Source organism: Rhamphochromis longiceps, linkage group LG17 (genome assembly GCF_057381845.1).
Source record: "Rhamphochromis longiceps isolate RC_006_pf linkage group LG17, R_longiceps_female_GT1.1, whole genome shotgun sequence".
Taxonomy (NCBI): Eukaryota; Metazoa; Chordata; class Actinopteri; order Cichliformes; family Cichlidae; genus Rhamphochromis; species Rhamphochromis longiceps.
The window spans coordinates 9,040,496-9,277,131 of NC_140573.1; the positions used below are offsets into that span (position 1 = coordinate 9,040,496).

General features: G+C 42.2%; 2 protein-coding genes and 2 long non-coding RNA genes across 4 annotated transcripts; 1 reads left to right on the forward strand and 3 right to left on the reverse strand.

The window, feature by feature from the left end:
- Positions 1–18,572: 18,572 nt before the first annotated feature.
- LOC146649273 (ephrin type-B receptor 1-like) lies at positions 18,573–168,492 on the reverse strand. Its single transcript, XM_085387084.1, has 20 exons — positions 168,299–168,492; positions 122,307–122,371; positions 121,404–121,694; positions 118,797–119,015; positions 118,509–118,689; positions 103,087–103,242; positions 93,389–93,651; positions 80,210–80,285; positions 78,640–78,764; positions 61,721–61,886; positions 61,236–61,341; positions 57,137–57,198; positions 56,832–57,029; positions 46,546–46,793; positions 41,717–41,784; positions 40,909–41,056; positions 37,648–37,797; positions 29,215–29,411; positions 28,947–29,105; positions 18,573–25,663 (listed from the first exon to the last, which is right to left on the reverse strand). The coding sequence occupies exons 1-20, from the start codon at positions 168,390–168,392 to the stop codon at positions 25,552–25,554; spliced, it is 3,084 nt and encodes a 1,027-aa protein (XP_085243210.1). The 5' UTR covers positions 168,393–168,492; the 3' UTR covers positions 18,573–25,551.
- On the reverse strand, positions 75,621–76,695 carry LOC146649274 (uncharacterized). The gene is made up of 2 exons (XR_014908220.1): positions 76,488–76,695; positions 75,621–76,015 (listed from the first exon to the last, which is right to left on the reverse strand). It is a non-coding gene; the product is annotated as an uncharacterized LOC146649274 (long non-coding RNA).
- Positions 168,493–175,553: 7,061 nt separating the features above from the next.
- Positions 175,554–225,959, reverse strand: LOC146649275 (glypican-1-like). Its single transcript, XM_085386211.1, has 10 exons — positions 225,193–225,959; positions 187,882–188,040; positions 186,090–186,307; positions 185,652–185,825; positions 183,807–183,972; positions 183,547–183,677; positions 182,859–182,996; positions 182,500–182,630; positions 177,155–177,330; positions 175,554–176,819 (listed from the first exon to the last, which is right to left on the reverse strand). The coding sequence occupies exons 1-10, from the start codon at positions 225,341–225,343 to the stop codon at positions 176,635–176,637; spliced, it is 1,629 nt and encodes a 542-aa protein (XP_085242337.1). The 5' UTR covers positions 225,344–225,959; the 3' UTR covers positions 175,554–176,634.
- Positions 220,640–222,965, forward strand: LOC146649276 (uncharacterized). Its single transcript, XR_014908105.1, has 2 exons — positions 220,640–221,394; positions 221,733–222,965. It is a non-coding gene; the product is annotated as an uncharacterized LOC146649276 (long non-coding RNA).
- Positions 225,960–236,636: the final 10,677 nt, after the last annotated feature.

The following is a 236,636-nucleotide window of genomic DNA, read 5'->3' on the forward strand; positions in this document are numbered from 1 at the left end:
GTGGAGCGGGAAGAGGGAGGCAGCTGGAGATGGGGAGGGAAGGAAGGGAGGGGCAAGTGACCCCTCCCTGGGGCCAGCTCCCCCGCTGACCCCAGTAGGCACCCCCATACTCCGCGACCCGCCAGGGAAAGGGGGCCCAGGCCCATCCAGACCGGGCCCAGTGCAGCAGCGCCGCCCGGCCCCACAGAGCCCGGGACAGTCCACCCAACCCCACCACAGAGAAAACTGCACCCACCCCACCATCCACTCATCTTCCAGACTACATAAGACAATAAACACCCAGGCTGAGATCTTCCTCCACCTCTCCTGTATCTCCCCCTCCTGCAGAGGGAGCTCCTGAGGAGAGGAAAGCTCCTGCAAGATGTGACAATCTCCCCCACCAGTTGAAGAGCCCCCCAGGTGGAAATAGGTTTCAGATGGCCAAAAACACAGTCTGGTTGATTTTCAATATGCTGCACCATCCTGCCTTCATCAGAAATGAAAGTGGTTAGCATAATGGAGTGCAATAATTAAAGGTCAAAATCTTCACGTCACACATGAACGTCTCATGGTCCATTTGCCATCTTGTTCATCAATCTTTAAAAAGAGTTCATCTGCACTTTAAAGTCACCAATCTATAGCATCAGCCTGATACACATGGTCCTGACTCTGTTCTGTGTGTGACTTTAAGGGATTTTATGTTTATTGTTGCATATAAAAGAAAATATTCTCATTTCCCTTCACTGGCATGCAAAACACAATTTCATGCATATATTTTTAAGAATTTGTCTCCAGGACTGAGCACCTCCACCAGAGTGCCAAAACCACTGCCGAGTATTTTCTTGAACATATCGTTACCAAGCCTGAGAAAGAAAAATATGATTCTGGAGTAAGTTGCATGAAGGGGGAGAGACCGTCCCCAATGGGTGGTGAGTGGAGCTTTAATAGACATGTAGGTAAAGGAACATGAGGAGGTGTTGGATAGGTGTGGTGTCAGGGAGAGAAATGCAGAAGATGAAAAGGCTGGAAATGGCTGTGATGAACACATATGTCAAGAAAAGGGAAGAACATAGGTGGCTGTTTAAGAGTGAAGGAAAGTACACACACGGGGACTACTTCTTATGCAGAAGTTGCAATCTGAAAGAGACTGGAGACTGCAAGGTGGTGTCAGGAGATAATGTAGCTAATCAGCATTGGATGGAAGTGTTTAGGATCACCTTGGAAAGCGAGAAGAGGAAGCGAGTGACGGCAGAGACAAGGAAGCTGAGCTGAGCTGCCTCACAAAGAGATTTGTGACACAAGGATCGGCGCAAGAGTGAAAGACAAGGTTTACAAGATGGCAGTGAGACCTTCTATGATGTTTGGTTTGGTAGCATTGACAAAAAGACCTGCAGGTGGCAGAGTTGAAATTTTCATTAGAAATGATCAGAGGGACAGCTCAGGTGGAGTGGTTTGGAGACAAAGTTAGAGAGGCAACGCTGGGATGGTTTGGTAATGTGCAGAGGAGGGACAGTGGATATACTGGACGACTGCCAGGCAGGATAAAAAGGAGACCACAGAGAAGATTCATGTAGTAGTGAAGGAGGACATGCAGAGGGTTGGTGTGACAGAAGAGGATGCTAGAGATATGGTGAAATGGAGCTAAAGCTGCTGTGGCGACTTCTAAAGGGAGCAGCCAAGAGAGGAAGAAGAAGATTATTACTGTGCTTGACTGGCCAGCCAACTTGTCTGACCTGAACTTCTGAGAGAATTAATAGGCTATTGTTAAGAGGAAGATAAGAAACAACCGACTCAAAACAGACGAGCTGAAGGCCGCTATCAAAGAAACTGGACTTCAATAACACTTCAGCAGTGCCACAATCTTGTGGCTTCAGCCTCCTGCTGATATGATGTAGTCATTTCTGGTAAAGGTCCAACAGCCAAGTATAAATGAACATACCTTTCAGAAGTTGGACATCTCTCTACGGTAAATCCTTGAGTCTTTTGAGATCCTGGATTTCTAATTTTCATAAGATATAAGCCATAATCATCAAAATCAAAACCAAAAAGACTTGAAATGCTGGATTTAACTTTATGTGTAATGAATGTGGCAGGGATAGCTCTACTACTCTAAGGGACTCTTGAGCCAGGTACTGTCTCTGTGCACTGCTTGCGCTGGATTGGTTGCTACCCACTGCTTCACCGAGTGAATGGGTTAAATGCAGAGGACAAAATATCCCACCCATGGGATTACAAGGGGTTTGGAAATAAATAAATATGACAGCATCCACCCATTCGCTTATCCTTTTTCATGGTCACAGGGGGCACTGGAGCCTATCCCAGCTGTCATAGGGCAAGAGGCGGGGTACACCCTGGACAGGTGGCCAGTCTATCGCAGGTCTAACACACAGAGACAGACAACCATTCGAACTCGCATTCACACCTATGGTGACCTATTGATCAATTAACCTATCCCCACTAACTGCATGTCTTTGGACTGTGGGAGGAAGCCGGAGAAACTGTGGAGAACCCACGCAAACATGGGGAGAACATGCAAAGTCCACACAGAAAGATCCTGGCCTGATGGTGGAATTGAACTCATACCTTTTTGCTGTGTGGCAACAGTGCTAACCCCCGTGTCACCGTGCTGTCTAAATAAATCCTGTTTGAAAAGAAATATGAAAGCAGACTTTTTTTTAAAGAAATTTCAAATTTTCCTGCTAAATGTAAGTTTCAGATGCACTTCTATATTTGAATTTGAAATCTACTATTTCCTGTTTGCTAGGCACTAGTTATTAATTTGTACTGTACTGTAGGCCAGCGGTCCCCAACCCCCAGGCCTCGGACTGGTACCAGTCCGTGAGTCGTTTGGTACCGGCCGCGAGAGTTGAGGCTCAGGTGTGAAATGTATAGTTTTCAGGGTTTTTATCGGTTTTCAGTGTTATTTTGTTATCATTTTTATCGTTTACTCGGTTTTCCTGGGTCTTTTCACGTGTGTTATGAATAAATTTTCTTTTTTTCGGTACCGGTACTAGTTTTATTTTGTTGTATTTATCCGCGACACCTTAAAGGCCGGTCCATGAAAATATTGTCGGGCATAAACCGGTCCGTGGCGCAAAAAAGGTTGGAGACCGCTGCTGTAGGCTACATGTGAAATACACAGATTTTCATCTTTGTTTACATGTTCAACCTTAAAGATAAGCAAGAGTGTGTTTCTTTATCATAGAAAACCTGTCATGGCTACTGAACGGACTCACGCGCAGACAGTTCTTTCAAGGAAACAAAAGGGGATTTATTTACAATAGGGATCACCTTAGTGCAAAATATATGTACAGTGAGTTGGGAGGGGGTCCAGGGCTCCAGGGAGAGAAGGGGGGGGGAATCCACACACACGCTTCCTCTTCCACTCAGTCACCGCCACCGCTCCTCCGCACACACGCACTCCTCTTCAGCCGCACTCGCTCCAACACTCCACACACTGCCCCACTTGGACAGGTCCGGTGATTCGGTCCAGAATCTACAGACAGAAGGTCAAGGTTAGTTCCACAACATAAAACACATGTAAGCGATTCTTCTTTGAATATGCCGCGAGCACGAACTCAGGTGGTTCAACGTTCCAGCGGTGAGCTGCTCTGTGCCACTGCCTTAAATAGCAGCTGGGGAAATCAGCCAGATCAGCCGCAGGTGGACACCATCACACGGGTGCGTGGGCCAAGAGTGAGAGCCCGTAATGAGCTCCACCCAGGCAGAGAGGAGGAGGAGAGACAAAAAACCAAAACTAACAACAACAAAACCTGTAGCCAGCGTGGGCCAACCAGAGAGACACGGGGACCGTGACAAAACCTGAGACAGGTGATGCTCAAAAAACTGAATATTATACAAAATTGTGTTCAGATGTTCAGTTAACAAAGCCTGATCCTTTCCCGCTCACTGTTTTCAGTATAAACTCATTTCCGTGGGCATCAGCGCATTACTATTACTATTACTATTACTATCCGAGGATTCCTTACACCATGAAAAGCTCGTCCTTGACACTTCTTCACCTCGCAGACAGTCACTTAAGGTTGCCCCTTCCTCTGTAAGCAGCACCCACCTGCTGTCGTCTGTCGAGTCTCAGTGTTTCCACAAAGAACAGAAACTGACTAATAAGAAAACCAGGTTATTAACCACCCAGTGGTGTTTTCATGAAAATCAAACACCACAGAAATCACATTTTACTTACTCCACTAACCCACAGAAACCGGTCAGAATAAAAAAAAAATCTTCATCATGTAGTGAGACTACATAAAAAAAAACAAATCAGGCCTGGAGAAAATGTGGCTAACGTTGAAAAACTACAAAACAGACAAGAAGAAAACAGGAGAGGAGCTGATAGCCGGCTGGAGACTGTGTGCATATATGCTGCAGTAGCTAAATGACTAATGAAGAGCAGGTGTTCGTGCGAAAGCAAGGCTACTCACTAGGGCAACTAGCGGGCTCCTGAGGAGAGGGTTTATTCTCTCAGTTTGTGATGTTACTACACAACAAAACATTTTACTACTTTCTTTTGAGCAGCAGGCTTTGCTCGGGTTTTTGACATTTCCTTGCTGGTAAATGCAGAACTCGGAAAGCTCCGAGCCCGAGAGGGGGCTTAGTTCAGATCTGTGCAAATCTCTCTGGTGCTGTGTCATATTTATTTTAGAAGCCTAGTAGATAGAGATAGCTGCTGCTGCTGCTGTCTGCTGTTCAATAATAGATAACTGCTCATTCCTTTAAAGAAAAAAAAAAATAGAAAAGCTCACTAGTCATTGTTTCCTGCTGAGAGTTCGGCAAGAGGAAGATATATGAGAATGAAAGCAAGGCCGAGATGGACAGAAGAAGAAAGGATCACGCCATCGCGCCTCTGAAGTCAAAGTCCGGAGAACAAAATGCCTCACACCAGTGGGCCAGTGTCAGAAAGGAGTCAATTAGTTATCCTTTGGTGGGGGGGAGGAGAGGAAAGACAAATTTATGTTGGTGAGGTTGTGTGAAGATGACTCACTGGGCCTGACACACACACACTCCCTCCTATAGAAGCGCTTTCATCGCTTCATCTCTCTCATGTCCTCCCTCTTCCATCCCCTCTCTCTATCTCTTAACCTCTTTCTGTCGCTCACTCTTTCTGCCGGTGATGAAGTCATGCCACCACGCCCGGCTCTCCCCCTGTGCTCCCCACGCTCGCACGCCTGTTACTACCAAAAGCCATTAACCCTTGGAACCAAGGAGCTGAGGCGGCACGCGGCATCATTCATAAGAAATGAGCTCAGTTTAACACTCGTGGCCAGAGGTGACTTGCTGCTTTCCCTTCGATGGCATGAAAAGCAGGGCAGCGGCGGTGGCCAAGCATTAACTTTCCTGCACGATTCACTTTTTTTCCCCTTGAGATTCTCGGTCAGTGGGATTCTGCAATTGAAGGGGTGTTAAATCCTTGATAGCAAAGTTTATCTTGTGCAGCTGTTGAACACACTATAGACACCTAGGCTTGGCTGATTCTCACTTGAGGTTGCGCTGATTTATCAGTCTTGCAGGCGCTGCCACAAGTCCCATGACAACCTGTGTTTGCTGTGTTCTTAAAAAGATGTAAATTGTTCATTTGGCCATGAATTAATGCATAATGAGTGTGAGTGTAGTTTTTTTTAAAGGTTCACTAATGTTTGTTTATTTTGATCATGGTTAGAGCCACACCCAGGGGCAGAGATGGGCTCAATGTCTTGTGCACCTAATTAAATATTCCATCCATCCGCTGTCTTGACAACTTGTCCAAATGAGGGTCTCGAAAGAATGAAGATGCACCCTTTGGTCAGTTCACCAGTCTATCACAGTTCCATCCAAAAGTTAAGAAAAATCATTTTAAGCCTAGTTATGTCCAGCAACTTGAAAAAGTGTCACAAAAAGAAGGAAACTGATGTTGTGTCACTCAGAGTGGTTTCAGCTCAGAGCAAGTAACAGTACAGTACATATATACTATATTACCAAAAGTGTTACTTTACACCAGGGGTCCCCAATCCCAGTCCACGAGGGCTGGGATTGGGACATATCTAAACCCAGCAGGTTTTAGATGTGTCCTTGATCCATCACAGCGGATGTAAATGGATAAATTACCTTCTCAACATGTCTTGAAGTTCTCAGAGGCCTGGTAACGAACTAATCATGTGATTCAGGTGTGTTGACCAAGGGTGAGGTCTAAAACCTGCAGGGACACCGGCCCTCGTGGACTGGGATTGGGGGGCCCTGCTTTACACAGTAATTATTTTTATGTCTCTGATTTGGTACAGATCTCCATCCCATCCCAGTGCCTCAGATCCTCCTCTTCTTTCTGTTCCTTCGTTTCGTCTTCTTACCATGGAGGGCAGGGATTTTAGTTACTTTGCACCTCGACTTTGGAATTCCCTACCCGCTGATCTCAGAAACATCACTTCATTCCCCCTTTTTAAGTTCACCCTGAAAACCCACCTCTTCAAGATAGCCTATTCTATATAACTTCTCCATGCTCTTAAACCTTCTTTTATTATTGTGTTTATTTCCAGTTTTTATGCTTGTCTTATTTGCTCTGTACAATGTCCTTGGGTGTTTTGAAAGGCACTTTTGTTAGGATGCCTGGGTCGTTGACCCAGGGGTTTTGAGTTTATTATATTATTTATACTTTCTAGTCTTTGGTTTCTTTGAGTTCTGTCTTATAGTTTATGTCTCTGTCTTCTCTAGCTGCTCTGTCTCCCCTGTCAGCTGTATCCCCTTGTCTAGTTCGCGTCTCTGTGTGTCCTTAGTGGCTATATCCCCGTGTCCAGTCAGTGTTTGTGTCACAGTCCTGGGTCGGGTCGACCCAGCATTTTGAGTTTCTTATGTTTTGGTTTATTTTTGCATTATGGATTGGTTATTCTCTGGTGATACTGTTTTGATTACAATTATATTCTGATTCTTTAGTTATCTGATGATGATGTTGATGACGATGATGATTATGTCTGGTTTAGGTTTTGTTATCTTGCCCTTATGTTTGGTTTAGGTTGCCTGTGCTTGGTCTTCTCTGCCCGTATGTCCCTCTGTTTGTCCATGACGTCATTATGCCTGTTTACGAGTCTGTCTCTGTCTGGCGTGTGCTTCCTGTCTTATTTTGTAGGTCTGTGTCCTTTGTCAGTGCGTTCAGCTTTGTGCTCTCCCTGTCTCGTCAGTGTAATCAACGTCAGCCGTGTCTCCCAGCTGTTTCCTCTTTGCTCCGTTCACCTCTTGTATTTAGTGTCTGTGTCTTCCCCTACTCGGTGTCGCATCGTTAACGTCTGTTCACCCTCACTTGCTGCGTGTTTAGGATTTCCAGTCCTCCTGCATCTCTGTTTAGAGTTTTGTTTGCTTTTGTGAGTTTTATTTTATCTTGATGTTCTGCTCCAGCAATAAAGCTGCATTTTCTGTCTAAACCTCGTGTCCTGAGAATCCTGCATTTTGGGTCCACCACTCCTGCCTGCCTGCCACACAGCCGACCATGACAGAACGATGCGACCATTTCCTGGACCCAGCGGATTCATCCCGGGAACATGACCTCTCCCGCATCCACCGCCTGATCGAGCGGGTCTCCCACACTAAGGACGCTAAGACTATGGCAGTTGGAATTAACGCTATAGAAGCGATCCTGGAGGGGAATCCTCATTTGCGCACACTAAAGGGATTTAGGGGCTTCATAGACCAGCTGCATGAAGCCCAGGAGGTGCTACAGGCTCGGGAGCTTGCAGCTTTTGTCCGCGCCCAGTATTCTTCGCCGAAGCCGTCGCATCGGCAGCAGCCGCAACACAAGGAGCTCTCCGCGGAGTCGGCCGCCGTACAGCAGCAATTGCAACAGGGGAAAGGCGTTTCCGCACCGCGGCCACAGAGCTCCACTTCTTGCCGCTCAGGGCTTAATTCACCTGCCTCCTGCTTGGCGGCGATGTGGTCGCAGGACGAGGACGAGGACGTCTTTTCTCCATCGTCACCAGTTTCTCCTGTCGCCTCAGCCCCTGCCGCCAGGAGGAAGCGGCGCCACCGCCGTCATTCCTCACTACAACCGGAGCCCAATCACTCGTCAGAACAGCAGGCAATGGTGAGTGATGTTGACTGTACCCCTATTGCTTCACCTGCAAATAGTAATGGGAACTGTTTTCTTCTCACGGCTAAGAGTAGTGAGGTGAAGGCGGTTTGTTCCATGGACGTTCACCCCGGCCCAGTAGAAAGAAAAGACTCCCTGACTCATTATGTTGATGCTTTTTCCGCTGAAGAACCAGAATGTATGGGCAAAACTCTGATTGTGCACCCTCTGTTGGAGCCTGCTAAGAACTTTTCTGTCGATACAGAGTTAACCCCGGACAGTTTGAATTCAGTGTTGACATGTACTGCTGAATCTATGAATGGCGCTGTGGGTTCGCAACCCAAGAATGGGGAGGGGGACTTAACGGGCTGTTTCTGCCCTGTTCTCTTAGAGCAGAGAAGCCTAAGCAGAACTGTTTCTTCTGAACTCCTTCAGCTAGTTAAACCGAGCCCTACAGGCTCAGGGGAGCCTATACCACCCCCTGCATCACGCTCACTACAAACACCTCCTCAACCATTAGCCCGTTCAGCAGCCCAGCTAGCTGTTCAGCTGCCCTCAGCTCAGTCAGCTGCCCAGTTAGCCACTCCGTTACCCGCAGCTCAATCATCTGCTCCTTCACTAGTTTCATTCTCCCCACAACGGTCACTTCAGTCTTTCTCAACCCAGTCTCCTGCTGAGCAGCCATCTTTTCTCACTCGTATTAAGCAGGAAAACATGCTCAACAGGACTGTTTTCGTTCCTCGAAAGCTGGCCCGATTAGAGACATTTACTACCTCCAGGGCCTCCCCAGAGTCCGAGTTTCAACCCGCAGTTGACTCTGGACCCCTGGGGGCTAAGGAGTCAGCCGATGACTGCACCCAACTGTTGCCTCCTGAGCCTAACCTATGTGTTGCTCAGCCCCAGTCAGCATCAACGCTGCCAGAGGCCCGTGTGCCTGCTGGTCCTGTTCTGTCCCTGCCAGAGGCCCGTGTGCCTGCTGGTCCTGTTCTGTCCCTGCCAGAGGCCCGTGTGCCTGCTGGTTCTGTTGCGTTCCTGCCAGAGGCCCGTGTGCCTGCTGGTTCTGTTGCGTTCCTGCCAGAGGTCTCCGCACCTGCTGGTTCTGTTCTGTGTGTGCCAGGGGCTCCAGTGCCCACTGGTTCTGAGACTGTTTTTGCTGGGGGGCCCAAGGAGCCCGTCCAGCCTTCTGCCTCGTCAGCTGGGGGGCCCGAGGAGCCCGTCCAGCCTCCTTCCTCGTCAGCTGGGGGGCCCGAGGAGCCCGTCCAGCCACCAGCTGCTCCACCAGCAGCCTCATCCACGCTTGCAGCAGCAGTTTCATCCATGCCGCCACCTGCTGCAGCGCCTCCGTCTGCATCCTCCACGCCGTTGCCTGGCCCGGCCTCTGCTGCATCCTCCACGCCGTCGCCTGGTCCGGATTCAGCATCCTCAGCGTCGCCTGGTCCAGCGCATGCTTCGGCTTCATCCGCTTCACCTGGTCCAGCCACTGCTTCATCCTCGCCTGGTCCGGCCTCCGTGTCTTCACCCTCGCCTGGTCCGGCCTCCGTGTCTTCAGCCTCGCCTGGTCCGGCCTCCGTGTCTTCAGCCTCGCCTGGTCCGGCCTCCGTGTCTTCAGCCTCGTCTGGTCCAGCCTCTGCATCCCCATCTGGTCCAGCCTCTGCATCCCCGTCTGGTCCAGCCTCTGCATCCCCGTCTGGTCCAGCCTCTGCATCCTCGTCATCCCCGTCTGGTCCAGCCTCCGCTTCGCCTGGGGCTGCAGGGGCCACGCAGCCTTCAGGTCCCCTACTACCGCCTCCACATCGTCGGTCATCTGCCAGGCCGCTTGTTGGGCATCTCCGCCACCGTGGACGCCCTCCTGAACACCCTACTGAACGCCGCCACTGCCTTCCGCGTGGCCGGCCCCCGGATCTGCTCTGTCGCCGCCACTGCCTTCCGCGTGGCCGGCCCCTGGAACTGTTTGCCCGTCGTCGCAGTTGCCGTCCACACGGTCGGCCCCCGGAACTGAACTGTTTTGGCCTCCTGCGCTGTCGGCCTCCGGGTCGGCCCCCTGAACTTGACCTTCTGGGTCTTTCTGGGCTCTGTCCCTCCTTCCTGGTCCCCCGCCGCCCGCCCTGGTTGGGTTGTTTTCTGTTTTTGGCTGTTTTTTGTGCTTCTGTTGGGCGGTCTGGAGCCCGCCCTTGTGGGGGGGGGTACTGTCACGGTCCTGGGTCGGGTCGACCCAGCATTTTGAGTTTCTTATGTTTTGGTTTATTTTTGCATTATGGATTGGTTATTCTCTGGTGATACTGTTTTGATTACAATTATATTCTGATTCTTTAGTTATCTGATGATGATGTTGATGACGATGATGATTATGTCTGGTTTAGGTTTTGTTATCTTGCCCTTATGTTTGGTTTAGGTTGCCTGTGCTTGGTCTTCTCTGCCCGTATGTCCCTCTGTTTGTCCATGACGTCATTATGCCTGTTTACGAGTCTGTCTCTGTCTGGCGTGTGCTTCCTGTCTTATTTTGTAGGTCTGTGTCCTTTGTCAGTGCGTTCAGCTTTGTGCTCTCCCTGTCTCGTCAGTGTAATCAACGTCAGCCGTGTCTCCCAGCTGTTTCCTCTTTGCTCCGTTCACCTCTTGTATTTAGTGTCTGTGTCTTCCCCTACTCGGTGTCGCATCGTTAACGTCTGTTCACCCTCACTTGCTGCGTGTTTAGGATTTCCAGTCCTCCTGCATCTCTGTTTAGAGTTTTGTTTGCTTTTGTGAGTTTTATTTTATCTTGATGTTCTGCTCCAGCAATAAAGCTGCATTTTCTGTCTAAACCTCGTGTCCTGAGAATCCTGCATTTTGGGTCCACCACTCCTGCCTGCCTGCCACACAGCCGACCATGACAGTTTGTGTCTGCCCTGGTCCCACGTCTCTGTTCCCTCTGTTGCAGTGCGTGCGAGTCTGTGTCTTTGTTCAGTCTGTGTTATGTGTTTCCTGTTTTACTTTGAAAGTCCATGTCTGATGTTAACCCTGGAGGGTCCTAGAAAAATGCATACACTATCGGACCTAGAGCCACAAATCGACCCAAGACCCTCCAGGGGTTAATGTGTCTGGTTTTGCTTCCCCTTGTCTCGTTAGGCCTGATTTGCCCCAGCTGTGTTTCCCTCCTGTTACCCATTCCCTGATTGCTCCCTCTGTGTATTTAAGCCCTGTGTTTCTCTGTGTCCGTGTCGCAGTGTTGGGGAGTAACGGAATACATAGGGGCGATCGTGGCTCAAGAGTTGGGAGTTCGCCTTGTAATCGGAAGGTTGCCGGTTCGAGCCCCGGCTTGGACAGTCTCGGTTGTTGTGTCCTTGGGCAAGACACTTCACCCGTTGCCTACTGGTGGTGGTCAGAGGGCCCGGTGGCGCCAGTGTCCGGCAGCCTCGCCTCTGTCAGTGCGCCCCAGGGTGGCTGTGGCTACATTGTAGCTTGCCATCACCAGTGTGTGAATGTGTGTGTGAATGGGTGGATGACAGGTTGTGTAAAGCGCTTTGGGGTCCTTAGGGACTAGAAAAGCGCTATACAAATACAGGCCATTTACCATTTACCATACATGTACCGCCGTTACGTATTTAGAATACAAAATATGAGTAACTGTATTCCGTTACAGTTACTGTTTAAAAAGGTGGTATTCAGAATACAGTTACTTTGTTGAAATAAATGGATTACACTGCGGTACTTTCCTGTTTCATTTTGTCGCGGGTCAGGACTGTTTGGGTTTTGTTTGACAGCTACGTTCTTTCGTTCCAGGCGGCAGCGTTACGGTTGCCATGGTTACAGGGCGACGCTCTCTCTCTCTTTCTGCGACTGTGTGTTTCCTGGGTGAGAGAGCGCCTTTTCGTTGTTGTTGTTGTTGTTGTGCTAAGCTAACAGGCAGAATGCTACAAGCATAGCTCTAAAGAATGTAGCATCATGGGCAGTATAGTCCGTGTTGCAGGGAGAATGCACTGCCATACACGTTATGTGTCTGTGAGCGCGAGGAGGGAGAAAAAGGCGAGTGGAAAGGTACGAGTTGTCGTCGAGGAAAAACGGGAGCTGGAAGCATGTAAATATAATAATAACCACTGCAGCCAAGAAGAGTGCCTGACGAGCCCAGTTGTAAGTAAGCTATTAAGACTCGACTGTACACCGTGTTCGTGTTTTCCTCCGAAAACAATAAGTTCCGTTGGAGCAGTCTTTCAACGCCTCTCTCTGTCTCTGCTAGCAAAGTTGACCCACACAACAGAGTAAAGCTATTTTTCGGCTACGAGCCGACAGGGACCCCGCCGTATTAGTCAGAGGTCCCTTTACTACAGTTCGGAGTCGCGGACCTTCAGTAATAGTAATAAATCACACAGCAATAGTACATTCACGTTGTTGTAAAAAGCACGATAATATATTAAGTAATCCAAAGTATTCAGAATACGTTACTCTCATTGAGTAACGTAACGGAATACGTTACAGAATACATTTTGGGGCATGTATTCTGTATTCTGTAACGGAATACATTTTAAAAGTAACCTTCCCAACACTGCCGTGTCGCGATCTACCGTTTACTTTGCTGTGTGTTTTGTCAATCCGCTGGTGTTAGTTTATTTTTGAGTTTTTCCAGTTATGTTATGTTTGCGTTCAGCATTAAAGCTGTTTTGGTTTAAGTTCTGTCTCCGGAGTCTGCACCTTGGGTCCTATCCCTGTCCGCACACAGCCGTCACCTAACAACTTTTAAATAAAATGTATTAATATTATTATTATTATCTGACTACTATAGAGGGTATTAATTAGAGCAATGTTTGTAGCCAATATTTTGACAGACAAAAAGCTGGACGACTTTGGTTCTGGGGCAGGGACCATTCATTTTCCCAAAGAGTCCCACGAGAAACTGAGGTTGTTGTGGAGGACAAGACAAGAAACCTCAGTCGAAGTAAATTCTGTTCAGTGTTGATTTTTATCTCTTTAGAAGCTTATTGGTGCTAACTCACCACAACAATCCCAGTTTTTCATGTGGCTCCTTGGGAAAATGAACTGCCCACCATGGTTCTGGAGACTAGGAGCAAATCTGCCTCAGAGTGCGTGTTTACTATGCTAACTACTATGTTAACTATAGTGTTGGGAAGGTTATTTTAATCTGTATTCCACTACAGATTACAGATTACATGCCCCAAAATGTATTTTGTAACGTATTCTGTTACTTTACTCAATGAGAGTAACGTATTCTGAATACTTTGGATTACTTAATATATTATCAAGCTTTTTGCAACTACATGAATGTACTATTGCTATTTATAGTCTTTAAATGTGCACTATAAATGTGTGTGTGTATATATATATTCCCCTCTCGCCCCTGTGGGTGGTCAATCCTTCAAGCTCGGGTCCTCTACCAGAGGCCTGGGAGCTTGAGGGTCCTGCGCAGTATCTTAGCTGTTCCCAGGACTGCGCTCTTCTGGACAGAGATCTCCGATGTTGTTCCCGGGATCTGCTGGAGCCACTCGCCTAGCTTGGGAGTCACTGCACCTAGTGCTCCGATTACCACGGGGACCACCGTTACCTTCACCCTCCACATCCTCTCGAGCTCTTCTCTGAGCCCTTGGTATTTCTCCAGCTTCTCGTGTTCCTTCTTCCTGATATTGCTGTCATTCGGAACCGCTACATCGATCACTACGGCCGTCTTCTTCTGTTTGTCTACCACCACTATGTCCGGTTGGTTAGCCACCACCATTTTGTCCGTCTGTATCTGGAAGTCCCACAGGATCTTAGCTCGGTCATTCTCCACCACCCTTGGGGGCATCTCCCATTTTGACCTCGGGACTTCCAGGTTATACTCGGCACAGATGTTCCTGTACACTATGCCGGCCACTTGGTTATGGCGTTCCATGTATGCCTTGCCTGCTAGCATCTTGCACCCTGCTGTTATGTGCTGGATTGTCTCTGGGGCATCTTTACACAGCCTGCACCTGGGGTCTTGCCTGGTGTGATAGACCCCAGCCTCTATGGATCTTGTACTCAGAGCTTGTTCTTGTGCTGCCATGATTAGTGCCTCTGTGCTGTCTTTCAGTCCAGCTTTGTCCAGCCACTGGTAGGATTTCTGGATATCAGCCACCTCCTCTATCTGCCGGTGGTACATACCGTGCAGGGGCCTGTCCTTCCATGATGGTTCCTCGTCTCCCTCCTCTTTCTTGGGTTTCTGCTGCCTGAGGTATTCACTGAGCACTCGGTCAGTTGGGGCCATCTTCCCAATGTATTCTTGGATGTTCGTTGTCTCATCCTGGACTGTGGTGCTGACACTCACCAGTCCCCGGCCCCCTTCCTTCCGCTTAGCGTACAGCCTCAGGGTGCTGGACTTGGGGTGAAACCCTCCATGCATAGTAAGGAGCTTTCTTGTCTTTATGTCAGTGGCTTCTATCTCCTCCTTTGGCCAGCCTATTACCCCAGCAGGGTACCTGATCACGGGCAGGGCGTAGGTATTGATGGCCCGGATCTTGTTCTTACCATTCAGCTGATTCCTCAGGACTTGCCTGACCCTCTGCAGGTACTTGGTGGTTGCAGCCTTTCTAGCGGCCTCTTCATGGTTCCCATTTGCCTGCGGGATCCCCAGGTACTTGTAACTGTCCTCTATGTCTGCAATGTTGCCTTCTGGTAGTTCAATCCCCTCAGTTCTGACTACCTTCCCTCTCTTTGTTACCATCCAACTACACTTCTCCAGTCCGAACGACATTCCAATGTCATTGCTGTATAGCCTGGTGATGTGGATCAGTGAATCGATGTCTCGTTCACTCTTGGCATACAGCTTGATGTCATCCATGTACAGGAGGTGGCTGACAACTGCTCCATTCCATAGTCGGTATCCGTAGCCAGTCTTGTTAATGATCTCGCTGAGGGGGTTCAGGCCTATGCAGAACAGCAGTGGGGACAGAGCATCTCCTTGGTAGATCCCACACTTGATGGTGACTTGTGCTATGGGCTTGGAGTTGGCCTCTAGTGTTGTACGCCACATCCCCATTGAGTTCCTGATGAAGGCTCTTAGGGTCCTGCTGATCTTGTACAATTCTAAGCATTCCAGTATCCAGCTGTGGGGCAGCTGGATATATATATATATATGTGGGAAAAACTCCTTCCCTTGTAAGAATCATGGTTTCCAGGTTGTCTAAGTGATTAAAATGATAAAGTGACCACACTCTACACTGCTACAAACACGAGCAATCGTGTTTACAGACAGAAAGAAAATGATACCAAGGGGTGGCTGAAGAGGTTTGCGGAGTCCTGTATTTGTTGGTACAGTCCAGCTGCTGTGATGGGATTTGCGTTATCCCTTAACTGTAGAGGCTGTTTTACAGAGCATACCGATACATAGAAGCTGATTAGCTGTAGGGAAATTTGACTTTAATATTTAGGCGGGTGTTATATATATGGAGTTTATTTTAATTATATTTTACTTGCAGGCCACCTTTTATTGTAATCAAATTTCATTCTCTGTCACTTAGCTACGGTTAAAAGGGTTTATGTCAATTACGCTCCTGGTGTGTATTCACGGCACTCATTAGCAATTTGCCATAGCACCTGTGCTGTTAATGTGTTTCGTATGAATTGACGGGGCTCTCACTGCTCTGAATAATAGACTGCAGCAGACTGTCAGGTAATAGGTTTCTTTTACATGTGACTCTAGCTTTAAATGTCTTTCAATTTACCCCACATTGTGGGTTTTGAGATTTTTGTGAATTTTTTTGTCAGCTCAGCCCCTTTAAATACCTCCAGTGCTCTGAGGGAAAGTGCTCTGCATCATTCAGATTCACAGGTTATAAACTTCCCCGTTAATCAACAAAGAGTCAAAGTCAAAAACATGAATCACTCACATTTTTAAAGTAAAATAAAATAAAATTCACTTAGTCTGCTGGTATAAAAAGAAAAACTCATTATAAACTTTTATTATCTTTTTTTTTATTATGTCTTGTCTTCTGTAATCTCCTGAGAAATGCATCTTACACTACAACAGGTACAATTTAGACCTAATGTTGCCTCCAGCAGTAAACATTTAACCAAGAATATCAAGCACTTTGATTACCATTACTGCAGCCTGAGTAGACTTAATTTAAACATTATGCAACTGTTCAACTGTTATCTTCTTTTATTGAGTTTGGGCTTCCACAAAGTCCTCCGAACTATGTATAAAACTATGAAAAACAGTGAACTCAACCATATCCTTAAAAAAATCTCCTCATTAAAACTAAATATACAGCAAACTGGTGAAGTGGCGATGAAGGTGACAACATATGGAAATTACTATGTTATATTGTTATCCCACTATTAAAGTGTGAGAAGGTTACACTGCTTAAAAAAGTCCTTCCAGCACAAACTGTATATACAGAGCAGAAGCTGTACAATACATGTATGGATCACCCCCCCCCCCCCCCCCCCACACACACACACACACTGGACGCCCCCAATACACTCAGTTCAGATAAATGGCATCAAGAGTTTTAATAAAAGTGGGAGAAATTAATCGATAATCAGGATGTTTAAACGTAAATGTTGTTAGCATAGCATAGCTCACCTGGCCAAACTTCATAAAAGCTTCTGCTAGCTCTTCTAAAACAATGCAACACTATACAGTGTCTGTGAGCTGTAAATGTAGCCATACACGTAATAAGAAATCTCATTTTCATCTCTGTTTGGATTCAGAAAACAAATTATTTCTATTATTATTATTATTATTATGAGGTGCTCGAGGTTGAGTTTTGTAAGCTAACAGAGCCTAAGTTGTGGGCTTTATGTCATGGTAGGCTAACCTACTGATAATCCATATACAGTATAAAATATAGTTGAAGTCACAGCGAAAGACACACTGTGGAAAACAGTCAGAGATGAATAATAACTAAAGATTTATACTTTCATTGTAATGTCAACAAGTACACATACATTCACTGGCTAACAGCTAGTCGATCACAAATGGTTAACTAATGACTATACCCGGGATAATACTCTTTTTAAATCTACACATCATTTACAAAATATTTGTTTATAAATATTTTGTATTCAACATGAACAGAAACTAGTGACTGAACCTATAAAATCATTAGAAACTATATACCGAGGTCCCACTTTTACACCTACACCCACCCTGGTCATTAAAAAGCATATAATCAGGGCATTTCCACATCCATCTTTTATGTGCCGATGCAATGGATACGTATGCTTCCTTACATGATGTGCTCATCCAAATCTCTGCATGGCAGATCGAAAATATCCTTTCACGTCCCACAAAGAACTGTATATTAACCCAGCCTGTGACGAACTATCCAGCTTGTGTTCCCCCTCTCACCCTGCATCACCTGTGACTCCAGCAACCCCGAGTCCCAACCTGATAAACTTTAAATTTCCTCTTCATCACAAAACAGAACTGATTTCCAGAAGTCATGGGTTTGAATTGTCTTCTTTATTGACAAACAGTGCATTGTAAATGTAAGAGTCAGAAAGTTTACAGCTACAAACTCACGCACAAAATACAAACATTTTACTGTACACTGAACAGCACTCACACGCACACACACATCCACACACACAATATATTACACCCACACGCGCACACAAACACACAAAGATGCACAGGCTTGCGCATATTCACATTAATTTACAGTAGTATAATACATGACAGTGGGATGCTCTGACTATATGAGCAGTAACACCTAGAACGTTATTGTTGGTAAACAGAGAAAGGCAGATGCAGCTGATTATTGAGCTGCTTTTTCTTTTTTCAAGAGAAATAGTACATTACATACATACTAAAAGGTATGGCAAGCAGTTCGAAGGAAAATAAATTACCATGAGAAAAACAACAAAGTGGAAATTTCTGCAGAGGGAGTGTGCACAGCCAGTCTGCGGTTTAAAGAAACACTTTGTGTAAAATGAGATTACAAAGCTCAAAAAGCTTAGGTTGGAACGCAAATATTTATACATTCGGGCAGAAGACATATATTGTCACAGTTTGGGGAAATATGCTCATCAGAATTCTTTGTATTTATGTATTTTTTTCCTTTTTTTCTTTGTTTTTTTTTGCAAAAGACTTTAAAGAGACATTCCCCGTACAAGTTTTTAATTATTTTCTCCTGGATTTGTGAAGTTACACAAATATTTTTGTAATTGAAATACTTCCCCATCATTCCATAACTGCGCCAAATGATGTGGCATCCTTTTGGTGCCTAAGCCAGACAACTTGAAAGTCACAAAAAGAACTCAGTAAAGAAAGGGTCACACATGGGAGTCGAACCCTCGACTCCTGGATGAAAGTCTTGTGGATTGCAGACTTCATCAATCATTTAAATAAGAACGTCTCTTCCCGGAGAGCTTGAAATGCAACTGAAAAGAACTTGCAGTTGTAAGGGAATATATTTTTCCGAGTGAAAGCAAACTCAAATGTGTTTTCAGCTAAGCGCTAACGTTAGCAATTTAATAACGACCCCAAATTATGAGGCTAACTTGCTCATCAGGTATGATAGATGTTCACGGTTTAGTTTAGGTAGCACGCAGCAACAAAGTACAGCTGAGGCTGATGTGAATTACTGCTGTTTCTCACTTATTTGGTTATGAAGAATCGGACAAAATAATCTAATGATGATGCTTTAAATGTAGCAAGATCACTACACAAAATACAACTCATCCCGAGGGGAACGTGAACCAAATTTCATTGTGATCCGCCCAATTCACATAAATAGCAGTTTCTGGTAACCCATAGTTTTGAATATGTCACAGGGGGGCAAGAGGAAAAATCAGAGGACCACCAAAGTCAGCAGACTTTATCTGTTTGGGCCTATTAATTTCTGCTGAGCATCCCAGAAAACCCTTTTCTGCCCTTGCAGTGTGCACAGCCACAGCGAGGTCAGCCTTATGAATCGCTGTGAACGACTGGGCGCGAGGAGCAAAGCAGGTGGAAAAGAGGAAAAGCCCATTACTTCCACAGCTCCGGCATAAATAGTTTGCTGAAAGCCCACAACAAAACAGTGCGGGGGTCTTTTATGTAAAGAATAGGCGCCAATATATCCTTAAGAGATGCAAGTTCAAAACTGCTGGAGAGAGGAGTGCTTCTAACGCAGAACGATTGCTTGCCTTCAAACTCTGAGTGAAAAAGAGACGGTGGAAATGCGGACTGGAAGCAGAGTGAGCAGTTCAGAGAGGCTGTGGGCATTAGGAGAAGAAGGAGGACAGCTGGGTAGAGCGGAGAGGGAGAGAGAGAGACAAAAAGAGAACGAGTAATCTCTCCACACCCAGCCTCATTTTTATTCAAACACAAGTCAAGCTTTGCCTTTGCTCCTCCACCCCTCTTCTCTCTTCTTCTGCTAATCCTTCCCCTTCCCTTCTTTCCCCTTCTATTACCTATTCCCTTTTACTTTTTCCTCCCCTCTCTTCATAACTCTCACGCTCTCATCTGGTGCCTCACCTACAGTATCTATTACACCAGAGAAAAAGCAGAGGAGAAAGAAAAGCAGCCCAGTCTGACCAGCTTTCAAAAGAAAAAAAGAAAATCTGCAATTAAAAGATAAATCCACCCTAAAGCACTTAGAGGAGACTCACCCTGCATTTCTGGGCCTACTTTGTTGTTTAGGTTTCTACTTTTCTCATTTTTGTGCGTAAGTGGCTAAATATAGTGTGACGGCTACAGTGGAGTCTGAAAGGCAATTTTATCTTAAAGATCTTGCGGTAAATGTCGGGTTTTGATGACAGTTCTGCAGAATAACAGAATGAGGGCTTTTGTCATGTGTGCCTTACAGCAGCACTTACAGCGAGCAGAGCACAATGCATTGCAGCTGCATCAGACGTGGAGTTTTCGCAAACGAGATGGGATGTGGTCACGGATACGTTCACGTGCTCCCAAAACGATCAGGTGCCGCTTTATGTGCAGGCGTGCAAATGTCAACACGACACAAAAGCCCTGTGCAAAATGTATAAATGACAAGTGGCATATCACGTTAAAACAAAAGCAGTTCCAGGTCTGTGTTTTCGTACTTGGTATGCAAAAAAACTGAAGACGAAGAAAAGAATCAAAAAGAGAGTGTGGGTCTGTATTTTCACCAGAGACTTCCTGTCTCTCTGCACACACAACACAAACACATACGGGCATGCACAGTGGTTCACCATCATCTCAGGTGCCAGTAGCATGAAAAGAAGCGCTACTGTGCAAGAGCGAAGGCAGGGAGTAGTGCTTAGGAGTGTTAACATTGCCTCTGTGTACTCGAGCCAACTGATATGATGAACACTTATTACACTACTGTGCTAATAAATTATTAGGCATTGAAAAGTAGTCTGAATATGAGGCTGCAGCATGACTGCAGCAGCCAGCATCAGCAAACTCTGCATGCAGAAGGAAAACTAGTCACAAGATAACAGGATAACAAGCACTGAGTTTGCTGACTGACTCTGATACAAGCCTTACAGCAGTCCTAAAGTTCCCAATTGGTGTCTTTGGCAATCTTCTGCACATAGGAAGCATCTCAGGAAGTGAGGATGTCTGCTGGCATCAGCAGCAGCCAACAGGTCTGTTATACACAGTTAAAGATGGACGACCACGTCGTCTTTAAACTTTAAATTGAAAACTGGACTGCGTTTGTAAAAAAAATGGGGAAAATAATGGGCAAATGTTGCATACACCACTTATACACTGCTCCAAAAATTAAAGGAACGCTTTAAAACACAGCAGATATCAACAGGAGAAATATCATGCTGCATATCTATACTGATATGGACTGGGTAATGTGTTAGAAATGAAAGGATGCCACATCATTTCATGGGAATGAAAATGATCAACCTGCAGAGGGCTGGATTGAAGAATACAACTGACATGAAATTGTGATGTGGAAAGCTGGTCTGCTTTGCAAAACTGTCATTTTGCTGACTCAAAATGGTACTCAGCAGTTTGTTTGGCCCCGTCTGCTTTGTATGCTTGCCTGAAATTGTTGGCGCATGCTGCTAATGAGAAGACGGATGGTGTACTGAAGGGACCTCCTCCCAGACCTGGACCAGGGCGTAGCTGAGCTCCTGGACAGTCTGAAGTGCAACCATGTAGCATCAGCTGAACTGAAAAATTATGTCCCAGAGTTTGTCTGTTGGATTTAGGTCAGGTTATCATGCCGGCAGCAGTGACACTGACCCCAGCCAAATGCAAAACTAGTAAAAAAAAAAAAATCCAGAAAGATAAGGAGGGAGAAAATATCCGTCCACCTGTAAAACTATTCCTGTTTTGGGGGTTGTCTCACTGTTGCCCCTCTAGTCCACCTGTTAGTCTCATCAACACCAAAGTAGCTGAAACTGATTAAGAACCCCCTCTACTACTTAACTGGCCAGATTAATAGCCCAGAAGTTTAATGGTCTTGATGCTACACTCTGATTAAAAAGTAGTCCTTCAATTTTTTTGAGCAGTGTACAGCAGTGACAATGTAGCCACGCAAAAAAGCATACCCAACTTGATGATCTATTTAGCTCTAAATGGGACTATAATTTAGTAAATGAACATTGCATTATATTAAATAAGACAGTTTAAGGTACTTTGGCACTGCCTCCACTTTTTATACCCAGTGCCTACCTCTATGTTGTATACACAGTCTGTGGTTTGTAGTAATGACCAGCAAAGTCACACATACAGCTATGGCAAGCATAGAGGGGAAAACAAGTCACCATCTGCTCTGCTTCAAACAAGCCATCACACAGGACTCAACAGAGTTCAAAACCCTGTTTAAGGTTATTCTTCCATTTTTTACACTGGCTAGATTCTCAGCACGTAAAATGCTGAGTGGGAGAAGTGTGTGACCCAATGTGCAAGCTTATGACTTGGCAGTGAAGCGTGGTTGGTCCTGGTACGAATCAAACTCGGAGCACAAGATGAGTTCATTTCGTTTCTGCCAGCAGTGTCCCCAGATAGGGCACCTTTAACTGGTTCACACTGACAAGAAATGATCCCATCCGCAGAGCGACGTACGCCAACCAGACTGGGTCTTCTAAATGTCAGCGCTAATTAAACTTCACACGAACACGTATAAAATATCTCCCTCGTCCTGTCTTACACTTATTTTCTGCCGTGCTTTCAGAGCTACTTTGCCACCATCCACGATTAGTTTTCATTTTTAGCAAGCTGTCACTACGCTTCTTCGCTTCTTTGTGCATGCATGCTGATTTATTTATTTTTTTTGACTATACTCTCTCTTGTTGCTTTTCCAGCAGGCGCACACTCTTCAGACTAGAATTAGTTTCTAATGTGGAACTGGGACACAGCGAGTGTCTTAGGCAAACTTTTCATCTTCAAACTTTTAAAAAGTTGACAGTGAGTGGGAGATATTTTTTTTTCATCATTTTATTTTACCATCACATTTCATTGTCTTTGTTTAGTTTAGCTCGGCTCACTTGTGTGTGTGTGTGTGTGTGTGTGTGTGTGTGTGTGTGTGTGTGTGTGTAGAAATAGCAAAAAATGTCAATGATTGACTGTTTCTTTCGAAATAAAAACTTTTCTATAGGAGAGAAAATGAGAAAAATCTAAAACTTAACACAATTTAGCCTCAAGCTAGAATTCAGCATACATTACAGACAGCATAGCTACATATCTGGCTCCTGACTTGTTTACATGCTCTCCTTTCTTTTTTATTATTATGATTTGTTTGTAGGCAACAGATTCAGGGTGGATTAGCTTTTAACTCAGAAACCTGCTTTCACAAACTCCATCTTTAACACTCAAATCATCCTCTTGAGGTTTCTCCAGGTATCCCCTCTGTGGCGAACACTTGTGCTTGAACCAAGACACGCAACGGTATAAACACAAGACGTGTCATAGATCACTTATGCCTTCATTGGGGTTTGGTTTGGTTTTTTTCACAAACACTGACACAGCAACATGTGAAATGGTTCCCAAAACTAACATTTACACTTGCTGAGAAGAAAGAAAAACATGAATCGGAAGAACAGACACACTCGACTACAGATGTTGCATAACGCAGCAAGATGCCTGTCTGTGTTGATAGTTTTCATTTCCTCTGCATGAATTTTGTTTCTTTTTCGTCTATTCTTTTCTTAGGTGGCATTCAATATGAGCTTTTAGGGCGCACTAGTTGTCTCGCTCTTTATTAAACCCCAGAGCCAGGGCTGAAACTGTTTTCTTTCTCTTTTTTTTCCACAGGCATCTATTCACAACGAATTATGCCTCTGAACTACTGACACGCTCCCAGTTGATCTCAATACTTCCTGATAAAATGCTCAATAAGCTGCTGTTGCCAGGCAACAAATGCAATTGCGGGCCGCGCCGTTGGAGTGGAGTTTCGGGGAAACGAGTGCAAACTGAAATGTTTGGAGGTTTTGTTTTTTCTTCTTCTTGGGTTTAAAAAAAAGAAAAGAAAAGCCACAGACCCCTTCAATGTCACAGTGTTCATAAATAAAAAGACTTTGGGGCATCCCAGCAGTGGCAAGCGGTGGTGCGAGACAAACACAAACACAGCATTTTTTTTTTGTTTGTTTGTTTTTGTTGTAGGAGCCATGCAGCAGTGAAAGCGTGTTAAAAGCAAACAACTGTCACTTCTGTCATCATGAGCCCGAGCTCGCAGCGGATGACAAATAAAATCATAACATCCAATCAGAGGTGCTGATGGGTAATCCGTGCACGCGTGTGACCAGAGGGGTTTTGTTGGGCGGGGTGGTGGTGGTTGGAGGCAGAGCGAGCCTGCTGTTGTTTCACAGCTGGTAATCCGCTCAGCGCTGAGATAAAAGAGATCTCCCAGTGCTTCTCCACCAGTGTGCCCTGTAGTGAGATCAGGCCTTCTTTATATCATATTTTGTTAGGACGAGCTTCAGTATTTAGAAAAAAAAAAGATAAATAAGTCACCAGTTTTGCCTCTTCACTGAAAGCATGTGGTATTTCACTGTATCTCTTCTTGTTTGATCTCTTTATCTCTTCTCTGACACTGAAAAGGTTGCCGTCTGCAGATGAGGAACACGGATAGGTCATTTCCTGTCATTTCATCTGCAAACTGACGCGGCGGTATTAATCGGAGATGTCAATCGGGAAATGAGACTGTCAAAACGGGCTCTGACGGTAACGTGTCCGGCAGCCGGCGAATAAGAAAAATGAATGAAAACAAAGAGTCCTGCATGGCTGCCTGCTGCTGAGCGATGAATGCCACCTGGATGGCGGCCATGACAAAGTTTAGACGGGAAGATCTGTTTCCACGCGTGGACAGAACATGAGCGTTGGATTTCTGGTTGGTTTTGTGCTTGGCTGGCAGGCGGCTTTAGGATTTGCAGCCAAATCACAAGAACACTGGATACCTTTGGTGTCTTTTAAAGATTCTCTGGACACCGCGGCGCTTTCACAACAGGTGCAATCTCGATAACTGGTAATGACACAGTACCCACAGTCTTAAGCTGCTTTATTCTTCTGCGCCACCAAGCATGCATGCGCTTTGATTCCTGGCTCAGAAAAGAGAGACATACCACTATGGTTTGAATATTTCTAATTGGCTTTACTCAGTGGGCATTTGTGCTGATTGTGAAACATCATCCATTATGAGTTCTCTGTGAATTAAGTACTTTAAGTAGGCCAGGCCCTGGTAGCACTTTCACTGAAAGAGTTTATCTTTTCATGGCTGCATGGAAAGTACAAAAAAAAAAGGAGAAGAAAAAAACCAGAACACTGAAACCTATTTTCTTTCTTTTTTTGTTTGCAGTCCACAGCACTTCAGAATTTGCTCCAGTGATGATTCAGGCGGGGAAGAGAATCGTTGAGAAGTCACAAATACTCCAGCGACACTGAACTGTCTGTTGCTGTTAGCGAACGCAAACGCTAATGAGCAAATAGGAAAGACATATCCCGTATCACAAATATGTACAAACTCTTCAATATGAAGATAGCTTTTTTTTTATTAAAAAAGGTCCCCTTTAAACGGTTGGCTCTTGTCAGGATTCAGATGGTAGCAATTTTTCAGGAACACGCTGAAGTAGTCTCTGGATTTAACAAGCCTGCTCGCGCGTCTCGTCTCTTAAAACCCTTTTTGTCAGTCTTTTGGTCCGGTTTGTGCCCCTTCATATAAACGTCTGCTCAGCCACTTCTTTCTTCAAAGCAGAGTGTTTTGTGTCCTCATGAAAAAAAACAAAAACAAAACAATCTTCCTTTAATTCAAGATGGTTTAAATGGTCTGTAGATTTCAGTGATAGCATTCACAGTTACGCTGGCATGTGGAAAAAGGGGGGTAATGATTTTAGAGCCTCATGCTCAGTAAGTTTTCCTTTTTTCCCCACTTATTTTTGTTTTTACTCTTTGTGAGAATAATGCATCTACACTGAATTTCTCCCAGGAGCCATTTTCGTTTTGGAAGCTAAATGGCATAAAAGAAGTCCATCCTGTCAGTGGGGGACGGATCTGTCCATGCAGACACACAAATGGCTAACGATGATTTTTTGAAAGCGCGTGAAGTGATTGAGATCTCCAAAAGCAGCAAACTTAATTGTATGAGCTTAAAAACTGAAGTATAGGACAGCCTGCTCGCTCACAGACTGCACCCAGGTCAAGTGTTTCCCCCGTGTGGCTACACGGATTCGGTGGGAGACTGATCATCGGCTTGGTGCCTCATTAGCTGCACGCTGGTCAGGATCTTCTTCTGGTGTCCAGCTAGAGACACTCCGATCCTCTGCAGATCTCTGGGAAGACAGAGATACGGATATGAGGTTTTGTCTTCATAACAACAATCAAATATAAATTGAACACTCCATGTAGTACACCATTTACAAAATCAGTGTTGTGTGTGAATGTGTGTGTGAATGGGTGGATGACTGGATGTGTAAAGCGCTTTGGGGTCCTTAAGGACTAGTAAAGCGCTATACAAATACAGGCCATTTACCATTTTACCATCCTAGGCCCTCTGCTACACCTGACCCACCTCCCGCTTCCTGTGTTTACTGTCACTACCCAAAAAAGGCACAAAAAAATCAATTTTTATATGGTTATCATTGGAACTGCTGTCTGTAGGATTGTAAACCAGGAAATCAACACTACAGTAAACATGAGCAGCGCTTTAACTGGCCAAGAAAAGGTGCCAGTGCTCACAACAGCTTGAACATGTAGTAGAGTCTGTTTGTAACTGCTACAGATTAGTAGCTTGTGTTTAACTAACAGGGAAGATACAGGAGAGGCCATCACTGAGTTATAAAGTGGGTGTGACTAAGGTGTAGGGGCACCCATCCTTGTAGGCACGATTGTCATAGCAACAACAACCACTCACTGACAAGCTTCAATAAACTGCTAGCATCAACTAAGCTAGCTCTAGCTCAGTTAATGCTAATGGCTCACCACAACTATCAACTTCGGCTACACTTTGATATTGAAATGGACCTCGCTCTCGGGATTTGTAAAGCGATTTGAATGGCTGGAGGATCTGAATAAATGTGACTGGACTGGAAAAACTTTTTTTTTTCAGGATTTCAGCATGAACACCACAAAAAGAGCAAAGCAATGAATTCACAATTCAGTTCTGTAACGCATGACGTCACCCCATTGAAAGTGAATGACAGGCCAGAGTGTCGAAGCCTAAACCGCAATACACAAATCCTGCCTCAGTGCAGTGCCGAGTTGTTTCGATGAGCAGCTCTTATATTTTTGCTAAAAGTGGTTGTCAGTCAGGAGTTGTTGCTGCCTGCTCCAGTCTGTGCGTTGGTGCAGGGGCACACATACACAAACACGGGCATGTTTGTGGGTTAACTTTGAAAGGACATTTATTGACATTAATGCATTCTCATGTCTCTTGCTTCTAGTTTAACTACCGCAACTGAGTGCCACACTATTATCCGAACTGTAACCTAAACCGGCTTTAACCTTAAAACTAAAACCTGTAACCTAAAAAAAAATTAACAAACTTTGAAGAGGTGCTGATCCGAGCCAAACTATATTTTTGACTAAGTTCTTATGTAAGGATGGCTTTGGTTTTCTGTAACAAATAACAGATTGTGGGTTGCATAAAGCTGCAACCCACAATCTGCCCGTTCTGTGCAGCCACAGTTTGAACTGGCACAATCACACACAACATTCAGTGAGTGTATCCTTAGAGCTGTCCTCCTTTCAGTACAGTAGCTTTGTGATTGCTTGCATGTTTGGCGATATCTGTAAGTGTTAGCTGTTAAGAAAAAACAGCCCTGGTTTAGACACACTCTGAATGTTTACTGCATTAGCATATACTGTGTAATAACTTCCTTTCTTAATTCGATAAATAGGTACACCATCCATTGCAGAAAGATGTATTTAGACTGAAAATTTGAGGCATCTTGAAGCCCTTCCAGTTACTGTTCGCCTAAGCCTCATCAGAAATGGTCTCAGTGGAAAGGTGGCTGTCAAGACGCTGTGCTTTAGGGACCGAAACAGGGAAAAAAGGCTAAATCATACAAAACTACACAAGAACTAGAACTAGACTGAAAATCAGTGACAACAGGTCTTATGGAGTGATGAATACAGACTTGAAATTTCTTGTTCAAATCATCACTAACATGTTCAGAGGAGGTCAGAAAGTAACTACAGCAGTGAGTGTCTAAAACCATCTGCAGAGCAAAGTGTCCTAATTTGGGGGTTTGTGGATCCTGTCTAAACTGATGGAAATCAGATTTTTGGTCCACCATGCAATACCATCTGGAAAGTGCCTGAATGGCAACAGCTTCATTTTTCAGCATGACAGTGATCCCAAACACACTGCCAATGCAGTAAAATCATACTTGGACAGACAAAAATACACAATGGAACACTATCAGTCATGAATTGACCTCCGCAGAGCCCAGATGAAGCAGCGTGGGATTATCGTGACAGAAAACAGAACAAAAGGCAGCCAACATGCAAAGAAGAGCTGTGAATGACCTTTGAGAGGCCTGGAGAACTATTGCTGAAGACTACTTAAAGAAAGCACAAGAAAGCTTACCTAAGAAAGTTGAGGCTGTTTTGAAGAATAAACGTGGTCATTCCAAATACTGATGTTTATGAAGAAAGTCAATATTTATAACTATGTATTGGGCTTATATGCTATAATTTCTACTCATGTTTCAAAAACTGCTGCAGCTACTCTCCATTTTACCAGCAAAATATAAAGAAATGATGGGCGGTCAAAGACATTTGCACTGTACTGTACATTATTACATATTAGCTATGTAATAGCAACATAGCATGGGCAGAAATTTGAAATCAGTACTATTTTAGAGACCGAATACCTAATTAAAAACTCCTAAAAAGTGACTTCAGGTAGGTATTCCCTCCATTTTTCTCATATTAGTGATTCATTTTGCATGAAAAGTATTTTAAAGTTCACTCAGTATTCTAACTCTGCCTTTATTACACCGTAACTGTGTTAAAATACACTTAATTAATCCCGTTGGTGAAATTTACCCTCTGCTTTTGACCTATTTTAGCTATTTTAGGAGTGGTAGACAGCCACAGTGTAACCAATGGGGACCAGCTCCAGGTCTGGCGCTTTGGTCAAAGGTGAGGGCGGCAACCACGGGTGGACTATTCACAGATAGAAAATTAAGGACAGGCCCAGCAGCTGTCTAAATGAATTAAAGAGACACCTCTCACACATATATGGAATCTTTGCAGGGTAATTCAGACAGGATAAAAGTGATCAACCCATCTCTTCTAATGACAAAACTGAATCATTGATTAAACCCTGCTAAACTGTGCAAATTTCTTTCATGGACACATTGCTTTTTATTTGTCTGTAATATAATGGCACTTGGAGCATTTTATACCATGAGGCATAGAAAAAATAAGGATGGCAGTAAGCAAGCCAGATACAGAGAGACAGACAAGTGTTCACACAGTCAGCCAACCAGCTGCCCCACCAGTCTTCCAACAAAAAAGATGCCGACTTGGCAGGATCAGCTAAGTGTGAGACTCAGGCAAAGAGAAGCAGACAGACAAAAATAGAGGCAATTTAATGGCTAAACCTACTCAGCTGTGATTTGCGTGACGAGCGGCAAAGAGGTGAAGCCCGAGCCCAGAAAGGAGTCTCTGTACTGGGTCATCTTCAATGCAGCCAGCCAGTCTTCTACTGAGCTCACCCTGCTTAGGTCTGGAGCTCCACGGTCTAACAAGGGATGATGGGGAGGACTGCAGAGAGTAGATACAAGAGAACGTGGAGTTTAAAACAGAGGGATACAGAGGGATAAGATAGGGAGAGTGTGTTTGTGTATGTAAATGAGTTTGTATCTCTGCTCACCCAGGGACCATGTTGTTGGTGCCGGCTTTGAGAGATGCAGGGTTGCGTATCATTTTGTCCAACATGCTGACAATATCGGGGAACTTTGGCCGGGCGTTTCTGTCTTTCTGCCAGCAGTCCAGCATCAGTTGGTGCAGCACTACTGGACAGTCCATGGGAGCTGGAAGTCTGAAGTCCTGCTCTATGGCATTTATCACCTAGGGCACAGCAGAAGAGTCACACAGGAAAAGGAGAAGACCCAAATGACCACAAAAGGTTATAGAAGAAAACTGCAGCATGATGTATATTTAAGGCTCACTGGGGAAAGCTTATATAATCAGTATCTTTATAATAAAGCTTTGGCAAGGCTTAATGAGAAAGATGTAGCTTATTAAATCCGTGCTATTCCTGGTATTCTATTTTCCCCCTTCTAATTTGTACTTCCTTTAGACCTACTATTGTACAGCTTTCCTTCTCCCCATCATTAACTTATGGTACTTTTGTGTTCAGGAAGTTTTCAAAACCAATCACATCACAAGGGTCACGCTCCAAAGAGTCCAGCTCTATCTCCCACCTGTTTGGGTTTTGACTAGTTCAACTGCCAAATTTTATTTTATAAACAATGTACATTCAATTCAATTTTATTCATATAGCGCCAAATCACAAGAGCAGTCACCTCAGTGTGATTTATATTGTAAGGTAAAGATCCTACACTAATACAGAGAAAACCACAACAATCAGATGACACCCCATGAGCAAGCAATTGATGAGAGTGGGAAGGGAAAAGGAAGAAATCTCCAGCAGAACCAGGCTCAGGGGGTGACAGGAGGAAGACGGGACAAAAGACATACAGTGCAAAAGAAACAGAGTGAAGAAGAAACACTCAGTCCCCCCAACACCAAACCAGGCTAACCGATCCAGCCCTGACTATAGGCTTTATCAAAAAGGAAAGTTTTAATCCTTATATTAAAAGTAGAGACGTGTCTGTCTCCTGAATCCAAACTGGGAGCTGCCTTCACAGAAGCCTGAAAGCTGAAGGCTCTGCCTCCCATTCTACTTTTAAAAAAGTAGAATGGGAGGCAGAAGCCAGCACCCTAAGAGCAAAGTTCTCTATTGGGGTGATATGGTAGCAGTCATCTCTAAATGATCTCTAGACTTTTAAACTTGAAGAAATTAATTAGATAATGATATAGCTCTATAGACCATTTGGGCATCTTAATTTGCTACTTTAGTTTTATAATTGCAATTTATAACAGTCACTGGCAATACAGACAGTAAAAAACATGCATGTAGTTTCTTGGTCAACAAAAAGAAATCAACATGGAAGTAGCATAAACCTGCATTCTATCTATAGGCCACCAGATGGCGATAGTTGTGGTTGCAAAAACTCTTCTGGTCCTCCAGAAATTTGGAAAAGGGGCTTTTTGCCTTGACCTCTGTAAAAACTTTTCCCGCAGAATTTATGGTCTCAGCCACTTTTGGGATTTGGATCATACTGAAAATATTGAATCTGTGTTTTTAATGTCGGTTATACTATATTTCAAATGGCTGATTATCTATGGCATGAAACCTGAATGTTCATTGGCTAATGACTTGTCAGTCACAAGCCAGTTTCACAGTCAGACCAGACACTCTTTGTCACCAACCAAGATGGTAATGTTGCATCTAATCATTGGTGCTTGATGAAACATAAAAGACGGAATTCAGACACCAATGAGTGATGTCATGTTAGCTACGTCCATGATGATCGCCATGGCTAATATCAGCCGATATGGTGATATTTGACTGACACATAAGCACATATCTAGTATCTAAAGCGCCCAGTTGTAGGCCAAGGGATTTAACAATATAAAAAAGAGTCAGCCAATTAGCCCAAATCAAAGCCTAAAGTCTTGATATATAGTATTGCACTGTATTTACCGTAATTGTCGGGCTATAAGCCGCTACTTTTTGCACAAGCTTTGAACCCTGCGGCTTTTAGTCAGGTGCGGCTTTTCTATGGATTGTCCGTGATTTTTGTCATATCGTAAGACGATTTGTTTTGTTTGTTCCGCTGTTGTACGGCACTACGTTGCCTGGCGGAAGGGCATGTGATCAGACACACAGTATCGGGGTTCAAGAGTGGTATGTTGGTCACATGTCCATCCGCCAGGCAACATAGTGCCGTACAAGTAGCGCGAAAAACAAACTTCAAAGTAGCGCTACACGTTCAGCCGGAGGCGTGGATGACGAGCGGCAATAAACTTGCGAAAAGCAAGTCATGCTCAACTCCACCGGTGGAATCTGACAGCGTGGAAAAGTGTGAAAACATCCATGATCACCAACGGATTTCGAAGGGCTGGACTGCTGCATGATGGAGAGGACACCGCCACGGCCCTTCTGAGGGTGTTCGACTCTGACACTGACAACGAGGATTTGTTTGGTTTTGAAAGTGACAACGAAGGAAAGAAGCTGAGAGTGGATGACGAAGCCACCCTGAGCCTGTTCGTATCCGACACTGGAGAAGAGGACTTTGGTGGTTTTAGTGCGCAGGAAGATGGTGGTGAATGACTGACTTTTCTTCTTGTTAAAGCCGTGTCACTGCACCTGAGCCTAAAAGGTAGTCCGAATCTATTTTTCTGGTGTGCTGTAGGTTATTGTTATGTACTACATTTGTTACTCATTTATGAAGCACAGCACATGTTTCGTACTTGTAATTACCGCTACTTTTACATATACCTAAAAAGTTGTGCAAATATGTACCCATAACTTGTTTTTCAAAATATTAATAAAAGGGGTGTGTCTCCAAACAGCCATCTCTTTCCTGACAATTCCCTTTGTGCATATTCTCTTACATATGATAAGTCAACATTGAAACACCTTTAGTCAGGTGCGGCTAATGTATGTACAAAACAGGATTTTCCCCTGATTTTAGCTTGTGCGGCTAATATTCAGGTGCGCTTTGTAGTCCGGGAAATACGGTAGTCGCTTTTGATATACATTTGACAAAAGTAGGTTTTCATAAATATGAAGGTTTGTGATGTGCGACATATTAAAGGGCTAAAAAGATCATCCCCCTGAGTCGATCTCTCTCGCTGCTGTTTGTCACTTGCTTCAGGCAGACCGCCATACGGCAAAGAGTGGAACGTCTTCTGTGTTATGGCTCCTTTGTGATTTCAGTCGATAAAAACAGGCACATTTTTATAGAACAATCTTACCTCGTTCAGCTTTATTTAAAACCACATAAAAATGAAAACTCGGATTAGTTAAGAGGATCCAATTTCCGTTTAAGAACTTCATCCTGACACAGCGTGCAGTCGCACAGTATATCCAGATATTCATCTCTAAGCAGCAGTAACTTCTGCTGCAGTCTCAGATGTCAAGGCAGGTAGTTTTACACAGAGGAGCTTTTGATTTCATCACGCCAGTGCAGGTACTGAGAATGATAAAGCTCTTTCAAAGTTTTGATTTTTTTTCTCCCTGTGAAAACTTTTAGGCAGGAATTTTGTAAAGCAAAGAGGTTGTGCTAGATGTGTCAGGATACCTTTGAGTACAGAATGTAATTATCCAGAACATCATGGAATTTAAAACTACCTGCCTCGCCACTCTAAAAATAATCAAAGAAAGGAAATATCACGTTTAGTAACCATTATCTGAAATTATTCGGCCCCCTGTGTCAGATTTGTGAAATTATTATTTTTTATTTCTCCCCAGCTGTAATTACAATCGTTGTAATGTTTAAAACTCCCATTGTGGTGTGCCCCGAAGGTTTAAAAAGTGCCTTCTATCATCTTTTATACATGTTCTGTCTAGCAGATTCAGACATCCAATTACTATCATCTTTCTTGTCATCTTTCACACTCTTTAGACACATACAATCAGTCTCTTTTTCTGCCTTATAAATTAAAGGTGGATTAATATATACTCAAGAGACATAAAAAGAGAATAAATGGCAGAACTGTACTGATGACACATCTGAGGTAAAACTTGATTTGGCCTAGTGAAGACTTGTCAGAGCTTTTCTGTTTATTTCTAACAAAGGAAAATGCAGAAATTGAATTAAAACTTAAGTATCAATACAACAATACTGAGGAAACTCGATGTTATTCTCGTGCTTTATGAAAACTACATTTCTTTACATTAGCTGCCGAATGTAAATGAAAATAGACAAATCCAAGTTAGACAACACTGGAGCATTTCTTCAAACGTATTGGGTCCTAGAAACTGCAGCTGCACACTGAAAAAGAGTTGCTAGGTTTGCAAGGTCATGTACTGGACCTGTTATATATCTTGTCCACAAAATTTTCTAATATCTACATGTCAACATGCACTGCTGGTGGATATTAGCTGAGTTTGCCGAAGTGATCAGACGCTTCATTATATACTCCCCCATGTCTGCTAAGCTGTCTTCTTGTCTTTGATGGGCAAGGCTGAAACAACAAAACACAGCCCGTGAAAGCATGAAAGAAGAGAATCCCTTTGCTGTTCCCTAGTCTCAGAGATAGGCAAAGGTCATGCACAAGGATCGACTTCAGATTCTGTCCGTAGCCAAAGGCAATCAACAACTGCTGCACACGAATTTCCTTAAGGGCTGGTCAAACGCTGACGGCTCTTAGAAGAATATCTGACCCTGACGTGCTGAAAGATTTTTGTGTCTGCCTTGTCCTGACTGCGAGGAGCTATCTCATGTAGGCTTGTGGTGAGGGTGCTTAGAGCATCTTTTTCTTTGGTCACAGTGACCAAAGAAACGTCCCAACATTTTGGAGTTGTCTGCGCAATTGTGTCAGAAAGGAGGAGTTCGGTTTTCCTTGAGCTTGGTCTAAAATTTGCCCTAGCCGGTCACCTTTCATGTGATTCCACATTCTTGGTCTGGCCTCAATCTTCAAACTCAATGCCAGGTAGGTATCAAAGACGCTGCATGTTCCCTTGGCTATAGAGGAATATTCTTCTATCGTGGGAAGATAGAAGAATATACACACTTAAGAGCTACCTGGTTGCAGACTTTATACCAGTGAGGAACCGTCAGTGATGGTTACTACCTATGGCTGGTTGTCAGAGAATGCAAACATCACCCGAGAAAGGCAGTGCTGGGATTTCTGACAGCTGTGCTCCTTCTGCCATCACTCAGTGCTACAGGGAGCGGGTGGTTCTTCTGACATAAGAACCACGCACTCCGATATGGGTTGAACAGCCTGGAGATGAGCTGTTTAGAAGTTGTTGTTCCATTTAGTTGAGGTAACTTCTGTCAGCGTCAGGGTCGGGATTTGTTTCAGCAGTCAATCCAAGACAGCCGATTTTTACAAACTACTTTTACTACTAAACTATCTCTATACCTCTATACCTCTGCCATCTCGACCACCACATCCCCACCCAGTGTACTGGCAACAGATTATTCAGAAAAAATGGTTGTCCAAATTCAAAAACTAAGACCCTTTGTCTACAAATCACTGCCTCAACAGTTATTTCAACTCACTGTTTATTGGTTCACAATCCCTGGTGTGTACCCACCCTACCCCATCAATTGACCTCCACATCCACCGGCACACCTGCTCCTGTTTTTCTGCCCTGTAACCACAGTACTGCCAGATTTTCTGCTTTGCATTCCTGCCAGAGTGGTCCAGCTTTTTGTCATGTTATCCTGCCTACCTACATTTATGTATGACCTCTGCCTGTATCTGGACTTACTCCTGCCAGCTTTCGCCCCCTCGGACTCCTCTGCCTCTCCTTGCTTTGATCATTGACCTACTAAACTTTGTTTTCGCTCCACCTTTTGTCTGGCTGTGATTTGCACGTCTGTGACCAAACTTCTAAACTTCTACCTCTACAGTAGTGCGAGAATGAAATAATACTTTAGTGTGTGTGTGTTTTTCTTCTTTTTGTCACAGTTCCCTGTAAATGTAAAGTAACAAGTCTGTCTCAGTGTAGTTGGAAGTCTAGCTCGCGGTAAGCTGAGGTAATGCGGTGCTTCTCCTACTGTAAATGCAGCACGGGGGATTTGTCTGTTCGCTGAGTGAACTCTACTTGACCCCGGCATACTTCTCGGGCTTTGTGCTGCATAAATTCACTTTAAGCACCACTGTCAATCAAAATAGCAGCGAATGTAGTGAAACATCACAGGTCTCTTTCATGATTAATTCATGTTGAACACAGCACCTGCAGTGGCTCCGCTGACAATTTCCCCGCTCCGTGTTCTTTGAAATTGCATGTGTGTGTAAGTGTGTGTGTGTGTGCATGCCTTTACACATGTATGATTGCATGTGTGTGTGTGGATTAGCAGGGTGTGTGTCATATGTGTGAGTTTAGGGTGTGAGATTCATGCATAGTTAATGCCCCGGCAGACCTTCGTTAGTGGTAACACACACTTTCACCATCATTATACGCAGTCTCTGCCATTATAAATCTGTCTCTATCATTATACTGACTGTGTCATTACTGCTGCATAGGCTGCTTCTGTTGCTTGCGAGCAAGCATGGGGGAGAAGACTGGGGAAGCTGCAAGGGGAGAAAAATGTGAATGTGTGAAAGAAGGGGAAAGAGGTGTTTAAGGTGATATAGAAGCTACATGGGGAAAATGGTGCTCCACAGAGAAAAATAAAGAAATGAATTAGTTTTATGATTTAAATAAAGACTTATGTCTCAGTCTTATAGTTAGGATGGGGATCTTGCCACTGATTAACTTCTCGGCAGTTCATCCTACAAAGAAAACTTTATATATAGAGTTAACAAGGTCTAAAGCCAGGTAAATGCTGCTGGAGCGGGGCTGTGATTTCCTGAAATAGAGTTAAGAAGGTGCTGATTGAAGATATTTACCTGGGGTAATAAACACACTAGAAGCTGCTTGGCAGATTTTCTGCGGCAATAAAATGTATTTTAAAGTTTTGACTCGAGCGAAACTGGAAGCTTGTAAAATCCCCAGCCTCCTTTGTGTCAAAGTCATTAGATATATCATTTGAGAAAGCTAGAATTTGGATTTAAAGCTTCAGTGATTTGAAGTGGGTTTTAGTGCTGTAACTATAATCTGCACATCATGTTTCTTCTCAGAACAGAAACTTAAAAATAAAAACGTCAGCAGTCCAGTGTTGTGGAACCTTCATTTTCATGGACTGCACTGCATCCCCTTTAGGGTTTTACAGTTAAATTGAATTCTCGTGCTGCACAATAATGTTTAATATTTAGTATTTACTGTTACATTCCCATAGATCATTGTGATGTTGTTTATTATGTTGCTCTTTTTTTTCTTCTGCTTGTTCTCTCTTTTTTCTTTCTCAACAGGTGATCCAGGTGATTGATATATGTATTTTTTGTCTGCTTTTTTTGTTGTTTTTTGTTGTTTTTGCCCTTTATCCCCGTCCCTCTTCTCCGCTGTTTTTCTTTCCCTTTCTTTTCCCCAGTCAAGTCTGTCCCGTATTTAACAAGTGAAAATAAAATAAACAATAAAAGGTGAATCAAATAGACCATTACGGCAAGGCTGGGATGGACCATTTGGTAAAGTAAATCCGTTGGGCATCTTTCTTCGCCTTTAGACAATAATTCTGATGGCAAAAGAGCCAAACGGGACAGGCAAGAAAATAAATAAATACAAATAAAATAAATAAATAAATTGAATTCTCACCCTAAAGAAAGTACACGTGTTTCTGGCACCACTTTATAATAACCATTAAATATATAATAGGACTCCTTTACGGTTTAAAAAAGCAACAATAAAATGAGGTGAAATGATATTTCCTAATTGGCTAACTGGTCTGTTATCTGAATGGTTACTGTAAAGGTATAAATGGTTAACAAATACTGAATCCAGAGTCATTATTTTGACAGCTGTGATGACGGTAAAACAGATTTTAAAACAGATTCAAATAAGACGACGGGTTGGGTGGTAGTGAAAGGTGTTTGTGTCCTGCATCACTTATGGTTGTCATTGCAGTTTGCTTTATGCACAACTACTCACAAGCTCCACTATTATGTTATGGTGTGAATATATATTATGATAAAGTGTTACCATTTTTAACACAAAACCAGTAAATGTGAACTGACTACGGCAGGATGAATGATCTCAGAACACTTAATAAACATCAGTGTGATATGACGAGACACAAGGAGAGCGCAAGGTAAAGAAATGCCGCGGCAAATTGCTCACACTGTGAAGGTAATTGGAATAAAGCTGTCACTACCATGAAATATTCCCAGAAGAAAATCCCAGGAAAGAAAAAAAAATCCTTTGCCTTTTGGTCTGATTTTCATGGAACAAACATTTCTGTGACACTTAAATTGATGTCCTCATTTTCCATGTGTGTTTCCTAGACATGCAGACGCCCTGCTGTGACGGAGGAAACAAACAAGCACTTCCCCCGAACGCCACACACACGTGCTGGAGCAGACGTACACGATATTTTACAGCCGCAGACATCAGTGAGAACTCAAACTACGAGTCTCTTTCTCTCTCTTTTGCCCTCTCTCAGGCAAGCAGGTGGTGACTTACATCTTGGTTGCTCATGTCCCAGTAAGGTCTCTCCCCATATGACATCACCTCCCAGGTGACGATCCCGTAACTCCAGACATCTGAAGCTGATGTGAATTTCCTGTAGGCGATCGCCTCTGGTGCCGTCCACCTCACGGGGATTTTACCTCCCTGAGAGAGAAAAAAAAGGGGGGGGGGGGGGGGGGGGGGAAGAAAAGAAGGAAATAAATAACTAAGGGCAGTAGGGAAGGAAAAAAGGATTTGTAGCTTTATACCTGATAGTTCTGCTTACGTATTCGTCACATAGTTCTTAGCTGAAGTCTCTTATCAGACACGGTGTTGAAAACTGTGCATTATGCACACGTGTGTTAAAAAAAAGAAAGAAAAATGACAAATTTGAGGGGAAATTTGAGGGCAGGCAACATGAATTTTCCTACTTTTTTTTTGTTCTCGAGTGTGGAAGTGTAGACAAAGCAGATGCTTGATAGCATCCACCTGCTTCACGTAGACAAATCCACATCTGCCTGCTGTTGTCTTTTCTAATGAAGACAAAGTAGTGCGTAAACAAAAACTTCTTCCTTCTGACTGCTGAGTGAAATCCAGGATAAAAGGATGCATTACCATATGCTGGTTTGGCTGCTGTATCAAATTTAATATATTAAAGGAAATGCTTAAGACAAACATTTCTTTTTAATAGACTCCTTTTTAAGTCAGGCAAGCGACACGAGTTTAAGGCAGTGTGTATTTAATCCATCAAGCAAAAACTTTTCTTTAACCCCACCCTGGTCCTAGATCTCTGTATTTACTTTAGTCTTTAATTCTGGTTAGTTTTGTGCTCTGGGTTTTGTTTGCATTTTGAATATTGGTTTGGATTTATTTCTTTGCGTGTTTCAGTTTAATCTAGTTTTCCTGTTGTTTCTTGTCAAATCTGTGTTATCCTAGTAAGGAGGTAACACTGTGTTTCACGACAGATAGATGCAAGCAAACACAAGTGAGCCCACTGAGTCACGTTGTTTTTGTTTAAGGAGATTCAAAAATACTCCCAGGCTGTACCCTTCCCTTGGAAAGGCTAAAACAGAATTTTTATTTGGAAAAATAATGTGAATAGTTTTTGATGTATCAAAATTAATCTGTTCCCTGATTAACAAGACCTTGGAAAGCAATGAAATAAAAACATATTTTTGATTCACAGGAGCTAAAGTTTAAGTCAGTGACATCACTGATGAAGATTTAAAACTAATTTAGACTTCTTCTTGGTCCAGTTAACGATGCAACCAATGTAGTCTCCTACAACCAAAGTGCTAGTGTTTATGTCCTTGTCCCATGGCCCACTCTTGACTTGTGAGTCAGGTTGTGAGGTTGAGGCTCTGATTATTAGTTTTCTCACTAATGAACTCAAAAAGTGCAGAGAAAACGTAGCTGGATGCACAGGATGAATCAACGGTACTGAACAGGCCAATCACAGTAGTCCTTACATTTACGTGTAAGTACATTACACATCTGTCGAGGGTTTTGCAGTTACAACATACCTGCATTGTAGATTTAACACAAAAGCATAAATCCGTTTTTAGACCTCAGAGGGTTAAATTATGAATTATATTTGTTTCCCAATAGGATAGCCTGAATCTTTATTCTTCCCATGGAGTACAGTACTCTGATTTTTCATTGCGAGTTCAAAATATTGCCGGATATGTCAGCAGGATATGTTGAGGCGGTGAATTTTCATTTGTCTGCACGCTATGTTTTAAATTTATGATCTCTTAAGCTTATAATTGAATTTTTATCTGCCTCAGGGTTAACATGTGTGAACAATATGAACGGCCAGGTCTATGCCTATAGGTCTATAGGATAATGGCCAATGCAGGACTGGCGGGATATAAAAAAAAAGACTCAGTGAACGTTTTTGTGTGCAAAGGCATCTAAACTGTAACATGAACATCATGAGTGGCTCAACATAGTTTTTATTAGTGAGCAAGCTACTTGGCAGCTTGTGAGTACAGTCACAACCACAGGGACGAGTGAGAAGCGGCAGAAACAAATAACACAAATTGTTACCTTCAAGCAGTGTGTGACAACATGTTTAATGTAATCAGTCAAGCACATTTTAATTTAAAGTATTAACATTCAGCTCAAAGCACAGATGAGCTGAGGTACGGCAGCGGGCCCGTGAAGTCCGGCTTAGATTGATAAAAAAATCGGTGTGACAAACCGGCGATCTGACAAGTTGAGTCTTTCTAAAATGTCCAACTCACCACCCGCAGGACAAACTTCAATCCGGCCTTTATCAGTTTAGTCTTAATTAAGATTCCAGACTGGCTGCACCACACAGATAAGTGTGTAGGAAACAACACATATCACAGTCAAATTGCTGAACATATAAAAGTATGTATATATATGGAAAATACATTTCAATCATTTTATATAAAGGCCTCTATAAGGTAGATGAGTAATGACAAAGAAAGTTCTGACTGCCAAATATAATTGGTCGACAGTACTTGGACTACAAATGGACTACAAATTGAAACCCCTATGGTTTGGATAGGAAAAATCGTATCCCTTTCCTACATATTCTATATACATTCACTTGCCACTTTGTTAGGTACACCTGTTCAACGGCTCATCAACACAACCTAATGCCTAATCAGCCAATTACACAGCAGCAGTGCAATGCATTTAGGCATTAGAAGACATGGTCAAGTAAACATGCATTTAGGTGACTCTGAACGTGGTAGGCTACAATTCACAAAGGCTTGCCAAAATTGGACAACGCACAAGATTAGAAAAATGGCACCGGGTCTGATGAATCCTAAATTCTGCTGCAACATTCGGATAGTACGGTCAGAATTTGACGCTAACAACATGATCTGTGCCACGAAGAATGAATGCAGTTGTGAAGGGAAAAGAGGTACTAGGTAGGTGTACCTAATAATGTGTATATATTGAGTGTATCAATATACTGAAATCTATTTAAAGGGAAGAAATGTTTGGTAGTTCTTAATGACAGAACTGAACTGAAAACTTTATTTTAAAATGATTGACCTACTTGTAAAATGGTTAAAATTTGCATTTTCACCAATCCAGAGACTTTTCATTTTCTGTGTGTTAAACTGTGGCAGACCAAAGTTCTTAAGTGGTGCATCTTTTTACCTTTTAATAAATGTGAGTAACAGGCCAGAATCCTGGTAAAGAAAAGCTACCACTGCAACAAACATTTTGCCCACCTTTGGTCTGCAGAATGAAGGAATGCAGAAGGAAGCGTTAGTGTGTTTTTAGCTTACGTACCAGCGAGCTGGTGTAGGTGGGGTCGGAGGTGTCCTCCTCCAGATAACGTGATAAGCCGAAGTCAGACACCTTACACACGAGGTTACTGTTAACCAAGATATTTCGAGCTGCCAGGTCCCGGTGAACATAACTCATCTCCGCCAGGTACCTGTAACATCAACAGGAGTTATTGTATGAATTTGTGTTATCTGTAGCCAGCTACCTAGGCTACTATAAAAAGGTAATGGGATTTAGAGTTATGTGTGTGTGTGTGTGTGTGTGTGTGTGTGTGTGTGTGTGTGTGTGTGTGTTTGCCTGTGAGTGCATGTTATCACTGCCAGCTACCTTCGATAAAACAGGAATAGGATTTAATGTATACAGTAACATGTTTTTGTGCTATCACAGCCTGCATTTAACACAGATAGGCTCTAGTGTGCGTGAGTTTGTGTGTGTGTGTGTGTGTGTGTGAGCATTTGTCAGTCTGCCAAGCTGAAAAGTTGCAGTTTTACCAGTGGATTCAAATGCAGCGTATAGCGGAGGTTGCATGTGTTTATGTGCTCATATCAATGTATGTGTCCGTGCAGAGTCGTCAGGATGTGGAGACAGCGCATCTCAAGCTGCTGATGCACATGACCAGACAGCACGAATATCACCACATGAAATCTCAACATCTGAAAGAACTGATATCGCCAAAAGAAATCTAAATCTTCGTACCCATGTCTGAAAGATTAGGAAAAGTTTCTTCTCCATCTTTATAGTAAAATGGATTTCTGTAGTGGGTATGTGCGCGCGCGTGTGTGTGTGTGCGTCTGGGTGTGAGTCTCAGTACCTCATTCCAGATGCGATGCCCCTCAGCATACCAACCAGCTGGATCACTGGGAACTGCCCATCATTTTGCTGTGAAACCATGAACCGACAGGATTATTCTTATTTTCCATTATCAGGTTTTTTCACTTTAGTGCTTTAGAAAGAATCTTGCAGGTAAGAAGATTTATTACCACTTCACAGAAAATGTCATAAGAGAAAAACATTTTTTACCCCCCCATCCCCTTCCCTATTTGCAGCACAGATGATGGTGTGTAAATGTGGTACGTTGTGTTACAGTTGCATAAAAAGAATTTGATCAAGATGATGCAAGTAAGAAAAAACTTGAACTTAATCTTTTGCAAGATTCCATTTTCTGCTTTCACTTCTTTGCTCATACTGTGTTCGTGTTGGCAGAGGCTGGCACAGGCTTAAAATACAGCATCTGAAACCCAACTATTGCTTCTTACTTCTATTTTAATAACTTTGCATACACCGACACACTAAAATCTTCAAGCACACTTCCTGCTGCGTGTTGGCCAGAAGGTTACAGAAACAGGTTTATGACCGGAAGGCTAAGATCGAGGTGGAAGAGTGAAAATGAATCCCTTTGACCTTCCCTCCTTACAACCACTGTGGTGCCCTTAGGAAAGGCCTTTAACCCCCTAGAGCCCAGCAAGTCAGACTGTGGTTAAAATTTGCAGCTTCCAGGTGTGTAAATGTGATATACTCAAAGGACGACTATCCTTCAATAAATAACGGTAATTAAAAAAAACTCTGAAAAAGGGACCAAGAAATTGCAAACTGTGTCAACACTAATATAACAAATGCTTTTACTACTAAGCTATTTTTCACACATGAACTCTGGGCAGTGATCTGCAGTTGACCTTCCTCACATGCGGCACACAACCGTAGAGAGTTCCCTTCAAACGCTTTTTTAAACTTCAGATGCCCCGTTTGGTTTAGATAGTTGTCCTGGAAAGGGTGTGCAAGAGGCAGGAAACAAGATAACCACTCCAGATTATTACCTGCACTCTTCTCTTGAACATCACATAGACTTTGTACAAAGGATCTGCAGGGTTCAAGACTGTTTACTGTGACCATGTGGGATATTAGCTTTTTTCCCCACACGGAGCTCACAGTCGGGTGACGAACAGAAAAGTTCAGGGCAGCAGTGCATGTGTGAAAACCACCCTGAAAAGAGTTAATTGAAACGCTGTGATAAAAGTGTTACAGCAGGCATTTTGGACCAATACAAAGTAGACAGCTGGAAATTCTACAAAGCCTTTTTGCCGTCAGATGTAGCTGGATGTCAGCTAGTTTAAAATAAATTTAAGCAAACAAGGTGCACGACCACCTTTATTGTTTATCACAGCCTGAAATGCAGTTTATGCTGAAGTTCAATAAGGAAAAGCTTTTCACATTCATCTGTCTGCATTCCTGAGTGTTCAGGCTGCTAGTCTATTCTTTACATCACTTCGGCTTTTCCACGCTTTCAAACTTAATTCTGTCATCATCACTCTGAGCATTTTCTTTTTGCACGTCTTCTGCTAGCCAATCAGCCTTTGACTCAATGCTTCTCTGCCATAGTGCCTTTCAGACTCTCATTCATGTGACAAGTCTCCTCAGAAACTCAAAATCTCCATCTGCTTCCTCTCTGCCACCACCTGTATGTAAATTCCAGGAGGTCCTGTCCTATTAGCAACATTGGGCCCTGCTCTACTTTGTAGCTTCAGCTGAGGTCTAATAGCCAAATACTCAAACTCTATAAAAACCTTCTCGTAATTTCTTCAAGTCATCTCCAGGAATACTTCTCCAGGCTTCTTTTAGGACATTCAAAGCTCCTCTTTGGATGTTGGCTGCATTTTGTTCTGATCTCTGTAAAGATGATCCCACACTACTTCAATAATGTTGAGGTCCGGGCTCTGGGGAGGCCAATCCATGACTGATAGTGTTTATTGTGTGTTTTTCTATCCAGTTATGCTTTTACTGCATTGACAATGTGTTTGAGGTCATTGTCATAGTCAAAAATGAAGCTGTTGCCAATCAGATAGTGTATAAATAGTATGGGATGGTGGCTGCATTTCACTGACTGAAGTGCAGCCCCAAATTGTGTCAAAGTCAGTATTTCACAGATGGCTGTAGACACTCACTGCTGTACCTCATTCCTGACCTCCTTGGTACATACTGATGAGGATCTCAATTCATTCTCAGTTCAGGTTTACTTACATAGCACCAAATGACAACAGTTGCCACAAAGCATTTCACACTGTGAGATAATGACCCCAAAGGATTTGAACTAAAACTTTCAAATTTGGATTCATCATCATCCGTAAGACCTGTTGTCACTGATTTTCAGTCCAATTCTGGTGTAATTTAGCAGAACCTTTTCTCCCTGCTTCCCATCCTTAACAATGGCTTCTTGACAGCCACCCTTCCACTGAGACTATTTCTGATGAGGCTTCATTAAACAGCAGATGGATCAGCAGATGCATCTCTCAGGTCCTGTGTCAGGTCTTTGCAGGATTTTTTTCTTATCATTTCTTGGCATTCTTCCAACACGTTCTCATCCCAAAATGTAACATATTGTGTGTGTGTGTGTGTGTGTGTGTGTGTGTGTGTGTGTGTGTGTGTGTGTGTGTGTGTGTGTTTGTGTGTGACAAATCCTCGGCATGTTACGCTCTCGGCCACCCAGCCCCTCTGTGTTTTACACGTTCGGAAATGTCAGGAAACATGACAACCGCTTGGGAATGAATCTACACATGTACCTTTATTTTACTTTCTCATCATTAATTGATTTAGAAAACACTATCTGATACAATTAAGACCGTAGTTAAGGTTAGAGATAAGGCTATGGTTAGAGTTAGGATTAAGGTTGGGTTTGGGCTGGAATACACGGCTGGAGCGTGGGTTACCGCCAGGAGTGTCATTCTATTGAATTCCATCCACAATCCGGTGCATATCAAAGGGACGCAGAAGAGTACCTTTTGCGTTTCTATGGGATGCCTCGGGACGTGACAAATCGTCAGGAATAAGAACGGTCTGCATTCTTCGCAGACTCAAATAAAGAAATTGGAACAAATGATGTGTTTTTGTGACAAGCTGCTAATAATAAATTGCCTATAGACATCATTTAAAGTTGGTTATTTGCCCAGCTGCATGTCATGTGTGGACAAAACAGTGCTTTATTCCTTGAGGTAGATTCCTTTTTATTCCTAATGATTGTTAATTCAGAGTTACAACAAACATTCATGTGAAAATGGGCAGGTGGAAGGACTGGATTGAAAATGAATGAAAAAGCAGCCAATGTCCAAAGAAAAAAAACTTTGGAAGACCTTCAGAAAGTCTGGAAAGCCATTGCTCAAGACTGCTTGGAAACATTTAAAGAAAGTCAGTCTCCTTGGAATAAAAAAATATGAAGAAATGAAGGGTCGCTCTAGACTTTTGCATAGTACTGAATAAGAAAAAGAAGTACAAAAAAAAGAAAGAGAGAAGAAAAGAACAAAAGCAAGTTGACCAAGACTATACAAAGGTGGCTTGGAAAGTTAAGAAAGTTCCTGTTTAGAGCTGCTGGAGGCTTTGTTGGATTTATGAAACATTTTTTGATAAAACTCAAAATATTTGCCTTTTTGCTACCTCACCTCTGGGCCAGGCTGTCTCTGTTTCTTATAAACATCACTGACATCCCCCACTGACATCTCTGCAGTCGAAGGTGTGTGTGTGTCTTTTAATTCACTTTGCGCATCAAACCTCACCTTTGATGCTCCTCTAGCCTAATCCTCTGCAGGCAAAGACCTTCTTCTAGGCACACTCACACACACACGGCATTGATCTTTTGGGTCTTGTGCCTCCAAGATGGTCACGCTAGGACAGCAACACCAGGAAGATCGATCATTGTGTTTGTGAATGTGTGTGTCTGTGTATGTGTGTGTGCATGAGTCATCGGGTGATTTCTGAGTCAAAAGGGGTCACGCTGTGAGTACCAAACATCAAAGAGTTTCTCTTTCTGTTTTTAGAGGCGCCTCAAAAGGAGGGCAGGATCAAAGAGACGGACAGACTGACAGACAGTCAGGCTGGCAGGATGAGGCGGAAAGAGCACAGGAAGGAAGAGAGGAGAAAGGGAAGCGCAAGAGGCTATTTCTGTCTTTGTGTCTATTTCTTCAAAAACTTACAGTCCTCCTCTCTCCAACTGTTGCTCTGTTTGGTTATTTAGTTTGAACCGAAGGTGAAGGTGCCTATACTCAGTTACCGGTTTATTAGGTATGCCTAATAAATGAACAGATCCAGATCTGGTAGAGGTATTAAATATCCCAAAAGCATGTGATATAATACTGTACCATGTCAATGTGTGATGCTCAATCGTAATTTTTATCATTTGTATTTCAGACTGTAAATCGTGTGTTTCTTCCTGTCAGGCTGAAGGTGATGTTATCTTCATTTTTCTTAAGCATCATGTTGAGTTCTAGATGATAAATGGTTGGGAACTGAACCTGACCAACCACACCATTAGCACCTTGAGCTGCTGAGCAGTGCTGTCCAGACAAGTGATGGTTGTTCTTAGAGTCGCTAGGCAAAAACTTGCTGTAAGTGTGGAAAGCCTTTTTTCCCTCTTTTCAGTTATATTTCTCCTGTTTACGTTGGAGAAAAGTGTCGTAAGCCTTAATTATTAAACTTTAGTAAGCTTGGCTATGTCGGGGTTGATGCAGTTTATATTAATGGTTAAATACATCGACCCTCTCTGGACAGTAGCTGTGCGGTCGCACTCCTTATTCCTTGGGAATTTCCCCTCATTGGAACCTTAATCAAACCTTTAAATGACCCGATCCTGAAAGTGGTCTAAAGTGTAGCAGTTACCCTGAGAAATGAGTCCAGTGCTCCATTCTCCATGAACTCTGTGATTATCATCGTAGGCCTGCTCTTGGTGACCACGCCCTCCAGTCTGATGATATTTGGTTGGTCAAACTGGCCCATGATTGAGGCCTCTGACAGGAAGTCCCTCCTCTGCCTCTCAGAGTAGCCCACCTTCAGGGTCTTGATGGCCACAGGGATTTCTTTTTTCCCCACAGGTTTCAGGCGACCTTTGTATACCTCACCGAACTCGCCTGAAAATATAAAAGGAGTCAAATTAAAGCAAATTCCGTTTTTTTCCCCAACAGGACAAAAAATGTGCACTAAAGTATTCCTTAATTTTGAGCTCTTAAATAAATGATTTACCAATAAAATGGGATACTAAATTACTGCATTTGAATCCCATTAATAATGTAAAACGGGGCTCAAATAAAAAATAAAAAAAACAGGCTCGAGTTCATACTGAGCACATTCTTCTTTTCAATTGGATGACTTAGAGAGCCGTGTGTGTGACGGAGTGCAAGTTAAACATACAAACACTGAAAGCTGAAAAGCTGCCATCTGCACCCTCGCTGTCATACTGATGGTCACTGAGCAGCTTCACCGGATTAGATTGAGGTCGAGGGGTTTTGCTCAAGGGCACTTTTTATTTTTTATTTTATTTTATTTTTTTATTTTTTTCAAAATGAAAGAACAACAAAAATTGGATCCCCTCAATAACCGCTCAAGGGTGAGGAAAGGTTGTGTAGCAGAGGTGGCAAACAAGATAAAAGGGACAGTGCCACCGTTGTTGCTTGGATACTCGGTTTTGCACATATTCCTCAAATATAATCTCTCAGGTAAATAAAGTCGGCCCGGGTTAAAGTGCTGGATGGAAATAGTGCGCTGCTAAGGCCGTATCAGGTTTGCCTTTTCATTAGAGTTTAAAAGAAATGTAAAAACATTTTGACCCCATCATCAGTCACGTGTCATAATTGAACTATAAACTATAACAACGTTAACAATGCGTCTTTTTTCTTTTTGTTTTTTTTTGTTTTACACTTCCTTATTGTGACTTTTGAAACAACCAGGTTTCACAAGTCACATGATTATTCTTTCTGCTAATCCCTTCAGCATTTAAAAATTAGTTTTTGCATTGCTTTATTGAAGATATACTGTGTAGCACCTCCATAACAGAGCGGAGCGATGGCCGAAACACTACAATTTTCCTTCCTCTGTATACTCACTACAGCAGAAATAAATACAATACACTTCTTATAGAGTCCCACCCTCAGTAAATGACCTGCCGAAAGGCTGTGCTTCCAAAGTGTTTGGAACAAAGGAAAATAATTCATGTTCTTTTTTTAACATAACATCAGTTCACAACAAGTCACCAAGGTGGAGTAAGAAAATACAAGCAAATGCAACTTCTCCAAATAATAACAAAATACGGAAAGGAGATTCATTTTACCTTTAATAAAACTTTTAATAACAGAGTGTTTACTTCATGCTTTTTGTGCATGAGTATGTGCTGCACATTAGCATTATAACAATATATCTGATTTTTTTTTTTTTACTGTGAAATGAGATTCTTTTAGTCTGTTATGTCATTTCCTGTTTTATTTTGATGACCTCTCGTCTCTTGTGCTTTGTATTCATCTCTACTTCCCCTGTCTTGTCATTTGTAATTAGTTTCAGTTGATCTCTGCTGGCTGTTCCCTCGTTATCGTCTGTGTGTACATATTGTCTCAGTCTTGCCCTTTGTTGTGTTCTCCCTCATGCTCTATTCCTCGTATAGTTTTGTTTTGTTTTTGTTTCTCGATTAAAATTAAACTACCATAAAAATTAGAGACTGTTTATTTCTTTGGAAGTGAGTAAACTTTCAAATTCAGTAGGAGATCAAGCGTAACCTATAGATTTGAGGTTCAATAGTTCACGTGTCTCTCATTACGGTTTTCTTTGTGTTTTGCTGTGAAGGAAGCCGAACTGGTTGTAACTTCAATGAACTCGTTCCTTGCGCAAAAAATTCCCTTTCTGTGACACAGATGTCTTTTGTCAAAATAAATGCAGCTTTATGCTGATTGGGGACATGAAAATTGAATGTCACTTCAAAATGAAAGTCCTCATCCCAGAGATAAAAATCGGTGTGTGAATAATGGATGAGTAATGGGAATTGGATGCCAGGCTGTGCCGTCCTGTCTCACTGTGATCTCTGCTCCACATCTTACTGCTCATTAAAAACTATCTACTGTCACCACTGTAAACCAGTCGACGCACAGACGGAGAGGGAGAGAAAAAATGAACGGGAAGGGGATGACAGAGAGAGGGCTGTTATGAAAAGCGCAAGGGGTGGTTATGAGCAGGCAATGATAATAAGGACGAGGCAGGGAGAAGGGATGGAAGGATGGGGTTTTTTCTCCAAGAGAGGCCATGTCAGATGACATGTCACCGCTCTTCGGAAAAAAAACGAGGTCAAAGAGATGACGGGAAAATCAAAGGAAAGATTTAGTCTGTATTATAAACATTCTTGCGTCTACATTATATCTAAGTATGCTGCTTAGTAAAGAAGTGTCAGATGAGATATGGTTGCTACTTCCTTTTATAAATTTAAGAGTTTCATGATTTGTCTTCAGTCAAATAAAGTGCTTTTTGTGAAGGACAATTCCTACAATGTCAGTGATAGTAATACAAAAGGAGGAAAGGAGAGGGTGTTATCGCAGAGGGAGAGGATGAGGGAGTAAGGTGAGATATTTTTATTATCTCCTCGGGGTGCTTTCTTCTTTTATCTTCCCTGCTCAATCTGTTGTTCTGCTTCCTCCCCGCCCCCCAGCCCACCCCCCTTTCGGTTCTTTGTTTAGCATTTCGCTATACACAAACAAAAGTGAAACTCCAGAGGGGGCTGAATCACAGAGGGAGCTCGACATAGGAGGAAGTATCAAAGAAATACACAGATTAAAAACAAAAGGCAAACAGCTATGGATAAACTTTCACTATCACTTAGAAAGGTAGAGATCCGCCCGTTTGAGGGTTCAAGGTGCCCATCTCATATTACTCGGGCTCATATTTTCTCCTCCCTCCTTGCAGTTTTCAGCCCTCCTCTGTCACCTCTGGCTTAGGTGAGAAACCCTTTCGCTGAGGGAAATAAACCGAGAAACGGGGGAGGGATTACCAAAAGCCTCTCAGAGTACCTCAACAGACCAAAGCCCACAGCACATACTCGCAGCAGTTCTAATACACAACCTTTAACACCGTGAGCTCAATCGCTTTGAGTGTGATTGGTTTTGGTCAAAAGAAGAATAAGTAACGAGAATCAAAGTGTAAGATCTGAAGAATAACGTTTTACTCCTGTTTCTTGTTGACCATAAATTATGACCAATAAGAAACAGACTTAGGTCTATAAGAAATTTTGCATTTTTGCCTCCATATACCACTACTGTTGAATCCAAAAAATATAGAAAGATTAAAGTGCAGACATTTAGCTTTAATTCCAGGACTTCAACAAATGTGTTGCATTGATTAACACGCCCTCAGTTTCAAAGGTTAAAAAGTAATTGGGCAATTGATAAGTGTGTCAGTTGTCATGGCCAACAAACTACAAGAAGCTGACGGTGGCTACAGTTAAGGTTTAGCAGAGCATCTCAAGGGAGATGAAAAAATGTCTCTCAATTAATTTTCAATAAAATGCTTAACATCACATATTGGCTGTAAAGATGTAAATTTGTGGATGAAATGCACACAGTCAATGTTTAGATTTATAGAACCTGATCAACTCTCTGTGGTCACTTTCTAGTAAAGGATATGGGAATGCTACAAATTAAATGTACCTTTTATGCTTTTTAACAAAATGTATTCACAGAATCAAATTGTATTATAGCAGGATAGCTATTCAACTTACCAAAGTGCCGAAAGAAAACTAGACTACTCAGTAAAATTCTTCTTCAGTAAAAGTCTTGGTTACTTGCTGGTTACACAGTTTTTGCCCATCACTTGTGATGGCAGCTGGCTGAAATGAACAGTTCCATTTAAAAAGGTTGGTTACATAGTAACAACATTAACAATGACAGGGGCATCACAGCTAAAATTCATGGTGGAGGTGATCCTTTCTTTTCCATCTCACACTTGACCAGAAAAGAGGCAGCGCCATTGTCCAGACAGGGAACCCAGGTCAGATAAAAAAATAACGCTTTATATGAGCTGACAGCAGCTACGCTTGCAGTTGCAGTGGGTAAAAAGCCAAAAAGAGCTGAAATGTGAGAGTAACAGCAACCATCTGCCTCTGGCAGTTATTTTTTATATATTATTAAACAGTAATAAGTTTCACGAAATTTGACCAGAAAGGTTTTATGCAATCTTAGAGATGGCACGATACCACTTTTTTATGTCCGATACCGATACCGATATCATAAATTTGGATATCTGCCGATACCGATATGAATCCGATATAGTGTTTTTTAATCAACAAAACTGTTTTTTTTAAATATCTTGCTGCATTTTGTATAAGTTCATACTCAAGTTTAAAACAACAAGTACACTAAAGCTATTCTGTTATACCTGTATGCAAAAAAAAAAAATTTCATAGTTCAGCAATACTGATCAATCTAATAAACTCAAACCTACACCTTCCTCCCTATTCTGGTATTTTAAAGAGTACTTAGCGTAAATATTAAGCAACCTAACTAATAGGGTTCCAACTCCCAGCAACAACAAAAATAAATAAATAAAAAATAGGGAACCACCCCTCACGCTCCACCTCATGATGCTTAATCGACGTAATCAACCTTAATTTGATGCAGTGTGAAAAAAAATGCACAGAAATCAATTATTTTTCAAGAAATATTAAATAGATTCAACATCTTTCTTCAACAAAATTGCAGACTGCACAGATGGTACCTTCCCAAAGGAAAAAGTACTATAGCTTACTAGGGTATATTAGACTTAACAGTTACTATATGCAGTAATGGACTTCTATACATTTTACATCAGATTAAAACTTTGGGTGTAAGATTCAGATAAATATTGAATAATTAAAAGCGAGACATTTTAAATGAGAATAAGAAAGAAAAGTATGTCTTTGTGCCCCCTTTTCCCTGTTAATGCCCTATCGGCCCCCCTGGCTAAACTTTGCTAGATCCGCCCCTGCACAGTTACCAGCGTCAGCTACGTAGAAAAAGATCCTCGAGTAGAAAGTAATATTAAATACATTCTAACAACAGCTGATCAAGCTTAAACGTGCTGCTGTTGTTCAGCTGCTGGTTTCCTCTTTCTGGTGCAAAGTGGGCCAAAAGCAAACAAGAGACACGGACTTGCGACAGAAAAGCCGATCAGCTGATCATTAAGCAGTTTCATGATTGAAGTAGCAGCCGGAGAGCGAGAGGCAGTCGCTCGTTAAGCTTAACGCAGGAATGCTTTACAAACATTCAGAGATGGACTTACACACTTGCTTTACTTCTCTCGGGGATAACTTTGTCGGAGATGAAATGCCGGGTTGCTAGCGAAGCTCCAAATGCTATCCAGACCACCGACAGGTCCCGCATGCCACAGCCGCTCTATCACGTGATGCATACTGCTCCGACGTGCTAACGTTCTGAGGTGAGTTACGGCGTGTTGCAAGTTTTGTGAGGTGCTTTCGTGATATTTAATGGATCGGATTACATTTTTTATTTTTCTCCGATATCCGATCCAGTAATTTAGGTCAGTATCGGACCGATACCGATATGTAATATCGGATCGGTCCATCTCTATGCAATCTTGCTCTAAAACAAAAGACAAACAGGAGCAGGCATATACCCATTCACACCTTGAATAATGTGAAAAATGATTCATATCAGCTTAATATATGTTCAAATCTGAATCCACTTTGCAAAAATAACCATCTTCAAGAAAGCACCATACTGAACTATCACCTTACTTGCAATATTGAAGAATCCATATTCCTTTCCCTCCCATTAACCAAATGATAGTTTAAAGTGAACCTCCAACCTTTGTGGGTCTAATGCTGTGATATAAGATCTAAACAAATAATGCCAATATGATCAACATATAAACCTTTGAAAACACTAAATCAATGAGCATTAATATTACCTTTAAAAATCTACTTGTAGCAAACAACAGTCCTGAACATCTGGTAGAGAATGTATACTATTATTCCTGTGAGGCAGAGGTAGCTGGCTTCAGTGCTTCTGCTTTATTCGTCGGTCTGTCTAGTTGTCGGTCAGTAATACTGTTCAAACACGAGTAACCAAATTTCAGAAAACCTGGCAGAGCATGAGTGAAGAAAGATCCTATTAAATTTAGCTGCAGCTCCAGATCGCTTTCTTTAAAACTGTCACACAGACACTGGTCGTGTCTCAGAGTGTGAGTCCCTTGTCTTTCTTTCTTTCTTTTTTTTAACTCAGATTTTATTATAATTTAAAACATTGCAATGTTCACAAGTAAGACAGTTACAGGAACCGCAGTGCAGAAATACAGATTACAATAAGAACTGCAATTAGGAAACAACACAAAACTGGGATGCAAACCCCCCCCCCCCCCCAAAAAAGAAACTTTACGTAATATTAAAAAACGTGAAAATCTTAATAGCCATGAAGGAACAAAATGAAACAGACCTATGCTAAATTATTGAAACAGTAAAGCATGTATGGGTCGCCAACGCTCAGTAAACAACTCTCTCTGAATCCGCAGAGTATATGTTATTTCCTCCATCTGGTAAATTTCTCTTACTTTATCAATCCACATATTATATGAAGGTGGGTCAAGATTCAGCCATTTAATAGTAATACACTTTAGTGCTGCTGTAAGCAAGATTCTTAAGAGGTACTTTTTACTGTTTCCTGCAAAACCATTTGGTAATACTCCTAAAATGGCGAACTGTTGGTCTTTTGTTAATGGTTGTTGGAAAACTGTATTGAGAACTTTAAATATGTTATTCCAAAATGAGCAGATTTTTGGGCATGACCAGAATATATGTGAGTGGGTTCCTAAATGAGTACCACAATTTCGCCAGCAGGTATCAGGATTTGTAGTCTTCATTTTGGCCATTATCTCTGGGGTTCTAAAATATCTCATGACCACCTTCCATTTGAATTCTCTCCACAGCCCAGAGTCACGAGATGGGCTTCACCGAACACCTCTTCCCAGGCGTCCTCTGAGATTTGAGTGCCAGTCTCAGCTTCCCACCTTGCCTTAATATCCAAAGTTGCACTTGTACTGAAACTCATAAATGCGTTATAGAAATTGCTGATTAATTTTGGGGAGGAATTACTTTGAAATATTTTTAGAAATATTTCCTCAATGGGTGAGGGCTCCAAAACTTATGAGTCCCTTTTCTGACGTCCTGATAACAAACAATAAATATATGCAATTTTTTTCTGGGGGGATAGAACAGTAGTAAACATAAATACATAGCTCTAATATCCTTATATAATCAGTTTTTTTTGGCTATGTATGTGCAAAAGTCTTGGGCTACAATTCATTTCTTTAAATTTTGATTCTAAGCTGTCATATTTGATTTTTTAAGGTAGTCTTGAGCACTAATTTTCTCAGCTTTCTGTGGATTTGTCTTTGGACACTGGATGGTTTTTGGCTCATTTTCAGTCTAGTCCTGAACATTTTTGGAGGAAATCTTTTTTTCTTTGACCTATCCAGCATAAGTAACTCAAGGATGAACCAGTAACAGACAACTTAGCAAAGAATTTTAAGTTGTATCTTTATGCACTTTGGGTTGAACAAAAAGATTGCATAAAAATGTAAGGAACTTAACACAATCGCTTCATTTCAAATGCAGGTCAAAAGCAACTGAACTAATTAAATACCTGAAAATAAATTGTTAGTTTCTAATACTTGTTTTAAAAGCCTTTGCTGGTAATAACAGCCTGAAGTCTTCTTGACCCCATGGACATCAGTAGATGCTGCGTTTTCTTCTTTTTAATACTCTGCCAGGCCTTTACTGCACCAGCTTTCAGTGTTTTAGCAGGCTAGTCCAATCTAGCCTTTCTATTCTTGAGGCTTATGAGTGGCTCGCACCTTGCAGTGAATCCTCTGTATTTGCTTTCATGCAGTCTTATTATTATGGTAGACTTGGATATCGATACGCCTATTTCCTGGAGAGTGTTGTTCACTTGGTTGGCTGTTGTGAAGGGGTTTCCTCTTCACCATGGAAATGATTAGAAAAATCCTTTAATTGTCCCACAAGGGGAAATTTAGTGGACGATCATCCACCACTGTTATCTTCCAGGTCACTCACTCCTAATATTGTAGCACTTTCTCAGATGGTTTTTTTCTGGATGGCTTGTTTCACCTGCATGGAGAGCTCCTTTGACCGCATGTTGTCTGTTTACAGCAAAATCTTCCAAATCAAACCTCAAATCAACTTCAGGCCTTTTATCTGCTTATCTACCTTTATCTGCTTAAGTGATAATGACATAACGAAGGAATTGCCCGCACCTACCTGAAATAGCTTTTGACTCAACTGTCCAACTACCTTTTGTGCCTTTAAAAAGAGAGTGGCACATATTTAGGACCTGAAACTCCCAAACCCTTCATCCAATCTGAATGTGGATACCCTGAAAGATGCATCAGGCCCCCAATTGATTCATCCACTGTTTCCCAAAGCCACGTCAAAAACGGTAAAGAAGCCATTCTTAAAAGCTGTATGTCATTATTATGAAGTGGATGAGAATAGAGGTACAACAATGAGTGTGTACAGCTACTACAGCCACCATATAAAACACAATGGAGGCTTAGTCATGGTTTTGGAGTTGCATTTCACTCAGCGGTGTAAGGAAGAAAAAAAGAAAGTTTAGTCTGTGCTGAAGAATGAAGTTGGTCATACAAAATATTGACTTTCAAGCTTGTTTGAATTGTACAAACTGTGTTTTTGACTTATATATTGTAGTTTCCTTTATGTCTGTGAAGGTTCTCAGTCATCCAGGTCATCACAGTCTAAGGAGCTTGGAAAGAAAAGCGTCTGGAATTCTTTAAGTTGCTTGAAGACGTTTCACCTCTCATCTGAGAAGCTTCTTGGTGGAGAGTCCCAGATTTAAGCCCTATGGGAGTGTCCCCCACAAAAGGCAAAAAGGACCCCCTGATCAGTGTTCTAAGGTTTTTATCTAAACTTTAGAACTGAAGAAGTTTCTCGGATGAGAGGTGAAACGTCTTCAAGCAACTTAAAGAAGTCCAGACGCTTTTCTTTCCAAGCTCCTTAGACCAGCGGTCCCCAACCCCCAGGCCTCGGACCGGTACCAATCCGTGAGTCGTTTGGTACCAGGCTGCGAGAGTTGAAGCTCAGGTGTGAAATGTATGGTTTTCAGGGTTTTTATCGGTTTTCAGTGTTATTTTGTTATCGTTTTTATCGTTAACTCGATTTCCTGGGTCTTTTCACGTGTGTTATGAATAAATCTTCTTTTTTTTTCGGTACCGGTACTAGTTTTATTTTGTTGTATTTATCTGCGCCACCTTAAAGGCCGGTCCGTGAAAATAATGTCGGGCATAAACCGGTCTGTGGCGCAAAAAAGGTTGGAGACCGCTGCCTTAGACTAGTTTCCTTTATGTTTGTACACACTTCAATAAAACTGCTGCATTTATTTTCCAGTGAAATGAGGGGTGGCTTAAGACTTTTGCGCGATACTGAAGCCCAACGACTGATAACTGAAGTGGATGATAACTCACACTCAGCTTTATACTTTAAAGGTGTTCCTTGTTTTTCTTTCCTTCCTCTTTTCCTTTCTCCTTTTCTCATCCAATAGCCAAAATACCCCCCCCCCCCAGCAGCCCTGGGACTCTCAGCGTTCTCTGTTTGCCAAACATCATACAGCATTTTTACAGTGAGAGTGCAGATAGCCAAAGAGAATGCATGAAGACAGTTTTAATTTATTCCTGTGAAAGTTTTCAACATGAATAAAACATCTCTCCTGACTTCAAAGGAAAAATAAAGCAAAATAATAAACTGGCATTGTGTGATTCCAGATCTTCCTCATTCACACTAAAGTCTGGCACAGTTGAGAAATTTGATTAATTTTCTGTAGAGGATCTGCTCCTTCACATGGCGGTTGGTTTCATTAAATAAACCAAGGTTTGCTTTTCTAGCTTGTGTTTTGAGGCACTTTGTAGAGGATAGCAGTGCTGTGATTGTGGTTATTTTTTCATCTCAACCTTCAACTGATTTTGCTTACACTGAATGAATGCAATGGTTATTCAACACATCTGAAAATAAATACAGATTTTCCCTTGCTGAGATTATCTTTCAGCAGCTTATAGAAACAACATGACGAAAGCGAAAGGGTCACCAAACACATGAAGGCACTTAAAATATCTACCTGATCCGATGACTTCCTCTATTTTGACACAGGAGGGATCGATTTCTTTGGCAAACTCCCGCACAGCCTCATTGGGGTCCTCGTAGGTGAAAGGGTCAATATAGATCTTGACCCCTGGTGAACTGTGACCCTCAGAAAGGCTGGGAAAGGTCACAGTGGGTGTGGGTCCACTGAACATGTCTGGCCTCAGAGTCACCTCTGAGGAGAAAGGCAGAAAGCTCGAATACACACACTGTTTTAACACATCATATTTTATGTATCGTGATAAAGAAATAAAGAGCGCAGTGTTAGGAGGGGGGTCGTACCTCCTCCTGTGTTGTACTGCTGCAGCTTGTCACCATATACGCTCTCCTTCAGCTGCCTTCTCCTGCAGACAGAAACACGGACACAGAGATTTACGAGGAAGAAAAAGTGGCAAGTAGGTAAAAAAATAAAACAACTCAAAGTTAGAAATGTTGCAGAAACATCATGCTAATTGGTTGTCCTCTCGCTGTTTCTCTTTTGAGGTGAAATAAATTGTTTTCCAGAAGTGTGCTTAAGAGAGAGTCTGTCAGGAAATCATTAGTATTGGGTGACTTGCTCGTGCTCTTTGTCATCAGCTCTTGTTTCCCGCTTCTCTCCGAGGCTGAAACTAAAGGAATGCACGCAGTAATATTTTAATATGTGGACTGATCTCCACAGCAGACACCTAATACTGAGCGCAGGAGAGACAGCTTGCCGTATTAAATATTATAATTTAATATTTTTTTTGCATCACTTGTGCGTGATTTTTTGGTCTACAACTTTATTTCTACTAGGAGTCATTTCAAATCCTTTTTTAAAAAAATATGTGAAGTACATTTAGAAATGCTCCCTTCGCGTACACAACCAATGTTTTTTCATAAGAATCTTTTGTTCTTGCACTCTAATTTTGATATTTCTCCTTCACATAGCCCACCTCTCCCTTAATGTCAGCTAGGACAGGCTCCAGTTCATCTGTGACCCCCTAACAGGATAAGAAAACAAATATTTTATAGTCCAATGCATGCAAAATTTAAAGTTAGACTAACTTGTAGGTCTCCTTGCTGTCAGTGGCTGTGGCCATGAATGACCATTATTCGGAAAATGCCACACTCGGTTTTTTGTAGTACCATATGCAGATACAAAAGTATTGGAAATAGCTAACAATAATAGCAATAGCAGCAGCAAGTGTAGTTTGAGCTTGAATCAGTTGATCAGCGAAAGGTTAAAGACTACAGTGTACAGAGAGGATTTTACTTAGATGCACACACGCGACTGCAAGCAGATATACTGGTAAACATACCGATTCTACATTTAAGGTGAGAGAGCTGCAGCTGTCAGTGGTGGAAGCTACACTATATTGCCAAAAGTCAAAATGCAGCCATCCAAATCATTGAATTCAGATGTTGCAATCACTTCCATGACCACAGGTGTATAAAATGAAGCAGCTAGGCATGCAGACTGCTTCCACAAACATTTGTAAAAGAAGAGCTCAGTAAATTCCAGAATGTTACCGTGATAGAGGAACAAGTCCAGCTGTGAAATTTTCTCACTACTAAATATTCCACAATCAACTGTTAGTGATATTATAACAAAGATGAAATGATTGGGAACAACAGCAACTTGGCCATGTAGTGGTAGGCTATGTAAAATCACAGAGCTGAGGTGCATCGTGCACAGAGGTCACCAACTTTCTACAAAGTCAATCTCTACAGACCTCCAAAATTCATGTGGCCTTCAGGAACAGTGAACAACGGTCGAACAACAGCCTTATGTCACCAAGTGCCATGCAAAGTGATGAATAAAGTGGTATAAAGCACGCCACAGACTAGAGCAGTGCAGATGTCTCGTCTGGAGCAACGAATCACACTTCTCCATCTGGATGACTGCGGGTTTGGTGGTTGCCAGGACAAGGGTACTTGTTGGGGCTGTCCCTCATAATATCCAGTGAGAGGAACTTGTAATTCTTTCATTTCATGCTCCCAACTGTATGGGAACAGTTTGGGGACCTTTCCTGATCTAACATGAATGTGCATCAGTGCACAAAGCAAGGTCCATAAACGCATGGATGAGTGCGTTTGGTGTGGGAGAACTTGACTGGCCTGCACAGAGTCCTGACCGTGCACTCCTGGGATCAATTAGAGCGCAAGTGCACTTCTGGAAGAATGGTCAAAAATTCCCATAAACACTCCTAAACCTTGTGGAAAGCCTTCCCAGCTGAGTTGAAGCTGTTATAGCTGCAAACCCCATGGATTAAGAATGGGATGTCACTCAAGTTCATATAAGTGTGAAGGCAGACAAGCAAATACTTTTGGCAATATAGTGTATATATAGTAAGGTACCATTTAATGCAACTTCAACTGTACTTCGTTTTAAAAGTATTATTTTACTTTCTAAGACATTTATTTAACAGCTCCAGAAAATAGTTTAAGATGAACATTTTACACAGTTGATAATGTTTTTAAATAGAGCACATTATTAAAGCCGACACCAGTGGTTTTAACCTTCAAGCTCGCTGAATTACAAAAAGCAGAATGGAATGAGATCAGTCAAACGTCTGTTTTTTAACAGCTGCAACAAATAGGGATTTTTTGGTTCCGAATTTCTCACATGGTTTAATATCAATCGAAATTCAAATGATAAGACACCAAAAAAACCAAAAAAAAACATCAAAGATGAAAAACAAACAACAGATTAGTTTATCACATCTTTTTCTTCTTCTTCTCTACCACCAATCATGTCCTCAACCCCTTTACCCTATTACCCCTATATGTAAAGTAAGTAAGACAAGCTGTTCATGCACTGATGCCTGTAATTTAACAATCTAACGATGCCATACAGAATAATATGACACCCAGAGGCGCCAAAGTGGTACTTTTGCAACATTGCTTCATTTTAGTGGTCAAGCAGGAGGTGGTGGACTGCCACAGAGTTCCTCTCATCTCCAACTGGAAAAATGATGAAATGCTGCCTCCTGGTTGGGGTTTAGAAGCTTGTATCAAATATGATGGCCTCTTATTCCCAAGTAACAGGAAGTGCAGTGTGACTTGAACCAACAGATTGGCACAAGATCAGCAGTGATGTGGGTGCTGTACCAGACTGTCATGGTAATGAGATTAGCACTCCACCAAGTCCAACTTTCATAAGACTGCAACAAATAGTGCAAATAGTGATCATGAGATCTAGTAATGACCAAACGACTAAGACCGATGAAATCAGTTTCCTCTGCAGAGGGAATGGGCTCAGCTTTGGAGATAAGGAGAACAGCTCAGACATCCAAAGGGATCTCCTGCGACTCCCGGTCTCAAGGGAGCCTTCCATTGGAGGTCGTTGGGTATATCCAAACATGAGGTGACCCTAGAATAGACTCAAGGCTCACTCGAGTGATTGGGAGCAACTGGGAACACCTCAGCTCCTCCAGGATCAACTGGAAAGTGTTGCTGGGGAAAAGACCCTACTTGGCTTAGTGCCATTGTGACCTGATTGTCTATAAGTGGAAGATGACGAATAGAGGGATGGATGGTGTTTTGTAAGGACTGACGGATGGACATTTTAGTACAATTATTCATGCAGAACTTTCACTTGTCATTTATTTTTTGTCACATCAACAACATATAAAATGTTACTTTAAAGGAGGTACATCAGCTGTGGCTACGCTCCACACCACACACTCCCAGAGGCTTCCATTATCTGGTTTACGCTTAAGTAGCGATAGCTAGGTGCTAGGTGCTGCTCATATGGTTGATAAACTTCCATTTTTTTCTTTTTTTCACCATTTTAGCTGAAATAGAAGAATGCATGTGCAGCAGCTCTCTTATTCATTTAAAGGAGCTTTGTTAAAATACATTTATTTGATTGATATTTGTGGGTGTCAGATTTATTTTACTGGGTAATTATATTTGAAACAGATGGCAAATGTCACGAAAGAGAGCAGGGGATTAGTAAAATGGGTGAGGGATTCTGTTGCTGGGGGCATTTTTATTCATGTGGTATGCTCCATGGCCAATCGGCCCTGAACATTTATCCTGGAAAAAAATATGTTGTTCAAAGTCCACTTACTGCTTTTAAAAAAGCATCTACCAGTCTGTCTCAGCTAATCGATTTCCTCAGCGGTCATTAAATAACGTGATCTAAAGACGTGATGTGTGGAAGCTGCAACTGTGCTACTGAAGTGCCGCTTTGTCCACGTAATTACAAACACCTTTGCATTTCGTTCAAAGCTCAAAAAAGAGGGGAACTGTTGTTTTAACTATCAGTTCATGTTCCTAGTCTGACAAGTGAAAAGTATGTTATTTAATAGGACACGTGTCTAGCATCTCTACCTCTTTGGATTTTGCAGTGACAGACATTTATGTGCAGCTGCACTTTCGTGTGAAGTGAGCAGGTGTGTCAGCTGTACATTACCTGGTACAGATGATGGCGATAGCTACTAGTGATACAATACACACTCCACCAACTAGAGAGCCAGCAATCAGAGAGAGCTGCTGTCCGAGCTCTGACTTATATTCATCTGCAGAACACACACACACACACAAATTAAGGAAAAAATATTATATTTCATACTCCTCATATGTTTCAGTCTTGCATACACACAGCTGAGCATTTCTGGAAGGGAAAATATATAACTGACACTTTTTTCTCTCTAATACACAGAAAATATAATTTACAAGGCTCATTTTACATGACTGCAAGCACTCTTCACAAACACACACACACGCACACACACAGAAAGTAAGGGAGAATTTAATCACTTCACAGCCAGAATTTCACTCTTGCGCAACCCTCTCACATTCCCTCTCTCAGCCCTACACTCGCTTTCCTCTCCACCACGAAAACCCACACCCACACAAACACCTCCACACACTCCAGATAACCACCCACACACTTACCGTCGGTGAGGGTTTGGAAGAGCATGTCTTTGCTGTAGGCTCCGTAGCCCGCTACAGTGCGGGCCCTCACCTGGACCACATAGCCGGTCCCGGGTCTCAGACCCTCCAGAACCACATTAGGTGTTTCGCTTAGGACCATCGAACTGTTCAGCACAGATGACTGCAACTGCGTGTGAGGTACAGAGACAATTAGGAGATATATTTAAGAAGCAGCCCAAACAGTCTGTCTGTAACCAAAATATTCTTTTAGTCTAACTTCAGCACTTAGTTTTGGCCAGTATAAACAAAAATACATCCAAAGTAAAGCGAAAACAAAAGAAATTGGTAAAAGCACCCTTTGCCAGGCTTCATCACATTGCCCTGTTCCAAATAACAAAAATATTACAGTTACATGTAGTGGTACAATATGTAGTCATGGAGATAGTTTGGGTTTATTAATCCATATTTGGATATCTGTGTTTTCATGTAATGTGAAGCTGAAACAGGAAAAAAGTAATCCACAGGCCTCACTGTGTATAGCTTTTAGTTTATTAAAACTTCACACAGAGAAGACACTGGATTGTTGTTTTAGGGAAGAGTGTGCTGTGATACACAGTGGCCAAAGCACGATTGTGTTTAGTCTCATTTCATTGTGGCTATTAAAAAGCAAGGCAACACTTCACATCGGTAGGTTTGGAATACTGGTGTCCCAAACTAAATAATATCATCATTTCAAAATGCATTTTGTATTTAATCAGTTTATCATTGTCAAAAATGAAAATTTGTTTGATGAATTTGTAACTTCTACAAAATTGCAAAAAACTAAGAAATTGAGAAGGTGGCAAACACTTTTTAGCAGCACTGTGTGTGGGTCACTTTCTAACCTAATCCACCTCGAGAATACAAGAAGTCTACGTGTGCCGCCTTTCTTTCTGTTGTAATGATCTCCAGAGCTGAGAGTTGTACACAGACACAAGAGACTCATCAGTATTACACCCCATGATTCAACAGCTAGAACAACCTTAAGAAGGAATAACTTAACATTTCCTTAATGACTTTCTAATCCACTGTACGAGGATTTATAGAGGCGCTCACACTTTCTGCTCTTCAGTTAATCAAGTGTGTTTGATTAGCAGCACCTGGCTGCCACTTACCCTCTCAGTTCCTATGGAGGCAGCGACTGATTCTGAGTTGTTGTCAAATAAATAATGACACAGTGCACATGTTTTGTAGTCCATCTGAGTTTGTATTTACCTCATTCAAAGACCAGATGCATGCACCAGATGTGTAAAACTTTCTTTTGACCCTGACTGTGCACAGCAGCAGTTGCTTGTAGATGGATCGATGGTTGCCAGTTTGAAAATTTGAACATATTATCCAACCCCTCTGGTCAGCTCTATTGCATCTGTAACCATAACCAGCGCTCACCTCATGGTTACACTGACATCCTGGATAAAACGATCTACACTATGGAAAAGTGAGTGATGAATAAAGAAACACTGCTTAACTTACACCTCTGTGTCGAAACTAAACACTAAGATTGGGAGACTGCCATTTTTTGCAGCACATAAAGATTCAATAAGTCAGGTTCCTCTTTAAAACAGAAAAGGTCAGAAACAAGCATTTTGCGAGGTGTGGAGCCCTATTCAAAACTAAAGAACTCCTAAAGCTGCTGCTTTTGCAGACTTGATATTGGTATTCTTAAACAGATTACACCATATGATTTGTGAGGCTTAATTTGATTCAAAATGGGCAGAAGGCATTCAAAATACAGCGGCAGACTGAGTGTTTGCTGAATGAATATAATGATTCTGTGCACAGGAAACAGATTCCACACTAGGGCTGGGCCATATTATACCGTTCACGGTAATACCGGTATAATGTTAGGCAACGATAGGAAAATGAAATATCGCGATAGAATGGGAGTAAAACGCGCATGCGCAGTGCCTTTGTTTTCATACGCACATGGCCGATTGTTGAGTGAAACAGATGAACCAGAATTGGTTTGTAAAAATGGTGCAACTTCCGTGATGTGGAACTGGTTTGGTGTTTGTCCGTCAGATACACAACAAAGCACATTTTTTTGCAGAACATGCAAGCGGCCGTTGTTATTGTCATATTTGTCGGACTAAGATGCTCTTAAATCTGGGAGTAATCTGGGTCCTAAACTCCGTATGCTTCAGGTCAAACAACACTGCAGCATCACTTAGAGTTAAAAACTGTCTAAATTCTTTCATCTTTAATAAAACGATCAGCATTGCTGCTTTACCAGGTGTAACTATAAAGTTTAACTTCCAGGCATCCATGAAAACAAAAGTTATTACATTTAATGGAGTTAGAAGTTAGCAGGAAGCTAGCGGAAGTTAGCTCGCTAGTTTCGCTAGTTACCTAAGCATGATATTGCATGTTCTGACTGAGAGATTTCTGAAAAAAATCAAACGTACAGCTCTGCTATCACTTCCAACATAAATGAAGACAGGAAACTAAACAGCAGTGACGTTTGTAGGGTTACTGAAGTTGGGCTAGCTGGTATATAATGATGTGCTACGTGATCGCTAGCGACACAGCTATGTTAGCATAACATAAACAGTGAAGCTGGAGGACGAACACTAACACTTTTCCACTTATAAAAGTTAACGTGAAGGTTCTTCATGGTTAGAGACAAATGCAATCGCATGGCAGGATGCTGTAAACGGACCAAACTTCAGTCAGGAGAACAACTGAGATAATCCATCCACAATACGAGGTTAGTCATTAATATACTGCAACAACATGGGAATAGAGCCGCTGCCAGAGAATTCAACATTAATGAATCAATGGTACAGAAGTGGAGGAAGCAAGAAGAATGAGTTTAATAAAGTTTGATTTATCTGACTGCTTTGTTTCGCTTAATGTGCCTTATAATCCCGTGCACCTTATGGTCCGAAAAATACGTACTGCACACTGCAGTTTAATGTTGCAAAGCACCTCTTTTTAACTTCAGTGGATATTATACATGGTTATGCTCAGGATATGTCAGCCCATTTCTACTGGAAATGCCTTTTGGTTAAACTTTCAGCAAGCAATTTGCATTTGCACTGTTAAATTTTTATAAAGCTTTAATGTACATAAAAACCAGCTTCTTGTTTAAGTGAAAATAAATGGAAGGTTGTCTTTTTGCGCTAGTAATGTTGTGGAGTTGTATTTTGTCTCGCATCAATTATATCGTCGGTTATATCGTTATCGCAAATTTTCAAATATATATCGTGATAAATATTTTTGGCCATATCGCCCTGCTCTATTCCACACAGCAGAAAACAGTATGTGAGCTTAACCTTCCCTTCCCCATCAGTCTCTTATACTAAACTGTAACCAGAGTAAAGGGCAAAGTTGTCCTGTTCTCTCTGGAAACCTAAATCCTCACAGGATCCTCTCAGACATCAAAGGTTCCTCTGGTACAGTTGCAGTCACTGTCAGAAGGCAAGAAGTCAGAAATCTTTAGCTGGCACTCGTGCGATTTCCAACATTTACCCCGTTAGCACCACTTTGGAGCCAACCCAACAAAAACAATGAATAGTCTTTAGCGATCCTTTGTCATTATTTCTGGAAAGATACATAAACATGATATGTTTTTCCAGTTTTCTTGGTGTGGTAACACAGAATCTTCCCACATGAGAACAAATGTTGTTCAGGCTTTTTCAAGCTCACTATCGTTAACATTTCTAAACCTCCAGTTTTTGTTTCATATGATGCTCCTTGCCCTCATATATCTTCCAGTTACGTTTTCACCCCTTTTAACCCCACCCCCCTTCATTCCCTGCATATATAGGTATTTCTGTCACAATGCAGTTAATTAGCTATTATCCTCAGAGACAGGTGAGAATTTGGTCTTCACCCCTTCCATTTCTTCTTCTGGACTGAATTAGGTATGAGACCTATCAGGCCACTCCAATAAACCAAAGACCACCACCTTGCACTGCTATCTTTCTCTGTCTGCCTTCTAGACTTCCTGTCTTCAGTCGGTTTCTTTCAGATAAAAAAAAAAAAAAAAGCTTCACTGCAGTTAATTTGAAATGGAGTCTGGAGAGAATGACAGATATAATGTGGTGATGGCATGAAAGTAGAGGGAGGGAAGCATGCAGTGAGGATGAAGGGTGGTAGGGTGGAGGGGGTCAAAAGCATAGCAAAGATGAGAGGAAGAGAGATGACGGTGGTGATGAACAGGACAGGTCAGGAGGGAAAAGAGTGGGAAGAAATTGAGGGAAAAGCAGACGAAAGGCTGGGAAGGCTACCAGAAGATGGAACGGATGAAAGAGGGTTAAAGATGATTGTTTTTATTATCGTAATCTTTCATAACCAACACTCATCCCCCGATCATCAGCCCCCTTTGTTGCTGCAGGGCCTGTTTACTTTTCCAATATGCGATATCATATAGTATTTATTACCTTCATTCATGTCATCTTAATATACTGATTTCTCTTATTAACATATATAAAAGACGGACGCTGCTAATTGCTTTCTCGTAATTAGGACATAACGCAAGGACAAGTGTTAAAGGCTTGAAAAGAATGCGTTATATTTGCAAGTGGACAGAGAAATGGGGTATTGTGTTGGGGGTGAAGTTTGAATTTGAAGGTGTGTGTGTGGGTGGGGGGGAGGGAGGATGAGGGTGGCTCTATGTTTGCCAGAATGAAGAGGTTAAGGGGCAGCCCATATGGGAAGGCCTGGTAGCCAGAGATAAGTAATGGGGAAAAATCCAGCCTTCTTGCACCATATCAAATCTACTACATTAAAACCTCATTATCTATAGAGTGGGAGTGGAAAAGGAAGGTGCGGGTGGGGAGGATGGGGGGGCGAGAGAAGGTGGAGAAATGACAAAAAACTGCCAGAGCAGGAGGTAGAGTACAGCTGTCTGGTAAGAAAAACCTGTCCTCTCTCTGCAGGCTTATCAAACCACTCCCCGGGGACATCTTCACTTTCAAATATGTGCTAAAATTAGTCTTTATGTGGCCGACTGCTCCGTGGTGTGAAACGCAGCGACTGAATTGGCTTCTGCGTTAAATGATATTGAAGTAAAAGCAACAGCAAATAAGGCTGACTTAGAGTAAAGTCACTGTCATGATTTTGACTAACTAAGGATTTTATCTGTGGCTGTCACACCACAGGTGCAGTACATCTCTCAGTGAGAGCACTACTTCTCACCGTGTACTCAGCTCACTTTAATTGCCCTGCGAGAGGCAGAATCTCGACCTCCTCTTCTCTCCCTACTCTCCATCTTTCCTGGAACTTTGCTGATACCAAAACTGTGAGAATAAGAGGAGCGGTGAGTGCTCCATATGGAGATAGGGCTACTGTGCTCTTCCTGTTATTTATTTCTTTTTTGATGATGCCTAAGTGACAACGCTGTGTATGTAGAGTAAAAGACTGTGAAAGAAACACAAAAAAATGACGAACATGAAATACTAAACCCGCATAAGAATATAGATCAAATTAAAAAAGTGTTTTAAGGTGGTAAACAAAGCCACAACTCCTTCCTTTGCATCTAAGAGTACAATCACTATTTATGCTGGTGTAGGCTTTTCAGGAAGTGCATTATGGGATTGGCATGGTTGTGCTCTGCAGCTAGACAGCCAATGCACAGCTTTGTAGACTTTTGTCTACATGTAGTAGCTGTCTGCTGACAACAGGAGGCAGTGTCAAAAATATGCTGAGCAACAGGTCTGTAGAGTGTATTGATCCCCGAGTTGAAAAACCCCTGCATTCAACCTATTCACCTAAGCAGTCGACATTAGAACGATGCCACCTTATCCCATAGTCCAGCCAATGATGCGATATACGCAGTTAATCAACATCATTGACAGGCTATGACAGCGTCCTTATGTGCTGACACCGGTGTTTTAGCTAGCAAAGCGGCGTGGCTGATGTGGAGTTAATGGCAACATGTACAACCACTGGAGATGTGAGCAGGACAGACGGAAGTTGACGGAAAAAGTGTGGACTTTATACCAGTTTTTAAATTGTGTTGATCGGCCACGTAAAACCAGAGTTATGATAAAAAATATATGCAATGTTTGTTTTTCCTGAATACTATTGTTGTTTATATTTACTGCGGGAAGAAACGGTAAAAACTGCGTTTTATAAGGAAAACGCTCGAAAGCACTCTCCACCTGTGAGCAAAACCAAAACCAAAAAACCCCCCACCCTTTCCTGTTCGTCGGAAAAAGTACCATGTCGACCAATCAAAAAAATGATATGGCAACATGGCATTTAGTTGTTTAGGAAGGGGGGAAGTTTTAGGAGTGACAGCGGTGTTTTGAGATGAGAGATTTGCGACGTTTAGCGCAAATCTTGTGTGAATGTTACAGCTGTTACAGCAGTGATACATCTCCTGCTGTCAAGCCTGCAGGTATCAGGCTGTTGCTCTCCTTTATCTCATAGTGGACAGAAATTATTTTTTGGAGTGGCACAAATAATTTGTGTGGCATCAAATTTGATGCAGAACAGCTGATTGTTCTGTAAATAGTTTGAAATGTTTATTTAAAAACAACTTTGTTGTTTGCATAACTCAGTAACTTTTTTGAAGAAGTAACTATATAATTAATTGCCCAACATTGATCATTATATGCTGTATTTTGCAGACAGAGTTACAGGACTCTCTCCCAGACCACAGACTCATAATACAAGTCAGAGCTTTATTGGAGTTCAAGTTATTTTTACTTCCAATAGTGTTAACATACTACACAGGTCATGAACAAGATTTTTTTTAATTTTCATTGTAAGTGGGCTAAAGCACTTAATTAAAAGAAGTCTAACATAAATGTAAATGCTGTAGTTTGGTCATTTTAATAAACCATGTAACTTGGATGGATTTGATGCTGGCGTGACCACACATCTGCTGTTGCACACAGTGGTCTAAGGGGGCCGCTCAGGGAGTTTGTGTGTTCGCTCAGACACATGAAAAATTAGAGAGAACATTGCTGTAGACTGTTCTTGAAGTTCTAACACATTTGTTTACTACAGTCTTTGTCTGTGCTTTATCGATCTTTTCATGACTTTGTGGGCCCCCTTTACTGTTCAGGCCAGCGTTTGAATCCAGCATTCAACCTATGCATAGCATCAGCAACATCTACATACTGTTGGTTATTTTCTTGCTGTATGTAAGCAAGCCCACGTAGACTGCATAGCATAATCCTGTACTCTGCGTAGCCAAACACCTACGCAAACAGACTACAGACGCAGTACCATGAATCCCACTTGAAACAACTATTATCCGGTTCTGTGCTTCCGGATAATGTTTGAAATACAGCCAGTCCTACCCTGGAGAAACATGAAACATTTTACATTTGAACGACAGATGAAATGAAAATGATATAAATGGTTTTCGTTTATCGGAGATGAGTCACCCTCACCGAGCTTACGGAATCTCTCCTTTATTCCTAAAGGAAAAATCAGCATGTGTCGTCTAATGCCCATTATAGATAAGAGACACTGAATCAGCAGGAGTCTAAATGAAAGTTTTGTATAAGAATTAGTGAGGTTTAAGAGACAGTAGTGAGACCTGCTATGGTGTATGGCTTAGAGATAGTGGCACTGATAAAAAGGCGAGTGGTGGAGCAGGAGGTGGCAGAGTTGAAGATGTTGAGATTTTAATTGGGAGTGAGCAGGAGGGACAACATTAGAAATGGAGGAGGGATAGTGGATGTACTGGGAAAAGGATGTTGAAGATGGAGCTGCAAGAGGATGAACACACAGAAGATTCACAGGTGTAGTGAAGGAGAACATGCAGAGGGTTGGTGTGACAGAAGACAATGTAGAAACAGGGTGAGAGCTAATGCTAACAGTTAACCAGCTAGAAAAGATAAAAATAAAGGTACATGCTGCTGAAAAATACCTGTCTTTAAAACTGTTAATAAGGCATCACAAATTATTACACAAATTAATTCAAAACTAACAATACAATTAAGTGCAATTTATAAAAAGCATTAACTCCACATATGTTGGAAAGCAAACCTTGAAGTAATAGGTACTGATTTTTAATTATGTAATGACAAATGGTTGCATTAGTGCCACATTAAGACTTAAAAAGCAGCAGCAGTATCCATAAAAATAAAAAGGAAAGATTCAAACACACGTTTTCAGTTGTTTTTGTGCAGCCCTGCGAAGTTGACAGCCCTGGAAAATTGGAATCTCTGAGCAAGTTCTCTGAAGCCACGGACTTTAGGGCCGCGAGTGTTTTCATCAAAGAGAATAGATAACAAAAACAGTTGACAAGAGTACTGGGCATTTAAAGTTTGTACTTGCGCTCACAGTTGAGAGTTTCAATGAGTTATGGAAGTACCAACTCGCTGACAGTGCGTATTAAAAAGAAAAAAATGAGCACAGGGAGAAGCAGTGGTATTCCAAAAAATGCCAAAAACAATTTTCTTCAGATCTTGTGCGAAGGACTGAAGGATGGTGGGGAATGAAATGTGATCCATGGCTGAGGAGGCACGCGCTCTGTTTGGTGTATGTTACACAATCCCTTGTAGGTGCTTCACTCTTTGTTTTTAATCTGTCTGCAGCAAAAGTCTGTCTGTTTTTGCAGCTGTTGGCTCTGCTTCAAAAAAAGATGAGGACATTCTTATATTTACCTTTGGGTGATAGATATGGGAGTAATTTAACTCGGAGTCTCGAAATGCATTGCTTCCTATTTGCGGAATTACAAAGACAAGATATGCTGTCGCAATTTTCCTTTCTCTTCACAATTTTCTTTCCTAGAGCAACTTCTTTGATAGGAAAGCAATCAGAACCTGCATGTTTTACCACTGAATCAGAGGCTCACATTGGTGCCTCTGGTCTGACATTCGCTATTCAAGCTAGACTATGAAGTCTTTTGTTCCATAGTCTCCTGGTTCATACAAATTAGGACCTTGTCCACTACAGGCAGCTGAAGGCTTGATTGCTTCAGTAAGACAGCCTCACAGAAGACTGGTAGGAGCTTTGAAAAACACCCACTGAGGAGATAAATTGGTGGTTTAGTGTTTCTGCTTTTGAGTGAATCGGTTAACAAGATTAAATGATCTTCCACTATTCTACATTACAAAAGCTGGAGTAACACTGTTATCAACGCTGCAGCAAGACATTCATATTGTGATCTCTTTTGCAAAACACTGACTCCAGAAGGGTAAATAATATTCTGTCTGCACAAGAAACTGCTTCATATCTGGAGTGCATCCACAGAATGGAAATCTGATCACAAAGCTAGAAGCATCTACGCTGCTCGAAAAAATGAAAGAAACAAATCAGAATATAGATCTGATCTCAATGGGGGGGAAAAATCATGCTGCCTGCATATCTATACTGATCGGGTAATGTGTTAGGAATGAAGGGATGTTACATTGTTTGATGGAAATGAAAATTACAAACATACAGAGGGCCTAATTCAAAGATACCTTGTAAATCCAAGTGAAGAAAAGTATGTGGCAGACCAGCCCATTTTACTGAAAATTCACCCCAGCCACTCAACATGGCACTCAATGGTTTGTATGTTCTCAATGTGCTTATGTGCATGCCTGACAACATCGGGGCATGCTCCTACTGAGACCACAGATGGTGTCCTGGGGCATCTCCTCCTAGATCTGGACCAGGACATCACTGAGCTCCTGGACAGTCTGTGGTGCAACCTTGCAGTGTCTGATGAACTGAAACATAACGTCCCAGACGCGTCCTATTGGATTTAGGTCAGGCGAGCATGGGAGCCGGTCAGTATGAACTCCTTTATCTTCCACAAACTGTCTGCAAACTTTTGCCACATGAGGTCAGGCATTATTGTGCAACAGGAGGAAACCAGGACCCACTGCACCAGTGTAGTGTCTGACAGTGGATTTCACAGTGTGCCAGTGTATTGTTGCCAATCCTGTAGAGGTCTCTGCGCCCCTCTGTGGATATGCCTCACCCCACCATCACTGACCCACCGCCAAACCTGTCGTGCTGAGCGAACATTCTTCATTTGTTCTCCAGACCCCTTCACGTCTGTCACATGTGCTCAGGGTAAACCGGCTCTTATCTGTCAAAGGCATATTCTGGTGTTCTGGCAAATGCCACAGTGTCGGCCAGTGAGCACAGAGCCCACTAGAGGACATCAGGCTAGCCTCATGTAGTTTGTTTCTGATATTTGGTCAGAGACATTCACACCAGTGTCCTGCTGGAGGTTTATTTTGTAGCTCTGGCAGTGCTCATCCTGTTTCTCCTTGCACAAAGGAGCAGATATCGGTCCTACTGATGGGTTAAGAATCTATTACAGTCCTGTCCATTTCTCCTGGAGTAGCTGTCGGTGTCCTGGAATCTCCTCCATGCTCTTGAGACTGTGTTGAGCGACAGAGCAAATCTCTTGGTGATGCCATGTATTCATGTCCCATCCTAGAGGAATTGAACTACCTTTGGAACCTCTGTGGGGTCCAGGTGTCACCTCATGCCACCGGTGACTGACCCTAACTGAACTAGTGCAAAAAATTGTCAGAAAAGACGGGGAGAGAAAAAATGTCAGTGGCCTCCACCTTTAAAACCATTCCTGTTTTGGGGGTTTTCAAAAGGTTTTCCTTTTTGTGAAGCAGTATATATAGAGAACATGGAAGTTCACATGATTAGCATGCCAAGGTCAAATCCTAAAAATGAATCCAACTCCAGGGCATGTCTCTACAGTGGTGAGATAGGCACTGGTGAGTCTCCTGCTCTTCTGGACTCTACAGCCAAGCCCTATGCTAAAGCACTACTTTGGTTGTGGAGGTTCCCCTCCAAGGTTTTGTTACAGGTGGCAGCAATGACCTTGTTTTGTTCACCTCCTTTGGATTAATAACCCCTCCACCACAACAACCTTCATATTCCTAAAAGGAGAAGCAGGTTTCTGGTTGCTTTTATCTGAAAAATTACTCACAATAATAAACTTTATTCCAGAAAAAAATACAGTTATAACCAACTAAAAATAATTTCTTCTATAGGGTGGCTGAGCTTAAACTTTAGAAATAGTTCAATCAATCCTGAGGGAGAACAGAATAGAGCTGGTGCTCCTTTATTTCTAAAAAGCTAAAGTGGTTCAGGCATTTCATAAGGCTGACTTCAGGGTGCCTCCCTTTGGAGATTTTCAGGGCATATGCATCATGTAGGAGACCCTAGGGTAGACTCGGACTTTGTGAAAGGATTTTATGTATATCTGATGTGGTACTGGAATGCCTCTGGATCCCTCAGGATGTGCTAGGAGACGCTGCTAAGGAGAAGAATGTCTGGACTAACTTGACCTGGCCTAAAGAAATGATAGATGGAGAATGTGGGCATCCCTCTTGTGCAGGAGATCAAGTACTGAGACTGAGAGTTTCCTTTTATTCTCAGTATAACTCAGAGGGTCAGGGTAGGGAAGAATAAAGAAAACTTCCAAAGAGTTCAGCTAATGGACACAAGTGGTTCTTCTCTCGGAGCACATTTCTGGCCTTTGCGAAACAGGAACAATAGGAGTAAAAGAAAGCTACAAAGGATCATTTTGAATATCGATCATTTTCCTTCAACCTTGCCTGCCTGGAACAGAAATCCTCAACACTCTGGCCTGGAAGAACGGATGCTTCTTGTTCTCTTTTCTGTGGCAGACTCCATCTCTCTGGGGTGAAAGGCTTTGCCCTTTTAAGATAAAGGTAACTATGTAATATCAGTGCTCTGTGCTGACTTCGGGCATGTACTGAGGTCCACGGAGAGACCTGAAGCCCACAGCAACAGAGAATGCTGAGGAGATGAATCTAGGACACCATCTTACTCAGCAAACAATAGAGAAATATTAGCGGCTGCAGTCTACAAACACTATGATATCCCGCCTCGCAGACTTTGGAACAGACAAAACAACATAAGCAGTAAATTGAATAAATGCATCGGAGCTGTATACATGACTGCCAATGAATATTTTCCTGTAAAACAGCAACAAAAGATATCGCCGTCTTGTGTGGCTACCTAAATATTTAATATTTCAGCTAGGATCGGATTAGCTGGAAAGGTTTTGGGGAAATTTGTCTAAATTACTGTCCATTTGTCTTCTAAAGTTTTCAGTAAAGACTAAAGAATTAGCTGCTTGAGACTCCCAAGATCAGCATGAGCTCTTACTGCTCCTGATTAGCCTAATGGTTGATTTAATTTTCATCTTCACAAATCCTAATTTGATCTTATATTGCATGTTACCGATAACAAAGCTGCAGCAGCCCAAACTACTCCCTTTGTTCGTGTTCGATTCAGTGAAACGCTGAGTTGGAGGGAGGCGGTCCTCATTGTCTGAAAACAGCTTTTTAAAGCCAGTTGTTAATGAATGGACACTCATCCTTCCTGCACAAATACGATCAACAAATTTATGTGTGGTTGAAAAAAGAAAGGCTCTACATCACTGTAAAACCCTGTCAGTATGGCTGCAGGCCCCATTAAATATGCATTGTAGCTCTAAGATCAATCCTGACTTATTAGGAAATAATATTGCATAAAAGATGATACATGAATAGGCATTCAGCACGAGTGGGAGACAAAAATACATCATTTATAAGAGCTATAAATTGTAGAAATATGCTGACAGGTTTCTGCCTTCAGCTGTCCTGAAATAATTGCCATGTTGATCAGCCACCAAACCCAGTGATGATGATTTTTATCAAGCTGCAGTTTTCATACTAAATGACAAGAAATATTTAATAACAACGGTATTACAAAAACGGCAGTACTGAGTACTGAGTTTCTTGAACGATATGATGGAGAACAGACACGTTCAGAAACATTTGTCATGGTGTCTGCTGCTGTTGGATGGATGTTCTCAAGGAGTCTATGAAACTACCAGACAGCCCGTAATCTTCTGTCAAGTATTAAAAACATAACATCATGCCTGTATAAATTATCGCCATACCCAATACACTTTTGAAGCTTCTCTTTGATAGATGAAAAAATTTCAATTATTAAATTTTAAAAACTGGTTCTCTTCCATCCGCTGCCTGGAGTTATCCTACCCCCTTATTTTCTTAAACTCCTGGATAGATGTAGTACCTAACTATTCTTTTTTTGGTGAATATTTTAACATTGCTATCAGCCTCTCCTCCTTATTAATATTAAACACATCTAATTTCTTTCAGTAACATGTTTTTTGTTTGTTTTTTGTTTGCTGTTTTTTGTGTTTTCCAAGGGACTAAATCTGGAAACATAAGGTAGCACATACAATATCTACCTAGCAACAACACTTCTGTGAGCTCCTGATGTGTGTTTATAATTAATGCTTTATTGTTGATGAAGATGGGAACTTGAACTCTACATCACCACGGTGAGCAAGATAAATCTAGGAAATGATCTCACACCCAGCAAACAATAGAACACTATTAGTGACAGCGGACACTGTAACATATGTGAAACCATTAAGAGCCCCTAGTAAAAAAGCAGAAAGTGCAGTGCTGTGCGTGAGTCTATATTTTGCTAGGAAAATGTGAAATCGGTGTAGGGATTTATTGAAACATGCAGAAACATCCATAGAAATACAGTATTTAAGACAAAATCAGAGTTTATATAAATGTAACCAGCTTGAAAGTCAAGTCATTTCATATGATCGCCATTAGTCTTCAACACAGACTGTTTTGGGCAAGCTTTCTTATCATTTCTTTAAGCAGCCTTCAGGAATAGTTCCCTAAGCTTCTTGAAGGACTGCCTTTTGTTCTACTCTCTTCTGGGATGATCCCACATTGCTTTAATGATGTTAGGGAGGCCAATCCATTATGTGCCTTTTTGTTTTCTATCTGGGTTTCTACTGCACTAGTAGTGTGTTTGCGATCATTTTCATGCTGAAAAATTCAGCTCTTGTGTAACCAGTATGTAACAAAATATATAAACAATGGGCAAATCAGAAGATTTCAGGAACGACAGGAGCCCAGAGGATGGGTAACCACAATGAAAACACAACTGCAAATGATGAAGCAATAGTTCAACTGTATTTGAAATTTGTGCACTGTATTGCCTTTACAATAACAACCAAAATTGTGTGTGCGCGCACAGATACCCAAAATAAAAAAGAAAAGAATGTTAGACCCGGGTCTTTTAAAGTGTCAATAGGATCCAGATCAGGCCTGTTTGGTGATCTGGTGAGTTATTGGTGTGAGTTCAGTCCACGATCGATGTATGGTTTGCACTGTTTTGTCCTACCACAGTTCAGGCAACCAGACTTCAAATTTCAATTCCAAATGGGCTGTGGCTCGCCATCCATTGCAATGGAAAATTATTCCTCTTCTGCGGATTTCCACAAAGTCTGTAATCCAATGTTCTCCGAGGAGTCTCGGCTCCTTTCTCCAACTCAAAAAACCTGACCTAAGAGTGAGGTCAGAATTACTTCAAATGAACACGGTTCACACTTAACTAACACTTCTGTTTAAAGTATAAATCATGAACAAAATGTGTTTCAATTTCTAATGTTGTACAACTAATCAAATTCTAAACGTTTTCATTACATGGCAATGTAGCTATCACCAATCATTAAAGCAATTCACACTGCTCATTAAAAGCAGCAAACTCAATATACTCTGCTCACGGTCAAGTAACAACAGTGATGAATAAAAGTAACACAATAAAACATTTCAATACAACAGATAGACATACTGTTTTTTCCTTAACCTAACAACAGCTAATAAGTTCTCAACTAACGCTTAACAACGGGAGTGAGCGTTTAGCACACTCGCTAGCTACTTGCATAGTACCGTCACCATTAGCGTTTGTTTTTTGAAGCGAACAACATTAACATTTCAGGATGCCGATCAGCGGCTATAACAGTTTCGTTACTCACCAGTGCAAAGCACTTCGTATTCATAAAACTAGCTTCGGCTATCCAAATCTGGCGGCTAATCAAGCAGACACCAACAGCTTCGCTGTTTCAACAGCTACCACGTTTTCCCCACAGGTACTGCTATGGCGCGTGTGGTCTAAGCAGCCTTAGCAGCGCAACCAAACATGAAAAACAAGGCGGGACAAACAATCCCATTGGTTGGACTGCATTTGTATCCAGGTCAAAAAATAACCTTTGAGAAACAAAATAAATAAATAAATAACACAAATAATGCAATTCCATACAAAATAATTTGGATTTTTTCTTTAGAGTCTCTCTCCAATCATGAGTGCTTTTAACTGAACAAAATAAAACACCTTTAATAATAATTACAATAAACAGTCTCTAATTCCATCTGTTTGCCACTGGGCTACACTTGCCAATCAGATGGTTTCCAGATGGTACTGCATGATGGATCAAAAATCTGACAGGACTTTTCAGTGTTCATAATTCCATCAATCTTGAAAATCCCCAACAACACTTTGTGAAATACAGCCCCAAACCATGAGAGGCTCCACCTTAGCTGTGTCCCAAAACGTAGGCTGCATCCTCCCGAGGCTGCATTTTTAGACCAATTACGCCACAGTGACACAATGAAGGCTGTCCCAATTCGTAGACTCCTCCGAATGCGGCCGACAAATGCGTCCTCCTTTTCCTAAGATTTGAAGGATGGGTCGGGTGTATCCTTCGTGGCCCACCATATCCCAGAATTCATAGCGCGGCCCAGCCAATTCCAGTTTCCAACAATGGCTGCAGCTACTTAGTTTTATTATTACTCTTATTACTCTTTCTGGGTCACAAAATAAACTTTTAACATATTTTAATGTAGCTGTGTAAACTTCAAATATCTGCTTGGTTTATCAAGACATCACATATCGCATATTTGTAAAAGTGCTCCGACCTTTTCGGAGACGTCTGTTACCCACCAGATCGATGGCTAGAGGGGGTTCAAGGGTCACTAGAGCAACTAGAACAGCGGACTCCTGGCTTCATCATTTTTTTGGCTAATTGAAAGCCACTCTTCCACCGAGACCATTTCTGATGAAGCTTCAGTGAACTGCTAATGGATCAGCTGAAGAGGAAGATGCATTTCTCTGATTAGATCTTTGTTGGACTTTTTCCTGTTTCTTAAGGACATAGCATTCAGACATTTTTCACTGCAGACAGTTTTTAAGATCTGACACTCCTTCTGTCCTCTGTTTGTCCAGTTTCCTCAAATGTTTCAACGACACACTACACACCGTGTTGTCACATGCCAAGTTTTTAGCTAATATCTCTTTGACAATCACCTTGTTAGTACAAAAATATTATTGTATGCCTATCAAAGTGTCTGTTTTGTGACAGGTTGCTGGTAACACAGTGCCTAAAGATAAAATTAAAAATGTTTTTTTGATAAGTTGTCTGTTATGTGTAGACACAACACTGGTTAATGCCTTTAATTAGGTGCTATTCATCCATCCATCCATCCATTCGCTTCCGCTTATCCTTTTCAGGGTCGCGGGGGGCGCTGGAGCCTATCCCAGCTGTCATAGGGCGAGAGGCAGGGTACACCCTGGGCAGGTCGCCAGTCTGTCGCAGGGCTAACACATAGGGACAGACAACCATTCACACTCACATTCACTCGCACATTCACACCTAGTGGCAATTTGGATTATCCAATTAACCTATCCCCACAAGTTAATTGGGTGCTTGTGCTATTCATTTCTCTAAAAATGGTCAGGTATAAGGACTGGACTAAAAATGAGTGAAAAAACAGTGTTCAGAGAAAAAAGAAAGCATCTGAGGACCATTTTTAAAAATTACAAGAACTTTTGGGTTTCTTGGAAGCAAAATATAAAGTACGCAGTGGTGGCTCATAACTTTTTGCACAGAACTATACGTGTAGTTTTACCAAAATGGTTGGTGTTACTTTTATTCAAGTTCTTAATGGCTGAGGTGTTTGTGCAGAAGTGAGAATCCTGCTGGTCTTTAGTAACAGTCCTGATAATGGATGACTCTGATGAAGTTGATATTGATTTGCCTGCTTTATTGACTAATGAGTTACTGCCAGCGACTATAGCACCAAAAAGCACAGACACAGAGACAAACACAGACATTTATCATCCCACCCTACCTTGTCATAGTATCGTATCTCGTAGTCGAGGATAATTCCATTGGGCTGTTCGGGCGGTGGCCATGACAACGAGAAACTGCGACTTGTTGAGCTCACTTGGTGCATTATGGGAACTGCTGAGGGAGCTGATAAAAAGCGCACACACATACATACGCACACAAGAATACACAATCAATTAGGCAGTTAAAAGACTTGCTAGCATGTTTAAACACCATAAATATGGAAATACAGAGTTTAATGACATATTGCCAAAGATTATTTGCACTCAAAGGAGAAAAATGTTTCCTCTTCCAAGCTCATGAAAACAAATTACTGCACTTGTCACTGATGGGGAAACAAGAGCTATGTCTGCGATGCATTTTTAACCCATAATTTTGGGAACGAGAAGCTGTTGGCTGTAATGTATTTCATGGTTCAGCTTCTGGATCGTTTTATGTGATGGCTTTCATCACTTTTGTGCTTTGATAGTCTCAAGTGGAAATATGAGGCGAGAAGAAGACTAATATCACACAGCATCTGGAGATGTACTACACTGTTTTAAATTTAATTAAATTAGTGTTTTAAAGGACAAAAAACCTCAAGAGAATTTGTCTTCTTGGTTTTATGGGGATTCTGCTGAAAGCCATTATATCCTAAATAGACTGTATGCATCTTACACAGCTGAGTCACCATAATTTCATACAGCAGCTATAACGCACAGTAAATGCTATGATGCCTCAAGAGGTGTATACTTCTGCTGCAGAAATAATTTGACAGCATGAGCGATCTGTCACCTGAAAACCCCACAGTCTTTTTTTTCCTCACATAGCCACAATTGAGCCCCCCCCCCCACACACACACACACACACACACACATACACAGTGTTGAGTTTTACATCCTAAAGTCCAATGAAATACACTCAAAAGCTATTGCATAATTTAAAAATCTCCCCCAGTGCAGTCAACCTGAAAAATAAATCAGTTTTTGTTGAGTCCTAAAAGATTTCAGGGATAAGAGAGCCTCGCATCCGACAGCGGTAACAAATGCGCTCAGAAAACGGCAGGGTGACAATGGATCATGTTTCGATTAGGAATGAGCCAGGGGTGCTGTAGATGAGGTAAATGATGTGTTTTTCCATAGCAAAGCGGCTTTTAAATCTAAATTTGGGTAGCAGTGGAAATATCACTTGTGTCTGTCTCCATAAAGTATTGATGGAGTAATAACTCACTCACTTTATGGCCTCTAAGAATTATACTGAGGGAGACCTAGGGTGAGGAAAGCAGGGAAAGGGGGGAGAAAGCTGAGAAAAGCAGAATTGAGGGAGGGGGAGGAAAAGCGATGAAAGCTGTGGATGAGCAGGAAAGAAAGAGAGAGAAAGGGGAAGGAGAGCGAGAACAGGCAGAGCGATGACAAGCACATAACATGTTTTATGAATTAAAAGGCTGTAGCTCAATTTCCTTTATCTCTCCGACCATCCCTCCCTCACATAATCCACAGTGCCCCGGGGTATGCTAGCACACACACAGATGCTTACACACACACACACACACACACACACACACGCAAAGAGTCATTGCTCTCCCAACTTACCAGCCTGATTGGTTGTAATGTTGATTGACAGTTGTTGGGCGGGGTAAGGGCTCTTGTTGGAGACTCCGTTGACTGCCTATAGAAAAGTAATGGTTATTCCACCCTCAGACATTAAAGTTAATAGTTATTTGAACTGAGTTCTCCACCCCCATCTCTTCATAGCTCTTGGTGCCTTTCCATTCAAGCAATGCATCTGTTTAACAATAATAATGGTGGCTGATAGCTTGAACAACTAGCACATGATTTACCTTTAGCTTCTCAATTTTAGCTAGCAACCGCTGTTGTTTTTTGCCTGAAATGACAAATGGTGCTAGTAAAATTTGGCAAGCTAAGAGTAGCTAAGTTTAATGCCCCAGAATCATATGAAAATAGCAAAGCTAACAAGTTCAACTGTCAAAAGCATTAACTATATTACATGTTGAGTATTATAAGGGAAACCTCAGATTCATGCATTTCTTTGAGACCTAGAAAGTATGGCTGCCTGATTCTGATAGATAGAATCACACATTTTTCTTTGCAGCGAAATTGTATGTTTCACTTATAATGTTAAAACAGTTAAGGCTTGTCAGGTGAGTATGAAAAACATGATAGTACTGCTGCAGTGTAGCAGTAACTTGGTTAGACTGAGTGCACAGTAGGAGAAATCGTAGTGTGCTTTGTAGTGAAATGCTATACAGTAGATGAGGTAATCTACAAGGGTATGATAACCTGCAACTCCACAAAATAATTGGAAATACACTACTGTGCAACAACCTTAAACCATCCCTCATTTCTCTCTCTCTCATATACATATATATATATATATATATATATATATATATATACATATATATATATATATATATATATATATATATATATATACATATATATATATATATATATATATATATATATATATATATATTGGTCGGTTATTGGTCGGTAGTTGGAGGGGACCGGTCCCTTCTTGGGGTCCTTGGGGATCAGGACCGTCCGGCCTTCAGTTAGCCATTCCGGGTGTCTCTCGTTAACTAGCAGCTGGTTCATTTGTGCTGCCAGACGCTCGTGGAGTGCAGTCAGCTTCTTCAGCCAGTAGGCGTGAACCATGTCGGGCCCTGGTGCTGTCCAACTCTTCATACTGGAGACCCTTTCTTGGATATCTGCCACTGTGATGGTTACTGGACCCTGTTCAGGGAGGTCGCTGTGGTCTGCCCTCAGATCCTCTAGCCACTGAGCATTGCCGTTATGGGTTGCATCCTTCTCCCATATGCTCTTCCAGTATTGCTCCGTCTCCAGCCTTGGTGGTGCTGTTCTCTTATTGTTCCCTTGCCACTGAGAGTACACCTTTGCTGGTTCTGTGGAGAACAGCTGGTTTATTCTCCTGCCTTCTATCTCTCTGGTGTACCTCCTCAAGCGGCTGGCCAAGGCTGTGAGTCTTTGCTTGGCAGTTTCCAAGGCCTCAGGTATGGACAGCTTGCTGTATTTCTTAGGCACCTTATTTGTCGCACCTTTCTGCAACTCCGTTAGTTGGCTAACCTCCCTCCGTGCTACTTTGATCTTGCCCTCTAGCCTCCTTCTCCATGGAGGGTACTGCCCCTTGTCGCTGTTCAACTTGTAGCCAAGCATCTCACTGATCACTGCTGCCGTATTGTAGATCAGCTTGTTAGTGTCGGTAATCGTGGTTGTAGGTATTGCCCGTAGTGCTGCATTAACATCATCTAGCAGACCTTCTGAGGGTACTTCACGTAATCTTGGTAACCGGCTACGGGTTTCGACCAATAACCTGCCTCAGTACTACATGGAAGCTCCTGTCAGGCATCATATCGGCCAAGATGAACAGGCACATGGGTCAATACATGAGCGGGACACAGAAAGGAATTGGCAAGAATACCAGAGGCGCAAAACACCAGCTACTGGTAGACAGAACAATCAGCCGAGACTGCAAGACCAGACTGACCAACCTGTGCACTGCCTGGATTGATTACAAGAAGGCCTATGACTCAATGCCCCACAGCTGGATACTGGAATGCCTAGAATTGTACAAGATCAATGGGACCCTAAGAGCCTTCATCAGGAACTCAATGGGGATGTGGCGTACAACACTAGAGGCCAACTCCAAGCCCATAGCACAAGTCACCATCAAGTGCGGGATCTACCAAGGAGATGCTCTGTCCCCACTGCTGTTCTGCATAGGCCTGAACCCCCTCAGTGAGATCATTAACAAGACTGGCTACGGATACCGACTATGGAATGGAGCAGTTGTCAGCCACCTCCTGTACATGGATGACATCAAGCTGTATGCCAAGAGTGAACGAGACATCGATTCACTGATCCACACTACCAGGCTATACAGCAATGACATTGGAATGTCGTTCGGACTGGAGAAGTGTAGTCGGATGGTAACAAAGAGAGGGAAGGTAGTCAGAACTGAGGGGATTGAACTACCAGAAGGCAACATTGCAGACATAGAGGACAGTTACAAGTACTTGGGGATCCCGCAGGCGAATGGGAACCATGAAGAGGCCGCTAGAAAAGCTGCAACCACCAAGTACCTGCAGAGGGTCAGGCAAGTCCTGAGGAGTCAGCTGAATGGTAAGAACAAGATCCGGGCCATCAACACGTACGCCCTGCCCGTGATCAGGTACCCTGCTGGGGTAATAGGCTGGCCAAAGGAGGAGATAGAAGCCACTGACATAAAGACAAGAAAGCTCCTTACCATGCATGGAGGGTTTCACCCCAAGTCCAGCACCCTGAGGCTGTACGCTAAGCGGAAGGAAGGGGGCCGGGGACTGGTGAGTGTCAGTACCACAGTCCAGGATGAGACAACGAACATCCAAGAATACATTGGGAAGATGGCCCCAACTGACCGAGTGCTCAGTGAATACCTCAGGCAGCAGAAACCCAAGAAAGAGGAGGGAGACGAGGAACCATCATGGAAGGACAGGCCCCTGCACGGTATGTACCACCGGCAGATAGAGGAGGTGGCTGATATCCAGAAATCCTACCAGTGGCTGGACAAAGCTGGACTGAAAGACAGCACAGAGGCACTAATCATGGCAGCACAAGAACAAGCTCTGAGCACAAGATCCATAGAGGCTGGGGTCTATCACACCAGGCAAGACCCCAGGTGCAGGCTGTGTAAAGATGCCCCAGAGACAATCCAGCACATAACAGCAGGGTGCAAGATGCTAGCAGGCAAGGCATACATGGAACGCCATAACCAAGTGGCCGGCATAGTGTACAGGAACATCTGTGCCGAGTATAACCTGGAAGTCCCGAGGTCAAAACGGGAGATCCCCCCAAGGGTGGTGGAGAATGGCCGAGCTAAGATCCTGTGGGACTTCCAGATACAGACGGACAAAATGGTGGTGGCTAACCAACCGGACATAGTGGTGGTAGACAAACAGAAGAAGACGGCCGTAGTGATCGATGTAGCGGTTCCGAATGACAGCAATATCAGGAAGAAGGAACACGAGAAGCTGGAGAAATACCAAGGGCTCAGAGAAGAGCTCGAGAGGATGTGGAGGGTGAAGGTAACGGTGGTCCCCGTGGTAATCGGAGCACTAGGTGCGGTGACTCCCAAGCTAGGCGAGTGGCTCCAGCAGATCCCGGGAACAACATCGGAGATCTCTGTCCAGAAGAGCGCAGTCCTGGGAACAGCTAAGATACTGCGCAGGACCCTCAAGCTCCCAGGCCTCTGGTAGAGGACCCGAGCTTGAAGGATAAACCGCCCGCATGGGCGTGCTGGGTGTTTTATATATATTATAGTACAGGGTGGGCCATATATATATCCATATATATATATATATATATATATATATATATATATATATATATCCATATATATATATGGATATATATGGATATATATATCCATATATATGGATATATCCATATATATATATATATATATATATATATATATATATATATATATATATTCACTCGGACTTTCTGACCACGTCATGATCCACCTAATCCCCATGTACAGACAGAGGCTGAAGCTCTCCAAACCTGTCGTGAGGACCAAAAAACTGTGGAGCAACGAGGCTGTGGAGGAGCTTCGCACGTGTTTGGAGTCTACAGACTGGGACACAATGAAGGCTGCTTCTAACAGCTTGGACGAGTTTACGGACACTGTCACCTCCTATATCCACTTCTGTGAGGACAGCATTGTGCCATCACGCACCAGGGTGAGTTATAACAATGACAAACCCTGGTTTACTCCTAAACTCAAAAAGCTGTGGCTGGAAAAGAGAAAGGCGTTCAGAAGCGGAGACAGGGACTGCTACAGAGAGGCCAAGTACAGGTTCACTAAAGAAGTGGACATTGCTAAACATCAGCACTCTGAGAAGATGCAGCAGCAGATCTCAGAGAATGACTCGGCCTCTGTGTGGAAAGGTTTTAGGAATATCACCAACTACAAGCCTAAAACCCCCCACTCCACTGATGACTTGCTCTTGGCCAACACCCTTAACACCTTTTACTGCCGTTTTGACGAGCCATAAGGCAGCCTTCACATCTCCAACGGCCCCAACAATAGAGACACTTTGGACACTCATTCCCCCACCTCTCCCCCCTCCATAGAGCCATCACCACCTTCAACCACTTCACCTACAACACCCCCCTCCTCACTCCACACAAAAGAGGATTTCACACCACCTCCTCCCACCACAACTCTTCATATTCATGAAGCAGGTGTGAGGAAGCAGTTTAAGAGTCTGAATGCTCGAAAAGCTCCCGGCCCAGACGGTGTGTCACCTGCCACCCTCAGACACTGTGCAAACGAGCTGGCCCCAGTGTTTTCTGGCATTTTCAACTCCTCACTGCAGGCATGTCATGTGCCTGCCTGCTTCAAGTCCTCTACCATAATCCCTGTCCCCAAGAAACCAAGGATCACTGGATTAAATGACTACAGACCCGTGGCTCTGACATCTGTGGTCATGAAGTCATTTGAGCGTCTGGTTCTCTCCTATCTCAAGACCCTCACGGCCCCCCTCCTGGACCCCCTGCAGTTTGCATACAGAGCCAACAGGTCTGTAGATGACGCCATCAACATGGCCCTACACTTCATCCTGCAGCATCTGGACTCCCCAGGAACCTACGCCAGGATCCTGTTTGTGGACTTCAGCTCTGCCTTCAACACCATCCTTCCAGACCATCTCCAAGGCAAGCTTTCCCAGATGAATGTGCCTGATCCCATCTGCTGGTGGATCACTGACTTCCTGATGGACAGGAAGCAGCATGTGAGGCTGGGAAAGAATGTCTCGGACTCCCGGACCATCAGCACCGGCTCCCCTCAGGGCTGTGTTCTTTCTCCTCTGCTCTTCTCCCTGTACACCAACTACTGCACCTCCACCCACCAGTCTGTCAAGCTAATCAAGTTTGCAGATGACACCACCGTTATTGGACTCATCTCGGACGGGGACGAGTCTGCCTACAGGAGGGAGGTTGAACGTCTGGTGTCCTGGTGCAGCCACAACAACCTGGTGCTGAATGCCCAGAAGACAGTGGAGATTATTCTGGACATCAGGAAGCACACAGCCCCACTCCCCCCCATCATCCTGACTGACACCCCCATCACCTCTGTGGACTCATTCCGCTTCCTGGGTACCACCATCACCCAGGACCTGAAGTGGGAGCCCACCATCACCTCCGTCATTAAGAAAGCCCAGCAGAGGATGTACTTCCTGAGGGAGCTGAAGAAATTCAACCTGCCAACACGGACGATGATGCAATTCTCCACTGCAATCATCGAGTCCATCCTCACCTCCTCCATCACTGTGTGGTACGCTAGAGCTACTATCAGGGACAAACAGAGACTGCAGCGTGTTGTGCGCTCTGCTGAGAAGGTGATTGGCTGCAGACTCCTATCTCTGCAGGACCTGTACACCTCCAGGACACTGGGGCATGCAGCTCGGATCTCAGCTGACCCTTCTCACCCTGGACACAGTCTGTTTGACCTGCTCCCCTCAGGCAGGAGGCTCCGGTCCATTCGCACCAGAACGTCTCGCCATAAGAACAGTTTCTTCCCCTCTGCTGTTGGACACATGAACAATAAGCGTATGACTGTTCCCACCACTAACACATGACCCTACGCTGTGATCACTGCATCATTCCATGTTTGGCACTGATCACCACCTGCACTCATGTATATATCTATCTACTTAGCATTTTTAATTCTTATTCTTATTTTTATTTTCATGTCTATTTAAGTGCTATTTATGACAGTATGTTTGCACTGAAGCACCGCAGCAATTTCCTAATGTTGTAAACCTGCTCAACATTTGGCAATAAAACCCTTTCTGATTCTGATACACCATAATAAAATGGGAATGGTTGGTGATATTAAAGTCCTGTTGGTGGCACATTAGTATATGTGAGGGGGCAAACTCCTCAATATGGGTGGTGACCATGATGGCCATTTAGAAGTCAGCCATCTTGGATACAACTTTTGTTTTTTCAATAGGAAGGGGGCCATGTGACACATCAAACTTATTGGTAATGTCACAAGAAAAACAATGGTATGCTTGGTTTCAACGTAACTTTATTCTTTCATGAGTTATTTACAAGTTTCTCTTTGTTCACAGCCATTGACATGTCGAAGAGGTTAACACGTGAGGAGCAGATCGAAATTGTGTTGATATCTGGTGAACGCAGTAACCGGGTCACTGAAGCAGATTTCAATGCAAGACACCCTACGGGACCACCCATCTCCCATGCTACAGTTAGCAAACTGCTTGCTGAGTTTCGTGAAACTGGTTCAGTGTTGGATTTGCCAAAATGTGAACGCAAGAAAACTGTCACTAATGAAGAAACATCAGTGGCTGTCCTAGCTTCATTCAGCAAGAGCCCACAGCGTAGCACTTGCCGCATGTCACTTGAGAGTGGCATTAGTCGAACATCCCTTCGGCGGATATTAGCTACACACAAATGGCACCCTTACAAACTCCAGCTACTGCAGCATCTCAACGAGGATGACCCAGATCGGCGCACAGAATTTGCAGAATGGGCAAAACAAAAATTGGAACAGGACCCTCAGTTCATGCAGAAGATTTTGTTTAGTAATGAGGCAAACTTTTATGTGAATGGTGAAGTTGACAAACAAAACCACCGCTATTGGTCTGACACTAACCCACATTGGATGGATCCCCCCAAGACTGTTGGAACAACAAAAGTGATGTATGGTGTGGTATATGGGGTACAACGATAGTGGGTCCATTCTTCATCTTTTTTTTTTTTTTTTTTTTTTTTTTTTGTGGATAAACAAAACAAGCCGTTTATTGAGGCTAGCAATGAGGGTAAAAATAATCGGGCATCGGTGAAAACTAAACAATAACCTAAACTGGGTGAACTAATAACAAAACATGAAAAAGCTTAACCATAGTGAACTGACATGGGTACCTGGGGATGAGACATGGATGAGCAGACGACCTGACAATGGCATGCAGAAAACAAAGGGCTTAAATACATACATGAGGTGATCAGGGGAGGTGGAGACACATGGGGGAAACAGCTGACAGACATAAACCTAATGACAGGACCAGGAGAGGAAAGCTAAATACAATAAACAAAGAACACATGACATTGTCAGAATAAAACAGGAAATACTAAAACTAAAACATGACAACACAACTTAACAGACCTAATATGTGATGAATAAATACAAAACCCCAAAACATAGAAAACCCAGGAACAATAACTGCCTAAACTAAAGGCAGATAGGAAATAACACAAACTAAATCACATAACAAAATGAGACAAATACAAACATGAACTCAGAGCGCTGGGTCAGAGACCCAGCCTGTGACATGTAGGTGTTAACTCTACATCGTAAAATGTCGTGTTCTAAAAATTGAGTTGTCAGAGGGGAGCAGTAATCAAGCCCAGAGGCCAATAGTTTGTTCATTCATGTTATTAAATTCCTGAAGGAATCTTCACACATAATTACATCTACGTGCACCTGGTGTGGTGCTACAGCCTGTACTCATACACTGCACTTCTTGGCTCCCTGTGGGCACATCATCAAATAAAGCTCTGACAGACAGCTTTATTCTGATTTTTTTTTTTTTTTTCCATTCTTCATCAATGGAAACCTCAAGGCCACTGGATATTTGAAATTACTACATGATGATGTGTTTCCCTCTTTGTGCACTGAAGCTGGCACGTTCCCTGAGTTTTTCCAGCAAGAAAATAATGTGGTGCACCACCACATTATGGGTGCCAGGTCCGAGCATTCCTAGATGAACAGTTTCCTGGAAAGTGGATTGGTCGTCGTGGGCCTGTTGAATGGCTCCCAAGGTCTCCCGATCTGACCCCCTTAGACTTTTATCTTTGGGGTCATCTGAAGGCAATGTCTATGGTGTGAAGATACGAGATGTGCAGCACCTGAAACTACGGATACTGGATGGCTGTGCTGGCATTTCTCCTGCGGTGTGGCTATCAGTGTGTGAAGAGTGGGAGAAGAGGGTTGCATTGACAATCCAACACAATGGGCAGCACATTGAACACATCTTATAAGTGGTCAGAAACTTGTAAATAACTCATGAAAGAATAAAGTTACGTTGAAACCAAGCACACCATTGTTTTTCTTGTGACATTACCAATAAGTTTGATGTGTCACATGGCCCTCTTCCTATTGAAAAAACAAAAGTTGTATCCAAGATGGCTGACTTCTAAATGGCCACCATGGTCACCACCCATCTTGAGGAGTTTGCCCCCTCACATATACTAATGTGCCACAAACAGGACTTTAATATCACCAACCATTCCCATTTTATTATGGTGTATCCATATAAATGGCCCACCCTGTAGATCTAAGGAACCAGACTCTCTCGTGATATTCACAGTGATACTTTCATGTTTTTCTTTAGATAGAATATTTGACAGTCATGTCTTTAAGAAATGGGGAGAAAAAATTCTGCAACAATATCCAAAGAAAGGCTGTGTAATGTTCTTCAAGAAGCCTGAAGAACTATTCCCGATGACCACTTAAAGAAAGCTTGGTTAAGAGAGTTCAGGCTATATTGGCCCCATCCTCTCACCCTGTGGCAGCTGGGATAGGCTCCGGCCCATCCACCCCAACGAATCAGAATTAGATAAGCGGAAGAAAAATAGATGGATGTAAATTATTTAGAGGCTTAAAAAACATCTGACACACTCTTTTCTTGTGTATGCAGTATCTGCGTCATTTAAACTTTAACATGCACAAAAATACAGAGACCCAGCTCTCCCAGTTACAGCTGTTAATCTGTTATTGGGCACTTGCTGTGGTTTAGTAGTCAGTTAGGTATCAGAAACAAGAAGCTAGTTTAATATCAGGGAATAAAAATTCTGCTAGTCCCTTTGCGAAGCTTTAAGATCTCCAAATGTGTTTCATCTCACCAACACTGAGACACAATTAACAGGTTGGGAGTGCTTTTTAAAGACCATCTAATTAGCTGCCACATATTATATTTGTCATGAGCTCAACTAATCATTTTGATGGTTGAACAATGTCTTCAGTCATAGCAAATAAAGGCTGGCAATTACTAATGACTTACTCCAAGCTCTATTTATTCTGTGTCCCTTAATCAAATAGTACCTCCTATCAAGACTATAAAAGGCACATCTTACTTTGCCTCAAAACTTTGTGTTATTAGAGTAGTTAGTACGTTTTCATGCATGGTTGAATTGTGGTAAAACCAGTGTTAATTTACGTCATAGTTTTCGTCAACAACCTTTTTTCTTTGCTTAAAACAAGACAATATCAAACAACAAACTAATGCACGAGGACAAAAACTATGATTATATGAGCCAACACTTTCATCAACAAAAGAACATAATATGAAAATATTCAGGACAGACGAGAGCCAATCAGAACTAATTAAGTTGTGTAGAAAGGCAAATTTGGAAGTGAGCGAATTAGAAGTAATTACCGTGTGTAGTTTGGGTAAATGTGCACATTTGATCTGGCCCTGGAAAATGGTAGCTAGCACACATTAGTAACACTACACGTCTTTTGAACTTCAGAGGTTCAATGCCTGACCAGGGCGTCTGTATCCAGTAAGCCTCCCTAGACTGTCACCACTCGCTTGACGGGAATACCAGAGAGATGGAAATCAGGAGAATAAACCAAGGAAACAGTGCGACACTGCCCCACCTCCAGTCTTGTTATGGCTATGTAAGAATAGCCCCACGAAGACTGAAGACAGAGCAATACTGGAAGAGCATATGGGAGAAGAACGCAACCCACAGCACAACCACAGCAATCTCCCTGAATAGGATCCAGTAATCATCACAGTGGCAGACATCAAAGAAAGGGTCTCCAGTATGAAGTATTGGACAACACCAGGCCCCAACATAATTCAAGCTCACTGGCTGAAAAAGCTGACTTCACTCCATGAACGTCTGGTAGCACAAATGAACCAACTGCTAATCGACAAGAGATACCCAATATAACTAAATGAAGGCCAGGGAGTCCTGATCCCCAAGGATCCCCAGAAAGAACCGTGCCCATCCAATCAATAACCTGCCTCAGTACCACATGATGTCAGGCATCATAGCGACTAATATGAACAAGGACATTGCTCAACACATGAGCAGGGCACAGAAAGGAATTGGCAGAGACCAAGAAATACCAGAGACCGAGACTGAAAGACCAGCTGAAAGACCAGCTCCAGATCCTGGAATATCTAGAACTACACAAGATCAACAGGACCCGTAGCACCTTCAACAGGAACTTAATGGGGATGTGGCGAATAATACTATCCAACTGGACATGTCACCATCAAGTGCAGGGTTTACCAAGGAGATGGCCTTTCCCTATAGTTGTTCTGGATAGGCCTGATCCCCCTCATTAGGATCATTAACAAGACTGGCTACAGAGCCAGACTAAGGAATAAAGCAATTGTTAGCTGCCTCCTCTACATGGATGACATCAAGCTGTATGCCAAGAGTGAAGAAGACATCGATTCACTGCAACGACATTGGAATGTTAATCGGACTGGAGAAGTGTAGTTCGATGGTAACAAAGAGAGGGAAGATAGTCAGAACTGTGAGGATTGCACTACCCACAGGGAAATGGGAACCACGAAGAGGTCGCTAAAAAGCGGCAAACACCAAATACCTGCAGAGGGTAAGGCAAGTCCTGGGGAGTCAGCTGAATGGAAAAAACAATACCTGGGCAATCAGCACCAACGCCCTGCCCATGATCAAGAACCCTTCTGGCCAAAGGAGAACATAGAAGCCAGTGACATCGAAACAAGGAAGCTCCTGACTATGCATGGTTTTCACCCAAAATCCTGCACCCTGAGACTGCATGCTAAGTGAAAGGAAGAAGGACCAAGGACTGGTTATTGTCAGAACCACTGTCCAGAATGAGACAACAAACATCCATGAGTAAATCAGAAAGATGTCCACAACCGACTGCGTGCTTAGTGAATACCTCAGGTAAACGAAACCCAAGAAAGGAGAGGAGGAGCCATGGAAGGACAGGCCCATGCACGGTATGTACCACTGGCAGATAGAGGAAGTAGCTAACATTCAGAAATCCTACTAGTGGCTGGACAAAGCTGGTCTGAAAGACAGTACAGAGGAACTGATCATGGCAGCACAGGAACAAGATCTAAGTACAAGATCCCTGGAGGCTGGGGTCTATCCCGCCAGGCAAGACACCAGGTGCAGGCTGTGTAAAGATTCCTGAGACAGATAGAATTAGCTATACCAAGTGATAACAACATCAGGAAAAAGGAACAAAGGAACAGACGTATCAAGGGCTAAGAGAAGAACTCAAGAAGATGTGGAGTGTGAAAGTAACAGTGGTCCCAGGGGTAATCAGAGCACTCGGTGCAGTGACCCACAAGCTAGGTGAGTGGTTCCAGCAGATCCCAGAAACAAAATCCAAGAGAAGAATTTCTAATGAATTTTTATTTAAAACAATTCAGTGGACTACATATTGAACTTAGAGGACAGATACAAAATATCAATCCTATCGTGTTGTATTGATCCGGTTGGTATCTAATGGATTAGTATCGATAGTATCGATGCTTGCCCACCTCTAGTAGTAGGTGCTCTCACCAAACAGTACAGCTTCCCCCCCATATGCTCCCTGTTTCTCATGATAACGGGGAAAAATTTCAATGCATGGGATGAAAAGACGAGTAGACATATGGGCACATTGATTTAATGACTAAATTTATCGTTCATCAATATTGACATATTCATCCCGCAACAGATGGGCCACACTATTCATATAGTCAGGGATTGGATTCTATTTTTAAAAAATAGCCACCTCTAGTTAGTAGAGTCATTGAACTCATTGAACTGAATTCTAATACCACTGGCCTTGATTTTAGACTTACGTGTATGGGAAATGAGGCAGATGGCAGAAGATTGAAGGGACACAATTGTACTGGTTTTATAGACTTCAGGGTGACCCTGTAAGTTGAGAGTTATAACTGCAGATTGTGCATAAAAGCCTGCATGTCAGCAAGCATCTATGTAGCCTCAGTAACCTTGAGCATTATGGTTAATATTTGCATTTCAAAAAATAGCTGACAGCAAGGTTGTTTTTAAAGTGGGTAATAAGCATAACTACTTTTTTTAAGTACTAACTTTTGCTGTTCTTGACAGTGGACAAAAAAATACAACTAAAATACAGTAAATATCAACATCACATTTGCTGTGAAATGTCTGTGTAGGTTCTCAGTCATCCATGTCATGGTATTCTAAGGAGCTTGGAAAGAAAGTGACTGGATTCTTTAAGTTTCTTGAAGATGTTTAATCTCTTATCCCAGAAGCTTCTTGAGTTCTGAAACGAAATGGTGGACAATCCCACGTATTTAAATCTCGTGGCAGTGTGCCTTAATAAACAGAGTCAACTCCTTTTTTGACACATTGGCTCGTGTGATGAGGCGCATGAGTCATGTGGCCAATAAATTGCTAAATAGTGGCATTTTGGGGAGAGTGTTGGAACTATGCATGAAAATTTCTTTGATGCATTTTTGCTGTTTTTAGTACACCTCTGGAGTCCACCGCAACTGCTGCAAATCCAGCATGAATGCAACTCCCACTAACTGACAATGAGTCTAGGCCTACACGAAGTGCCTGTTTGATATACACAAAATAGATTTTTCACTGTTGTAAACACTCAACAAATCTCTTCACAGCACAAACAAAGCATGAAAAAGGGAGGCAGCCCTCCGTCTGTGGACAAACCTGTATGTCAAAGGTGTACGACGTGTGGGCCCGCAGCTTGCTGATCTCAACCCTTGTTTCCTTTAACGCCTGTTTGCCTGGAACAAACACCACGCTGTCATCACATGGCTGACAAGCCCGACGCTCATTGCTGTGGCATCGGCGACACAACAAATTATACGACAAGTCGTCGCGGTGTCCAGTGTCACGTGGTGAGTGCCACTCCAACATCACCGATGTCTGGTTGACCACTGAGACCACATTGCGAGGAGCTGAAGGGACACCTGGAAAGAAAAATAACGAGTGAGAGGGAATGTCACCTGTTTACATGGAAGAATTTGTCTGTCTGTGTGTGTGTGTGTGTGTGTGTGTGTGTTATGTTTGGAAACAATGTGTTTGGAAACAGTTGATAACCATACTAAATAAATAACTGAAATTTGTTGTTTGTTGATATGGGATATTAGATTTAACATTATGTGTTTTCCTTAGTTTTACACAATATTGTCTATGATTTCAAAACTTGAACCAATAGTAAATTTTGTGCCTTTTTAGGTAAAATAAGGAAATAAAAATGCAAGAGCCCCACCATTCTTAAAATTAGGGGTGGGCGATTTATCAAATATACTCAATGCATTGTGAGTTTTTCCATGGTTAAAATGGTTTTATCGTAACCACTGAGTATACGTTGCCATGGAAATATTAAGCTGTGTGCACATAATCCACTGTGAGTTTTTTTCTCCCACATGCTATGAATGCATAATTAATCCCCCCCCACCGGAAAATCTTCTACCCGCCACACTGCACCGAGCATGGGTGTTTATATACTACCAGGATGTATACAAACTATGAAACCAATTGTGAATAATATTTGGAAGCACCAAATAATGTTACCATTTGTCACGTACGTGATAGAATACCTGCCTGTTGTAAACTATAATTAGTGGATGGATATCAGATAAACAAATAAGATCGTAGAACAGGTACGCTTTCACATTTTTCTGGTTCTTTATTGCACATGTAAACTTTGCAGTTTTGTTTTAAAGCTTTTGTTATGTGTAAAATGGTGAAAAACATCATAAGATACATTTACTAACCTAACAGCTGAGGTTTTTAAAAACATTGGGGTTGGTCTTGAAAATTAATTAATGATAAATATATCTCCCCATCCAGCTGGGGGGAACAGGTACTAATAACTAATTTAGCCAAGGCCACCAAAAAAGGCTAAATCCCATTTATCAGACATTGATCAGTGAAAGAAAGAAAGTAGGAAAGAAAGAGAGCAGCATATGTTCACAATGATTACGGAAATAAAACTGGGGACTCAGATAGGATCTGAGTTTGGTTGTGTTCCAATTAAAAAAAATGCTGACATTTCTTTTCTTCTTGATGTCAAAAACAAGGCCAAGTGCGAAAACACCATTAATGTAAGACTAAAGAGCTGCAGACATGTTAATCTTGAGCACCTTCAGCTGTTAATTGTGGTGAATTGAACTTAACATGTTTGAATCAGCTCTAAAATCAGTACTTTGGTTTGTTTATAATATTATTACTGTGTTTAATGAACACATTTAATCAAATATAGTTCTGCACTGAAACGTTTTTCTTCTCTACAATATTTAAATTCAGAATCCCTTCACTTTTTAGGTCTCGTTAAATCAATCTCAGTTGTAAGCTTTATTCATCATCTAAATCTATTCAGAGCCTGGACTTGTGATGTTTTAAAGTAATGAAATGTAGAACTTTCTCAGGATGCCAGAATGGTTTTATCACAACGTTCACGTTTCAGTACTGAAAGCTGAACACACTTCTGTTTCTCTGAACTGCTTTACTTTTTATTCCACCAAGTTAGTTTTTAAAGCACTGTTATCATCCATTCTTATTGTTTATTATGCAAGGAATGAAGAGTTTGACAATGTTATATCACTTGTTGAAACCCATGACCTAAACTTCTAAAATGTGATGTTAGTCAGCCATCACCAAGACCTTTACAGATTCAAAGTCACTGACTTTGGGCTCTCTCAGCTCCACAATGGTAAGTAGATGAAACATCTCTGATAGAGAAACTATCAGAGATGTACTGGATATTTGCACAGTCACACAAACCTCCAAAGTTTCTGAGGGGTTTCTCAGCAGTACGATAAATCATAGTTATCCAAACTGTCAATATCAATAGCAATTGTGACAATTACAATCACCTCCATCATGTCCCTGGAATTTATTCTGGGACTTCAGTTTGCAGAGGCCACAGATGGGTTGCACTGCTGCTACTCTGTGCTTACCCCAACAACAATGAATAATGATATAGTAAATACAATAACATGATTAAAGTCTGCTCCTCATTTAGTCTGAAGAACTTGACTCCCAATTTGCAGATGAGACTCACAGTGGAGACCCTGGACCAGCTGCCAGACAAAATTGCTAAACTGTGGGCCAGAGACTGCCCATTTCTTCCACAGAGAGTTCAATTCCACCAGCACTTCACCATTGCTCTGCTTAATTTCGATAGTCCTTAAACTTGTGTTTGAATTACACTTTTTTTTTAAGTTAACATCCTATTTTTTTGTATAAAAACTTAAAGGTATACACATTTACAAAGCACATGGTCTCTGTAGACCAACCAGAACCCCATCACACAAACTCAGAAATGCTTTGTTGGAATATGTAAACCACTGCACTACTAAGCCACTACTTTTAGTAGTTTCACTGATCACAAGGATTCGCTGCAGAGGGAAACATCGCTTATTTGATTTGTCAGATTTTGTATGCCAGATGCACTTCCTGTTGCAACTCCAAATGGATTTGTGCACCTTATCATGTAATAACCATAATGAGGTGGTGATTCTTTCACCAGACAGAAATACCAAGGGACCTGAGGCAACGCTAACTCAGAACCCTACAAATCCCCATCTTTTAAGCACCTGTTAGCTAACTGTGCTTGGCTTATTGCTGAACACTGAGCACATCAGGAAACACTGCTTCATTTGCTCCACACTGTTTCACTGCTTCATTTGGGACATGCACAACACTAACAGGTGTAAGAACAACAGCCCATACTTGGCTTCCAGAGAGAACCTTCAGCCCTACACTCAATGCAGATATATATGCACACACAAATGTCTCACCCAATGGCGGCAACACTGATGCTAAAATAAAGAAGTCAAACTAAAATAAAGGAGTCAAAGACACCTGTGTCTCACAATATCTTGATGCCTACTTTCTCGCCACGCTTGTGAGAAATGCTTGGAAGACTCTTATTTACCATTTATCACCCATAGGTGATAAACGGTAAATAAAAGTCCAGCTCACATTTTGAGACCTGAGATTTCATCTCACAATCCAAGATGTTCAACGTTTCAGCAGCTCGCCCCCGTACACACTTCCTCCTTCCCACAACTCTGAAGGCTAAAACTGTCAGTCTTCCAATGGCCTCGCCTTTGACAAAATTTACAAAACTTACCAGAATCACGCACAATCACTGCCACCAATTCCCATGAGTGCAGCAAGCGAGAGAAAAATGCAAATCATCAATATGGGATCCACCAATCCAACAACATTATACTTACTCAAACTTTCCTAAGAACACAGAATAATGTTACCAACTGAATAAGGATGAGCAATGATTGATTAAACTATTTATCCACATCAGTGATATAAAGCAATCCATGGATGCACTGACAAATGCATGACATGTGTTGTATGTGCAAAACCAAACCACAAAAAAATAACTCAAACAAAAAGATAACAAGAAATGGAGATGGACACATTTTCGTAATCAGGTCTTTGTTTTGATCATTGAATAAATAATTATCATTGATCTGCTCAACAAATGGGTTCATGGGCTCTAATATTCATGTGAATAATCATCAAGGAAGTATTCTTAAACTCAGTGACAATTAAAATAAAAGTTAGGTGCCATTCGCACCAGAACCTCTCGCCATAAGAACAGTTTCTTCCCCTCTGCTGTTGGACACATGAACAATAACCATATGACTGTTCCCACCACTAACACATGACCCTACGCTGTGTCACTGCATCATTCCATGTTTGGCACTGATCACCACCTGCACTCATGTATATATCTTTCTACGTAGCACTCTTAATTCTTATTCTCATGTATATATCTCATGTATAGCTCATGCACATATCTTTCTACGTAGCACTTTTAATTCTTATCCCTACTTTTATTTTTTCATGTCTATTTAAGTGCTATTTATGACACTATGTTTGCACTGAAGCACCGCAGCAATTTCCTAATGTTGTAAACCTGCTCAACATTTGGCAATAAACCCCTTTCTGATTCTGATTCTTTCTTACCCATTCTGGGCATCCGATGTTCTCACGTACTGCAACTGCAGTGCAGTCGAATACTTTATCTTAATTGGCATCCGCTTGTATAATACTGAGAGGGTTGTAGAAACTGTCAAGGCTGCTTGCTGACATGGAAAGTTGACAAGTGCAGTTCCCAGTCGGAAGTTTGCACTTCAGCCAACAGTGTCTACAATGTTCAAAAAGTGACCCAATAGCTCAGCGCCAGTAGGGAATCTGCATCTCTTTTCTCTCTTGCCGGTTCGCTCTCTTTTCTCTTAGCTCTTCTCTGTGATCTGAGGAACAGCTAAGGGCTTTTAGGGTACACAACTAGGGTTTTCACAAGGTTAAACTTACTGGGTGCACGTCTCTTTGATTGCTCGCACACATCACAGACACTGCAGTGCACACGCCAAACAAGAGCAGTTGAGATGAAATGGATATTCAACCTTGGCATATGGTAAATCACAGAGTCATTAGAAACAGCCGAGAAGGCCCTGTGGAATATGTGCATGTGCGCTTTTCTCAAAGAGACACTCAGAGGCAGAAATCAAAGTGCTAACAATCAGTAGGGGGGCTGAAAATCTAAGAAGCACCATCTTATAAACATTTCTACTGAGAGAGCGGGAAAGAGAAGACCCGTCTGGGTTTTGATTATTAGAGACAAACACAGTGTGTTGGCACAGGCGTTCACTCCATTTTACTTTTTTATCTAAATAGCACAAATACAAATTATTTTAAAGTGTCTGACACTCAGAGTTCACAGCAAGCACACATTCAAATGCAGAAAAGTAAGAAGCGAGGCGATAATCACATTATAAATTTTCCAGTTCCAGTTTTACTGTTGCAACAAGAGACAGCGTTCCAAAAGACTTAGAGACACAATCTGTGCTGCTGTTTACAGCCGCGTTCTTTTTCACAGTTTTGTAAATGGCTTACACAATATTGCTCTGACCTGTACACAAAAATACCACAAACAGAAAACCTCTACATATGCACACAGGGTAAAGACACACACACTCCTCCATACCTTTGCAGCCCATGAGGCGTGCTGAAGAAATGATTTTCTGTCAGGCAACTATCCACACAGCACACATTCACTCTTCCATCTCACTGGTCAGATTTTATATCTGATTGAGTTCATGCCAAATCCAAATAAACTGCAGCTCTTTCCTATATTAAACTTCCATCCCACTGTTTTTGAACTTTTTTCACTCCTTGTTCTCGTGGCTCTTGTGCTTGAAAGAAAACAAACTTGTAACTCAGTTTGTTTTTGTCCTTGAATTGAAAGTACCCAGGTAATTCACAGAGCTGTGTAGGCTGACTAGGTTGACATCTGACACCTTTTCACATAAAAAGTCGATTTTTTTTCTCTTCTGTCTGCATCAGTTTGAGTTTGCTGCCACTGTTGTGATGGCTTTCATGTGGTACCTCTGTTGTCAGAATAGGTTAACCACATCAGCCGCTCCATATTTATTGTGACAAAGTCATTTTTGAACATTTTCTCTGTCATTTTATTTCAGTAAACTTTCAATGCAATTACTACATCGACTTTAAAACACCCAACCTGTGTAACTAGTGTTAAATAAACAATGACTATTTGCTTTGCTGTGTACAACGTTCAGGCTAGGACTGGGCGATATATCGAGTTTTTAAATATATCGATATATTTTTATACGAGATATGAGATGTGACAATATCGTTTAGATCGATATAGTCTACGTTACGTTATAATTATACTTGTGGAGCCAATAATTTGCCTCTCTTTCGTCCACTTTTGTCTCTACGCAAACGTTACTCTGCCTCGCCTCGCTCCTTCACTGAACACAACTCCCCCTCCGCCATCGCTTCACCTGCAGGCGACGACAAGATGGACACAGCTATCAAAGAGGAGCTGGTCGGTAAAAAGAAACCATTGGGAGATTACTATTGTAGTGCTGTCAGGCTTAATCTCGTTAAAATGACTTTAACGCCATAACTGCATTAACGCAGCAAATCTACGTAAACAATTAGCGCGGATCGCCCCGTGCGTGGGGCTGCAGAGCGTCAATACGTTAACGAGTTTTATTAACGCTGTATGTTAATAAAAGTCCCTGTGTGAGATCTGGGACACAGCTTTGACTAAGAGCTCTCTTTGTTCTTACTTTATGGCTTAAAAAAATATCGAGATATATATCGTATATCGCCCAGCCCTAGTTCAGGCATTACATTTTGAACACTGACATATGAAGTGAATAACACAGGTTATCTCTTCATCCTGGCACCTGTTTGTGGGTGGGGTATATTAAGGAGCAAGTAAACATTTTGTCCTCAAAGTCAATGTGTTAGAAGCTGGAAAAATTAGCAGGCATCAGCATTTGAGTGAGTTTGACAAACGGTGGCAAAATGATGGAGTCTAGGTGATGGTGTCACAGCATTTCCAAAAAGGTTTAAGATAAGATAAGATAAGATAACCTTTATTAGTCCCACACGTGGGAAATTTGTTTTGTCACAGCAGGAAGTGGACAGTGCAAAAGTTATGAGGCAAAAATTAGAATACAATAAGAATAAATACAGTACACAACTGTACAGAATAGAATAAAATGAAATACTATATACAGTAGAATAAAATAAAAATAAATATACAATAAGATAAAAATAGAATACAAATACAAATACTATATACAACTGAGTAAAAATACAACAATGACAGAAAGGATTATTGCACTTAGTATTATTGCATATGTATGGATGTGTGTGCTTGATCAGTTAAAGTCTTTATTATGGAGTCTGACAGCAGTGGGGAGGAAAGACCTGCGAAATCTCTCCGTCCCACACCGTGGGTGCCGCAGTCTCCCACTGAAGGAGCTGCTCAGTGCTGTCACAGTCTGCTGCATGGGGTGGGAGATGTTTGTGTCTGGGGCTGCATAGGCACAGACCAGTCAAGGTGCCCATGCTTACCTTGTCCACCATCAAAGACACCAACAATGGGGGTGTGAGCATCAGACGTGGTCTGCTGAATCACATTTTCTTTCTGTTGTGGGTGTCTGTGGAGCTTACCTGGGGAACACGTGGAACTAGGATTCACTATGGGGAGGAGACAGTGTGATTTGGCCAATGTTTTCCTGGGAAACCTCGGGTTCTATCATCAGGAACCAGGAATGGTTTGAGGAGCACAACAATGAGTTTGAGGTGTTGACTGAACCCACAAGTGGTTTCAATTTCAAGGTTTTCAATGCAAGTAAATCAGGTAATCCTCAAAAAAAAAAAAACGTAATAGGGAAGTTGAACACTAAGAGTAGACAAATCAACAGCACAGAAAATTTTGCAGAAATTAAAGAACATACTGGTGTGGATGGAAACATAAGACAGATTGGATTAATACAGAAGGCAATGGTGTGGATGATCACAGAAGGATTTCCAGCATAAAGGAAGAAGCTGTAAAAAGAGCATCCTCCATGAGGTAGACATATAAATATCCAGGTCAGCAATGAAAACAAGATGCCATGAGAACAAACCGATAAACAGGGTTACAGGATACTAGGTATACATACCAGTGTTCAGTCTCAAGGATAGAAAGAGCAGAGCAGCTCTCATTCAGCATTCTTAACGGCGTTTAGACAAAATGATCAACCTGTACCAGAAAAACCGGAAGAGCAGGCCTGGAACCCCTAACCCTGCTAATCTGAAGTTTACTGTATCCTCTGTGAATCAGCTGAGACAAGGGCGTTTGCCTGTTTTTATTACTCATAAAGAAGAGTAAAGAATTGCGACATGAAATCTTGAGTGTACTGAGCCACGCTGTCTGATCAGCCTGAAGCTGACTGGATTTTGCGGGACAACAACCACAAGCTTGGTTCACTACAGTTCAGGATGTTCAACAAATTTTCTCTTTGCTGTCTCAGGACTTACCGTGGAACTCAGACTTGACAGTCTGACCCCGGTCAATGAATTCAGAGTATGTAAATCTGTGAACATCAAAACCATTAGAAAAAGAAAGGGGAAAAAAAGAAAGTATGGTGGTTGCACTCCTGACCTAATGTGACATGTGGAGGTTAGGATGAGGTGTGGATACTGTGGGTCCATTCACTGAAAAGCTATTGAGTGCCTGACTGGGATCCACAAACCGAGCTTTCATCAGCAAATTGATGTTTGCTGTCTGTGTAAGATCCATGGTGGTGAAACCACAAAATAGTCTGAGTGATCGTCGTGGGACTTTTTGTATAAATGACAACTGTGCTGGGAGAATCCCAGAGGTGAGCAAAGAGACAGCCATTATTATACAGCTGTTTATTTTCAGTCCAGAAAACCCGCTCTTAGCACTTTGTAAGAGGGTCTCACTAATTGCCGACCTTATGCACCGCCACTCATTAAAAAAGAAAAGATTGACTCATACCTGGCAAACATTTATTCTTCCACACATGAAGTTATAAGACTGATGGTTTTTTGTATTGCTTGCCTGCTGTTATGCCGCTAACATATGAGGCTTAGTTGCAGACTCAACTAAAGCTTGTGTTCAGCATTTTTTTAGTGAACTCTACTGACTGCAGAGGATTAAAAAAAAAGGTCAAGAAATTCTGTCAGTCACAAGAATTTAACACTGTTGATGCAGGACGGCGACGGAAAAGATGTCCAGTTTCTGAGTTTGATTTGATTAGTGTAAACCAGAGCAAAGCGCCAATTCCTCAAATATATGAAATGACGAACATACAAAAGGAATGCAGATGTGACAGCCAGTGCATAAGAAAATAACGCAAAATGTGGGGCCGATCAGCAATATTCACCGTCAACATTTGTCCTGCTTTTCTGACGCAGCATTGCAAATTCATTCACGACTCTGTGACAGCAAAATATGGCCAGACTATGAATGAACCAGTGCTTTTTAACCCCCCGCCCCAAAACATAAAGCTGTATTCAGGTCACCTGGACATGTACAAGCACACAGGTACACACTCACACACACACAGACTAACTGCATGCAGTCCAAAATTATTCATGTCTCAACCTACTTACACCATCTCTCTGAGGAATTGAGAGCTCCATTTTTCAAACTCTCTGTGCCTCATCTTGCATAGCAATATAGCCTCTTCAACACACTAAACACATATTCACTTCAATGGAAAGCCCGAGGAATGTGGCAGCATTATTACTTACCGCTCCCCAAATCCCCTAATGAGGACAGGGATGCTACAGCGCTCTGAACGAGGCACAGAGAATTAGGGGCGCAATGATAAATCAAAGCAGATGTTGGCCTTTAACTTAATGATGAAATATTGGACTGTCGATGGTGTCAACCACTGATACGCTCGAGTATGTCAGCTATTGGTTGCTTCATCCAAAATCCTGCCTTTCGCAAACATGTGTTGGTCATCTTGAAGCTCATATTGAAAGATTTATCTATTGTGTCTGATGGGGAGAAAAAAAGGCTGACTCACTGGTGCACAGGTCCTCCGGTTTGTCCATGTCTCCTCGGTAATAGCCATTCCGACAACCACAGAGGGTGGCAGCTTCGATAGTGGAGCGGCTATTGGGCGGACATTGCTGACACAGTCCTGGCCCCTGGAATGACTTAAAGGTGCCCTGAGGACAAGCTGCGGGGAAAAAAAGAAGCGGGAAAAACACATAAAAACCAACGTGTGACTCAGAGTAAAGAACAGGTTTGCATCGCGCTTCTGTGCATTTTTGTTTGCCTTGATCGTGACACATTTGGTAAACTTTGTATTAGAAAGCAGGCGTGCCAGTAGAGTTATTATTGGTACTATGAGGTTGACACAGCACAGAAGGGGATTTTCTGGGGATAGCTGCAAAATAGTTTGTTCTGACAAGATACACAAAAACATTTTGTGCACAGTGACACAGAATCATGTTGTGCTGATTAACTGAAAACTGGATTATCGTTTTCTTCTCTAGCTCTTTTTAATATGGGTCAGACATGACATGAAACATGTAGTGGGAATTTTTAAGGATGATACCCTACTTTATCCAATTTTTATGTATCCAGAGTTGGCTCTTGCTGACCAGATAATAATTATTCTTATTCAGCTTGGATACGTGCTGTGGAAATTTTGCAGTCCACCTTGGCAACGCGCTCTCATCTCAAGGTTTCAAATACTGCTGGAGGCAGCATAGAGATACGGACACGGGACTTCAGAGTCAGTGCCAGTTTAATATTGGCTGCAGAGTTAGTGGCCTTGTTTAACAGAACTAGAAAGTATGCATGAGGAAGCAAGAAGGCTTAAAAGTATCTGGGGGCCGAGGGGTTGTTGGTTTTTTAGCTACTGTTTGGAATTATGTTTTCTTACTTTTACTCTTACCAGGATTCTGGTAGCAAATAACAAAGAATCTTGTTGGTGCAAAAATACAGTTTTATCTCAGTGAAACTATTCGCTTTTTTTCATTTTTCATAGCTTGAATAAAGAAAATGGGAAAAATTGTGTGTTTTTGTGACAGAATACTAGTAACAAAGATACTGAAGATACAATTTAAAATAATTTCTTTGGTTCTTTTCTGTTAATAGTTGGTCGCTTTATATTCAAATGATTCATAGGTTAATGTTACGTGTCCAAACCAACTAACAAACAAACAAACGAAAAGCATTCTTCTGAAAATAGCCAAATACAAGGACTGGACTGGAGATGAAAGAAAAAGCAGCCAATGCATAAAAAGAAATTCCACTGCAGTTACAAACTTTTGTGACCATTAAGTCCCGTACGTGTGGTGTACACTGAACGTGACACTTGAAACAAAACCATGAACATGGTGAACATAACGACATTTTTTGGTGGGTGAATACGAAAATCAAAAGAATTGTGGTTAATAATAAATCTGTTATGTTTGTTTTTTCTTTCTTTTTTTACATATAGATATTAACAATCGCTGGATGTGTGCTGCTGTTTGTGCAAAGTATCTGATGTGACACGGCAGGTAAAGCTGGACCAATTACTAAGACGTGTAATTTGTACAAAATTACTAAGACGTGTAATTTGTACAAAATTACACGTCTTAGCTTTTATACGCAGCGCCATTTGCATTTCCCAAGTGTTAATACACACATCTGACACAACTTAACATGGTTCAGTTCAGCAGGAAGGCTTAAAGCACTGCCGTCCTACATGTCTTTATGCATGCTCAATCAAGCCACACAAACTCACGGTGGATAAATGACCAAACAGCACCTTTCTGATGTCATAGATGCATGCACCCCCCTCCCTTTTTTCTTAACCAATGCATTTTTAATTATTGACATGCATTTTTAATTTCAACAAAGCTCAACAACAGCCTGAACATGATGTCATCAACCAGAAGCATTGCTGTACAATCACATCACTGGCTCTCTGAAGCAAATGTACACGTTTATGAATTTAAATTCATAAATACGTATTTAAAAAAATACGTAAAGAAAAGAAAATATGAAAAAGCCACGAGAACTGAACTTGCAGTCGGAAGATAAAGTAGCATGTTAATATGTTAGCAAGTTGCGTCAGAGTACTCTGTCCTACTCTGCCTCTCCCCACCGCAGGGAAAAGGGTAACACCACCTGGGTCTGGGTGCAGTTCCCCCCTCCAGGGGCAAGGGTACCTAGACCCGGTTCGTAGAGTACGCTTGGGGAGTGTGAGCGTGTGTACAGCGTCTCTTTATGTCTGTCTCCACGTTGGTTGAGTGTGGAGTAAGTGCATATGAGAGCATGAGGGTGGGAATGGATGTTTGTATCTGTGTGTGCCTGTATGTCTGTGTCTATATGTCAGGTTGGGTATCAGACGCCACCTCTCTGGGGACATCTCAGGCCCTCCAAGGTTTGGAGGCCTATCTCCCCCCACCACCACTTCCCCTGCCAGTGGCGGACTCCCTCAGGTGTCGGTGCATCGGTGGTTCTTTGTGTCTGGGGGTGGGCGTCCGGGTACACACCGGCTCACTCCTTGGCGGCCGCTTATCGGGGCCTGGAGCCTGGGGCTCGCTCGGGCCACTTCGGAGGTGGGGTGCCCCCGGCCTCTCGGCCTGGGGCTCGGTCACTCAGGCACGGCTGGCTGCCGGCGGAGCTCACGGGCGCGTCACTGCAACTCCCCCTGGCTTCTGCTCCGCGGCTGCTGAGTGAGCCCTCATCTGGGACTCTCCTCAGCTCTTACTGAGACAGTGGCACGGCTGCCCCTCTGTTGGTCTTCCTTGGTCTCTTGTGTTCTGGGGGCCTCTGGATGTCTGGAGTTTTGATCTCCTCCATACCTGCTTCATACCCTGGAGGACGGGGCTATGGCCCCCCCACACCCTCTAGCAGATCGTTACATGGAGAAACCTTTGGAATGCAAGCATGCTGATCCACACAGGTATGCACACAGGTGTACACACGGGTGTTCACAGACGCGGACTACAGCTTTCTTGGCTGCTGCCTCAAAGCACATTGTGCGCTGTCTATCTTGCGTGCTGCACAATATCGTTTATTATTTAGTATCTACTGATATCTACTGCTAGCTAGTTTATTGTGATGGTGCTGTTTTTTTTTATTATGTTGCTCTTTGTTGTTTGCTTTCTCTTCTGTTTTTTTTCTCCATACAGGTGATCCAGGTGTTTTGTTTTTTTTTGTTGTTTGGGTTTTTTTTTTCTTTCTTCCCCCCCTTTCTCACCGTCTCTTCTCCCCTTTGGTTTTCTTTCTCTCCCTCTCTTTCTTTCATTCTTTCTCCCTGTCCTATCCCCCAGTCATGTCTGTCCCGTTTGTAGCAACTGAAAATAAAATAAATTCATAATTATAATAAAGGTCAATCAAATGGACCAATATGGCAAGGCCATGATGATCCACTTGGTAAAATAAATCCGCTTGGCATCTTTCTTGGCCTTAAGACAACAATTCTGATGGCTAAAGATCCAAACGGGACACAAAAAAAAAAAAAAAAAAAGAGTACTCTGTCCTAGAAGGATTACTGTTCTTAATTTGCACGTGAGATGTCACAGGTGTCTCTTTGTGAATGTAAATGCCTTCTGAAGTATGACTTTAAGTAAAAGCCGAAACAGAGAGGTGTGAAATGAAGAATAAGACTGAAATGAAAACTCTGCCAAAAGGCTTAGGCAAACCAAATGAATTTTTTTAGTCTTCCTTTCTCTTTTTTTAGTCTTGATTTATCTTTAGCATTTTGTTTTCCTTCTTTCTCTGTAATGAATGTTTACTTTATCCCTGAGCTGCTTTAGGCGCTGTAAGACTAAAATGCAAATGTTTCATAGATTTATGGTGGAAGACAGAGGAGTGTGCAAGGAGGCATTTAGTAAAGTCCAAATGATAAAATGAACCGAGTGACAGAAGTAAGTGAGACAAAGTAGAAAGCAAGTGAAAATCCTTAGGGTTTCACGTCATCAAATGTCAGTAGGTGAAAGGGTCAGGAATGAAAAGGAATGTCTGAAGAGACAAAAATAAAAAAGCATTGGGGAAAAAGTGGAACAAAGGGGAAAAATGTAGATTGGGAGTATAAGGTGAAGAGAAACACACTGATCCTGTTTTTATTCTTTCATTTCAATGCTTCTACAGTACTGCTCTGCTGAATTGCTGCCACAGACGTGTTATATTATCGTTTCTTGGTTTTGCTTTTGCTCTAACATGATTTACAATAAAGGAAAGTGTTTTTGTCTCCCTAATTTACTATAAATTACTTTCTACATGACCAACATACCGTTGTGAAACTACAGAAGGAGTACTTCATATCATGTTATAAAGGCCATAGCTGGTCCAAAAGTATATAAGAGATGGATGCAGTTTACATCTAGAACTTACAGAGGCATTAGATAGCATTTCTGCTATCTAATGCCATTATTAATATGAAATCCATTGTGTTTGTTATTTGTAACAAGCAAAGAAAAATGACACTTGATTGAATCTTTCTATTATTGCTGCCAACAGCTTTCCAACATTTGAATTTTATGGCAGAGATTTAGAGAAAGGGAAGTATGTCACCAACTGCCCAAACAAACCCAGAAGTGCTTAGCAGCTAGCTAGCACTGAACAGCTTAGAGGCTAGCAGCATTGCTGTTATATAACGCAATATGAAATCCCAAAAATTCCCAGTTAAACTCCAAAAACACATTTCAATAAACAGTGCAAACATACTAAAATACTAAGGCCGATACCAGGGAGGCTAACAAGCACTTAGCAGGATCTAAAAGTACTCATTAACTTTAAACTGTACTGCTTGCTAGCCACGAACCAATAATCAGTATACATTACTTAGTCAGTGTTGTTATGCTATCTGGGATATGTAATCGTAAGGGTTATTCAAGGTATTACACGGCAGAATTTTATAGTTTTTTTTTTATTATGATGCATCCTTATCATGTCTAAGTAGAGCAAGAAAATGTGATCGCATATTAAGATAGTATAAACTGATTAAAACAGGAATGGTAAGGTTCTTAATTTTATGTTGGTCAAAACCTTTAAGTTTTGACCAACATTTAGGTTTTGACCAACATTTCTCATAATCAAAGCAGTCGTTAGCTATGTCCATAATCATGACAAGCTAAATGGTTGTCAGATCACATACCATAATCAAAACAGGCATGCAAAGGATGTTCTTTATTAGTAACCTTATTTACCACCGTTTCCCTCAGTTAAGCTGCAGTTTAGTCAGCGGATCATTGAAGTTTGTTGACCACCCTCAGCAAGAATGAAATACTTCTAGGAATGTAGCAAGCGTAATTAATCCCTGTAGTATCAGATGGCAAAGTGCATATAGCTGCCCTATACTGCCTTACACAAAGCTGGAAAGAAAAGCTGGCCTTCATAGTAAGTGCATGACTCTACTAATGTAGATAATGGAACGGACTATTGGACAGTCTTTTCTGGGAGACTATCATAGTTCTCGTATGAAGAAAAGAAAGCCTGAAAGAACTTCTGATCCTGCTTACTTTCTCACCTGTAAAAACATACATCTCCCGCATTCAGTTTCTAATAATGATGTCTGCCTCGTTTGTCTGTTTTCTTTACACCCAGACATTTGCCTTTCTTTAAAGCCATCTCATCAGGAGTGTCAGCGTCTCTTCATGTGTGTGTGTGTGTGTGTGTGTGTGTGTGTGTGTGTGTGTGTGTGTGTGTGTGTGTGTGTGTTGTTCTGAGTTGAATAAGCAGATAGACATCTGGCTTGTCAAGGTCATTTATTCAGAAACCTTGCTCATACACATGGGGCGTGTCACCATGGCAACAAGTCTTGCTACCTCTCTCCATTACTTATCTCTGGATACCCCTGTGTAGAGTTATCCTTTTCTGTCTCTCTCTCTGTCAAAGGATTTTAAACTGGTAACCCGGCATATGTCAGTGAATTCTGTTTGTGTGTTTTTGTGCAGGCTGAAAAGAACAAAATACTGACTCAAGTAGGATAAACAACAATCCATTATTCTGTCATTTCTGTTGTTTCTATTGTATTCAACAGCATCCAACTCACATTTCAAGTAGTATGATAAAGTTGGTGATGGCTGCTGCATGTCTCACAGGCAAAGGTCAGTATGCTATACAAATCTTTTGTGGACATATATGTGGAAATATATCGGATGGTAAACTTATTATACTCTATCATTTATTTCAGGCTGTGACAAAATACACTGTTTACAGCACTATTTTCCCATCGCATTGGATAACGTTTGCAATAGAGTATATCAACATTTCCTGTGAAGTTGAGACAAAACCGGGCAGCTCCAAACTGAATGACCAGCTGAAACAAATTGAGGAGTTACGGCTATCTCTCTAGCTTGGACATGATTTGGTTATGAAAAGTCTGACACAGACCAGGAAACCGTACTGTGCAAATTATGCCACAAATCAGGTACACAAGTCGAGCTGCCTCGTTTATATTAGGAGTCTCGGGCCAAAGTATTGCAGGAAATCTGCAATGTAGCATACTGAACTTCAACAACAATGACACTCTGCAGTCGCCGTTTGCAGACAGGCTATTCTACTGGCAACGATTTAGAACCTACACAGATATTTAGAGAAACTGTGTGTAGATTCTCAGACATGCAGGTCATGGAAGTTTATGGAGACTGGAAAGAAAGCAAACTGTAGAAGCCTCTTGGTTGAGAGTTAAAAGTCTTCGTGAAACCTAAAGAAGTCCAGAAGTACTTTCTTTCCAAACTTTTTAGAATACAGGAGAAATTATAGTTCTTGAGTCATGGGAAGTGATATATTGTTTCTACAGTTTACATTTAATTGGTATATTACATAGCAGTATTTTATCCTGGGACTTTAGTAATTGGTTATTGATTTATATATTGATATATTTATGTTTACATTCTTAGGCAAACATGCCCAGATTTGTTGTAAATATATAAAAATATTCACATATGAATGACTACATTTTGTTTTTGATGATTTAATTTAAATGTAAAAAAAGTACTTTCCATTTGATTACATAAACTATGTGATGTGTGTGATTACTAGGATATGAGATTTAGAGCAAAAAAATGAATTCAAATCGTGCAGAAAATTCTTCCTACATAAGGAAGAAATCTGAAATAAAGTGGAATAGCAAAACAGAACATTCTAGAGACAGGAGTAAAGGTCGGAGCAACACGGAGATGAAGTGTTAAAAGCGGACAAAGAGCAAGAGATTGCTCCTCTCTTTTTTCCACCTGTGCCCTTTGCCAGCTGTGTGGAGTCACACAATTGTCTAAAGCTGGCAAACAGGCTCACTGATCAATTATTAAAAACTTGCATGAGTATGTGCGTGCTTGTGCGAGTGTTTTAAAAGCCCCTGGGTTTGAAAAGCTCAGGGCATTGTTAAAGTTCACAGCAGGGGATGTTTGTGTGTATTCATTAGTAGTGCATACATCTGTAGTGTGGTGAATTTCAAGCATGGCTCTTGAATATTGACTTAAAAGAGACACGCGCACTCAAACACACACGCACTTTGATGTACTTTGATGCTGAGCCAATTTTGCCTTATGGTTTGCACAATATGCTGATTTGGTGCAAAATAAACACCATCTCTGTGGCCTTACACACACGCACAAAAACACACACAAAAAGATGACCATCTGTTCTAATAGTGAGTCCAGCTTCCTGCCAAGTTGTTATCAGCTGATTGGCAGAAAAGCACACCAAAAAGATGCCAGCTTGAGGAAGACAGACAGGACATGCTCTGTCCCACGACACTTTAAATCACTGCTTAAGCTCAAAAAGCCTTCACAGAGAGTGTTAAGCCACGTCCCTCAAGTCTGCCTTTGGTTTGTGTACTCAAACCATCATTATACAATAAGAATTACAAATGACTTGGTCCTTTGAATGAGGACTGTCTCAGAACAACAACTAACCAATGACTCCGGGAACGTCCAGTCACCCTGTCTAGTGAGGATATGTGATATACAGTGGGGCAAAAAAGTATTTAGTCAGCCACCGATTGTGCAAGTTCCCCCACTTAAAATGATGACAGAGGTCAGTAATTTGCACCAGAGGTACACTTCAACTGTGAGAGACAGAATGTGAAAAAAAAATCCATGAATTCACATGGTAGGATTTGTAAAGAATTTATTCGTAAATTAGGGTGGAAAATAAGTATTTGGTCACCTCAAACATGGAAAATCTCTGGCTCTCACAGACCTGTAACGTCTTCTGTAAGAAGCTTTTCTGTCCCCCACTCGTTACCTGTATGAATGGCACCTGTTTGAACTCATCATCTGTATAAAAGACACCCGTCCACAGCCTCAAACAGTCAGACTCCAAACTCCGCCATGGCCAAGACCAAAGAGCTTTCGAAGGACACCAGGAAAAGTATTGTAGACCTGCACCAGACTGGGAAGAGTGAATCTACAATAGGCAAGCAGCTTGGTGTGAAAAAATCAACTGTGGGAGCAATCATCAGAAAATGGAAGACATACAAGACCACTGATAATCTCCCTCGATCTGGGGCTCCACGCAAGATCTCATCCCGTGGGGTCAAAATGATCATGAGAACGGTGAGCAAAGATCCCAGAACCACACGGGGGGACCTGGTGAATGACCTGCAGAGAGCTGGGACCAAAGTAACAAAGGTCACCATCAGTAACACACTACAACGGCAGGGAATCAAATCCCGCAGTGCCAGACGTGTTCCGCTGCTGAAGCCAGTGCATGTCCAGGCCCGTCTGAAGTTTGCCAGAGAGCACATGGATGATACAGCAGAGTATTGGGAGAATGTCATGTGGTCAGATGAAACCAAAGTAGAACTTTTTGGTATAAACTCAACTCGTCGTGTTTGGAGGAAGAAGAATACTGAGTTGCATCCCAAGAACACCATACCTACTGTGAAGCATGGGGGTGGAAACATCATGCTATGGGGCTGTTTTTCTGCCAAGGGGACAGGACGACTGATCCTTGTTAAGGACAGAATGAATGGGGCCATGTATCGTGAGATTTTGAGCCAAAACCTTCTTCCATCAGTGAGAACTTTGAAGATGAAACGAGGCTGGGTCTTCCAACATGACAATGATTCAAAACACACTGCCCGGGCAACAAAGGAGTGGCTCCGTAAGAAGCATTTGAAAGTCCTGGAGTGGCCTAGCCAGTCTCCAGACCTCAACCCCATAGAAAATCTGTGGCGAGAGTTGAAAGTCCGTGTTGCTCGGCGACAGCCCCAAAACATCACTGCTCTCGAGAAGATCTGCATGGAGGAATGGGCCAAAATACCAGCTACTGTGTGTGCAAACCTGGTAAAGACCTATAGTAAACGTTTGACCTCTGTTATTGCCAACAAAGGTTATGTTACAAAGTATTGAGTTGTATTTTTGTTATTGACCAAATACTTATTTTCCACCCTGATTTACGAATAAATTCTTTACAAATCCTACCATGTGGATTCATGGATATTTTTTCCACATTCTGTCTCTCACAGTTGAAGTGTACCTCTGGTGCAAATTACTGACCTCTGTCATCATTTTAGGTGGGGGAACTTGCACAATCGGTGGCTGACTAAATACTTTTTTGCCCCACTGTACTGTGTATTACATCTCAGTCAACAAAAACAAAAGCTCAAATCAACTGCTTATGAAGAAGCTATTTATTTTCCCGTGTTCACGGACACAAACTGCCACGTTTTTTTGTGTCAGCGAGCACGAATTTGTAAATAGAGTATTTTGGTAGGAAGTATATTTTGTCACAGCAGCTTATATTTTGCTAAGAGAAAGCAGGGAGGCATCATTGTGGCAAAGAAGAAAACAAAGCTTTAGAAGAAATGGCACATGTTGTATTTTGAACCAAACCCTGATCTTTTTCTTAACCTAACCCCGAACCCTAGAAAAATCCATTTCAGTGCCTACACCTGACTGAGATAAATGCCTACACTTAACCAAACAACATATTCTTGTGTATTTACAAGTGATGTGTCTCAAACTTGGGTGTTATTTTCAAGCTCCAAATGCAGACTTTTTGTTGCGCTTTACAAGTTGACAGTATTCACTTTGTATACATGAATAAGAACATATGAGAGCAGACTGATCAAAAGTCATGCTCAGGAAATCATGTTAATGTTCAGGAACACAAATCAGTAGACTAAAGGTTGTGACTCCTCCCTCCCAACCGGTCACGACCTCACTGAGCCTGGTTCTTTTTTTTTTTTTTTTTTTTTTTTTTTCTAAATGACATCAGAAACAGCAGTATGCGACATTACGTGATGGCAGAGCTTCAGTTCATCCTTTGTCTTTTTTTTTTTTTTTTTTTTTTTTTAATAAATAGGACAGGGGGAATGAATGAGAGAAAGAGGGGGAGAGAAAGAAAGAAAACCAAAGGGGAGAAGAGACGGTGAGAAGGGGGGGGAAGAGAGAGAGAGAAAAAAAAAAGAACTCCTGGGTCACCTGTATGGAGAAAAAAAACAAACAAACAAACAAAAAAAACAAACAGAGGAGACAGCAAACAACAAAGAGCAACATAATAATAGAGAAAACAAAGCACCATCACAATAAACTAGCTAGTCATAGATATCAATATTTACTAAATAATAAACGATATTGTGCAGCACGCAAGATAGACAGCGCACAGTGTGCTTTGAGGCAGCAGCCAAGAAAGCTTTAGTCCGCGTCTGTGAATACCCATGTGTGCATACCTGTGTGGATCAGCATGCTTGCATTCCAAAGGTTTCTCCATGTAATGATCTGCTAGGGAGTGTGGGGGGGCCACAGCCCCGTCCTCCAGGGTGTGAAGCGGGTATGGAGGAGATCAAAACTCCAGACATCCAGAGGCCCCCAGAACACAAGAGACCATGGAAGACCAACAGAGGGGCAGCCGCGCCACTGTTCCAGTAAGAGCTGAGGAGAGTCCCAGATGAGGGCTCGTCCAGCAGCCGCGGAGCAGAAGTCAGGGGGAGTTGCAGTGACGCGCCCGTGAGCTCCGCCGGCCCCCAGCTGTGCCTGAGTGACCGAGCCCCAGGCCGAGAGGCCGGGGGCACCCCACCTCCAAAGTGGCCCGAGCGAGCCCCAGGCCCCAGGCCCCGACAAGCGGCCGCCAAGGAGTGAGCCGGTGTGTACCCGGACGCCCACCCCCAGACACAAAGAACCACCAACACACCGACACCTGAGGGAGTCCGCCACCAGCAGGGGAAGTGGTGGTGGGTGGAGATAGGCCTCCAAACCTTGGAGGGCCTGAGGTGTCCCCAGAGAGGTGGCGTCTGATACCCAACCTGACATATAGACACAGACATACAGGCACACACAGACACAAACATCCATTCCCACCCTCATGCTCTCATATGCACTCACTCCACACTCAACCAACGTGGAGACAGACATAAAGAGACGCTGTACACACAATCACACTCCCCAAGCGTACTCGTACAAACCGGGTCTAGGTACCCTTGCCCCTGGAGGGGGGAATTGCACCCAGACCCAGGTGGTGTTACCCTTTTCCCTGCGGTGGGGAGAGGCAGACCACCCCGACTCCGCAGCAGCAGGGAGGCCCCACACCCCAGACCGCAGTCGGACGGCCAACTCCTCCTACTAGCCCTCCCGCTCCAGCAGGCCGCAGAGAATGGGGGTGGGAGAAGACTCCAAACCTCCCTCCACCCGCTCATTGTAGTGTTGATGCATGTGTGTTCTAAGGTGCAATTAAAACCCAGGAGGGCATGGAGCTACCTGCCAAGGAGCAGCAGGTAAGAGCATGGTCCCTCCTGCTAGCCCTCAATGACTAAGTGTATTTAAAATTGAGAGGTGGGCAACGATGCCAGGGGTGAGGTGTACACCCTGATGGTAATTTGGACTCCGTGATTGTGCCCACCCCCAAGATCCTATATGTATGTGTAATGAGAGTGTGAATAATGTGAATGTCTAAGTTGTGGGATAAAATTGAGGCAGAGGCAGCCAGAAGGGGACGGGGGGGGGGGGGGGGTAGCCTCCTCTGCACCCTGGTGACATACCCCCACTCCAAGGCCCTGCATGTGTGGGTGGTTGTGGAGGAGCGGGAAGAGGGAGGCAGCTGGAGATGGGGAGGGAAGGAAGGGAGGGGCAGGTAACCCCTCCCTGGGGCCAGCTCCCCCGCTGACCCCAGTAGGCACTCCCACCCTCCGCGACCCGCCAGGGAAGGGGGGCCCAGGCCCATCAGACCGGGGCCCAGTGCACTGAGCCTGGTTCTGCCGGAGGTTTCTTCCTGTCATAAGGGAGTTTTTTCTTCCCAATGATTCCAAGTGCTTGCGCACAAGGGGATCATTTGGATGTTGGCGTTTTCTTATTTCAATTATTCGGGGGTCTTTACACCTGCCATAGGGTGACTGCTGCTGTAATTTGGTGCTATATAAATAAAACCTAATCAAACTGAATTGACTATTTCACGAACTGCTATAAGAACATACTGTATAGTCACACTACTCACAATGAAGGCTTAAAAAGTTTTAATTTGAAATCCATATATGACAAACATTGATAAGTGTTAATAATGAAACTTCTAGAAGCAACTTCTAATCACTAAAACAACAGTGTCTTAGGAACAGATAGCCCATGTTCAAAAATAGAAACAGACGTTTTTTTTTGAAATAGCTAAAACCACTACGAGCTAGTGTTTTGGAGCATTCCTGTTTTCTAGACTTTTTTGTCTGGCCTATGTTATCTTAACAGTCATAGGACTATATGGAGGTCACCAGAACTGATACTTACCAAACCTTTCAAAACCAAAATTCTGAAAATGTCAGAATGTTTTGTTTTCGTTTTTTAAGGTAGAGTTGGCAAAAAAATGATACTTGGATGCTAATTGATGCAATTTTATTTTATCAGATGCATCATAAATACGGACAGCTTTGTCTATATGAAGACTTTTGTGAAGTAAATAAAGCTTCTTTTTAAACAACATTCAAATATCAAACAGTTACCACGAACACTAATCTGGCTGGTGCACATGGCAACATGAGCTGTTTAACTATTACTTATTCAAATTAGCTGTCTGATAAGTTATTCTTAATGCATCAGGTAGCTGCTACTAACACGATAACCTTAATGTTGAAGCTGGGCAACAAAACTTATCAGTCTATAAGTCTGTACCATTGTTAGAGATTTTTAATTTAACAGGAAAACACAATTATCTGTGGAAGCCCGTTTCCGCCACTAAAAGAAAAAGCATCTATAACTCAAAGCTTTGACGTACTTTCAAAAAAATTTCAACTTATTAACTCGAAATTTCGACGTATTTTCTTGAAAATTCGATTTATTAACTTGAAATTTTGAGAAAAGTAACTTGAAATTTCTAGTTAGCTCTGCCAATCAGTAATGTACGTGGAATGCGCACTCAAAACAGGGTCGCAACAAATTGGCGCTTTCGAGAGTACGTTTGCTGATAGTAACATCATGTGATTCAGCTAATAACACGAGGATTTCATCATTTGTGAAACCACACTGAAAATAATCAGCAATTTGTGCATTCATGACTGGCTGTAATACTGGTAGCTTAGCTGTAGCATTTGTAGCTGAGGGCTTCAGCTTCCGGGTAACTAGGAAATGACGTCATTCACGTAGATTACTGAGCTACTTTTCTCGAAATTTAGACTTAAGTCGAAATTTCGAGTTAATACGTCAAAATTTCGAGAAAATGGCTCAAAATTTCAAGTTATGGATACTTTTTTCCTTTTTTTGTGGCAGAAACGGGCTTCCATAATTATCTGTGTCTAAAAATATGAAAGGTCTCTCTTAGAAGCAACAAGACAGAAACAGTGACAGCCTATCTTACCAATAAGTGATCAGCATTTTAAATATGGTGCCAAGCCACCAGAAGCACAGAAACAGTTGTAGCTGAATACAGTATTATTATTATTATCATTCAAAAATAAATAAATGAGCCTTATAATTTAGTCTTTTTACTTTCATTGAACTGAAACATTATTATTTTCCTGGGTATTGGGCTCAAGTTTGAACTTCTGTTATCACGATTACTCTAAATAGACACAGATAAAGGAGTAATAAGAACTCATGAGAACATTCTTTGGTTATAGCAAGCGTACGCTGCAATAGGGCGAGGCTAATATTATTGTAAGGCTAAACACCGTAGGATTTTTTTTTATATATAGCCAACATCTTGTAAACCTGGTAATTTAGTCCTTTAGCAGTGGTTTTTCTATAGAGCTGTAACACTGTCAGACGTATTCACTATCTTCTTTGAATCAGGACGAGTTTACCCCTTTCAAAAGCTGCAAGTTTTTCTGTTAAAAAGAGAGAGTGACAACAAAGGCTAAGCTGACATTTCAGTCCATGTACTTGCATGCATTTTACCAGAGGCAGGAAGAAAAACTATTCAGTCTTTAGGCTCTCTATCTGTTTTATCTCACAGTTTTAACCTTTATGTCCTTGGTTTGTTCTCTTTAAAAAAAAAAAAAAAAAAAAACTTACTTTGCAGTTCATCTCTCCAGAGGTTTTTCCCTAATTTTCTTTATCTTTGCTTCTTCTTTTCCTTTCACTTGTTCCTTCTCGTCATTCTTCCTCACGCCCTTCTATCTCTCCAACACTGTGTGACAGTTCGCCACCAATTTGCGCTCGACTAATCTGACTAGAACACGCTAAACTAATTAACATGGGCTGAAGCGGCCTCACTTATCATTTCACCATATGTACATACATCACACGCCCACCACACACTCACTAAGTCACCACATATACACGCACATGCACGCACAAACACACACATAAAATGAATGAGACTCTCCAGGGAGAATAAGAAATGATGGGTACTACTTCGGAGAGGAAATGGGGAACAAGGCCAGATATAAAAAGGATGGAAAGGAGAGAGAGATATTTGGAACACAGAGGAAAGAGGAGCTATTTCTGCACCACGTTCACCCGAGTCTGCCTCTAGAAGCATTAACATATGGAACATCATGCGCTGCCCGGTTGGGCATAAAATATATACACGCATGAAATTATTCAGTTAACTCTGCCAAAACTGACACACTTTTTTTCCCTCCTGGAGCTAATAAAGCACTTGCATTTCCTCCAGAATTTACTCAGCAAATATACAGTTCCATTTATTTAAAAAATCATATATTTGGGACATATAAACAAAGAAAGCTGAAATGTTTTTGATTAAAATAGTATTTCCTCTGTTTAAATAATTTCCATGTTGGAGGTCGACGTATGCTATAAGATATTGATTGCCACAGTAGCATGTTTGCTGGGGCTCAATATTAGACGCGTGTTTGTTGGTTATTGATTTGCTGTCATACTGGATTGTTAGCTTTTGCTACAAAATAACAAGAAAGTCATGTGCAGCGTGTTTAAGTGTTTGCTGTAGCAAGGTCATCAGCAGAGATCTGAGAACAGATTATCAGTTCAGTCCACACAGCAGCACCTCTGATATGCACTGATGCGGTGCAGTATTTGCTGATGTTCTCATTTCATCTTCATTTTTTACGAGCTCAGTTTGAACTAGCACGGCCTCGTTAATGTACAGATTTACCTCGGCACACATTGCCATTGTCAGGTTCATAACCCGCCTTGCAGCTGCAGCTGCCTATGGGTACCATCCACTCTCCGTCTCCATTACAGTAGAGCTTTATGGGCACGTCTACTTCCTCGGCGTTGGGGATGCAGCTTCCTCTGGCGATGACTAATGAGGTGGACTCTGCTCCGGTCAGCGTCTGCACAAAATAAGAATCATTAAAAAATTCCATTTAAATATCCATCCGATGGCTGTGCCAAGCTCTCGTAAAAATCACCACCGATTTCAATTAGCTCTGTTTCATACCTCTGGGAAGAAAGCAAAGTTCTGCACGATGCTGGGGCATTTCTTGTAGAATACCCTGACGGCCAGAAGCGACATGCAAGCGCCTAAGTCCTGGAAAGCCAAATGGAAACCTCTGCCTTTGGACAGAGGCCCAAAACTTCTCACTTCTGTGTTCACTTTCATCAGCCTGCCCCCAAAATCAACCTGGGAGAAACTCTCATCTGCTGCAATGGTGTCCACCTGACAGAGAGAAAAAGAAGGAAAAAAAGATACATTTTTAACAAAGGTTTTCTTTATTGATTTAGATTTTCTACCTATCAGGTAAACACGCTAATGCCCAAATGCTATGAAATGCTGTTATTGTATCTTTCCCCCCGATAAACCTCCACAGTGGCCAGGCAAAATTAAACGTCTCTGTGAAATTGCAAATGCATGAGAGCATGAGCATGACATTTAAGTAGAGAGGTGACTTATGAATCTCAACAAGCACAAACACATTCAGTCAATACGGGTTAAATTCTAATAGCGAGTGGAGGTTAAGGCTTCAGGCTACAATACTTTTAGCCTTTGTTGCAGTTTTACTTACTTACTGATCAATTTTGGACTGGTTCAATGTTTGGATTTCATTCTTTTGAACTGACATACAAGGAAGGTGTAATTTAACACTTTCTGGAATCTGCTTGGTCTCCAGCTAAGAACCAGCAGTTTTAGTTGATAAGACCACAACGTTCAAGCCCCAAGGTGTTGGGTATGCAGTCTTTGCGTTGTTGCACATAGCAAAATTCCTGTCAGTTTGTTCACTTCCTCAAAACGAAAATGATGTCCAGTGGTCACCATTTTGACACACAAGAGAATTTCCACTTGGATGGGTGCAAGTGGACACAATGGAACTTCCACAGTGAGAAGCTTTCCAGATATGCAAGAGGCAATGATAGGTATACAGTGGGGCAAAAAAGTATTTAGTCAGCCACCGATTGTGCAAGTTCCCCCACTTAAAATGATGACAGAGGTCAGTAATTTGCACCAGAGGTACACTTCAACTGTGAGAGACAGAATGTGAAAAAAAATCCATGAATCCACATGGTAGGATTTGTAAAGAATTTATTCGTAAATTAGGGTGGAAAATAAGTATTTGGTCACCTCAAACATGGAAAATCTCTGGCTCTCACAGACCTGTAACGTCTTCTGTAAGAAGCTTTTCTGTCCCCCACTCGTTACCTGTATGAATGGCACCTGTTTGAACTCATCATCTGTATAAAAGACACCTGTCCACAGCCTCAAACAGTCAGACTCCAAACTCCGCCATGGCCAAGACCAAAGAGCTTTCGAAGGACACCAGGAAAAGTATTGTAGACCTGCACCAGACTGGGAAGAGTGAATCTACAATAGGCAAGCAGCTTGGTGTGAAAAAATCAACTGTGGGAGCAATCATCAGAAAATGGAAGACATACAAGACCACTGATAATCTCCCTCGATCTGGGGCTCCACGCAAGATCTCATCCCGTGGGGTCAAAATGATCATGAGAACGGTGAGCAAAGATCCCAGAACCACACGGGGGGACCTGGTGAATGACCTGCAGAGAGCTGGGACCAAAGTAACAAAGGTCACCATCAGTAACACACTACAACGGCAGGGAATCAAATCCCGCAGTGCCAGACGTGTTCCGCTGCTGAAGCCAGTGCATGTCCAGGCCCGTCTGAAGTTTGCCAGAGAGCACATGGATGATACAGCAGAGGATTGGGAGAATGTCATGTGGTCAGATGAAGCCAAAGTAGAACTTTTTGGTATAAACTCAACTCGTTGTGTTTGGAGGAAGAAGAATACTGAGTTGCATCCCAAGAACACCATACCTACTGTGAAGCATGGGGGTGGAAACATCATGCTATGGGGCTGTTTTTCTGCCAAGGGGACAGGACGACTGATCCGTGTTAAGGACAGAATGAATGGGGCCATGTATCGTGAGATTTTGAGCCAAAACCTCCTTCCATCAGTGAGAACTTTGAAGATGAAACGAGGCTGGGTCTTCCAACATGACAATGATCCAAAACACACCGCCCGGGCAACAAAGGAGTGGCTCCGTAAGAAGCATTTGAAAGTCCTGGAGTGGCCTAGCCAGTCTCCAGACCTCAACCCCATAGAAAATCTGTGGCGGGAGTTGAAAGTCCGTGTTGCTCGGCGACAGCCCCAAAACATCACTGCTCTCGAGAAGATCTGCATGGAGGAATGGGCCAAAATACCAGCTACTGTGTGTGCAAACCTGGTAAAGACCTATAGTAAATGTTTGACCTCTGTTATTGCCAACAAAGGTTATGTTACAAAGTACTGAGTTGTATTTTTGTTATTGACCAAATACTTATTTTCCACCCTGATTTACGAATAAATTCTTTACAAATCCTACCATGTGGATTCATGGATTTTTTTTTCACATTCTGTCTCTCACAGTTGAAGTGTACCTCTGGTGCAAATTACTGACCTCTGTCATCATTTTAGGTGGGGGAACTTGCACAATCGGTGGCTGACTAAATACTTTTTTGCCCCACTGTATAGGGTTTTTGTTGCTTTTTAAAAATCTGTAAATAACACTATATCTTTACTCCCTCTCCCCTCTTTTTACCTAAAGTGTTTACCTTTAGGAAGGGTGCGTTGGCCCAGTACTCCACCCCTTTGATGCCGTCTGAAACAGTCCTGTCGGTCTCTAGGTAGTACAGGTTGAACGTCTCTTTGCAGGAGCCCAGGACACTCGGTATGGAGGCACAGTCGCGCACAGTGAAGCGGATCTCCACGTAGATGCGTTGCGCCGCGCGCCGGTCGATGTAAGTGGTGAGGAGCCAGTTGTTCTGGCTGGGCTCAAACACGTTACACACCTGGTACGTCCTGATGGTGTTCAGGTTCTCATCGTAACCGCTCACCTCCTCCCACTGGGCGATGTGTGCGTGTGAGAAGAAGGGCCAAGTAGTAGGAGAGGGGAGGAAGCAGAGGGAGAGGGGAGAGGAGAGGCCAAAATGATGAATGGGTTTACCAAAACCTGACACAAATTAAACTTTATCCCTCCCTCCCATTTTGTCTCCTTCTCTTTTTTTCTCCTCTACCTTGTTCTGTGCTACATGGGTAAACCATTCATCACAATTAGAGTCACTCACCTCAAACGCACACAGCAGACCACTGTGACCGGCCAGTCGCCAAGCCAGAATTTAAACAGCCAAGGAGCTCAATTTAGATGGAAAAACCCATTCTATTCTATTCTATTCTATTCTATTCTATTCAGCTGCTGCGGACTCCCATCTGATGCACCTCACTGATCTTTTGGAATGCATTCTATTTACATCAGTAGTGGTTAATTGGTGTCACCTTGCTACTGTAATTAGGAATTTGACAGACTCATTACTGGACCACTGTAAAGTGTACTCAAACAGTTTTTTCCCAAGGGCGCACGGACACACACACACACACACACACACACACACACACACACACACACACACACACACACACACACACACACACAGTACACCTTTGCACATTGTTCTTACTCCATTGGCAGGGAACGATATCCAGCCAAGCTCAGCTGTCGCCGTCCTTGTATCCATCACTGTCTCTGTCAGACAAAAAGAGACAGAGAGAGAGAGAAAGAGCTGAAAAGAGGAGGCTGCACCAGAAGGACAGGTATGGATTTAATTAATAGTCAGCTCAGATGACAACTTTCAGCACTGCTTTGTGATATGTACCATTCATATTCATGCTCTGTCTGTTCTGTGCACCTGTGATAAAGAGATAAAGAGGCGCAAAAAACAACAACAACAAAAAACAAACGACCCCTGGGTATGTTAATCTAGTTTGAACACAAGCCACAATGACAGGACATAATGATGAAGGTAATCCGGTTAATCCAGGTTTTATTCGAACCTCTGCGTAACAGAAAACAGTTATGTTCAAAGCAGATAGCCTGCCTAATCACATTAGGCAGTGCCAAGGAAGAACACACCCTCATTACTCAGTGTTCATTATGTACACAAATGACTTTATCCCATATTGCATTATTTAGCTTTGACAGTATGTGGAAATGTAATTCTATCATGGAAAAGGCAGCATATCTAATATTTCACATTTATGATTACAACGACAGTCGCTGTCTGAAGCTTTATTAAGTCACGAATGACAGAAGAAAGATTTGATTGATGTAGTAGCTGGATAACATATAATATAACTGTCACTGAAAATGAAACCATTCCCAAGTCCCGAATGGGAAATTGGACTTTTGTGTTTTCTTTGATTTTCTAGTTGTAGATTGAAATTCAGAGTTAACCACTGAATGAGGCAAATGCACCAGAACTAGAACTGTTAGTAGAATATAATTAAGGACACAATGAAGTTAGCAGATATATTCAACTCAATTCACTTGTATTTGTAAGGCACCAAATCACAACAACCGTCACCTCAATACAAATAAACCCCCAAAATCAGATGACACCCTATGAGCAAGCACTCGGTGACAGTGGGAAGGAAAAAAATCCCTTTTAACAGGAAGTAACCTACAGCAGAACAAGGCTCAGGGAGGGGTAACCATCTGCTGCAACTAGTTGGATGTGATGGGAGGAATCAGGACTAAAGACACACTATGAGAAAGAACCAGAGATTAATAATAACTAATGATTAAATACAGAGTGGTGTGTACAGAGGTAGAAAGTATAAAAAGAAGTAATTGAAGAAGAAACATTCAGTGGAACATGGGAACCCAAAGCAGCCTAGGCCTATTTCAGCATGATGACTAAGGGAGGGATCTGGGTCACCAGATCAAGCCCTAACTATAAGCTTTATTAAAAAGGAATGTTTTAAACCGAATCTTAATCCTGAATCCAAACTGAAAGCTGTTTCCACAGGAGAGGCCCTGAAAGCCAAAGGCTCTGCCTCCCATTCTACTTGTAAATACTCTAGAAAACAAGTAATCCAGCAGCCCATGACAAAAGTGCTCTACTGGTGAGATGTGACATTACAAGGTCTTTAAGATAAGATGGGGCCTGACTATTCAAGAAAATAAAAGAAAACAAAATTTTAAAATATAACCAGAAAGACTTGTCATTGAAAGAATCCTGAGGGGGAAATCTTTGGGTAACACCAAACACATAACCCAGGACTAGTGTAAAACAAAATCTGCTGGTCCTCTTTATAAGAGCAAACATGTCCAGTTGTGTTCTTGCTCTGACGCAACTACATGCTTGGCAGAAAAAATAATGGCCTGACAGAAGAGCCCAGAGCTGTTGCCAAGATGGAAAAGTGGCAAGATTTGCCTCGAAGGATTTTGCATTTGAAAACCTTAAAATCTAATAAATAATAATAATAATAATAATATTTTTTAGAAAGGCAGATTTGTAAGAGCTTTTTTTGAATAAGAGGCAAAAAAATATTCATCAACAGCATTAGAAGATATCCAGGAAGCCATGGAAGCTATTTATTTTGACTTTTGTGGGTGTGCTATGCAGTCATTAAGAGCATTGGTGTAAATCAATAAGCAGGACTTCTTTCTGCTTCTCTCTGACAATACCACACTTTCATATGACTTTTGCATCCCTGTAACCATGTTCTTTGATTCACCAGTGATTTAATTTCCTGCTAAAAAAAAGAAAATGCAAAGAAACCCGCGCGCGCGCGCGCGCACACACACACACACACACACACACACACACACACACACACACACACACACACACACACACACACACTGTTGTATGCATATCTGGTGATTTTATGCGCATTTTTTAAAACTGTAATTCCTTTTCAGAAATAAATGATTGCATCAATTTAACATGTTGCTGCCTCAAATTGGCAGTTAGCATATATTAAAGAATAATTGCATACAGGTGTAATAAGTCAGCAGCGGCAACAGCAATCAAATAAACGACTTCATTAGGCGAATGTATGGAAGTAGCGTTCAGCTGATCTGGATGTTACTAATGACTTCATGCGTCCCACTGAAACTACACCATCAGCTCTAACCTCCATTTTTTTTCCTGGCACGCCGATTAAATCACTGCTGGGTGACACACCGACACAGTAACACACTTCACAACGCTGACCGTACCTTCTCACATTGCAACAAAGAAACCCAAGAATTACAGCGCGAGAGTCGCCGTAAGCAAAGCTACACGACAGCAAAGCCCAGATGGCAACGCTCGCTGTTAAACAGGTCATAATACGTCTTCATGCTATAGATCCCACTGTGTTAATGGCGAAAAATGGCTATGTGAGCAGCTCTAAGAATCAGTTTTATGTATTGCCCTGTCGCATGAATGCAAAGCCTGGCGAGCTGTGAAATTGGAGAATGACAGATATATTTCATTAAATATTTAGCATGTCAACAAATAATGTTACTGCAATACTGTAAATAGAAAGCAACATAAAGAACGAAGGAAAAATAGTATTTAAAATAAAGGATCTTAAAGCTGATGACAAACTGACCCTCGTGTAAAGTCTGCAGCAAACCAGTGTAATGGAAAGCATGCCTGAAATTTTTATGCCACTCCACTTTCCTGGTAACTAACGCGTGTTACAGGAAATATAGTTGACCATGACCGCAGCAAACTGGGGGGTAGACTTATTCAAATCATTAAAGGTGCTCCGTGTTGCTCTCAGAGGAAGTGGAACAAGAGAAACCGCCGAGCCCCACCCCGCCGTTATGTAGGTAAGTTGGGTTCCTTCTTATCTCCTGTGTCACTCGTGGCATGAACTCAGCCACTGCATGCAAAAATGAACGTTGACACGGTGCGAGCGGACACGCCGAGACGCACGAGCCAACATAAGCTAGCTGACATGCTGACAAGACCGACCCCAACACCGAGCCCCTTGTAATAAAACACGGTGAGAAGATTCAGCGACATCACACCATGAGGCGGCCGCAGGCAAACAACCCCCCCTTGATTCTTGACACGCTCTCTTCCTCTTGCACTCTTTCATACTGTCACCCTGCCTCTCATTATCTGCTCTCCTCCTCCTCACACTTTCCGCACCTTCATCCTCTCCTGCATTCTAGCTCTCCATCTTTCATCCCTCCACTACTCCACTCTTTTTGTTGTTTTTTTATGTTTTGCGAGCGAGCTAGCCTAATTAAAGCAGAACCCCCTTTTTCAGCTCTCTCCCTTGGGAGAGAAGGTCGTTTTGGGAAATGAAACGCTTGTCACGCGAAAAATGTAGCCGACTATCAAATTCTTGGACCAAAGCTCATTTAAACGACGACAAGTGTCACTGTCTAATTTGTAGCTTCAGTGCGTTTAGTGGCACGCTGTCAACAAAGATTTTCAAAGAGTGATCTACAGCAGTTTATTTCTACCATGCATATTTTTACCTGCAAGAAACTTTGAAGTTTAGGTGGGAAAAAAACTGAAAAGAAGAAAAAAAAAGACACAATGAGACAAATCCACAATAATGACAGAAGAGATGTTGGAATGGCTCATGCAGCCTTACCTTCCAGCAAAGTCTTGCAACAAGGGACCTTATTCAAGGCTTTGCTTTAAGAATTGAATACGGTGGCACTGCATTGGCACCACACTTACCACCAACCTGCTTTAAAGGAAGGTTTTAGTGGCACACTCACAGGAAAGGTTAGCATTCTACCCACAGACTTCATTGGCAAATGCATTTATTGAAAAATTGATTATACTTTTGCACCCAGAAACACCTGTGGGTCCCTGCAATTCATCATTTTATGCCATTTTGTCTTGCTCACTGCAAAATGATTACAAAGCAGTGCTTGAAGATAAGCATGCGTGTAAATATAGAGCGAATCACTTTAGATTGGTGCAACATTCAAATTAAATCTCGACAGTTCATCCCATGATGACTTGTTTTGTCCGTCAACAGTCGAAAAACCAAAACATATTTAACATCCTGTTAAGTCTGACAAGGAACAGCAAGGAAGCTATAATTATGTGGCCTCTATTAACTATCAAATACCACAATATTTGCCTATTAAACTTCTTTCAACAGACCGATCAATACTTCACTAATCATTCATATATTTGCACAAAACCACTTAATAAACTGCAGTGCATTAGCAAACATGCTTTGCGAATTCCCAGTTTCAATGAGAAAAGAAGTCTAATCAGAACAAAACGAGACATGTGTTTGATGGTCTATGCTGGGCTTATTAGAGAATCTCCTCATCAGTCTAATTAACAGCACACACCTCTCTGCACATAATAGGGTATACTCGCCGAACAGCCTAATTACTTTTGACATATTGGAGGTTGTGATCGCAGTGTGCCTTCCTCCCCCGCAGTGGTGCAGCTCTTCAACCAGCCCTGTACACCGCTGAACGGAAGCAAAAGCCATTTTACAGCAGAGGAAACAGCAGGTAAATCTGTGCGATATAGTAGCAGTCAAAGAGGTTGTTAAATCCTTGTTGTGGCCCACGAGGGAGAAGTTAAAAGTATTTTCATCACAGGCCCCCGGATTAGAAGTAATTTCCCTGTTTTGCAACCTTTTCTTTCCCTCTCTTTCTTTATGTGTGCGTACCAGTGGTCAAATGGGAAGTGTGGTTAGTTCATCTTCTGCTAATTGGCATAGTGTGTCCTACTGCCCAAAGACTGCAGTTAGTCCCGATTCACATGGCAGTGTGCGCACATATATGTGGCACCTCCCTATAGCACTGATGGCACACATGTCTCAACTTCAAAGGGCAGTTTTGAGAGTTGGTAATTGTTTTGGTAAGGGGCCAAGGGGGTTGTATCGATGTGTTTACCTCACTAGGGTCTAGATTTACAAGACTGCATGTAAGAGGTGGAGATCCTTGAAATTTAGGCAGCTGCCCCAGTTACATATGTATTTCTGGGAGCTCCTTTCTTAAAGCCCAAAATAGGGAGGGGACTATTTAAATCAAGCGCACAAACTAATTTACTAACATTCACGTCACACAATTTAATATCAACTGCGCTGATATTTAATGCCAAAAAAGAGGATGTTTTTTTGCGCTTGATTTTGAAATGAATGGACTGCACCAGGCAACTTCTGTAAATTGCACATGAAACCAACCATACCTTTGAGCGCCATTTGGGGACTGGGCTCACACACCATCAGCACAGCTGCCCAATCACGTTGTTCTGATTTCGTGGACTTGCAAATCAAAGTCTCCTTAAAGACTGCTGTGGTCGTACCGGATGAATGACTCAGATGGTATAAAAGATGGAGGTAGCTACAATGACGTCAGCCATGTGAAGTCCAGTTATGAAACCTCAAGAGTACCATCTCAGTGAAGTGCAGCGCTTTCTGTGAAACTAACAACTTACTGTCACAAGTTGTTAGCTTATGAGCATACCCTGAATAATCCTCCTTTCTGAAATGCAGAACGACCCAAATGTTTGACAAAACTCATCAACAAAAGTGTTTTGTCTGAGGCAAACTACAGGCAGACATAATGAAGTCAGACATAATGTGCATCTATGATGGCTTCATTTGTATATTATTCTGTACCATCAATGGGTCAAAGACAGGATTTTAGCCATACGACAGGATTTTATTCTGTGCTGAATAATAAATGTAGAATTATTCTTGTAGATTTATATTTTGGACTTAGTAGAGGGTTTTTTTCTCAGTTGTTCTTTGGATTAGATCAGTGGTCCCCAACTTCCGGGCCACGGACCGGTACCAGTCCATGATTCGTTTGGTACTGGATCGCGAGAGTTGAGGCTCGGGTGTGAAATTTATGGTTTTCAGTGTTTTTATTGGTTTTTATCATTTTTATCGTTAACTCAGTTTCCCTGGGTTTTTTCCCATGTGTTATGAATAAATCTTCTTTTTTTTGTTACTGGCACTTGTTTTATTTTGTTGTATTTATCCGTGACACCTTAAAGGCCGGTCCGTGAAAATATTATCAGACATTAACTGGTCCGTCGCGCAAAAAAGGGTTGGGGACTGCTGGTTTAGACAAAAAAAATAAATCTGTTCTTTTATGGAAAACCCATAAGTTAAATCTATACAAGAAATAGAATAGGTCAGTCAAAAGGATATTTGTCTGTCTGCATCCACAAGGTGTAACCTATGAAATAAAAACAAATATTAACATTAGACCAAAGAAACTTTAGAATCTAAATTGAAGTATTAATGAAGACCAGGATGGGCACTGGAAGGCTTAACAGGAATGTTTTTTTAGTTTTAAAACACTAATGATTTAAAAAAAAAAAAAAAAAATCAACCAGGAAGCTATTATGTCATAAAAACAGCTCCACTGACAGTCCTGGGGACAAACATGGTGATACCAGGTTCTAAGAGTCCTCACAAAGACACACAAGTGTGTTCCTATGTGTATCTCAAAGAAAGCCAGAAGGTACAGCTGGGTGTGTCATACTCACAGTTAAGGAAGCACAGCAAAATAACACGCTGACGCGCACACGCGCACACACGACTAACGCACGCTAAAAGCCCTCCTGGGGAGGAAGACGTCATACTGCCTGGAGAGATGGACCGATCAGGCGTTCAAGTGAAACGACACAGTGTCACAGAAGGACAACTCAGTCGGTATAGCACACTTTGAGAAGATGATGTGCACTAACTCAAATATAAATAGATATATAGGCATATGTGAGCACTCAAAAGTACACAGCCTGCGCAGGAGTCACGCAGAGCAGCTTTTCTTTTGCTTTAATTGAACCTCATATGCCCCCAAAATCAATTACAAAGACAATTATAAGACAGTGAACAGTGCTCTGAAAATCTGAAAAACTCCACACACAAAACCAGGGCAAACATTTGCCTCTCCACAGGAAATGTTATAATTAAATTTAAGCACTCAATGAACAGCTAAACAAAAAGCCAGGCTCGACTCATAACAACAACAAAAAAAAAGAAAGAAAGAACAAAACTAAGTACATTTTAGTGTTATCAAGATTTAGCCCCTGCCAAACACAATTTTCTCTATTAAGCCCACAGGAGCTTATTATTATACTCTGGTGTATAAAAACTGCTCTTATCTGCATGGAGTCCCCTTGAGCTAAACTCACTTCGCAGTGAGTGTACACAGCCTGCAAAGTCTCACCCAATAATCCCCACATTCGACACATTCAACATCGCTCTGAAGCACTGCCTAATGGGCTGACCTTGTTGTCTTAAAAGAGTCTGCTCAGCAGCTCAAAAGCACAATCTATCAGCAAAAACAGGCAGAACGGTGCAACAACAGTAGGGCTACACGAGGAGACGCAGATGTGGGAGACAAAATTGAAATGCTGCAACAACAGCATAACGCCGTCATGTCACGTGGATATTGTTTCAGATGCAGTTTTAAGAGATACTAACTGGTTAGATGAGCACTGAGCACTCCATAAGATCAAACCTAAGCCATGATTTTTCGAGTCACAGGTAAGAAAATGTACAATTTGTATTTATTTGTGTTCACAGTCACATCTGGCACAGCAGTGTTTTCATTTTTTGAGCATACATCCCGCAGGCTGGCATTATGCTAGTGATGAATACCAACCTAATGGCCATTAGCTGAACTTTTATGCTTATTAAGATGTTATTCATATTATAAATCTATTTAAAAATATCTGAATATTTGTATCCAGCCGAGCATCTCTCTTTGTGCGTAATGAATTCACTTCAAAACCTGAGACGACAGACCTCATGACTTCCTTGGCTCACTTCCCCATTTCCTTTAGTGACACTTTATTACTGAAGGTGTGTTTGTGTCAAGAGCTGCCTCGATGATAAAATATCACCGTGTCAAAGTTCCGCTCGAGGTTGCTGGATTCCTCTTTATGGATTTTAGCTTTTGCTCTCCAGTTTCTTAGTTGCTAAATTAGGTGCTTCACCCCTTAGAGTATTTTTGGTGTCTGCTACTGTCAGCTCCGCGCTTATTTATGCACACCGAAACCTCCTTTCAAAGGAAGGTAATTGAAGAACCTACATTCCTCTTCATAAAAGTAATTTATTGCACAAAGATTCTGAGCAGGTGAACAATGTGCAATATATTTGAAGAGAAAGTCATTAACCTAAAGTGAGGAAAGCGTCACAGAGCAGAGTGTTGAGAGTGTCCTGCGTCTACTTAATGTTTTATTGTAAAGCATTGGCCGGATGTTGCTGACCTGGTCTGTTATAATGTTTTGAAGTGCACCTGCTGCTCATTTATTATAAATAAGGATTATCTGTGATCTGCTATTAAAGAGAAAAAAAACCCAAATCCTTTCTCACGTGTAACACCTTAGCTTTGAGGTTTTATGTCTCAATAATAAAAACAATCAGTATCAGATATTTTTTTAGGACAAGTAATGTTAGCGAGCTTTGATCGCATGTTTCCAGCAGTGACACTGGAAAAAGGACAGGCTTGCAATTTACTACCAACCTCAATGAAATCTACTGGTCACTTCTCTTTCCACTAGCTTCTATTTTAAATGCCTACTTTAAAGCAAAAATAAAAACTGATCTCTTTAGCTAATTCTCTCATTTTTGATTGGTGTCAAAAATGGGCTATGTGGACAGGATTTTATTTTTTAAATAACTCATCATTTACACTTTGTTATTGCTTAAAATGATGTATTATTAGAGGCGTGGGTGCTTTGAGTGACAGATTTGTGCCCACTGTGGTTCTGGCTTTCTGCTACGTGTCACCTCAGCTAATTCATAATACTATGCAATACGTTAACTCTTATGGAGGGATAAAACTTGAGGTCGTACCCAAATATTGATTTTGAATCTCATTAAGATATGAGACTTAGATATTTTGGGAAACTTGCATAAATTTACCCGCATAGTGAAACAATGAGTTAGTAGCATTAGGTGAAGCTACATTAGCCAATTTAGCTAATGCTACACTAGCTATGGGATAAGGCAGTAGCTATGCAATTATTAAGCTGGGAGGTGCTTATGGCATTAGTAGGGTTAACATCGTTGCTATTCACTTTGCTATTCACTTGAACCGGCAACCTTCCGTTGCCGGTATAATACAGACTTATAATTTGCACCGCTTTTTTTCCGAAATTCTATACACGAAAAGTGAGCGCGAGAGCCCTCGGTGCACCTGCTCGCTGCTGAAGTCAAAGTAAACTTTATTGTCATCTCCGCTACAGTCCAGTAAAGGCGAGGCTCCAGTTACAGCAGTGCAAGTAAACAAACAATATATATAAGAAGAGTAAGAAAATAAATATACACTTTAGGACTAATATAAAGGGATCAATAACAATTTAAAATTTACAGTTTGATGATTTAAAGTCTCAATTAAATCAAATAATACATTATGTTACAGATTTTAATATTTAGTAGTCATTGTCAATTGCTGATTTGCCCTGTTCCCATTGTATGACGAATTATGATGGCTGTTTGGTAGCCGTTTGCATACTATGCATACTCTCTCTCTCTTCATATGTGTGTGTGTGTGCAACAGCTTTATGTTAATGTACAATCCTTAATATGTGTTGTCTGTGTGTGTGTGTGTGGGGGGGGGGGGGGGGGGAGTGTTCGCCCAGGGCGCCAAACAGGCTAGGACCGCCACTGGCTACAATGTAGCTTGCCATCACCACTGTATAAATGGGTGAATGACTGAATGTAGTGTAAAGCGCTTTGGGGTCCTTGGAGACTAAGTAAAGCGCTATACAAATACAGGCCATTTTACCTTTTACAGTATAATGCTACACATAGTTGTCATACTGTAGCATGGTTTTAAATAAAGAGGTTGTTGACCTTCAATAAACCTCGTCTTTATCTTCCCCTCACCATAGAAAGGACACGTTGTACCAGCTGGCTACAAGATGCTTCACTTGCGAGTTGATGAAAAGCATAGTTAAACTAGCTAAAGCCATATTAAAATTTATGTTGCTATGTGGACAGAAATACATTTGAAAGCAGTAACTGCTCCTCCAAGTGGCTGGAAATCCAACAGCAGCTACAGAGAACAGAAGACTGCTCAACCACAGGTAGTGAACCAGTAATCTGATAATAAAAGAAAAGCAGAGAGAAATACAAGGTGGACATTTTGAGGCCAAGTGAGTCCACAAAGCCTCACAGGAGCAGATACTTGGGATTAGATGTGTGCACAAGTGTAACCAATGCTTCGGTGGTATCAGGCTGCTTTTTTTCTCCTGTTGTTTCATTTTTCTTGCTGACACGTTGTTGTCGTGAATGGAAGCACGGGGCCGCTGTGTTAAAAGGAACAACGGAGCTGATGCACATGAAAACACACACACACGCACGTAGTCAATCTCAGTCTCAGACTTTGGTCTTCGTGTCTTCCTCTCGCTTTTCCCTTTACGTCTCTTCCTCACCCTTTGATTTCACCTCTCCTCTCTTTTCCCACTCACACTGTCAACAGCCTTGACCTAGAAAATTTGTGGTGTCATGATTTCACTTGATGAAAGAGAGCACGTTCGTCACTGCTGCAAAACTACAGCATTATCACTGTCTAAGAGAAACCTTCAGTCGCAGCCTTGTAGAAGCTGAAAAAAGGCCCCTAAATCCCCCTTTATACTTGCATATTTTGACAACTTACAGCTCTGACCGTGATGCTGCCACAAAGAGTTGGGAAATGCTGCCGCCACCACTTCTGTAATGTTGGATTTCTTTAGTTTGATGGCTTGTCACCGAGACATATTATATGTTGGATAATTCAATACAACACAGTCAAACGGGGCCCTTTAAAACGCAGAAAATTTATTGTGCTTCACCAAAACATGATGGCTTGTCAAAGCAGAGGAATGGCACTATAAATATAAGTGCAACATATTGAGTTTTTAGACACCGGGCTCTGCTAGTCACTGTAAAATAAATAAATAAATAACTTATTGTCTTTAGAAAATAGGAATGGCACAACAGTACAAAGACATACTGGGGTATTATTTTTAGAACTGAGCCCCAATGATGGCTGTCTTTCTCTCTTTCTCTGGAAGAAACTTAGCATGAAACTGCCACCGCCACAAAAAGAGCCGCGCGCACGCAAATGAGCACGCTCGCTCGCTCAGAGGCACAAGTGCCGTGTGAAGCATCCAGTCTGTCACTGTGGCAGACTCCTTTGTGCCTTTGTGACTAACACAAGGGGAGCAGGCCTCTTGCTGACACACTGCGATTTTAAGGAGAGCGAGTGTGGATGCCACATCATGGATCGCTGTTCGGTGCATTGATGGGATGGATAATTCAGAGGGCTACACGAGGGGGCTCAAGTGAGGATAATATATTACAAATTAAAGGTTATATATTCACCGTGGGACATATGGTGAACAGGCAGCGCTTCAGAAGGATGATTGTGTCTACACTTTGTTAGCGTGTATGATTGCTGGTTGTTGAAGACTTAACGGAATATTTTAAATCTTTATGAATTATGTATGAAGCTAGAAAAAAGGAGACTGTTAGAGGCATTTCATGAAAGTATAGATTGTACATAAAGGGCAGAGGTAGTCATTGTGAACTCCAGTTCTGAAGGCTCAGTTTATGGCTGTTACCACCTTGGTTTGTCCAGACAGAAGAGCCCATTTTTGGAGAGTGGAGTGCTAAATTTCCAGCCAATAGGAGCTAGCTTTGTCAGCAAGGGGCTGTACACCCAGTACCAGACTGACTAAATGGGGCAAAGTAGCAAGTGAGCATAAGTCCAAAATAGGTGATCTAACAGGTGTTAGTTTTACAAAGGTTTCACTGTTTTTTAAACACAGTTCAGTTTAATACGAAGCACAAAAACTTTTTAAATCACTTAGCAGTAAAGTCCATCAAAATAGTCTCCTTCCTATATTTTTTGAGTTCCCACATTTTATCGCGCAATTTTCTCACTGAGTTTAAATATACTAACAGCAGTTTTCGGGGGGGGGGGGGGGGGTTAACACCTAAACCCAGTTTGCAGTTGCCCAATCTGGCCCCTAAAAACTCTTTTTAACCAAACAGCAAGCCATATAATCCGGTCTTTAAGTCTGACGTCATTAGCCGTGTCTGAGCCCAAACTACACTGCAGGTCCCAAAGTCAAACGATCACGGTGGCATTACTGAAAGTTGAAAAACTTTCCAAATTCTTTCATCTTTAATAAAATGATCAGTCTTGCTGCTCTACCAAAAAAAATTAAGACGTACAGCTCTGCTATCACTTCTGACATAAATGAAGACAGAAAACTAAACAGCAGTGACGTTTGTAGGGTTACTGAAGTTGGACTACCTGGTATATAATGATGTGCTACACGATCACTAGCGACACAGCTATGTTAGTATAAACAGTAACAGTAAAGCTGGAGGACGAACACTAAAAAATTTTTTCCACTCGATAAAAGTTAATGTGAGGGTTCCCGATGGTTAGGGACAAATGCAATCGCTTGGCAGGATGTAAACGGACCAAACCTCAGTGAGGAGAACAACTGAGGTAATCCATCCACAATACGAGGTTAGTCATTAATATACTGCTGCATGGGCTGGGCTGTAGTTACATCGTAAGTTTTTAAAAACTGAGCTTTAAAATGAATAGTGGTAATAAAAACCAAGAGAGTCCGACAGTGATCACTGACTGTTTTTAGGGGCTTGTTGAGATTAAATAGAACAAGATACAAAGCATTAAAACATGTCTTATCAAACACAGAGTAGTTTGGGCCCGGAAGCAGGATTCATCACGTCATCACTGAAAGACTGGATAGGCTAGGTGCAAAAATACGCCATAAAAGACAGTTGAGAGACAGCCTCAAGTGGTCATGTAAGGAACTGTAGCTTCAGCAGTTTTTAAACTTCCAGATAAAACTTTAAATACGTGACAAATATGTTCATTTATGTGAGTTTTTTTTCTTTCAGTTTTAATGTTGTTTTGCTTCTACACAGTATGAGCTGTTGATTTTATTCTTTATTTTATTGTTTTAATCATGTTTAATTCCTGCAATTCCTCCACCATAATCCCTGTCCCCAAGAAACCTAGGATCACTGGACTAAATGACTACAGACCCGTGGCTCTGACATCTGTGGTCATGAAGTCTTTTGAGCGCCTAGTTCTCTCCCATCTCAGGACCCTCACGGCCCCCCTCCTGGACCCCCTGCAGTTTGCATATAGAGCCAACAGGTCTGTAGACGACGCCATCAACATGGCCCTACAGTTCATCCTGCAGCATCTGGACTCCCCAGGAACCTACGCCAGGATCCTGTTTGTGGACTTCAGCTCTGCTTTCAACACCATCCTTCCAGACCATCTCCGAGACAAGCTTTCCCAGATGAATGTGCCTGATCCCATCTGCCGGTGGATTACTGACTTACTGACGGACAGGAAGCAGCATGTGAGGCTGGGAAAGAATGTCTCGGACTCCCGGACCATCAGCACCGGCTCCCCTCAGGGCTGTGTTCTTTCTCCTCTGCTCTTCTCCCTGTACACCAACTGCTGCACCTCCACCCACCAGTCTGTCAAGCTAATCAAGTTTGCAGATGACACCACCGTTATTGGACTCATCTCGGACGGGGACGAGTCTGCCTACAGGAGGGAGGTTGAACGTCTGGTGTCCTGGTGCAGCCACAACAACCTGGTGCTGAATGCCCAGAAGACAGTGGAGATTATTCTGGACTTCAGGAAGCACACAGCCCCACTCCCCCCCATCATCCTGACTGACACCCCCATCACCTCTGTGGACTCATTCCGCTTCCTGGGTACCACCATCACCCAGGACCTGAAGTGGGAGCCCACCATCACCTCCGTCATCAAGAAAGCCCAGCAGAGGATGTACTTCCTGAGGGAGCTGAAGAAATTCAACCTGCCAACACGGACGATGATGCAGTTCTACACTGCAATCATCGAGTCCATCCTCACCTCCTCCATCACCGTGTGGTACGCTGGAGCCACTATCAGGGACAAACAGAGACTGCAGCGTGTTGTGCGCTCTGCTGAGAAGGTGATTGGCTGCAGACTCCCATCTTTGCAGGACCTGTACACCTCCAGGACATTGCGGCGTGCAGCTCGGATCTCAGCTGACCCTTCTCACCCTGGACACAGTCTGTTTGACCTGCTCCCCTCAGGCAGGAGGCTCCGGTCCATTCGCACCAGAACCTCTCGCCATAAGAACAGTTTCTTCCCCTCTGCTGTTGGACACATGAACAATAACCATATGACTGTACCCGCCACTAACACATGACCCTACGCTGTGTTCACTGCATCATTCCATGTTTGGCACTGTTACGACCCGGCTCAAAAGCCGCAACATAAAAAAAAGGAGATGAATAACAGAGTGTGGGGTGAGAAGAGGTTTCATCCTAAAATGGAAAACCAGGTTGGCTAAAATGGCTGGTGCCACCAAGGCAAAGACTAGTGCACTGCCGGAAAGCTTGCCTCAGGTATGCTTTTATCCACACCTGACTAGGTGTGGCCAATTAGCACCAGCTGAAAACACTGAGACGATTAAAAGCTGCAGAGGGACGTAACAGGCACTGATCACCACCTGCACTCATGTATATATCTTTCAACGTAGCACTCTTAATTCTTATTCTCATGTATATATCTCATGTATATCTCATGCACATATCTTCCCACGTAGCACTTTTAATTCTTATCCCTACTTTTATTTTTTTCCATGTCTATTTAAGTGCTATTTATGACACTATGTTTGCACTGAAGCACCGCAGCAATTTCCTAATGTTGTAAACCTGCTCAACATTTGTTAATAAACCCCATTCTGATTCTGATTCTGATTCTGAATTGTCTTTGATGCTTTTATTTTGTCTTAGAATTCTATTTATGTTACTGTAATGCATATTTATTCCTGAGTTTAGCACGCTGGTCAGTGGTTGGTGTTGGCTTGGCTTCATTTGTACTGAGTGTGCACTACAAAACCAAGATGTACCAATCTAGGGGTAAAAGTGACAGGTCCGGAGTCTATCTGGAGTGGTAAAGGACAGGAGCTGGATTTCTTGAAAGCCACGCACTCACATTAAATCCTATATGTTAGGTTAACTCGAGAATCCTCAGTTTTTCAACCAAAGCATGCAGATGAAAACGATGCAGGAACAAGAAGAACGTGCAAACTCCACGCAGAAAGGCTCCAGCTGACAAGTGGTTTTAAACAGAGAGGCATCTTGCTGTGAGGTGATATCAATGAACAAGTTCAGCAGTGCAATTAATATTCATTTATTTAGAGAATCAGTTTCTCCTTCTTAGCCTACTGTTTCATTTTAATGAGTAATACGGTCTTTTAGGGCAGGGATAGCTCAGTAGGTAGAGTGGTTGCCCCATGATCGGAAGGTCGGGGGTTCGATTCCCCTTAACAGCTACCCTGAGGTACCCCTGAGCAAGGTACCGTCCCTACACACTGCTCCCCGGGCGCCCAATGGCTGCCCACTGCTTCACTGAGTGAATGGGTTAAATGCAGAGAGCAATTTCCCCACGGGGCTCAATAAAGTACAATAAAGTACACACTTTCTTCTTCTTCTTTATATGCCTGACGTTCAAACCTAAGCCCCTGAGATAAAAACTTTAGAGAGAATTTTAGTCTCTCATAAAAATCTTGCTCATCCATAATGCATACAAGAGCCTAGGCTTCCTGGTATAAATGCACTTCTGCAAGCCCAGACACTGTACATGATCAGGGTTATTTTTTCAAAGCTGACAAATCTTCTCCGGAGCCACAAAACACACAATGCTACTGTTCACGGGCTGGTTAACAAAATTATAAAGAAATAACAAAATGAGAGTCTCCCTTTCAGAAAATAACACAATAAAGCTATTAGCATATTCTATTTGTATTATTTTGATTTAATAAGGAAAAAAAAGCACTGTCACTAAACCTGGAACCATAATTCAAATAGCTGTCAGAAAATCGATTAGCAACCATTACGATAATTGATTCATGCAAATGACTTATGATGCAAAATGTGAGGTGTCTAGCAGCAATAAGAAATCAGGTAGCTTTGAAAAGTTCACCTTGTGCTTCGTGGTAGTGTGACATATCTTTTAAAGGGAATTTTAAGACCCGTTTATTAGAAATCAAATCAGCACGTCCAAAAATAATACAAGCTGGCAGACTGTATGAAAAATATGTTAGCACTATCCAATCTTCAGCTAAAGGAAATGCTTTTACATCGCTAATCCAAACTCTAAATCATCTAACGTACTTCAAGTAAGCTCATATTTAAGTTTAGTTTGAGTCTCAGTGTAATGTAAATGTGTCAGCTACATCAACAGTTACAAAAGCTCACAAACTCCCCAAAACTACGTGACAAACTCCAGCAGGGCTTTGAGAGTACCGAGAGGGTTCCAAGGTTTTTCAATGTGTGTCTTTGCGCTGTCAGTCACAAATGAAAGATGAGTGGGACACAAAATCAAACGAGGCAGAATTGCGAGCTACGCTCTGGAGAATTGGCAGTTTCAGACGCCGACGTGTCATCTCCAAGCCCTAACATCAAAGCCCTAATCCCCTCACATTTTTATGAAATCATTCTTAAACAAATGTATGTCTACTTAATATTTTCTTTTGCCTTTTTACATGTCAACTGATAATTTAAAACCCACACAGGAATCTGTCAGATGTGACTTGTGACCCAAAGGAACCTGAAAGAAAAGAGCTCTGTGGCTGTGTGGAAACAGGCTGAAAGGAAATAGGCCACTGTGTGAATTGTGTCTGCAGTGCATCTACACTGCGTCGCACACAAGCTCATCTCCTTCAAAAAAGAACGCACCCGCAGCATTACAGCTTCTTAAGTTTACGTAAGTAAGTGCGCTGAGAAGGCAATGTAGAGAGTGACAATATGTACTGAAAAATGCACATAAGCACTATGAAGGCAACAGGCAGCCAAACCGTTCAGCCAAGTCTACAGTCACAGATCTTTGTATGAAGAATCACAGCATTAAATGGATTCTTCAAATAACCTAAAACCAGCCTTAGCCCGATCAGGCATTTTAGAGCTGAATGGTGAAATGTACATAAAAACAAAATGATTTGCAGATCATTAAAACTCCAACACATATTACACATCAAATGCTGAAACTCGGAAATGTTGTTTTTTAGTCAAAAATGTATCATTTTGAATTTGATGCCAGCAGCACATTTTGAAAAGAGGGCATGTTTAACACGGTGTTGCATCAACTACTCATTAAACACAGCACTGGAAATCTGAGGACACCCAACAGCTAAACTGAGTGTTTTCCCTATTTTTCACTCTGTCTTCAGGTTAAGTTTGCAGCTGATTACCAAGTCTGACAGGCTGATAGCTCTGGACAAAAATAGGCCAGTTTAACCAGACTATTACTACAGCTTCATGTTGTTGTAATAAGTGCAGAATGTTGCCTCTTCGGCCACATGTGGCACTCCAATACGTGTAAATATCATTTGTGGCAGGCGCACTGATGTAGCCCAGTGTGATCTCATTGAGTGTTTTGTGAAGTGCGATAACGAGCCCGATAACAAGCATAAATAAACATTTTGATAAATATCGACCACTCAGACCACAGGACATTTTCCCACTTCACCTCGGTCCACCTTTGATAAGCTTGTTCCCGGAGAAGGAAGTGGCATTTCTAAATGAAAGCACTGATGAACTATGTTCGCTGTCTGTTCCTGGTCCAGTACAGTAATAGTTGTCAGCAGGTTTTTGTTTGTTTGTTTGTTTACTTGTTGTTGCCATGTTTTTAATGAAAATTGGTTGTGAATATTTCATGTTCAAATAGACTGCATTCTGTCTTTTTTTATATGGAGTCCAGACTTTTTACAATTATATATACAAGACAAAACGAAACACATTTGAGGACGTCAGTCTGAAAGAAGATAACTGCAGAGCTGTTATGGAAGAAAACAAACTGACCAAAGATTACTCAGTGGATTAACAATAGTACGCCTACTGCTTCGTGGAAAATGTTTATTTCTAGTCAGGTGAACAACAAGTTCTCGAGCCTTCTCTGGTCTAGTCTATAAATGGAAGACACAAGCAACTGAATGGGAAAAGAAAAAAAAAGCTGTTTGTAAATGCACAGACTGATGTGAGAACGGAGAAACAGTGAACATTTCTTTATTATTATTATTATTTATATTATTATTATTACTTTCAGCAGTAGTAGTAGTATTTTGAGTGACAAATGTTGCTTCTTTATGTGCAGGTGGGGGAGGTACACTGACGTTATCGCTGAAACATCAGTGTACAGAGTAATCCCTGTAAATATGCAGAATCTGATGGGAAGTCCTGAGGTTTCTGGTCTTCTGGTTTCAGTTTGTAGTCCACTTATAGCCCGAGTTACATCAACCAATCGTGTCTGAGCAAGCTTTGGTTGCATGCATGCACACTTCTGTGTGGAGAACAAAAGAGGTTTTGCATTTGCCGCAAACCAGTTTTGAAGACTATAGCTATGGTCTGATAATGTTAGCATTTTTGAATGTATCTGTACACTGAAAGCCCAGAAACATTGCCCATTGCCACAGAGACGAAGGCCAGGGATAAAATCACCTGCTGCCGCACAGTTTTTTTCCCCAATCTAATTAGAGTGTGCCTTACGTAGCACGTGTAGTGTGTACGAGCAGAGTGAAAAAGTAAAATAAGAGCCGACTACTGGATCGGTGTGTCCGCGAGCAAGTGTAATTCCAGCCTCAGTCAACAGATAAGCCCATTTGTTCTCCAATTGTGTGATAAGTAGAGGGGACACGTTCTGCTGTTGTTTTAGCCAGAGAAATAATTACGAATATCCAATGCATAATTATGTAGCAGTGTGCAATCATGTAGTGAAACGCAACAGCTGTCTCCACTTGTTTACTAGTTAGTGTAGCAAATACTATATATTGGATAATTAGAACACAGCTGTAGTCTAGGTAGGTTTTCCAGAAGAAACAACAGGGCAAAAAACAAACAAAAAGAACTTTGCAATTTGAAGAATTATTAGGAAAAATGTGACTGACAAGGTAACTTGAACATAAATATATAATTAATTTTAGTGAGAGTGTGTCCTGATCATAACTTTGCAAAAACAAAACTTGCTCATTTCTGTTATTGATATGGCATCGCTCAGTATACAGACAGAATATGATTATATAATGAAAAACCAACAGAATCCAGCTTCAAGCATTATTTCGTCAGCGGAGTTTATTTTCTTGGCATAAAAGAGGTTGTTTAATCATCTCATTTGTATTCTATTAAAGCAGACCATTAGTCACAGATCTGTTTATCACATGTCAGCATGTGTCTCCGCTTGTCTCCCCGGAGACAGCTCGAGAAAGACGGAAATGAACAAAGAGAGAAAAAGATATCAGCTGACCGCATGCCTCCAGGCCTGTGCTGTATCTCCCCCGACAGTCTTAATCTATCAGCAGGTCAATCTGTCGACAGGTTTTCCATAGAAAGCCAGCCTGAGAGACATCCGCTGGCTCGGGCAGACACCTTATGCTAACGCAGAATGTGCACAGTGGCTAAGAGACACATGCTCGCACAGCGTGAAGTCCGCTCATGTCAGTGTGCAACCACATGCTATCAAATACACTAGACCATAATGTGATAGTGGAGTGACTGCAGGCTTAAATCCTAAAAGAGGTAAAAACCTTTCCAAGGAATGATATAGTGCTATGTTGAAAGACAGATTCTCAAAGTCTTGAGGAAACCGATCACTGAAAAATGACAAAAATAAATGGTTTTTTTTTAAAGGCTACAACCAATGAAGACAAATCATTTTCTATAGGCAAGTAACATTTAGCTTACTACACTTCTCACAATTCAGACTATCCTCTGTCCACTACTTGCTGTAATTCAGCCTCTCATTTAGCATCATCCTTTAGAGAAAATAAAGCATGTGCCATGGGTATTCGGCCCATAATCTGTTTTAAATTTGGCATCCATTAAAGCTGTTGCTGCTATAAGATTAAAAACTGTTAATATAGGCAGAGTGTGATTTTCCAGAGGGGATGGTGGGGATAAAAATTTATCCCTCTGATTTTTAGTGCTGCATTTTGAAATGATCTACAGAAACAAACAGAAAACAAATCCGAAACTGACTTTCACATTCGGCGCTCGCGATCCCGTGACAGTCGAGATAACGCTGCACATAAAGGGATGATCCAGATCCCGTCCCATTCCGAGTTTCCATTAAACCTGCTTACATTAAACTGCTGTTTCGATGTGAAAACTACACTAAGTAAATAAATGAGAAATGGAAAAGACTCAAAGTGCCAAAACCTCACAGAAAAATCTAGAAATATTCCTACTGAGTGTCAACCACATAAATGATCATCATCAGAATTCCCTAAAAAGGTCAGCAGCTTATTATTTTAACTCGTTAAACTGCAGCTATGCATCGGAGCTGCTGTCTGCACGGTTTGCTGGTTTTGCAAGTGATGGCGCAGCGGCTTTGATGGACCGACAGAGAAGGACAATCACACTCCTGTGTGTAAAGATCAGCCTCAACCTCACCATCATTCACTGCATTATTCAGCCACGACTTTTGGTCTTTGGTCAGCCAGTGATTCTTTATTTTCAGATGTTTATTGACTTTTAAACTGCAAAAGTCTGTTAAAATTACAGTATTTTTGCTGTTTCACTTTGAAATATTTCATATTAAATATTAAAGTTAATGGTAGAGTTGGGAAAGTTGAAAGGGATTTAATTCTGGCATCTTAAACGGTTTTGTTTGACTGAGTGTCTAAAGAGGAATACGTGAGCCGGGGAATATTATGCATAATCATTTATTTTTTTTAAAGATTACAATATCATAGGAAATGTAATGGTTATATTTTTAAACTCTAAACTCAGTTGAAGTTAATAAACATTGCATTACAGCAGTAATAAATACTCCAGCAGACTTCAGAGTATGTATCGAACTGCTGTAGTTTCTGAAAGGTTTTTATAGGGGGGAGGGAAAAAAAGCAATTTTGTTATCCTGAACATAGACTGAACATAACACAGCAAATCAATGACGTTAAACCTGAGAGGTTGAGACAAATGGTGCGTGTTAAAGACCCTAAAAACAAAAGCAGTGAATATTAATGTAGTAAAAAACTACGATATTATTGTTGTTGAAGGTCATTTTCTAAGGCTAGTTAGAGACTTTTCTTTGATTCGGTTTACTAGAATGTGCGAAACCTCACTTTGATCTATAATATTAATGATGTGCGATTTTTTTGCCACACATTTGAAAGGAATGACCATTTGGGACCACAGAGCAAAACACAACTCAAACTGCCACTTCTAGCTAAACTAGCAGTTTATCAATAAACTCGTAAAGTAAATTGAACAAGTTAAACGAGATTAAATTTGAGCATTCCTCTTTCACACAGTGCAGTACACTTTTTTTCCTCACAGCGCTACGAAGTGCTTGTACATGCACCGTTTTAGATCCCCCCGCTATTTAATGAAATGCTGAGAGGCCTCTTTTACACGTTTTTAGAGTGGTACTGCAAAATCAAGTGCAAGCACGGAATAGCCATGAAAAACTCTTCAAAAACCTGTTTCTCTGTTCAGAAAGCCGTTAGATTAGAGTCACAGAGGTGAGGAGATCAGATTGAGATGAGGGGTGTAACCTCAGCAGCACAGTTCATTAAAGGTCACCTGTATCGTGAGCTGTCACAGCTATTTTCTGAGTCAGTGAGGATGACTGAGTACATTTTGCACGCAAGCTAAGGTAAACCACGCATGTCTAAACAATTTCTACTATGTGAGAGATGTGTTTAGCCTAGGGATAGGGAGTTTTAAGTCTGCTGACCGCTTTGCTTCTCCGGGGAGAAACCCGAGGAGTTGCTGACGGGGTATGAGGAAGGATGGAGATGGACGCAAAGAGCCCAAGTGTGAAGTTTGTGTTACTGTGTTTGTGGCGCGAGGGTCGTCAAAGTCAAGTGCTGGTGTCTAGTCAGCGTACACGCATACACGCACGGTTTGACCTGCCGTCACAGAAATATGCTCCTGCCTCTTCCTGGATTGACCCTGAGGACTTCACCACAGCAGGTGCATCCAGCTCCACTTCCCTCAACACTCATCACTTGCTATCTTTTATTGTGCGAGTCTTGAAGAACAGACTGTCAGTGGCGAGGTGTAAATCAGGTCTCCATCTGACTGTTACTTTTTCCTGTGCCTTTCTGACTTTATTTGAGCAATGTAGAGTGAATTATGTATGAGGTTTACTCCATCACCGATTCTCATCCAACTCACATTTTTGACTACTAACAAATGTTTTATTACACTGTCACCAGTCATTACAAGAGTCTATTTGTCAGCTGAGTTTCTTGAAGCTTATATGACCTGCAGTAGTTTATTGTAGATGTTTTTTTTACAGACTTTTGATGTAGCAATTGTGTTTTTTTAGCGACTCCACCAACCAAAGTGAGAAAAATGACACATTCTCCTGTTTGTTGCACAGGCACTTTCAAGCAGCAAACATTTCCACGGCTGTAAAGAAAATTTGATTAGGAGTTTCTATCACAATGCAGTTTATGGATTTTGCGAGTGGCAAACATTTCCAAACTTTCAAATTAACATGCATAATTTCAAATTAACGTTTCAGAAAAGATTAAACTTCTGACAAAAACTCCGCTAGGTTTACGAGACACCATCAATCGAACTCACCGAACACATCCTTGCTGCTGCAGACTGACGATGGAAAAGTAAGACATGACTAAAGAACACTAAAGTCCACTATGAGAACTCTGCTTCACAACCCTCCCTGACCACCTCCTTCCTTTTGAGCAACTCATGAATTAAAAACAGTTTGTGCTCAACGTAATCCACGTGCCACCACACTGTAGCTAGGAAAAGTTAAATAACGGTGCATTCCAGAGTCTACACAATTCAATTTATTTCAAAACCAATAATGTTTTGAATATTAGATTATACTAATAAACCAGAAGGGTATTGTACAGTAAACAATGGTAAATGGCCTGTATTTGTATAGGGCTTTTCTAGTCCCTAAGGACCCCAAAGCACTTTACACAACCAGTCATCCACCCATTCACACACACAATCACACAATGTATGATAATAACTCTGTAAAGCTGAATTTAATATAGAGTCCCTTAATGGAATCTGTATACAATGAGATCGCATATCGGATTGACTTTTTTCAGTGATTAATTTTTGCAAAACAATTTTTTGTGTGCTGTTTGTTAATTTGGTTGTACCTGAAAAAAAGAAAAGAAAAACATAAGAAAAATAGAAAAATAAGAGCCACATATGAGGATATTCGTTTAAAATTTTGATAGAACAGTAGCAGTATAATGTCCTCGTAAGTGGATATCAGGCCCATGTAGAGCAAAATTGAGTATTTTGGTCTAAATTACCCAAAATGTGATGTCCACATATGTGGATGCCAGGTCCTAGGAGGTTAAAACTCTAATTTTCTCATTTCCATTCATCTAAAAGACTAAATCTTGAAGAATCACGATCTAAAGTTTGCTACTTTAGGACTATGTCTTTTTATGCCTCTTTCTTGCTTTAACTCTTTTTCTGTCCTTTTCCATCCTCTCTCCACATCTCAGGAGACTCGCTATCATAACCGCAGACAAGTAAAACTGTCTCTGGTGCTCCCCCTCAGCTGTCCCCCCTCTGCCATGGTATTTGCTTTGCCCCACGTATTTAACATTTTTGGCGAGGAGAACAAGAGGAAAATACAAACCCACCAAAAGCATAGTCTGTAGGGTCACGATACACGCGTGTGACATTTTGCCAGACAAAAGTTGACACCGAGACTACACGTGTCGGACCTGAAAAATAATCTATCTTCTTCCTGCGGTCACTTTCCTTCTGTCGAAGTAGAAGCACTGAATGGCCCACTGCTCCAACAGAGCAGCTTAGCAGCCAACAGAACAGAAGCCTTTGGCTGTAAAAGACAGGTGCGAATGAAACCGAGCGAGTGTCAAGCCGAGTAACTCTATAAAAGAGCACAGACGCTTGGTCAACCTACCGTGAGCTGATAAGGTTTAAACTGAAATAGGAACAGAAGACTGTGCAGGTGGAATGCTAGAAGAGTAAAATGACACAGTTTTTCAAATGAATGCAAAAGTCAGACAGTGACAAAAAAAGTCTTGTTAATGCAAAGGTGACAGAAAAAAACAGTTCCTACCAAGTAGAAGAGGAAAGATAGATCAATACATCGACACTGATGCTGATAATAGTATCAGATGAACACTAGCACAATACTTTGTTTCTAGCCCAATGTAGTGTGTTAAATAAATTACACTGTTCCAGCTCAAGCATATAGGTGTGTCAAACATAAGGCCCAGGCGCCAGAATCAGCCCAGCAAAGATTCCAACCTGGCCCTCTGGCCAACTGTGGAAATGTGGAGTAGTGCATACATTTTGGACTTGACCTCCTTTATCCCCCTTCACATACACCAGAGAAATCAAGTAGTAGATAAACTATTAAATGACAGAAAAGTTCCTGTTTTGTCCACTTGCTACTAAACTTGATTTTTACAATATGTCCACAGTAAAGAAAGTTTGTGAATTAACAAAAAATGTTTTATAATGACAAGACAGTCAGGGACAATGAGCTGCCAATTTTCGAGACTTCCTTTTTCTTTCATTAAAAGGAATTACATGTGTGGTTGAACTTCCTTGCAGTGACAGAACAGGGAGTTGCTTTAGTCCAGCCCACGTAGAATCAAAGTGGGCTGTGTTTACGTGGTGTAGAGCGACCCCTTGTAACACCTGAAAACAACTTTCTACTTTTTCAGGTTAAAGACTGAAAGAGAGATATCTGGAATGGAAATGTGAGTCTCCTGTACTCTCCTCTTGATGTTATTTTGGATCTCTAACAGCAACCACAATGCTTAACATCGACATTAAATTAAAAAAAAAAACATTCATTTTTTTTTATTACGCATTTCTCTCATTCAAGGTGAGGCAAAATAACTGATGTGTGTCATCTCGCCCATTATGTCCTCTCCCTCTTTTCTTTTTTGCTCCAATGGTGACACAGTCCTTAATATCCAGCACGGCTATCTGTGAGACCATATGCCCACGGCAGGAACCCTGAAGAGGCTGGCAGAGGGCCCACTCACAACCAGCAAATAAATAATGGGCCATTATGTTCAATCATATGCTGAGCTATAAAGGTCTAAAGCTCAGAGCTGCAGTATGCAAAACGCGGCGGTAAAAAACAGAACAAAAAAAATACAGTGAATCTGTATAGTCAGTGCCTGATGTATATTCCTGCGATGTACAAGAGAGCTCCATTGTTTGAAACCTTTTTAAAAGCAGACATATTCTTTCAGTGGGTGACAAGCTTCTTTATTACCTCTAACACGAGCATTGTATTTAAATCTACACAAATCCTGCATACCCTCCCTTACTGCTGTAAATGCTCCAGTTTCAATAATGTTTACTGAAAGCTAAGGACACAGCTGTTTTGGGAAAACATGTAGACTGTCAAACAAAATTGTATATTTGTGTTGAAGTATGAATCAGTATTCCATCGGTGTTGATAGACAGGACTAACAGGTCTTTTTCTTTTCATTTGATTTGTAGAAAATAAGAAAACTGTGGCAGATTGTCAGCCATTTATTAATTTGTAAAGTGCTAATGGATACAATTTTCTCTGCCGGGAGTAGTTTGAGGTTTCTGCGTAGTATCTTAGTTGTTGGTAGGACTGCACTCTGTTGGACAGAGAGCTCAGATTTTTGCACCTGGATTTCGGATTTCACCTTCTACATCTGCTCCAGTTGTTACCCGGGGACCTTGGTTCTTTTCAGTGCTTCCTCTGCCTTATGTTAGTGTCAACTGGGATTAGCACATCTATCACAACTGTTCTCTTCTGCTCATTGTCAAACACCAACATGTCTGACTGGTTGGCTGGGAGCTGTTTGTCTGTCACAGGAGCTTAGCCCCTTTGTCCTCAGCCACTTTCGGACACATCACCCATCACCTGGGGACTTCAAATCCATCCGTGACACAGATGTTGCTGTACATTATCCCACTTTGTTATGCCTCTTAATGTAGACTGTCCCAGCTTCCATTTTATATCCTGCCACCATGTGCTGAGGTCTCGGGGGCATCTTTGGAAAGCCTCCAGCCTGGGCACTGTCTGCAGTGGTAAAAACCTGCATCTATAAATCTAGTGCTTAAGGCCAGTTTTTAAACTGCCATGAGCTGAGCTGTCCACTTGTAGAATTTCTTACTGTCAGCATTTCACTTTTTCTATTTGGGCATGTGCAGAGGAGGGATAGTGGCTGCACTGGACAAAGGATGTTGAAGATGGAGCTGAGGAGGAAAAGAGAAAAGACCCACAGATGGTCCATGGATGTAGTGAAGGAGGACATGCAGAGGGTTAGTGTAACAGGGGAGGATGCCAAAGATAGGATGAGATGGAGGCAAATGACCAACTGCAGTTTCTAAAGGGAGCAGTCAAAAGAACAAGTCACTGTTTCTATCTGGTATTGACTGGTAGGAAAGTCGGGTCGTAGTCCTACAGGTGAGGAATTTGGCTGGGCTGACCTTGATATGGATGTGCTTAGCTTTCCTTTATGTCTGCTTTTGTCTTGTGGTAGTTCCACCCTTTCAATCCCCTGGATCACCTTTCCTCTCTACACGTATGCAATGTGTACACACAAACACACAAACACACACTCGTGAAGTGAAAACCATTTCAGATGACTAGATCATGAAGCTTATTGAGAGAAGGCCAAGGGTTTGCAGCGCTGTCAACAAAGCAAATTGGCTACTTTCAGGAATCTACCATTTAAAACATATTTAGAGTTATTTATCATTTTTTCTTTGCTACGTTTGAGTGGTAGTATATACGTGTGTGTAAGGAGGACTTTTACAATCATTTTGTTAAATACAGATTAGATCTGACCAAAAATACTGTGGTGTTTTTTCTTTCTTCAGCTCTGCTGGTTGGTTTAACAGTAGGTGGGGGGCCTGAGGCCAAAGTAAATTAAGGGTTTTTTTGTTGTTGTTTTTTAACCAGAAGAGTGAAGAGAATTTATTTTGCCTTTGTCTGAAACAAAGGGTAATTGATGCTATCGCTTACCTTGCATGCTGGAAAAAAAAAATCAATACAGAAGACAGCACAACTCAAAGAGCATGCCATTGCCGTCTGTCTAACATAGCGGTGTATTGATGTGACTCTTTGAGCTGCAAATTAGTTGAAGTGACAGTATAATGGACCCTGGTGAAAAGAAAGGGAGAATTTTAGGTGAAAACAAAGGATTCTTTCATTCCTTTATTCTCACCAGTGCTCTGTTCCCCATAACGGTATCAATTATAGTTTCATATCTGAGAAATATAATCTATTTAGACTGGTTTGTTATGCAAATAACCTGTGGAAGTTATCTAGTGAAGCATTTTGTAATGCTCTTTCTCTCTCTAGCACTAAAATCAATTTATGCTTCTTTAAACGTGTCAGCAATGGCAGCTGGAAAAGAGAAAGGGTGGGTTTAATTAAGTGTCTGTAACGACTGTGGTTTAGATGCTAAATGGTTCTTGTGGATTTTATACTGAGTAATTAGGCTATATAGTGCAGTGCTTATTCATCCTGTATTCTTATTCAGACCACTTTTTATACAGTTAAAGAAAAGTCAGACTTTCCCATGCCAAGCTTTAAAACATTCCATGATGAATGCACTCTTTCAAGATGACCTTTAAGTCATTTTCTTATAATAAACTTAATAATAATCAGTCATCTGACCGTTTTAATGAGTCACGAACTATTCAGTCTATGCAATATCAAATGTCATGTGACACTTGGTCATAGTTTATAATGATATGATTAAAGAAAGCAATTTCTTTAATTTTACTTAAAGGCACAGTGTGGAGAATGTCACCACTAGATGTCAGAAGATTGCACATTTCCAATTCAAATGCATTATTCTTGCTACGGTGGCCACTGTAGGACAAACACGCTTTTAGGAGTTACAGTGGGGCAAAAAAGTATTTAGTCAGAATACTTATTTTCCACCCTGATTTACGAATAAATTCTTTACAAATCCTACCATGTGAATTCATGGATTTTTTTTTCACATTCTGTCTCTCACAGTTGAAGTGTACCTCTGGTGCAAATTACTGACCTCTGTCATCATTTTAGGTGGGGGAACTTGCACAATCGGTGGCTGACTAAATACTTTTTTGCCCCACTGTATATGCTGTTACTTTTTGTTCTGGAAATTATATTTGCAAATTTGAATATTAGGAGGTGAAATAGTTTTTTGACTTATCTATTGTAAGACTACTGATACAACTACTTGTAGCATCATGCCCTTGACCATGCTTTAGTAAGCCAAGAGAGATCAAAAGGCTTAAATTTAAACTTTTAAATTCAATTGCCTGTCTAGCAGAAAGCAGGGGGACTTTGGCTTTCCTTTTAAAACCCTCTCTCTGCAACTCATTCCGTGTGGGAAAGTCGACTGTGCCAATATTTACGGGCATCCCTTCTCAGATGATAAACCATAGCTTTGAACCTTGATATCTTAAACCTAAATGTGCAACCAAGTATTAAATTTTTCTCATCGATATGTTGGAAGACACAACTACACACTTATCTATGAGTATATTCTTTTTTCTATCAAATAACCTAAAAAACTGACTCAAAGCTGTCAAATCAAATTTGACTGACTGATAAATGGTTTAACTGATGACCTTTTCCAAACGAGATCCTTTGTATATACAAGGGATGCCATGATTTCAGAAATGTAGTAGTAGGCTAGTGTCAAGATCAAGTCTTAGGCTACGTTCACACTGCAGGCGAAAGCGCATAAAATCCAACCCTATGCGACCCATATCCGATCATGCTATGACAGTGTGAACAGCACAAATCCGATATTTTCAAATCCGATCTGGGTCACTTTCGTATGTGGTTCTGAATCCGATACATATCTGATGTTTCAGAAAGCGACTGCTGTTTGAACGGTCATGTCGCATTAAATCCGTCTTTTACGTCACTGACACAAGACAGACGGCAATTATCAGCACCGGAGAAGCGCCCGAGAAGACATCGTGAACGCTTCCTGGCCATCCAGTTTAGATGTCAGTTAAACTGTTGGGAAACGTGAACATTTTATTTGTACTGTATAATCTGCAGATTCTGACAGAAATCTGCAGCTATCCTTTGAAGCACCGCTCCTCTCTAAAACAGCAACAAGGATAATTATTAGGTTATTTACATTATTATGTAAATAACAAAATAACTTAAAGCAAAAATTGGGAAACATAAAGTCCGAAGTCTTTATATTAAGGGCCATCAGTCAAACAATACTGTTTGCTCTGGGTCTAAACAGAGCGCCTTGTGTGTGACGTCTTCTTTTGCGCATGCGGGCCGCTTTGAGCGTTCACACTAGAGCGCGTTTGCTGTCGCATTTCATTTGTAATGTGAACGAGCAGAAAAAAAAATCGGATTTGATCAAAAAATCGGAATTGAGCATCAAGACCTGCAGTGTGAACAAAGCCTGTCTCCCTCTCAATGTTTAGGCTACCTTTTTTCATTTTGAGTCGCTTGTCCTGTGTGCACTATGTTCAGTTTTGTTTCCTCTGTCGTTAGTTTGACTTACTTCACATGTGTCTTGCTTTCCCCCGAGTGTTTCATCTCCCTAATTACCTTCTGTGGATTTATGGCCTCAGTTTCCCTTTGTTCTTTGTCATGTCATTGTCGTAAGCTGTGTGTCGGGCTGTCTGTGCGGCTCCCTGCAAGCAAGCATTTTCTTGTTTGGTTAATTGTAAATTCGGTTTGTTTCCAGCAATAAAGCTGGGCCTCAAGTTTGACTTTGGAAAAAAACAGAAGCGTTATTTAGTTTTCATAGTTCTGGAACATATAATGAATATCATCAGTTTGAATGGCATCCATAGTATTTACAGAACATAGGGTCAAGGCACCAACCATGAGCTGCATGGATTTTGCTTTACAATTGATGAGGAGCCTTTGCTGTGCTTCATTCACATCTCCATTTTGAATTGGCAAATAACACTCAAATTAGGGCTGTGAATAACTATTGGAATTTGAATATACAGTATATTAAAATAGACATTCAGCTGGGGAATGAAATCCTGCAGCTCTTTGTTTTCCAAACAGCACAGAAAGCAAAGCTTGATTTCCTCCACAAAAGTTGTTATACAACAGTATCTCACATTTGTATTCACTATGTGGGGCTTTTTCAATGACACGTGTGTGAAATGTTATCAATTCCTGAAATGTGTTTCATGAGGTCACAGTGTGGTGATCTCAGACCACAAAAACCTAAGCAGTTTATCTTTTAAATCTATGTAAAAGATTGTGGCAGAAGCAAAAACAACAACAAAAAAACAGACACACACTGATCTGTGGTGTTCATACATGTTTGTCTGCTGGTGAGAGTAACGTTACACTTAGAGATAGGGTGTCAAGTTCAGACATCTGGGGAGATGTGAGTCGAGTCACCGTTCCATTGAAAGGACCCAGCTGAGCTTCAGGCATCTGGTCGGAGTGCCTCCTGGGCACCTTCTTTTGGAGGTTTTCCAGGCATGCCTTGCTAGAAGGAGACCCAGAGCTTTGATGTAGGGATTATATATTTCATTTGGCCTCAGAGCATCTAATATACCCCAGGAAGAACTAGAAAGTGTTTAGGAAGGATGTCTGGAATACTTTGCTTTGCCTACTATTGATTCCACTCAAGTTAGCTTTAACTTTCCACAACATCCAGGTACGGAGCGAACATCTCAAACCCAAATGTCAACATGAAAAGTAACATGAACAAAAAGCCACAAAGCTGAAGTACACCTGGTTTGAGTGTATTAATCTCAGTCATTGCAGAACATGGAGCATGAGACTCGAACCCACTGGCTGCATATCAATAAAACATATGTGCAAAATTAAGACTTGTGGCCTTTTCACTGTCAATGACATGGTGAACTGCAGTTTCACCGACTGACTCACATCAGCAGAGATCCAAACAGCAGAACAGCTGTCTTTTAGCAAGACCATTACACATGGCTGTGGCTATTTATAGCCCCGGTAACATTAATTTATCACACATATCTGTAAACCAACTCAGCAGTGATATCGCAGTCATTATTATTAAATGTCAGAAACAAAAGACAGGAAGCTGACTATAAAATGAAAGCATCACAGACAGGAACATAACAACTGGAATGCAAACAAGATGAACGATCAAGCTGCCTCTAGAAAAATGTCTGTATGCCAGATTTGAAGGATGCATAAGGTGCCACATTCTTACCATGCATATTCATGCACATCTACGGGTTGCATGTTTGGCCCATTTTAATTGGAGATCTATGAAATGGCTTTCATAAGTGGGAGAAATTTGCAGCATTTAAAGGCTTTGTAAGTGTTGGATTTTACTTACAAATTGCTCGTGCAGACTCGTGACTTTGCCAAGCAGTGCTCTCAGGGATTTAAAATTTCACTGAACAAGCTGTACAGACTGCATCTGTAACCATCAGACAGGGATATGACCCAAACATTTGGTATGAAAATGCAGCCAAAAGCACACATTAGAAAAAAAAAAATTATATATATATATATATATATATATATATATATATATATATATATATATATATATATATATATATATATATATATATCCCCTGTAACTGATGTGACTCATTATGGATGCAGAGAACCAGCAACTTTTTCCTGAAAAGAAGGACAAAACTGTTGAGTTGTGTGAAAATTTGCAGCCAAGGTGTGAAGATTCATGGTTAAGGATATATTTTCGCACTAATATAATATTAATCACAGCTCAGTAAACACTGAGCTTGTTTTGTTAGAAATGACTTCCTGAACCACCGAAAGCTGTGATAGTGAAGTCTGACAGCCTTTGGCTACAGAGGAGCACAGTGTCTAATACCAAACTGACTGATCTAAAATTGCCTCTTAATGCCCAGCTCGCCGTGGGAAATACAGCACCAAAGCCCGGGGCTCTGAGTCTCTCTGCAAAAGGTAAATAATCCCACAGGTTCCAAGGAAGGAAGAAAAAGCAAATTTATTCTGAAACAATTTGAATGCTGTGAGGAAATAAATATTTAATACTGAAAGCAGGCCCTGAGGAAAAGTAGACCGCAGAACACTGGAGTAAAAGCCTCAGGACTGGTGCAAAGGATCTGCTTCCAAGCTTCTACTTTTTCCCAGTTCAACTGTCTGTCTGTCACATTGCTAACCTGTTACCAGAAGAATATAAAAACAGCATCTTTAAAATATGAGCAGACAAAGCATGGTGCAGTGTGTGTGTGTGTATATATATATATATATATATATATATATATATATATATATATATATATATATATATATATATATATATATATATATATAGATATATATATATATATATATATATATATATATATTAGAGATGGCACGATACCACTTTTTTATGTCCGATACCGATACCGATATCATAAATTTGGATATCTGCCGATACCGATATGAATCCGATATAGTGTTTTTTAATCAACAAAACTGTTTTTTAAAATATCTTGCTGCATTTTGTATAAGTTCATACTCAAGTTTAAAACAATAACTACACTAAAGCTATTCTGTTATACCTGTATACAAAAAAAATATTTCATAGTTCAGCAATACTGATCAATCTAATAAACTTAGACCTACACCATCCTCCCTATTCTGGTATTTTAAAGAGTACTTAGCGTAAATATTAAGCAACCTAACTAATAGGGTTCCAACTCCCAGCAACAACAAAAATAAATAAATAAAAAATAGGGAACCACCCCTCACGCTCCACCTCATGATGCTTAATCAACGTAATCAACCTTAATTTGATGCAGTGTGAAAAAAAATGCACAGAAATCAATTATTTTTCAAGAAATATTAAATAGATTCAACATCTTTCTTCAACAAAATTGCAGACTGCACAGATGGTACCTTCCCAAAGGAAAATGTACTATAGCTTACTAGGGTATATATATTAGACTTAATAGTCACTATATACAGTAATTGACTTCTATTCATTTTACATCAAATTAAAACTTTGGGTGTCAGATAATTATTTATTAAAAGCTAGACATTTTAAATGAGAATAAGAAAGAAAAGTATGTCTTTGTGCCCCCTTTTCCCAGTTAATGCCCTATCGGCCCCCCTGGCTAAACTTTGCTAGATCCGCCCCTGCACAGTTACCAGCCGTCAGCTACGTAGAAAAAGATCCTGGTGTAGAAAGTAATATTAAATAAATTGTAACAACAGCTTATCAAGCTTAAACGTGCTGCTGTTGTTCAGCCGCTGGTTTGCTCTTTCTGGCGCAAAGTGGACCAAAAACAAACAAGAGAGACTCACGACAGAAAAGCCGATCAGCTGATCATTAGCAGTTTCACGATTGAAGTAGCAGCCGGAGAGCGAGAGGCAGTCGCTCGTTAAGCTTAACGTGGGAATGCTTTACAAACATTCAGAGATGGACTTACACACTTGCTTTACTTCTCTCGGGGATAACTTTGTCGGAGATGAAATGCCAGGTTGCTAGCGAAGCTCCAAATGCTATCCAGACCACCGACAGGTCCCGCACGCCACAGCTGCTCTATCACGTGATGCATACTGCTCCGACGTTCTGAGGCGAGTTACGGCGTGTTGCAAGTTTTGTGAGGTGCTTTCGTGATATTTAATGGATCGGATTACATTTTTTATTTTTCTCCGATATCCGATCCAGTAATTTAGGTCAGTATCGGACCGATACCGATACGTAATATCGGATCGGTCCATCTCTAATATATATATACATACATATATATTAGGGGTGCAACGATACACAAAATTCACGGTTCGGTTCGGTTCGGTTCGATACTTTGGTGTCACGGTTCGATATTTTTTCGATACAAAAAAAATGTTCATGCCTTTTTAATTTGTCATTTATTAAAATTATAAATATATATTTTAACTCAAAAGTACAGTTTTTAAATTTAACCCTAACCCTTGTGCGTGTTTTTTATTTTGACAGCGAATGCGCACCTGCGGACCACTTATGTGCAGCCCTGGTTATTTAGCTCATCATATTGCAGCCACAGAAATTATTTTGTCCATGAAACCATAAAGCTGCACTTTCTTTTTGCCTTATAGTCTGATTTGTCATAACTTCTCCGTTTTGTGGTAAGCTTTTCTTTGGCTGTCACTTCTTCACCCTGACCTGTCTTATTTGGCTCAGCAGAACAAAAATATATATCTGTCTGTGAAGGTTCTCAGTCATCCAGGTCATCGTAGTCAAATATATATCCTGCTGCTTTTACACGCGCACTCACATAAGCTCAGCGATTCTCTGCGCGATCAACCTCTCATATGTTTAAGCTTGCTGCGGGAGATTTCACTTGTCATGTTTGCATAGTAAGCTAACAATTAATAAGACGATGTCAGAGGAATTGGTGCACAAATTATCATCACTCACAGATCAGTGCTGTCGCTCTCTATACACAGTTCGCACGATTGCAAAGTGAAAGCAAAAAAACAAGCGCAAATTCAAACGCGATTTCAATATGTCACATATTGACAGTGGCTCACCGATGCCAATGACATAATTACCCAGCTACATTTCTGAAAGAATGCAAAAGCATTGACATATATTTTTCCTTCCTACAATAGCCCGACGGGCAGGGCAGAGATAGATTTTGGTAGCCCGACTGAAAAGATCGCTAGCCCCGGGACGTCGGGCTAGCGATATTGCGAGCCCTGTATCTGATTGAGGAATCACTCATCTTTGGAAAAGAGAGTTTATTACAGAGAAATGGCTCTTTCTAAAATAAAAGCTATACTATCCGCTTCTTCTGGGCTATATTCTCAGCAGCATATTAAACACATAAGGAGAATCATGTGCTAACAGCTGTCTAAATGACTCGGCTAAAGTTAATAGCATGCTTGCTTGTTTTTTTTCTGCTTCCACTTGTCTTTGCACTAGGATGATGTCGGCGTAAATGTGCAGTCATATTCGTTGTGTTCTCACTAGTGCTTTCAGGTTAATCTCGTTGAAATGACCTTAACGCCACAACACGGCAAATCTCCATTAACGAGCTACCGCCGATCGCCCCGTGCATGGGGCTAGATGGCCAACATGTTAACGAGCTAACTGCGCTAACACACTAGCTCCCACCCATGTAATTGAGCATTGCATGGCAAACATACTGTTTTACTTTAGTCCATGACTCGCTTACCTTCAGGGTCATACGTCACATGAAAACCAAAATAATTCCAAACGCCAGATCTGAATGAGGGTGGGGGAGGTCCATGTTGCAAGGAGAGCTTAACTTCTGTCTCGCTAGCTTGCCCTGCGCTCTTCCTTCTGACGATGCTGTCTGTGTTGAGCGCTCAGTGAATCTGCGTTCGACTACTCCGCCTAGGCTGCACTGTCGAGCCTAGGGTTGCGGGCCATTGCTAACAGCGGCTAATGGCTCTCCCATCAAAACCTTCGGTGAAAGGTTGGTGACTGTTTGCTTTCACGACCGTGACTTTCAGTGGAACTTTGTTGTTGCTGCTAGCTCTGTGCCTATAATAGGCGCTGATTTTCTTTGTGCTCACGGACTACTGGTTGATGTGGCTAACAGACGTTTAATTGATGCTGTGTCCTTTTCCTCATTACCCTGTTTGACTCGGGGTGCTCAGCCCGTGGTGCATGCTAACTCAGTAGATTCGGGTGACGTTTTTCAGTGTTTGCTTTCTGAGTTTCCCTCACTCACTGTCCCCACTTTCTCGAGCACGGTGACGAAGCATGGGGTAGAGCATTACATAACTACAGTAGGGCCCCCGGTGTTCGCGCGCGCGCCGCCTCGACCCCGCCAAACTGGCTGTCGCTAGGGAAGAATTTGCCACCATGGAGCGTCTGGGCATCGTGCAGCGTTCGAACAGTGCCTGGGCTTCTCCGTTACACATGGTGCCTAAATCTGATGGTCGGTGGCGACCTTGTGGGGATTTCCGCCGTCTTAATAATGTCACGGAGAACGATCGTTATCCCATTCCCCACATCCAAGATTTTTCCGCCCATCTTGCGGGGACCTCGGTTTTTTCTAAGATCGATTTGGTACGGGGATATCACCAGGTTCCCGTGCGCGCGGAGGATGTCCCCAAAACCGCCGTAATTACACCTTTCGGCCTTTTCGAGTTTCTGCGCATGCCGTTTGGCCTGAAAGGTGCCGCCCAAACCTTCCAGCGGTTGATGGACTCGGTCTTGCGCGGGCTGCCCTTTGTTTTTGTATATCTTGATGATATACTGGTGGCCAGCAGCTCGAAGGAGCAGCACATGTTCCATCTGCGTCAGGTTTTTCAGCGTTTGGCGGAGCATGGACTGATTATTAATCCGTCTAAATGCCAGTTTGGGTTGCCCGTTCTCGATTTCCTTGGGCACCGTGTTTCCGCCGAGGGCGCGGTTCCGTTGCCTGACAAAGTCCGAGCTGTTTCGGAATTTCCGCGTCCCACGACTGTTAAGGCACTGCAGGAATTTTTGGGGATGGTGAATTTTTACAACCGTTTTCTCCCCAGAGCGGCACATCTGCTGAAGCCCCTTTATGGGGCGTTAAAGGGTAAAAAAGCTAATGACCCCGTTGACTGGTTTCCGGACAGCATCCAAGCGTTTTCTGATGCTAAGTCAGCGTTAGCTAATGCTGCCCTTCTGGCCCACCCATCCCCCTCAGCGCCGATTGCGTTGACCACTGATGCGTCGGACATAGCGGTGGGTGCGGTGCTGGAACAGCGAATCTCGGGTGTCTGGCAACCGCTCGCCTTTTTCAGCCGTACGCTACGTGACAGCGAACGCAATTACAGCGTTTTTGACAGGGAGCTACTGGCGCTCCACCTGGCGTCTCGTCATTTCCGGTTTTTTCTCGAGGGTCGTCACTTTACCGCATACGTGGACCACAAACCCTTGACGTTTGCCATGTCCAAGGTTTCCGATCCATGGAGTGCACGCCAGCAGCGCCAGTTGGCAGCCATTTCTGAGTTTACCACGGACATTCGGCACGTGGCTGGTAAATCCAATCATGTGGCTGACTGTTTGTCCCGTGCGCTGGTTTCTCCCGTCTTTCTCGGCATAGACTACTCCGCCATGGCTGCCGATCAGAGCGGTGACCCTGACATCCTCGCGCTTAAATCCACCCAGACGGGCCTCATACTGGAGGACAGACCCGTGCAGGACGGTGGTCCCCTCCTCGTCTGTGACGTTTCCACCGGCCGCCCTCGCCCTGTGGTTCCCGCTTCCTGGCGTCGTCAAGTTTTTGACTCGGTACATGCTCTCTCTCATCCAGGGGTCCGGGCCTCTGTTAAACTGGTCAGCTCTAAATTTGTTTGGCCAGGCCTTCGCAAATCTGTTAAGGAATGGGCGTCGGCGTGCATTCCCTGCCAGCGCGCGAAGGTTCATAAACACACCAAGGCGCCCCTGGAGCCGTTCTTCATACCCGGCAAACGTTTCGATCATGTGCATGTCGATCTGGTGGGTCCCTTGCCGCAGTCACAAGGTTTTACGCACCTTTTGACTGTTGTTGACCGGACCACCAGGTGGCCGGAGGCGGTCCCCCTGGCGTCCACTACCGCAGCAGTGGTGGCCAAGGCGTTTTTGTCGACCTGGGTCTCGCGTTTCGGCCCACCCGCGGACATTACGTCAGACAGAGGCCCCCAGTTCATTTCCGAGCTTTGGTCGGCCATGGCTGATGGACTGGGGGCTAAAGTCCACCGCACAACCGCATACAACCCGCAGGCTAATGGGATGTGTGAACGGTTCCACCGGTCGCTGAAGGCTGCCTTTCGCGCCTCCTTAAAGGATGGCAATTGGGTTGACCGCCTCCCGTGGGTTTTGCTTGGGCTGCGCTCTGCGGTTAAGGAGGATCTCGGCGCTTCCCCAGCTGAGCTAGTGTTTGGTCAGCCCCTCCGCGTGCCTGGAGAATTCTTGCCTGAAAATCCTCCTCCCTGCTTCGATCCATCGGTGCTCTCTCTCACCCCGCTTTTGCACTCGCTTCGGGTTCCTGGTCCGGTGCACCATTGCGTGCCTGACACCTTTGTTCCAAAGACTTTAGAGACTGCTAAGTTTGTTTTTGTCAGGCACGATGCCCACAGGACACCGCTGCGGCCGCTGTATGACGGCCCGTTCAGGGTTATTGAACCGGGCCAGAAACATTTTGTTTTGGATTTTGGGGGTCGAAGGGAGACTGTGTGTGTTGACAGACTTAAACCAGCACATGTTCTTCCGGACAGTGATGTAGTGCCGGCCCAGGCCCCTCGCCGTGGCCGACCTCCTGCGCTGGGGTTGACAGTCTCTGGTTTTCCCCCCAGGACTACCCCCGGACCACCAACGTTTGAGCCTCCTCCTGCCTTTCCTGCTCGCCTTCACCAGCCTCGTTCACAGGATGGACCTTCCTCTGCCTGTTCTCTCCCTCCCAGGTTCAGTCGTGCGGGTCGTTTGCTTAGACCCAGGGTCCTGGACTGAATGGAGACCTGACTGTGTGTTCTAGGGGGGGTATGTGTGGCGGACCACCAGGTGGCTCCACTCACACACAAGTTGAAGGGAAGTGTGGGGGTGGAGATTTTGGCGCTGACTATATGTGAAGTTCTGTCAGTTAATAAAGTTGTTGGAGTGAGACACTGAGACCTCTCCTGTTGTTGTTACATACCTCCACAATAAAATAAATTAAAAAATTTGTATTGTTCGATACATATGCGTACCGAACCGAAAGCACTGTATCGAACGGTTCAATATCGATACGAATATCGTTGCACCCCTAATATATATATATATGTGTGTGTGTGTGTGCGTGTGTGTGTGTGAGTTTGCCTGATTGAGAGTGCATATCTATTTCCAATAAAGACATGATAGCTTTACCCAAGGAGATCATTTGTTCATTTGTCATGTTAACAACACCTTTCAAGACAACATCTACCATGTTTAACCTTTAGCATTCACAAAAGGTGGCAGATGGGCACAGGATGGCTGTGTCTGGGCTTCAGGGGAAAGGATAGTTTATGAAAAGAAAGGACACGCGGTGCTATTTCTAATTAGACAGCACACAGCAGCTCTTTCAAAGGCAAAGGAAATTAACTCGTCGACCTCTCGACACTCAACACTGACACAAATCAGCAACTTCACTGAGAGAATCTGCTGCTGACTGGGCACTGGGTTCAGACACAGATGACTTTGCCACCCCTCCCAAGGCTTGTGGGTGGGTGTTTGTGGGATATGTAGCACTTATACCCAACAATATCCGCTGGGTCAGGGTTTGCACTGACTTTCAAAATAACAGGGTCAAATGCTGTGTTTACTGCACTGCGTTCTAGGCTCGCTGAATAGGTGAAAACCCTGAGACTCCAAGGTCAGTGAACAGCACTTTCAGACGACATAAATGGCAGGTAGTAACAAAATAATGTACTCACATTTGTGTGTCCAGTGCAGACTTTTTCAGTCATGCTGGCATATTTTCCTGCATCTCTGATATTTATCAAGTCTGCAAAAAGCTGCCCGGCTTCACACTTCTAAAAAGCTGCTCATGGCTACCTTTGTAAACAACAGATCAAGATTTAAAAAAAAAAAACAACCTTTCTCAAGAATATCAAAAGCAGCTTGGGGCAAAAAAGAAATTGTTGCAGCTATCTGTAGTATAGATCAATAAGTGTGTAATGACGCATTGTCTGGTATTTGTTGTAAAAATATTAACACATCTGACAAATACAACGCCGATAAAGTGACTGCATTAGAGATTTCCTATTTTAGTTATTTTTCAAGCAAAAAAAAGAAAGAAAAGAGCAAACCATATTTTGGTCCTGTTTATGCAATGCAGAGTTTTGCCTATTTACTTAACTGTGATATGTTATAGTTAGGTTTCTGCCAGAAATGCTATTAGACTTAATGGATGCTTCAGGGGGAGGAGAGAGTTTATAATTCAGTTCAATTTAATGCTGTATTTGCTATTCATATAATGCTATCCTCCCACTATAATGCTAATTGTTAATTGTGTGGTGGCACTGATAGAAGAGGAGCAGAGGGAAGGGGAACTGAGAGAGGCACTGGGAAAAGATAAAGTCATTTGTATTTATACCAGTGGAATAACACAGAATCATAACCTGGTACAGCTTTGAATGATTTTTAGTCTACCCTGATTAGTAGAGATATATGGATGGATATCAGCTGAACCGGTGAGGAAGATATTTAATTGTGAGATCCAGCTAGCCCTTTAATTTGTCTTTTTTTTTTAAAAAAGAAAGTGCGTAAAAACAACAGAAACAGTAAAGTAATACACATTAGCAAACAAAATGGCTGTAGCTCTTTAGCTAGGCTAGATGTCTGCTAGCTAGGCCTCAACTCAGCTAAGCTAAGCTGAACTAGACCATTTTATGGTGCTGGTGCCTTCTGCAGCAGTTTGATGAAGAAATAATATAGCCATGATACAATTGTTCAATAATTCAGAGTTTGGTTTTGGCAGATAAAATTGTAGCATTCCAATTAGCACTAAGGACAACGCTTGGTACAATATGGGTTAGCGCTGCACTCACACACAGTATAAAGTGCTGGTTTCTGTGTGCCGTTCTGAAGTCTCAAGATAAACCATTCTACCATCACCAAGTTGGTTTCAAAAGACCAGATATGACGAGGAAGGAACAGTGAAACCACTGGCTCATTGGCTAATAACCTGTCAATCACAAGTTGATAACCACTGACCATATCCAGGGTAATCCACGTTTTTTAAAAATAGAGAATAATCTAAGCAAACCTCACACTATATTCAGTTTAACCCCAAATGAGTGAGTGAACCATAAACTCAGCAAGAACATTTTTACGGAGGCCAAGTCAGAAAGGGGTTTTTCCCACAGGTTTCTATAGCACCAAAAGTCTTTTTTGCAGCAATCACCATCTGTTGGCACTAGCACTGTTGGCAATGTTTCATATTGTTAGGATTCAGCTTGCTAACAGAGCTTTCCAGCCTTAGCAAATAACTTAGTAATCTACACTCAGGTGGAAATATGGTCACTTCTGACTCCAAATTTTTTTTAAAAATTGTTGACACTAAGCCTCCAAAACAAGATGTGATAACACAGTTGATCTCCTAAAGAGGGTTCATGTACAGTAGCCCAATACAAAAATAACAAAGATTATGTAGTGTTGTGGATCATGGTCATTCATTTGGATTTTGACTAGAGTCAGCTATTCATTTATACTTTTGTTTGGTACTCAAATGTTTGAGCTTTTGCAATATTTGATTAATCAAGTGACTTATTAATGAGGATACTGACTGATAATAAAAATAAGAGTTAAATACTTTTTAAAGTATACACCAGGGATGGGCAAATCCAGGCCTCGAGTGCCGGTGTCCTGCAGGTTTCAGACGTGTCCTTGATCCACCACAGCTGATTGAAATGCCTAAATTACCTTCTCAACAGGGTGCATTCTCCTGAGGACCCGTCCTTCCCAGTCTACGTGGGTTGGGTCCTCAGAAGGTCGGGTAGACCGGAAGTGAGCGGCTGTGAAATCTAGCCTTCAGTTTTGCATCACCGCTGTCTCGGTGGAGTTTAATAAACTCAGCCGTCTGCTCCTTGCTATCTAAAATATAACAGGACACTGGTATAAATTCTCGACCATCTCAGACTTCTGTTTAAACAGTTTTCTGTTTGACGTTTATTCAGCTGTGTGAAAACCTCCGGAGGAACCCACCCAGGGGATTAATAAAGTTTTATTTTATCTAATTTAATCTAATAACTTTAATATCAGCCAAACCGATTTACTCATGAACAAATAAAACACTGAAAAAAGCCAAACGATAACATTTTTAAGTTATCTAAGTGGCTTATATATCACGTTTAACCTGAGTAGCGAAAGACCGCGGTGATCTGAAAATGATGTGACCGGAGTTTGCCCTCCTCGCCGGCTCTATTGACCCTCGAGCTCCCAGCTAGCTATCGAGCTGGTGGGTAACAGACGTCTCCGAAAACGTGATGTGATGTCTTGATAAACCGAGCAGATATTTGAAGTTTACACAGCTACATTCTCGCCTGAAAACACGTTAAAAGTTTATTTTGTGAACCAGAAAGAGTAATAAGAGTAATATTAACACTGAGTAGTGGTCACCATTGTTGGAAACTGGCTGGGCCGTGCTATGAATTCTGGGATATGGTGGGCCACGAAGAACACACCCGACCCATCCTTCAATTTCGGGGAAAAGGAGGACGCATTTGTCGGCTGCATTCGGAGGAGTCTACAAATTTGGACAGCCTTCGTTGCTTCGCTGTGACGTAATTGGCCTACAAATGCAGCCTCAGGAGGATGCAACCCAGGAATTTGGACACCCCCAACATGTCTTGAAGTTCTCCAGAGGCCTGGTAATGAACTAATCATTTGATTCAGGTGTGTTGACCCAGGGTGAGGTCTAAAACCTGCAGGACACCAGCACTCGAGGCCTGGAGTTGCCTACCCCTGGTATACACTATATTCCCAAATGTATTCACTCACCCATCCAAATTACTGAAATCCAGCATTTTAATCACTTCCATGGCCACAAGTGTATAAAATCAAGCATCTAGGCATGCAGACTGCTACTACAAACAGTTGTGAAAGAATGGGTTGCTCTCAGAAGCTCAGTGAATTCCAGCGTGGTACTGTGATAGGATGTGCAAGTCCAGTCTTTCTCACTACTAAAATCCAAGAGCAGGATGAGTGGATGCTGAGGTGCACAGTGTGCAAAAGGTCACCAACTTTCTGCCAAATCAGTCACTACAGACCTCCAAACTCCATGTGGCTTTCAGATTGGTTCACGAACAGTGCTGAGAAGTTCATGGAATGGGTTTCCACGATGCAGCTGCATCCAAGCCTTACATCACCAAGCACAATGCAAAGCAGTGGTATAACACATACCACCACTGGACTCTAGAGCAATGGAGACGTGTTCTTTGGAGTGATGAATCACACTTCTCCCTCTGGTCAATGGACGGGTGTCAGTTTGGCGGTTTCCAGGAGAACGGTACTTGTCTGACTGCAATATGCCAAGTGTAAAGTTTGGTGGAGGAGAGATATTATTGTGTGGGGTTGTTTTTCAGGAGGTGAGCTCTGCCACTTAGTTCTATTGAAACAAACAATTAATGCTTCAACATACCAAGACATTTTGGACAGTTTCATCCCCCAACTTTATGGTAACAGATTGGAGATCACCCCTTCCAGTTTCAACATGACTATGTGCTACTGCACAAAGCAGGGTCCATAAAGACATGGATGAGCGAGTTTGGTGTGGAAGAACTTGACTGGCCTGCACAGAGTCCTGACCTCAGCCTGATATACACGTTTTGGATGAATTAGGGTGGAGACTACGGGCCAGCTCTTCGTCCAACATCATTGTCTGACCTCACAAATGTGCTTTTGGCACAACACTAAACCTTGTGAATAGCATTCCCAGAATATTTGGAGCTGTTATAGCTTCAATCATTTTAAACCCTATGGATTAAGAATGAGACGTCACTCTCAGCAATACACTGCATCTTTGTCTGCCCTACAGTTTATTGCTATTTAGAGACCAATATATATTCTGCTGATAATGGTATCACTTTAGAGCATCAACTGAGTGCTGTAAAAAGTCTGATGTATAGGGTGAAATACACACAGAGTGTACACAAAACACAGATAATAACAGTCACTGTGTCAGCTGTGGTTCTTTTTAACACCAACAAACTCCGACCAGCTTATACATCAGTTCATTAGGCACCTACTTACCATGAAAAGGCCACCATGACCACAAAACAACCCACCACCCACACTGTACCTATCTGTCTCTTCTCTCCAGCTAAACCTCCTACCTCTCCCTCCTCCACACACACACACACACACACACACACACACACACACACACACACACACACACACACTGCAACAGCATTCTGTTTAATCAAAATAGAGCTGCCCTTCAACGCATTTACATGTCTCATAATGGGGAAGAGTCGGTACGAAGCCTGTCATTACGCGCACCATTAAAACACAGCAGTAGACTAATCTAGCACTTCCATAAGCAACAGCAGCAGCAGGAGGAGGAGAAGCAGCAGAGGACGAGGGAGTGGAAGCTGACTGTGGATGGAGAAGGAAAAGAAAGCAAAAGCAGTCATTCGATGCATGGTTGGTTTAGCTGTTTAAAGGTTGTGAAAGCCGCAGTGGTGAGTACATGACAAGGAGGAGGAGGAAGAGGAGCAGCAGCGAGAAGAAGAACCAGGTAGGGATGTCAGAGGAGTGACATGAGCAGTCGGTGAAGTGTGAGAAAGAGCAGCAGGTGAAGGGAGAAGTGTTGCATAAACAGCAGGAGGAGGGACCAGCAAACAGGCCAAAACAGCAGGTGATGCCTGCTGGGAAGGAGACAGAGAAAGGAGCAAGAAGTCATGCTTGAGGAGGAAGGGGAAGGGACGGGAGAAGAAGAGAGGGGGGGAAAAGCAGGAGAAAAGCGAGGAACAAAGGCAAGGGGTCCATGGGTAGGAAGGGACACCAACAGAAAGAAAGGCTGAAAGACGAGCAGAGGAGGAACTCTTGAGGAAGAACATCAGGACTGTAATGAGAGGTGTGGAGAGGGGTAAAAGAAGTTCATGAAAACAACTAGAAAAGTGATGATGTGCAGACTAGACGATGCTGGGATCCTTTAGGGAAAATAGGTCATGTCTGGAGAGAACAAGCCAGAAAGCAAAGGATGAAGCAGAAGATGTTTTTTGGGGTGTAGAAGAAATTGGATCTTTGGAAAAAGAAGGGGGAACGGGAGTAGATGGTGGGCGGTACTAAAATTATGCTGTTCAGAGAGGAGCACCAGCAGTGAGAGGTACTGGAAGGGAAGTAAAAATAAGGAGCAGCGGGTGAAGCTTGTGGAGAAGGAGCAATAACAATGTGATGCCTGGCTTACAGGAGCAACAGGGGTTAAGGATAGAGGAGCAACGGGATGCTTTTGAGACGAGTTGCTGGAGATCGTATTTGGGAGAGGTTCACGGTAACACAAAAGAGGCACGAGGTGATGTTTGGAGGCGAGCGTGGGGAGATGGCGCTTCAGGCGGGGAAGCGGCAGGGAGGAGCAAGAGGTCACTGTAGGGAGGAGCAGCAGAAGGAGCAGCGGGGGAGGTGGAAGCAGCTACAAGGAGCCGGTGAGCACCTGCAAGCTATAATTATGATTCACTTTGCTGCTCACAGGTGAGTGGTGGCCTGTGTGATAAAACAGCTACAACAGTGCACTCAGGAGGGAGAAACATGGTAATGTTTGATACTAAACAACGCACATTTTTATAATATGGCAACAGACATTTATGGACCCTGTAAGAAACTTGATACAATTTATGCACGTGTCATGTACATAAAGGCTGTACTAAATGTGATTTATGTCCTTTTTCATGTCCTGGAAAGGCTGGATGTTTAAGGCTGTATAAAAGTAGAACATGGAATATATTAGAAGAGCACAAAGGGACTACTTTCTGTGTCATTTCGTGCATGCGTGCACAGCAATAACTGTCAGTATTCCCAATAAAGCACTAATTGGCCCACTGCTGAAAGGCAATTAGCGTTCATATTAAACCCCAAACACACCCAGCTCACCATGAAGGACCAGAAAACTTACTGTGGTAAAAATCCTCCATCAGTCTCAAGTTTCTTCCAAAAATGCATGGAGCTCTGCATAAAGTTAAATTCCAAATGTCTAAGGATAAGAAAGCTTAGCTGATGTTACATCTTCAGAAGTCTTCTGCTCAACCACTGTGCATAAATTAAATCACCCTGCGCCAGCTGTAGCACTCAAAAAGATGCTCCCTGGTTTGCAAACCTACCTTCCACTGCATGCACTGAAGTAACCGTGAAGAGAACCAGAACGGCCCAAGTGGCCGGCATGGCCAGTCTGACTCCCTGTCCGTCCTCTCCCATTATCCTGCTAACAGAGAAGAGAGAAAAAATCCCCACTGGAACACGCTGTATTCCTCTGGTAAGCAGTCACATCGCAGTCTTCAGTCTGTGTGAGTGTGTGCTGAGCCGGCACAGCCAGCGAGTGCTGAAGGGGATACACTTCTTCTCCTCTCTCTCTCTCTCTCTCTCTCTCTCCCCCATCTATCTCCCTCTCTTCTCACCGTCGCACACCTTTCTGTCCAATCAGGACAGAGAATGTTGCTCGTAAACCAATCACCCATTCTTTTCCACCTGACCCAAGATGAATGCCCAATGGTCAGGTCTCCCCTCCACTGCCTCCATCCCACAGCACGACGAGCTGGCGTGATGGGACAGCGGCACCCAGTGGTCAAGGATCAGCACAGCAACTAACTAAACCTTGCAGTGACTGTGGTCCGGTGACATTGAATTGCTGAAGAGTCATTATGATGGGATGTGAGCTGTGGTCTTTCTCAAGAGTCTTTAAGGATATTGCAGCAATAATGATGTTCGATCCTCTTGATAAAGCAGGAGAATCAATGCTTCTCAGCTATTGGTTCCTCAAGGTTTGGACTGAGACCGCTTGTTCCCTACACACGCACGCCTCATTTCTTTTTATTTTGCTTTGAAGAAGCCACGTCTTCTCATAAATTTAAAGTGTTCTGAAGAACTATTGCTGTTTTTCTTTAAACACTGGCTGCTTTGTTAAGCCACTCAACACTGACCTGTGAGCTATTCTGGCATTAAAAAGGCAGCTAACTTACAGGATGGACCACTGTTGTGTCTACACATTTTCCAAAGAGCTTTTAGCATATCTTGGCATGGTGTGCAGTGTGTCCTTAAAAAAACTGAGGAAAGTGGAGGACAAAATAATAAATCTACTGTTCGCCTCATCAGAAACAGTCGCAGTGAAAGGGTGGCTGAGGTGTGGCAAATTATACAGAAACTGGACTGGAAACTAGTGGCAACAGGTCCTATGGAGCAAAGAATATAAGTGATACATTTTTGGTTTGAATCATCATCAACGTGTATGGAAGAGGTCGGGAGAAATGTTCCACAGTGAGTGTCTACAGCCATCTGTAAAACATGGTGGAGGCTCTGTCATGGTTTGGGATTGCATTTCAGCCAGTGGCGTTGGTGACCTTCTCAAAATTGGTGGAATTATGAATGCAGAAAAATACGGTCAGATTTTTCTGCATTCCAAAACCATCTGGAAAGCATCTGGTTAGAAACAGCTTCATTTTTCATCACGACAGTGATCTCAGACACACTCATAAACTCATACCTGGATAGAAAAAAATACACACAATCAATCAGCTTTGCATTATTTTTTCTGGATTATGACAGTTAACCGTTTATATTTTTGTAGCATATTAGAAGTTTCAGCCTCTGGGTTTGATGTTGTCCATATTCAAAAAGGGCCAAAGTTGTCAAAAAACTATCTTGACTTTGTCTCAGAGGGGCAACGTAACCAGCAAGGTCAATCAAAACAGACTGGTCTCAGTAAGGGGCTTGATGGACATGATTTTATATTTTGGTAAGGAAATTGGAAAGATGTCTTAGTAAAAGAGATTCTGCATGTCATGGTCCTGCGACCATGACTCAGTGACTTTATGTTTATGTACTTATTGTTATTACTTTCATTATTATTCATGGCTGTTTTGGGATGGTTTGTGTTTGGGATTTTAGACACTGGGTTCTGGGTTTGTGCTCCCTCTGTTGGTCCCTGGTGTTAGTGTTCCCCTGTCTCGTCAGGTTAATCAGGTCCAGCTGTTTCCCCCATCTGTGTGTGATTTCCCAGTGTCTCTTTGTGTATTTATAGCGTGTGATTTCCTCTGCTCCTCGTCGCGTCGTCTGTGTTCCTACCTGTGTTCATCCTCTGTGTTACCCTGCGTACTCTGCATCTACCCTGTGAAATCCTCTGCGTGCTCTCCCTGCTGTTCTCCCTTCGTGTTCAGGTTTGCCACTCCTTTGTGTAGTTTCACCCAGTTTAGTTCATCCGTAGTTCTGTTTTGCCATCTCCTCTTTATGTTTGTTATTATCAATAAATCACCCTCACACCTGAATGAGTGCTGCGCTTTGAGTCCTCCTTCCACTCTCCACACGGCCGCTGCCCCGGACCGTGACAGTGCAAGTCTGATGCTGATACTGTGCATACTATAGTTAAAGGGCTTTCACAAAAGTCATACAGAAATGTATATTTTACACCTCAACACATGCTGTACATGCAACAAGAAACCCCTATGTAGGTCTGTTTACTTTCTGCAGACTTTCAGCCCAAGGCCTCTGGTAGAAAACAAACGTTGAGTGGTTTTCTGGTCTTTCACATCACTGGGAGAGACCTCAGGGTTAATTTGATACATGAAAACAGCCTTTGCAGTATTAGGAGAAAAAGCAAGGACTAGAGTGTGTGGCCTTGTGTTACAGGGGATAAAGAGGATTAAGTGAAAAACAACTACGGTTCACCTACACTGGTGTTTTTGCTTGTGTTGACTAATCAGACCTCTTTTCAGGACTGTGTTGATGGACATTTCCCTAAATGTCCTCTTAGTGCCTTTTAAGGGTGAGATAACTGAATTTTTAAATAATCATTCTTACAAGTACACTTAATCTGCCAGAGTGAAAACATCTGTGTCTCTCTCTAAGCCGCATGTCCAGCTTTAACCCTTAGCAGATTTAAAGCATCTGGGACTGCCACACTGCTTTAAAAAATGCAAATTGTCACAATATATTAAGACTTTCAGTTCAGTTATTCACATTTTTTAATCACACTGGCAAAAAAGACAACTCTCTAAAATAGGAAGCATTATTATGTTTTTTGGCTACCTGCAAAATCCTAAAAGGTGTGCGTACTGACAAAATGCACTATGGAAAAAATAAAAATCACTCAGTGTTTCTGAAAAAAATGCAACTTTTCAACCCCAGAGGCACTGGATCAATTTACTTTTTTAGGTTTCCTGTCTCCTTCATCCTGTGCCTCTTACACTGTCTCATACCGCTGTGACATTGCTGCACTTTTCTTCCCAGATGCTCTATTTCCTGTCCCTCAAGATGACATTTCAGCTGCCAGCAGCTTTATGACACACACCACAACCTACATGGCAATCGCTTTCACTCAGGGGCTACTGCATCCTGTTCATATTGACCGCTATCCTAAAGAGCTGTGTATATGAGCGTGCATGTCAGTTAGAGGCAGACAAACATAGGGAGACGCTTCTTATCTTAAAGTCAGCAGTTGGAGGCATTTATCATTTCCTTCCAGCCACAGGTGGAGACCCAAAAGTCGATTGCAGGTCTGCTGGCTGCCGCACGAGCAGAACAATAATGTTTGAATTGCCTCCGAAGGTTCTGGTTACTCTTTTAAAATTGTGCAGCTGAGGTCACGCAGCCCTTTGCTAAGAGGTATCTCCATCCTGAGGGACTCAGCGAGGTAAATAAGCTTTGATCAGGAACAGAGCAGTCCGGCACAGTGCTGAAAGTTGATTGGTGTACATGTCTAGACATAGCAGAGTGGAAATCAAAAGTGTGGTAGCAACATGCCGGTAAAGGTCTGCTCAGGTTCTACTCTCACTTCTACATCATTCACAATTACACGACAGGAAACATTACAGTATAGATGAGTTATATAAAAACAGATCTGTGCATCACACTCACAGTTTCACAGGATACTGACAGTGAGAAGTGAAATGTGAGGCATTCACACGCCGAAAAGTTCACCTTGGTTCAAAAACATAAACTTGCCGTGAACTTTCCGTTTGTTGCTGCTTTTTCGTCCTGTCATATCTGATCTGAAAACATCAGGAAAATGAATCATTCAGTCAATCAACACCCTTGACAGGCAGGATTGTCATCAGCCCCAGTTTCCCCCCGGCAGGACCAGATGATGCTTGTCGTGTCCTGTTACAAAGAGCTATATGTTTATTTATAGCTGTAGTGGAGCTCGCAAGTCGAGGCTTTAAATAGAAAGAGAACAAAATCATCCCAGATTTGATGTTCTTGATTAGAGTGGGATGATATCTGGGAGCGGATATGGCATCAGTGGAAACAGGGCCAGGCAGTGAGTCATCTGGTGGGCACAAAGCATCAGCCAAAAAAAAAAAGGTGCTCAGTCACATATTTGTTTTTACTTATTTTGTCATATTAATAGCTGCATAATATCAGAAGATTTTAATGCTTAGATCAAGAGAAAGACCTTTATATTACGTGTAGAAAAATACAGCAAACAGCACTACTTAGGCTCATTTATTAACATTGCTTTGTTTTGGTTTCATACTACAGTTGTCGCCATCTTTGTTTTTCAGAGCCAGAGGTTTCCATATTTCGAAAAGAGAGTGAAATCCTGGTTTTAGGTTGATAGTGGGTAGATTAATTAGCTTATTTCTATTGGGTGTATCACGCAGTTACTGATACCTGCTTAGTGCTAAGTAACCTACTATTAAAACACTTGCATTTCACTCATAGACAGTGTAAATGACGGCTTCTGGGTCTGAAGTGTGAAGTGCAGAAGTGCCTTAAATCTGCATTAGTTCTTAATCCACCAAGGGGCAATGGTTGTGGTTGGAAAAGACTTGTGGTCCTATACAAGTCTATGGGATAATTATTCTCTGCAAAGGTGAGGTCTTTATTGTTCATCTTGGGTTATAATGCATAAATCATTAAGTCAGATTTATAAGTTTTAATCATTCCAACTGTCAGATCAGTTTATCCAGGAAATGCTTGTTGGCCACCAACTTACGATGAGTTAACTGGAGTGTGATTCAGTCAGATCACGGTGGCTACAGTGGTGTGAAAAAGTGTTTGCCCCCTTCCAAAATTACTATTTTTTATATTTTTGTCACACTTAAATGTTTTAGATAATCAATATGTATGTATATTAGACAAAGATAAGACAAGTAAACACAAAAATGCAGTTTCTAAATGTAGATGTTTACTATTAAGGGGGGGAATCCAAACCTAAGTGTGAAAGCGATTGCCCCTCTGTTATAACATAAATTAACTGTGAAAAGCTTAGCTCAGTTTCTCTAGCCACACCCAGGCCTGCTCACTGCCACGCCTGTTCTCAATCGAGAAATCATTTCAATAGGACCTGCCTGACAAAATGGAGTGGACCAAAAGATCCTCAAAAGCCAGACATCGTGCTGTGATCCAAGGAAAATTCAGGAACAAGTGAGAAACAAAGCAATTGAGATCTCTCAGTGTGGAAAAAGTTATAAATCCATTTCTAAAGCTGTGGGACTCCATAAACCACAGTGAGAGCCATTAACCACAAATGGCAAAAACATGGAACAGTGGTGAACCTTCCCAGGAGTAGCTGGCTGACCAAAATTACTCCAAGAGTGCAGCGAGGTCACAAGAGGTCACAAAACCCCCCCAAAACAACATCCAAAGAGTTGCAGACCTCACTTGCTTCAGTTAAAGAGAGTGTTCATGATTCCACCATAATAAAGCAACTGGGCAAAATTAGCATGCATAGCAGAGTTGCAAGAGGAAAACCACTGCTGAGCAAAGAAACATAAATTCTCATCTTAGTTTTGCCAGAAAATTTCTTGATGATCCCTAAGACTTTTGGAAAAATACTGATGGGACTGATGAGACAAAAGTTAAAGTCAAAGTCCCGACCTGAATCCGATTGAGATGCTGTGGCATGACCTTAAAAAGGCGGTTCATGCTCAAAAACCCTCCAGTGTGACTGCATTACAACAATTCTGCAAAGATGAGTGCGCCCTTCTTCAACAGTGCTTCATGAGACTCACTGCTAAGGGTGGCCCAACCAGTTATTAGGCTTGGGGACAATCACTTTTCCACACAGGGCCATGTAGGTTTGGATTTTTTTTCTCCCTTAATAATAAACACTTTCATTTAGAAACTGCATTTGGTGTTTACGTCTGTTATCTTTGTCTAATATTTACATTTGTTTAATCTTCTCAAACATTTAAGTGTGGCAAACACAAAAAAAACAGGAAAGCAGGAGGAAGGCAAACTTAATATTCAGGTTTCTAGCACGATGTAGAGTAAGTGGTCAGTGTTTTTAGACAAGTCTGTGAAATAACCACCACAGCAATCTGCTAGCAAAGCAATCACAAGGAGATTTTTGCCAATCAGTTGGGGAATATAGATTTTTCCCTAGACCTGTCTGAATTTTACTTTAGGAATCGTTTTCCAATAACCTCTCACAACTCAGGGGAATAGTCATTTTCCCCTAGATTTCCCCAGCACTGGTCTCTAGGCCTGGACAACTGCGGGCTTCACTTCATCCTACATCGTCACCCTGATTGTCACACATCCAAAATGATGTCGTAGGGGTGTCTGCAAAACCTCAGTAAACCTATGGTTTAACTCAAACTGGAGCTCATAATTATCAGATGGTTAGGAAAATTCACCACATTGAAAAATGTTTTTTGCTGTAATTCCAAAAAGAAACAACAAACTGTAAAGTAACCTGTCAAAGTGCCCACACCCTTAACCATGCATAGTTTTAAACTTTAATATAATTCAGAGCTTTATAAAAATGCATCCCTTGTAAAATGCCCTGAAAGTGGAACTCTATATATCTAATGCTATAGAGGCTAAATAACTTTTTCTGTATCAGGCTGTTTATTTCTGATGTGAAGTAGAGGATTTTAACACGAAATTCCTTTTTTTCCAGCCATGAACTGGTTTAATGCTTGTGAAGAAAAAAAGAAACTGAAGTGTAAAAACAAAAATGTGTGTTTTTTACCTTGTTGATCAGCTCAGATAACGTGCCACATAACACCCAGTTCCACTCTTAATAAATACGAAGTTAACTGGCTTTTGTCTGTAGCTTTACTTTTAAAAACACACTTGAATGTGTTATTAATGTTCTCATGAAGATCTCGAAGACTCTAGTCACATTTTGCCAAACTGCTGACCTATTTCTTCACATCAATGACAAAAAAACCCACAACTACAATCAAACAGAGTTTAATGAATGAAATGTGTGACTGGATACACTGATGTATAAAAAAACCCGGCTCAATACACAGAGTGAAAAATGTGTGTGTGTGTGTGTGCGTAACACATTTGCGTGAATCAGAAGTTCCATATGTAGCAGTATGGTGCTGCAGCTTGAAGACAGGCATGCCAAGTAAATGATCACCAGGCTAATGCACACACTATTTCACAAATATCCTGTATGTACAAAAGTTGCAGGAACTTTAAACCATTTCTTTTCTTTCTGGTGCGTATGGAGTATAAAACCTGGTGAAGGGTTCTCACGTGTGTGTAATAAGCTTTGGTTTGACCGACCGTACATCAGCCTCAACACAAGCAAGCATTCCCCAAATGGTCCTCTCTGGATTTTACCTTCTCTGTGGAGTTTTGTGTGCGTGTGTGTGTGTGTTTACTGCAAACAGATGTGTAACAATCGTGCGCATTCTCCTGTCTTTACAAAACAGAACTTAAGGAAACTGCTTGTGTGTGCTTGAGTTTAAGAGCGTCAACGAGGCTGCTCACTTCACAGAGATCATGAGTTGTTATTAAAAAAAAGAAAGAAGTGGTTGTTTCAGCTTCCTTCTGAAAGCCAGTTTGAAATTGTTGGGTTTACAGTACAGCACATCTGATACATGACAGGGTTGTGATCAGTTATCTGCAATATTTCGAACAAATCCCACTGAGTCTGTCCGCTTAAAGCAGTGACACCAAGACTTCTGGACGACGACATCACAGATTACGGGGAATTCCTCGCCAGTAGAGTATTATACTGTACATTCATGACTCGATATGATGCCAGCCTTTAAGCTAATGTACACGAACATTTATAGCGTACACAATGTTTGTTAAGGTAGACAACTCTGACTCAAGTAGTGAAATAACAAAAAATTAAATTAAAAAAACCAAGAAAAATCTTGTTTGTATATCAGGGCACCGAACATGTTTTCACAGGCCTCTGCAGCCTGCTGATTGGACACAATTAGACATCATTATCTTCATCAGAGTCTTCTTTGTCATCACTTATTTGTCTGTCCTCATTCCAAAAACACGCTAGCAAGCTAAGACATATGTAAACGCAGTAAAATAAAGAATACAATCAGTTTTTGCTCTTCTGAGTCGATGAAAATGTCTTCTCATTCCACAAATGTCTCCTTTATTTATTTTTTTATGGTTTTTTTGTAGGTTTTATTTTTGTTGGCAAAGTTACTTCCTCAAGCTGAACCCCCGTTTGTCCTTCCCATGGTTCAGCCCTGCCTTTGACTTCAAACTCTCGACCGAAGGCGGCGGTGGTCCATCATCGCTGAAGCAGCAGCAGAAGGGTCACCGGGAGCAGGAGCAGCAGGCTACAGAAGCCGGTTTGGAACGCGGCCGCGCCTCTGACTCGGTTGTTGTCCGGCGAGTAGGCATACAATCCTGGTCTGCTACGAGGACACTGGCCACCTACACACATACCGCTTCCAGAGCCGCTGATGTCATCACCTGGAAAAGAGAGCGATACGGATAAAACACTGTTAACGGTAAACTGTGAAATAATTCTTTAAAGACCAGTGGAAGCTTTTTTTATTAAATGTCACCTTCAGCTGCTCTTTATAATTGACCCAATTGTGTTTGGGTCCGTCTGAAATTCCTGAATGCAATTAATCTTTTAATTACACCATTCATAGGGAATATTTTGTCCCTAAATCCCAGGTCTCATTAACTCTAGGGAATAAGACCCCCGACACAAGAGAGCTGGTGCATTTGATCTACTTGCAGAATCAGTATGATATAAAACAACTATTTCTGGTATCTACTTTTACCAGAAGATCACTCACTTGCATCCTGGAAGTCTACATCATTGCCATCCAGTGCATTTTTCAGCCTGTTGCTCATAATTTTGAGTTGCATGATCTGCTGCCGGATGGTCATGTCTGGCTTTGTGATGTCGAGCTCCACTTCTGGGTTGTTGATCTGATTGGCCAAACCATCGCCCATCACTTCTGGAAGGTACCTAATTGGCCATGAGAAGCGACAGGAATAGAAGCATGATGCTCATAGCTTAAATCACTGCCTTATGACTGTCACATTATCGCTGATGACAGAGCTTGTGTGTGCTCAGCGGACTGTGAGGCATCAATATTTGGTTTTATGGGCACTCCTTAGCTTATCTTAGCCTTCGGGGTTTTCTCAAATGCAGTTAATTACTATTAAATTAAATTTAGTTATTTTTTTCTATAGCACCAAATCACAGCAACATTCACCTCAAATAACTTTGTATGGAAAGGTAAAGACCCTACAACAATACAGAGAGAACCCCAACAGCCAGACGAGTCTTAGTAGAGGGAGTTTGCGCAGCTATATTGTGGTGTTAAAAGCACAGTCGTGCAGCCTGTGGTTATGCAAAAGAAAACAAGTACTTGTGAGTATCCTCAACTGGAAAATACAATACCTAGTCCCAAAGCTTTAAGAAATGGGCACCAGTGGATAGTAAAATCAGTGCTGCAGAAGAAAGAAAAAACCCCTTTTAAAAAAAATTATATAATTTTTATTTATTATATTTTTAAAGTATTTCATCCAGCAAGACACTGCTTGAGAAACATTAAAAGTCGTGAGGAGTGCTGTGTTTGAAAAACTATTACATAAACCCTTTGTGACTCCTGATGGAGCTGTGCAAAGTCTGGTTGTGTAATTGGCCTTCTGACTTACACCCCTTTCAGACTGACACCTACGCTGCTGTGTCAGCCACCCCAGCTATGTCAGGAGTAAGCATCTCTTTTCAATTGTGGGCCAGTGTTTTTAGCATTGATCATCAGGGCTTAGTTTTTCCAGACATGGATTATGCCTAATCCTAGACCAAATACTTTTTCCAATCAGGATCTTCAAGTCTAGAAATCTGTGCCTGGGAAACCAGCCGAAAGAGATCAACATGTCCCGGTGCAATGGACGAGCAGGGGTGTGATTTTGTTTAACTTTCTGTTGTAATTAAATAATAAAATGTAGGCATAAATAAGACAAAGTATGCTGTGGCAAAGAACTTATTATGCAAACAAGAAACTAAAACTTCCTTTTGTCTCAGACAGCCAAATATCTTTGCAGGCGCGTGAGGTCTGAGTCACTATATGCCTACCACTCACTTTTGCATTTAGGCCTAAAGCTCTCTTTCAGCCAATATATTCATGTATTTTTCTTTATGAAAAGACTCAAACAAGGCAAATTTACAAATAAAACACAATTTCATTAAAAGGTTCAGCCTAAAGCCGCTCTACGCCCATCCAAAAACTCCTCTCCACAGCTTCCTATCACGGCTACCCTGTAAGTGGAGACAGCTGTGCTCTGGCTCCACAGGAGACCGGGGGCGCGGTCGAATAGTCAATTCTGCTTAGGAAGGTCTCTAACTGAGTTAAGCGACCCAGAGGTATCTGCATGGCAGCCATAATAAGAGCCGTTCGAATTCTCTAAATACTTAGAAAAGGTCATTCGATGCTTCATTATCACCTCCTCTGGCATAGGACAAACTGCACCATCCTTTATGAAAGGAAAGGAGATAATGAGATCCCATAACTCATAGCTACTCACCATCCGACCATTAAATGATTCAAAATAAACTGACAAAGTGACGCAGATCATGTAAATATTAACTATGAGTGTTCCCCAATTTACAGCCTGCTGATTTGTTTAGAATTTTCAACAGCAGGCTGCTAAACCCACAGCTGCTGTAACAGGATCTACTTCTCATCAAGCTATCGCCTTATGTGAAGAACATACTGTGGATTTATATTAGCTCTCTAAATCAAGATTATGCGCTATATTAATTGATCGTTGTGTTTAATGTTAGCTATAGTTCACTTTGCATTAGTTATATCCGCTGTAGCCAGAATCCCCAGACTTTAGGATCATCATTAAAGTAATTTATAACACACACACACACACACACACACACACACACACACACACACACACACACACACACACACACACACACACACACACACACAGGACTCTGAATTGGATAAGTGATGGATGGGGGGAATTTTTCTTCACTTATAGACAGGCTTAAAAAAAGGAGGAAATGATGCGGTGAAGTATGTCAAGATCAAGGATCAGTTGCCAGTTTGTTTATATGTTTGGCATCTCCCACTACAGTATATATGGGTGTGTACTTTTTCTCTCCTCCCCCCAGGTGTTTCTGTCTCTGGGTGAGAAAGGTGTGAGAGGTCCCAGGTTCAAGCTCCCAATTCATGTTACGTGCCCTAGCCTTCGGGGTAACCTAAACACAACATGAGACACGACTCTCAAGAAAAGACCGGCACCCTAACAGCCAAAGATGCTAAGCAGGAATTTATTTGCTTCACCAAAACAACAAACCAACGTTTCCTGCTCTCCCCTGACCAAAAATAAAAGGCAAACAGAAGACAATGTTCTAGTCTATGCTCCTAAACAAGAGACAAAGTGTTTCATCAAAGAAATGGCTTCTTATTCCCATTTAACTGCTACAGTGCTTTGAATTTGCAGTTCTCTAGTTATAAAACGATATTTTTTAAAATGCTCTCAGCTAGCCGCCACGTTACCAGCAATACAAATGAGCTCACGCTGTTCACTAAAGGATTTAAGTGCAGGATTCTCACACAAGCACTCAAAGCTACGAGCAACTGGCTGGCTCAAGGAGAGATGCAAGGTGGCTGTCAGCTGGAGGCTAAGAGGCTGCTGTCCACTCAATTAGCAGTCGCTGCATGTCTCTGCCAACACACACCTTGTAGGAAGGAGAAGGGAAAAAAAACACAGTCCCACTCATACTCTGATGGGAGGAGCCAAACACGTAAACAACATGGCACATAACAAGTAAGATGCACATGTTGTTTTCCCTCTTTTGAACAGTGTGGTTCAACAGAACAGACACTCTTCCTTAGTCAGTATGAATTCGCCTTCACAACTTTCTTTCTTCATGACATTTTCCACTAGAGTCAAAGAACAATGTGTAGTAGAAGGAGGAAGCAGGTCCTTTTTTTGACTATTTGACTGCACCCCTAGTGGTGGAAGCAGGACACACCCACAGAACCAAAGATAGATGGAGTCTGATTATTCAAGACCTTGTATGTGAGGAGAAGGAACTTGTTATTGCAATTTGGGCACCATGACACAATCCTACTGAAAGAAGATGTGTGATGATGCCGAGTTATTGTTTCCACAGGATTTCTGTTGTAATTCTGCGTCTGATATCTATTGAGCTCTACAGAAAACCACAAGATGTCACTGCAAAGCTGCAAGCGAGTATTAATGGCATATTCTTTATCACACACAGTCACACACAGTCAGCAATTCATCTTTATTTCATGGCCTCTTTCACATTATTCACACACACAGAGGCACAGCACATATTTGATGTTTAGTTGGCCCTAATCCAAGCACTTTAAAGAAAGGGAGGTGCGAATGTGTGTGCACGTGTGAAGCGTGGCCGGATCCTCAGATTGTTCTCTAATCCATTTGCACATGGATTAAGGGAGGCAGAAAAACACACAGGGGTGTGTTCTTTTGTTTCCATGAATACCTGTGTCGCAGGATGTGGATTTCTGCTGGGATTTGGAATCACTGTATGTGGAAGAAATGTAAGTTCGGCACCTTGGAACTGATGCCTGCTTTGTTTTGACACAGGTGCTACAAATGGCTTTCAACGTGAAGAGGAGGCCTGTGTCTCGCAGCTTCATCAGAAGCTGGATGTTTGGCTTCTTCTCTTTAGAAGCATTTTCCAGTTTTTAAGTATTAAAAAGAAACGTTCTCTTTGGAATGAAACTTCACTCAACAGTTGTTGTTGGGATGAAGGTGGGATGTCTAACTGCCTTCCTGCCTTTCAGTAACAAGTGCATGTGGGAATAAGGAATGCAGTCAAAAACAACAAAAACCTAAAAAGAAAAAAGTACACACAAAATAGACTATGAACTTTTGTCTTCTTCTTTCACTTGATAGCTTGAGGGGTTGCCACAACAGATCATTTGCCTTCATCTCACCCTAACCCCCAGCATCCTCCACTGGCACATCAACCCTCTGCATGTCCTCCTTCACTACATCCCTGAACTTTCTCTGTGGTCTTCTTCTTTTCCTCTTGCCTGGCACTTCCATATTCAGCATCATTTGTCTGATATATCTGCGCATGTCCAGACTAACTCAGCCTAACTTTGTCTCCAAACCCCTCAAACTGAGATGCCCCTCTGAAGTACTCATTTGTCCATCCTGGTAGTTCACAATCAAAATCACAATCATCTTCAGCTCTGCCGCCTGCAGCTCGGCTTCCTGTTTTTTTGTCAGTCTCACTGTTTCCAAGATAGTCTCACTGCCATCTTGTAAGCCTTTCCTTTCACTCTTGCTTCTGTCTTTCTGTCACAAATCAGCCCTCATACTCATCTGCACCCACTTTATCCTGCCTGCACTCTCTTCTTCACTTCTCTTGTGCACCATCTGCTTTGCATGGTTGAACCCAGGTATCTAAACTCATCTACTGTCACGACCTCTACCCCTTCTATGTTCACCTTTCCACCTGTCTCTCTCTCTCATTCACACACATGTATTCTTCTGAATTTCATTCCTCTTCTCTCCAGTGCAAACCCCCAACTCTCCAGAGTCTCTTCCACCTCTCACTTCAGTGTCGTCTGCAAACATCATAGTCCGCAGAGACTCCTGTGCGATCACATCTGTATAAGCCAAAAGCCCAGACTTCCAGCTAACTTGAAACACTCCATTTTATTTCTATTCTCAGCTCTGACAGAGGTGACAAGGGTCATATGCTCATCTTAGACACACAGCTCTGGTTGTGAGCACAGCAGCTCCACTCATCTGCTGTCCACATCTTTTCTTTAAGAGGGGGGCAAAACCAATCTGCAGAAGCTGGCTTAAAGGAAGAAGAGTGTGGATTAACTGAGGGGCTGCACCATGGTCCTGTGTACTATATTAAGGGATTATTTTGATATGTGAATCATACAAAGCTGCTCTAGCAAAGTGCATGAATAAAAACATTTCAAATGAGAATAACAGCCCCACATTAATGCTGAAGATAAATGCAGGGAGGTTAAGTAATAATCTTTATATGATGTATAGATAAGTAAACAGAGAAAAACATATAAGAGGTTAGGTTCAGGCTTGTTTTTTAAAATCAACATTAATGCGCATATTTCCTGCTTTTTTTCCCTACCTGGCTTTAGTGATACCATTCCAGCATTTGTCCTGACTGTTGCCTCCAGGTGCCAGTTTGCCACATAGTGCCAAAGAAAGCTGAATCCAGTACTGACGCATCTCCCTCAGCTTACTGGATAGATCCGATACCTAACAACAAAGAGAGTGCAAACAGTCTTTATAAACAATACATAAAGTGATGGAGTCTCACTCTTAAAAGCCATGCAAACACCGATAAAAGAAATTCTGCTGAGCTCTTCAGCCGGTCGTTTGCGCTTACATCCATGAAAATCCACTGATGCTTGCTGTCGTTAAGTATGTAATCATTATTTTTAAAGTACACCACACACAGGTGTGGTGTACTTTAGATGTATGCACCTGCATTTCAAGTCTGAGTCCAGCAGTCGGGGAGGGTTTGTACTCAGACGCAGTCAAGGAGCCACTCTTCTTCTTCTGTTCATGAGGGGTGGGACTTCCTGTTCCTGGCTCTCCTGGCATTCCACACGTCTGATACACCTACAAGCACAAAAGACACAAAGACAGATAGAAAGATGCACACACCGTGAGGTATTTACTAGCTAAGTTTACATTGGTGATATCTAATTCACCCACTAGATGGCGCCACAGACAAGCATTTGAAAATCTCAGCTCCTTTTGCACTGACAGTATATTAATCGGTATATATTAAAGGAGCAGATCACTATCAGTATATCTGTGGCTAACTATGTAAGCTAATAATGCTCTCCATTCTTCTGACGGACTTATCTGGATGGTGCTACGTTCTTTATGATCCCTTATTCACAAGGGGTCACCATAGCAGCTGTATGTTTCATTTGCCAGACAACCTTCCCCATGCAACCCCCAAAGGGATTCGTTTCTCCTGGTTACACAAATGTGTGAACTAATGTGTCAACGTTTAAACTATGGATCCACCATTCTGTCCTTATATGACTTTGTATGTTCCTTAACATGGGAATAAAACCAGTACAGAAGTAAAAGGTTTGGATGATGAGCTGTTTATTTGGAGATAAAAAACTAATATAGGTGTTGAGTCAGACAAGCTTGCCTTAGCTGTAAAAGCATCCATGTTTTCCTGCAGGTAGTGCACCGCCTCGTAGATTCGAACTGGGATGGAAGAAAGAACCACGTCGAGGCTGGGCTCTGTGCTGAAGCTAGACGCCACCTGGATCATCGTGTCTTAACAGGGGAGTGAGGACAGCGACTTTAACCGGGCAGTGTTTTTCGATTTTTTTGTTTAGCAGAATTGTTAAATAAACTATTTAAGTGAATTCTCAGAGGATTAGTAAGATTTTCATTGTGTCTCACCTATAAGGTTCTGCCACTCAGGGTTCAGGTCAGCCTGATTGGCCAGGCAGCCCTTCATGACGTTTGCGCAGTAGCTGGAGCACGGTTTAGCAGAGGCCACGCCACGACAATGGGGGCAGTATAGCAGCTTCATCAAGGCTCTCTCACACTCTGGACTCAGAGAAACCTGGTATGAGTGAATGGAAGAGTCAGTTTCATTCAAAAAGAAGGAAGTTTATGTTTCTTACAGGGAAAAAGACAGAACAAAAAATATTGGCAGTCACCAGCGCTACCCCTCCGCCTCAGGAGATGCACCTGTGGTGCAAATGTGAAATCCCAGGTGATTTCCTTCTCTAGTTATTGGATTCACAAGATTTTCAAAAAACCTTCTGACCTAACCCTAACCCTTGATGTTGAGATCTGAACTTGTCTGAGATTTTTAGTAGCTGCACTTCTGGCATTATTTTGTAAATCCTATATTGCCTCTTTCTCACGTTATTTCACAAAGTTTGTTGTCCACCCACGCTATTGTCAACCTGCCCCCCTCTGTCTTTCATTGCTAAGGAGTAAAAAACAGAAATTAGTTCTTTCCCCTGTCCTTTCAATGAGGGAACTAATTAAAAAACACACAGTAGAGGGCGCTATCGCAGCATAATATGAAATACAGGCGCAACTGGAAGGCAATGATGACCCTGCCTGTCTGTCTTTTTACAACACTGCTGCTCTCTCAGCTTCTGATTATGAACCCAAGTCGTGAAATGTTGTCAGCTTCACCACGACTGCTGTCACATCTCAGAGTGGGACGCTTCAAATCAGAGAAACAACAGCACACAAAGGTGTGTTTGTCTGATTTTAATAAGCGCCGTGCTCTCTTGCATACCCTCACACATTCATCTCTGTGCATTCTGAAGCTCAGTCAGCACACACTCGAGACCTGCTCGTGTGGAAACAGTCGCTGTCAGCGCGAGGTCTGCGTTCATTTGCGTCACACATTTTTCCATGCGATAATGTCTTTCATGTGTTTAAAAGTCTGCGCTGCTAATGAAGTTTTGACAAAAACTAAACGAGGTGGGCTACATGTGCTGTGATGGAGTGCACAACTTGAGCAGGTTTCAAGAATGTGCTCAGATTTTCATATCAATCAGAAATGAATGGAACCTACGGGAAACCAGAAACATGCCGAGTTTTGGGAAAATGGGCTTAACACTACCCAATTCCTGCTTTTAAAAAAACAAAGATTTATGCACTGCTGATATACTGGCATCTGGGACGAGTGATGAACCGAAGGCATGCCTTGCTCTTGTTCTTTGTGTCCTAAATCAAACATTAAAAGAGAGGAGGCTGCAAACCATAAAACGCAGACAAAAAACAAACAGCCAAATCTGACGTGCTCCGTCCCCGAGAGATGAGAAAACTGCAGCAAGAGCTGGAAAAAAACAAAAAAACATCATCACACCCATAATTTGCTGTCATCCCTCCAAGTGAGAGTTTTGTTCTCATGGCAGAGTCTGACACTTCATTTCTGATGATCTTTGTGTTTCTCATTTGTAGGGTGGGGACATTTTCTCTGGCAGCCAGGGTGTGACGATCATGCAGCCATCATCTCTGCTTTCCTGGGACTACGCCAGGCAGGCCTTGGACACACACACACACACAGGCTGTGTGTGCAGACGTTCGTGTTTCCATGACTTCAGTGGACATCATTTGCCTTTCACTGAGTTCATGTGGCTTTACCCTAACCTGAACCTGAACTGCTACTTGCTTCATTCTCATATTTAATTATATACCTCACGGGGACTTGCCATTTCTCCCCCAAAGAGGGAGGATCCCAACACCTAAATGAGTATTACAAGCATGCACGCTCACCTGTGAGACCTTCCTGACCACATCTGCGCTGACTAACAGCCCCTGGACAAACGACCTGGCTGTGACAAACGCCCGGATCACCTTCGCCTTCATGTCTCGAGGGACGTCTCCAAACGGCCGCAGCGTCTCCTGTTGCTTAGCAACACACTCAAGGTAGTCCTCTGATAAGCTGACCTGTGAGACAGAGGTGACAGTGGAAGTGGACACACTGCGGATGAAATATGTTGCTGGGTACGCTGTTAGAAAAAATACAAGATCTTCCAGAGCAAGAGCAAAGGCAAAGGAATTCCCCAAACCACATCAAGAATCTCCAGTTTGGCCAACACTTGGGGACCCAACTGGAATTAGCTGTAACATTATTTTCTCAGCTGAGTCAGTTCCCTACACACCTTTTTTATTTTGCGTCTCTGAAAAAAAGGATACTTTGTCTTTACTCACATCTGTGGGTGCAGAGGCTTTGAATGTGCGCTCCAAAAGGCGGGACCAGAACTCGGACAGGTTCTCGTCCAGGTTGAGAGCAGAGCCCCGATAGTACTGACGCAGGTCTGTGTAGAGATCCCCGTACAGACGGCTGTTCTGGGAGTACAGCGGGCCGAGAGGAGACAGCACCTCCTGCAGGGAGCGCTCGGAGCGACCGTGCAGCTCAGTGAAATACACTGGAGGAGGGAAGGAGAAGAAGAGCCTCACCTTAACCAGAACTCCACAACAAGGCGAATTACATGCACATGCTCGACACATCAAGTGTAGCAAACAAACACCTATTTATACGTGTAGTGAACACACAGCAACAGCAATCATCTGGATTTCTGTTTCCAGACACTCCAAAAATGTCCTTTAATTTGTGTCTGGCTTCATCTGAGCTGAGTAATCCATGTGGCGTTTTTTAGCAGCTAGATTCAAGAGCTGGCCGATATCATACCAAACCTGCAGGCTGGTGCTGAGCAGGAAGTGTTACAGTGAGTTTATCAGATGGATTTTGATGAACGAGCACCTGCCAGGCTGTGCATGTGGAAGCTAGTGACTATATTGCTGAGACAGGGCCAAAGTAATGGGGCTGAACCGTAACTCTAAAAACAACCGAGGTGGACTGTAAAACTCTAGAGAGGTGAGGGGAAGGCGTCAGTTTTCAGTGCGACTTTCTTACTATAAACGGCTTTTTTCACCTCACACGTTGTCATTTGTCATTTTTGTTTTAACGGCCTTTCTGTTAAACAGCCACGATGCAGATGAACTATTTTCACTGCCCAGTCAACACGCACATTTCGTTTATAATATTTGACTTAAGATTTATTTAGGTTTAATTTATCTCTGCAGACAGATGGATAAAAAGCGAGCGAGAGCCCATAGGAGAGAACGAGGGAGTCAGCGAGCTGTCTCTGCAGTATACTGGTCTGGGCTTTTCCCTCATGCTTCAAAGGCCATGTACCAGTGCCAGTCTGCTCTAACAACATCCAGATGGACGGCCACGTTACTGCTACCGAGGTGGCCTGCTGCCTTCAGACTAATAATACTGTCCTCTCCTCCTCCTCCTCCTCCTCCTCCTCCTCCTCCTGCTCTCACTTGTCTTTCTCTTTATTTATTTTTATCCTGAAACATTGTTTCTTCTCAGCGCTAATGACACATTTCTCTCTGGTTGCATTCGTCTGTTTCGCTGGTGTTAGCAGCGGCAGATCTCAGTCTTCTTTCTCCCTTACATCCCTCTCTCTTCCTCTGATGTGCAGTGATCTGCAGACACGGCTCCTCAGTGGGTCAACTGCTCATTAGCTGAACCAGCCATTGCCCCAGGGGACACCCCTCTGTTTGTGGGTGTGTGTGTGTGTGTGTGTGTCTCCCCTGAGATGAGGGGATCAGCTTATCGTGTTTCATTGTTTCTGCCTAACTCCGCTCTCATTATAGCACCCAGTCAGGGGTCCCCTTGACGCACACACGCACACTTTTGTACAGTGACACACACACCCACCCTCTCCAGCTGTAGTATTGAGCGGTGTGCACGGGCAGAGCTTGTAACAAACAAAAAGATACACAACACACTAATGTCACACTGCTCTGGGCTCACTTCTGAAGCTTTGCTATCGAGCTCAGCTAGTAATGAGTGTCTCGCACACAAACACACACACACACACACACACACACACACACACACACACACACACACACAAACACACACACACACACACACACACACACACACACACACACACACACACACACACACACACACCGTACTTACTGTCAAAGCTCCTGTGGAGACCATTGAAGACAGCCTGCAGCGACCTGCCGGCCTCTCTGATCAGTCCCTCTGTTTCTTTGGTGCTCAAACCGGCCAGGTCCTCCTCCATTGTGCTGGTACAGCAAGTCGGGCCCTGAGGACACATCCTCAGATGTTCACCTGACGCAGTGAGAGGGACACTAATTAATTAATTGGGCTTAACTGAATTGACATTATCTAATAAATGAACTTGTCAGCTTTCGAACATGTCCGTTTTCCACCATCCCGAACAACCACGAACACCGGGCTTAAAGAAGAGCGAGGTGCAGACGGGAGCTGTAACCGATTCTATTATCACTCATCGGGATGGCAACAGTCAGTTCACCACTTTATCTTAGATTGAAATATGTCAGCTACTGCTGGACAGTATGAGGCCCCCCTGAATTTGCATCTAGCGCCATCTTAGGTTAACATTTGAGTGCACGTTGAGTCTACTGTTGTAATATATCTAAATCTAGAGCTACAAAGAGGACAAAATTGTATTCTGCTAAATTAATGCGCGCAAAATAACTCACGCTCCAATCAGCTGTAGCTTTGCTTTGTAATTGGCAGGTATTTCCACATCTACTTGCTAACCTCCTCAGAAAGATTAAAACATTAATACCTGCCAAACATCAAGATGTTACAATTACAATGAGGCTAATCTCTACGTAGTTGTGCCGATAAGATGCAGAATGAGACAACAGAAATCTTTCATCTCATCTCAGACATCTTAACGTATTACAAACATGCTTTGTTTCTATTTATTCGCCAACCCCTCCGGTCTCACATGATTAGCAGGATCTGGCATGTATGCAGATGCTGTTGGACCACTTTAGTTACTGCTGCATTAGTATTTGAAAACTTCGAAATGAACTTGTATCTGCTGTGTGTTCCTTGTGTGTAGTGCTCTGCTAATATTTGGCTACTTAATTACAACTTGGCTGCAGGACACTCTCTTTCTATGTTTTTGCCAGAGTAAAGAATTTGGGTGCTTCTCATAAAATATTTATGACACTGCTGGAACCGTTTTATGCATTCAGACAAGATGAGCACTATTTACAGTGTATACAGTATAGCTGATTCATATATAGCACCAACAATGACTTTTTTTGCCCTGCTTTCCCCTCGGACTGTATATTTGTGTGTCTGCACTTTTTGAGGAAGTGTGTAAACTTGATTTAAAGTCTGTAATCGTTTTGTAAAAGTCCCTCGTTGGAGCCCATATTGCATTTAGCATTACTAAACATATTCATTCATATTCATTCATCTGTTTGCAAACAATATTATTTATTTAACAGAAACAAAAATTACCAAGGTCGATATTATCAGCCCTCTGATAATGGACCTTATAATATTTAGCCATAGCAGAAACCACTGCTGTGCAGTGATGCGTTCTTTTCCATTGTAATGCTAAAACTGAGGGTTATCTTCTAAAAACCTCAGCAACAGTTTGAGCTGTCACTTGAGAAATCATCATGCCAAAAGCAAAAGAAATCCATTTAGGCTAAAAGAATTGTTGATGCTCACAAAGCAGAAGACGGATATAGTTATATTTAAGGATAAAGCTATCACAACAATTCCAAGTTGTAAAAACTGGAGTCAGAAGTATCATCAAGACATTCAGAGAGACACACAACACAGAACAAGCCTGACAGAGGATGGAAGCAAAAGAGTTCAAAGACTAGCTAAAGAAAACTAGTGAGAGACGTGTTTACCAAGATGGGAAAGTCGCGAAGAAGAGAGGTTGGAGACCAAGAAAAACTCCCACAAAAGTGACACGTTCAAGCCAGGCTGAAGTCTGGAAAGATTATCCATACTGGAAGCGCATCCTTTGGCAAAAACTGGGTCCGGGTCATCGCTTTGTCTTCCAACGCGACAAGAATACAGAACATGCGTCGCTCCTGGAGAAGAACTACCTCCCGAAGACCAAAATGAACATTGATTGACTGGGATGTACCGGCCCTGACTTGAATTCCACTGAAAATCTGTGGGCTGAACTGAAGACCAAGGTATATGCCACAAACCATCGAATCTGGAGGAGCTAGGCAGATTCGTCAAAGAAAACCGGGCTGGGATTTCTCAGGAGATGTGTGTGAGACTTATTGAAAACTACAACCACCGACTCCAGGCTGTTATCCAGCTATGCTTTGACCCTGGTATTTTATTTTTTCTGAAATAATTTGGTTTCTGTCTGCAAAGTAAAATAATTTGAGCATCCAGAATAAAACTAGGCTGTTTGGAAAAGCTGTGTTAAAAATTCCTTGCTCTGTTTGAAAACTTTTGGGAAATATTTTTAAAAGAATTACATTTTCATTCCATTTAAAACGAATAATTCGGTCGTTGTCTGATCATGACATTCAAACATCACAGAAATGCAGAATCAAAATGTGAAAATGTACCGCCTTCAGCATTTTATTATTTTTTTGTCTCTGGTCTCATGGGGATTCCCAGAAACTGAAAAAAATTGAATATTCTTTTCCCCACATACACAAATAAACATTCACAAAGTCTCAAAAGCAGTCTGCAGCATGGACTGGTTGCCTTCAGGATTTGTGTGTGTGTGTGTGTGGGTGTTTATGTGGCTACGTCTGGAAGGGTTAAGGGTGAGTAAGTACCCCAAGGCTATGTGCATCACTGCTCTCTGCCTTCTTAACAGTTTCGGGAATCGGGTGTGTGTGTGCAGGTCTGTTGGTGTGGGTGCGCGCGTGTGTGTGTGTGTGTGTGTGTGTGCGTGTGTGTGTGTCCACTGCAGTAAGTGGAGCAGAAGGGGAGATGCCTTCATCATCACTGCTCCATGAATCTTTCATTGGCACTGGGTGGTGTGTGTGTGTGTGTGTGTGTGTGTGTGTGTGTGTGTGTGTGTGTGTGTGTGTGTGTGTGTGTGTGTGTGTGTGTGTGTGTGTGTGTGTGACTCTGTGTGTGTGTGTGTTAACCGATAACCGAGAGCGAGATAAATGGTGGCATCTGGATTGCAGGAAATAGGACTTTTGTATCACCTTGCTTCGTTTCTCACATCCTGCTTTTGATATTTGGAATAATGTTTGTTTCACTGCCTTGCACAGAGTCACGGCGTTAAACCCGTCACACGCCCATCAGCTCTAACACCGAGATATTCTCTTTCATTCGGTCTTTAGTGTCAAGTGTAGGTCTGAGATGAGACGCTTCACTCATCTGAGCTTTCAAAAAAATCTACCAGTCACACCTGCTTCTTCACTGAGCGGCGAGCCTCATCATTAACTCACGTTGGAAGAAGCTCTTAAAAAGAACACTAATCACATCCTCACACTTAAGCTGTGAATTTTCACGACGCCCACAGTCCTTTCAATCTGATTTCCGGCGATAATCACTGAATCCTCATCTTTGTGCGCCGTAATTACAGCCTCACTGCCAGTTGTTCCAAACATTCAATCACATATTTAGTCAAATATACAGTTTGATATTATACGATCAGTTTGGCCAATTTTCCACACAGCTCTGCAGATTTGTCTCTGATTGGACAGGTAGAAATCATTCATGGGTGCTACTTTTTCAAGCATTTGATAGTAAAATTTACACCCAACTGTTTAAAATGCTTCATGCCTCAAGGTTAACAGCTACCCAACCCTAGCTGGGTTTTGTTTGAATTGGCCACATTTGTGGTATTCAATCAGGTATAAAGGCAAAAATTTCCTGAATTGCTAAAGTATGCAGCGAGATGTGTTGTATTAATGGCTTTAGAAGGTTATAAAACATGTGAGCCCTTCAATTGTCATGTCAAATAGGTGTGTGGGGGGTGGGGGTTGCAGACAGAGTTTAACAAGTGAATCCTTTGTTCTGAGCTACGTCTTAAACTTCCTAACTTTTATCCCTAAAACCTGCAGCTTCCTGAAATATTTTTGCCTCAAATGAAGTTTGCTTTGGACTCAACCCATCTTTGCGGAGCGTCTCTGGTCTCATGCGCTGGCATATCAACCACTGCATTTGCACACTAGGGTAGATGCCAGTATTCTTCTCTTTTTTTCACAGGGTTCAACTAAAATAGATATCCAGGAACCTCTCTAAACAAATAAATACTTTGGCTGATCTCTCACTTCTGGCTTAGCTTTACCCCTGGTCGTCTATATGAGCACACCCTTCTTTAGATCCTAACAACTGTAACAACCTCTGTCCGATTTCCAATCTACCCTTCATTTCTAAAATACTCGAAAAAGTGGTTGCAGCTCAACTTCATTTACACCTAGTTAATAATCTATGAGAGATTTCAATCTGGTTTTCGCTCATGTCACATGCTTTACTTAAAGTCACTAACGATCTTCTAATCGGAGCTGACTCTGGTCTTCTCACCATTCTCGTCCTTTTAGATCTGAGCTCAGCCTTTGACACCATTTCTCACTCTGTACTTCTAAACAGACTTTCCTCTCTCGGCATCTCTGACACACCCCTCGCCTGGTTTCAATCATATCTCCTCGACCGTTCCCAGTTTATTCAACTAAGATCATTCCGCTCTCGTCTATTCCCCGTCACCTCTGGTGTACCTCAAGGCTCAGTTTTAGGCCCTCTTCTCTTCATAATATACATCCTCCCTCTAGGTACCATTTTCTGCAAATTTGATCTTCAGTTTCACTGTTTTGCTGATGACACCCAGTCCATTCTTGTCCACAGTCTTGTTACGTCCCATGGTCTCCCCCAAAAATCCCTCCATAAGCTTCAACTGGTTCAGAACTCTGCTGCTCGCATTATCACCAGAACCCCCTCCTACCAGCACATGACCCCTGTTCTTCAGGAACTTCACTGGCTTCTTGTGAAATTCCAGATAATATTCAAACCTCTTCTGCTCACCTTCAAGGCCATTCATAACCTCGCTCCTCCTTACCTTTCTGACCTGTTAACCACTACCTGTTCTGCCCGTTCACTTCGATCTTCTTCTTCTATCCAGCTTGCTGTACCTTCCTTCCGCCTCACCACCATGGGAAGCAGAGCTTTCAGCTGCTCTGCTCCCAGGCTGTGGAACTCTCTACCACCAGAAATAAGAAACATTGGTTCTCTCCCCCAGTTTAAATCCCAACTCAAAACTCAACTGTTCAAATCTGCATATTCACTGTGAATCCACTGTTTGTTTAATTTTATCTCTAGTGTAGGGTTTCAGCAGCAATAACCAGCTGTGACTGAGCAGTTTCCAGCAGTTTTCAACAGTTCCAAGCCCAACGGTGCCAGGTATGGAGCATAAACAGAACTACACTTGTTATTTTTGGGTTTCGCACCATAAACTCATCCCCAGAGTGAAACCCGCCTTCATAGAATTCTACTAAAAAGTCAAGGACAACAACCAGAACAGTGCTTGGTGCCACTAGGTGCACTGAACTGGTCAGATATGTACAATATATACAAAAGGTATCCTCAAAATGAAGATCAAGTTAAAGGAGCACAGAGGAGATCAAACATGCACAGGGGAGAGAATAGGACTCGAAGGAGGCAAACTCAGTGAGGTTTCTGATTTTGTTGTATAATAATCAAGTTCACCACTGCCCTTGGTTATGTATCCAAAACAGATGAGTCACCTAGGAAGCAGTGAGAAACTATTACTTAAGCTAAGTAAACTCAAGCTTTAACCTTCAAAGATGCCAAGGATGGAAAAACAACAACAGCAGCAAAACCTGTTTTTACTCTTAACGTCTAAAATGGAAACTGGTCATCACAAAAAAAACAGAATAATTACTGTACAAGACTGCAGAATCACACACACACGCACTAAGTTATACACGTGCAGAGCACTACCCACTTGTTTGGTGTTTTTAATTCATTTAAAGTTTTCAAAAGAGCAGCTGTGACGTAAAAGGCAGCTGAGCTTAACGCAACCCTGTGAAAACATGTCGCCGCAGTCTTTACCATGGCGCTATCCCTGTTAATATTTATCAGCTGCTCGTGGTGATGAACACTCCAGATGGGTGGTTTCTCAGGTGCATGCATGATTCAAAGCCATTGCCAACAATCTTTAAAAAAATTAACCAGACTGCATCCCCCTGAAAATTACTACGTAAGTGTTGGCTAAACACATGCGACACTGCAGGAGAGCTGATCGGCAGTGAATGAGTTACTGCGGCAACTTGATGTTGTGCACAAACTGAACATCTTTCTGTAGTTTGCCTGTTGGATGTGGGCACTGGTATTTGTGATCAACATGAATTATTTGGCCAGTATACTGGCTGACTGCTCACAGATATACTATATATTTTCTGATATGCATCGATATAAAAGTTTGTTGAAAAATCAACTTGTTTTCAATAATCTCCACGTGTAAGTAGAGTATGGTTTGAGTAAAGTTGGCGATCAAGGATCAAAGAATGCAATGAAAGCAAAATCCATTTAAATACAGATTATCCTGTTTTTTATTGGAGGAACACGTTTTTCACCTCATGAGGTTGGCGTGAATCCCGAGGAGGTAAATACTTTGGTATTGATTATGTGGAAATGCATGATGTGATATTTATGAGGAAAAATTCCTTTAATGCCAAGTAGAGATCACAGACTCCCACAGCCCTCCTGGAGCTAAGTGCTGCATTATAGAACCTGGTTGTGCTGCAGGGTATTTTGCACTTCATCATTAGCAAATCCATTTAATTCAAACCTTCTTTTTAGTTTTGCCTTCAGACAGCTTACACTGGTTGCCAAAGAGACCGCATTCATTTCCTTTTCCCATCAAAAACATACGCCTGTGACTTTCTTCTCTGCATCACACCCTCGCTGTTTCATCTCCCCACCCCCTGAATTCCTTGGGATAGCCCCGACATACCTGAGCTCGTCTCGACAAGCGAGCAAACCTCAGCACAGATTACCTGCATCGCTCTGCGGGCAAACAGAGAGTCATCCAGGCAGGGATAAAAGGCCCAAATCAAGCCCAGTCTGCAACAGGAAGGGTATTATGATTATGGGGGTGACACGGGGCAGAGGACTGGCTGTAAAGTGAGACTACGCTCAGTCCTCTTTTGAGTAAACTGAAACTCAAATTAAACTTCAATACAAGCAAACTTTGAATAAGACAAGCCACCATTCCTACTTTGGCAGCACTCACATTTAATCAAAGACAAATTGTTGAAGCAGCAGTTTATTTAAATACTTGACAGCAGCTGTCTGTTTATCTCAGTTTGTCACTTAAGTACACATTAATTAATCTCCCTCGAATGCTGCGCTGTCAGTGTTCTGGTGGCATGCTGCTGGTTTGTATCAGACACAGCAAAACATATCTGTCATGGTCCTGGGTCGGTGACCCAGCGCTTTTAGTTTGTTATCATTTTCCTGATGATGATGATTGTTTTAGTTCTGTGTTATATTCGGTCTGCCTCTGAGTCTGCATCTGTATCTGTCTGTCTATGGTGTCACCCCATCTGTTCGTGAAGCTGTCTGTTTAGATCTGTGTCTTGTTTGGTTCCCCGTGTCTGAGTTTCCTGTTTTATTGTGAAGGTCTCTGTCTGATGTGAGTGTGTTCAGTTTACATTTCCCCTGTCCCGTCAGTTCTGATTTCTCCCAGCTGTGTTGCCCTCCTGTCCCTCATCCCCTGATTACTGGTGTGTATTTAAGCCCTGTGTGTTCTCCTGCCTGTTGTCGGCTCGTCTGCATTCATCCGTCTACCTCTGCGGTCTATGGTGTTCCTGTCTCTGCCCCGCACCCCTTTTGTATGGTCTCAGGTTTGTCACTTAGTTTCTCCCAGTTTAGGTTTCCGTTTGTAAAGTACTCATACCTCGTTGCCTGTTTTTGTCACCACCACCTTTGTAAATAAAACATCACTCGTATCATCAGTTTGCTGCATCTTGGGTCCTCCTTTTCCTCCACACCACACGGCTCCCTCCGCCAGCCGTGACAGTACGAGCCGACCAACATGGACCCAGCAGCATCCGCACCTTCCCAGGAGTTTCGGGAGGAATTAATTGACACTGTTTCAAGGTTGGTCAACTTGTGGCTCGAGCACGAGGGGGAAGGGTTTCACCGCGCGGTAGAAGCCAGGATACAGCAGCTAATCTCTGCCCACTCCTGGCTGCTGGACTCGCTTCACCCGCTAGCACAAGACTTCCTCCTTCATGAGCTGCACCTTCGCCCTCCAGCCGCTACCGCTTCCCAACCCAGCCCGGCGGTGAAGGTTTTGCCCGGCCCGCCGGAGGTTTTGCCCGGCCCGCCGGAGGTTTTGCCCGGCCCGCCGGAGGTTTTGCCCGGCCCGCCGGAGGTTTTGCCCGGCCCGCCGGAGGTTTTGCCCGGGAGGAAGCGACGATCGCGCCGTCGGCGCGTCACCCCACAGCCGGAGATTAGGACTTCGGAACTGCCGGCTGTGGTGAGTGAGAAGGACCCTTTTTCTGTTTTGGACTGTGTGACTGTTTGTTCCGGGGCTGTGTTTTTTGAGTCAGCTGCCCCGCCGGTAGCTCAGTTAGCCGCTCAGTCGCCACCTCCATCACATTCAGCCTCACTACCCATAGCCCAGTTACAGTCACAGTCAGATTCATTAGACACTATGTTACAGTCCATAGCCCAGTCAATAGCTCAGTTGGTAGAGTCCATCAAACCCAAAAAGCACTGTTTTTCACCTGTTCATGTCCAGCAGAGAGACACGCCACATAACGCAGTAATCAGTCCCCAACAGCTGGCCAGTACAGAGACTGTGACGCACTCCAGGGCCTCCCCAGAGGCTGGGTTCCAGCCCCCAGCCGACTCTGGACTCCTGGAGGTCAAGAAGCCAGCTGAGGACTGCATCTGGCTGTCGCTGCCTGAGCTGAGTCACTGCTCTGTGCAGCCGCAGTCCGCTTTGTGTTCGCCAGAGGCCCGTGCGCCTGCTGGTTCTGACCTGTTCCTGCCAGAGGCCCGTGCGCCTGCTGGTTCTGACCTGTTCCTGCCAGAGGCCCGTGCGCCTGCTGGTTTTGTCCTGTGTGTTCCAGGGGCCCCTGTGCCCACTGGTCCTGAGACTGTTCTCGCTGGAGGGCCCGAAGAGCCCGTCCAGCCTCCCGCCTCGTCAGCTGGGGGTTCTGGAGAACCCAGCCAGCCTCAAGTGTCTTCTGCTGGGGGTTCTGGAGAACCCAGCCAGCCTCAAGTGTCTTCTGCTGGGGGTTTAGGAGAACCCAGCCAGCCTCAAGTGCCGTCTGCTGGAGGGCCCGAGGAGCCCACCCAGCACCACGCCTCGTTGGCTGACGGTCCTGGAGGACCCAGCCAGCACATCTCCACATCACCTCCTGCAGCATCGCTGCCGTCAGGTTTTGCAGCCGTCCCGCTGCCGTCATCCTCGTCTGGTCCGGCCTCCGCGTCGGCTTCAGCCTCGCCTGGTCCGGCCTCCGCTTCGCCTGGGGCTGCAGGGGCCACGCAGCCTTCGGTTCCCCTACTACCACCTTCACATCATCGGTCGTCTGCCAGGCCGCTTGTTGGGCATCATCACCACCGTGGCCGCCCTCCGGACTTCTGTTGCCACCCCCGCCTGCTGCGTGGACGACCTCCTACACGTTGCCGTCTGCACGGTCGGCCCCCGGACCTGCATTCGCGCCGCCGTTGCTGTCCGCACGGTCGGCCGCCTGAACGGTTTCCCCGTCGCCGCCACTGCCTTCCGCATGGTCGGCCCCCGGAGATGAACTATTCTAGGCTCCTGAGTTGTCAGCCGCCGGGCCGGCCTCCTGAACTATATTTTGGGACCCTGTTCGGGGACTCCAGTGTGTGTTGTGTTTTGATCAATTCTTTTGGGTCACTGGAGTTTTTTTTGTTTTTTTTTTTTTTTTTTTTTTTGTTTGGTGTTGGTCCCCCGCCGCCCGCCCTGGGTTGGTCGTCTGTTTTTGTTTTGGGCTGTCTGGGGCCAGCCCTTGCGGGGGGGGGTACTGTCATGGTCCTGGTCGGTGACCCAGCGCTTTTAGTTTGTTATCATTTTCCAGATGATGATTGTTTTAGTTCTGTGTTATATTCGGTCTGCCTCTGAGTCTGCATCTGTATCTGTCTGTCTATGGTGTCACCCCATCTGTTCGTGAAGCTGTCTGTTTAGATCTGTGTCTTGTTTGGTTCCCCGTGTCTGAGTTTCCTGTTTTATTGTGAAGGTCTCTGTCTGATGTGAGTGTGTTCAGTTTACATTTCCCCTGTCCCGTCAGTTCTGATTTCTCCCAGCTGTGTTGCCCTCCTGTCCCTCATCCCCTGATTACTGGTGTGTATTTAAGCCCTGTGTGTTCTCCTGCCTGTTGTCGGCTCGTCTGCATTCATCCGTCTACCTCTGCGTTCTATGGTGTTCCTGTCTCTGCCCCGCACCCCTTTTGTATGGTCTCAGGTTTGTCACTTAGTTTCTCCCAGTTTAGGTTTCCGTTTGTAAAGTACTCATACCTCGTTGCCTGTTTTTGTCACCACCACCTTTGTAAATAAAACATCACTCGTATCATCAGTTTGCTGCATCTTGGGTCCTCCTTTTCCTCCACACCACACGGCTCCCTCCGCCAGCCGTGACAATATCGGTTCAGCCTCTGGGTATAGTAACGTAATTGGTATTTGCCCTGCGGTAAAATACATTTTTATGTTCATGGGAAGATTTTTATTTGTTTATTTATTTTGCTCCATAAGGTGTTTATCATCTCCTGCATGGTGCAGAAACCACTCTTTTACTGATTCTAAATCAATTCTTACTGGGGAATGTACGTGGTTTGAAAAAGTCGTTATATATATTTTCCCTCTGCAACAGAATATTTGAGCTTTCAGCTGAAGTAGCTAATTAGAGCTCAAGTGGACTGCTTTAAATTGACCCGATCACCACTTATCTTAGATCTACTCTATTCAAAGTCAAGTCCTAATCAGACTTGATTTTCTACTAAGACTCTGTGACTACAATATCATCAGAAACAACTATATTTTTAATCAAAGTCTAATGTTTGACATTTCATCAAACATACTTGTTAGCGACCTTTATGGGAAAGAGTTCAAAAGCAGAAACTGAAAAGGTGAACGTACCAAAACCAGCAGTTGTTTGAGAAGCCACTCGAGGCTGGCTCCCCCACTGAAAGTATACAAGTTAGGCAAAGCCAAGACGGCAGTGCAGTAAATCTAATGAGGTTTTTCAGAAATCTGACGTTAGCTTGTCTGCCATTTTTATGTGTGACAACCACGGTGGAAATGCAGGGTCAAGTGAATAAAGCCTCTGGCACTCAGGAGACCTGTCTGCAACCACTAGTCTCAAGAGAAGAGTGGTTGTTGGGAGTCAAAAGGACTGCTAAAACAGGATAGGATATTGCCACTGTTTAAATGGCGAGTGGTGAAACCGTGACGAGGAGCCGGAAAGTAAAAGTTGTGCCTCAGTGCTGCAGCCAACAGCAGGTTTTCACAAACAAATACCTGATTTCCACTCTCCTCTCAAGGCTTCAAAATGGTAAAAATACACTTCAGAAATTGATCTGTGACGTCACGGTAGCTGCATCCATTGGTTAATTCAAACTATGCTAACCAAGCTTCGTATAACCCTGCTTGCATCCCTGAATGTTTCTTTTCATTCTGTAATCTTCGTGTTAATAGGTTAAAATTGTGACCTAATAACTTGAAATTTCAAGTTATGTTACTCAAAGTACACCAAAGTACAACACCAGGTAGTAATTGACACTGGAGTGTTTAATACATGGGAATATTACATAGATTCACCCTAGAAGATACTTTTTTTTTAAACTTTATATAATACCACATATATTCTTGGAGTACAAACATACAGTATTGTTATTTGAGCACGAACGACCAATATAATAAGGTTTGAGTATCCTCCTAAGCTGAATATGTGTATATGCTGCGTGCTGTGTCTCTTCCATGTCCAAAAGTTTTTCTTTGTGCATAGTGGGAGACCGACGGCACCTGGGCCTGATACATGAGGGATCTGGGCTGATGCAGGCTGATAGATGGCACTCAGGCCGGCTGCAAAGCTGATGCATGAATCTGCAGGTCAGAGTGACCTGCTGAGGGGAAAACTCGAAAATACCGGATTTTCAGAACACATGACAAGGCAGACTACAGAGTGGAAATCTACAGAATGGATGACCTTGCTAGGCATCCCTCAATAACTAAAAGAGTCACCAAGAGCTGGTGTGGGTGTCTGTCTGTGACGATGTTCTTGTTGTTTTACCGCTTTACCCCCTGGAGGATGCTTTTTGTCTATTTTTGTCCTTTTGTGTATCTATCACCATTGGTCGGCGTTTCTAGTTACTTAGTAATAACCTGAAATTTTGAGAGACTAATTCAAAATTTTGACTTAGGTTTGTCTCGCATTCTTTAAATAAGCTTCCATAAACAATGTTCACTTAGACACAATAAGATCAACATGGGCTTCAACGCGGAAATCAATGTGGTGACATGACTGTTACTACAGATACGTGTTTAGAAAAGAAAGCAAACACAGCCACAGTCAAAAGAGAAAAAATAAAACAAAACAGGCTATTTCTCAAAGCATAGCTCGACACCATTCTTTATACTGAATACATGAGATGTGTGCTTAAAGTGGCTGGAGGGCTGTTTTCCCTTCAGACTTTACGCTTGGCTAAGCTCATCCCAGATAGATTTTTTTAAACTCATTCCAGCCTAATCATTGTTCTCCATTATGAGCTCAATAAAATAATGACTGCAAAAATAAATTAATACGTTTTTGGACCGTGCTGCAATGACAACCACAATTACATAAATACAGGAAAAAAGGAAGTTATAGGACCTTTATTCACCTTTAAAAAAAGCTTTTCCAAGTGAATTTTTAAATTTGTAAATAAACCAGCCAATGTAAGTCTCTTAATATTAAAAAACACTGGCCTGGCCAAAATAAGGAACCAATCTGACTCCTATATACCCACAAATACACTTGCTTAGCACAATGCTAACAATAAGAATACACACATTACGCTTAAGATGAACATCAAAGCTCCGAAAACTTCATCAGAACAAGTAATAATCACATGGACCACAAAAATCTAGCAATGTCCAGGAAAACTGTTACAAACATACCGTGCAAACACACAGGCACCCACACATGCATGCGCACACACAAACCCGCTCTTGTCCCCTTGAGGCCATCATTAGGTGGATCAAGGTCACCAGACACACGATTAAGAAGATCAGGTTAATGCATTTCATAAATACATGCACCAGTTATTAAAATTAGATGTAGATTATAAGCCTTTATTAATCTAAACCATGCAAGCACACACACACATACACACACACATGCACGCACAGACAAAGGTGGGAGACATTTGATGTTACTCATACAGACATAACACCCTGAGGTTGTAGGTTACTCTAAATGGAACATACATAGAGGATAATCTTGTGTCTTTCTAGCACACACACACACACACACACACACACAACTGGTTACAAAGCTATTATAGCATTTCTGTGAAAACATCACACTGCAGCCCTAAACCGACTCTGTAATCGTATCTTTAATCATAATTAAGCACCTAAATGAACTTTGCTGAGCTGGTTAAAAGTTGTTTAGTGTGCACTTTCTTTAATTTTACCTAATTAAAAGACCATTTTTTTGCACCGTGACAATTACAATATCCATTTTGCTTTACTTGAAAAACTCATGAGATGCTTCCAATATTCGAGACCGTGGAGGCATCTAGCAGGTTAAATGAGACGTGTAAATCTAATTACGCCCTCGGCCACGGCAAACGTACTCCATCATGTAACCTGCACCAACACTGCACAATAATATTTCTCTGAGGTCAGGCAGAATGCGCTCGAGCTGAATCAGCACACTATAAACCATAACTAAAGTATCTCAGATGACTAGTTTCCAGATGTGAGCCTATACGTCAGACTGTTTCAGCTGCTGAAGGAGTAAAATATGACAGCGCTCCTAGGGTGGTGCATCACAGCTGCCTGTTCAAAACAAAAACAAAACAATAAGTCTGAAAGTAGCCGTTCTTGATAAATCAGTTTGCAATCTCTTTTGTAAAATGTGTCTAAAAAGAAGAAGTTTGATGATCAGACAAAGTACAAACAGCGCTGCACACGTTTGGCTCAGGAGCCCCACCAGTCTGCTCAGTGTTTGTTTTCTTGTTTCTCAGTGCTCACACTTCATATCTCTGCTCTCCTTTCACCTCAACCAGTCTAGGCAGCTGTGGCCCGTGCTGAGTCTGGTCCTGTCTGGGATTTCCTTCTAATAAAAACCAAGCTTTTCCTCCCACCTGTAGCCAAGTGCTTGCTCAACAGGGAGGATTGTCGGATGTCTATAAGAGGCAGGTTTTGTTATGATTGCTTCTATCCTTAAAAAGACATGAAATGAACTCAAACTTGTAAACTGACATAAATTTCTGGGCTGAACTTTAAACCATCAGCAGTTTTGATGCTCTCATTTTCAGTTTGGACTGGCCTCCTCTAGAGGATGATCTGATATCCTCGTGTTGGTGTTGTTCCCAGACCATCATGAAAATGTTGTTCCAGGTTCAACATTGCAAGTGACCAATCACATTGTTGTGACGTTATTCTTTTGCGCGCCAAGCCATTCGTGCATTTATGAAATTCCAATGTTGCAAGGACAATATCAATTCTGCTTACTGTTTATTAAAGGGTTACGGTTAGGGTTAGGGTCTGTTGATCAGCGGACAGAGGCGGTTTCACGCAGCTTTAGTACAGTTTTTTGTTTTACGACGTTTTTTCCCGAAGTCGCAAAAGTATGATGTCACAACATTCTGATTGGTCACTTGCAATGTTGATCCTGGAACAACATTTAGTATGATGATCTGGGAACAACACCAACACGAGGATATCAGATCAACCTCCTCTAGTGGCCTCCTCCAACATCCAAGGAAAAGCTTTAAATGTCGTGCTAGAAACCTGGAGAACTGCTCCTGAAGATTGGCAGAAGTCAGGTGGTGTTCCCATATAATGACTTTCAAGCATGTAAGAATTATACAATGCATTTGCCTTATAACCTGCATTTCTATCTATGTTTGCATGCTTCAATAAATCGTTGCAGCTATTTTCCAGTTTCCTAGCAAAACATAAAGAAATAAAGGCTATCTCAAGACCTTTGTGCAGTGTGCGTATGGTTGCACAACACTTAATGAACTGCAACCCATTAAACTATCAATATTCCAAAGTAGTAATAACAACATTTGACAACCCTTATGAGTTCATGAGGATAGTAATTATACAAATATTTCAACAGGTTCAGATAAGTCCAAGAACAACAAAAAAATAACCTCATCCTATCAGTGAGTCATCTTCTCATGCAGTGTGTGTTCTCAGGAACGAATGAATGCTGGCACAGACTCTCTCATTATTTCTATCATAACAAGACAGCAACAAGCAGACTGACAACTTTTCCACCTCCCTGTTGCAGCAACTGTACAAACCATGAAAGGGCGCACTAGCTGAAACAATCCCGCTCCGTATACAGCTTCTCTTCATTTATCTGCCAGCAGCCAGCTTTAAAGTTGTACCTCTGTATGTCAGTGCATATTAACTTGCTAAAATAACTGTCTCACATTAGGGCCTGCATCATCTTGTGTCAGTGTTACAGTATTTGTCTACACAGTGAGACTAGAGGCAGCATCACCCTGCATGCAGATGCTTAGCTGAATGGATCTAGCAACCGAGTCGGGTGACATAACATAAACATGGGGCAATATTAATGAGAAACTATTTATAGCAATGTCATTTTTCATAATGATAAATATCAGCTTCAGTTTAATTCTAAGCAAAACTCTCCTTGTCTGACACAGCTTTGAGAAATCAGACCACCTCCAAATCGCCAGTTTTTTGTCACTTCATTAAGCAACAATTTCCTGACCTTGTGCCGGCATCTGACTCTCCTCACTCCTTCTAACTTTCCTAACAGTCTTTCACTTCATCCTGCCTCCCTTTTAACTCTTCTCCTAAAATCTGTTTCTCCATCTCTCAATTTCACTGTCACTGCCTCCTTCCTTTCATTCTTGCATCGCTCCTTCCCTCCTTTCTTCCGTGTCTCCTGCTGAGATGAAAGTTAGTTATGGGAAATGACCTCGCGCTGAGTTAGTGCAGTAACAGCCTATCACGTTGTAACTAATGTGACCTCTGACCTCTGGATGCTTAACAACAGACCCGTGCGCATGGTACAGTGCTCACAAATAAGCAGGGCAAAAAAAAAAGGAAATATATACACATTTTCTTTAGATCACTTTACAAATAAAATGTGAAATCGCTGTATAAGAAGCAGCATTTTTAACATACACACACTCTCACATGCCCCGAGTCTGCCCCAGCCCTGACATCACACACCACATCAAAGCAGCTTATTGCTGAGCAGTAAAAGTGGCACAGTGGTTAGAATTTATTCCCTTGAGTCAGACGTTTACTCGCTGCTTCCCTTTCTTAATGAGCCTCTTACAATAACCCTGTCACTTACTGAGCCAAATTACTGCTACCTAAATGAGGGGCTGATGGTACATCTGTGTGTGTGTGTACGCATGTGTGCATGTGTGTGTTTCCGTCACAGTCCCTTCACCATTTAAGGGCACCTGTATGTGATTTAACGTCCCACATGGCCTTCCTCCCAAAGTACGCTTTTACCTTTTTACTATCCAGTGAAAAGCCAAAGGAGGGCAGAGCAGGAGAGAACCACGAGCTGTAATGATGGAAGAGGAGAGAGAAGTAGAGGAGTGGCGAGGCAATAAAATAGAAATGAAAGGAGGAACGGGAGGACTGAGAAACCATCGACGGAGGCAGAAGCAGACACCGAGAGGGAGGAGGAAAAGAGTAAATTATGTGGCTGTAATCTCATTTTAAGAGTCTGATAAAGCTTCTCTGTGTGATTTTGTGATTTAACGTCATAACTGATAGACACTTAGTTACAAAATTACCAGTTCAAAGTGAAAGAGAGGTGGATGTTGTTTTTCCTGATGCTTGCGGATGCAATACACAGTATGGTGTTTACCATTGATTAGAGTGGGAAGATACTTCACACTGGCCGAGAACCAGTTGGAAGATCTGCTCCAAATAGCAACTGGAACCACTATTTTTACAGCAAAAGAATTGAAGTGATGTATAATACAAGTCCTGTTGTACACTCTGTTGCTGTTCAGTTTCTCATTAGCATTCTATTCAGTAGTGCAGTGATGCTAACCAACACAGCTAACGGACAAGGCTTAACAGCCTCAAAACTAATGGCTAGCTTTACAGTGGTGTGGCAGGGCGTGGTTCGTGGTGTGGCTGCAGGGGAGGCTGACACACCGGAGCTCCGTCGGCTCATGATGTCTCCCCTGTATTAAACGTGCTGGGACCTGAGGGGGTTGTTGTTGTTGTTGTGTGTGTAGCTGTCGGCTGAAAAGCTGCAGCCGAGTGTGTTGGAGTATACAGCAAGCGAATAAAGAAGTGCGCTGGAAAGTGCAAGTATGTGGTAGGGTCCGTCATTCGTGCCACAAGTGACTACAGTGTAGATAAAAGACGTGACATCATGTGCACATTGCTTGAGAGTTGTGATGCAATCACCATTTACACTATTCGCCAACCAGTCGGGGAATGCACATTTTCCCATGGTTCTAGATGTCACAGATCAGTCTCTGGGCCGAACTGACAGGAGACTGAATTAATGTGAATGAGATTAAATAAGCAACACAGAACAAAGTGATAGGTCACCATTTTTGAAATGTTACATACAAAACAGAAACTTTAGAAGAAAAATGTACAATTTTTAAGAACTCATCCAATTCCGGGTCACGAGGAGCGACAGTCTATCTAAGCTGTCATTGGGTGAAAGGTGGGGAACACCCTGAACAGGTCACCAGTCTATTCCAAGGAGAGAGACACAAAACCACTCTCATTGTCACAGCTACAATTAAAGTATCATTGATTAACCTAACAAGCATGCCTTTGGACTTTTGAACCCATGCAGGCACAGGGAGAACATGCAAACTCCACACAGATGCTCTTGCAGTGAGGAGACAACACTAACACTGTACTGCCTTGGGGTCTTGGTGTACAGCTGGTTTACTTCCAGCAGCTGAACAAGGATTAGAAGTGCTTCAACACACTTTAATGGTTTACTGGAAATGCTGGAATTTGGCTACTTAATCAACCACAATTCCATCTGCAACCTCTTCAGTAAAAGGAGACAAGTCACCGAGAAAAAGGATGTGCAAAAACTCACTGCAGCACCAGAACAAGAACCACGTTCTGACCCACGTTCAGGGTCTCTGTCCTCAGAGAGGGACAAGAAGATCTTGGAAGATCAGATCCCGGAGAGTGTTGTTAACACCGGAGAGTTAACATCTTGATGCTATGTAATCCATAGTGAAATCGATTACCTTAGTTTTTCATGTAACATAGTGCTAATTAGCAGTAAATACACCGTCCTGCTGAAGCCGATCAATTTTAATTAATATTAAAATCCAAGCCAAACCAAAATCTAAATTCTCACTTGATGGAAACTTGATGGAGACATGGTTGAGGATATACTGTTAGTATTCAAGCTTGGGGATGCATAAATGTCTGTATCAATTTTCATGACTACCCTCTGATCGCTATGGAGATATTACTTGAATCTGAATCAAAGTGGTGGACGGACAGTTTCATTCGGTGTCTAAAAATGAAATAATGTCAGATCTGCAGGCAAGTTACATTAGCATAAAGTGTCAGCACTTACAGTCATTGTTCGTCTTTTCTGCCTACTATGCTATAAGCAGTCAAAAGACGAAGAGAACAAGGAAAAAAAAGAAAAGGAAGGAAAGGAAGAAGAAAAAGATACAAAAAGAAGTTTTATTTGCCACAGGTAAATAAACTCCATATTTATTATCTTCAACAGAGAGACATGTTTAGGGAAAGATGAATGCTAATATGCTCTGACAATGTGCTTTAATTTAAATGAAAATGAAAAGGAGGGTTTTAAAAAAAAGACAAAAGAAAAACAGCTAAACAGAGTCAGAAAAAAAGAGAGGGTGGTGCAGGCCAACTCTAGTTTGGGAGCCTTTTCTTATTTTGTACAGCTAGTGAGCTTAAAATATCCCACCACCCATAGTCCAGCTCGGTGTGCTGCTGCTCAGCATGTGTGTGTGTCAATGTGTGTGTTCACATGGCACCAGCACTGCTGCATAATGCCATAATTCTATGTCATTTCTTGGAGTAGTTAAAGGCTCTTAAGCTAACTACCACTTTTCTCCCCTTCACCCAGTCTGTGAAAAAATCCCAGCACGTGCCAAATGGTGTGTGCCACGATGCACAGAGTCAGCATCTTTCCATGTGAGTGTGCACATTTGTGCAAGTATGAGGATAACTCTGGGGAGGCAAAGATCACTTCAGCTACTGCAGCAACTCGAAGGGGGGGTGTTAACAACTGGAGCTCTGTTTCACTGAAACAAACCAAAAGGACACTTAGGTATCCCGAGCTGTAATGAGAGTTTCTCGGAATGTAAAGACGTCGAGAAGGGCAAGATTCAGAAAAATCCAGAAACAAATATGCAATGACTCAGTAAGTATGTGTGTGTTATTCCCTCAGTGGTCAGCGCTTCAGAAATCATGCTGTGAGCTAAGAACTGCTAACACACAGATTAACAGGCCAGGATTAGCAGGAGATTAGGCATCAGCCCCTAATCCAACAGCATGGCGTTGGCGGCGGCAGCGGTGATGATGGGAAGGTAGTGAAAGAGGTGGCAATATATTATTGTGCATGTTTGCATGCGCGCAAGTGTGGAAGCTGGTTAATAAGGGCACAATAGAGGCTGATTCCAGCGTCACTGTCATTTCTCAGCAGGGAACATCAAATCCCTGCGGTTGGGCCAACATTAGGTCGGTCGTTTCCAGGTCATGCCTCGAAATGAGGGAGAAGCTGACTGAGCGTGACGACCCCCCGATCGGTTTTGCACTTTCACATCACAGGAGTCAGATGTTCAAATAAAGCAATAAACCCCATCTGCACTCAGTGTCGTCAACAAGCTCCTGTTAAATATGCACCATTTCGAATAGTTCATCCGGTGAGCATGGGGTTGGGGGTTAGCGTGACGGGTAGCGTGTCAAATAAACTGCTCCCCTCAATATGGTCTCTGACTTATTAAGGGCTCCTTATCACACTGATGTTTGTTCAGTTTGTTTTCATTAGCTTCTTGCTATGAAAAGTCTGCCAGTCATCATGATTGATAGCTGCTCTGAATCACAGAGACACCTGTTCAGGACCACAAGAGTGCGATTGGACTGTTGTGTTCATTAACCGTGCAGGTTATAGTTGTCTGTTTCAACCTACAAAACTTATGACTCAGGATGTTGAGTGATTCATCTGCTGATCAGAAGGTCGGTGGTTTGATCCCTGGCTCCTCCAACCTGCAATGTCCAAGTATCCCTTGGACAAGATACTGAACCCTTAGTCACCCCTCATGGAAGCTGAGTGTGTGAATATTAGGTTAACAAAGTGCACTGAGTAGAAAAGCACTATGTAACAACCAGCCCATTTATCAAAATGTGTTGTTCCTTTTCTTAAATAAGACAACTTCTGAAAGAAAAATATCTCCAACATGCTTCCTACAGAGTCCAGAACAGGAGACGTCATGCAGTCAACATTTAAAAATCTCTTTGCACTTTCAGTCACTGATAGCGTTTAAGTGAAAAGTTGGAAAAATGCAAAGCATCTGTTTAAATTTCACTGGGAGCACATCTTCTGCTCAGTAGTTTACTCACAGAAATTCATCATTATGTCTCCCACAGTGCCCATGGGCAAGGCTCTAAAGTGTTGCGCCGGAGCTGCTACACAAAACGAGGTACATTTCAAAATGTTATACGGGCACCCCTGTGTATCGTCAGAATATATAACGTACGCATGTTATGAGCCGAGGAGCCGCTTTTATGCAGTCCGCCACCTCTATCAAATAAACGTCTCCGTCCTTCCCACCAGCAAGCATGTAATAAACAGAAATGCCTTCAAATAACAATAAAAAATAACAGAAAATAACCTCCGAGCTGATACTCGGGAGGTTAAAATGATAAAAAAGTATGAGGATGTTCGGAGCGTGGCGAGGCTCAGAGAAGCAGGGAGACAGCAGGCGTGCACAGGGTTGGGATTTTCACAGCAACAAGTCTAATTATAGGCCTATGTTTATGCCTCATGTAGAAACACCAGGAAGAAACCCACTAATATACACAGCGATGGATATTTTAGATTTCACATTCTTTATTAACCAACCGCACCATTTTATCTCTGGGGGCTGTTTTCATTGTGTGAGTGTATGTGTGTGGTAACTTTCAACAAACCGCCAACTTGCTCTTTCCACGAACCGCTGGTTTCTGGCGTGAATGCCGTACCGTAACTCTCATTGATTTTGACCTTTGAAATGCACTCGTCTGCCTTAAAATCAATCATTGTTTTTTACTCCAGTAACGTTATCAAAAAATGATCACGTCCTTAGTTGCTGTTGGAAACGGGTACCAGTCTGTCAGTTTTGCCTTCTGGATCCGTGACGGATAAACCTCCCATGGATACCCTGTCGCACTCAGTCAGATCCGCCTCTGATAATACTCTGCACCAGTGATCCTATCAGCATGGCTGGTGTGCGTACGTGGCTGTGACCTCTCTGTTAGGACACCGTGTGGTCAACAAAGACATCCTCTATTCAAGCTACTAAACTGATAAAACCCCACAGGGAGTCGGTAAAGTCTTCCCCTGTGACAGATTTGTCACTTCAGTAACTGCATAGTCACAGGTTTAAAGAGACAAATGCTAATTATTTTGAGTAGCATGTTATGTACCATGTTGTCATTTTTAAGTATGATATAGCTGAGGGGCAGCCGCGCCACTGTTCCAGTAAGAGCTGAGGAGAGTCCCAGATGAGGGCTCGCCCAGCAGCCGCGGAGCAGAAGTCAGGGGGAGTTGCAGTGACGCGCCCCTCTGTTGGTCTTCCATGGTCTCTTGTGTTCTGGGGGCCTCTGGATGTCTGGAGTTTTGATCTCCTCCATACCCGCTTCACACCCTGGAGGACGGGGCTGTGGCCCCCCCACACTCCCTAGCAGATCATTACATGGAGAAACCTTTGGAATGCAAGCATGCTGATCCACACAGGTATGCACACATGGGTATTCACAGACGCGGACTAAAGCTTTCTTGGCTGCTGCCTCAAAGCACACTGTGCGCTGTCTATCTTGCGTGCTGCACAATATCGTTTATTATTTAGTAAATATTGATATCTATGACTAGCTAGTTTATTGTGATGGTGCTTTGTTTTCTCTATTATTATGTTGCTCTTTGTTGTTTGCTGTCTCCTCTGTTTGTTTTTTTTGTTTGTTTTTTTTTTTTTTTTCTCCATACAGGTGACCCAGGAGTTCTTCTCTCTCTTCCCCCCCCTTCTCACCGTCTCTTCTCCCCTTTGGTTTTCTTTCTTTCTCTCCCCCTCTTTCTCTCATTCATTCCCCCTGTCCTATTTATTAAAAAAAAAAAAAAAAAAAAATGACAAAGGATGAACTGAAGCTCTGCCATCACGTAATGTCGCATACTGCTGTTTCTGATGTCATTTAGAAAAAAAAAAAAAAAAAAAAAAAAAAGTATGATATAGCTGTTCTTTCTTGGCCTCTTTTCTTTGTTGTAGTTTTGTTAACTTTATTTTTTTGGACATGCTTTATCAAAGACACGGTAATCTGAGGTCACAGGTCTTGATCTTCATCAGGCTCAGACTCAGACTCCTGCACGCAGCCAACAGTGATGTCATTACTGCTGGCGAGCAGAGTAGGCGGTGTTGAAAGAGGAAGCTGACTGCAGAAACCTGTGTTTGATTGACAGCTTCCAAAAATCGCTTTTGTATTTTGTCAGCAGCAGCATCTATCACTTGGGAGAAGACTGCAGACTGTTTTTAATACAGTAAATTAACTAGAATAAAATGACGAACTTCATGACGAACTGAGGATTTCAGTCATACTGCACTCCCTCCTGTGCCCACAGCCTGACAAGAGCTGATTTTGTGTCCTCATAGATTCTGTATTTTTGCAACAAGAATCAAATAATAGATGCAATTTTAAGAATTGTTATCCAGGTAAGAGTATTTCTGGATGAAACATTTCAGATATATACTTTTGTTCAAAGGTTTATTTGAGATTAATTTGACCATTTCTCTTTTCGCATTCACTAATAGCTCAGTCACAGTTGTAGCTGTAGTTGTAGATATATGGCAACCTGCTAGCAACAGTTGCCTGGTGAATGTCTGGCAAATGCTTGCAGTTGCACAAGTGGCCTGGTGGGAGGCAACCTGTCTGTAAACATTGGCAGTCTGGTTTTGAAATGACTGCCGTGACTCTCAGCCAGATTGGAGAAGCTTCCCAAATAACTTTCAGTTACTTTATAAATGCAGAAAGATTACCAGATTACATTGCAATCTATCTGAGTCAGGCTGCACGGATGCAACACATCTCTTTGCAAACTCGCCTATTACACTGCTATATAAAGTAAAGCTTGCTGAGCAGAAATTTGCACTAATTATTTCACTATTTGTGGAGTAATATCTGAATTTCTCTTCTATGACGTTCTGGCTGGACTTTAAATGCTGTGTATTTAGACATTAACAGGTGCAGCAGGTTTTTTTTTTAATGATTTGTTGCATTTAATCGGCATATTATCGCAAAAGGATTGCATATAATTGCCAACTTGACTCCAATCAATCGCAACATCATAGCATTTTCACTACATTTTATTATTGTCTCGGTGCACCAAACTCACTAATGCAGTTCACGTCACTCGGTTACAATAATTTTGGTCATGCAGCTGTCTCATTTACTGTTTTCACTAGTGTGACTTTAGCATGATTGAAACAGATTTTCCTGTGGCCAGAAATGGAATAATGTATTAGTCACTTGGATTCAAAACATAATTAAAAAACAGTACTGTTACTGTAACTAATTACATTTTATCATCAAGATAACACAGCACTGACCCTGCAATATGAGCACCAACATACACTGACAGGAAGTTCAACTCTCTAGTTGAAGCTCCGTTTGAAAACGAGGCAGTTTTTCTTCTTGCTCTGCAGGAAATACTCGACTTCCAACAACAATTAATCTTCGTAAAACCTAATTAATAAGATGTTCCCAGTGGCAGCAGCTCTGCACCGGTGAGCCGGACTTTCAGCGTTTAGCGGAACAGAAAGCAGAGCGCTGTAATGCCTCAGCATACACTCCCTGATGTGTCTGTCTAAACGTAACCTGCTGAGGGGACTGTACTCACGTCCTTCCCTGAAATCACAGTGTGTGATGCTTAATATGCAGAAGTGCGTGCCGAAATGCCGAGTGTGCACGCCAAGTCGGCAGATTGCTTCCACTCCTGCCGTCTTTATTCGCTGTCATTAAAAAATGGTTTGATCGAGTGTACTGTGGAGGCCTGGGAATGCACTGAAGTTATTTTATTTGTCTGTGTTGTTTTTATATTCTTTTTCTTTTTAGAAATAATCAGTTTCCTTCATTTAAATTCAGGCAGTGAACATAAAAAAACTACAGTTGTCTTTAATGAAAAAGAAAAATTGATAATAAAATTGTTTTCTGTGCTGAAGAAAAATTCAAATTCTTTTCAAATTGCTTGATTTGTCCGACTGACATTTTTAGAATTTAAAAGGAACTAATAGATGATCTTTGATTAGTTATCGCTCTCAACAACAAGATGAATAAGCATCAGTATAACATCCCCTTATGTACCGAAGATGCCTGTTATCCACACGAGCCAACTGCTGTAAATCACCATCCTGTCCACAGACATATATGTGTATATATGGAGCATATGCGTAAACAGCCTTGACTCATAAAGCAGCTGAGCAGACACCACATCCGACAAACAAGTCATCGTTTCATTTCGAAAACAGATGGATGCTCAACTCCTCAAGTGGAGGAGGGGAACATGAGAGCAGGGCTGGGAGGAGGAGGAGGAGGAGAATGTAAAAATAGCATCTGATAAGGAGGGGAGAAGTAACTGTTCAAGGGAGGGCAGAGAGAAGGAGGAGGAGAAGGAGAAGAGGTGTAAAGTGGAGCGTGGGGGAGAGAAACACAGAGGTTACCGAGAAGCAATCCTGATTTGTACCACCATTGATTTTAGGTGTAGAGAACAGTTTATGCTCTCACTCCTTCACAGTTTAAAAAAAAAAAAAATCCTTTTACACACCACTCCTATAATATGTGATGATTGTAGTGGAATGCAGTGGATATTAGGGATAGGATGGGATGCAGACAGACGATCCACTGTGGCGACCCCTAAAGGGAGAAGCCGAAGGACAAAGAAGAGGGCTGAAATGAAGTGGAGCTTTATGACTGACTGCATTCAGCAGTTTACCAGAAAAAATTATCTTCTTGAGTCTTTACACATTATATACACGGCACCAGGCAAACATTTGGACACACTGCAATTTCACATCTTTTACAGAAAAGCTCTTAAAAATCTTTTTTATGTTACTGCATCAAGTCTGTGTCAGGTCTGGTTAACAAGTCTTGACTAAAGCTATTTCTACAACTCTAAAAATAGCTGTGTTTCTGTGTTTATTACATCAGAAAGCAGAACGGACCATCCATAAGCTTCTCCAAAACAAGAGAGCAGTAAATAACTTCACTTCTGAGAGTTGAGTCATAGTTTATAAGCTACTGTTTAATAACTGTCTGAAAGTGTCATTAATAAAGTGTGTATGGATGCGGTGCCATAGCTACAGAGAGGAGAGGGACTATCTAGTTCTAAGGAACAGCAAACATAATAGAAGAACTGAATTGACACAAACTGAAACTAATGGAATCACCTTGTGCATGTATCTGAACCAGCCAAGAGACATAATGTCTCCAGTGTGACCTGGTTGTACACCAGTGCCTCCTCCCAGTTGGACATGCCCAAAGCACTTCACCAAGGAAAGCAGTGTCATAAGCTCGCTGTACTCCCTCAAATACTCAAATACTTTGATCTCAGTCTTTTGGTCACCGGCCACTTGTGGCCACAGATGAGGGTGAGGACACGGACTGACTGGTAAATGGATAGCTTTGTTTTCAAGCTCAGCACTCTCTCTTTACCACAACAGGCCATTACAGCATCTACTTTACTGCAGATGCTGCACCAATCAATCTGTCAAATTCTCACTCCCTGGTTCCCTCACTTATGAACCAGTCCCAGGGGTACCTGAACTCTTCCACTTGAGGCAACAGCTCATCACCAACCCAGAGTGGACATTCCTCCATTTCAACTGAGAACCATGGCCTCAGCCTTGGTGCTAATTCTCATTCCAGCTCCTTCACACTTGGATGCAAACAGCCACAGCGTGAGCTGAAGGTTGCTGCTGGATGAAGCCAGCAGAACCAAAAAACTCCTGACGGCACCTTGAGAAGGGCGAGCCTCTCATCTCATCCACAGCACACTGCGTGTTTAACCCTAATAACATCCAAGCAAATATCAACACACAAGTGAACACGGCACTTGCTCAAGTTTTCAGTGACTTACTTCGTATTTTTTAAATATAAAACCAACAAACTATAGTAACCTTTTAAGTAATGATGTGCTCGGAGGCACCGCTCAGTTGCTACAGTAGTAATCCAGTTAGCATCAAACTAATGATAGCAGCAATGTACGTCAGCTGATGAACACTTCAACTTTTGCTCCTGGCACTGCCTCCTTATATTGAGAATATTACTCTTACTAAGGGAAAATCTGGGAGAGGGAGGGAGACGGGGGGGGGTTAACAAGCTAACGCTTTTCCTGTAGAGGTGCTTACTCATCCACCAAACAGTGTAGGCCTATTTTAAAAGCATTAAATATCAGGGCACCACAGAAGGATCAAATATGGAGCACAGGAGACTGCATCTGCATCAAACCAATTGTGACAACATTTCATTTTTTGTGAAGGGAGGATAACAGGAAGGGGAACCAAGTACGAGCCTCCCTCCTTTGCTCATCGTCCTCCTCGTCTGCTTTCACCCTCTTCTGTTGCTCCTCACCTCTCTCTCTCTCTCTCTCTCTCTCATGTCACTGCATCAGACATCATGAAAGATTCACAGCTCTGCTTTTAACAGCCAACCAAAGTCCTCTCTTTCCCTCACACACACACACACAAGTGCACAACCCCTGCACTCATACATCTAAAGCTGTCTACAAAAACGACAGACACCAGGAGAGAGGCTAAGGAGGCAGAGAGAAGTTAGAGAGAAGCACTCAGAGCTTTGGTGCAGGTTTGTGCGAGTGCATGTATGTGTGCGCTGCGTATTTGGTGTTCCACATGGTGAAGTATGCTGTGAACGCCTGAGTGAGCATGTGATGTGTGACAGATGACAGACAGTATCAATTTCCTTCCTCAAGCACATTCGTAAACGCTCGTACACACAGCGGTTTCACAGATGCTGCGAGCAGAAAAAATACATAAGATTCACACCTGCTTACATTTCCAATGCAGTTTTCTCTAACTTTGTGGCACCGCACTATTATCACAGTTAATGTAAACTATAAAATATATAGAAAAAGCATTTATAGGTAGGAAGAATGGGAAAGCCATAATATATCAATATATTTAACCAGCCATAATGGTTAGAATGGGGAAGAGTAGCAGTTTTGCATATTGTAGTACTTTATGCAAAACTGACGAAACACCTTAAGCCAAATCCTTTGTAATACTGTAATATTGTATAGTTTGCATACTTTAATACTGCAGTGGCTGCACATGGTAGTAGTCTACACCTTCACCTAACAAGTGAAAGATCCCTGATTTTATTTATTAGGCTGTGTTGCTGTACACAGTTTGTCTTTAAGTATTCTTTATATGATGGCAGGGATACAGCACCTGATCATTTTCCATCATCAACTAATCGATCAACAATGTTCTCTGTGAATAAATTAATCTGTAATCTAATCAAATGTCAGAGAAGATTAAAAACATCGATGTCATTTAGTACCTTGTGATTACACTTACTTATATAAATGACATTAGCAAATGATTAGCGGTGAGTTGCTGCATCACTCGCATAGACATGTTGACAATCAGGCAAGAAAACAAAAGCAAAAGTAAACTAGAACTTGAAATCTAAAAACTAACGGCTGTAAAATTGCTAGTATTGTACACACTGTAGGGTTGTCAAAAAAATCAATTCTCAGATAATAATCTATTTTTTTTTTCTAAAAATACAAAAAAATTACTGGGCAGTTATTATTTGCAACAGTCACGTGTTCGCCTCCTCCCCTCACCAACAGCTGCAGACATGAACGGTGACTGACGCTCAGTCATGTTAGCATGAGGTTAGCATGATGTTAGCATGATGTTACAACACTTTATGAGCACTACTAGAGGTCAATAAAGCTTCCTTTCCTAACCCCCCCCCCGAAGTATATACAGCTATCATGAATGTTAATCTGGCCTGTGTACATCTTAATGCCTTTGAGCTGTTAGCAATTAGCAATTAAAAATACTGTTGTTATTTTTTCTGTCGATTTTTTGCTTTTCTTTTGTTCTTTTTTATCTTTATCCTGTAGTCTTGAAACTGAAATTGAACATCGGCTATTTTCCTGGGAATTCCAGTATCGTGACAACACTGATGCACACTGATATTTTTCCTGGTGGAAAGACCAGTCAGCTAAATAATATAGACAAGCTTCAGTATGAGACTGCATAATTTCTCTAATTGGTTTCATGAATTAAGCTCATATTCTTTAGCGACGGTATCAATGCAACCAAGCAGAGAATTAGTGCCGCCAGCTCCAATGGAAAGGATGAGAAATAATTACATTTTAAACAAATAGTGACGAAAGCTGGATTTAAAATAAAGAAACTAAAGCCTGGCACTGCACTCATCTGACTTCTGAGGTGTCCAAAAAAAGTTGAGACGCCATGTAAAATGTCCAGTTTTACTTAAATAAAACAAAATAATTGAAAACATTTTGTTTTCATTTTCACACACAAAAAAGTTTTGAAATATGTTTGCTAGCTTCAGTCCTTGCACTACATTTTATTAGCATTTTGCACAGAGTACCAACACATAACTTTTCAGCTCCTCCCATATTGTCTTTCAAACATTCAAATAATGTAACAAATACTCAAAATGTAGGCCACACAAACCCACGCACACCGACACAAACGCATCAAAACTCAATACCTGTGAATTGCGCAGGTTATATACGCTGTATCTGTTTCTGTGTGTCACTTGATCACATGGGTGTGTGCTGCTCTGCGCAGACAAAGCATTTGTGAATGAAACTTGGTGTCTTCCTTGAAGAAGGTGTTGGTTTTCACTGACTTTTAAACACACACATAGACAGATACACACACAGGCTATAGGATGAGCTGGCCTTTAACTATTGACCAGGTGAAGGATACATTGTATAACAAGAAGAGAAAAAAACGCTTGCAGGCAAAAACACAGACAGGCAGACATCAGGAAAGATGACTTCCATTCATATGGTGTAAAACCTAAAGGACAATGGATGTCAGCAGAGTCTAAGAGTGATTTTGGGTTTTCTTTTTTTAAATTCAGGGTAAAAATGTAAAGCATCTGTTCCTCGTGTTACACAGATTTTACTCTGGAACTATGATTTTCTCACATGTTTAATCCTGGAAAAAACATGATTATTTTCTGAATGTTTTCTAGATTTTAAATACAAACCTAGAGATCTAGAAAAAGCTACAAGCCACTACAATTTTTCATTCATTTCACTCATTGTTTTCACTTTGCATGGCTGCCCTGTGAAAGAGACTGGTTCTCAATGGGACTTCCTGGTTACATCAAGGTTGAACAAATAAATTGCACAATTTAAATCCTTCCATTCAGGGCTGACATTTTGGCTTTTTTCTTTGCATTCATTGTGAAAATTGGACTTCTTGCCATTTACGTTTGTGCTGGTTTGGAGAAATAGATGAAGCAGCTAAATACGCGTCATTCAATCGCAGGTTGGTGTTATTCACCTGTGAAAATCCATGTGAACGAGATTATGGGGAGAAAAAGCAAACAAAACTTTCATCTACACATCGATCCATCCATCTGTCTATTGTTGCGATTACCTTGATTGTGGCGAGTGATTTGTAGGGTTTTTCGCTCTAATATTAATAGAGTCTTTACCTTATGCCTTGAGGTGACTGTTTTTGTACATATTTAAACAACATATTTTCACAGGAAGAGAACTAACCTGAGTGACATTAGCCATCGACCACAACCAGCTGAGGGGGAGGGGAAAGCGAAGAAAAAAGGAGAGCATAGACAGACAAGGATGAACTATGCTTATGGAGTGATACAAGGGGAGCACAGAAGACATAGTTTATGCTCCCAGCAATCTGAGCCTATAGCAGCATAATTAAGGGGTGTTTCAGGGTCACCTCATCAAGCCCTACTTACAAATTTGCCACTAAATGTATGCAACATTGCAAAAGAGTCCAATGTACTAAACACTGAATTCAAAAATGTTCATTATCTTAGCGTAACTAACAAGAAACTTTTCTAATTAGACCGTAACAGAAAGTGAAGTTGATAGGAACATCATTTGCTCTCACTTTTGACCTGACAATGGCACTAAATCCTAAGTCTGGGGCTTCCCAGCGTTATTAAAACCCATCCTGTAGGGAACATGAATGTTGGCTAAAACATGCTGATATTCTCTGAATTCAGGTATGCTTCTGGTTCAGTTGGGTAGGTGCTGCTGTTAGTACTCGTTTCTGGGCACAAAACTCCATTTTATTTGCTGAATCTATGTACTAATATACTGATTTGTCACCCAGGGAAGTCTTCTAGCTGAATTACACTTCCCAAACATTGTTATGCTCTGCAGATAACGCTAACTGTGAACTGCTTATGATTAGCAACAGCTGGGTCTTGTCCCATATCATTAGGAAAGTGTTTGTTCATCCAGATGCGAGTCTGCTGCATGCGCAGGAAGGCCACAGGGCTTAGATATTTAGCTTGTTTACTGCCCTGAGAGATAATAAATACATTAGGAAGGCAAGTAAGGCTCAGTGTGCTAAATGACCAAATATTGCTTATGACGATCACGTTGTCGGTTTTCCTGGAGGACTTTTTTTTGTATAACTTCATTATGACCTGTATGGCGAGGGTTTGTCTGCATTACTGTAATGCATGCTTGAAAACCAATCCAGAGTGCAAACAATGAAACAAAGAGACAATATATTGTATCAAACATTTAACATTCCTAGTGTGCAGAAGAGGTATGGAAGTAAACAAAATGAATTTGTTGTGTTGTATCTACTGTGTTTTTCCAATAGACTGTATTAATAACCCTTGTGTTGTCCACGGGTCATTTTTGTCCTCTAAAGAAATCTTTTGCTATCAAAAATGTATTTGTTATTCATCAAATGGGCTGAAAATAACAGAAGTTATTCATTACTATACTATGAATGATTGGAATAAGTTTCAAGTAATTTGATTTATTTATGTGGTTTTTATTGAATTTTATAACGTTGGTGGTCCTCGTGGACAAAAATGACCCCAAAGTACAAAGTGTTGCAAAGAGCCGTATTTTCACACCATACTGTTTTCAAACATCTTTGATCTTGGATCACTGATGTGTGGGGTCAAGCACTGGTCATAACAACCACAACAGGCAGCACAATGAGGAGGCAGGTGCTCTATATTCAATGAAATTTTATTTATACAGCGCCAAATCACAACAACAGCCGCATCAAAGTGTTTCGTATTGTAAGGTAGACTCTACAATAATACATACACAGAAAGTATCCTCAAAAGCCTCCATTGCACTGGAGATTTGCATACTTTGATGAGCATACTTTTTTTTACCATGTTGTGCAAAGCAATGACCAGTAGGACAAAGCACATATTGTCCTCTAGTATAATGAGGAGGGAGAATCAATGTTCAGGAAGATCCAGGGTTAGAAGATATAGAAAATATTGTCAATATTTAGAGCACATGCTACCCTTTCTCTGAAAAAGCACATCAGCCACCTGCAGAAGTGGAAGAAGGCTATGAAGTGAAGAAAAGTGATGAAGAATCTGAACTATGTTCAAGTAGGTTCTCAGGCATCCAGGACATGGTAGTCTGAGGAGCTTGGAGAGAAAGTGACTGGGCTTCTTGAAGTTTCTTGAATTTTCAGAATGTGAAACTGAAATAGAAGATGTGTCAGAGGACTACACATCATCCATTTCAATTATGATGAAGACAAAGAATCAAGCAGGAAAGAGGAATCAGCTGAGACAGAGGAATATTTGCAGTAACGTGAGGAAACACTGATCTGGTCTTCTAACCTTCCCAGTGACAGACGATGCATGACTCTCTCATGTGCCTCAGAGAAAGATGATCTACCACAGTCCAAGCACATGTGCCAGGTCCCATACTCCTTCAGTGGCTTTTCTACTCGAGTACTGAAAGCATTATACACAGTGTATTCTGCTTGTATTCTGCTTTTTAACGTTCACATGCCAATGGATGCATCAGAGACCAAGTTGGGGTTCAGTAACTTGCCCAAGGACACCTTGGTAAGAACTCCAGACTAGAGCACACAGAGATTGAACCAACAACCATCCAATTAGCAGATGACCTGCTCTACAGCCAACTCAATGACGAACAAGGAGGGCCAACGAGAGAGGAAGAAAAATGGACCGAATGCAGCTGTAGGCATATGTGGGTGTGTTGATTCTTACTGCCGTGCATCCAGTAGAGTCGCTACGGCCAGTTTATGACATCCTGAGTCTGGTAGAGAAGTTTTCATGCTGACACAAGATTAATCATAGAAGCACAAAAAGGACATAATTTCTTGATAAAGACACAATAGATGATCGTCGTTCATGACACAAACGTGCTCCCATTTGAGGTGTATGATGTGTGTTGGTGTTGACTTGACTTGAAACACAAGTGGGTGTTCCTCCTGCTGTGATCTAAGATCCTGGTACTGATGTGACTGTATGAGCACCAAGTCCCCTTCAGAGGACTCTGTCCCCTCCAACAGAACATCCAAGTAAACCAGGGAACTTTGAGACAAAAACATGGGCAGCATGTGATGCAGGTCCAGCTGTACATGGAACATGCTCGTGTGCGATGGCAAACCGTCTGTCCTGCAGTCAGGACACGAGTTGTCCCTAACATTGCAGGTTTCCAAAAGAAAACAATCACCTGTAACAGCTTGTTTACTGTATATGCCCCTTGGCCTGCAACTGCAGAAAGAATGCTGTCCATGATGGGACCAGTGCAGAGGAATAAACCTGAGCTTCCTCCTGCACTTGGGTCAAATATGGACACGCCTTTGTCCTCATGAAAGTTTGCCTTCACTCAGACTCATGCCCTCCTACCATGCCAAAATATAGAAAACTGTCAGGCAATGAGTTGGAATAAAGTTGAATAAAACCTTGAAACACAGAGATGGATGATATTTTATACTTGTTGCTTCAAAGCAAACGGGGTCATTTTTGAGCCCTGAGGACCACAGGTGTGATTATGTGCTGCCATTTAAAATTTATAAATGGTTCAAAAAAAAGAATTCTCACTAAAGTTCAACATACAGCACTCTGTATGTTGAACTTTAGTGAGAATTCTTTTTTTAATTTTTTTTTAAAATTTTTTTTAAATATTTAATTTAATTAAATATTTAATTTTCTTGTTTTATTTTCGCTAAAAAACAGGGTGTATTTTTTGTAAACAAGGTCTGGTGGCCCTAAAATGTAAAATGTTGTAAATTATGTGTTAATGTGTTGGTCTTAAGTAAAACTAAGGTGTAACACTGAATTGATTGACAATTTATACTTTTTACTTTAAAAAACAGTCAAATGAAGTGGGGACATTTTTGACCCCTGAGGACCACCAGTGTGATTATTTGCTGCCATTAAAAAAATTTAAATGGTTCAAAAAAAAAATTCTCACTAAAGTTCAACATACAGCACTCTCTAGTTATTCAGATAGTCAAAATTATCTAAACAATTAAATATTTAATTTTCTTGTTTTATTTTCGCTAAAAAACAGGGTTTATTTTTTTGTAAAGAAGGTCTGGTGGCCCTAAAATGTAAAATGTTGAGTAAATTTTGTTTTAATGTGTTGGTCTTAAGTAAAACTAAGGTGTAACACTGAATTGATTGACAATTTATACTTTTTACTTTAAAAAAACAGTCAAATGAAGTGGGGACATTTTTGACCCCTGAGGACCACCAGTGTGATTATTTGCTGCCATTAAAAATTTTCAAACGCTTGAAAAAAAACTTTCTCACTAAAGTTCAACATACAGCACTCTCTAGTTATTCAGATAGTCAAAATTATCTAAACAATTAAATATTTAATTTTCTCAATTTGTTTTCGCTAAAAAACAGGGTTTATTTTTTGTAAAGAAGGTCTGGTGGCCCTAAAATGTAAAATGTTGAGTAAATTATGTGTTAATGTGTTGGTCTTAAGTAAAACTAAGGTGTAACACTGAATTGATTGACAATTTATACTTTTTACTTTAAAAAACAGTCAAATGAAGTGGGGACATTTTTGACCCCTGAGGACCACCAGTGTGATTATTTGCTGCCATTAAAAAAATTTAAATGGTTCAAAAAAAAAATTCTCACTAAAGTTCAACATACAGCACTCTCTAGTTATTCAGATAGTCAAAATTATCTAAACAATTAAATATTTAATTTTCTTGTTTTATTTTTGCTAAAAAACAGGGTTTATTTTTTTGTAAAGAAGGTCTGGTGGCCCTAAAATGTAAAATGTTGAGTAAATTTTGTTTTAATGTGTTGGTCTTAAGTAAAACTAAGGTGTAACACTGAATTGATTGACAATTTATACTTTTTACTTTAAAAAACAGTCAAATGAAGTGGGGACATTTTTGACCCCTGAGGACCACCAGTGTGATTATTTGCTGCCATTAAAAATTTATAAACGCTTGAAAAAAAAAATTCTCACTAAAGTTCAACATACAGCACTCTCTAGTTATTCAGATAGTCAAAATTATCTAAACAATTAAATATTTAATTTTCTCAATTTGTTTTCGCTAAAAAACAGGGTTTATTTTTTGTAAAGAAGGTCTGGTGGCCCTAAAATGTAAAATGTTGGGTAAATTATGTGTTAATGTGTTGGTCTTAAGTAAAACTAAGGTGTAACACTGAATTGATTGACAATTTATACTTTTTACTTTAAAAAACAGTCAAATGAAGTGGGGACATTTTTGACCCCTGAGGACCACCAGTGTGATTATTTGCTGCCATTAAAAAAATTTAAATGGTTCAAAAAAAAAATTCTCACTAAAGTTCAACATACAGCACTCTCTAGTTATTCAGATAGTCAAAATTATCTAAACAATTAAATATTTAATTTTCTTGTTTTATTTTCGCTAAAAAACAGGGTTTATTTTTTGTAAAGAAGGTCTGGTGGCCCTAAAATGTAAAATGTTGAGTAAATTTTGTTTTAATGTGTTGGTCTTAAGTAAAACTAAGGTGTAACACTGAATTGATTGACAATTTATACTTTTTACTTTAAAAAAACAGTCAAATGAAGTGGGGACATTTTTGACCCCTGATGGCTCACATTGTATGCAAATCGGGAGGACATCTTAATGTTTTGTTCTCAGGTTGGACATCCTCCAGAGTGCGGAGGGCCAGATAATCTAAATTGACCCACCTAAGGTCCCTGAAATGAGAAGGACTGAAAAGCCCCTGTTGTGGGGAAATCTTCCCACATCTCTGTGCCCAACTGGTCGTCAGTTTTAATGAGTTCTGGGGAGGCAGAACTCTTGCGCAAATAACTAGAGCAGCTCAAGGTCCAAGAGACTGAAGCATTGTGTTCTTCATCTGTCAATAAAAGATGAGCTTTTAATGGAAGAGGAGGGAAAATGTCGTGTCGAGTCTCTTTCACAGTCTTCCACTAAACACAGACAGACCTTGAGTGACTCACTCACTGTCTCTGGTTGTGGGTTTTTCTCCCCCTTCTTTCCTTTTCTCTCTATTTTCACATTCTTTGCCTCACTGTTATCTATTTTCTGGTTTCTGTCTGATTCACACACACACACACACACACACACACACACACACACACACACACACACACACACACACACACACACACACACACATCCAATATTAATAACTCAGCCGCCCATAAGTGTGCATTTCCACTGACACAACACAAAATGACCTTCAGATCGCAGACGCTGAGCACACAAACACACCTTGCTCTCCCCTCGCTTTCATCTCCTCTGCACGCTCGCTGCTGTCTGTCCATCTTTAGGTGAAATAAGGGAGGAGACAGAGGCCGACAGATGATTGCCTTAAAGGGGACAAGAGCTCAATTTCACTTTCCCCAAGGCCAAGACACTTTTAATCTGCATTTATGGTTTGCAGCAGCCAAAGAGACAAGATAGAGAGACTTTGATGTGTGCTGTCTGACTGACAGACGAGAGATCAGGCTAACTGATTACTTTCACTGCCTGGGTAATTCACTGATTGACTAAATGCATGATTGCCTGACTAGTTGGATGACTGACTGACACGATGAGAGTACAGGAATGAAACAAAAGAAGTAAAATGAGTGTAAACCACGTCTTCTTTTATTCAGCTCATCGGCAGCTTATGTTGTGCGATCGCTGAGCTGTAGCTAGAGCTGTGATTGGATATTGCCCCAGGCGAGCCTAAATTATTAGTTTATGCAAATTCCAGCATCTACTGGGTCTCACACACACACACACACACACACACACGCACACACACACTACACCTGCAGTCCATCCACAGCAAGGTGGACAATGAAAAATGCCCCGGGACACAAGTCTGCATCCGCCCCCTCTAGGTTATATTAACAGTTCTTCACACCTGGAGCACAAACACCAGCAAACACAAATATATAAAAACAATGAATAGATTGGAATGGCTCCACAAGACACATGGCTCACACCCACCTGCATTTCTGCCCTCAGCAGACAATGAGCATACCCTGAAGGACTGTAGACTGGGAAACACTGAGATGCTGAATGAGGGGGGTGTATAAGAGTGCACAGAGAGGCTGAACAGACGCACAATGAGGCACACGAACTGGGATGCAGCATAATAATAAACCCTCAGCAAAGCTGCCCTTTGGGAACATTTCTTTTTTTAAAAAGAAAAAGAAACCTTAAGCTGATTTATTAACATAGATGGAATTCCCATTCACGCAAACCACAATAAAGCACTCAATGTTTATGAATAAAAATGATCTAGCACAGACTATGTATAATGCAACAGAATGGCATCCTGAACAGCCGCTCAAGAATCCCACAAAATAAGGCAAGGCACGAGGGGGGGGGGGGTCATTTAAGAATTATGTCACAACATGCTGTAATAGTTGGAGCGATCTGAAATTTAAAAAAAAATTATGATACAAAAACTTGACTTTATCGTTCCTGTGGAGGGCGTTAAGTGTTGTCCTCTTTGTTACCACCAAAACAATTAATGAATTTAAAAAACAACTACAAAAAACAAACAAAAAAAACTCACCGGAGATCTCAGTCTGAGGAACCCTTTCCGAAGTGAACCCTTTCCCGGTGTAGAACTGCCGCAGGTCGGAGCAGCTTCTATCCGCCCCGGCCACCGGGCCCGGTGCGGCACACAGACTCACCAGCACACAGAGAAGCACCGGCAGACGCATCTTTGGAGGTGTAGTCCTTTTTCCTCACACGCAGAAAATCCCCGACAGTTTTTGGATTAGACTCTTATCCACAGTGTTTAGTTGCCTTTTCTCTTTTTTAATATTATGTTGGTTATTATTCTTCAGAGTTTGGGGGGAGGCGGGGGGGTCTGCGAACAAACAAAAGCAACGTGTCCCGTTCAAACTCCACTCCTCTTAACTAAAACACACACATACACACTCACTCTCACACACACAGCCACGGGAGAGGAGGAGGCGCCCGTGGCAGCCAGTCCGGGATGTTTGTGCGAGAGACGAGGGGCTGCGACGCGTGGGACTGTAGGTGTCAGATACACCGTGCTGCTCCTCCTCCACCTCCTCCCTCTGCTCGGTGCTGCTGGTTGTGAGCTGCAGAGATGCGAGAGACAAAAGAGAGAGAGATAGAGGAGGGGGGTGCGACAGAGTGAGCGAGCAAGGAGGGCAGGTGTCAAAGCCCGTGAAGCTCCGCGGTCTGACTGTGCAGCTTCATGATTATGGAAAAAGTGCAACAAAGATCAAAATCAAAAATCAAAAATGTTGCTCTGAATGCGGCTTTAGACAAGAGGAGACATGCCCGGTCCCTTTTCCAAGCTTTGGGACAATGAAATGTGTGTTGGTGGGACGGGAGTGTGCAGCAGTCCGTGCTGATGCTCTCTCTTTCTCTCTCTCTCGTTCCCTCTCTTTGTGTTGGGTTTTGTGCTGCACTAGCCGTGTGCAAAACAGTGCCACCTGCAGGTCTTTACAAAAAAAATATAGCACAGAAAACGTCTTCCAACAGCACACACTCGCTGGCCACTTTATTAGTTACCCGTGTTCAACTGATCCCTCGTGTGAATATCTGATCAGTGCGTTTAGACGCGCAGAGATGCTCAAGCTGAGTTGCTGAAGTTCAAACCCAGAATACGAATGGGGAAGAAATCTGACTGAAGTGACTTTGAATGTAGCACCAAACTGCTGATCTGTTGGGATTTTCCTGCACAGCCATCTGTAAGGTTTATAGGGAATGGCCTGAAAAGAGAAACTATAAAGTTAACGGAGACTCACCGGGTGAAACTGCTTTGTTGAATTCAAAGATCAGAGGAGACTGGTCAAACTGTTTCACAGTATCTCAATTAACTATTCTGTACAACCAAGATATGCAGAAGAGCACCTCTGAATGCACAGCACGTCAAAGAGTTCTTCTAGTATTTTTGTTGCATTACTCTTCAGGACAGAGAGCTCAGATGTTGCACATGAATATGCGAAGCCTCTAGGGGTTACAGCTTCTAATGCTTCTATTTAACACTGGAACCACTTTGGACATGACCTTCCACGTCTGCTCCTGTTGTTGCTTCAGCCCCTGGTACTCTCTTTGTCTGATGTCATTGTCAGCTGGAATTAATAAATCTATGTAAGCTCCCTCTGTCCTCGGCTCTTGGCCAACCACCACTATGTATGGTTGGTTGTCCAGCAGCTGCCTGAAGTCCTGCAGGGCCTTAGTCCTGTTGCCCTCTGACCACTTTCCCCCATAGCAAGCAGGTCTGACCCAGATCAAAGTTCAAGCAGGTCTGGCAATGATGGCACTATTTATGTTCCTATTTTCCTATTTTAGTTAGAAGACCCAAATGCCATGTTGCAATACTATACTGCTATGGTAGCCAACGTTTCAAATGCAGGTTTGACAGGTTTGTGAGTGTTCACTTTATCCAAAACCTAGCGACAGTTTACTCATCTTTGCCAGAGGGTGGCTGTAGCTCAGGAGCAGGTCACCTATTGATCAGAAGGTTAGTAGTTCGATCCCTGGCTCCTCAAGTCTCCTGTTAAGAGTGTGTCCCTACACACTGCTCCTCGGTGTGGCTGCAGAGAGAGCAATTTCCCCATGGGCATCAATAAAGTATACATTATTATTATTTATCTTATGTCCATGCTACCACATGCTGGACAGTCTCAGGGGAAACGTTGCACAGCTTACACCCTGGGTTCCTTCTGCTGTGGCAGATTCCCGCCTCTGTGGATCTGTTCTAATGTTGGAATATGCTATCCTTTTCTAGCAACCGGTAGGATGTCAGCCAGTTTTTCTTTCTGCCGATGAAACACCCCATGGAGGCGCGTGTCTTCCAGAGTATGTCTTCTTTTTCCTTGCAGCACTCAGGTAGCTCTGTACCCCGGGGGGCCAACTTCGTGATATATTCATGGATACTCATTCTTTCATCTTGAATAATGGCTCTCACAGTAATCCTCACCCTCCCTCTTTTCCTTGGTTATGGAGTCTTAGGTTGCTGGACTTTGTGTGGAACTGTCTGTACATTGTGAGTTTTCATGTCGTTTGGGCAAACTTCGATCACACAGTTTTACTCGCAGAATGTGCTATACAGTGTGGTACAGCAACATTGCTTGCTTACTATAACTGCCATTTCCATAGTGCTGCACTTACTAGTAACAATGACTAAAACTGCTGTTGGGAATATAAAAATGTAAAGTTATTAAGAGTCATTAAAATTGATAATAGTCTCTGTGTTTTTAGGCTTATAAGACGTTTTGTTAATTTGAATGTTTCTGGTTCAGAACCTACTTTTCTTTCTATTTTCTCAGGCATCTGCTGGCAATAAAATAATATTTATTCCCATTAGTAGAAAATAACAGTTTACACGAGGAAAGAGAGTATTGGTTTTATTATCCTCATTTCATTTGCACCACCCAGGACTAAAATGATAAATGGCAAATAAAACAACAACACTCACAAAAAAGATCTTTGCATAAAATCAAATGCAAGTGTGGGAGTTCATCTGCAGCCATAAATTAGAGTACAATTAGAGATGAGGAAAAAAATAAAAAATGTAAAACTTTTTAATGATTTGCTTACACGAGAGTAATTTGATTTCATTGTATAATTTATTGTGTTGATGTCAAAACCACTTGGATTTCAAATGATTGTGTGTAGATAGATTTACTATGCACATGTTAAGGGAAGTAAAATTGTTAATACACATTTTAGCTGGAAAATCATACCTGTGACATTAACAGAAAGGTTTTGTTTTTGTTTTTTAAGATATTGTGCAACATTCTGCAGAAACCTCTGCCAGGGACTTTCAAAGCTTAAGGGATTTGGATGATTCCTCAGTGACACAGTGTTCAGTTGGCCCGCAGCTGGCAAATATTAGTCCAACGGCTGCCACAGAAACATAGTGAGGTCAGATTCAAGAGTATATGTGAGCCTTCAAGAGTTTTTTCTACAAGTAAATGCATGAAAGAAGACATATTATGTACACAGAAGAAATTAGCCTTCAGCAAAAAACCCTGATTCATGGAGGAGTCCCAAATGTCTCGTGTGCCACTGTAGGGAGGTCAGTGGCTGGTAGAGATTCAGTGCCTTCCTCCGGCTCAGTTTGGTGTGGCTGGTGGATGTGACCAATGAGCTGTCAGACCCGCTCCAATCTTCTCATCCAACATCCTCCCCTAGCAACAGCATCAGCAGCGCCAGGTCCTCAAGCTGACTGGAAAAGGTCAGTGGCAAGCCTGAAATTTGACTGACACACCAGAAATGCAACTACAAGGTAATGTAGACGTGGCACACAATGTAATGTTGAGTCCCATGTGAGTGATGCTACACAGATTAGACTTTTAGAGCATGTGCTACTACAACTCCAGTTCCCAAAATAAGGACAGGACGCTGTACAAAATGTAAATAAAAACAGAACGAGATGATTTTTAAATCTTACAAACCCATATTTTATTCACAATAGAAATTTGAAAACATATCAAATGTTTAAACAGAGATTATTTCATGAAGATATATTAGCTCATTTTGAATTTGATGGCAGTGAAGTGATTGAAAAAGGTTGGGATGGGGGAGGAGCATTTCACAATAAATTAGATGAACTGGTCACAGGTCAGAAAGAACAGTTTCAGAATAATGTTTCTCAACATACAATTGCAACAACTTTGAATATCTCACCATCTACATGATATCAAAAAAAGATTCAGAGAATCTGGAGAAATCTCTGTGCGCAGAAGACAAAGTTGAAAGTCAGTATCGGATGCCTGTGATATTCACGCACTCAGTCTGCACTGCATTCAAAACAGACATGATTGTGTCACTGTCAGTGAACACAGTTTGCATCCACAAGCAGAGGTTCAAGCTCCATCGGGCACAACAGCAGGGCTACAAGAAGAAGCAGAAGAGTCGGTGTGCTGAACTGGCCAACCTACAGTCCAGACTTTTCACCAACTGAAAACATTTGGAGCATCATAAAACCAAAAACACTATAAAGAATAGTAAAAATTTCAGCAACTGGTCTCTTTGGTTCCCAGACATTTACAGGCTGCTGTTAAAAGACGAGAGGATGCTACACAGTGTTAAACATGGCCCTATCCCAACTTTTTCCAAGATGTGTTGCTGTCATCAAATCCAAAATAAGCAATTATTTTTCTTGATATATTTTCTGTTTCTGGGTTTTTTAACAAATCATTTTACTCTGTTTTTTTAAACAACATCTCAATATAATCCTCAAGAACATCAGCTACAGTTGTGTGCTGTGTGCTTCCAGCTCATGCCATATCTTATCACACTGATCTTGACTCTGAAACATTTACATATGACAGGTGTGAATGTGAGTAGATGTACATGGACCCCATCATTTGGAAAGCGAGTTTTGGACAACATTGTGCTTCCCACTTTGCCGGAACAGTTAGAATTTCAGGAGGACAAAACTATTATGCACAAACTAGATCCATGAAGAGATTTCTTGTTTTGAACTTGACTGGCCTCCATTAAGCCCTGACCTCAGTTCCATCAGCACCTGCAGGATAAAAGGGAACTTAAGCCAAGAGCCACATCATCTCTCAACAGCTGCACTCAATCCCTGCAGCCAGTTTCTGAAATATAGCAGAGAACAGTGGCAGCAGTTATAACTGGACACTAATGCCAACGCTTTTAAGCACCTAATTTACAAGAAATAGTTAAGCTAGACTTTCACCTAAGCCAACATGCACACACGTGCTCAGTTCTACACCAGGGCAAGTGTTAATCCAGCCAATGACTTATTGCCTTGGCAGGCTAAATACTGTTAGGATTAAAAGACATACCAGGCATCTTAACCCTCAGGAGAAAGACACTGATTAACCCAAAGCCCGTGCCACATACCTGTATTCCATGCCTGGAATATGAATGAGAACTTCCCATTTCAGGGAAGAGTCGGTGCAGCCAGTCTTCATATGAGAACGGTGTTTTCAATACATTCAACATGCACCAAATGTCAGATTAAAACGTCAAAACTAGGAAAAAGGTTTGAACTGCCATCAAACACATTTTTGAGGGTTTTAATTCCCTGCAACAATGTGGATGTTGTTTGTAGGACCAAGCGCATCTCGACTTTCCTTCTGGCAAGGCGCTAGTGCGGGATTTCAGTGTCGGCTAAGGCCACAAAGCGGTGATGCCAAAACGTTGTCGGATTGTGTCCCTGCCCATCTGTTTGCACATTTCAATCACAGTTTATGTAGCATAAATAAATGAGACATGTCCTGAACCTTCCTTTTAAACTCAGTTTTGCATGTCTGAGTTATTTTTCCTGAGGCGCCACAACAGGCTAGTCAAGCCAGGTCAGATACACACAGCTGAATTAACCAAAGGATTGAACTGGTTTCATGTGCTTAGTTCTGCTCTTGATCTCGTCTAAACTCTGCTTCACTCCCTTTTTTTTCTCTTCCTGTGAACTTCCTGCCCTCTCATATCTGCCCACGCATTCACGAGAAGAAAGTTCTAATACTTTAATACGTTCCAATCTATCCCCTCTTCACAATCATTTCCTCCTAGCTCTTCGCAGCCTCAAATGCAAAGCCTTATAGTTTGTGCAGATATATCGTAAAAGTTGGTTATTTTTTTATGTGCATGCCAGTAAGGCTTCAGAGTATGAGGATGTCAGGGTTAAAGATTCTAAAAGACAAAGCAGGTTAGCTTGCTGTGACCTGTATACGGCTTCCTGAAGTATATGCTGCTCTGCTCTGTCTCCTTTCAAGTCTGTAAGTCAAAACTACACATATTTCACTCTCAAGAGGTTTTCAGCTAGTGACTCTCTTGACACACGCCAATCTGTCTTGGTGATGTGAGGCACCGAGCTAGTAAGAGACAAGAAATGCAGGTGAGGTCTGACTCTGCTGAACGAAGCAACGCATTGGTGCAAGGGGGTTTACCTAGGTAGCTCGATGCAGTGACATTTACGAAAGCCTGCCAGAAAGTGTCTGTCAGAAAGAGTGCCTACGCTACACTGTACGCAAACAAAAACAGACCATAAATCACAAAGATGATGAAACTTGAATGTCTTGCCTGCCCCAGAAAGTCCAAGCTAATCTGTCACTCAAGATAAGCTCTCTCAGCTTTAGTGAATAAGCATTGGAATTATGCAGTGGAAGTGAATGATTGGCTGGCATCCAGCTGAATTCGAGCCTGCTTCAACCTGAAAACACTCTGAAGTTACCATTGAAGGCATCCTAACTGCATGTAGGAACGAGTCTTTCTGAGAAAAGCACCGTTGCTACTAACCACACATGCAGAAACAAATTAATCTGTGAATCTTTGGACTGATAAGCAGTGATTTCCACCCTGATGGTGAACCCTAATGACTCTAGTGACCCCCTACTGCCACTTTAACACACGAGTGAGTTAAGACATTAGTTCAAGCAGCAGTGTCACACAATAACATGAGCTAAAACTGTTAGGCAGTGGCAGAGGAGCATCTTTTTGTGGTCTGATACATAAAATAACCGTTTTTCAATGCGGTCTTCAATATTGGAAAAAAGTGGAAGCATTGGGCCCTCAAATAATAGCCTTTCATGCAGTGATTTTAATAGCTAACAACAACGGCATCCGATTTAAAGGTGCTCATTCTCATTCCAACCGCTTCACACTCAAACCACCTCGTTGCAATCTGGACCACCGACTCCCAAAACCCTCCACCCTCGGCTGTACCTAGAAATTCTGTCCATAAAGCAACAAAAAGCAGCCATAACCAGGTCGAGCACTCGCCAGGAATGAATCTCATTTATTGCTGGCAAACCAAGCCTTCCCTATGGTTGTGGAGGTCGAGCTAACACACACTACAGGCAGTTTTAGCACACAGTTTGCCTGATGCTATGATGAAGGCTTGGTGGCACAGCAAACAGTTGTTGCCTTCTTGTGATTCAGGAGCAAACTTTGTTGAGTAGATTTTCTGATGTTACTGTTGGACAGTCACATCTGCAGGTGATGTTTTCACTGCTGACTCCTTTCCATGTGTGGCATGACCCCGAGCATGTCCCAGATATCTCAGGTATGCCGAGCAACATCTGCTGTTGATGGCTTCCAGTGTGGGAAGATCAATCTGAGTCTTCTTAAAAATTATTGACAAAGTACTCCTACATCTGTTAATACTATGTGAGGCTTTAAATTACTACCCAAACTGATTTCAGTTTATTAAAACTCCGTAGGTGGAATTGAGTGTTTTTGACTAGGTTCCACTGGGACCTCAAAACAGTTGCATTTTTAAAAAGCACTAATCAAAGCAGAAATAGAAAACAAAGTTCTGACATCAATAGGAACAAAATAACTGACAAAACAATTGAAAATGGAATAAAAAAATTCAAAATTCTCTCTGGGGTCTGCATGGACTCTACTGGGTAGGATGATTGATTGTAACATGCTGGCAAACAGTCTCTGTTTATAACTATTATTAGACAGCAAGTATTTGCAAACTTTCTCCTATCAGTTTTAGAGTGACTGCAATCAGTCAAAGTCAGACCACAGTAGTTTGGAGACCGGATGCCTCCCACCAAGTGACCTTTGCACTTGTTCTATGACTGCCATTAGTTGTCCAGAGGTTCAGGGTGCTGCACCTTCAACCTCGGAGCGACCCGTTGGTTCTGGCAACTACTTTAAATCGGTCGCTGCATGATAAAAAAAAAAATCAGAGCAATCATCTGACAACCACCATTTGTCTTTCTCTTGGTTGCAAGGAGGTCACTGTCCTATTTTGACTATGCATGTATGTCCATCTGTTATATAGATGGACATAGCCAGATGTCAGATATAGAGTGGGTGTTTGAAACCTATAAACAACCAATTTACATGCTGTGATTTCAGCTATATTTAAAAACAACTGAGTGTAATCTGAGTCTGCATACTTGCGCTAAAGGTGAAAAGCGTGCAGAAGGATCTCTCGACCATAACTGGTCAGTGATATGTGCCCTATCTTTAGCTCACAGTGGTAAAGAGAACTTCCAAATAATCCCGGATAGATTCCGAAATGTATTAACTTCCAAGGTGAGCCACACCCCTCCTCTGGTCAGCTTTTAATGCGACTAACTAACCAGACAACCTCCTTTGTGTTGTTCACTTTTGTGCATTTCTCTGTCACGTGTAAAAAAGTTTGCTTTGACAGCAGCAGCTCAAATGTGATTAGAGCTACAGACGTAAAAACAGTCCTGGGTCTGATTGCATGAGACACTTATATTAACTTGTTAAAAAGGTGAATGATATGGGCCTTGAATCTGGTTTGGTTTTACGGCACTGATAGAAAGCCTCGATGTCTTTCTGGCATTGCAGTTTGTAGTAACAGTTAGTGTTTCTTCCACACAGAAGCTGAAGTTAAAAGTGCCTTTCAGCAAGACACTTAATCCTTAATTGCTTCACTAGAGCTGCCCTGATGTTGGCATTATAGACTTTGAAAAAGGAGGCTGCCAACTACTGTGAAGACGATCAGCTTTTGTGGTTAAACAGCTCCTAAACACTCAAACTAAATTAAGATTGCAGTGCCACGCCAGTGCTATTTGGATTTAGGCAGCAATCGGATGCTCTAAATCCACACATTTTCAAAAACAATGTTCTCATTCGCACAGATCAGACGCTAAGTTCCCCTTTTACTAAGTCCCTAAAATGTTGCTCTTCAGGATATAAAAGCATGAGCGCACATCACTGGAAATTGATTTGGGTAAATTCAAGGGCTCATTTCCAAACAGACAGATATACGATAAAATCCAGCGGATGTCAGCAAAGGGCGAGCATTTACCAGTTTGACCTTTGCAGTTGTGTCGTGGCACTTTCTAAATCAATTACAAATCCCACTGCGTTGCTTTGCCTCGAGTCCCATTTTTATAGCTAACGAAGCTCTAAAACTGCACGGAGCACATCAACATGTCTGCAATCAGTGCTCGCTGATATGATGTGTGTTTCAAAGGCTACACATACTAACAGGGTAATAAATATGATTTTAAATAGAACAAACCTCAGTCATAACCCATGGACAGGGTCAACAATAATCACAGCTCTGATTTCATTAGTGCCGGCACAGAGGAAGGATATTATTCAGCAAGAAACCTCATCAGCTCATCGAAAGAACATCCTGCAACACGCTCTGTCTCCCTGCCTCTCTCAGCCCTGAATCCTCATATAGTTCCTTTTTTTTTCATTTTCACCTACTTTACTGTTAAGCCCATCTCCCTCCTGCTTTCCTCTCTGTTCTTATAGCTCAGGGCTGTGCAGGCTGTTCTAGCCCTTTTGCGGTTTTTGGCTGAAAGAAACAAGAAAGACATTTTCCCCTGAGAAATTAGTCAAAGCAGATCGTGGCTTCATCAGGCAAAAGCAGGGATCTGTCCCATAAATGCAGTAGAAAAGAAATATCAACAATAATGAATAAAAATAAATGAAATAATAAAGAAAGTTTCAGAATGACACAGACATCATGGGTGGAACTTGGATCTGCCGGCATAAGGATGAGGGATGGCAGACATTCCTCCTCCCAGTCTCTCCCGTTTGTGCTTTCTCTCCCTCCCCTGCCCTCTTCTTCTTGGTGGCAATTCACATTCAGTGATGTCTTTATTTCCCAACATGCCTCGGCAGGATCCTGTGCCAGCCAAGTAATCTGTGCCAACTTTGTGACCATGCCAATCCAATCACAGTAATCTTGCGCAGGGCCAGAGGCCAAAGACCTGCAGCCACGTTCCCATATAACATATACATAAATAAAGCTTTCACAGCTTCAGTGTCTGTATGTTTAAATCTATTTTTAGTGACCGAGATGTAGTGAATGATCCAAAAGTAAAATCCAAATCTAAAAAGAAGTAAAAATATTTATTATGAGGTAAAATGTAAACCTACAGAACTTTATCTTCTGTTCTAGCGGAGATTCGGTTTTGTGGAATTTGCATATAAAGGTCAGGTCTATGCCACAGTTTTGTTATTGTTTTTTTCCGTGATATTATTTTTTAATTAAAAGTGTTTCCAATGTCATTAATAAAAGTTAACACTTTCCACTCTAGAGATCCCTGTATCTGTTATTAAAATTCAGTCTGCAGCAATTTTTCAAAGGTTGTGGAGTGTGGCACATTCAGTGAAGATTGATGATGATGACTAAAAGGATGCAGATTTGTTGTGCTTCATTTCTGTTGCAGCAAATTTGCTAGCCTAGAGTTTAGAGTTGATTTTTTTATAACAGGTTCAATAACAGTGGCTAATGACTCATTGTTGTAAGGTTCCTGTTTGCTCTCTAATTTACAGTTTTGATTGGGCTGAGGTTTTCAAATCTCACTCCAGTCTGGCGATGGGATAAGGACACTTATTGCATTTTAAACTTCATCCAAGCTACTCATTGAAGCCAAGATTGCTCATTTTTCATTTCATTTGTGGAGCCATCACTCACTAAATTTGAGGAGTTTTCTTTTTCATGATGAGAGTAACCCCAAAACAGCTTATCTCGCTTTAAGTGTCACACTGTGACTTTACAAGACTATGCATAATTTGTATTAATTGATGGAAACACTTGAACAAAACTACATTTAGAGCATTTATATGGATCATGCAAATGAGTAGTTGTTTTTAAATTTGACCAAAAGTGAGCTCAGAAATTACACCTGGAAGGAGTCACTTTGTTTATTTGTGTGAAGCTTTGTCTCTCCTTTAGTATGTGCATATTTGGGAGATGGAGTAGACAACAACATCAAATGGTTTGTGTCCCCACATACTCATCCTCTAATTGCTAGCTATGCTCAAAGCTAGCACTTACGAGCATCACGTTACACATTACATTTCATTGCACAGACCATTAGCGTTCTGGCCCTTTCAGGGGCTTCTCTGGTTATATTGATATGGTTTTACTTGTTGTAATGGCATTTGTTTTACATGTGAGCAGAGACATTAGCATTTTATTAGGTACACCTTGCTAGCTACTCATCACATTCCCAAGAGATCCATAATGTGATGAGAACGTCACAAAATTGCTGCAGATTTGTTGGCTGCACATCCATGGTGTAAATTATCCTAAGGTGCTCT

Excerpts from the sequence above, each read along its gene's own strand:
- LOC146649273 (XM_085387084.1), bottom strand. The coding sequence starts at position 168,392 with ATGGGAGAGGACGGACAGGGAGTCAGACTGGCCATGCCGGCCACTTGG. Across the intron at positions 61,342-61,720 it reads CTTCCAAACCCTCACCGACG|ATGAATATAAGTCAGAGCTC; the intron begins GTAAGTGTGTGG and ends TGTGTTCTGCAG. Across the intron at positions 57,030-57,136 it reads GCAGTACAACACAGGAGGAG|AGGTGACTCTGAGGCCAGAC; the intron begins GTACGACCCCCC and ends CTTTCTCCTCAG.
- LOC146649275 (XM_085386211.1), bottom strand. The coding sequence starts at position 225,343 with ATGCGTCTGCCGGTGCTTCTCTGTGTGCTGGTGAGTCTGTGTGCCGCA. Across the intron at positions 186,308-187,881 it reads TCTCCACAGGAGCTTTGACA|TGTATTTCACTGAGCTGCAC; the intron begins GTAAGTACGGTG and ends TCCCTCCTCCAG. Across the intron at positions 183,678-183,806 it reads TGAGTGGCAGAACCTTATAG|ACACGATGATCCAGGTGGCG; the intron begins GTGAGACACAAT and ends TCCCCTGTTAAG.